The 288,358-nt window shown below is 31.3% G+C and overlaps 13 protein-coding genes and 3 long non-coding RNA genes across 31 annotated transcripts; 6 read left to right on the top strand and 10 right to left on the bottom strand.

The window, feature by feature from the left end:
* Positions 1–39,956: 39,956 nt before the first annotated feature.
* Positions 39,957–123,161, bottom strand: LOC126735153 (dynein heavy chain, cytoplasmic). 3 transcript variants are annotated; one of them, XM_050439092.1, is made up of 51 exons: positions 122,729–123,161; positions 121,310–121,464; positions 120,628–120,743; positions 120,314–120,569; positions 120,110–120,259; positions 119,680–120,059; positions 117,255–117,504; positions 114,174–114,482; positions 113,978–114,113; positions 112,822–113,195; positions 109,163–109,498; positions 108,818–109,107; positions 100,641–100,883; positions 100,282–100,579; positions 98,539–99,032; positions 92,915–93,350; positions 92,303–92,639; positions 91,227–91,450; positions 90,923–91,171; positions 90,643–90,866; positions 87,678–87,865; positions 87,339–87,614; positions 84,402–84,636; positions 84,197–84,330; positions 83,964–84,140; positions 83,814–83,902; positions 79,828–79,848; positions 79,504–79,739; positions 78,913–79,090; positions 78,723–78,858; positions 78,574–78,600; positions 76,197–76,422; positions 67,994–68,367; positions 67,717–67,904; positions 67,441–67,655; positions 65,000–65,254; positions 62,108–62,796; positions 60,187–60,377; positions 59,753–60,082; positions 56,693–57,132; positions 53,081–54,823; positions 50,836–51,125; positions 50,601–50,766; positions 48,509–48,722; positions 48,035–48,229; positions 47,749–47,981; positions 45,057–45,225; positions 44,754–44,999; positions 44,432–44,629; positions 40,427–40,598; positions 39,957–40,370 (listed from the first exon to the last, which is right to left on the bottom strand). In XM_050439092.1, the coding sequence occupies exons 1-51, from the start codon at positions 122,982–122,984 to the stop codon at positions 40,105–40,107; spliced, it is 14,010 nt and encodes a 4,669-aa protein (XP_050295049.1). In that variant the 5' UTR covers positions 122,985–123,161; the 3' UTR covers positions 39,957–40,104. The 3 variants fall into 3 exon arrangements, with proteins under 3 accessions (XP_050295049.1, XP_050295050.1, XP_050295051.1); XM_050439093.1 differs by lacking the exon at positions 78,574–78,600 and having other exon boundaries at positions 122,729–123,160; XM_050439094.1 differs by lacking the exons at positions 78,574–78,600; positions 79,828–79,848 and having other exon boundaries at positions 122,729–123,160.
* LOC126735167 (uncharacterized) lies at positions 105,265–106,584 on the top strand. The gene is made up of 3 exons (XR_007660339.1): positions 105,265–105,855; positions 106,170–106,301; positions 106,370–106,584. It is a non-coding gene; the product is annotated as an uncharacterized LOC126735167 (long non-coding RNA).
* A 2,735-nt stretch (positions 123,162–125,896) lies between the features above and the next one.
* Positions 125,897–141,928, bottom strand: LOC126735158 (EGFR adapter protein-like). 3 transcript variants are annotated; one of them, XM_050439105.1, is made up of 6 exons: positions 141,549–141,928; positions 136,823–136,951; positions 134,273–134,516; positions 128,416–128,641; positions 128,045–128,249; positions 125,897–126,458 (listed from the first exon to the last, which is right to left on the bottom strand). In XM_050439105.1, exons 1-6 carry the CDS (start codon positions 141,756–141,758, stop codon positions 126,294–126,296), a joined length of 1,179 nt encoding a protein of 392 aa, XP_050295062.1. In that variant the 5' UTR covers positions 141,759–141,928; the 3' UTR covers positions 125,897–126,293. The 3 variants fall into 3 exon arrangements, with proteins under 3 accessions (XP_050295062.1, XP_050295063.1, XP_050295064.1); XM_050439106.1 differs by lacking the exon at positions 141,549–141,928 and adding an exon at positions 137,077–137,206; XM_050439107.1 differs by lacking the exon at positions 141,549–141,928 and adding an exon at positions 137,070–137,166.
* A 279-nt stretch (positions 141,929–142,207) lies between these two features.
* Positions 142,208–152,973, top strand: LOC126735166 (uncharacterized). Its single transcript, XR_007660338.1, has 3 exons — positions 142,208–142,680; positions 147,575–147,644; positions 148,721–152,973. It is a non-coding gene; the product is annotated as an uncharacterized LOC126735166 (long non-coding RNA).
* Positions 152,974–153,090: 117 nt separating this feature from the next.
* On the bottom strand, positions 153,091–157,132 carry LOC126735165 (phosphatidylinositol N-acetylglucosaminyltransferase subunit P-like). Of its 3 annotated transcripts, XM_050439114.1 has the most exons (4): positions 157,053–157,112; positions 156,413–156,517; positions 155,994–156,357; positions 153,091–153,566 (listed from the first exon to the last, which is right to left on the bottom strand). In XM_050439114.1, exons 3-4 carry the CDS (start codon positions 156,184–156,186, stop codon positions 153,289–153,291), a joined length of 471 nt encoding a protein of 156 aa, XP_050295071.1. In that variant the 5' UTR covers positions 156,187–156,357; positions 156,413–156,517; positions 157,053–157,112; the 3' UTR covers positions 153,091–153,288. The 3 variants fall into 3 exon arrangements, with proteins under 3 accessions (XP_050295071.1, XP_050295072.1, XP_050295073.1); XM_050439115.1 differs by lacking the exon at positions 156,413–156,517 and having other exon boundaries at positions 157,053–157,132; XM_050439116.1 differs by lacking the exons at positions 153,091–153,566; positions 157,053–157,112 and adding an exon at positions 156,614–157,007 and having other exon boundaries at positions 156,078–156,357; positions 156,413–156,541.
* Positions 157,133–159,158: 2,026 nt separating this feature from the next.
* LOC126735157 (methanethiol oxidase) lies at positions 159,159–167,209 on the top strand. Of its 2 annotated transcripts, none has more exons than XM_050439103.1 (11): positions 159,159–159,321; positions 160,166–160,317; positions 160,373–160,561; positions 165,459–165,618; positions 165,670–165,864; positions 165,921–166,023; positions 166,082–166,176; positions 166,231–166,347; positions 166,535–166,688; positions 166,741–166,926; positions 166,980–167,209. In XM_050439103.1, the coding sequence occupies exons 1-11, from the start codon at positions 159,306–159,308 to the stop codon at positions 167,032–167,034; spliced, it is 1,422 nt and encodes a 473-aa protein (XP_050295060.1). In that variant the 5' UTR covers positions 159,159–159,305; the 3' UTR covers positions 167,035–167,209. The 2 variants fall into 2 exon arrangements, with proteins under 2 accessions (XP_050295060.1, XP_050295059.1); XM_050439102.1 differs by lacking the exon at positions 159,159–159,321 and adding an exon at positions 159,940–160,094.
* Positions 167,210–170,029: 2,820 nt separating this feature from the next.
* On the bottom strand, positions 170,030–193,429 carry LOC126735154 (cGMP-dependent protein kinase 1-like). Of its 3 annotated transcripts, none has more exons than XM_050439096.1 (8): positions 193,243–193,429; positions 178,660–178,861; positions 174,393–174,687; positions 174,105–174,336; positions 173,746–173,961; positions 173,436–173,623; positions 173,196–173,382; positions 170,030–171,407 (listed from the first exon to the last, which is right to left on the bottom strand). In XM_050439096.1, the coding sequence occupies exons 2-8, from the start codon at positions 178,803–178,805 to the stop codon at positions 170,782–170,784; spliced, it is 1,890 nt and encodes a 629-aa protein (XP_050295053.1). In that variant the 5' UTR covers positions 178,806–178,861; positions 193,243–193,429; the 3' UTR covers positions 170,030–170,781. The 3 variants fall into 3 exon arrangements, with proteins under 3 accessions (XP_050295053.1, XP_050295055.1, XP_050295054.1); XM_050439098.1 differs by lacking the exon at positions 193,243–193,429 and adding an exon at positions 187,808–187,954; XM_050439097.1 differs by lacking the exon at positions 193,243–193,429 and adding an exon at positions 187,500–187,698.
* On the bottom strand, positions 191,150–192,390 carry LOC126735194 (jerky protein homolog-like). The gene is made up of 2 exons (XM_050439145.1): positions 191,812–192,390; positions 191,150–191,755 (listed from the first exon to the last, which is right to left on the bottom strand). Exons 1-2 carry the CDS (start codon positions 192,388–192,390, stop codon positions 191,150–191,152), a joined length of 1,185 nt encoding a protein of 394 aa, XP_050295102.1.
* A 2,361-nt stretch (positions 193,430–195,790) lies between the features above and the next one.
* On the top strand, positions 195,791–197,011 carry LOC126735162 (small nuclear ribonucleoprotein-associated protein B). The gene is made up of 4 exons (XM_050439110.1): positions 195,791–195,949; positions 196,009–196,315; positions 196,407–196,529; positions 196,659–197,011. The coding sequence occupies exons 1-4, from the start codon at positions 195,947–195,949 to the stop codon at positions 196,862–196,864; spliced, it is 639 nt and encodes a 212-aa protein (XP_050295067.1). The 5' UTR covers positions 195,791–195,946; the 3' UTR covers positions 196,865–197,011.
* A 5,277-nt stretch (positions 197,012–202,288) lies between these two features.
* On the bottom strand, positions 202,289–223,198 carry LOC126735155 (uncharacterized). Of its 2 annotated transcripts, XM_050439100.1 has the most exons (11): positions 222,811–223,198; positions 222,216–222,603; positions 215,753–216,027; positions 215,268–215,448; positions 214,852–215,206; positions 208,507–208,713; positions 208,375–208,452; positions 208,138–208,316; positions 207,966–208,076; positions 202,789–202,920; positions 202,289–202,544 (listed from the first exon to the last, which is right to left on the bottom strand). In XM_050439100.1, exons 3-11 carry the CDS (start codon positions 216,012–216,014, stop codon positions 202,406–202,408), a joined length of 1,644 nt encoding a protein of 547 aa, XP_050295057.1. In that variant the 5' UTR covers positions 216,015–216,027; positions 222,216–222,603; positions 222,811–223,198; the 3' UTR covers positions 202,289–202,405. The 2 variants fall into 2 exon arrangements, with proteins under 2 accessions (XP_050295057.1, XP_050295056.1); XM_050439099.1 differs by lacking the exon at positions 222,216–222,603 and having other exon boundaries at positions 222,811–223,197.
* On the top strand, positions 216,882–217,689 carry LOC126735161 (exosome complex component RRP46). The gene has a single exon (XM_050439109.1). It carries the CDS (start codon positions 216,997–216,999, stop codon positions 217,666–217,668), a length of 672 nt encoding a protein of 223 aa, XP_050295066.1. The 5' UTR covers positions 216,882–216,996; the 3' UTR covers positions 217,669–217,689.
* A 495-nt stretch (positions 223,199–223,693) lies between the features above and the next one.
* Positions 223,694–230,393, bottom strand: LOC126735463 (uncharacterized). Of its 5 annotated transcripts, none has more exons than XR_007660414.1 (5): positions 229,960–230,393; positions 228,650–229,908; positions 227,647–227,881; positions 227,239–227,577; positions 223,694–226,558 (listed from the first exon to the last, which is right to left on the bottom strand). XR_007660414.1 is itself a non-coding variant. In XM_050439455.1 (3 exons), the coding sequence occupies exons 1-3, from the start codon at positions 230,228–230,230 to the stop codon at positions 226,555–226,557; spliced, it is 510 nt and encodes a 169-aa protein (XP_050295412.1). In that variant the 5' UTR covers positions 230,231–230,393; the 3' UTR covers positions 223,694–226,554. The 5 variants fall into 5 exon arrangements, 1 of the variants encoding a protein (XP_050295412.1); XR_007660416.1 differs by having other exon boundaries at positions 228,671–229,908; XR_007660413.1 differs by lacking the exon at positions 228,650–229,908.
* Positions 230,394–230,982: 589 nt separating this feature from the next.
* On the bottom strand, positions 230,983–269,521 carry LOC126735281 (calpain-C). The gene is made up of 17 exons (XM_050439228.1): positions 269,231–269,521; positions 254,392–254,532; positions 253,635–253,704; positions 236,486–236,606; positions 235,438–235,572; positions 234,448–234,564; positions 234,255–234,392; positions 234,033–234,192; positions 233,890–233,981; positions 232,674–232,864; positions 232,503–232,620; positions 232,291–232,424; positions 232,029–232,234; positions 231,520–231,710; positions 231,395–231,468; positions 231,276–231,334; positions 230,983–231,220 (listed from the first exon to the last, which is right to left on the bottom strand). Exons 2-17 carry the CDS (start codon positions 254,527–254,529, stop codon positions 231,194–231,196), a joined length of 1,971 nt encoding a protein of 656 aa, XP_050295185.1. The 5' UTR covers positions 254,530–254,532; positions 269,231–269,521; the 3' UTR covers positions 230,983–231,193.
* On the top strand, positions 237,404–239,787 carry LOC126735282 (uncharacterized). 2 transcript variants are annotated; one of them, XR_007660358.1, is made up of 4 exons: positions 237,404–237,839; positions 237,904–238,089; positions 238,143–238,281; positions 238,486–239,787. It is a non-coding gene; the product is annotated as an uncharacterized LOC126735282 (long non-coding RNA). The 2 variants fall into 2 exon arrangements; XR_007660357.1 differs by having other exon boundaries at positions 237,404–238,089.
* Positions 269,522–272,752: 3,231 nt separating the features above from the next.
* Positions 272,753–277,489, bottom strand: LOC126735365 (myosin-9). Its single transcript, XM_050439333.1, has 19 exons — positions 277,294–277,489; positions 276,940–277,236; positions 276,686–276,884; positions 276,306–276,631; positions 276,148–276,249; positions 276,032–276,092; positions 275,875–275,972; positions 275,624–275,777; positions 275,309–275,496; positions 275,170–275,252; positions 274,938–275,067; positions 274,741–274,887; positions 274,218–274,691; positions 274,013–274,159; positions 273,744–273,923; positions 273,555–273,683; positions 273,397–273,502; positions 273,019–273,338; positions 272,753–272,963 (listed from the first exon to the last, which is right to left on the bottom strand). Exons 1-19 carry the CDS (start codon positions 277,297–277,299, stop codon positions 272,853–272,855), a joined length of 3,258 nt encoding a protein of 1,085 aa, XP_050295290.1. The 5' UTR covers positions 277,300–277,489; the 3' UTR covers positions 272,753–272,852.
* A 5,291-nt stretch (positions 277,490–282,780) lies between these two features.
* Positions 282,781–287,883, bottom strand: LOC126735014 (juvenile hormone epoxide hydrolase 2-like). The gene is made up of 7 exons (XM_050438881.1): positions 287,568–287,883; positions 286,899–287,035; positions 286,641–286,843; positions 283,704–283,855; positions 283,392–283,650; positions 283,100–283,334; positions 282,781–283,031 (listed from the first exon to the last, which is right to left on the bottom strand). Exons 1-7 carry the CDS (start codon positions 287,751–287,753, stop codon positions 282,836–282,838), a joined length of 1,368 nt encoding a protein of 455 aa, XP_050294838.1. The 5' UTR covers positions 287,754–287,883; the 3' UTR covers positions 282,781–282,835.
* Between the last annotated feature and the right edge of the window lie 475 nt (positions 287,884–288,358).

Here is a 288,358-nt window from a genome sequence, read left to right as displayed (position 1 = left end):
CAATAAAAAAGAAAAAAAAATAACAAGAAAAAAAAATCTTACGTAAAAATATCTTTTCGATACGTTTTGATAGTGAGAGCTTGAAAAAATTTAAAAAAATACAATTTATTTATATTTATGTACACAGGGCAGGGGTAGGCAGCGACTGAATCAGGGAAGCGCAGGAGAGGAAACACATCCAATATATATGAATATTAATAATATGATACAGGTATATCTTGCTAAATTCGAAACGAAAATGTAAGTATAGACTTTACCCAGTACAGCTATATGAATGAAAAGAGACTGGAAAAAATCAAATTGATATGCATCTCAATACATATTTAATTATTAGGCATCATACTGTGACTGCGTAAGCATATTTCCTATGTATTTCTTACACTTATAAAAAGAATAATCTTTAACACAATGAGGCAAATTGTTCCATAAATGAACTGCAACGTAACTAAATGATTTTTAAAAAGCGGCTGTTGTATGCTGAGAAACCCTAAAAATATTAAACCGTCTGGTATTATGGTTGTGTTTATGCACATTGAAAAGTTTTCTTACATATAGTGGGTTTCCCGACTTTAAAATTCTGTATATGAAAGAGTACATGTGCTATTTGCGTCTATTTGACATTGAAAGAATAAAATGGTTATTAAAATATGGACTAATATGACTTCTTTAGCAAATATTGAAGGAAAAACGCATACAGGAATTTTACACTTTTTGAATATTGTAGATTACATCATCATAATCAAACAATGATAATATTAAAGAGTTGCACAAAAAATACTTATTTTCACTCGGTAAGTTACGCTTTAGATTATTTAAATATTTTAAGCGCATATAAGCAGTGGCAATTTTTTTATTTATGTGGGCTGAAAAAGACAAAGTATTATCAAAAATAATACCCAAATACTTTGCTTCATTAACCACCGGTACTATTGTATTGTCTATTTTAACCACAAAGTCTTGAGGAACATATTCTATGTTATTTCTATTGGATCCTAGAAATAAGAGACACGATTTTGAAGGGTTTAGTTTCAAATTATGAGCCTTAGCATATACTATATGTAAATTATTTAAGTCGCAATTAAATTGTGTTTATAAGTGTCGTAAGGAGTTTAATGAGAACGATGTATAAATCTGAGAATCATCTGCGTATTGTTGTAGTCTTGAAAAAGATACAATATTTTTCATATCAGCAACATAATGAGAATAATAAGGGTCCCAATGGAGATTTCTGAGGTACCCCAGTGGTAACAGGAATAAATTTAGATTTTGAGTATAAGGGGTGAGAATCAATCTCTAAGTATTGAAACCTGCTGGTCAGATAGGATCTTAGTAAGGCAATAGAAGTATTAGAAAAACCAAAGAAATTTAATTTAGCCAGCAGCAGATCATGATTTAGAGTCTCAAATGACTAAAATCCAGCAAACATACCGTTTTTACTCGTTTTTGTTCTTCATAGTGCCTAACCACAAAGGACTATTGAGATACTAGAACATTTTTGACTTAATATCAAAATATTCCCAATTTTTTCTATACTACTTAAAAATTCAAATTCCTAATCGATATAAAAAAAAAGATGAGAAGCAAATTAACAACAAACAAGACAAGACAAATTAATCATTTTGCTAAAATAATTCGAATATTCGAATGTTTAATGAACATCCTCAGAACTTCTAAATTATTGTCAGAAGTCGTGTATCTTTAAAAGTACTTCTGGTGTTCCACAGAGCTCCAATCTTGGACCACTCTTGTTTTTGGCTGCTGTCAACTGTCTGACTTGCAATATTGAAAATGCAAGGGTTATTGTTTGCCGACGATTTCAAGTGTTTTCTACAGATTCAGTCTGAGCGTGATTGTCAGGCGTTGCAAGATGAATTTAGCGATGTTGCAAATTAAATAGTTTCAGATCAAATATTATTTACCCTAAATAGTAATCCCATAATTTTTAATTACACCTTTAATGGTGACCAACTTCAAAGAGTACCCGAGCGGAGGGATCTAGGAGTCATTTTTGACCCGACTCTTTCATTTTCTAAACACATTTTATGTAAAGTAGAAGATGCCCAAAAAATTGTTCCATTTATAAGCTTTGTAAATATTTTAACTTATATCCTTCCGATATTGACATTGATTCAACTAGGCTGAATCAGTAAAAAAATAATACTAAATAAACTAATACAGAACTGAACTGATCAGATCAGTGATGGGTTGGGTATTTTGTTATTGTATTTTTATAGTGTAGGTAATTTCTGCGTTATTAGGCGCATTGTGTATTTGCTCATTTTTGTATTTTCTTTTATAAATTATTACAGTACTTTTTATGATATGTTAAGTTGGTATCTGTAAGTGGCCTTGTAGCTGTTAATACTTATAACAAATAAATTAATTAATTAATAAGTTATTGTTATTCAATTATTATAGCAGAATAAATGGTTTGAGTTTGAATTTATAATGTTTTCTCTTTACGGTACTCTTCCTCTTGTTCTACTTATTAAACTACTTTAATAGCAGGTCCATTAATTTATCTTGGTCTGACTGCTTGTTAAAGGCATCCACTAAAATGGGCTTTCAAATATCCCACTTCTGATACCAATTGTCATGAATATGTTTAATAATTACAATTTCATTCAGGAACATATTCCTTTATGGAACACACTTTTTCTAGGAATACTCTTTTATGTCAGGAACACACTTTTATTGACAACGCCAAAAACTCTGGCCTGACTTCGTGTTGACTGTCATATTTCCAAGGTAATCAACAAAATTAATTAAAATTTCACAATGCGGTCCTTTTTACAGAGTCATGGAATAATATAGAAATATTTAGATTTTTCTGCATCATTTTTGCCAATGGAGGCCAATAATTTTAAGAGAATACTGACAGTCAAAGCAAGCAAATATACAAATTCTATAATAGTTAAAATAAAGGGATCATTATTACAATAATATAACCTAAATAACCGAAATTGGAGCCCTCAAATAAGATGAGCCACTTAAAAACTAGACACTATAGGTGAAAAATAATAAGTTAAATGTAAGTACAACCATAAATGAGGAGTTTGGGTGCAAAACCGGATATATCCACTTTGTTAACATTTCTATAGGTTCATATATTTGTTCGGAGGCAACACTGAATAAATCCCATTTAAAACGTTAAGTAAACTTCGACATTTGAAACAAAACCGGATATATTCAAATTTTGATTACAAAAGCGATTATATTCAAATAAACAAGTTGTGCGTATTCTCTTGCACTTTTTATTATCTATTGTAGTAGTTGTTGTTTGGACGAGTTGTGTTTCCACGCATTTTTAACTCCTGTAAGAGCAGTCAAATAAAAGTGTTTTTTTAGTGTTTTAAGTTCATAAGACATCGAGTCACTGCAATAAAAAAAATACATTAAAATATATTCGGAAGTAGATTTAGTAAAAACACTGGGCCTTGACTGGCAAATGTATAATGTTCAAGAACTGGAAAGGTATATAAAAAAATAAAGGAAATTTCAGAATGAATGAAAAGAATTCACTTAAAAAAAATGAGAATGAACATAGCAAAACTCAATTTTATCGGTTTACATCATGTCACAGTTTGGGAATCACTCCTTAAGAAGGGAAAATCAGAAGACAATATAGAGCTTAGCACGCTAGCACTAGGTAATTCCATACCAGAAAAACAATCATTTGGTGGGACATTTTACGGATGATTGGCGAAACAGGGAAGATTTTTTGTGGTACAAAAACCTATTACATAGTAACTATACCGGAGTAAATGTGGATACTTGGGTAAATTTTGAAACCCAAGAAGAAAATGAGCTATGCGAATGCCTGCATAAAGAAGATGCAATACATATTTAATTTTCCTTTTATTACTTTTGTCAAATTAATGACTAATTGTTAATTTTTTTTATATCAGTAAATTGGTCAACCCCGCTTAATTAAAGCTATTTTCTTAAAATATTACTATTTTTAAATATAAATACACAGGGTGTTTTTCGTGTTTCCTGAAAAACTTTATGAAAGTGGATATATCCGGTTATGCACGCGACCTCCTCAAATAAACTTAGCTAATCAACTTAAACTAAATCACGAGTAAAACAGTACAAAAGCTATGAGAATAATTAACATATTTTCTTATTATACATTTAATATCACATAATATAACGTTATTTTATATGAATCAATAAGGAAAAAAATGTTTTATAGTGTCTAGAGAATCAAAATATGGCAAGAAAATACTAAAAAAAAGTACCTTCAACCCTCTTAACTGAACTAAATTTGACCTCAACTGAACTTTTAATATTTTATAGTTCTAAGGTTAAAATTTTCACCCAAAACAAAGCAAATGCTATCTAAATTTAACTCTATAAGATAAGGTTGCCATGAAGAAGAATTCAATTAGGCACGTAGGTAATAACGTGATTTACTCAATTTTCCACAAGAAAAATACGGCTGTATTATAAGGGAAATTTAATCAGCTCCTCGTTGATTCCCTAATGTCATTAAGACACATGGGCCTCCGGAGCCCCGGAGCACCTCGCAACATCTTCCGGGATTTGTTGCCAATATTATGTGGCGTGCTCGTGTTTTCCAAACCTATTTAGCGAAACCGTTTATAACCCTTTATTACGCGGCATAAAATTCGAAATAATATTTTTAAAATAACATTTTATATTCCTTTTATGCGAAACTTGTCATCGTATAAAAGTTTCTTACCGGTTTTGTCGGGAAAATTCTATTACTGTATATCCGACGACGGTTCATACGTTAACTTGTAACAAGATCAAGTTGTTTTTCGTTTAAAAACTCGTAAAAAGTGAGACTTTGTCACAAAAATGCAAAACTCGAATTTTCGTGTTTATCTCTTATGAAACGCGGCTTATATGAGGCTTAAATTTATTACCGGGGTAGTTTACACGTACGGACTTTTTTGTTGTAAGTTTTTGTGTGGTTTGAAATATGTTTGGTGGCTTTTTGATAACGTTACAGTTGTTTCTGGTGTAAAATTTTAACTACCCCGTAATTTCGGGGTGAATATTTACTTTTATTTATTACTGACAGGGGCGCGGTTGCGGTTTTATTAACTCGACCTTTTTTTTGTATCTTGGTTAATAATTAATGACACAGTCACCTCGGTGTATTTATTAATAGTGTGAATTTGTAATATTTGTAAAAAATGATGATGAATTTGAGGGTAAAAACACCATTCTGGGACTTCTGTTTTTATTAGCATTAGCTTATTAGCAAACTTTAAATAATAATTCATTTTATCATTGGCAAGTAATAAACACTCCTAAATGTATTGTAGTTAATGTATAATGTTTGCTATTCCTATTCACTTTCTGGAAAGAGTTTGCTAAATTATCGTAAGAAACATTCTCCCCCAGGTTGGTCATTAATCATAAGTTATATTTACTAATATTAGCCAATTTATCATAAGGAGCGTTTACATCTAGGGTTACAAAATATTCTATTCAAATAATAGGAATACTTTCATAAAAACTGGTAAAATATGTTAAATATTAAAGTGGTTTCGATTTATTTGCCTATTTTTACCAATTAGCAAACGTTGTCGATTAGCAAACTACTCGCTATGACTACTGCTTACGAGTAAATTAGCAAACCTTGTCTATTAATAAATACTTTTTAGAATTAGTCCGTAAAAGCTACCCACTAATAAACGTTAATCAGGATAAAAACTAATAAACGTTACTTAGAATTTATTCGTATTATTATTGCTTGTTATTGAAAAACGTTGTTAATTACGAATTAGTAAAGGTCACCTGCGAAGTTTTGGCAAACAGATTATGTATTAAAAATTACTAAATAGCAAATGTACGATTTATTATCAAATATTATCGATTGACAAACTTCTCGGTATCACCTACGAATAATTTAGCAAACGTTGTCTTATGATGAAAATCTTTTTAGGATTAATTAGCAAAAGTTACTTATTAATAAACGCCTATTAAAATAAATTAACAAAGGTTGCTCAGAAATAACTCATAATATTATTGCCTGTTTTTTAAAAACGTTGCTAATTACATATTAGCAAATGTCACTAATGGTAATTTGACAAACGCGTAATTATATGCTCTACGGGTTATTAGTAAAAATTACTTATTAGCAAATGCTTCTTATAATTGATTTCATCATTGCCAAGTAGTAAACACTCCTAAATACTTGCTATTCCTATTCACTTTCTTAAAAGCGTTTGTTAAATTGCCGTGAGAAACATTTTCCAGTAGGTCATTGTTGCTCATTACTCATAAGTTACAGTTGCTAATATTACCTAATTTATCATAAAGAGAATTTGTATCTGGGAACTTGGAAATATTCTCTTGAAAAATAGGAATACTTTTGTAAAAACTGATAGAAAAATCAAAGGGCTCACGATTTATTTGCAATTGTTTTACTATTAGCAAATATTGTCGATTGGCTGTAACTCTCACTTACGAGTAATTTAGCAAACGTCTAAGGACTCGAATGATACTTGCGATAGTTTAAAAAATTATGATTATAGGTTTTATGAGTTATTCGGAAAAAAATACTTATTGACAAATGCTTCTTGTGATTAACTTTACCATTGCCAAGACTCCTAAATTAACGTTTATGATTTATAGCGATATTAAATGCTTGTTATTCCTATTCACTTTTTGGAAAGCGCTTGCTAAATCATCATGAGAAATAATATCCGGTAGGTCACCATTGCTAATTAATCATCAGTTATGATGGCTTATATTTGCTAAATTATCATAAGCGGTATTTGCCACAATAATTAGCCAGGGCCCTAATAATACACCAACATTAATCTAATTTAGCCTTAAAACAAAGCATTAAAACAAGCATTTTTTGCCTAACTATAGTTAATTACTCTCGCTGATTTGATGGACTATTTTTGCTAAATGTGTCATAAGCAACATTTATTTAATTTGGCAAACGTGTTTTATTACGGCGCTTAATTCGACAAACGTTACAAATTTCCTGTCTCTTGCGATTAATTAGCAGAAGTTGCCTACTGGAGAATGTCGCTTACATTGCTATAGATTAATAAATTGTTTAGAAATAAATTATTAGAGAACGTTAGCAAACTCGTGTTATATTATAATAAGCATACGTAGTCTTAGCTGCTGCTTTTTGTGATTAATTACTAAATTATCATTACGATTAAATTGGGTGCTAATGTTGCTTATGATTCATTTGGCGATGGGTGCCATTTGATAAAAATCGCTTAGCAATAATTTGATAAACGTTGCTAATTAACATTGAGAAATGCTATCTATTTGTTTTTGATTAGTGAACGTTACGGTCATTTAAAAAACGTCGCTTGAAATGAATTTTAAAGTTGTTAATTTCATTTTTTTATTAATTAGTTTTGAAAATTGAAAATGGTCTTAGAATATTTAATGCGTATTCAATGTTCTAAGGAGTTGGTAAACGTGTTTTACGAATAAATTGGAAATTGTTGTCTTTTGAGGGCAATAACTTGAAAAAAGTTGCATACTAGCAAAATTATTTTACAGTAAAATAGGTGAAAGTTGTCAACTGTCGCCGTTATCGCAAATTTAGCAAAAGAAAAATGCCCATTATGACTAATTTAACAAAAGCGGCCTATTTGTTGCTTATCATCATTTTGAAAACGTTGCTTAGAATTTATTCGTATTATTATTGCTTGTTATTGAAAAACGTTGTTAATTACGAATTTGTAAGGTCACCTGCGATGTTTTGGCAAATAGATAATTAAATGTTTTTTTGATTTATTTAATAAAAATTACTAAACCTCAAACGCACGATTTATTATCAAACATTATCGGTATCACCTACAAATAATTTAGCAAACGTTGTCTTATGATGAAAATCCTTTTAGGATTAATTAGCAAAAGTTACTTATTAATAAACGCTTATTAAAATAAATTAACAAAGGTTGCTCAAAAATAACTCATAATATTATTGCCTGTTTTTTAAGAACATTGCTAATTACATATTAGCAATTGTCACTAATGACAATTTGACAAACGCCTAATTATATGCTCTATATACGGGTTACTCGGTAAAAATTACTTATTAGCAAATGCTTCTTATAATTGATTTTAACATTGTCAAGTAGTAAATACTCCTAAATTAATGATTATGATGTATAATAATAATAATAATAATAAATGCTTGCTATTTCTATTCACTTTCTTGAAAGCGTTTGTTAAATTGCCGTGAGAAACATTTTCCAGTAGGTTGCTCATTATTCATAAGTTACAGTTGCTAATATTACCTAATTTATCATAAAGAGCGTTTGTATCTGGGAGCTTGGAAATATTCTCTTGAAAAATAGGAATACTTTTGTAAAAACTGATAGGAAAAATTAAAGGGCTTGTGATTTATTTGCAATTTTTTTACTATTAGCAAACGTTGTCGATTGGCTTTAATTCTCACTTACGAGTAATTTAGCAAACGTCTAAGGACTCGAATGATACTTGCGATAGTTTAAAAAATTATGATTATAGATTTTATGGGTTATTCGGAAAAAAATACTTATTGACAAATGCTTCTTATGATCGACTTTACCATTTCCAAGAATCCTAAATTAACGTTTATGATTTATAGCGATATTAAGTGCTTGTTATTCCTATTCACTGTTTGGAAAGCGCTTGCTCTATCATCATGAGAAATAATATCCGGTAGGTCACCGTTGCTAATTAATCATCAGTTATTATGGCTTATACTTGCTAAATTATCATAAGCAGTATTTTCCACGATAATTAGCCAGGACCCTAATAATACACCAACATTAATTTAATTTAGCCTTAAAACAATGCATTAAAACAAGCATTTTTTACCTAATTATAGTTATTCTCGCTAATTTGATGGACTATTTTGTGCTAAATGTGTCATAAGCAACATTTATTTAATTTGGCAAACGTGTTTTATTACGGCGCTTAATTCGACAAACGTTACAAATTTTCTGGCTCTTACGATTAATTAGCAGAAGTTGCCTACTAGAGAGTGTCGCTTACATTGCTATAGATTAATAAATTGTTTAGAAGTAAATTGTTAGAGAACGTTAGCAAACTTGTCTTATATTATAATAAGCATACGTAGTCTTAGCTACTGCTTTTTGTGATTAATTGCTAAATTATCACTACGATTAAATTGGGTGCTAATGTTGCTTATGATTCATTTGGCGATCGGTGCCTTTTGATAAAAGTCGCTTAGCAATAATTTGATAAACGTTGCTAATTAACATTGAAAAATGCTATATATTTGTTTTTGTTGGTGAACGTTGCGGTCATTTAAAAAACGTCACTTGAAATGAATTTTAAAGTTGTCAATTACCTTTTTTATTAATTAGTTAGCAAATCTGACGAATTGGTCTTAGAACATTGCATGCATATTCAATGTTCCAAGGAATTGGTAAACGTGCTTTATGAACAATTTAGTAATTGTTGACTATTGAAAAAAATTGCCCTGGCAATAACTTGGAAAAGGTTGCATACTAGCAAAATTATTTTACAGTAAAATAGGTGAAAGTTGTCTGAAAACTGTTATCGTATCGCAAATTTAGCAAAAGTCGCTTTGAATTTATTCGAAAAAAGCCCATTATGACTAATTTAACAAAAGCGGCCTATTTGTTGCTTTTCATAATTTAGAAAACGTTGCTTAAGCTTAATTTAAAAGTTGCTAATTTGTATTTGGTTTTAAATTAAATTTATAGCACACATTTCTTGATCCTAAGTTTTATAATGTTGCTTATTTGCAAACGTTTCCTACCATTAAATTGGTTATTAAGTTTGTTTATAATTAATTTGGCAATCGCTACTTTTTGACCAAAGTTGCTTAATAATTGTTTGGCAAAAGTTGTATATAAGTAAAACTATCTTACTTTAAATTCAGTAAGTGTTGCTAATTGGTGCCCATCTGGCAAATTTAGCAAACATTACCAATTAGGTTTGACAAATGATAGTAGATATAGATCTGTCTAATCTATTTGTTCCCTATTGGTGAACGTTGCTTATGTTATTTAAAAAAAAAACGTGTCTTGGAATGAATTTAAAACTGACTCAATGTTTTTCTTATTAAATTATAGAAGATGTGACTTATTAATTAGCTGTACAAATGTTACTAAATAATAAGCAAATGTATCTTTAGATTAAATTCGTTATTAAAGTTGTTTACTGATTGGTAAAGTTAGTTATTTATATGAAAAGCTTACTTAGGGATGCTGTATATAGTCGTAGATAAATAATTATTAAACATGCTTCAGCATAGAACATCATTGTTTAAAAGAGGGTTTACCTACAACTCAGTTAGTTTATATAATAAACTGCCTATGATAAATAGTGCAATTTTAGTTACCTAAGACTAGAACTTAAACAATATTGGTTAGAACTTCAGTAATTTAAATATTTTTATTTACGTTTATCTTTCATTGATTAGTTGTAAGTCACAATATCTATTTTTGTTTTAATTTTTATTTAATTTTTGTTCGGTACGATTGGTTAAGTGGAGGAATGGCCACAAAGTTAAACTTCGCCAGTTGTGCTCTTCATAGTGTGCACATAATTATTTTCTAATAATATTGTATTCACTTATGAAGTAATAATAAAGACGGTATTTATTTATTTATTTACTTTAACTTGGTAATCGTTGCTTCTTAACAAAAGTCCATATTATCAAAATTCTTTTAAGGTAACATAGGTAAAAGTTGCTTATTGGCGCTCTTATGGCAAATTTAGCAAACGTTAGCAAAATTCGGTTATAAATAATTTGAAAAACTCTTATTACGATTATTTTAACAAAAACTAGGTTGCGTTAGATTAGTTAGCAGACGTTGTTCCAACTTGATTTAAAAGTTGCTAAGTTATGTTTGTCAATTAAATTCATAGCACACGTCTCGTACTACTAACTTTGACGTATGTTGCTAATTCGTAAATGTGTCCTTCGATTAAATTGGTTGTTAACGTTATTTACTTTCATTTGGTAATCGTTTCCTTTTGACCAAAGTCGCTTAAAATTAATTCAGAAAACCCTCATTTCGATATTGTTAACATATTGTTAAACGTTGCTGAAGATAATTTACAATTTAATTTAAAAATTGTTTATTTGTACTTTTTTAATAAAATTTATAACATATGTCTACAGTTTGTCTATAGTCTACTTAGTTTGTCAAATGTTGCTAATTGGCGAAGGTTTCTTACGATTTTTTTGGTTGCCTAAGTGTCACTTAGGAATAATTTGACAAGAGTTACATATTAGCAAAACTGTATCACGTTAAATTTGGTAATCGTTAATAATTAGCGTTCATAAGATAAATTTAGCAAGCTTTGCAAATTAAGTTTGACAAATGCTACCTATTTGTACTTCGTAAGTGGTATGCCTATGGTAATTTAAAAAGAGTTGCTTAAAAATGAATTATTTTGGCAACTTTTTAGTTAATTTGACAAATTTTGCTAATTCGCAAACAAGTCTTATGGCTAAGTTGGTTATTAAGGTTGTTTAAAATTAATTAATGTTTCAAATTTAATTTTCGTTTACTTATCACAAAAGTCGATTAGCAATAATTTAGCAAAAGTTGTATATTAGCAAAATTGTCTTGCAGAAAATTCGATGGTGTTGTTGGTGCCAATACAGTAATTTAAGCAAATGTTGCCATTTAAATTTAACAAACCTATTTTTTCCTTATTGGTGAAGGTTGCTTATAGTAATTTGAAAAACGTTACTTGGAATGAATTTAACAGTTGCTAATCGTTTTTTCTAATTAAACTTATAGCAGACGCACTTTACTGATTAATTTAACAAATATTGTTAAATGGTAAATGGGTTTTAGGATTGAATTAATTATTAACGTTTATCACTTTAATTTGGAAATTGTTGTGTCTTGACAAAAGTCGCTTTGGAGTAAATTGGAAAAAGTTACATATTAGCAAAATTATCTTACGTTGAATTCGATAAACGTTACTAATTGGTCCCTATACGGTAAATTTAGCAAACGTTGCAAAAGTTAAATAAATCCCATCTATTCGGTTCTCATTGGTAAAGGTTGCTTATGGTAATTTAAAAATCGTTACTTGGGATGAATTTAAAAGTTTCTAATTGGCATTTTTTTAAATTAAATTATGGTACACATCCGTACTAGATAGTTTCACAAATGTTGCTAATTGGAAAACGTCTCTTATTTTTTATTAACGTTGCCTAGCTCAAATTAGGAAATCGTTACCTCTTGGTAAAAGTCGCTTAACAATAATTTGTCAAAAGTCGCTTGTTAGCATTTTTCTTTTACAGTAAAATAGGTAAGAGTTGTAAAATAGGTTAGTTAATGCCCGTACCGTAAATTCAGAAAACGTTGTCTATTAAGTTGCACAAATAAAACTCTTTTTACCGTATTGGTAAACGTTGCTTGGAAATAATTTGAAAGTTGCTGATTAGTTTTTTTTTAATTAAACATATTAAAGACGTGTTTTTTTTTATTATTTTGATGAATATTGCTAATTGGAAAACGTTTCGTACAATTTATTTAATATTTTTTACCCTTTCACAAATGTCGTTTAAGAAAAGTTTGACAAAGGTTGCCTACTAGCAAAATTGTCATACAATAAATTCGGTAAATATTGCCCTTATGTAGACGTCACTTAAAACTAATTCAAAAAACACCCATTACTTAGATGCGGCTTATTAATGATGCTTGTAATAATTTAAAAAAAGGTAATTGGTAATTAATTTTTTTTAAATTAAATTTATGGCACATCCCATTTAGTAAATTAGTTCGAAAAATGTTGTTAATTGTTAAGTGTTCCCTACGATTAATTTGGCAAAACTTGCATATTAACAAACATTGCTTAGAATTAACTCGGAAAACACTCGTTATAATTAATTTCTCAGTATTATTTGGCGTTTTTATGGCAAATTTAGCAAAGGCTTGCAAACGTCGTTTACTGACTGTAACTGAATAAAATATTGCTTATAATTACTTTGTTAAAAAATGCCTACTTGCGCATTATGCTTTTAATTTACTCAAAAAAACTCTTACTTTGTTTGGTATGGAACTTATTATATTTTTTAAGTAAACACCTAAAAAATAATCATTGACTAAGCACAAAATCAGATTTTCTTAGGACTTTTCTTAATAAAAAGTAGTAATTTTTTAATATAAAATATAAAAGTTGCCATAAAGAACGTCCCAGGCGAGAAAAGTGATGTACCAACAAAACTGACAACTCATCATTCAAAATCGTTCATGACCGACCATTCCATTAAACCAATTTTGCACTGTAAGCAGTTATAAAAGTAAATTTTTATACCACCCGTCGTAGAACGAACATTTCACGCGCTCTCGCAGATTACTTTTAGTAATTCCGTTTTTAGGACTGGCAGTTTCCCCTAACTGGATTGTAGTTGGATGAAATAGCCTTAGGAGGCCATAATACGGAACACTATGAAATATGAAGAAAAGTGGATAAGTCTGGATGTTGTCCGAAAGGATATTGAGAGGATATTCTCTTAGATATCGTTAAATATAATAGTTTATTTTGAATTTGATGTAAAAAATGCGCATAACTTAAACAAACACGATTTACTATTTTGAAGTGATGCAAATGATAAATGGATTTTTCCGGGGAAAAAAATTTACATAAGAATTCAAAGAAAAACATACCGTTGCTCCAGTATATCTTAGCTGCACAAACATGCCGCACTTTGGAAGACATTTTCCGGAAAATTTACCACGGGACGGTCTCGCGGAAATATAGCGAACCTCTATGCAAATGAAACTCTATAGTTCGCTGTCAGCTTATTCCCAGCGATAGTAGTTTGAGACAGTGATATAGTGATGTTTCGAGAAACGATTTTTGGTTGTATTTTTTCCTTTACTTAATATGATTTTTATCATATAAAGTAAGTATTTTCAAGAGTGATGATTTTTTATAAATGTGAAATTATCCATCTTGTTTTTGTCAAAAAATAAAAAAATTTCATCTTGAGGTAAAAAAAAAAACTGTTATCTGGCTGTCAACCCTACTGACTCAAGTGATTTTTCTGGGCCAGTAATCTTGCTGTAATAATGAAAATAATGAAAAAATCCCTATGATGGGAAGAGCTGATTAAAATTTAAAAGTTTCTAAGTTGAGTCTAAAAGTTTGGATTTTAATCTTTCTGAGCCATTTGAAACAGTTTTATGAATTTTCTTCGTTTATAACATTTGCCTTGTTCCATAGATGTACTATAAGCAGTTTCTGGGTAATTTAATGTTTAATTTGGTTAAAGCAATAAAAAATCGGCAACGATATGACGCTCTTAAATCATTTGTGGCTCAAAAGTTGGGACCTTTTTGGACCATTTGGAAAAGTTTGAGGCTTTAAATTCCTTTATAATATGTATCTTGTTTTATCCATCTAATATTAACACTTTCTGAGTAATTTAATTTTTAATTTGGTCCAACACTCGAAAATTGAGAAACCAGTTACTGCGACATGACGACCTTCAAGTGCATGTAGCTCAAACGGTTAGATTTTAAAACTGTCTTAGATCTGCTATGAGTAGTTTCTACGTAATTTCCATTTTTAATTTAGTCGAAAATCAGTAACAGTTTACTCAGACACGACGCCCTTAATCACCTGTAGCTCAGATTTTTCATTTAAAACTTTCTGAGTAAATAGAAAAAATTTTAGCCACTTTCCTACTAAATACCACGTGCCTTGTTTGATCCTGCCAATATGAGCAGCTTCTGAGAAATAGACCAAAACTAACTGCTGGGAAGAACTAGAATGGATGTTTTTCGAAAATCAACTGCCTGGAAGGAACAGAAAATTAATATATTTGCTCAATAATATCTACGCTCCCTGGGAGAGAAAACTTTAACTTCCTAGCACTTAAGGTCCAGGAAGTCACAAAATTTACCCATAAAAACTTTCAGTGGCTAGAAATAACAGAAGATTCCTATATTTTTTTGATGAGGTTAAATATTTCCTAGAATTTCCTCGAAATTTCCTGCTTAACTTTGTGGAAAAAACCGCTTCAATTGCTTGGAAGAAACAAATTTCAAGTGTCTGATTTTTTAAAAATTTCTGGATTAAGAAGGCAAATCATTTTTACAGTCTTGTAGATCATCAATTAGTCTTCAACTTTAGTTATAATAGTTCTAGCTTTGACTCCACTCGTAAAGGCGTTATGAAGTAATTTGTATCCGCTGAGGCACTTTTTCATTAAATATCAAACATCTTTAACCCGGATAGGTTTGGAGCTTTAGCTATTAATTAAAAATTGTATAACAAATAATTATTAATCAATTTCTACCTTATTTAGAGCAAGAGTTATCTGCTGATGTTAAGCAAAATTAAAATAGCCCTATTTCTTTAATAAATCACGCGTTTAAAATAATTTTAACAGATTCTCGTAGACCATAATTAGCCTTTGTCTTTACTTGTAACGATAATAATTGTAGCTTTACTGTAAAAGAAGTTATTAAGCAATTTTGTACCACTGAGACACTTTTACCGAAGAAATGGTTTTAACTATAGCCAAAACAATTTAATTAAATTGCTTGAAAAATGCTAATCCAGGTAGTCGAAAATCAGCAACAATTTCCTCCAACATGACGCCCTTAAAATATGGCCTGTGGCTCAGATGATTTTTTTTTACCTTTCTGAGCCATTATAAAAAATCATCCATCTACTAGGTGTAGTTTTGAGTTCTCTAATTTTGTCCCGGTAGTAGGAAATCAGCAACATTTTATTCGGGCATAGCTCCTTTAAATCGCCTGTAACTCAGAAGTTTGGATTTTAAATTTTCTGAGCCATTAGGAAAAGTGTTAGGCATTTTCTCCCTTTGTAACATGTGTCTTGTTTCATAGATCGACTATGAGCAATATCCCAGTAATTCAATTTTTAATTTGCTTCAAACAGTTGAAAATCAGCAACGATTTACTCCGACATGAGGCTCTTAAGTCGCCTGTAGCTCCAAAGTTTAAATTTTAAACTTTTTAATTCATTTGGAAAAGTTTTAGGCTTTTTCTTGGCCCTGTTTTTAGGGCCTTTGTAAGATGTGTCTTTTTTCGTAGATCTACTATGAGCAGTATTTAAGTAATTTAATTTTTAATTTGCTCCAAACAGTTAAAAATCAGCAACGATTTACTTCGACATGATGCTCTTAAATCGCCTGTAGCTCCAAAGTTTAAATTTTAAACTTTCTGATTCATTTGGAAAAGTCTTAGGCTTTTTCTTGGCCCTTTTTTTAGGCCCTTTGTAACATGTGTCTTCTTTCATAGATATTTTATGAGCAATATCTGAGTAATTTAATTTTTAATTTAGTCGCAAGTATTCGCAAATCAATTTTGTCAGCAATTAAATAAAAATGTAGGATTTTTTTTGCTTAATAGGATGTGTCTTAGTTGATCATTGTATGTACTACTTTCAGCTTTTTTTAATTCGTCTTAATTTAGTCCAAGCAGTCGAAAATCAACAATTTACTTCGATATGATTCTATTAAATTGCCCGTGGGTCAGATGTTCTTATTTAAAACTTTCTGAGACATCAGGAAATTTAAGACCTTTTCTACTGAATAACGTGTGTTGTTTTACTTATCTACTATGAGTAGTTTCTGAGTAATTTAATTTTTAATTTGGTCCAAGCAGTTAAAAATCAGCAACCATTTACTTCCACATGTTGCCTTTAGATCGTCTGTAGCCAGAAGTTTGGATAATACATTTTCTGAGTTATTTGGAAAAGTTTTTGGCATTTTCTCCCTTTGTAACTTGTGTCTTGTTTCATGGATCTACTATCAGCAATTTCTTAATATACATATATATTTCTGTGGCTCAAAAGTTTTTCTTTGTAACTTTCTGAACCTTTTGAACGAATTTCAGGCTTTTTCTCATTTCATGTCGTATGTTTTATTTTATTCAAGATTAAGAGTATAAAAGCGTTTAGTTCTTATTAATTTGTCATAACCTGCTTTTATTCCCTATGAAGGTCTAGGTACCGTCCCTTCTAAGCCCATTTTGAAGTTATTCCAGGTAAATTACTCATAGAACATGTCTGGGCGAAATAAAATTTATTACGTCCTTACCTAAATACCTCCTTAAAACTTTAACCGCGTTACCTAATGTCCTTAATAAAACCGACGAACCCAATTCCGTATACTACAACCGCCACTTAAGACTGGGAAAAGTTTGCCGCCCGACGAAATCTTATTTAATGTTTCCCACACAAATTCGGCGAGTTTTCCCCCCGGGGCTCATAATTATTTCTTACATCATTTAAAATTAAATTAAAACTTTTTGTCGTCCGCGCCGTCGACTGTCAAGCGATTTTTAGTGAAACGGGGGGTCGGTCGGTCGGTCGGATTTAGAACTTTCGCCCCAAAGCAGATTAACTTCAGGAAAAAAGCCGCCTCTAAGCCTGTGGGTCATTTAATAACTTCTACAAACTTTTAATCACTCGTTTTGTTTAATTTTTGTGACTCGTGACGATTTAGTTTCGATCCTTTTTTTTTGTTTAAGTTATCACTATAAGGGCCAAATTATGGGCCGGCTGGTAAAGTGTCTGGAAAAGTTATCCTGCTGGTAACATTAAAAATGGAATTATGAACGTCTTGTTTGCCTTATCAGCGGGATAATTCTTGCTTACCAGTAGAATAAGTTAACAACTGGAAAAAGCAGCGTATAAAAGGTTTCCCAGAAATTTATAACCTCAAATTTGTGAGGTTATAAATTTCCTGGCTTTTACACCCTCTCCTCACCTGCTTCTCTTTGCTGGCTATGCCACTGTTATGTGACTGAGAAATGAAAAGAAAACATCTAAGAAATCAATTTCCTTGATCCAGCATATTCTGTTATCTATCATCATCATATCTTGAAGGTAGTCCGTCAACACTCAGTGTTATTAAATTTTAAATTATATTCTCATAGGTGGTAAGAGGTGTTATGGTTGCACTACCGCCACCAGTTTTAAATATTTCCTGTTTGTTCTTGGCTACTTTTTTTATTAGATCTTTTTTTATACTCTCATACCTTGTTCAATGATTATTAAGGGTTCGAACCACCCTTGATATAGGGTTTTTTACATTAAACTCTGCTGTCAATTTTTCCCAGGCCTAATCTTTTTCTTTCCAAGATGTTGCATCATTTTTTTTTTATTCAATTGTACCCGCATATTGTCTTACTAAATTACAGAGCAAAATAACTTCTTTTTCAGAAAAGTTTACCGACCTCTTTTTTTTTATCAGATTATTGAGACATCCTCTAAAAAAATAATGTAAAAAAAATTGATTCAAATTCTACCAAATTCACTGCACAGTATACAGTTTCTAAAAAGCTGTGATTCACTGGCAAATGTCTGGTGGAATACTTACAAACAATTAGCAAAAATGCAAATAGGCAAATACTAGTACTAACAGAAAGAATATCGGATTTATAAATACCTATATCTATTATCACAATTATGTTGTTGCCAAACAATAAACCTTCCGCTACTTAACAACAGGTTAAAATTTGGTTGATAATTCCTCCTTCAGCTATTGGTAGGTTTACCGAAAGGATAGAATTTAGCTGCCTCATAACATACAGAAAGTTTACCAGCTTGTCCGTAATTTGGTCCTGAAAGGTGAAATTTTCTGTTGGATTTTGGATTAAAGATAAAAAGTAGAAATAGATATAACCTATTTTAAGACCAGAAATAACATCTTCAAGCCAAAAAAATATTAAAATTTTTATTCCTAAAACCGCTCCTAAATAATTTGTAATGCAATACCTCAAGCAAAAGCTCAGTGATGCGCGAAATGTCATCTTGTCAAACGGCTTTGTGTTTACACTCGGCATTTGTAAAGTTCTGTGTTTTGTCTTTTGTTTTTGGTTGAAAAAAGAAAAAGGTCTCATTTTATTGTTTGTGTGAATTGTTACGATGATAAAGATTTGTTGCGTAGGTGCCGCATTATGGAAAAAGGGGGTTCAAACCGATTTTTTCACAAGTAAATATCGATACTGTCATAACATCATATTAAGGAAGAATCGTCATCATAAACGTAGAATAGGGGATCTTAGAAATAAACCTAAATAAAAAAAGATAAATTGTGTGTGAATTACATTTTGATATTTTTTTAATTTAAATATTTTTTACTATTCATTGGCGATAAAGAAATAAAAAAACTCAAGTTTATTTGTCCATGGTTTTATTAACCTGACTGATTTTATGTTTTTTTTTGTTGTAAAGGCAGAAAAATAACAAATTATAAATTTGTATTCTCAAATCATGAATTAATTACGAAATCTATAATTATAAAATATTTAATTTCCATATAAATGCTTTTTATTTTATTAAAGGGAAACAGTACTATTATTTGGTGTCTGTCAAAATAAATTACAAATTTTTATTATATTATAAAGTGTTTTTTTTTTGTTATTTCTACATAAGTATTTGGCATAATTGCATCTCGAAATTGGAAATACTACAGACCAAAATATGTAATTTAACCTAAACATACCTTTATACAAAAGTTGATACTTTACAAGATACTTTACTTTCTCATCCTCGTCCTCGCTGTCGATGAGAACCTCTGTGGCATTGTCGCATGTCTGACTATTACAGAATCTAGACATAATAGAGCAATTCAGTCCAGCTTTTTTGCAGCTACATGCTCCTCCGCACCCTTTTTTACAATGACATGAAATAATTTTTAATAATATTTCTGGCGCAGATTCCTCTGTCATAGTTACGGGAGAAAAACCATTTGCACCAGGTTTCCATCCCCAGTCGTCTGCCTTTTTTTGAATTCCATACCATTGTTGAACTTGATGGTATATTCTAAATGAATGATACCGTGCGGCGTTCCTAGTTGGTGGGAGAGAGGCAAGATTAAATCTATTTTTTGTGGATGATCTTACAAAAAAATTGTATCGAAGTTCTTCTGGGTTTTTTTTCCATGTCACCGCCATACAAAGCGACAAGAAACTATGCTCCTCTTTCCTCAATACATGCTGGTGTGGCGTCATATTGTTTAAAGACGTCAATGATGCCGGTGAGTTTGGGGTATTTTTGCATAATTGATAAAAATTTAAGTTTTCCTTGGTTAAAAAGGGATGATGTTATGTCACAGCCACTAAACGCATGAAGGAAGAGAATGTTCTCAGCTGCCTCTTTTTGTTGTAAGCGCTTTGCAGAGTACACTCTTTCAGGATTTTCACCTCTCCCAGGTTTGCAAAACTAAATGTTGTCTAGATGTGGCGACATCAACGCTGCTAGTAGAACTAAATGATCCACGTCTTCCCCGATGATGAAAACTGCATCAAATGTTGATCCTAAGGAAATTACTGTATTCACAATCATAACATCAGCATCTTCTTCAGCCTGCTTAACTGTAATAGTAGTTTCTTTAAATTTTTTTGTCAACATCGCAATCAGGCGAAGTTTGTTGCTTTCATTGTCTAAAAATCGTTCTTGCGAAACTTGAACCAACATTGATTCGTCAAAAATAACATCGACAGTTGTTTGCCTCTTTGATCGGCGTCGGCGTAGTCGTTCTGCTGACTTTTTTGGCGACCTTCCGGATATCCATCAAAAACCGAATGGAACCATAGTGATTTTGCAAATGACATAATATATTTGCCTATTTGCCCTTATGGTATATAATTAATTTAACTTTGTACTTTGTAAAATTAAAAAACCCCGTTTATAAATACGAAAAATCTCGAGTTCTGAGTATTTTTTTAAGAATACCATCTTTGTGTCCGTCTAACTCTTTATATATTAAACGTACAAAAAAATTGTTAATACATAAAATATAAGAAATTTTATTGTCGTTAACTTTGCTTAAAACATGTTTTGTTGTAAGGTGAACAATTACGGAGATAATGTTAAAAAAACTGTTTCTTTGTACCTATAATCCAAGATGGCGACGCGCGCGGTCCCCCCCAAGGTCGAAAATTTGGATTTTTGAAGAGAGTCTACTCATAAATAATATATTTCTAAATTATTCCTACCCAACCTTTTGCACGCCAAAGACCTTTTTTTGAACCCACTTACTGGTCTATGTTTTGACGGGTGACCATTCTAATATATCGTTGCACTGGACTTTACCTACCTAGTATGTAATAATAATAATAATAATAATAATAATAATAATAATTAATAATTAATAATAATATTCTTTAATACCCGTTTTATGCATAGTATTTTACAGAAAAGTTAAAATATCTCAAAAAGCACTTGGTTTAGCTTTAGGACATATTAAATAAAAAATGAAGGTATTTAAGGGACAAACTTAATTAGATAAAAATATACATTTAAAAAATTTGAGATATTTCGTATTTAATTTCAGCAAGTTTGAAACATCTTTAAAAACACCCTGTCTTAAAAAATTACAAATTATCATAGTCAGCCTAGAGGAGGTACCCTAGACTAACTGTGGTACAAGTTTCATAGGCGCAGAGTAAATTTTAAGTTAATTATGATTTTTTAAACGAACCCTCTAAAAGGCAAAAAATAACATAAAAAAATTAATTACGTTACAACGCCGCACGGAAATTTTAAAAACGTTATACCAAAGTAAAGTACTCTTTTTGCCTCACATTTTAGTACCATAATAACCTACCATTTAAAAAAAATCATATTTTATAGTAACTTTTTTGTACATTTTGACACCCAGTATACATAAAAATATTTTTAGTTCGTAGTTTTTTGTCAACCCTACAACTTTACTGTAGAACTTTTTGCTCTACCTCATATAGTTAAGGCGCTATCTTAGCCTTACACCTTGTTGGCACACCCTGTATATTCCTGGAATATCGCTTTATTTTCCTTACTTGTCCTATTAGTACTTTTACTGAAATTCTCTGCTAAAATTCTGGTAATTCGGATAATAAGAAACGAATCGATTGAGAAATATAATCGCAAACCGGAATTTACTTTAGATATTTATAATAATAATGAACGACCTTTATTAAAGCTCCAAATATTACAAAAATTGATCATTATTATTATTATAACTTTTTGCTCTACCTCATATAGTTAAGGCGCTATCTTAGCCTTACACCTTGTTGGCACACCCTGTATATTCCTGGAATATCGCTTTATTTTCCTTACTTGTCCTATTAGTACTTTTACTAAAATTCTCTGCTAAAATTCTGGTAATTCGGATAATAAGAAACGAATCGATTGAGAAATATAATCGCAAACCGGAATTTACTTTAGATATTTATAATAATAATGAACGACTTTTATTAAAGCTCCAAATATTACAAAAATTGTCATTATTATATATTTTTAGAATAAAAAAAGATATGCATGCAGCATTAAGAGGCGAAATTTAGTGTCATGCTATTATCACTTAACCATATCAATTTATGCATAAACAATAAATTTTATTTTTATTAGCTGTTAAAGAGTATTATTACACATTGAGACACATTATAGGTACTCAACAAGTTCGTTAATATCTAAATATAATATTTATATGGTATATTATATACACTTCTTTAAAATATTATACATTGTAAATGGCCAACAAACATGATTAAGTTACAAACGAAAAGAAAAAACGCAAAAAAATTAACAAACTAAAAGCAAATTTTTGTAATGTCACAATAAATACACACGTACGTACGCGTGTTGTCGTATGCGGCACGAATTATAGTAAACTCGCTCGGTAAAATGCATATTTTACACGGCCCTGTAACATAACCAAATATGACATAAAATTAGCATATAAACTGCATTGTTCCGAAGGCCGTAATGCTCTCACGACATCAACTTTAAGTAAATATTAGTTCAGTAACGGTTTACGACGAATTTAAATATGAGACGGAAATTAAATTATGAATTGCTTTGTGTTTCACTTTGGTTTTATGTTAGTTGTCTGTCAACCCAAATTTTCTTTTATCGGTTTTGAATTTGTAAGGCAAAAGTGTTCGATATAGGATCTCAAATATAAAATTCAACCTTTGGTCAACCATATGGTTAAAGAGAGACACAGTTGTTTAATTGTGGCACTAGAGAGTGTTATTAGACTGTATTTATTTATTTTTTCCCTTTGTCGAAGGACCGTAGCTTATGTAGCGCTGAACCAATAAACGTAATAAATAAAACAAACTACTACAATACCAAATATGCCTCGCTTATTAGCTCCAAAGATAGGAACATGAAACAGTTGTCATACTGAACAACCGTAGGTGTAAGCTATGGGATGTTTTTGCTCTTTTTTAATTGAATCTTATTTACATTCACTTTTGCTTCTTAGAGTACTTTAGGGCATAATTTCTCATTTATTCCAGGAATTGTATGTGACTGTAACTCTTTCTAGTAAGTCTTTCATATTTTTCAAAATTTTATTTGTGTCAGAGTTTGTTTAAAATTATACTATAGAAACTAGGTTTAATAGAAGTGATTTATCTCATGGAGGTACAATATATTGTCTACCAACAACGCGTTGTCAACGGTAACGATATTTGGTAATATATTATCTGAAAAATTATTTGAATATTTCATTGTCTACCATAATTGTTACGACCCCTATAGTAATATTCTATTTATAGAACACCTCAAGCTGATAGATTATGTCAAAAAAACTGAGCTTGCTAATGTATACTTGTTTTTCAAAATAAAATTATGTATGGATTAATAATACATACTTTTTATGAAATAATAAGTTCACACATGAAGTTAGATGAGTTATTTTAGAAAAGGGTTCTAGATATAAAATGTAGGCAGCTAAAGGCTTTCCTTCGTGATAGTCATAGGGCCCTATAAAAAGCTTTTTAGAATAATTTTCCTCTACGTAACCTATACAATTTTCATAGAAGACCATGGGCTGTAATTTAAAAATAAAATGGCAACTTTTTAATTCCAGTTTCTATCTCTGAATAAAGACCCTCCTTGTCAATAAGAAATTCAGCTCTATTGCCTAGAACTATATTTATTATGCAAATTAGTCACGTCACACTTTAATATTCTAATATGATCATATTTTGCGCTTAGCATTAATGTTAATTTTGAAGATTTGGTGTCAAACTTATGCACAAAACTAAAAATAGTTACTTTAAAAGATCGATAAAAATTGTAATAAAAATTACCTTAGTTAACTTCTTTGTTAATATTTTTTAAGAGTAAAAACCGTTTTTTACTCCTAAATCTATCTTATAACCATGATCAGCTTTTAAGCTAACACTCAGCCAATTTAACATTTTTTTCTTAAATGAGTCTGTTAATAATGTTTTACTGTTTTCAGTTCTGGTTTCTCTAATTTTTTCTCCGAAGTATTGTCAAACAATTGATTGGGACTTACTCTCTAATGATGTCGATACTTAGTTTTTTAGGCTTACTAAGTTTACCACATATCTAGCCTTCCTTGCGAAGCTTTTCCTCTTAGACCTATCAAAATCAAATAAACAGCATAAACCTTAGGATATATATTAAACAGATATCACAGATATCGGACAACGCCTTTTTCCATAATTATGTGAAAAGAACTTTACCGAAAATGTATCACAAGACTATAAGAGCTGCCAGGGATGTTTATTGTAATAAGAGGTAGTGGTAGGAAGGCATAGTCTATTGTGAACGAATTAAGAAATAAGGCTTCTTCATCTGAATTAATCCTTTCACCTGATGTCCCTAAAGGAAAAAAAAGCAAAAAACTAAAAGAAATAAAGTTATGACCCCGACATATCTTTACGATTTTATATCAATATCTCGAACGTTTAAAATCAAGTTTTATTAAGGTTTAAACTATTGCTTCTAAATTAAAATACAACCTCAAGTACCTGGAATACAGTAACAATTTATTCTTGGTAGTAAATTCTCTATTATCCTGTCCTCATACCATTTCTCTAAGTTTATAAATTATACATAATTGGACATCTTGAGTTAGAAAATTCATTTATAAATAATACAAAGAATAGTAGAGAAATTAAAATGTCTTTAAAAACATATTTTATGTCTATAAACGCGCAAACACAGCACATCAGACATTTCTCATTAAGTAATTTCGTATTTCAGTTTTATTTTCATTAACAGAAGGATTTGTTATAAGACTTACCCTCAAATTAAACATTTTAAATATAAAGCACGAATATTCTTTAGAAATTCTGTTTTTCTTTGTTCCGCACAAAAAAAAAACTCATATTATTTTGGATATACAAAAGGAGATTGATTTTTATCTCATTAAGCAGTTTCTTTGACGGCGCGGAAACTTAATATTGTTGTATGCCTGCTTTATGTTTGCTTAGCTGTGAAAGTATTGGTTAAAGGTATGAATATTAAAGGCACTGAAAATATTATAATAAAGAGTTTTAATTTTACAAAAATTCCATTTTGTGTCTGCTCACTTTAAAAAGTTATTTTGAAGTTAGGATACGGCACAAACCTGGAAGGTTTGCATATTTTTTTAAAGTGCGATATATACACAGGGTGGCACATCGAAAACAGTCCAGCAAAGGTTGGGACCCTTTTTTAAAAAATTTTAAAAAATGCTCGGATCCGTCGATTTTTGATTTTAGAAAAACGATTTTTTGTTTAAATTTTTAACCCCACAACCTTAACCCCTTAGCAGAGGCGAGATTCATCCTTATTTTTTAATATAATAATAATTAATTATAATTTTGTAGCTTCTAAATAAATGCTTTACTAGTATTATTTTTAAATAGTATTCATTAAAAAATAAGGTACACTTAAAGTGTTATTTAAATTAAAATTGCTTATCACGGTTTTTCAAAATTATGAACATTTAAACGGTTTAAATTCATTCAAATGCCTGGAATAATATTAAAAATTATTTAAAAAAATTTGACTAAAAATTCTGACTAAAAGAATCTAAGACTTGTCAGGAAGATATTTAAAATGACTTACAAATTCTGGAATAAAGAGAATTTGTACTTTAATATCTCAAGGTCAGAAGACGTATATATATTACATCAGTCCAGAAAATATGTAATATAAACTGAAGCCAAATGTCTGAGAGATATAGACAATGAAATCAAATGCCTCAAATAATTTATAAAATCTAGAAGACTTGGCATAATGAAGTAAAAGACTCATTGGACATAAACTGGTTAAAGCCAAGGATTAAACGAACAAACTTTTCTTACTAGAAAAAAACGTAATTCCTACTAAATCTTAAAATGCGGGCTGTAATATAAAACTTTTTCACAAATACCCTCGATTTGGTCCGATTCCGGTAACAAAAAAAAAACGACGACGACGAGAGAGGGACGAAATGACACAAAAAGCGGAGTCCAGTAAAAACATCCTGTGGTCAAACAACGCGAAATTGCATCCAAGAAATTTAATCAAGAAGTGTAGGGTAAAAAGTTGGCAATAGGGAGCTTAAAATCGGATTTTTACGGTGCGGTATGTGCTTTATTTTACACTCTTGTGGCGTAAAACGTTATTTTGCACGCTAAGAGGTGATAAAAAGGGATTGTGGGAAGTTTCGGAGTATTACGAGGAGGTACATAATAAAAGACTCTTTTTAAACATAAATTTATTGAGGAGTTTATATTAGAGGCGACAAAAAAAATTAAAATAAGTTTGCTAGCTTTATTAAGTCTTTTTACGACTTTTCTTTCTAATTCGTTGGTACACCAACATTTTATGTTAAATTTTTAGTAACAGTAATTATAGTTTGTTTAATATTTAAATATTTTTTTTAGTTGTAAAAATCACTAAATTGTTCATTAATTTAATGATGCATTTCTTAGAAAAAGTGAGATCTTCCTTTTAAACTCTAATCTATTCTTGAATTTTTGCTTGAAGTTTCTAATAATTTGTTTAATTACCAATTTTTGTTTAATATGTTAAAAAAATTAAAATTGTATTCAATATATAATTACAATACTAAAAAATAATAAAATAAAGGTTCTTTGGAAGGTATCATTGACAAATTTTTAGTTTCCGGAGAGTTCTTGATTAACACATTTTTTTTCAATTGCACCAGCAGATCGCTCTTTTAGCAAGTTTTCTTCTGTCTGATAAATTAAGATTAAATTAGTTTTCTTTTATTTCATTATTTTTTTTGCCTTTCTTTCTTCACCTAACATAAAAAAATAGAAAGAACTTATAAGAATTTATAACATATTTTAATTACTAAAGGCGTAAGTTTTTGGCTATTTTCTAATATTTCCTTTATTTAACTTTCTTTTAAACTATTTTTTTTTTTAATTTTTAAGAAAAAAATTGTTTTTTCTAATCCTTTTTTAAATTTAGGAAAACAATTATTAAAGTTAAGCGTAAAACGAACTGAGGTACTTTGTATTTTTTTTTGCTTGTTTTAGATTTTTTTATTTTATTGATTTTTGTCAAGATTCTTCAGAAGTTCTAAATCGTAAATCATCTAACATTTCGAATCAAGCAAATTAAGTATTATTATCATTGGTCTCCCCTTTTTATCAGGGCTTTATTTTAAATATTTAATTGCCGAATTTTTATCAGTTTTATCAAAAATTCCTGGTCTTATTGTTTATATTTTATTTTTTATCATTGTATAATATATTATTTATTTTAACCTCACTTCACTGAATTTACCTTTTCTTAAAAAAATTAAGAGATAATAGAAAATTTATATTAAAGGAAATAAGGAGGCTTAGTATTCCTTGCAATTATTAAGGGCAGATTTTCTCTTGAGTATTTAAAGACAGTTTTGATCATTTTAATTAGCGAATTTTTATTAGGCTAAATCATTACAATTTATTCAAATTTCTCTTTTTTTTTGACTGGTATATGATATCTTTCCATTCTCTCTACCTTTGGTGTCAATCCTTTTTTTTTAATAATAAGAAATTTAACAAGAAAAGCTATCGTTTATTATTTATTATTTAAATATACATCGTAAATTATAAAAAAGTTACGACATTTAAAAAAATATTAAAAAATTGCTGGTGGCGCCCCCTATGTCATCATTTTGAAAAAAGTCCAAATTTTGTTCAAAACGAAGAATGACTGCTTGTATCTTGTACCTCGTATCATGTATCTTTTATCCCTGTATCTTGGTTGTCCTTGACTTTCAGACAACGAAAATTTAACTTAACCTAATTTCTTTTAACAAGAATCTACTGTTAAATTATTTACCAATATTTATGGCACACCATGGATAATAGAGATACATTTATCTTTAGATATTCATAAGATCTAATCTAATGAAATTTACAATGAAAATATTTTAATAAACTATACTATATACCATAAAGAATATGAAGTCATTAGAAGTTTTTTTTTCTGTGGTTTGGATCTATTCCTGATGTTGGGATTAATGTGCATGTTTCTTGTGTCTATTTATTCTAGGAATTGTAAGTTACTTTAAATTTCTTCCTGGTAAGTCTTCCAGATTCTTACTAAATTTTTCAAATAGTTTCCAATATTGTTCCAGATATTTAGCTTCATAACCCATATCTTTTAATTAATAAATATTTAATTTCAGTTTTTCTTAATTGAATGAATGATTGTTATTTTTTATGATTAAGTATTTATTCAGCATCAGGGCTACATAAAAATTACTTTAAATAACGTAATAAATAACCGAACAATTTACAACAATTAAAGAGCGTAAAAAGTATTATAAAACACAATCTCTATTCGCAAAAACTGATAACATAAAAATGAGTAATTATAGAAATATGTATGTATCAAAATATAGAAATAGAACTTAAGCCAAGGGTAAAATTGATGATTGTAAAAATAACATACTAAAACTTAAGGTAAAAAACAAATAAACTTACTACACATATTTTGATAATCACGGGTACTTTCTTGGGCTGAATTAAGCCTTCATATAAGACTGAATTAAAACTAGTGTTTTATCTACATATATAGAGTCTGAACGGTAAATAAATATTTTGTGTTGTAAAAGTTTCTTTAAATTAATTTAAATAAACAAAATTTCTGATTATATTTACAAAAGATAATTTAAATACCATAAATGGGTTATTATTTGTAATTTTATAATTAGTTTGAAAAAGAATAATATCCCATTCTTCTTGTGTCCTTGAGATATTAAAATATAATTCCTTTTTATTTATTCCAGAAATTTATCCAGGAAGAAGTTATTTTAAATTTCTTATTTTTTGATTAGTTTTCAATATTATTCCAGGGGTTTGACTTTATTATTCATGTCTTAAATTATTGAATATTAGATTTTAAGAATTATTTTGGTCTAAAATTATTATTGTTTTTTTTTGTTGAAAAAGCTTTTTTAAATAAATTTGAATAAAAAAATTTTCTGAATATACAGAAAAATGAAAAATTAGGAGTATTTAATTATTTTAAGGGTTTTATTATTTTAATTTTTTTTTTACTTTGAAATTGAATTATTAAAAAAAAAGTAACATTTTAGCTAGTTAAATTTAAAATATCATAAACAAATACCTAATGTATTTGTATTCGAAGGATAAAAAAATTATTTAATTCAATTATTTTCACTTTCATTAATTAAAAAAATTAACTTTCAAAAAAATTAAATACCCCAAATGCCTTATTATTATATTATTATTTTTCGTTTTTTTCTTTTATTTTAACATTCTGACAATAGACAAATATTTATTTCTATAAGCTTTGCAAATATTTTTATGTATATTTAAAGGATAATCAAATAGAAAAAATTAATTCAATCAGCATTTTTATTTCTTTTATATTTTCTTAATTGTTTCCTCGTTCCTAAATATTCCATTTTAAGATTAATATAATTTTTTTGATGTAAAAGCTTCTTTAGATTAATTAATAAACATTCTGATTAAAATTAAAAAATTAAAATTACATACCCTAAATGTTTTATTATTTAATTTTAATAATTTATTTTAAAATAAATTATTTTAAAAAATTTAACATTTGTATTCAAATTTAAAAGATAAACAAATAAAAGAAATTAATCAAATCAGTATTTTTTTATTTATTTTTCGAATATTTTCTTAAAGGCTTCCTTTAACTTAAGAATTTTTCTTAATTAATATTATTTTTTTTAATACAAAAGTTTCTTTAAGCCAATTAAAGGAAACAAGATTTTTTATAAAAATTAAAAAAGAAAAATTTGGTAAATTTACTGTTTTATTATTTTTAGTTTTTTTTCTATTATTTTTAAATTCTATTTTTACATTATTTTTACCTGGAAATTAAGTTATTAAAAAAATATCGTTATAAATAAATAATATATTTATATTCAAATAATAAACAAAATGGTTTCTATATTCCATAAATGTTTTTTTATAGAATTGTAATTTATATAATTGTATTTATATGTAGCAATTTGCTAAATAAATAAACATTATTATTATTATTAAAAGTTTCATTTTGCTTAAATATGTTATTTTAAGATTTTTTTTTTAAATTCGTATTAAGTATCTTTATTGCAAAAGCTTTTTAATTCACTTTAAAAAGTAAATTTTTTAATTATAATTAAAAAATAAAAAATTTATATCCTAAATATTGCTTTTATTTTTTTTTTCTTTTATTTTACCATTCTATTTTTATAATATTTTATAGTGAAATTTTAAATATCATAAATAAATAATGTATTTATATATTCAAAGGATTTCAAATTCAAATTATTTATTCATGTTCCCACAAGAGAGTTTACGTAAGTCAAGAAAAGTTTAATAGTAAATATATTTCTAATTCATCTTAAATATTTATACACATTTGAAAAATAAATAGAGTTTATATAACAGTTAAGTTAAAATAGGAAATACAATATTAAAACTTTAAAATTTAGGCACCTACAAGAATAAAACTTATAATCGAAATCAGATGTCATGTAATGCTGGTATGAATAAAATGCATTTCTTACTAAATGTTCCTTTATTTTGTATTTAAACACGTATAAACAAATAAAAATTAATCAATTTCATATTTTTCCATTTATTGCTCTTATATTTTCTTAATGGTTTCCATTTTTTTGTTTATTCCTATAGACTTTTTATATTTTATTGCATTAAATATTTTCCAAGAATTGTTATAATGATATTTTTGAATTAAGTTTTATTTTTATTATAGTAGTTTTAATTTAATAAAAAATAATTTTTTCATAAAATGTTTTAAAAAATATAAAGTTTATTTTCTAAATTAATAAAATTCAACTTAAAACACTACCTTCAACTAAGCAAGATAAACAAACGATTTACACAGTTGTTGTTACAAGTTGCTTTATTTAGCATAGAAAAGCCTATTTTATTGATTGTCTAATCCAGTCAATTGTCAACAAAATCCAGCAAAAACTGCCTTTTTTTATTTTTTTTCAAATATAAGGCATAATAATATGCTCATTATATAATATGACCAGGGAAACAGTATTTATTATGGAATATTTACCAAATTCTGAAATATCCCTGCATCTGTGTGCTGGATCTATACTACTCTACGTCTACTTCGTGTGGAATGTGGATGAGAAAAGGTATGGAGGACAATTTCAGTTTTGTGGATATTCTTGCTTAAATTTAACAAAAATTCAGTTTCGTCGCATTCAAAATTTTTGCTTCATTTTAAAGTAAGTTGAGGGGAAATAAACGATTTGTTTCATATATAACCCTTAGCATCCACTTTTGTACGACTTTTAATTATTGCAAATGGCAATCGGACTCTACCTATAAGGTTTAAGGATTTAAAGAAATAATTTTATAGCCTTTAATATTATTCCACATATATAAAATTTACATTTTTGTACATTTTTAGCAGACACAGTCAAACTTTCAGTGTAAGTTAGTAGGGCGGACACATAAAATTCCATCAGGGTTCCATAATAAGAAAAGGAACCCTTGAAGGATATAAATACTGTAAATAAGGTATAAGGCGAAACCCCCCTATCAATCCCTTTGTATGCCACCTCCCCATTTGGCGCAGAATCATTTCAGAAACGGGGGGTTCAGAATAGATAAGGCATTCGCCTTTACATTGCAGGATTCTTCGTGTGTGGGATTATACGCCGGGATTGTTTCCCTCATAAAGCTTAATTATTATGGTGGCCACTTTATATAGAAATTTAATTTCAAAAATAAATTTTAATCTCGCATTTATTGACACGACAAACAAATCTATATTTACTTAATGCGAACTAAATAAACCATATTACGGTTTGGCGTAAACAACATTACGTATACCGTGTTTATATGTTTCGTTAATCACTAATTATTGTCTGCGTGTTCGTGACATGCGATACATTAAGGTGACTCTACACTAATAACGTACACAAATACATTATGTTAATTTTGGTTAATATATTATCCTCCTTACGTAGGCAGACTCGATGGTTCAGTTTAGATTAGAAATTATATGATGTTTATGGGATAAACAAGAAATTACATTAAATTTACGCAGGGGGGTTATTTTTCGCACAAAACGTGATTAAGGAAAAGATGTTCGTACCATATTAAATTATGCAAATAAAGCAACTCTTATGCTTGTTGTGGGAAAATGAAAAGCGAATATAAAAGAAAGCGGAAGAATTCAATTTTTGTCGCAATATTAGGCTAAAGTATCACAAAAAGTGCTTTTTGTACATCGTTAAAGTATACTAGAAAAAGAAAAGGAGCTACAACATATTACCTGTGGGCTGTGACCGTTGTAACAAGTATAACTGTAACAGTTCATAATAAAATTTTAGTTTTTCATGTAAAATATGACTGTCTACTCAATGAAAGCCTGCACTTAATTATCAAAAAAGGAAACTAATTGATTATCTAACAGTTTCTATTATCTTCGAAAAAATTTGAAAAACGGTCACAGGACGAAAACTCTTCGGTAAGCCATATTTTTGCTATTAAGAAAAATGCTTATTTAAAATACCAGTGGATTGTATATATAATCTGCCATTTTTTTCATAACAAAGGCACTAACTAACGCCATATATATCTTCGGTTCTCTTATTTTTTATAGCACTAATAACAATTTTGAATTCACATTCAAGGACAGATTCGAAGGAACAAAAATTGTCATTTATAAAAAGCACGAGCGGGTGAAGCCAGTTAAAAATTAAGATGGCTGTAATTAGGTGTTATTTAGGATCTTTAAAAAAGCACTAGCTAACTCGCTTTAAGTGCTGCATTTATTTCCAATTTCTTTTGAAGCAAAAAATTTCATCCTTACCACATCCACTTATTACAAGTTTTTTCAGGATTATGCAAATAGAATGCATCAGTCTGAATTATTTGATCTAGTACTTTTTCATAATTTTGGTAGTATTAACAATCATAATTTTTATTAATATGATACTAGCAATCCATTTTTTACCAGAGAAATTCATCATCAACACAGAAGACCTTGCGTTTTAATCATTTCCCAAAGATGCTAACATTGTTAGGCCAGTGGTAAAACTGTTTTGTGATTTAAGTGTCACACTAAAGGTTTCAACCATACGACTAGGAATTATAGCCATAGGGCAACACGTTTTCGGACCGCATTTTTCTAAAGGACAACTTAAGGGTAAAATATATCTTAACTTCTTGCAATCTTTCGGCAGATGGAGTTCCAGCTTATTATAGCCAAGCTGGAGAATTTTTAAAACAGGGTTCTGTGCTGGGTCCTATAATATTTTTCTATACATCAATAACTTGACTTATCTGGACATTAAGGAACACTTTACAGTATTTGCTTTTGACACAATAATCATTTGGTCTGATACTAATCAGCAATCACCGATGGGAAATGTGCCGAAGGCCTAATAAAGGTTAAGTAGTGGTTCGATGCTAATATTCTCTCCTTAAACTTTGGCAAAACTAAATTATTTAATTATGCTTCAAATTTACTTGTACTTATTAGCTGTAATAAGTTTCTTGGAGTAGTCATTGACGATAAGTTGAAATCCCATGAATATACATTTCAACTTTAAGACAAGAAATGGCTAGCGGATTCTATGCTGTGGGTTGTGGCAAAATATCATTTTAATTCGTCTTTTGTACCTTAGAAAATGGCTTTCAAGAGAAACACGTAGGCGTCTATTTAAAGATTTAACAACCTTGACATTATGATGTATATTCATAGTAGAAAGGTGCTGCATCATATATAAGTACAAAACATATCTGACCAATTTGAAATTCTGAAAAACACCACAATACCCGACAAAATAATATTCCATTGCCTATTTCAAGAAGCAAATTAACCAAGTATAAAGATAAGTATAAAGATATTATTGTTAAACACTAAGATGGTTAGTGCATTAAAGAGTGTTAAAATATTTACATAAGTGTTTAAAGGATCTATCGGGAAACTAAAATTCAAAGCATTTTTAGTTTAAATGCGTATTTTGGAAAAGGCAACTTTTTTCCTCTTTTATAGTTTTAAGTTTATTTCTTAACTAAACACAATTGTGTGTACTATGAACTCTTTATTTTAAGCGACTTTTATGTGTATATATGTAATTTTAGACTTTTAACTCTGTATTTTTATATTTACTTTTACATCATTTTGTTACCTTACCAAACTTTGTTTAATAAAGTATGTTTTGAATTTGATGTGCCGTAAGTTTCGTAATTTTTTGACTTTAATAAAAACAATTTATCAAAATAAATAAAACCATATCTTAGTCTCTGATAAAACCGTTTTGTCCCTTAGAAATTATCAATAACTTTATGTTCACGCCTTTTAAACATTCCATAGTTAATAAAGGAATATTTTAAAGATATCTTTAATGTCTAACGAGGTTATTAAGTAAATGTTTTATCATTTTGAGTGCTATTTGGATAGTGCCCTTTGCAAAAACTATTACTTTTAGTGAATACCCCCTTTTGAATGCAATTCAAAAGTCTGCCTCTTAACCCTGTTAATAGGGTATGCCCTTCTGGACTATATAAAATTAAAAGTTTCCTATATTCAACCCCATTGCCCAATATTCATAATTTCACCAGAGTGGAACTCCCGTAATCCCGTCTCATTAAAACTGCGGAACAAAATCCCCGCGCCCGTTTCGTAAAATTCAAATCGCCGAAAAGGGATCGACGAAACTAGAGTAAGTATTCCCAACTACATGCACCCGGCTTCCACTTTTTACGATTTCAAATCGGCGACATTTAAATGCATGGGACATGAAGATTCGCCCGATTTTGCCCCGTTCCTAATTGGACCAATTAACGGTTTTTGTGTAATTTTGAACTAAAAGGTAACAATTGGGGGGGAATTGCCCCCTTTTTATCGCTGCCTGCTCAATTCTGGTCTCAGTGGCAAGATCCTTGTTGTGTTATTAAAGTTCGCTGGAAATTAAGTTTAAGGGTCTCGTGTTATTAACAGATATTTTGCATTTTGGATAAACGCTAATAATTGTTTAATGGCTGCTTGTTCAGCTTTTTCGTGTATATATGGTGATTTTCGGGATAATCCAAAGGAGAAATACAACATTACTAAAGAGAGATTGTTGTTGACAATTTGTCTATTACGATCTAAATTATGCATGCCTATATATGTTTAAAATGTTTTTTTCATATGGTATTGTCAATGCCTGTTTTTATTTTGATCGTCCATAAGGCCCGACATGGATTTCTTCAAGATGTTTTCATCACAGTCTAAATCGCCTTGAAATGGTATTTTGCTTACGTAATTGTCCTATAAAGTACAGACAAAAAACAGCATTTTATTACAATCGTCAATCAAATTTGCACGTGAGATCAGTTACGTGGAAAATTCTGTTTCTACTTAATGTAATTTTTCCATTACATCAACATAGGAAATAACTGACAGTGATGGTCTATTAGCGAGGCCTTTTATCACCAGAAAGAAATAGAATACACCATATATATTGCTAAGAATAATAGGGCAGTGGGCCCAGATTAAATGCCTTCCGAACTTCTTAAACTTATGGACGAACGAGGTATTGAGGTTTTGCATGTATTATTCAATAAGATTTACGATACTGGCACGTATCCTGAACAATGGCTGTATTCAGTTTCCATACCCTTACGAAATAAAAACAACACAAGAACAAGTAAAGATCACAGACTTATATGGGTTATGAGCTCTCAAAATATTTTGGAAGATAATCCATAGATAAATTTTTGAAAAGTGTGAGCACAATTTGGTTTCAAGTAGAGACTGGATACACGAGATGCAAGTTCTGATCCGAAATTACTATGACCAAAATAGATGAATGCTGCCAAATGCCAAAAAGATGTATCCCTGCGCTTTAAAGACTTTGAATACCCATTTGATAAAGTTCAACATCATAAACTAATATCACAGCTTAGAAAACTGGATCTGGATGAAAAACATATCAGATTCATAAAAAAACCTATACTGGCACCAAAATGCAAAGTAAAGGTCGAAAATGAAGTAACAAGAGCGTTTCAAATTCTAAATAGAGTGAATCAGGGTTGCGTTGTTTTCGCGCTTTTATGTAATCTTTATTCGTAATTATAAAGTAACGATAAATTACAAGAAGTTTTTAGCATAGTGATACAGGGTAGTAAGCTACTTTAATATAGGCACTTAAATTGCTCCGAAAGTAAGCAAGATACAGAAAATTGTTTGATACCAAAATTTTTTAGCACAGAGAAGGATATGTATCTGTGGAGGTCATTTTGACCTTGAGGTCACTTTTTAAGGTCAGAATAGTTTTTTAAAATGGGAACTTCTTTTTTTTCGTAGCGGATTCCAATAGAGCGGGAAATTTTACGTTTTTAAAACTTCATTATCGCAACCCTGTAGTCACATTAAGGTCAAATTATAAAAAACTGTTTATTATTAATGTTCCTGTTTTAATTAAACATTTTAAAAATACGTTTGCAGGTAGATCAAGCACAAATATTGGCATAACGGAATAACGGTATCTTAACCTTGAGGTCAATTATCAAGGTCATTTTAAGGTTTGAGTGATTTAATTCATTTAGAAACAATGACGTAGACGTAGTAAATTCTTTTTTGTTCAGGTTGGTTTATTATTCACGTGAGTCCCCTTGCCTCTTACGTATTTACCTACGAAGCAAATGTTCGAACTTGCTCCATCTGCCTGAAGACGCAACGTTAAATGTATAAGAAATTCGCGTAAGGTGCTTAACAAAGTTTGTCTTGGAATCTCACCACATGCTTCACAAATCCATTCTTGCATGTCGTTTCTCGTCATAGGTCGTTGTTGAAAAACAACATTCTTTAAATTTTCTCACGAATAAAAATTAGTTTGCTGGCCAGTAAACCAGACCTCCTAGCCCAATCCACCCAGTATAATTTTTGTACAAAAATTGCCGAACAGCTACTACAAAATGTAAGGCTGCACCATTTTGCTAAAGTACCATTCTTTGCCTCGTTTCTAAGTCGATGTCTGTCAATAGTTCTGGCAGCCTATCTTTTATAGCAACTCCACGTAGCTGTATTAATTAGCCTCAAAGAAGAAAGGACTATATAACCACATCATTCCATAAGGCTCCAGCGATGTTGACGATCTACTTCTTTTTGTTAGTGAGAATTTCATTTGACCAATAATGGCAATTGTGTCTATTAAGTTATCCGTCACTGTAAATATTGCTTCGTGAGAGAACAAGACAAAATTAAAGAAGTCTGGATTATCTGCTGTCTCCTGCAATGCACATTGGCAAAATTCAACGCGCTTTTGCATATGATTGTGCTTGAACCAAAGTAATATGGTATGCATGTTATTTATGGCCTTTTAGAACTCTTAAAAACGTTCTTGGCATATCATGTTCCCATTCAAATTGGCGACTGCTAATATGCGGATCGAGATGAATAATAGGAACTACAGCTACGGCATGACGATCGTTTTCGTTGTACTTTCAATTAAATTGCCTATAATATCGGCAGGATGTCTTCGATCAGGGAAACGTTCAGCGTAAAGCCTTGCTGCAGCACTAGCATCATTATTATATTCTCCCAAAATCATAATCATCTTCATAACTTTAATAGGAGAGTAATCAGCCATTTTAAGACTTTATTTAACTTTACCAATATGAATGACAGGATTGAATGCCTTCCGTTGCAGCAAAGAACATTGGCCTTCATGAGAAAGACTGGATTTTGAAACTAAATTTTCTTACTCACGCAAGCCATATCACAGGATGTCTAATCAGTGGATAATACCATTGATAATTAATGAGGGCAAACATTTGAGACTGCTCAATACTTAATTGAAATCCATTCACAACAATGAATTACTATCATCCTATAAAAAGAGATTAAAGGTTGATAGAGAAAACGTTTACGTTTTGTCCTGGTTTATTAAATTTTTTTTTATTTATGTTATTTTATTGCTTGTTTATTTTAATTGAAGATGGAAGCCAGCCTTAACAGAGTCCCCATTAAATAAATTCACTCCAAGCTGAAAATGATCTTTATAATTGGCCTCAAGGTCAAGATGGTTAAGGATATTTAAACAGTTCTGCTTGATCCCCCGCTAAGGTATTCTTAAAATGTTCAATTCAAACAGAAACATTAATAAACAGCTAGAAAGCAGAGTTTTGTAATTTGACCTTTTCAAGGTTGCGATAAAGTTTAAAATATAGTTTTAAGCGTAAAATTTGCCACTCTTTTCGAACCCACTACAAAAAAATAGAGGTTCCCACTTAACACAATTACTTTGACCTTAAAAAACGATCTCAAAGTTAAAATGACCTCCAGAGATACATCTCCCCCTAGATCCTAAACAATTTTGGTCGCACATATTTTTCTGTATCTCGCTTTACTTTTTGCAATTTGGATGCATTTAATAAGGCCCACTCTGTAGTAAAGCTATGGGTTTAAATATAAACACCAAGAAAACTAAACTCAATAGTATCAAGAGATGAAAATCAATAGAACGTGTGAAATGTTTTAGAAATCTTGAAACATGACCATCTAAAAACTGGATATCAAACAGATATCTATAAAACTGAAAAAGATATTATAGATAAGAGTTGTAGGTTGGATTCTCAAGACAAATATGACTAACAAATTAGAAGCATTTGAAATGTGCATTCATAAACGGTCAAAGTTCATCGTTCATTCGGTCAAAAGTCCCCTTTTATGAATATTTTCTCTATATTCTAAATCACCTTGAAATTTAATTTTTCTGTAACTGAAAACGTAACTGAACCCCCTACAGACGAAAGAGCATTTCATTACGATCGTCAATGAGATTTGCATCTAAGATGGGTTAATGAGCCACGCAAATAAAACTAAAGTAAATGCTTTTAACCCTAAGGTGAAGCAAAGTTAGAGCAAACTGTAGGAGTAAAAGCAATTGCTTTAATATGAATAATGGAAACTGTATACTTGCAAGCAAATGCTTCATAAAAACTCATATCCAAAATATTGGAGATTAGCAGGTAAATTTGGCATGTTTATAACTGCAGTTTATGCAGTTGTTACTTTATGTCGTCATCCGAAGATCATGTTGCTCGTGCTTGTAAATCAAATTAGCAAACATCCAGTGATCCTTAAGATGTCACACTCCTGTATTTAAGATAATAACTAAAACTTAAAAAAAAAATAAAAAATATCAAGGCACGATTAAAAAAAAAAGAATGTAAAGAAAACGGATAATAGACCTATTAAACTTCTCCCATGGGAAAAACTTTATATATATATACAGGCACACGGACAGTAGAAGTAGAAGAGACTGTGTCCGTATGGAGCTACGTGAAAAAATAGCCATGGTTACTACATCTTTGGTACTACCTCCACGCCAACAGTGGGCACCAACTGTACTATCAGGAAAAACCGAGGAAGCTCAACAGTTGTTAAACCTGAAACTACAGCTCTGAGTTTCTCCCTCCATTACAGCCTAAACCGGCTTAAAATGTAATTTTTCTTACGTATCTGGACTCCCTACATAGGAGAGTCAGTAAGAAATTCATTACAATCGTCCATGAATTTTGCATCTGAGATTTACGATCATTCATTACGATTGTCCAAAATACCTATTATCATATCAAAATAATGGTTCAAAATTCGACGTTCCATTCTACCCCCTCCTCCTTTTCGCGGTGTAATTAAAAAAAAACTAAAACTTCAATAGTGCCCTAAAAATAAGAATTTTGTATTCTTCATGCCGATGAAAATCGTAGCTGCAAGAATTAATTATTTAATGAATAAAACACACCAACACTCTTCTACTGCTTTATTACCCTTTAATATTGGCCATATAATAATTTCAACTTATTAGAAATAATATTAAAATTAAAATTCCAAAAAAAAGAACATCAAATAAAATAAATGTTAAAAAACAAATACAATTAAAACTTGCCTAAGCGATTAATTCAAAGAGGTTGATGTAAGTAAAGCGACTCCTCTCTCGTAAAAACTATGCGGATCCTGCCCCGGTGCGATATTCAGATCTACGGTGTAAAGCAGTTCGGTCCTGGTCGAGTTCAGATAAACTGCCAGGGACAATTTGCTTCCCGACGGCTTTTCATCCGCAGTTCGTACCCATCGAAGCAGAGTAATCGCTAAATCGGACATTATGCTCGAGGTGAGCAGAAGTTGATTGTTTTTGCACTGGGCTCCTTGCAGTTTTAAACCTAAAATTGATAAAATATATGAAGAAAAACTCCACAAAACAATTTGTAAAAAGTACCTGTAACAGCGAAACAATCATGCGGAATGTTGGATGTATCGTGGGTGTCTATAATAGTGACGTCTAAGTGTAATTCTTCTAGGGACCAACTATTTGCTTGGGCCACGCATTGTCTTGTGGCAGTTATCCAAGCTTCTGGGTTTAGTAGACCTCCTAACCATACTGGGAAACTCTGGAAATGTCAAGTTTTTTTTGTTATATTTATCAGGGAGCAAGAAATAATTAAGCTACATCTTTTTTGATTATACCCCAAAAAATAGATTATACACACATCAATTAAACAAAAATTTAAAAATTATTAAATTGTTTTATGATAAGAAACTTTTGTAAATTTCTTTTGTCATAAGTAAAAGAAGAAGCCCGCAGTCTTCTTTAAGATTTTGTAAGCGTCTATTCGGATTACATATACATCCCTAGGTAAGTTAAATAATTTTTATAATATTTCAAATGTCGGCAGAAAAGGGAAAGGAGAAGAGGTTTTTTGAATTTGCTTTATTCAAAAAATCTCTCTACGACTATGCGATGAAATACAATTTTACCTAAAGATAAAAATTGAAGTTTTACTATAAGCAAAATGCTTCGAAACATTAACAATTGCCATGGCACATTTAAACAGGCGTAAATCTACAAAGTTTAGGAATGGCCAACATTTTATTACAATATCAATCAAGTTGAACATAGCTTTCCCAATGTCAGCAATGTAAGAAATCGAAAAAAAAACGACTTTTTGATGAGAAACCTTTAATTATTCAGAAAAAAATTTGAAAGTGAGCTTTCAATTCTTGAAGCTGTGGTCGGTGCTCTTTCTGAGAGATTCGATTAATTGCATAGTTATACGTACGACTTTAATTTTTTAAGCAATTTTAAAACTATGTCAAAGGTAGACCTACAAAAGAATTGCTAGAAACTAGAAAAAAATTAATTGAACTTTATAACAAGATAAATACATGTATGATAGTAAATTTTATTTATACAGGGTGCGGCATAACTGTCTCCCTATTTTTAACCTTCCCTCGTAATGCCGTGCGGCGTCGCAGAATAGTGGGGGTACCGCCACTAAGAGCCGTATGGGAAACAGTTTTGTTTAAACATGTTTTAGTCTGAAGCATCATGTCTGAAGCAACGCACAGCGCGCATTCTCCGTGGAAGTGTACCTCCGCGAAAATCGGTCAGTTATTGCTGCGCAACGAGCGTTCCGGACCTAAAATCAATTGTGTTGTGGGTCAAGAACTTCAGAGATACTGGATCTGTTATCAAAAAAGGATGTGGACGGCCACAATCAGCTCGGACACCCGAAAACATCGAGACTGTGAGACGCTCATTTTTACGGTCACCTAGACGTTCTGAACGGAGACACGCAGCTGCCCTTCGTTTATCTGACCGCACTGTGCGAAGAATTCTTCACAAGGAGCTTCATTTCCATACAAGATGGTTCTGGCACAGGAATAATCAGAACGTAATTGGAACAATCGACGTGCTGCATGTGAAATTATGCTTCAAAATTTACCTCAGGGCGCAGTTTTTTTTAGTGACGAGGCACATTTTTACTTGTCTGGCTGGGTAAACAAGCAAAACTTTCGGTATTGGGCCGCTGATAATCCGAGAGAGATACACGAGAAGCCTCTACATAGTGAGAAAGTGACAGTTTGGTGCGCCGTGTCTAAAATGGGGATATTCGGCCCTTACTTCTTTGAAGAAGAAAATCACGCTGTTACTGTCAATTCGGAACGCTATATAGCGATGATTCACAATATTTTCGCCCCAGCCTTTGCAGGACTCAATGTGCAAGATGCCTGGTTTCAGCAAGATGGGGCAACACCTCACACATATCGAGCTTCAATGCAAGTATTGAGAGAAATGTTCCCCGGACGTTTGCTCTCCCTGAGAGGCGATATTTCTTGGCCTGCACGCTCGCCCGACCTAACGCCCTGCGACTTCTTTCTGTGGTCTTCAGCTTTTCTGTGGCCTTCAGCTTTTAGGCCTTCGACCTAAAAGCTGAAGTCTTCAAACATCGTCCAACGACTATTAGACAACTAAAGGATGCAATCCGCCTGGAAATTCGCAGAATACCCCACGAAATGCTTGCAAGAGTTATGCGAAACTTCAGAAGTTGCTTGCACCAGTGCTTCGATAATGGTGGACGGCACTTGCCAGATATTCTCTTCAAAACCACATACGACAAAAATGTTTTAGTTGTACTTTTAAAATAAAAAATAAAATCTTTGTATTTCAAATAACATTTCTTTTATTAAGCCTTAAAAACAGGGAAACAATTATGCCGCACCCGGTACATTATCAATAAATGTGTCACTAGTTGATATGATATCACTAGTTGATATCATGTCATATAATAACATGACTTAAATGCTGATTTTCCAAATATTGCGATTGCATTACAAATAATTCTGATTCTTCCGGTCACTGTAAGAAGTAGGAAGCGGTAATTTTCGAAATTAAAATTCATAAAAGATTGACAACATTAAGTCAAGAAAGGGTAAGCAATTTGGCGCTAATTTCTATACAAAATCTTAGATATATTTGGTTAAAAATTTTGCGAATTCAAAAGCCAGAAAAGTTGAATTTTTGTAAAGGACTTACAAAAATAAGAACGTAGGTGCCCAGAAAAAAAAAACAAATATAAAAAACACATATCCACAATAAGGTGCAAGCTATAAGTTCAGCTCTTGACTAACAATATTTTTTAAGCTTGTATTTAATGAACGAAAATCAAAAAGTGGCAAAACTAAGCTTATTGGAAATAAACTATTGTATCTAATAACGAGACTGCACGAGAAGCAATCTTAGTGTCGGTCCTCCATATTTAACGAATTAAGATTACTCAAAAAATTTAAGGCTTCTTAATCTTTCATATTAAGATTAAAAATCAGACGGATACCTGAGTTTTGAATTCTTTGCAAGTCATTCTTTGACTGCAAATCAAGACATGCTCCATAAACTATATTTGTATTGATACTGTGAGAAAGAATGACTGACAAATCCATTTATTTAAAATATATTCTTTAAATATAATTGCTTTAATTGAATAATGGACTTGGAACAATTTTTCCTACGTTTTTTAAATCTAAGACTAGTTTCAAACAACAGACCCAATTTTTTAGACTCTCTTTACTGTTGGGATGTTATCAGCAGCTATTTTGAGTTCAAAATTGTGTCTGGGCCATTAACTATTTAGACCAAAGAACATAACTACTGACTTAGATGGTAGTATTTTTAAACCGTTTAAATAAATAATCTTTAAAGAAATTGACCGTCGAATTTGAAACAAAAAAAGAACGTTTTAAATTAACAAAATATTCGCAAATATAATATAGATCCCGGGCGTGGAAATTATAATCCATTGCACTATTATTTAAAAAATAATTAAGGAACACTATGTCACACAACTTTCGATACCCAGAAATGCCTTAATGGATTAAGCGGACTTTTTCTAATTGAAATGAGAAACTTATATATAAATATTTGATTCAATAAAAGACAAAAAGCTGACAAGATAATATTTTTTAAATCGTTTTATCTCAAATCACCTTTTTTATTTTGGGTATCGATCGAGTATCACGTAGTAGGGTGAAATTTAAAAAATGCGAACCTCACATCTTTCGTTTTTTGGAAAACTTTAAAATATTTTGGGAACCAAATTTCCTCGCAGCGAAAAACCTGTGCAAAACACAAATTTTTTGGTACCTATGGCACCCTCTCACTTTTGCAATGTTGATCCTAGCAATATTATCCAATAAGATAATTTGTAGAGCATTTTAGGCTCTAAAATCTCTGTTCAAAAAGTTTTCCCCTGAAACTTACGGTTTTCAAGAAAACTTAAATCTAAAAATATTTGGAGAGTCTTGTGTTTGCAAGCTTCCCAAAATAAGTGTTAATATCAGTTTTGCCAAAACTAACCTTTTTTTAAGCTTGATTGACGTACATATTAGGTTATTTTATTGAGAAAAATGAATTATTAATGATTTAAAACTACTAAAATAAAGTTACCTGTAACTCCTTAGCTCCGGATGTTGACACAACTTGAGATATTTGCTGAAGTTGCTTGACCCGTTGGCTGAAGTCGGTAATCCACTGAATAACCGTGCACCCTTTAGGTACAGTATAGCGATGCCAGTTGGCCGGAATAATACCACGTACAAGCTCGGCAAGCATGGTCCGGTGATAATTAGTCTGTTTCTTTTCTCCCTAAAGCACAATTTAACCTTATATAATTATTTATTCATCTACTAGTGTCAACACGTAAAATACTATACATATGATCTCAATTCATTCGGTCAGTCTCCACTGATTTGTATTTTCACTTTCTTACCTGACAAATCAAAAGGACATCGTTCAAATCGTGAATAACGTCAATCAGTAGCCTCGAAGCGGAATTTACTTCCCTCTCGAAGTACCTGTACAGCGGATCTTTTATATTTTCAACGGTTCTTCTTAAAGTTTGCAACGATTTGGGTAATAATTGTAACCAGGTTAGGGCGGAGTTGTGCAATGTTTTCATCCATGACGGTCTGCCGTCTATTTGGGCGTTGGGATCTGTCGGTGAAGATTCGTCGACCTAAGAAAAAGCGTGTTTATTAAACCCAGTTAAACGTTTTATGCGAGTTTTGTCTACCTTATAAGCTAGTTCGTCATCGTCTTCCAACTGTTGCATTTTGAGTAGTTTACTGATCAAATCGGTACCTCTGGTGGTTAAAAGTACTTTTTCTGCGTTGTTGGGCAAGCCCAGCCAGGCAGGCGTTTGTCTGTCTGCCAGGCTTTCAATCCATTTTAAGAAATGATCCCTAGAAAGAGAGATAAGTTAATTTATTACAGTTGAGATTGTTATCATACTTGGGAACAATTAGAAGAAAAAATAATTGAAGTTTTGCCGGATGGAAGTACAAAACATATAAAAAAGCAAAACCTGAAAACGAGAGAACTGGAACTGTGACAAATCTATAAATAGGAAAATATTGAATACAACTGAAATATTATGTATGGCAATTTTTTTAGTAATGCATACTGTAAGTATTTAAATTATGTAATGATCTATGTAAGTCAAAAGCGGACTAGTCATCCTTCAAGTCTAATTATTGTTAGGAACTTTTTGCAAAAAATAGCGTTTGGTCTTCAACAAATCAAAAACTTTTTCACAATATTTCATAAGAAGAATATAGACAGAGCTCAATTAAGAAAAAAGCACAAAACTTCTTATTTTTATCATTTTCTCGTATTAAGGATTAAGAAGTGCGTATGCGTCTTACATTTGACTTTAAAATATTAAAATATAATGTAAAACTCATATTTTTAATATTTTTAATAATAATCGGCATTATTTCCCTTTTCAAGGTAGAGCACGAATATTTCGTGAGTATAAGCACTAGATGGCATCTTCAGAACGTCAGTTATTTCATGCAATATTACCTTGATATTATTCATCACGATTTTCAGGGTTTTTTGATGACACTTTTCAAGTCATTATTGACTTTTAAGTTTGACTTCTTTTGTGTCGATATATAATTTTTTTTAATGGGAAAAAATACTTTTTTTTCCGAGTTAAATGCAAATATATCTGTTATTGGCTAAAAATCTTGATGTATTAACTACGTTTTAAAAAATACAAATTTTGTTTCTTGGACAGAAACAAAAGGGGACTTGGGGGACAGAAATTACCTCTAAGTCAGAACGTTTTCAAGGTACCAAAAATGTTTCGATATAAAACTAATAATCATAAAACGCACTTTATATAACTAAACGCCTTTTAAGAATATTCCAAATAATTTAAGAAAATATTCTCAAGGAAAAAGAAAATGTTATGTGCAAAAATGTCTGCTAATGGCTAAAAATCTTGATGTGGCAATATACGTTTCAAAAACCTCAAATTTGACCAGATGGTCAAAACTGCCTTTAACTCAGAAAACTTTAGAGGTTCAAAAAACGTTCTCATATGAAAATGATGGGCATAAAACGCACTTTCTCTGAATGGAATTCTTTTAAAAATATTACGATTATTTCTTAAAAATATTTTTAGAAAAATGAAAATTTGCTAAGGAAATGAGAAAAAAGCAGTACCGCACCCAAAACTGACCTAACTTCCAAAATGTTTAACCTAGAACAACGTTTTCACTTTCAAATACATCCCCAGGAATCCCCTTATTTTGTAGGCAAAAATTATGGAAATATCTTAAGTGGTTCCCAAGTTATAGCCAAAAATGGCTGCTAATGGCTAAAAATCTTGATGTGGCAATATACGTTTTAAAAACACCAAATTTGGTAGCTCTTGGTAGGCAAAATTGCCTCTAACTCAGAATGTTTTTCTGCTACAAGTTCTGATGTGAAGCTGGTGGGCATAAAACGCACTTTTTTTACCTAAAAACCCTTTTAAGAATATTCCAATTATTTAATTAAAACATCTTAAAGAAAACTGAGAATTTGTTAGAAAAATTAAATAAAAACAGTACCTCAACCAAAACTGTCGAAATTGTTAACCAAGATTCCTGTTTTTACCTTCAAACCTGTCTGGTGCCAAAAATTATGGAAATATTTTAAGTGGATCCCAAGCTATGCCCAAAAATTTCTGGTAATGACTGAATATCTTGATGTTGGAATATAAGTTTTAAAAATTACAAATTTGGTGTTTTTTGAACCCTGGTGGACAAAATTGCCTCTAACTCAGAAAGTTTTTGAGGTAGAAAAAACGTTTCGATATGAAACTGATGGGCATAAAACGCACTTTTTTCGACTTAGACCTTTTTAAGAATATTCGTATCATTTCATGAAAAGATTATCAAGAAAAATCAAACTTGCTAAGAAGGTTAACAAAAAACAGTGCCTCAACCAAAACTGCCCTAACTTCCGAAATGTTTAACCTAGAATGACGTTTTTACCAGGTCCATCCTCAGGAATACCTTTACTTTGTGCAAATATCTAAAGGAGTTTCTAAGTTAGGTGCAAAAATTTCTCAAATCACTAAAAATCCTGATGTTGCTTGAAAAAATTAAAGTAGCTCTAATAGTTACAACTCCCGTCGAATTTTAATAGAAAATTGTGTGACTGACTAGGATGAAATATATTAATAATGTATAGAGGTCTTAAACCTACAGTCGTTCCAGATTAAAAAATAATTTTTCAAATGGAAAATTCGATTTTTGATGATGCCCAAAAAAGGCTAAAAATGTTATTATGTCTGAATTATAAAATAAATCCTAATACCATGCTTTAATGGTAAGTGAACAAAAATTACAAATATATACAAGGAAAATAAATACCGAAAGAATTCGTGCATTACACCTTAGATTTTACTTAAAAAAAAAACTTTTTAGTACCTTCTAGTTCCATCAGGCATAGTGATATGCCTATTTCCATTAGGTCCATTATCAATATTAGCCACCAAAGCGAAATCTCCCTCGAAGCTCTTCGATGTGAACAATTTATTGAGGAACGACTGCAATAACCTCTGATCGAAAGCGTTGTCGATTTTACCCCCGTAAATGGACTGTGAAAGGAGCGTTACCAGGGCGTCCCATGGCACTTTTTCGGGAGGTAAGTTGGTGCGGTTCTAAAAAAAACTTGTTTATCTTTTAAACTTTGTAGATAACTAACAAAACGAACCATTGCGGTGGTGTCTATCCAGGTGTCAAGAGTATCGCAGGCGACTCTCAAATCGGACTCGCTGAATTCGTAATGTTTGGCCCAACCGAGGGGACAGTATCTCAGTCTTTCTTGCACAATGGCATGGAACCAGGCAAGTAAAAAGTATAATCTGGCTCTTTCGTTTGGTGCTTTCATCATACGGCTAGCTGGAACCTAAAAAAATATATAATTTGAATAAAAAAATGAAGAATAAGCACAGTTATCACTTGTATGGGATTTATATTGCCACAATTAGTATTTGGACACATTCGGTGTAGTAAAATGTCCTGTTGGGTTATTAAGCAATGTCCAGGTTATTTCGAGTAAGTTGAATAAAAATAAAAACAAGCCAACAAATAATCCCTAATTTTTTTTTAATAGTTTTAGGTTGGTTAATTTGTAAAATCTATTGTTCGAGCTTTCTACTTTTGTTTTTAATTTAGTACGACTTACTGTGCTAAATGTCCTTAACAAATTCGCCCTGATGCCTGGTGGAGGTTCGAAAACGAATATTCTTCCGGCTCTCAGTAGATTAACGGGCAATTTGGGGTTAATTTCCATCGTGAGGAATAGCCTGAAGCTCGCGTGAGGTTGGAGAGAATGCAGCTTCTTTTCCAGCTGTACTAACCATTGAGGTGCTAAGTGGACATTCTTTAACATTACCCATCTGCAAGAGAGTGAAAAAATCATAATCAGATCAGGTAAAATATGAAAATATAAAAGTCTATAGTTTTCCTGTTTCCTGGCATACGGATTTTTTATGAAAATTCATTTTTACATAATATAAAATTATTTTTCTCGAAAACAGAAACCTTTTTTTACATATGTTTATATTTTTTTCATTAGCTAATATTTTTTTCAATAGCTAAATAATTGTAAATGCGTCATATGAACAAAATTTTATGCAAAAAAAGGATAAAATTAATGACTATTAAATTTTTTATGAAATTATTACTGTTGTTTAAAATCAGAATTTCAACTTTTTGGACATTTTATATAAATTTGGCTGCTTTTTTTGTGGATCAACAACGGCATTTTTATAAAAAATGTTTCTATGTTGGTTCTAATTCTTAATTGTGGAAGTTGTTTTTTTCCAATGACTTTTATTGTAAATAGCTCAGAAACTGTTGGGTTTATGGGCAAATAAGTACATAGCTAAATGATTGCTTCAGAGTCTTTCGAGCAAATTAATAAAAATAACTTTTTTTTCCTCTCAGAGTAAGGATTTATAAACTATGGACCACATTTTCCCTAAAAATTACAAAAATATAATTTTTTTTATGGTGTCTGTGGCATTTCGGTTCTTCATTGTGGCCTGAATCACCCTAAACTGATGTTTCTATAAAAAAAGCTGCTTAACTAATTTTTTCTTTGAAAATTGAATGAAAAAAAAAATATTTAGAATTTCCAGAAATTTCGACAACCAGATTTTTTCCTCAAAGTTCCTGGACTCATTTTTTTGCAATGGTCTTTTTGAACTTTTTTGATAATAAAATTATATTAAAAAATAAAAAAATATTTGAAATTTTCGTCAAGGTACTGGAACTTTCTCTTCAAACTTGCTCTTGGACTATTTTTTACAGTTGCATTTTTTTATTTATTTTTGAAAATTTTGACAGGAAGGTTGTGGAAATTTAAGGCAAGTATTCCTTAAATTTCCACAAACTTCTTTGAGTGACTAGAATTTTTAATTTCTTCCTTTAAGTTCCTGGACTAAGACAATTTAATTTGTTTTAATTTCTTTCAGTTATTACAATTTTGTCCCCAAAGCTCTTGGACTATTTTTTCTCAGAACGAAAAAAATCACTTGTCTGAAGATTTTTTTAGGAAATTTCGTTTTAGTCGAATTTTCTCTCCATAGCTCCTGGACTAAATTTTTGTTGCAATAGTATTTTTTTTCCAAAAATTTGACAACGCTAAAGAATGAATAACATTTCTACAAATTTATTTTAGCAAGTATTTTTTTTAAATTTTTCCCCAAAGCTCGTGGACTACATTGCCTTTACATAAATTTATTGGTAACGTTTTCAAAACTTTTCTTTAACAAAGCCCTGAAAATCAAAAATTCACTGAGCTGTTATCTATTGCCTATTGTTATTGTTTAGATTTCTTATGAAGTGTCTTAAACAGCGAATTAAAATTTAACTTTTATACTACTTGTGCTACTATTATAAAAGGTTAGCTGATGAGGTTAATTTACTTTTAATTTTTATCTTATTGTTATCTATTGGCTTACTGTCCGTTGATGAGTGAATAAATAAATAAATTTTCTCTGCCTTAACTCTCACACTATATATGTCCAATACATTACCCAATCACTTAAAACATACACCTACTACTAGACGAGTTTAAGCCTATTGTTGTATCCCAGAATATCCTTTTTGGCTTTCCAAAACATAATTGAGGCGTGCAATTTTTATCGTCTCTACTGTAGTAATTCAAAAAAATCATAAATAAAAACCTATTTTGGTCTAATTAAGGTAAATTGATAAATTGGGGATATGATCAATAAAAAATAATGTAAGCTACTACACTTAATTCCTACCTGCCAGTTTTACAAGCCATATTAATAGCCCTATCGGCTTGATTAAATCCTTCGGCGGAACCAATAGCGATACTCGAAATCGGTTTGTTTAATTCCGCGGCTAAATCATCGACACGGCCAGATGCGTCGAATCCTGGTACAGAGCAAAGTAGTACCGGCACATTGGCTGAAATTTGTTAAAAACATATTTTAATATATGTTTTTGATAATACTAACATGAACTATTGTATCGTACCTTTAATTTCCTTCTCAATACTGGCTCCCAAGTCCATTTCCTTTTCTGCGGCGGCCATAAAATCAGCTCCCATTACGGCAGACACAAATAGAGTGGCAGCTGCGATTATTCGATCGGGTCTAAAAGCCTGAATGACCAATAGTTGGTACATGGCAGTACCGATCGGGCTCAACGCTTTTTCTTCGATCCATAGTCTAGGTACTGCCTGTTCTGGAGCGCTTTGTTGAAGCCAGGCGCCAAACTCGGGCATTTCCTTGATTTTTTCCGCTAGTTTTTTGAATGCAGGCAGTCTATAATAATATTTTATTAATTATTTTAAGGAAAAAGTTTAAGTTTAAAAGTGAAATTTTTCAAAAATTATTTATAATATCGGATAGATTATCGGACAAAGGTAAAGCAACTCTTAGTTAATATGACATGGCAATGACGTGACATCGACGAAATTAAATTTTAAATAGTAACAATCAGCGTATTGGCCCAAACGTCGTTGATTTTATCAATTAAATACTATTTGTTTGGGAATGTCGGGGTACGGATTTGATCTCTTCCCACAGGTTCTCAATAGGGTTTAAATCCATTGATTATACCGGCTATTGGAGGACTTTGATATGGTTCTCCTGAAGACACTTGTGGACAAGACGAAATGCATGCTTCGGGTAGTTTTTTTGCTGAAAGACGAATTGCAAAGGCATCTCCTATTCAACATAACATTTTGGAGTATGTCTCTGTACACCAATAAATCGATAGTTGCGTCTATTAAGTGCAATAGATGTCTTCAACTGCAGGAAAAGCAATCCCATAAAAACACACTACTGCCCCCGTGCTTTATAGTTGGTATTGTGCACTTTTATTCCTCATTTCATACATCATTCCATCGAAATTCAAAATTTCGCTTAAACTTCAGGAATTTCGGCAATTATTCTTAGTTCTCACAACCACGGATCTCTTTCAAAAAGTTTTTAGGCCTTCCTGATTTTGGGTTTTTTTCCACATGTCTACGTCTATTGTATCGATTAATTATTCCAGATACACTGCATTTTGGTAAAAGAAACTGCCCTAAAAATTATTTATTTACACCTTTTGACATATTTGAAGAAAAGGAAAAAATATAGTATCTATCTAGTATTTTCAATATTGAAATCATGTAATTGTAACTTTTTATTTATTTTAATCATCGAGTTTGTATAATAAATAACTATTAACCAAGAATAAGTCTGAATGCATTATAATATTTAGATATTTTAAGTGATAAGATTGATAAAATTATGACTTTCGATGATATAAACTATCAATTTGTTCCATTAAGTGGAAAAAAATGGTTCAAAACGAAGAAAACAGTAATTTAATTTTTCCTTTAACTTGAATTGTGAAGAGAGGTTTTTGTAGGGAATTTAATTTCCTATAAATATCGGTGCAGATAAATTTGTTCCACCTGGATAGTTTGGCAGCTTTGACGCAAAAATGAAAGCACATATAAAATATCAAAATTCAAGATGATAGACATCTTAAAATAATATTTAGGACAAGAAACTAAATTTTTTTTGTCGCTTTAAACAATATTTTCTATATATTTTTCAAAAAAATATAGTCGAATATTTTACCTTTACTCTTTTCTCTTTATAATATATAATACTCTTTTTCTGATAATGAAACTGTTTTATTGCACCACAAAACACTCTTTTTACAGGATGTTTTGGAGATCACTAGGGCAAAGAGGAGTCTTGGTCTGTGTAAACGAGGTTTTCAATTTCGAGTCTAGTTTAATCTTTAATAACATTACATAATGCAACTTTTCCATATAAATATCATTATGATTTATTTTCTACATGCCCCATTTACTGGAGTGTATGAAAGCAGGAAAACCGGGTTCTGGTCAATTATTTTGGCTTTTTACTTTTTGTTTGTATGGGTTTTGGTACAGATAAATAATACAATTTTAAAGATCGAATATTTTAGTATCCGTAGTGTTCACGTCTTAAAGTTGGTATTTTTTTAAGATGTGATTTTCATAAGCTAATAATCAGGTACTTGTTTTTATTATATATATTAAATATGTTGTAATATTTTATTATTTTTATTTATGTCTGATTATGCCTTTAAAGCCAAAACACGTATAACCTATTTTCAAGCTTTTGATACTCCACATACTAATCGGTATAATTCCATGAAATATTCGTCCTTGTAAAATTCACAAATTAACACTCATACAAACAACAAAAACTCTTAATAAAAATGTATAAATTACCTTAAAGACAACCGGTTCATGGCCTCCTGCTGCTCCGAATTCAATCCGTCAATAACAGTATCATAAGTAGAACCCAACAAGCCCTCCTTCGCCCTCAAAAAGAAATTGAACTCCTGATCGTAATTCGGCTCGTTCGGTAATCCCTTCAAATAAATCCGGCACAGCAAAATCGCGAATGTCAACCGGTCATTATGCAACATTCCTCGGGCGATCCTTTCATATACAACTTGGAACAGATCGTTTGTAATAATGTTTAATCGTTGCTGGTAATCTGCCAGTCCTTCCAATTTCGGATTGCTATGCAGGACACTGCTAAACATATCCAAAAAGAATTGTAGCGAGTATTGGTAAAGGAAGTGCACTTGGTTTAAGCTGTCCATGGTGAAGTAAGTGTTACTGCAAGCTTGCGAAAGTGGTAAATATTGTTGCGAAACCGTTTCGATTTCCGAAATAACTTTATCGGTTTCCTCCACCTTCTGCCCGATTTCTGCCGCTTCTTTTTTAAGAGTTTCCAGAGTGGTGATGACGCTATCGTCATCCAGAATTTTCCCTTTGGCATCGTTTAGGGCTTGCAATAAGCTCTTTTCCAGTTGCCTTAAGCGCAAGTGGAATTCTCCCTGCAGCTTTAACAAATCTGAACGTTTGGCATCGATGTCTGGCCGTTCCGCTTTAAGTACTTGATTCAAGCACTGGCTCTGTAAAGAGCTTCTGGTTACGGTGAAATTCACGAATGTCACTCTGGAGCAAATATCTGGAGGGAATTCCACGGTGGGGTCCCTAGTAGACAGGAATATAATGAAAGAGGGAGACAAATCGATGTCCTGGTCTCCTAAAGTGATTAATACTCTGCCCCCAGTCCTACGCAATTCTTTGTTAAGCACTGGGTTCAATATGGCGTCGTAATTCTCCACGTCCTGCACCAGCAAAGGATTGCCAAACCTCAAAGCACTTTCCAAGTTTTTCCTGAAAGAATCATCCAGGAAACTAGTTTTTGTGATCTTACGGTCTTTATATTCGTTCATAATAAACTCAGTGGCTTGCCCCGAAGGATCTATGATTAACGGGTATCTGTTGAACCGTTTAAGCATGATGGCGTTCTCCGTGCATAAATCGTCTGACGGTAAGGCATTCGCTTGCCATCTAAGTCTTTCATCGGGGTTAGAAAGGTATTCTGTTCTTGCTATATCGGGCCTATACTGTATAGCGGCTTGAGTAAGATGCTGACACCAAGTGGTAAACAAGTTCTGCCTATAATGCTGATCGAAATAACCTCCGTAAGCTATAAAAGCGGCTGACAAAAGCACATCGCCCACTATAGTGGACATTTGGGCCCTAAACGTTTCACTTGTGGCCTCCCATCGCTCCCTCTCGATCACCAAAGATTTCAATAAGGCAATTGATCGGTCCACTTTCGCTTGGACATTTTCCAAATCGGTTTTTATGGCTTGCGCCTGCGCGATAAGTTGCGCGTATTCCTCTTTGTAAGAGGCGATACTGAGCTCCAGTTGACTGATCAGGGTCTTAATTTCATCGCCGCGTTTCTGGTTGGTTTCCGCTTGGGTTTCCAAGTCGCGTAATTCTTGACGTAGCGGCTCGACCTTTTTCAGCATGTCCGCGTATAAGATTTGTGCCATGGCCCACTTGACTAGCGGGCCGCAGGCGTTGGAGGCGTGGTTTACTTTTTCGAAGTTGTAGTCTGGGTTGCTCAGGTATTTGGCTTTCATACGGTCACGCACCTCGTCGCTAAAATGTGAAGAGAAAATATATTAGATGATTATATGCAAAGATAAAATAATACGGTTTTATTATTGGTTCATGTTTGCTATTAAAATCATATTAACCAAATAGATATCAAACAACCGATAACAGACAGTCTGAACAATTAAGTGTTACTTGCGGTGTCCCTCAAGGTTCTATTTTTGGATCTTTACTCTTTATAATTTCTACTGCAAATATTTTAATTTCCCTTAAACATTGTAGGCATTTGCTAACGAAAAATTTATTATTCTTTCGATCACAACTACTATAATGAAGTAGAATTAATTATAAATGAGGATCTAGTTTTTAATGTTTTTGAATGGTCGCCGGTTTAATTATACCTAATTTAAACACAAATTAGCGCATCCACCTTCGAAATACTGCCGGTTCTGGTTACTATTAAGTTTTTCCTTATAGAAAATAACGGAGAACGAGTCTGAAAGTCAACCGATTTTAGTAAGATTAAAAGATAAGAACGAGAGACCTGACCCAATTATTATGAATGGCGAAAGACAACTGACTTCTACCCTTCTCAATAGGCAAAAAAAATCCTATAAACGTTAAATAATCGTATGATGTTTTCCGCGAAGTATTATGGTTGTGTTAGGATTCAAATTGGCCTAAAAGAAATTGTATTACCCGGTTTTTGAATTGTAATTCCAAACAGTTCTGTAGATAAGTTTCTTGTGTTATTTAAAATATCTGCTACTTCCTTGAAAAGAATTTATTTTACAATTTTCTATTACTATTTTAACTTTTTCTCCGGTTTGTTTTCAAAGAAATAGTGGATTTTTCTCAAGAAGACCGACTTAAATTAAATAATAATAAATTTAACTCTGAAGTTAATTAATAATAAATTAAGTCCTGTCTTAAATATATTGTAATATATGGTCAAAAAATAACACGTGTTTCGCCAATACTAGGCATCATCACATCAACTTGTGTAAAAATCAGTAATCAAAAAAATCAATATTTAAAATTCTTATTTAATATATAGCAAGAAGTCTTCGTCCTATTTTATCAATTTCAACTTTTAATTTTTAATCCTTGACTTGTATCATGTTGCTTGTGTTTTGTATTTTTTTAATTAATTAGTGAATACGCACGTAAATGCCTCAATAGCCAGTAATTTAGGTGTAATTTAGGTGTAGGCATTTAAGTGCCTATTGAGGCATGCCTATGAGGGCCGAAATACGTGTAATCCTTTGACTTAAAAATATTTTTGAGCCTGCGACATTTAATTTTTCTTTGTTTACAAATTTCCTATTTCCTTTTTACTTTTTCTTTGTCAACTTTAAGAATTGTTTTTTTAGGTTCTGTATACGTAATACATAAAATAAAATTATGACCATAACAATGGATGCTGTATGTATTATTCCCGTTGCATTTTCACAAGTAATGTTACTTTGGAAACTAAAGCCATTTGACTCAACAATATTTTTATAATCCTTTACAATTTCACAGTTTTTTAAAATATCGAAAATTGTCACCTATAAAAAAAAATTGTTCTTTTTGCTTTTCTAATATTTTGTCTAACTGTGGTACTTTGCAATTATTTTTTTGTGCTCTATATTTAGCAAAAATTGTCAATTTTTGTTCTGGTAAATATATCAAAACTGTGTAATAAATAACAATAGTTTCACAGTAAAGATAAATTTTGGAAAATCTGTAAGTCAAAGACAAAATGCAACACTATTTCCCCGTTGTGCCGCCAATTTTCATAAAAATTAGCTTATAAGAAGGGTTTTTTTTAATTAAAAATAACTTTTAAAAAAATGTCTATTACTTATACGTAGTTATAAGTAGCTACAAACCTAAAAATTATTCCTGTAGATCCTTTAAAATACAACTCACCTGATATCCTCAGTATTGAAGTTATTAACCACCGAATTAATGAAATTATCTCTCATAATAACGGCACGAATCGACTTCCAATCGCTGGCATTCTCTCCCAACAACAAACAAATCGACTCTAAAGCCAACTTCACGATAGCCGGAGGATTCGCCATGGAACGGATTTCAACCAGTTGTTGTTTTTTGATCGATTTCACAGCATTCTGAGCATCTATGACGGCGGGTTCTACTTGGTCCAAATCGGCCATAACCTCCGTACGTTTCTGCTCGATGTGAATGGTTTGCTCGGCCAATTGTTGCTGGATTTCTTGGCTTTGTACTTTTTTCTTTTCGGCTTCTTGCTGATCTTTTACCATTTGTTTTAGTTTGGCGTTTGCCGCCTCGTTTTTCGCTTGCAGCTCTTGCGATTTAACTGCTAAACTTTTCTGCATTTCTTCGACCTAAAAAAGAAGGAGATGAATAGTTTATAATTTATAATTTTTTTTAGTGGTGTAAATGATGGTTTTCAAAATTTTCTCTATTTATACGTGGCATTCAATTATTTTGCATTATTAAAATGGGTGGCTCATGGGTGCATTCCTTCAAGGAAATCAAGTCTGGTCTCTGGGTATTATTTTGCTCCATACACGGTTTACGCATAGAAAATAAAAACCATTTTTATTGACAGCCATATCCTTTAAAGCTGATTATGTTAATAATCAGCAATACATAAACGCCAATAGTGAATTAAAAATTTTAATTGTGTATCTGAAAATGCTTCTGGTGCACAGAAAATATTCACAGAGTATCAGAAGTTTTTTTTCTTATATTTTTGCCCCATCGTTCATGATTTAAGACCTTTTTTTCTTGATTTTGTTTATGGAACACGAGCCTGAATTTGGTCGAATATTAAAAAAATACCCTGTATATACCTTATAAAATATGTTTTCTTTAAATATTCGCAATTGCAAGTAAATTTTTGGTAATAATTTCGTCTTTTTCTAGTAAGTCGATTCACTTTTTGATTAACTGCCATAATCCTTTTCCTTTATTCTTTCAGGCAGTTGAAGTTGGTTTTCTTACAATTACAAAACAATTAGAAGAAAGATTACCATAGATTTCTCCAGGGTGAAGTACCATTATGCAAAACAAAATGATAGACGAAGGATCCTGTTTACTTCACAATCTTTATTTCAAGAATCCCGACGCGTTTCGGTTGTTAATCCATTGTCAAGGGAAAACTATGTAAGTAGAATATAAAAGGTTGTTATTAAGCTAATAAATTAATTAAAAAACATAGTAAAACTTACATGATATTATTACAAAATGTCCATAAAAAGGTCAAAAAACGGCACACACATAACATGACAATACATCAATCTAAAAACATGTCATCACGCCGTATTTACAAACAATAACGGATTTTGGTTTTAAAAAAAAAAAATTACATGGGTACTACATTATATACAGATATTTCATACTATTACTAATAGGGACATCTAGGATTAAATGCGCTTAACAGAACATTTTAAAAAACAGTAAATTCACAGGAATGTGGAAACTACTTAAATAAATTTACAATTTTGGCCGCTTCTCGGTAGTAGGCGTTAATAGGTTCGTTCAGACAATTAACTTGTGTATTTATTTCTAGTTTTGGTATTTCTAGATTTTCTAATATATTTAATTTTTTGCTTTTATTTAGGTTGTGCAAAACTTTGAAATTGTCGTCTATATTAAATGAATGACCTGTTAATCTTAAGTGCAATCCAAAGGCAGATCTTTTATCATTAGGCGACTTCTGAGAATTTAAATGTTCTTTAATTCTTAATTTGAAATTTCTGCCGGTTTGACCAGCATATTTGGCTGGACAAGAGTCGCATGATAAGAGGTAAACGCCACTGCCTTCTAATGGGCTTACAAAGTCTTTTAATCTTGAACAAAGATTTCTTATATTTTGAAAGGACTTATACACAATTTTTATATTGTTGTCTGAGGACTTAAGTAAATTACCTATTCTTAAAGAAATCGGACCAATAAAGGAAATTTTTACATATTTCGGAGGTTGGTAAGGATGGATGGTTTGATCAAGGGGCTCACTAGAGAGGGACTGAAATAATATTTTATTGAACTTTTTTCTAATCAAATTAAATTATCAAAATTATTATCAAATCTATTAAAGACTTTTTGTATTTATTGTTAATTGCAATCTGATAGATAGTGTTCTGTTCTTTTAAGAATTCCAAAGGTGAAAGAGGGGTCGTGAAGAGTCTATGAATTAATGCGCGTCGGGATTCTTGAAATAAAGATTGTGAAGTAAACAGGATCCTTCGTCTATTATTTTGTTTTGTAATTAGAAGAAAGTTTTAACGAGGACTTCTGGCAGCATAAACAAAAATTTGGCTCTAAACCATCCAAGCGTAATAATTTATCTTTATGATTTCAAGCAGTTGATGTATTTTAACTTTTTCATATTCTTTTTTCTTTACCAAGGAATAAAAATACAATGCAGACAATTCAAGACGATTTTTTACGAAATAACTTTTCAGCTTTTGAAAGCAATTTTCTTGGAAGAAACTTGATTTTTTTTAATTTTAACTGCCTGGCAGAATATACAAAAATTTTAACAAAAATTTCCTATTTAATTAATTTTATTTGTTAAAATCGTTCTAAAAGGATGAAAATCGTGTAAATATTGTAAATAAGCAAATAAATAATGTTAAGCCTTTTGCTTTTTTTCTAATACGACTATTTATCTATATGTTCTTCTTTGATTGGGAATTTATCGAAACTTTTACAAATTAAACATTTCTTTCAGTTTTATTTTAATATTTGCAATATATGAGTGTTTGGTATGGTTTAAATAAAAAAAATTTAGATTTTAAATTAAATGCATTTTTCCGACTGTTTTTTTAAGTATTTTTATTTGGCCTTAATATGTAGGGTAAAACTTCGAAGAATATGAGGGATTTATTAAAAACTATATTGACGGGGGCCATAAGTTAAACAAAAAGTGTCTACAGCAAGAAAACTGTGTTTTAACCGTAAAGAGTAAATGTTTAAGTAATTTCTTTAAATTCCTACCTGTTCGACAGTCTCGGCGATCTTATTCAACCCAACGTTAAGATGCAACTGTTGTTCCTCCAAATCTGATCTTTTCTCATTATAAAGCTTAACGAAATGATGGATGAAATCCAGATAATGCCTTGGCGTGATCGCCATAGTTCTGCCACCCCTTTTAGCCAATCTAACGTTCGCTTTATGAAGAGTCTGATGCACATAGACGCACGCATTAATAACGGCTTCCCGATGATTGGGAGTAGCTGGAACGAATCTACAAGCCGCCGGGAAGAAATCGGGTGCTTTCCAGCTTTGTTTGTCCAGGTCCATGCGATTTGTGAACTCTTTACCTACCTAAATGAGGAAAATTATTTAAAAATTTAGGGTAAACTATTTGCCTACCTAAATGAGTTTTATGGGATAAAATGGTTTCTTGGGGTAATTTGAGGGAAACTTACTTGATATAAGGCCCCGTCGGACCAATCGCCGAACCAATTCAGTACGCATCTGTTAAACAAGGCGGGAGATGTTGCGGCTCTGTCTTTTAATCCGTCAGTTGAGGGGTTCATGGTGAATACGACGTGGAGGTTTCTCATTACTTGCTGAGTGAACCATTTGTAGAGTTCGTCGCTTGAATCCAACATTAAACCTTAAAAATATAAATAGACTTAGTTTTTTTTTAAATGCATTAAATTATGTAAATTTAATATTTAATAATTTATTTATATTTTTGGACAATGAATGGTATCAAGTTAATACTTGATACCTACTTGGGACAATTTCCATGATACCCTGCGCTCGTCGGCACATTTAATTTCTGGGCAATATTTGAATTTCGAGGCACCATGATAGTAGCACTGATGAACTTTTAACCAAGAAACTTAAACTCACTACCTAAGGTAACCTAGGCAACATAATATGGGTCCTTACAAATTTAGGTAATCACTGAACAAGAACGGTTATAACATCTTTCCATCGATTTTCAGGTTCTAAAACTATTATTTCAAATTATATGCACTCGCTTTAAAAAAAATAGACGACGCTCATAAATTCGTTTTTCGACTATTAAAGATTACTGATATAGACTCATAACTGCCAAATTCGCTTCTAGGTCCAGTTTTAAATACCTAATAGTTTTATCATGTTTGATTATGGCACTCCTTGTCCTGGTTAACAAAAAATGCAAAATAATTGTATGAGATTTGCCTATAATATTCCTTTTAGAAATACCATTACTCCTCACTTTAATCAATAAAAAAGATTTAATATGTTTTATAGAGAAAACACATGTTTAATTTCATTACTAAAATTTTAAATACAGGGCAACCTCCAGACCTTAAAACTAAGTTTGGCAATTTATCTACAATGAATTTAGGTTTTCGATGTTTGGGGAGTAGGTAAGCAATTTTTTATTATTTGGCGGCATAGAACATTTTAACGACCATTCGCCTATGTTGCTATAAAAATGTGGAATGATCTACAACAAAGCATCCTAAATTTCACAATTTTTAAATTTAAGAAAGGTATTAAAAGTACTTAAAGAGAAAATGCGATTATAATAGCACAGAAAAGTATCTTGTATATTGACTATTTAATGAATATAATAATCTTAATTGGCAATTTGTATATTTGTCTAGATGTCGATTGAATGTTTACATAATTGTTGTCCCTCTCTCCCTTTGGGTTCTGTTTTAAAAATATATACGTATAATAAATTATATTTTTATTTGATATAGTGCTCTCTTCTTTTTTGTATTTATTGGCTTTTTTGGTTTTTCTTTCATTTACAGTTTTTTATTTATAACTTTTATCTAAAATATGTATCTAGGTAAGTTAAAGATTTTTTTCATTAGTATTATCTTGATTTACAGGGGTGTATTGCTATCGGTTGTGTAATCGCGAAAAGGTCCCATTTTGTTCTTAATTAGTAACCATCTTTCTTTAATATCTCATCTTTTTACAGTATATTTTTTTGATGACAAATAAATTATTTGAATTTGATCTCATATTTTCAAAATAACTGGGAAAACAGTGATATTAAAAATAATTTATTTGATAATAGGTTACTTTACAAAATTCATATTAGAAATTTAATGGTCAGAAACGCGACTTTCATATAATTTTAAATAGCTTTTGTTAAAACGGAATATATTTTACCTACAATGGATTTTTTCAAATAATAATAATATGCATATAGCTTTTTTTTATATCATCTTCCCTTGATCAGACAACCTTCTAAAATAAATTACTCAGCATTGAAAACCCCCTTCATATGTAATTATTTAGTAAAATAAACTTAATTAACCTTAACTTTATATTTTTATTTTTATTTTATTATAATTTAATTATTTATATAATAAAATCAATATTTTTCCTTACCTTCTCTCTGAGCTCCCTCCTTACATTGCGTCATCAGTGTGGTATATTCATCTCCCTCAAACAATCCAGGCACCTCACCGTTAGCTAAAAGTGTATTCATTCTCTCCAAGAAACTGGAGTCCAACATGTTCGACTCGTCCAAAATAAAAGCGATTTTCTCATCTTTACAGCCTGATCGGCGCAACACCGACCGCAAATCCTCATCAAAGTCTTCAGCAGTATATTTGTTGTGCACCTTAATCTGGAATATGGATAAACCGTTCATCCAGGCGACGAATCTTGATAAAGTCGTTTTTCCTGCTCCGGACACCCCGATCAACAGTAAATGGCCTTGCGGTTGCCTGAATATCCTGTCGATTCTTAAAACGTGATCGAGAACCTCGTCGAATAACACCAGAGGCACATCAAGTTCTTCTTCGTAGAAAACTTTAAGTCGGGCCTTCACGTATTCCCTTAATTGTTCCCTGTCCACCGGCATATAGTCCTTGGAGAGCCAATTGCTGTACAAAATGGGTCGTTCGAGGGCTTTCTCGCAGTTTGCCGACGGGAAGTGCTTTAGGGCCACAGAATCGATGTTCTCGTTTGTCCATTGACGTTCGGCATTTTCAACGAGACGGTCCTGGAATAGACGGAGGGCTTCGTGGGCCCAGAGACGGACCAGACCTTCTACGCTTAGAGTGTCCAATGGTCTGAAATGATTATAAGTGATTTGTGTTAATGAATTACTCAAAATAAAGTATTATAATTCGAAACTTAAAATGAAACCATGTTCATATGAAACAAGTAATTCTTCCATCAGAAAATTGCAAAGAAGAAGTAATAATAAATTTAATAAAGAAAAAGAACAATTAAAACAATTACTAGGATCAGTGGTTATGACGATAGGATTATTGATAAGCTGATTAGAAGACAAAGGTTTAAAGTTAATCCTAAAAACTTTTCCACATTTCAAAAAGATGAAAATAAGCAAACTTTCGTTGCAATACCATATGATCCTATCTTGATAAGAGACTTTGACAGAGTTTTTAAAGACTTAGGTCTAAGAATGGTCTATCAAAGTTCGGCCAAGGTACGAAATATTTTAGGAAACCCAAAAAATAAAATAAAGACCAATGAAAACTCCGGGATCTATGAGTCAGATCTAACGAACATAAAGCTCATGTGAATGTGGAAGAATGTATTAAATTTACAAAGAACCAGAACTGTGTACCCTACTCCTTCTCTAATAATACAAAGAAGACTTCCAGAAAGTTAGGCATTGGACCAATGAATTGATGATATTCAAACGCGTGCAAATGTTCAGTCCCTGCTTACTTTCTCGAAGGTCGCATGGAGCACTGAACAATCCTTTGTGTATGTTCAATGGTGATTGATGAATTTCACCTAAAAGTTGGGATTTTCTGGGACAAAACATGGAATTTCTGAGAGAGATTCCGGTTAAGAGATTCTGTAATTCAAGGAAAAATTAAGAGAACACACTGATTGGTCTAAAATCTTTTATTTCCTTAGGGCAAAATATTTTGGAAATGGGATTTATTAAGGCCTTTTTAGAACATTATGGAAAAACGGACTGTTTAATGCACTAATTAAAAATATGACTCATATGGGGTAAAAAAAATATGGACAATAGAGATTTAAGAAATATGAATTCACACCGTCTATTCCCACTATTTTATCATTTTTAACATTTGTAGGACCTCAATTTTGGTTACTTTGCTCAGAGACAAATGAGAGTATACTTTTTTATGTATAGAGTTTTCGTACTTATATAGAATATTTAAATTATTATTAGTTGGGACTATTTTAGTATTAACTTAATTTTTAGACGGTTAGAAATCGAACCTTTTAGGTCTTGCCAGATGTCTAGGGTATATTTAAATGTATGCTCTTAAAAAGCTTTTTGTTCTCTTTTAATTGTAATAGTTGTAAGATTTCGAACACTTTTTTGAGAATCCCAAAGAGCAGGCAGTTTTGATTTTTTCTTTTTTCATTAATGGAACTAAAGTGACATAAATTACGCCTAGATATTTATTGTAATTATTCATTTAATAACGTGTAATTGATATTCTTAAAATCCCTAAATTCTTCAAATAAGGGTCTGGCTTTCAGACAAGGTAAGGAAATGTCCCAGCATACCAGAAATATCAGCAAAGGTATAGTTTTCTCTTGGAATGAAAGTTAGAATGAACAAATTATGTATTTGAAGATTTTTGCTTCAATTTTGCTTGTCAGTAGTATTTAAATGATGTCAAACTTATATTTTTTTGTCAAACTTTAGATTTTTTGTTGAAAAACTTCTAAGGCATCTGGTTCCATTGGAAATGTTTAGATCTAAAATATCTGGATCCATCCGGTAAAATTTATAATAAATACACAGGCTTTCTTTAATTTATTTATTAAAAGATGATGAAAAAGATAAATGATGTCAAGTTTTGCATCTTTTTTCCCGAAAAACCTGGAAAAAGTTCTTTTGTCATATGCTATTATTATTGAGGAAACAATTCCCCTAGATTTGTAATATACCTCATTTGTGATATAATACCTGAGATATGTCTTTTTTTTTTTTATAAAAAAATTAGGAAAGAGTATAGGAAGCATATTTTCCTAGAAAATCCAGTTATTGATTTTGTAATAAGATAAGATTATATTTCTTCCTATTCCATTCTTCGATGGTACTTTTTATTCCTTATTTTATTGTCATTAACTCTTTTCAACATCTCTTCATCATCATCATCATCATCTTTTATTAATTTTTTTGCAGTTTTGCATAATCGAACTTGATAGAAAAAAGGTGATTTGTTGTTTGTAATATTTAGTGTATTTAAAGATTTAAGAGTAAAACGCTAAAGTTATTGTTATGTTTAATTTATATTATTCTTTTTTGCTACTCACCTAATAGCCTCACAAATGCCCCTAACCCATCTGGTCATCTCACGAGGCGAGTATACATAGTGAGGTTGCATGTCCTGAGTAAATCTGTCCTGTGAGGCCAAGTAAAACTCTACCATGGCATTAGTGAGTGGCTCGGCGTAACCTTTAAGTCCAGGTGTAAGGCGTAACATGGCCCGCGTAAAAGTACCGTAAATTTGTTTCAGGGAAGTCTCTCCTGGGTAGTCTACGTAGATTACTGGCACATGACGAAGGAACCTACGAATAATACAGTAAATAATTAGTTAACTCTATAAAACAGATCAATAAGTTTTGTTGGATGTTAAGCTAAACCTAAAGAAAAATCCACAAAGGGCATTAGTTTAGACCATGAAAAATTAGATAACTTTAAATCAGAAGCAATGAAAAGCATATTTCATTTGGTCTTTTATTGGCAATCAGGGCAATCAGAAAAAGAAATTTACTAAAAAAATTGTGCAGTATTAGGGATTCTATCAATATGCTAAACAAGTACAAAAGCATGGAAATGAATTAACAAAATTGCGAAACAGGACTATTATAGAGCAAAAACTATAGAAAATAATAGATTCTCTAAAAAAACAGGACTGTAACCAATAAAATACGATATAATTATAATATAAACAATAGTATTATTATTCAGCGAAATAGTGTCCCCCTGCTGAACTCCACTATTTGTTTTAAACGTATTCTTATCTCTTGCAGTTTACGTTAACTGTATCTGTTTATACACTTTTATGTATAGACTGTATTCGATATATCGATAGGTAAGTTACAAATTGAATATATCGATAGTCTATTCTACAGTCGGAAAATAACTTTAAGAAATATTAAAATGACAACACTTTAAAAAAATGTTGTATTGCTACAAGTTTAATTATTAATTGTTTAAAGACAAATAAACTGTTTAGGTTTACAATTTTTTAATTCATTACCTGTTGCTTACCTTACAAAAAAATTGTAAATTAAATTGAATATTTGAAATGATTGGTTTAAGGATTATTTGAGTTTGTTATTCATGCCTACTTTATTTGCAAATTAAAGAAAATATTTTTATATGGCATAAAATGTGCCCTCAGATTGTTATAAATAATAAACTAAAGTTTTTAAAAATTCCAGGCACTTGAAGCCTTTAACTGCCTTGAGAAAATTACTTCAGCTGCTTAAATTCAAAAAAAAAATACCAGGCAGTTGAGCCTCAATCTTCTTTTATATTTCAGACATTAGATAGGCCACGACCATTTAAGTTATGACTTACTTCAAGAATTTTAAAAAATGACATGAAGTTCGTCAATGTCAAATGAGTTTGGGAGTTCAGGTCATTACTATGTAACAACAAACCAAATATTACCATGACTAATTTTAATTATTAATAATTAACAACATTGTGATTAAAAAATATTTGTTATTACATTATCCACAAAATGAATGTCTTGATAACTTCAAGATGGTAGTTGCTGGATTTACACCGTTCCTTACTGATTGTTTTCAATATTTGTTATGGTTTTTATAATTTAAATTGTATACATTGATTAAATAAATCAATAAGTTATTGGGACATTTTCAAGCCACTACGTTTATAACATAAATTTGTGCATATGTTCCTACATTATAAGGCCGATAAGAATTTTTTTTTTAATTTAATAAATATCATAGGAACAACCCAAAAAAAGTAATACAATATAAAGCTATGTGAAAAAAACTTTAAAGGCAAATGCTGCTGTTTTCTAAGCCTTCCTTCCTATAATATTCCACCTTCCTTTCTAAATAAAATATTCCTGTCCTGATTTTGGCCTAAAAAGAAAATTAAACAAGAACTTCATGAATTGGTCGTGATTTTTCCACGTCAAATAAAAACTACAGACACACTTAATTTGGGAATAACCAACACAGCTTAAAACTTGTTTTAGAGTATATAAATTTTATTTGATTTGCCAAAATCAGAAATTTATGACATGCACATTTCCTTTATATTTTTTTTATTTTCCTTGTTAATATATTATAGAAAACAGCCATAGAAAGTGTGTAAAAGATGAACTTCAATTTTATTTTTTTCCTCTCTTTTTTTCGAAATTTTCATTTAGAAAGTCAATTTTCTTATTCTTGATGCATTACATCCAAACTTTGTAGTTGAGCCATACAATTGTGGCCTCAAGATTAATAAATTATAATTCAAAATGTTGGCAAGGAATAATCGTTTGTTTTTATTATTTCTTCTATTTTTTTACCAAAAAAAACACCCACCACATTAAATATCATAATTAAATATAAACGATAGTAAAAAAAACAACAACCTTAGTAGTACTAAGAATACATACAATATATCTTGCTTTGGTTTAGTAATAATGTGTGTATTGTATGTAGATATATATATTTTTTTAAAAATCAAAAATTGCTTTCAGCTTTATCGTAAAAGTAGTACTTACCTATGAGATAATGGTTTTCGGCCGGGATCAGTAGGTGGATTACAAGCTCCAACAAATTGAATCCTTTCCAAAGAAACCCACGTTTGATCTGAGGCTCTGTAAAATCCTTTTTGCTCAACAATTTGACGCAGGAACATTATAACCCGCTGAGTGCCATAGTTGTCCATGTCGGGCAAGTTAATCTCGTCGCAGAACAGAACTAACCATTTACCCAACTAAAAAATAGTTGTGGAAATAATTAGTAAAAAAACTACAAGGTGGTGTAATAGTTAGTACCTGAACAGGAGCCAAAACTACCCCGTTAGGAGTTTTTCTATATTCACAGTAATGATCGAAAGTTTTCAGTAACAGTTCCGGTGTTGTGGCCGAAGAGAAATTAAGTCCGACGACTTCCATGTCAGGCAAAGCCCTTAGGGCCGAAAATAGGGTCATGGTTTTACCAGAACCCGGTGGACCACACAGAACTAAAAATAATGCAAAGATATTAACTGCCGAGAAAATATGCGAATTAAAGTAAAGTAACTACGTATTCAAAAAATAGACAATTTCTTACCCAAAGGTTTATGCTCGGCCAACCAAGTGTACAAGAGCGACTCGTGCCTCACAGTGTCCAAAGTAGGAACCACGATGTCCGGTGACGCCACTTTATGGGTCTCCACTTCGATTTGGGGCACTTTATTGGACCAAGGAGCCCATTCTCCTTCTAGAGTCACCTCGTAATCAATAATCGGGGTGTTATTGTCCGGCGGAAGTATAATGGTCGTAATGGATCTTAAGAAATCGCCGAGTTCTTTGCGTACCCTTAGTTTGGCATCGCCGGCGAAACTCCATAAAATCGCGTAGACCAGGCATTTCGGGATGTAACGTTCCAGAGTTTCGTAAGGTAAGGCAAAGTCTATGTGGGCGTGGTTGTAGGCCAGTACGTTCCTGAAAAAATGTTTAAAAATAATAGAAATAATCCATGTTAGTTGTTTAAGGTAATTTGTCACTTAAAGCGAATTATTTTTCGTGACCTCAGTTTGTAAGCTTGGTTACATTTTTTCGTTGAAATTGGTCAAAAACTACTTCAGACGATTAATTTATATATTTTAGTCGACGTTCGGATCTCTATGAGATAAGCCTTAAGACTCTAGAAGATACACAAAAATAAAAATAAAATCATACATTCGGGTTAAAAAATGTCAAATTTTCGCACACAGTGAAAGTAATAAGTAATAGCAAACAGCAAAATTATAAAAAGAGACTCGTAAATGAAATGATTGAAACTAAAACACAACTAAGTAATATAAATTAAAAAGCAAGACGTTGACAATCTAAGTAATGCTTATTTCAACTTAATTACCGACATAAAAAATCTAAGAACATATTATCTGCTTAAAAGACGATTGTCTCAAAGCAATATTATCCCAATTCATCTCCCAAGGTAGATGGTTAAAAAGTAAAAAACTCTAAACTAAGAAAATCCTATAAATCTTCATACGTATTATGGTATTACAATTATTATTATTATTAACGAAGACAACCTACGATATATGTAAGTATATGTGCAAACTATTCATAGCCTTAATTATTACTTTTACTCTGTGCGAAAATTTAACATTTGTAACTATGCCGAATGTATGACTTTATTTTGGTTTTCGTGTCTCTTTTAGAGTTATCAGGATGATCTGATAGAGATCGAAACGTCGACCAAAATATTTAAATTGGTCGTTGAATTGAAATAATTATTTTTTTACTTATTTTCAACAAAAAAATTAACCAAGCTTGTCATTTGAAATAAGATTTAAAGAATTATAAGGATTATTCTTATCACATAAAAGAAATTAAAAATTATATAATCTACAATTTTTAAGTTAAAAGTTCAAGCAAAAACTTTTAAAATATGAGATTTTTGTGTATTAGAGTCCATAAACACTGTTTAATCTTTAAAGTGGCCCTCTTTGACTTAAAACTTCAAAATCAATAAAACTGCAATACGTTTTTTTAGCATAATATTCGTAGATACATTCTTTATAAATTCTGTAAAAAGTAAAAATCATTATATTTAGAATCAATTTTAAAAAACGATGTCATCAAGCATTGAAGAAGATTTAATACCATTATTATCGAACATAGTAAACACACACTCCTCAGACCCGTTGGGAAAAATGAAATCCAAGATATTGCCAGTTTAAAAAATAAAAGTTCGCCAAGTATAGATGGGATCTCCTCTACATTTATCAAAAAAATCCATTAATCTCTTCTCATACCATCAAGTCCAATATTTAAACAAAAATAAAAGCTTTAATAAAGCAAAGAAATCAAGGCTTTATTCAGAATTATAGGCCTAGATGTTTAACTACAAGTTTTTCAAAAAATTTTGAAGTTTTTAAAAGTAAGGCTTTATGATCATTTAAACCTCTACAATAATTTGAGTTATAAACAATTTGGGTTTCTGCCTAACTCATACACAAATGACCTAGCCGAGTCTTGCCTATGAAATATTTAAAAAGTACTTTATGGAAAGAAAGCAAATACTAAAGATGAACAATATATTTAGTGACACATTTTTTTATTAAAATGGTAGGTTCACAAGTCTTAGCCCATTGTTATTTATACCCTATATAAATTCGCTACTAAGAATTACCGAAATAGATGAGAAATAATTCCATATGAAGCTGACACAGTATGCCTGTTGTGTGAAGGACAAATTTCAATTTTATTTTCTTTCTCTCTTTTTTCGGTAATTTCTAATATTGCGATTGCATTTTTTTATTGCATTTGCATATTTCTTGTTCTTTATGCATTACATCAAACTTAAATTGTACTTAAGCCATGCTGTTGTAGCCTGAACATGAACGAATGAAAATTCGAAACGTTGGCAAGAAATAATTGATTGTTCCTTAATTTTTATTTAAGAAGATATACACTCCCAACATTAAAACTGTTTAGTGGAAACACATGGAAAGCTGCGAAAGAGAAATCAGAGAGAGGACTAGCAAAAAATGGCTAGATCAAAATATTGAGTATTAAAAATAGTAATGGTAGCGTATTTGATATAAAGGAGGTAGATAAAGTAACCTACATAATGCAAAATTACATATTGAGAATCATATTTAGGAAAGATAGATTTTTTCCACTGAACATTGTGACAACTCAATTTTAAATGTACATCTACTTTATTTTTATGCTACCGTCATGTTTTACTATAAAAATCCTTAGCTTAAAACAGTTTCAAATCATGCTTAAAACACAAAACAAAGAAGAAATCTAATGTGCCACTTCAACATACAACACAGCGAGTCAAATATTTGCAACTTATCTAACACCAAAAGTAATGAATATGCTTCCAACTTTAATTAGAAACATCAAAAAACATAAAATGTTTTTAATTAAGATTAAAAAGTTTTTAATGCAAAAATGTGAATATTAGTGTCACTGTTGTAGATTTGCAGCTCTCTTTTTTTTTATATATATAAGTATCATATAAGTGATTTTTGTTAATAAGTTACTGCTTATACATGAATGTTATATTTATATAGATAGATATATAAGACAATTTTCTTTTACATCTGTCTAAGTACTAAACTGTAGTGTGACACATATGGGATTTCGTTTTCCTAGGTGTATCCTACCTTGCTATGCAGACCAGATTATAGAATATAAAACAAGAAGCAAAAAGGAAATATGGATGACAGATGAGATCTTGCTGTTGATAAATGAAAGCCAGAAATACAAGAACGTAGCAAACGGAAGCACATACAGGAACACTGATAAAATCAAAGATAAGAACGGCAAACAGCGAATGGCTTAAACGAAAATGTATTGAAATAGAACACCTTCAAAACCAACACGACAATCTTAACCTACGCAAAAAAATGAAGGAGACTGCTGGAACATACAAAAAAAAACACCAATCAGAATAGTCAATAAAAACAAACATATAGTCCTTGATAGGAATAAAAAAACTAGTGAATGTGCATTAAAAGAAGAAAGGTCTCATTCATTTGAAGCCCTAAAATCCAAAAATAAACTATTTTTATCAAAAATAAAGAAAATACTACTGTCAAGCAGTTTTGCTAAATTTGTAGTTAAAATATCATATTTTTTCTCATTTTAATTACACCAGCAATAATAATAATTTTGAAAAGATTTATGTGCAATTTAGTTCTGCAATGAGTGGAATGCCTAAAAAGTGGTGTCTACCAAGAAAACTCTCAAAAGCTATACAGCACAACAAAAGACAAAAAGGTAATAATTTTTTTAGAATTTCTTATTTGCGTATTCATTCTAAATATTTAAAAATTAATCGTCCAAAATGTCTTTATTACTCACAAAAATATAAAATATCTAAACAAATAAATGAGAAACTTACCTAATACATAAATATTTCATTTTAGCACTTTAAGATATAATTGTAAGATTCTTCATCCCTATTGTTATGTTTTCAATTTGAACATTTCTTAATGTGAACCATTTTGTGTACATTACTAGTGTGATTATTAATTGGTAAATTTTAGTTTTATAACTTACATAGCATACCACACCTTTAAAAAGCTTGAAAAAAATCGTTTTTATAAATCTAATAAAAAACTTCACAAAACATTCAAAAATGGTCACATTTTATACATTAATAACCAAATACATACAAAAAAAAGTCCATAAGTAAATCGCGCAACTAACATACATATAAAACATTTAAACGAACGTAAACATTTATTTAAAAAACTTATTAATATTAGTTTGTTGTGCCACTAAAACTTTAAGGTAATTTTTTCTCTCGTCCAACTCGAGCTTAGATTTTTCCATTTCAATTAATAATTTCTGTTCTCTCTCTTTGGCTTCAATTTCGAATCGTTTCTCCTCTAAACTTAATCTTCTTCCTTCCAATTTCAGTTTGTATGTTTGTAACTTAATTTCTTCTAATTTGACTGCCCTACACTGCTCTTGTTTCTCTTTCAATGGACAGTTACATTTCGTAGGATTTTTTCTATGTAGTTCTTCTTTGGCAACTGTAAAGAAATGATTCTTTGTCATTAATACTAGTTGCCTGTATTAACTTCGTATACTCACCAAATTTTCTGTCTTCATGTTTTAAACATTCAGGAATTTTAGAGTTGTTGTCTTTATTCATATCAGTTATAGGAAGATGTAAAGATTCTTCTGAAAAACATATCTTTTATCTCCTTGCCTTACAAACGAATGATACTTACCAAGTAAGATTTCATTAGGAGTTTTATTGTTAATTACGCCTAATGCAACATCTTTGGTTGCTTCTAAATATTCTCCATCATTTGCTGTTACTTTCTGATCAATTTCTGTAATTTGTTCCTTTTTGCTTGTCGATGCTTTTGCACTTTTAATTTTTGATCTAAAATATATCCATCTTAGTTGTAACAATTATTATTTATTAAATAAAAATTAAACAATTAAATATTTCATAGATTTTATACTCTACCTTCGTGAATTTAATTTAAAACTGTATAGGAAAGTTAAACTATAAACTTTGTTATTTTTTAAATTAAATTTCCCAGTTAGTGTTTCCCATCTTCTACGTTTTTTTGCACCACTTTATAGGGTAAATTACCGGGGCACAACTACACACAAAACACTGCATTTACACTATCGTAATCACATAAATAAACCAATTAGTACGATAAAAGCCCACAAAGATCTATTTTTCCACGATTTACAGGGTCGCCAACTAGAACCAGGAAATTAAAAATAAATTCAATTTTTTTTATACTCGACCAAGACATGTTAATTTTTTACAATTTAGTTATAATGGCCTATTTTCATTAATATATTATTTATAGGATCTTAAAATGGAATTAGAAACAAACACGTTCAATAAGAAATCATAATATTTTTGATTTCCAGTTTTCCATATTCCAATTTGGACAGTTAATCAGGTTAACTGTACTATTTTTAAATTCCATCCTATTGTATTCAGAGAACACCTTCATACACATTATCGTACTATTCGCTGTCCTGAAAAACTAGATTTAGAACTCCCATGTTTAAAAAGTCTTTTATTTATACAACAATCAGGGCTTATCAGGGGGATAATTTCCTTCCACAAAAACTTGAAAAAGTTCAGAACAGATGTAAAAAAGCTTTATTGATAGATTCACAATAGGTATTATAACTATAATTGCAATAATTGTTGTATCTGCTGCCTCGAGTTAACAGCCTGCAGTTTTAGTCCATATAATAAGATCTATGCAGCTCTTTCTTTCTTTTCTTGCCTTCTTGCACTTTTTCCTATGTATCTTACGTATATTTCAAAATTCTTGATTACATCGGAATTTCAAGTAGTTGACTGATAGATTCGATACATTAATTTAATTTAGATGGGTAGTAGAGCCATAAATTCATTTTTTTTTTATTCCAGGCAGTTCAGCTATAAATTATTCATTACTTCGAGGTGGTTGAGCATTAAATTTTTTTTATTGATTCCAGGCATTCAAGCAATAATAAAATTGAAACTGAATTCACTTAGTTGGGTAGTAGAGCCATAAATTTAGTTTATTATTCCAGGCAGTTGGGTTGGGTAGGCTTGTTATTGTTTTATTGATCCAGCAGTTGAATATAATTTTATTATTGTTTTACTGATTTAGCCTTCAATTTTTCGTATTTCCAGGCAGTTGTACCATAGTGTTATTATTGACTTATTAATCCCGCCAATTGAGCTAAAGATTATTCTGTAATTCCAGGCAGTTAAAAAGTGAAGCCATAACTTCATTATTTTATCATTCCGGCTACTTGAACTTGAAGATTCCTAAAAATCGGATGCAGAAGGATAATAGAACAATAAATTTAGTTATTAATTATTTTAGGCAGTTAAAAGGCAATTATTATTGTTTGATTGATCCAGCTACGTAAATTAATATAAATTATAAAATATCAGTTCAGCTATAAGTATATTGATTAATTTATAATTCGATGCAGCTGAGAATTAATTTTTTTTATGGATTAAGCCATTTGAATAATAAATTCTTATTATTATTATTATCTTATAATTACCTTTAATTATGCAGTTTTTACACCTAAAATTGTTCCTATATTGTTTGTAGTTAACAGTTTAGACAGTCTCCAGTAAACAAAAACTAAAAATTAATTAAAAAACCTAAAATATATTTTTTTGGATATTTCCTAATTAAAAATAAAAGAAAATATTTTTTTCGGGTATTCAGTACATCATTTAAGTTAAAAATTCTTGATTACATCGTAATTTCAGGTAGTTGAGCCATATTTTACTTAATTGGGTAGTAGAGACATAAATTTATTATTTTTTTTATTCCGGGCAGTTCAGCTATAAATTATTCATAATTCGAAGCAGTTGAGCCCTATTTTTTTTTCATTCTAGGCAAGAAAACAATAATACAAAAAAATATAATTAATATAATATAATTAATATAATTTTAAAATTGAATCTAATTTTATATTTTTTTTATTAGTTCATTCATTTGAGCAATAAATTATTCATAATTCCAGGTAGTAGTACCATAGTGTTATTATCGATTTATTAATCTGGTAAATTAAACTCTAAATTATTCATTCCTTTCTAATTACAGGCAGTTGGGTAGTAGAGGCATAACTTTATTATTTTATTATTCCAGTTACTTGACTAAAGATTATTGATAATTCTAGTCAGTCATAGATTTTTCCATTTACTCTATGCAGTTGGTTAATATTATAAATTTAATATTTTATTATCCCAGGCAATTAAAGACCAGTTATTATAGTTTTATTTATCCAGCCACTCGAATTATATTTAATTTATTGTTATTGATTTATTAATCCAGCCAGTTCAGCTATAAATTATTGATTACTTAATAATTCGAGGCAGTTGAGCACTAATTTTTTTTAATTGATTTAGCCATTTGAGCAATAAATTATTCTTAATTGCAGCTAGTCGTGTCATAGTGTTTATTAATCCGGTCAATTAAGATATAAATTATCGATTAATCTATAATTCTAGACAGTTGGGATGTAAAGCCATAACTTAACTAAAAAAACTTAAAGCCATAGCCTAACCTAGCCTAGCCTTTTTTTATTAATCGAGCATCTTGTACTAAAAATTTTTGATTTATTCGTAATTCTAGGCAGAGCCATACATTTATTATTATTTTATTATTTCAGGCAGTTCTATTTATTTATATTTTATTGATCCAGCATTATAAATTCTTGATTGAATTTGAATTCCAGGCAGTTAAGTACCAATTTTTTTTACATGAAATTATGGTGATTTTTAAAATAGTGACCGCACTGACAATCGTATTAACGTCACAAACAACGTATTTCACAAGCAATACAAGGAATTTTATAAATTAACTGGTTGTTTTATATTGGTAGAAAGGGAATTTGTGGTCTCGTGTTATAAACTTATAGAATTGTAATTTTCTGTAATGTAATTTCCTGAATTGTAATAACTTATAGAATATATAATTGTAATTTTATTAAAAATTCGTTTTATGCTACGACTTTTACACAAAATTTTTAAGCAGCTAATTTATAAGAACCACGTCACAAAATAAACAATTATTATTCCGATTATTCTAATTAGTTGGCCACAACTGTATTAACCCATTTTGAAATAACGGTATTCGACATGCAAAACAACTTTCACCTAAGACACGATGCTACAATGATTTTTGAAGATAATGTTTTTATATAAATTGTCTTAGTCAAAAGTGTTATCCGTAAAAAATGTAAGTTTATTTTAAGTTTTACCCAAAAAAAAAATATCAACAGAAATATTTATCGACACTTACCGTACACTTTGATTCAACATAGAAAATAACGAACTTAACGCCCTTAGTCTCGTAAAGTCCATAATATGCTCTTGTTCCATCGCATGTTCCAAACACCGTATCACTAAACCATCCGGTTGCAGATGTGGTTGTAATAAGCTAGCAACGTCTTGTTGTACTTGTAACGTTGGCGAGACGGTGTCTTCTTTGTTTTCCGGTTGTTTTTTGCTGAAGCTGTCTTCTTCACCTAGAACATCGATTGACTTGAGCATATGATCTATTTGTTTTAACAATTATTAAAGGGTGTGTTTTGCATTGTTATACACATAGTTTTAATCTTTGTTCACTTACTATCTAAGTTTATATCACGTTTAAAATGTGTGAGTTTAATTTCTTATATGGGGTGTTTGCGATGTGTTGCAGTGCAAAAGTTTATAGTCAATTTAAGTAAAATACACCCATTAATAGTGGAGACTGCGATAATATATAATAAGAAAGAATATGTAGAATGAGAAGAAAAAAAAGTATGCAAAAAGAAGAGAAAAAATATAATATAAATGCCTTAAATAAATATTGCTTTAATTACCTATCTCACAGAAAAACATGAAATATTTTGCTGCATCATAAGTAAATGACCTATCATAGAGAGAAGTTTTAAGCTTTGGTATCACAAACTTAGCACAAGTTTTAGTCATCCAGAGTTATTATAGAACTCAGAGACATGATGAATTTTCTTTTTTATTAATCAATGTACTGCCATAGGCATAAATATTGAACTTAAAGTGAGTTTTTCAACAATTAACATATAATTAAAGGAATTTTAATGTCTGCAGCGGATCTATTTAGTTTCTGTGACTAACACTAAAATTTATAGTATGAAGGAATCTTTTTTTAGTCTAGCCTTTAAGATTTAAAGCAAAAAAAAATTTCAAGAGATAAAATAAAATGTAACTATTCCTCATATATAAAGCAATGAAACAACCTAAAATCAATATGATTTGGTTACTCTTTCCTTTTAATTATTTTATTTCATTCGATTTGGTCGCTATTATCCTTCGTTTCTGTTAGCAACTTTGACAGTAGTCATGAGAATAATAGTTCGGTTTATTTAAACCATCTTCAGTACGTAAACTATGTACACAGAGGTCTTAAAAATTCTGTGAGTGTGATTTAGTGCTAAGTATAGTTTGAACAAAAATAAAACACACACACTTTAAGTACCTTAAGTGCAATTTTTATTTTTTTTTATCTGTATTCCTGTTGGTGTTTGTATTTAGACTTACTAATTTTTTTCTTTGCATGTTTTGAATTAGCTTTTAATTTTACCACAATATGTATTAATTTGGGTATCAATTCACTTCTCTCTAAAGCGCTAAAGAGGGGATAAAAAGAAACGAGACGTCGATCAACTCAAAAAGTAAATAATTTATATTTAGTATTTTATTTTTGAATAATTGTGCGTTCTTTTGATGTCCCATATGTTTTTAAAATAGAGCTTTTTTTATTTTCTCCTCTTCTCTTTACGGTCAACTAAAGCTTTAAAAACAATTCAAATATATTCTCTCTCCTTTTGTTATTCATTTTAGTTCAGTACGTTTATCTCTAATAAAATTTTAGATTTATTTGATAAAAATAAATATAAAATATGTTTTTTAAGATAAAAATAGAGCTTAACATGCCATATGTACAAGGCAGTGAAATATTTACAATTTCATATGATTAAAATTAAAATTAGTCAAATTTTATTTCAGGATAATACATACACATAACTAAACTTGGATATGGAATCACTCAAAAATTTTGTAGTAATTTCAAGTATTAATAAATTAAAACGTCTGTAGCTTATAATTATTTAAGGTAAGTTTGTCAATTCTTCCAATACGGTTTGAATAAACTGTGGGATATTTATCCTAACAAGCTCTTATCCTTCCTATTAACCTGATCCCAAAAGCCTTGAATAGAATTAAAACTTGAGTTTCTTTCGTTTTAAGACGCTTGATATGATGTGGTGTATTACCTTATATAAATCTAAAATTGGCCTTAAATGCAGCTCATAAAAATATTCCCAAAATGGAATTTGTATAACCCAGACCAAGAAATTGAAAATAATTGCAAAAAGTATGCATAACAAGTTTTTTATTTTTAAACATTTTACCTCTAAATGTAGAGTGATACCGTACAAATTTAGTTGTGTCTATTACATGATATTATATTGTTAGAGGCAGGCAATGTTACAATCAGCAGGCTTAGATATGCACGTTTAAATGTTAGTTAACATGTGGCTCTGTCTCAAAGATATGTTTAAAATTTCTCTTAATCCGATAGAGCATTAATAAAAATTCCGCACTGAAAACATAATTCTGAAACAAGAGCTTTAATAGTAAGCCGCCATCACTACCTGCTACTACTAGAAAGTCTTGTGGACCTGGAACAAGATTTCGGTAATTTGAAAAAACAAGCCAAAAAAAACTGTAATTTATAAAAAAAAATCACTGATGCAATGTTAAAATAAAACCCTTAGTTAAGTTATCTTTAGTTAAAAGTTACCTTCTTCCAGTGGGATATTCCTGAGACGTAACATGTAATTTTCAAAAATCATTTCTGTCGAGAGGACGTCCTCGGAGAACCACACCATGCCGCAACGAGATACGGTGGCCAAAGTGGCATATTTTAAATCTTGTACCTTTAAGTTGTGTTAATTAGCTAACTATTTATTTATTTTTCAATAATTATTTACCTCAAACATAACTCTGACGTTGGGAGGTAAGGACAGACGCTCACCGTTGGGTAAAGTGAGGAGTTTATTGTCGTCCAGGACGGAATTTAAGTTTTCTACCCATTCCGGATCCACGTCGCCGTCGAAAATGATCCATTGGCGTTTATTGATTTCGCCTCGGACGTTATCGATGATTTTTCTGAAAATAATACATTTTTAGATAAAACCCGATTTGTTTAAAATTAAATGTTCAAGAGCACCTTTAGGACCTCTGATGGATTGATTTTTAGGACTGGAAATGATACTTTAATTTGTTCTTTGATTTAAGACTTCTTAACCATAAATTATAAATGTAATTAGTTGATTCTCAAGAAATTCGGTTATTTTAAAATCATATTAAATAAATTTCATGTATCATTAGCTAAATTTATATGCATAATAAACCCATCATAACTTATTATGAAATAACTGAAGCCAGTCAATACTTTAAAATAAAGCATATTTTAAAGAATCCTATGAAACATTTTGGACATTACATAATCTGTGCTGCATCAAATTCTTAGTCACTTTTTTACTAGGAATAATCAAAAAAATGCATTAACATTTACGTACCTTAAAATATGCGTAAATAAACCATCGGTCCATTCCCTGGTGTTCGGATCCAACACACCATACAAAGCCTCCTTACTTATAGCTTTGGGGTCGATCACGTGAGCCACCCCTTCCACCCCTTCGAACCTTTCGAGGGCTTTAAGAAGTACCCGCCAAGCGGTACTTTTACCGGAACCGCTTGGGCCTACCATCATTAAGCCGTGGTTCAGGTTGCAGATTTGGTACAGTTGAAGAACCTAAACGAAATTTTAATTTAAAATTTATTTATTTTTCCAATTTACACTATAAGAAAGTAATAAGCAGAACTGTAATAAAACAGTGTACCTTTGCCAGCCAGGTGTCTCTCTAAAGCAGCATGAAATAAATTGTGATATGTGAATTTGCGCTAGTTATTGATATTGTGAACAAATCAAGGAGTTTAGTTGCTATTAAGTCACTATTTAAATAAGTAAAAAATAAAGTTCGAATCTTAGAAGCACAATTATTGATAATAAGGAGAAAATAGGCGTAGATTACACCCTAGCTTCTGGGTATATTCTTCAAACAAAGTTCTGAAGGACAAATCTTTCCATTAAACTTTTATAAAAGGTAAAAAACACGAAATCTACAGCATCACAAATACATTTAATAAAATAACGAAGGTTACATGTTTCGCTCGACTAGAGCATCATCAGACCTAAACAATAATTAAAATTATGTAACCCGAAAAAAGGAGAATTCAACAAAAACTTACCATAACATACACAAAACACCTAATATTTAAGTAAACAAAGATTACAATAAGGTGGCACTATCTATGTACAAAGAACTCAACTAAACAATCAAATTACTTTATACATTTTAGAAATCCAACCATCATTTAAGAGTCTAGAACTACTTGAGGTTATTAAAAACTAGGTGGCCATCAAAATCAAACCTTTCATTAACACAGGACAGATCTGGGCTTTTGAAAGCTTTACTAATCTCCATTGTCTCCAACAAGTCTAGTTTTTTACTTTTGTTGCATTGATGCAGTATTTTTATATTTTGGCTGTCAGGAAAATCATGTTTGGAGTCGAGAAGGTGATTAGCAAAAGCTGATCTGGTCACTGTGATTTCGGTATTTTTAAATTTATTGTATTGGGCCTTGTGTTCACTAATCCTAGTAGAAATCTTCCTACCAGACTGGCCGACGTACACTGCAGGGCACTCTTTACACCTAATCTCATAAACTCCTGGAGAAGATAGCGGGGGTAGTTTATCTTTAGTTTTAATCAGATGTCTTTTTAAGGTATTATTGGTTTTAAAAGCTGGGGTTATGCCAAAGGGAGAAAAAAAGCGGGATATTTGTGACGAAATTGGTCCAAAATAAGTAAACGACCTAAAAGTTTTGATATTGTTTGTTTGTTGTCTGATAAAATTAAATGATAATTTATACTTGTTCACATACTGAAAATACATTTTATATATAGGTTTAAGAGGGAAAAAGTTACTGACTGCTAGTTGCCATTAAACAACTAACAGTCTAAGGAATTCTTTTTTGCTCTATGATGCTCTAGTCGAGCGAAACATGTAACCTTCGTTATTTTATTAAATGTATTTGTGATGCTGTAGATTTCGTGTTTTTTATCTTTTATAAAAGTGTATGACCAGCATCTTTGGGATAATGGATGAGTTTTTCGACTTTCTATTAAAGTTTTGAGTTCATAATTCTTTTAAATTCGTGAATTTTCTTGTACTTTTCTTTGCACATATTACAATACAGATAATTAATAATTTGTTGAAACCCAGGTTGTACTTTTAAAAACCAATCCAAGTAAATCAATAGCTATTTTTAGCAACTTACCATTTATTGCTATTTTTTGCAACTTATCAATATGATTAATATTTAAGATGCAAATGGATACCGTAGCTTTTAAAATCTCTTCAAAAAGATTGGATTCTTGGAGGATTAGAGAGATCTTGGACTTTTAATGAACCATAAATTAAAAATTGGTGCAACTAAATGACGAAATTTACTTAAGAAAGTGAGTTAGAAGTTTCCTGCTGATGTACACAATTTAAATATTAGACATAAGCATTTATAACTACATTCATTCACATAAAGAGAAATATCACCGCGTCGTAAAAGATCTGACTGGAACGATAGTTGGAAAACACCACAAGGTATTCCTCGTCTTTAGATCTATATTCAGCCTCATCTTTAGCTCTTGTCTCATTAACTCTAAAGGGCTCCAGCGCGACTTATGGTGACGAAATTTATGGTTGTGGTACGATTTGTAAGGAAAGTAAAGATTATCCAGAATTCAAGATGGATAAGTCCATGAAACTAAAGAGTTTTGCAAAGGAGTTGCTTCCAGAAAAACAAGAAATAGTGCAACTAAGCAAATTCCATGTTATGCTTTGTTCAAAGCATAATAATGCTTTGAGCATTCTATAACAGGCATATGGGATACTTTGTTCGATTTAGCATACATAAGCAGCATAAAGTTTTTTTTTAAATATAAATTCACTGATTTATGATTTTATATTACTGTTTTGTGTTATTTGTTTCATCTGTCTAAACCCACCAAATTACAGTACAAAACCAATTAACAAATGGGTTTATAAAAACTTAAAGATACATCATGATATATAAATAATGATTTGCAATAATTTAATTAAATACATTTAAGTTCCTTTAATATTGATTATAGCCACTACTAATTCTTAGTAAAGATAAATTTGAAGATAGATTTGATGTTCCAGGGAATAAAATGTATGTTTTTCTAGCAAAATTTGATGAGGAAAACCGATATCTGGATATTCACCATCAGTTTTAAAACTTGGGTATTTTAAAAATCGACGCTTTTCAAATTATTAATCTGAATTTGGTAGTAAAAGGAAACCATATTACAGATGCGCATTCAAGTTTGGATCTGATAAATGCGCGTATATCTTAAAACATTTAGAAAAATTGTTAAATATACACAGGACGATAGTTTTCTATGTTCTGTTTATCCCCTTTCTTAAATACAAGAATCATTTTGAATTTTTCCAAATATCGGGAAATTGTAAGTTTTGCACACATTTATTAAAAAGTGGCATTGCCAATACACATCCATAATCATGAAGAGAAAATGACACAATTTTATCTGAACCTACTATTCCTTTAGGTTTTATTTCTTTTAAACAGTCAAATACTTCAACCTCATCACATTACTTATTGCAATGGAACTATACATCCCACTCCCTATATTTTATGAAGCATCTAGAGAACTGAAAACCTGGGTCGGTGTTGACGTAATTTAGGCAGTTTGATAAAAGTTTAAGCATGCATGTCTATCCGATTATGATCCAAAAACAGTATTTACGTTAGTACTAGAACCTAAATTTAAATTTAATTATGAAAAACAATCTATGGAATATAAGTATTTATTCAACAATAATAAATTTTTATAATAAGAAAAACCTGTAGCCTGAATTATTTTCATTTGGTACGTACAAAAAACAAAGAGTATTTAAGGTATGGCATAGTTTTTTTAATAGATTTTACACGTGTAACACACTGTGGAACTTAAAGGACTGATTAAAAGGAGAGTTCGGTGCTTTTGGTTCTTGGATAATTATTTATTGAAAGATTTGACCTTCTTAATCCATTATGACGGCTTCCCATTATTTGAATTTTAAATTGGTTTTATTAGTTAATTCTGTAATTATTATAGACAAATTTAATTTGTTCCAATGTTCTTAGTTGTCCAATTTCAATTATTGATGTTCTTCTATAGGCTTCTTCTGTACGTGGGAGATCCCCGTATTAAAATATAGTTTTTATAGCTTTATGCAGTGCTTTTTGAATTTTGTGGATTAAATAATTAGGAGCATTTTCCCAATAGGGAATTAGATATCTTCAGTATGGTAGAATAAAACTATTATAAAGCAGTGATCTTGACTTTATATTCAACATGTCTGTACTTCTTCTTATGCCATAGGAGCATTTTTTTAATATGGTGTGTTAATATTAATATGCATATCCCAAAATAACTGATTTGTAAGCACTAAACCTACATATATATTTATATTCACTAGCTTTTATTAATGTTTTATTATTAAGATACACATATAATATTTTGTATATGTCAATAGTATTTATATTATAAAGTCATTTAGATATTTAAAATATTTTGATTAACTACATACTTTATGTAATGTCTATCTTTTTCTTTAAGTGACCAACAAACGTCTTATTTTTATTAATTTTATTATTACATTAGAGAATATTTTAAAAAATATATTTTTTGTTAATTTAAATAGTGACCAATAAAGATTTCACTTAGAAGTTTTTTATTTACCTTTTCCATCCAGGCGGCACCTTGCTCGTCTCCCTCCCCACATACCAAGTATTCCTCGCGGCATACCTTACGAATTTCATCTTTAAGACCTAAAATATTAAATTTCCCATAAAATAATTTAATTCCCCATCAAAATATACACTATATCACCTTTCATCTCGGCCCTTGTATATTGAACGTTGGGGAATACATCATTTAAAAGACTAAACAACAAGGGAATATCTTCGGCGACCAACTTGGGCACCATAGTTTCACATACGGACTGGATAAGAATTTCTTGTTCTGGTAAGTTTTCTGCTATGCTCGCTTCATCTATGTTAGTCTCTCCTGTGGTAAAAAAGCAATTTTAAAAAATCTAATAGAGTCCAATATGACGTCTATACCTCTTTGAGTCATTCCCTCCTTAATTCTCTGAATTCTATCTCTCTTAACGTTACCGGCGGAAATCAGTACGGACTTCAAAGCCCGAAGACCGAAATCGTAGTGAGACTGGTTAGAAAGTTGTTCATCACAAAGCCTGAAAACCATTAATAAATGATTATCACTTCGATTAATACTAATTTTCGCCTTAATTATAAAAGTACTTACTTGAAAAATGGGACAATTTTACAAGCCAACTTCTCGGCAGTTCTAAACCCTTGCGAGAACAACATGACTTCAGCGATCAGTTGTCTGTCCGGCGTGGTCATCGCCAAAGATCTGAACAGTTTCTTTAAGTTGTCGGGTAAATTGGACCTGCCCGCGTATCCGGGATTCATCGTTATGAATATTGCCATGTCTGGTGAAACTCGAACTTGTTTTCCTACCAGTTCGACGCTTATACCTTTTACAGTGAAAAAGGTTATGTTTTAGATATAAGGTTTTTAATGATTGGACTTAGAGTTCCTTCTAAGGTCGAGATGCAAATATTTATATGGATGTAATAAATGATAACCATTCTAAATTATAAACCTTAACATATTATGAAGGAAAAATTTAATTTCATGAAAAAAGTTAGGAAGTTTAATTACAAATATTTCAGGAAGCCTGAATAATTTGAATAAAAAAACTTTTTAAAAAATGAATCACAGCTTAGCTGATGCCGATCTTGATCTTTTAAGTTAAGCATTCATTCTCAAGTCTTACTTTCTTCACACATGATAATAATTTCTCAACATCGGACAGCAATGTTCCAAAGATTATTTACGTATATTGCCATAAAACTATATTACTCTTTAATAGCGCAAATAGTAGCAGTTGATAATGAAACAAAATTTAAATCCAATTTTAAAAGATACTTGCTAAATTATAACTTTCTTTACATGTATTTCTTTTAACTTGTTATAGTGTAGGTAATTCTTTTTTTGTTTAAGCTTAGGCTTAGTTGGTTTATCTGAATGTAGTAGAGTACCTTCTTTAAAGCTAGACTGCACTTTGTTCTTCAGAACATGGGAAAGTGGTTAAACCCTACAAATATCAAATACACCAACATTTATACGAAAACGATCATGTAAGGACTTTAAATTATTGTAATTGGTTTCTTGATGATTTTAGTGGAATCAATAACTTTCATTTCAATACTCTTTTTTCTTCATAGCTAGAAAATCCCAGAAATATAAGAGAAAATAATTTTCAAGAACCATTTTGATTTACGTGTGGTTGGATGTCTTTTGGAAGAAAAAATATTGGCCCTATTATATTGGAGGATAAGGAAAGATATTTAAATTTTTTCCAAAATGAAATTGAGAATTTTCTCGGTGAACTTGGAGTACTATGTAGCACCGCCACATAACACCAGGATGGTCTCGAATTATTTAAGGGAACGATTTGGAGAAAATTGGCTAGGCACCAAAGGTTCAATAAGATGGCCAGAAAGATCAACGGATCTTATATCACTAGACTCTTTTGTTTGGGAGACAAGAAAAAATCTTTCAAAAGACTCCAATTAAGAGACGACCTAGAAAGATGTGTAAAAGCTGCAGAAGGTCAATTTCATAACAATAGCTAGAAAATGTAATGCAGGCTACAATATTAGAGTACAAATAGGTAGGGATGATGGTGAACATTTTACACATTTGCTGTGAGAACAACGTGTATTTTGATTTTGCTTATATTGTTGTTATCGTTTCTACACAGAGTTTAGTTTCTTTGTTTTGCTTTTTGTGTTTAGTAGGACATCAAAAGCAATTGAAGGTTCCCAGTTTGGACACTAACTGTGTTGAGATTCAAATCCACGGCTTCTCGGATACTAGTACTGAAGCTTATAAAGCTTGTGTTTTTGTCAGAAGTGTAGATGATATTAGTAAGATACGTGTCCACACACCTATGGAACTCAGTCATATTCGTAGTGCTAGTAATCTAGCAGACCTCTTGAGGTGTTTGCCCCAGTTAAATTCCGAATTCAGACATGAGGTGGAATAGTCCACCGTAGAGCTCATGGCCAAAATCTTACTTTCAACCTCAAAGTAATTTACCAAATTTACAAAAAAACAATTAAGTATCCTTAAAACTAAGTTTGGTGTTCTATTTCCATTTACTTGATTTTCACAACTATCCAAGAGAAAAAGCGTTATGGCTTATTGTCTGATCTTTACTTCAAATTGTCGTCAAAGGTCTAGGGTAGTTGGTTCTCTTCCTGCCCCTGAATTAAACTTTTTTTTTAATGTTTTAATAAAACTATAGCATCGGGAGTTTTCTTCTATAGAAATAAGCGAGTTAAAGAAATATAAATTTAAGAGTAAAGTAAAACTTCATTGTTTTTTTTTTGAATATATTTTGAGGTAGAGGGTAGGTCACAACTTTCAGATTTTGAATTTGAAAGGAAATATGCAGCAATTCTTTGTGGCAAACAACCCTTAACTAAGCTTATTTTCCAACATAAACATAATAATATAAGAATACATCATGAAGGTCCTCCAGTCCTCATTTTCTCAATGATTTATTTATACCCTATTGTAAACTGCTCTTAATTTAATACAATATTTGCAGTATCCTTTTTACGTAGATAAGTACATAAATATATGTGAGATAGGAGAGTCAGAATAGCGCTCTATTTTTTTTTACTGTCTTTAATCCTAGATCCGAAGTTCTGTATTATAATAGAAAATAAGTAAATGCATTTTGAAATATATTAAAATATTATATTAAAGAAAGTGTTTCAGTCTCATTCTTATCACTTATATCAGTTATTTGCAAAAAAAATTACAATCAAGTAAAAAACAGTTGATGGTTATTGGTAACAAAAAAATGGTAATTAAATACACGCATGTCCACAATTTTTAAATAGCAGCACACTTAGCTAAAACAACTGTTAGTTAACTCGGTGTCTATAGCCATCTAGATAATTTAAATTAACATCAATTTTATCTGTCACTTGTCAATTAAATGTCAAAATATACAGGGTTCCATAGAAAATAAAAAAGTTGCGATTACTTCCGATTAAACCAGAAGTAAAAAAAAAATTATGTAAATTAAGTAGAATCGTTATTCTCTCGTTTCTTCTCAAATATTCCAGAAGTAACTAAAAGCAAAACAATTATTACTTACTTCCTACTTGTTGTCCACTTTGCTCCATACTTTCCCTCTGGCTCTTCAATGCTTCTTGTATAGTCTGAATTTGTTGCGAAACCGCGGACAACATACGCTCTTCCAACCTGTTAAATTCATCAAAGCATCCCCAGGCGCCCACTTGACACAGACCGACGAAAATTCTTCCCATCGCTTGGAAATCGAACGTTTCGTCACAGTTAAAAACGAGTACGAAACGGCCCAATTGATTCCCTAGGGCTTTCACCGATTCCGTTTTTCCAGTACCGGCAGGGCCTAAAATATCATTTAGATTAGTTAATTATTTCAAAGTAAATCAAAACGGATTTAGGGAAATACCGAATGGAGAGCCTCCTAAACGAGCCTCTAAGGCTTGAGTCATGGTTAAATAGCAACGGTCGGTCAGGGGCGTTTGAACCAGCCTATCCTGGACTCCCAAGTACTCGAAACCGTAGTAAAATCTCGCGTTTGCCATATGAATGGTGAGTTGTTTGAGCACTTCGGTTTGGCGAGGGTCGAAATAAAATCTGAAACCAAAGAAAAATTAATTCAGATTCACAATTAAAAAAGTTCAGAATTAAAGATTATGTGCCACCCAAAGTTCTAATTACCAGAGGGATTGTTGAATTGGAGCCCAAAAAAGACTAAAACTTCTAAATACGTTTATTTCCAAAATTTCAAAAACAATAAAGCTAGTTTACACAAATAGGGAAAATAAACGATATGCACAAAAGCCACTAAAAATTGGCAACGTGTTAGTGTTTTTATTTTTAGCCGTGAAAATGACACATCCGATTTTCCTGTTATATTCAGTATTTTTGTACAGTCCGGGGTAGATTACATAATTATATTTTAAGGATTTTTTCTCAAATAACAAATATCGTTACAGCAAAATACTCAATAAGATAAAAATGAAATACAAAATATAAGTATGTTTTATGATTTAATAAAAAACTAGTAAAACATAGTTGAGTAAGAGGCTAACATAAAGCCAATCGTGAATTTATTGCTCGTCCGAAATTACAGGTTTTTAATCAGTAAAAAGCAATATTTATCTCTAGAAGTGTCACAGTTTTATAGCTTGAACGAGATTGTACTGTTTAGTGATGTTAAATATCGCGTAAGTCACCTTTTTAACAGAAAACAGTGTTAAATCTTTGAAGAAACAAAAATACAAAGCGCAAAAAAACAACAAAAACAATACCCGAGTTATTTGGCCGATAAAGATTTCGTTGTCTATGGCCTGCGATAGAGCATTTTCAGCCAGAAGTATTTAACATAATTAAATAAAATTGGTAGCAGCAATAAAATAACAAATGGGCACATTTTTGCAAAGGCAAGCTAGGATGCTATAAATATAAAACAGGATGTTACTGCCAAGAAGAAATTAAAAGTTTAAGAAAAACTGTAGTGGCACTGTAGTTTGGAAATCAAAAAAATAAGAAGAGACCTGCTATTCAAGAAGAAATATTTAGAAAAAAACTATTAAGTTTTGGACAGAAACAGATTCTGCTTCTCTGGAAAAATATGTTGAATGTACTAAACAACAAACTACACATTAAAATTGAAAAAAAACGACGTGGAAATTTTTTTTAAAGTTGGAAAGAACAGAAGTGGGCAAACTAGACCAATATTGGTGGAATTCGGCCAAAAATCGAAATTGAAGTAACAATAGAATCGCTCAGAATATAACACTAAATAAAAAGGAATTAAGAATAGAAGACTGTACGAGTATCTAAAAATAGCAATAGAAAAATTATTTCAGGTTAAAATATTAAATGAAAAACTTATTATTGGAAGCGAGAAATAGAAATTTGGGAACCTTAAAACGCTGAATAAAGCTATATTCTTACAGCCAATTGTTGATAAAAGTTCTCTATTTCACAATACATGCGCTCCACTAACTCCACATACAAAGATGCATCATATTGAAAATTTCAGTGAAGACGAAATAGCTGCCTCTAACACTTCTAAAAAAGAAGAAGGAAAGGACACTAAGCAAAAATGTAAAAAATATATACAAGAGTGTAGTAAAGAACTGGTGATAAAAGCAAAAATATAGAATAAAATTGTTTCTACTGAGACGCCAACTAGTAGAAAAAATAGAACTGGGGCTGGCAGTAAGAAGCAGATAAAGCCAAATAGGCTTAAGTAGGTAATAAATGCTTTCATGTAAATAAGTTATTATGTTGCTTTTAGACTCTTTAATTTTGATTTTGATTGTAACTTTAATTTTGATTTCGATTTTAATTCTTACTCTTAATTTCATTTTGTTTTAATTTCGATTTTAATATTATACCCAATTTTGGCTTACTGTGCTTGTTTGTCTTTTTCTTTTTATGCTTTTATTTTTGATCTAAGATCATTTTAAAATTATACTACCTTTTAGATTATTATTTATCAGTTAAGTATTTTAAGTATGATGTATAGGATACATTAGAGATTTTAAACGTGATAAAATTGATTGCAAAATATTACATGAGATAGAAAACTTTTCACACACATATATGCCTTTAGGCGGTTTTACAGGGCTTTAGTATTTATAGATTTTTAATACAGCCAGTGTCAGATCAATTTTATTATGCAATCTATTACGTTTATATATTTTGTTGATCTTTCCCTTTAAGAGTCTTGAATGGTTAGTTAAATTAAGTTAAATCTTGGTTTATTATTTATCCCCTTAGTTTAAAAAAAAAATACAAAATATAAGGAGGAACTTTGGATTTACAATTCAAATGGGATTCAAAATTTATTTATTTAAATCGCTATTTTATATGTAAAAAAAATTATATGCATCTACTGAAATTTATATTTATATTAATTAATAAAATGTGAAAATGTGTATAGTTATAGGTGTATGGATTTTGAAAAAGTGTTGCGAACTTAACCCAGTTAATTAGGAACTTGACTTTTATGATTCTATGTTTAAAAATTTTCTCAACAATTTTCGAAACCCATGAGATCAGTCAAACAGGTCTGAAGTTATTTATCGGTTACTTCAAACTTATGTAGTGGTCGAACAGTTCCTATTTACATGATATCTGAAAAACACCCCTATTAAAACATCAGTTTATAACTTTGCAAAGTGGATCTTTAATGTATTTAGAAATTCTCTTTGGTGTTTCGGATTATAGGTTGTCTTGCCCTGGAGCTTTATTATTTGTTAGTTTTCTCATTATCTTTCCATATTCATAGGAATTAGTTAAAATTAAAAACATAGATTGTTCTTCAAGATGGCTTACTTTATAATTACTATTAGTTATATCATGAGCGATTAAAAATTAGTAAAAAGAAAAACCTTTACCTCATCTGACACAGCCACTCGAAAGCCTTATTGCTACACACGCCCCCCGCAATCAATTTTCTAGTAACAGTCCTCTTGTGCACGAATTCATTGATGAGATGCTCCAGCTTTTTCCTTCGCAGCTGTGGTTGTTCTTGCAATACCGAATCAGCTAGAACATTTAACGTATTCTCGACTTGTTGTAACACTTTTTCCAAGGTGCCCTTTTGCGGTTCTCCGTTCATCTGAAATACACATTTTTTTGCCAAAATTGTTCTTATAAAACCAGAAAAAATGTTACCTTAGCCAACGCAGCTTCGACATCTTCGCTCCAAAATATTTGCGCGGCCAAAACGACAATCTGAGCCTGATATTTATCGCACCATTCCATAAATAATGCCGGGTCGATGCCGTCTTTGAATTGTTTGATGTCCTGCACCGCTTGAGTAAGACTGGAGGCCAAAGTAACCCGCATTTCTTTCTCTACCAAAGTTAGCCACTCGTTAATTTTTGGGTGTTCGACTGTGGATACTGGAGTGCGGAAAATCACCTAAAAAATATCATTTAATAGCTTTTTTTTTAATAATAATGTAGTAAAAACTTGCCTCTTCGCCCTCTCTAGAAGCTATTCCAGTAATAATAGTGTTGTCTTCATTTAAAATAATAGAAGCGACCCCAGCGAACATTTTCTTAAAGTGTTTTTGCAGTCTGGCAATATTTTTGCTGTTGCCGATGATTTCGAGTAAATCTTCGTCACCCACGAAGTAAAATCGCGGAAATGAGGTACGTTCCCTTTCTAAGTATTCTCCGAGAGCCTTTTGGATTTTTCCTAAAATGTGTGCAACCATTTAGTATTTGTATGTGAGATAATCGATATTTGTGTGGGTATTGCAAAAAAAAACAAATAAAAAATATATAATGAGTTTCATAACTTTCTAAGTCACTAAATAGTAATCAATATTCCCAAAAATCAACCTGAAATATGTAAAATATTGTGATATACACAAATAACAGATAAGAAACAACTACTATATTTATCTGACTTAACAGTTTATGATGCTTTTATAACATATACTAAATTTATTTTTTAGTGTAGGTATTTGAATAATTTGACATATCAATTGTGTCACCTATTTTTCAAATCGAAGAAGAAAGTAATATAAATAACTATCAACCAATTAGTGTAATTAATAATTTTGCTAAAGTTTTTTTAAGAAATACTTTAAGGAGAGGTAATGAAATTTTTTGCAAAGTTAAAACTTAATTTCGAAACGACAATACGGTTTTCTTAAGGGTTCAAGTAGACCAGATGCCCTGTATCAGCTTTCTAAGCAAATATCCGGATAAATTAAAAAGGAACAAAAATGTATTACAGTATTCCTGGATTTGGTAAAGGCCTTTGATACTGTACCCTATGATCGACTGTTGGACGTCTTATCTTCACATGAAGTAAGGAGGACAGTGTTAAAAATTATCTAGCTAAAAGACCGCAATTTTTAAAAATTAAGGATACACATCACTTGTTACTATATTTATGCACAATACTGTAGTTCCTCCCTGGCATAAAATGTCTCATAAAATGTCATAATATGTTTAAATTTAAAAATATTTGAAATATTGTTAGGTACTTTAACAATTGGGATTATTATTGATTTGAATGACATCATTATTATAAACTTACCTAAAAGGTCCGCAAGCCGTTCCAGAGCTCGTTGTACTCCCGGGATATTCAACACGTCCATGACCATAGGCGATTTGCTGACTTTCTTCATAAGTCCCAAAAATTCAGCGCTAATGCTTTGGAATCTGGAAGTTTCCACCGGCAAAAGGGTTTTGATGTCCGCACTTCCCGAAAATATGCCCTCCAAATAAACCCAGCGCCTTTGCACGTCGATCCAAACATCGAAAAGTGCATTAATTCTATTCAGTTTCTCTTCCCACGTTAACGCTTCCTCTTCGAAAACTTTGTAGTATGGCGAAAGTTTCATTGCCGCAACTGAGTTAATGTGTTCTTTTACCTATAAATGCGCGAAAAAAAAAGATGAAATAGGAATGCGTTAAGCCCTAAAAATCTTAATTCTACAATGCTCCTGGTTGTGCTGCTTCACATTGCATGCTCAGGCAATGAAAAAAATTAAAGAAGTAACAAGATCCTGAAAATGCCTGACCATGCAGCTTTAACTTCAAAACCAGTAGCGATATAAAACAAACTTTGGGTTATTTAAATCTGAAAAATACCTTAAAAAATCTAACAAATCCAATACTTTAATCAATTTATAATGAGGCCACAAACCTTATTAAATAAGTCATCCCATCCTCTAATTAACTTGCACTTATTTTGATAATTAATTAAATCCAGCTCGTAGGTTTGCCACGATTCCCTCACTTGCTTCAAGAACTCCTCCAGCGCCATCTCTCCCTGCGCCACCAAAATAATATCCTTGACAATAGACTCGTTTTTCTGCAAATTTACATCCCACACTTGTCCCAGGGTTAAATCGCTCAACACCCAGTTCACTCTCAGCTGTTTCATCAACTGTTTCCAGTGGCGCTCTTTAAGGGCGTCCGATTTTAGTTCCACGATCATTATGTTCACTTTTGAGTAGGTTTGCAGGGTTTTCTTCACGTATTCGTACGATGCGTATTGGCGCAAACGAGCGGGCAATTCTTTGAGTTGACTTGACATCGTGTCGAGTTGTTGACGCAGTTTTCGTGGTTGTACTGACAACCTGTGGACGAGATAAAATTGTTTTTAATCTGGGTTGGGTTGGGTTGGATGTTTAGTTATTTGGGAATAACTCTGCTTATTGCCACCACTAGCAATTTAAATTTAATTAGAGCCTTGAAGAAAATCTGAAACCTTTTATTTTAAAACTTCTTAAAAACCATGTTATACTTATGAAATAAGATTCTGTTTAATTATAAAATGAAACCAAAAGGCCCCAACTTAAGTAGGTTTGTTTTAAGGTTATCTTAGAAAATTTATTCTAGAACTAATAATATTAGTCATGAAAGTAACTTTTAAGTTAACTATAAAACCAACCAAAGTTTTAATTCTTAATAAAACTCAAGAATTGCAATTACTATATAAATAAGAAAAATGAGGACTACAGGAAATAATGTTAACTGGGTACAAATATAATAATTTAATTTAATAAAGTAATAATTAAAATATAATAATACAATTTTTTGGCAAAGTATGTGTATGTATGCTTAGAACATTGAAAGGCTAGAATTAGTAAACAACAACTTTGTTTGAGTCCAACATGTGCACAGGGGCAAGAGGGGTGTTTTGTTTACAAACATATTTGCCGATTCTCTCTTGTCAAGTCGACGCAAATTTCCAACGGAGGACATTTTTAGCTATATTTTAACAAGCATTATAACGTTAATTTAACTTATTTGTGTTGTATTTTATAGGAAAATTTAAAATAAAAAGTATAAATACTACAATTAACCTATTTTAACAATAAATATAATATCCTTAAGCAAAAAAAAAACAAAATTATTAACATTCTTATCCCTAAAACTGCTTCTAAAAAATTTGAAGCGACAACACCGGAGCTTAAGCGCCTGAGCTATACGCGTAGTGTCATCTGTCAAACGGCTTTTTGTTTATTTTCGGGATTCGTGTATTTTCTTTAATTTTCGGTTTCAAAAGGAAAAAGGCCACATTTTAGTGTTTTTTTAAATTGCTGGATGGGAAAAACTTGTGTCGTTTGTGCCGCATCATGATAAAAAGGTGATTCAAGCCGATCTTTTCACAAGTAAGTACCGATACTTTCATAACATCACATCATGGGGTAACCATCATCATAAACGTAGAATAGGGGATCTTATAGATAAACCTAATAAAAACTTGAATGTGAAAGTGTGTGTAAAATACCAAAATATTTATATTTTTAAATCTAAATATTTTTTTGAACATATTCATCTATCAATAGGCTATAATATAAAACTAGAATTTTGTCCCTGCTTTTATTACAGGATTTTATGTTTTTTTTTGTTGGTTTGGCAGAAAGAAGGCATACCTAATACCCATGTACCTATCTATGTATAGTTATGTTTTTTTAATATAGACATTAGGTAGATAGATGAAATTACTAATTTTTTATTGCCTTTAAAGAATTTTGAAATTTATTTAGATATTGATATCTATGTATAAAGTTAATTTTGTCTTTTCGAAAATTAGGTCGATAATTTTTTTTTGTTTTACCACATTGCAACTTACAATAATATATATAGTAATTGGCACCACATATTAATTCATTACTGTTATTTTTTTTGCTTTTTGATTAAATATCAAATACTTATCATAGATTGCTTAATATATGCCCAAAGGGAACAATGGATTTCATTAATGGAAATCAACACAATTAAACAGAACATATTTGTTTGTTTAGATCACATCCTTAGAAGTGATTTCTTATATAAGGAAGATAATATTATCAGTAGCCAGACTTTATTAAAAAAATCAGCTCTACCTCAAAGGTAATTTTTTTTTAAATATATTTTTCTAGTATAAAAAAATCGTCACAAAAAGGATTAGTGTTCTAATACTTATCAAATTAGGTATATATGTAAAACTTTTTTTTAACAGGATTTCTGATGCACTGGTTAAAAACACACCAGCCGATAATTCAGTTAATTTACCAAGTGATTTACCCTTCAAAGCTGCAGGGGTAGCTTTCCTGAAGAGTGCAAAAACTTCTTTAGCTTCCAAAATGGTATATAGTACAAACAGTGAAGCTAATATAGACAAGTATGGATAATTAAAATAGATTAATATTCTTGATACACCAAATTTTGTATAATTACAGATCTGATCATTCATCATCAACAATAACTGCATCTGAGATTAATAGTTCTACAGTAACCGTGGGGTCTAGGTCAACAATTACTATTTCTCATCCAAGCCGTTTTTGTTTAACTGCTACACATTCCTTGACTCTGCCAAGGAAAAGGTATAAATACACTCAAAATAGATTGACTGACTACTAGTTTTATGCCATGTATCATCCTATTCTATATATCCTATTTAAAAGTGATATAGTATTATTGATCAATTGGATTATTATAATAAATTTTTTCTTTTTAATTTTGGTAATACTATATTTTTATGTATATTATTCTAGGGTAAAATCAAAATGTCTGATATTACAAAGATTCTTTATAATAACATACATTTTATTGATCAATTGGATTATTATAATAAATTTTTTCTTTTTAATTTTGGTAATACTATATTTTTATGTATATTATTCTAGGGTAAAATCAAAATGATTCTGAGGACCTAAGCACTGATGATTCCACCGTTTCAAAAGCTAAATCACTTGTTACCAAATTATGGAAAAAAAAAAAGAACAAAAAATTAAAATTCGAAGATTGCAATAAACAAATTTGCCCCAAAGAAATTGAATTAGATGCCTCAAGTCACTATTAAAATACTTAAGAAATAATAACATGATTTTCGAAAAAGCCCAACATACTACATATTTTATTTGACTTGTAAAAGTACTTGTTTGTATATTACTACTAATAAACTAATCTAATCTATTGTACATAGTCTTTATTCTTAGGTAAGCTTTGTTTTTTAGTATAAATTAATATGATATAATATTTGGTATTAGGTATTATATAAGTCACTGTTAAATGTCTCAAAACCATTGTACAGGCTAAATACTCATAATAAAAATCTTATAACCTATAAAAAACCTGCAACTCCTTCACAATTTGAACATCCTTGTAGTTTTAACTCTTTCCGCTGAATCAATACTGTCCCTTTGAAAAAGTCAGCACCATAGAAGTATATATTATGTGATATAAGGTAAGTGATGCAAAACTGAGTTTTATCCAATATAATAATAACAATAAAATTTTGCAAAATGTTAATAATTTGTGTCTTAAAACATGATTTATTAAGAAATCTATAATATTATATTAATAAAATATGTATTTAATTTCCATAAAAATGCTTTGACAAAAATGGTGCCTTTTATTAGGACCTTTCTCTAACAAAGTCCGTTAAAAAAACACATAAATGGTAATATTACTTATACTCAAACTCTATAATAATTAATAAAAATTTATCAGGTAAATATTTGTTGACGACGTCACTGGTAGAGAGTGCTTGTATCAGTGGCATCAACAATGCAATCGAGCGGCGTTGCGATGCCATTACGTTTTCTCGTTTTTTCGTACTTTATTTTCATTTATTTAAAGTTAATATTGACTTCGATATAGAGTATTTTATCAAATTTGTTTTAAAAAAATGCTTAATATTTTATTAAAGGGGAGCAGTAGTATTGTTTTGAGCCTTCGGAAACAACTGAAAATTTTTATGATATTATAAAGTGATTTTTGCCATTTATCTATAAGCATTTGGCATCATTGCATCAGAGATGTTGCAAGCAAACAAACCTGTCCATAGTTCCACGGCATGCTACTTCTAGCCTTTCAATGTTCTAAGTATGTATGTAAAGTATAATGTGTAAGTATTAATTCATAATTCTTTCCTAGTATAATCTATTCTCAAGTTAACTAGCCAAGGAAGAAAAAAATCTCAATCATTCAATAATTGAAATACTTTTATAATACGAGGTTTACCCGGAAAATACGTATAAAAGTGGATTAATATTTTTATTTTACAATTATTCAGAAATTTCAATATGGTCAAGTACTCCCCCTGGGACAAGATGCACTTTGCCAACGCCGTTTCGAGAAATGTGTGTGCAGGCGCGTTGTCGTGATGAAGGATCCACTTTCCTGATCCTGTCAGGATTTCGTGGACGATTGTTTTAGGTATTGACAGTTTCTCAGCTATCATCCTAATTGTCAATCGACGGTCATTAAGGACACAACCACGAATTCGTTAAACGTTTTCCTCAGAAGTCGATGTGGAGGGGCGTCCTGACCGTTGGTCATCTTTCACGTTTTCTCGGCCTTCCCGAAACCTTTTCAACCACTTGTTGACAGTTGGTTCCTTTAGAGAATTGTCTCCGTAAACTTGTTTCAAACACTCGAACATTTTACGACCATTCTTGCCTAGCTTTGCAAGAAACTTGATGTTAATTCGCTGTTCCTCAATCAGAGAGAGCTCCATGCCGACGGTAGGTAGAAAAAGGGTTACTTTAAACGTGTAAACGTAAATTCTTTATAACTCGGAGAGCGCTCTGGCTCGAACTGAGTGTTCAGTGGATGGTATAGAGAGAGGAAACCGCCGGGTCGCTTCTCCCCTACGCGTAGATACGACGCCACAAACATTTTATACGTACTTTCCGGACAAACCTCGTATAATTCATAAAGAGTAAGACTTACTTACTTACTACTATACTCATAAGGTGTAAAATTGTAGTTTAAGCTAAAAATAAAGTGTTCTACATTAATTTCTCTGTAAAGTAAATATATTAAGTAATTTGTATCCTATCTGCGATTGTCATAAAAAAGTGGTAAATATAATTTCAATCAATATTATATTAATATAATAAAAATCTTTTAATACTATATAATAATATTGATAGTGAAATCCACCTTAAGGTTTTAAATCACTCGCACTTCTAAATCACAAATTAAGGACGCTTGTTAATTTATAAATTATATAAATTCTTAAAACACTTAAGTGTAAAATGTAAAAAGTAATAAATATTTTGAAATTTATAGAAGCAAGTTGGATTATTGGACGGACCTGGAGTATGGTGGAGTTATACGGGGTAAGGAGCTTATCCTTTTCTTCAATACTAATTTGGGTATTACTGAGGGTTTACATCAACTACCAAGACAATCATTTACTCCACCGACTCAACGTATTACATAATTTAATGATAAATTTTATATAGGCATTAAAATCGTCAAATATCTATATATTTTCTGGTTTAATTTTTATTGCAATAAAGTATGCATTTACAAAGAAAAACTTACCAAGGTTTCTCCCTGATTTCATCAATCTGTTGCCAAATCTTGGACAATTCAGACCACACTCCCCTCAAATCCTGCAGTTCTTCATAAACCACGTGCATTCGGTCCTCGCTAGTGTTCGCACCACCCGGTTCTTGTAACTCCAACGCTTCCTTGGCCTTGGCCACATTGTCACGTTCCTCCTTCAGCCTGGCATATTTACTCTCGAAGAGCTGCAACTGGGATAAAGCCTCGTCCGGTCTTAGATGGCCCTCGACCGGTTTGCCCTTCTCCCAATCTCCGAGGAAGTCGTGGGTTCTGCTTTCTACGGCTTTGTCTTCGGAGACGATTTTTTGTTGCAAACTGGACACTTGCGTTTGGATCGAGGAGTCTTTTCGCTTGATTATTTCGTTGAACGCGCCCCATTCTCCTTCTAAGTTTTCTACGTGGAGCCAGTTGGTTGGGAATTGGAACCGTTGACGTTCTAGGATCTTTTGACCTTCCCTGTAGATTTCCACCTAAAATATATACATAAATAATAGGTTTCTTTTAAAAACTAGTTTTATGTAACTAGGTGCACAATTAATTATAAATGCTATGCAATGTAAATATAATCTTAGCATTTATACACTACTAAAAAAAACTACTAGCTGCATTAAAAATATTTTATATTTAGAGAGAAGCATGTTATGAAATTAATGCTTCATATCATTTTTCAACTAATACTCTTAATATATTATTGTATTCACCAAGTTTCAACCACGAAACATTTACATGTCTCTTAATTTTTCGGTACTTTTTATTTTTTAAACGTTGAGGTAGCGTATTATATACATTTACTTTTTTAATACTTCACTATTTATTGTGTAATAGTCTAATGACAGATCTTATCTGTAATTTATTTATATTTAGTGTTTTAAAATTCTTAAAAAGGTTAACGGTTGAATAAAATTTATTTTTAAATAGAACTGTTTTTTTTTTCAAAGGAGACAAATTCATATTGCTGCACCTCAAAAACGTAATATGCCATAACAGATAACATCAGACAGAGTTAACTAGTGACTTATGACAACTTGTGACTTTTTTTTGCATTACACTTACTAGAACAATTATTCTCATGTATCTTTATTTCAGTAATATCTGGTAAAATCATTGAGTAACATACAAAATGTAACTTATTAACATTGAGAGGCAACAAACTAAAACCCAATGACCTTTTAACGAGATTAATATCTTTTTTAGTCTGTATGTATACTTTATTCCAAGATTTTGCTTTCATTATTACCGCGGTGTAAATATGACCTTAAAAGATCCTTTGGCAACTTCCTAATACCCTTTTGTTCAAGTCTACTCAGTAAGATGTAATGTAACTATGTCAAGAGCACGGCTGAATCTAAAAACACTGTCTTACAGCTTACAGGTCCCTCGTGCGTTAAAGCCCATGTGATTCACTACACTGATAAGTGCATCTTCAGTTCTGCAGTCTTTATTAAAGCCTTGAGTTCAACAATTTATTTTTTTAATAAAATCGGTAATTTTTAAATAAATTTTTAGCCATTTTCACAGTGCAATGAGTCTGTAATTCTGCACAATATCCCTGGAACAATTCTTGAAACAATAATTAATATATTCTTATATGACTTTCATGCTGGAACTGTGATTTGCTCTACCTATTTTTTTTAGTTATACAGTTTTTTTCTGCACAGAAGACTGTTTCGATATCTACTCTTTTACCTACTAACTATATACTTCAAAAAAAAAATGTACCTGTTTCTCCCATTGTTTCATATTCCTCTTCAATTGTTGCACGTAAGTAATAAAAGTAACAGCATCAGAAGTGCTGGCGGCCTCGATACTTTGCAGCTCCAAATCTGACCTGGATCTGCTTACGTTCGAATGGAACGTGGCCATTTCATTGCTGAGCAACGCCCCGAATTTACTTAAAGTCTCCTTGTGCCAAGAGTCGTATTTAAGCGAAACTTTACTTTGAACTTTGGCGAAATCGATCACGATAGGGCCGAATTCCCGTCTCGTGTCCGAGGTGTCGAAGGTGGATCTGGTTGTCCTAAAAATGCGCATAATTTAAAGATTTTTTCTTTTAATTTAGGGTGGTTTGTCGGTCCTACTTGATGTCGTTAAGGCACCGCATCCATTTGCCGATATCTTGACCTAGTTGGCCGTATAAAGTGTCCGCTTGCAGGTCCCATAAGGCTTGGTATGTGAGCCATTGGTTCACATATTTTTGGACCTCTTTAATTTTTCCAGAAATCGCATTGTAAGCGTTGTTTAACGGTTCTGGGCCTGTGGGGAGTTTAGTTAAGATGTTCCTGTAGGTTTCCATCACTGGTTTATCGATTCCTACTTGATACCTAAATAAATTTAAGTATTTTCAGTTTAATTCAGTTCAATTTAATATATTACATGATACATTATATAATAAATTATGCCTTAGGCACCTAAGTGACTTAAAACCTGTGTGTGTGCCTTAAATTATTACAAATTAAACTATTGTACCTTATTTATTAAAAGAATATATAAAAAAATTTCGAATCCAGCATCCAAAGTAGAAAAATCTTATATAAATAAATAAACAAGAAACAAATATTCAAAAGACAAACCAACATGTGATTCTACACCTCTAAGACATTTATACTTAGGTTAGCATGCAAGACTTAAATTTATTAATATTTTCGTAAATATATTCTTTCATTCTTTTATTATTATTTTTTTTATTTTTAATTGCTTTAGTTTCATTTGGTAATAAATTATAATACTTTGGACTGAAACAGTCAATAAACTTCAAATTAATAATAATTCTACTGCTCAGAGGGAGAAATTCAACTAACAAGTGATGCTTATAATTTCTCGAAGTAGATATTTTTTTAGACCGCAATGCATTTTTTGTTTATATTCAATTTTTTGTAATTTATGAAGTCCGCCTGTAGATCCAAATTGGTTTTCTGACAAAATATCAAGTGAATTCAAAAAGATAATCACAACCGATTCTTAATACACCATTTTACAACATTATGGCAAAATTATTTATAATACTTATCGGGCGATAGTTTTCAATTTTGGTAATTGATTTTTTTATATATAGGAGTAATAAGCGATTGCTTAAAGTAATTTGGTATGTGACCATCAGTGAAAATTAAGTTTATAATAGAAGCAAGAGGTGTTGAAATAAATTTACATATTATCGTTATTGGTCTAGTGGGAATTTTGTCAGGTTCTGGAGAACCATGGTTTTTCAGTGTAGAGATTTGTTTAATTATTTCGTTTAAGCCGACAGGAGTTAGAAACATAGATGCGCTAGGGAGCTGACATATTTTTGAAATAATGTCCTATTCGTATTTATCTAATATCCGTATTTTTAAAATATGTCCCTGGATTTGATAGTAATAGTTGTGGTTCCTTTTTAGATGTAAGAAACCATTTTCAATGATAGCAAATGTAAGTTTTTTCTCAATTCCCATTTCAGTACTAATTTTTGAAACTACAAATGGGCATTTAATTTTAATAATTTGAACGGAGACTCGTACTTAGAGATAAACCATCAACGAGATAACATAGAGATGAACATGTATTTTATGTAAGATATATGTTCGCGCATTTTTCTCGACATGTACGCAATTATCTTGACGAATAATATCCCGAACGTTGGATTGGCCGTGGAGGACCTTTGCTTTGGCCTGCGCGTGGTCCAGACTTAAACCCCATGTATTTGGGGATATTTGAAATCAATTGTTTATGATAGTCCTATAATTAATAATCTAAATGAACTAAATATGAAAATTGTAAAATCTGTAAATATGTTAAAAATAATGAGGATCTTCTTTTTAAAATACGGCAGATATAAGAATTAACAAAAGTCGTAATATTTTTTAAAAAATAATCTTAGGTATTAATTTTATTTTATTTAGGATTGCATTGCTAAAAATCTAGTAAATTTAAGTCATTCACATATTATGAAAACCTAAAAGTGCGATTATGTTCTAAAAAAGTAAAAACTAACGCGACGAACGCCCTCTACCAAAAACACGGAAACTGTATAAAACTCCAAGTCACCGGTCTCAAATAACTTTAAAATTGTATAATAAATAAAATCGGTTACATATTTCGCTCTTATTACGAGCATCTCTAGACCATATACTGGGACACCTTGTACACTTATTAATTACAAAAAAAAAGCATTATATTTATAGTTTAGGTGAAGTTACTTGGACAAGTATAAAAACTAAAAACGTTTAGCACGCGGCGGTTTCTTTATAGGGCATTGGCGTGCATATAACGCGTTGTTCTCTGGCTTAATATATATAGTAAAAATTTAGTTAAAAGTTATTTTACAACCAACAAAAACATTTATCGAGTCACGCAAAAGTCGTGGTTAGATTTAATGAAATATACAGTTTTTTTTTAATTATTAAAAAAATTGTCAAAAAGTTGGGTGGTTTGTTGTTACATAGGTATAAAATAATGTCGTGGCCGTGCTGCAATAGAATATTGTTATACTTGCCTCCGCTGATATTTGTTTTGATAAGCCCAAAAATTTCCGCTGAACAATGAATTTTCATTGAAATGAAATTGAAAATGAAATTTTTGGGCTTATCGAAATCAAATATAAGTGAAGTTAACTATGTATTCATAATTTTGCACCCACATTTTTTTACGTCCAAAAATGCTTATCTATTTAGCATCACTATCCATCTCTTCAGAACTGGATTCGTCATTGGCATGAATTATAATTGGATTCATTCGCGGTATCTATTATATCTATTTAAATTATTGTATTTAAGACTTATTGAACTTACATTAAAGTAAATATAACGAAAGGTTTTGTTAAAAATTTAAATTCAAATATATTTTAAATATGTGAATAAGTCTATTTTCTTCTTCTTTTCAATATTTGAGCGTATGAGATAGTATTTTCTAAATTGATATTTAATATAAGTGACATAATACCCAAAATAAGTGACTCGTTAATTTTAATGTCAAAAATTTAATTTAACCTTGAATTTTTATCTTAAAAAAACAGTACTGTATTTTTTTTGTTAAGCAAATATTAATGATATTTTTTAAAGTACATTATGTTTAAAAATTATAATGCAGGTTTAAAATATATTCAGGTCAAAAATGACACGTGTTAAAAAATTGATGCTCTCTTAAAATTTGATCGGTAAAGCGATCATAAACTAACAGATTATGAAATGCCTAAAAATACCTATTTACCACAACTATTCGATTCATTATCACTAGTATTAAAAGGCCGCAAAAATTTCATTTTTATTGTTCAAAAGTTGAGACGAAAGTAAATAAAAGAAAAAAATAACAGTATATAACAAATAGAATAACAACAAGAACTACAGTATAATATAAACGCGAAACCGATTTTAGGGTGAGCCAAGTCTTCACCATGCTAATTTTAACACACTCACAAAATTCAAAATTGTTTTAATTATTACCATATACAGACCTATATATTATGGCAGGCATCTTAAGAAATGGTTGATTCTTCGCAACATTATTTCCACGTACAAAAGGGGTGGTCCAATAGCGCCCCAACAAGAAATATAAATTTAAATATTTTTTAAACAAATTTTCAAATGGCACATTTTTCGGCTCAAAAATGCGAAACTTCGTCCTAAATTTAACCATCTTCGTAACTCTTATATTTACCGAGATCCCAATAGTAAGCTAGGAATTTGTAACACGTCGTATAATATATAATATCTAATAAAAAATTACGTTTATAAATAATGGAACACAATAAAAGTTAATATTTTGCTTATATTTGTTTAGTTGAAGAAAACTGTAAAATAAAAATAATGAAACGTATAAAATAATTGCATTTCCTATTTTTGAGCGCGCGACTGTTTCCTATTTCCGGCCCGTCCACAATTCAATCCCAGCAGCATCGAGAGAATCTCGTATCTTCGTCTGTTTCACGTTATCCGCGCCGAACTTGCCTATCTTTATCTGACAAATATTGATTGTTGAACGGGCCGCCGCGCCGGAGGCTGTGCTGGAAAGACTCGAATCCACCGTAAATATATACGGGAATCGATCACTAAATATCGTAATATATTTTGCAGTTTATTTTAATGCGTATATGTAGTATGTTGATTGTATTTTGTACATACTCAATTTTGGAGCTTGACCAAGTCACTTCACCTAAACTATACCAGACGTTTTTTGAAATACGTTTTTTACTTTTACGAAAAGTAGCTAAACCTAAATGTTTTTTATCCACAACGTTTCGTTTATTACGACCCATAACGAAAATTTTTAAACAACGACGAAAGTACACAATCACGAAAGTACAAAACACAATGCACTAATAAAATAAAGGAAAATAATAATTGCGAATATCACTTAGAATAAAATCAAGACTACTTAGCACTACCCGTTTATCAAAACCGTTTCGACCAATGAAAGCTGACCGGCAAATATTGCGCGTCCTAAGAAACAAGAACGGTGTTGCCAGATCTACCTAAATATCCTATGGAGACCCAATTTTTAGCCAAAATTATTATTATTTTTTGGGTTAGGTTTTAAAAGAAACCAAAAATGTTTACAACATATATATTTCGTGTGTTATGTTTTATTAGATTTAAGGAACAGGGGATGGTCAATTTTACATTGTTTTAATAAAAAATAAAAATTTTCAACATTGTTTTTTTTGATTTTCAAAATTTTAACTAGCATCCCGTCTAGATAATCCAATAAAATAAAAATTTAGTTTTGGCGGCAACAAACAGGTGAATTATTGTTCTTATTCAGTTTTTAAATACATTTTGAAGTTTTGGATAAGTTTTGGTGTTTTAAGATGGAAAAAAAAGTACGTTCGAATAGAATAAGAGTTCAGTGTTTATCGTGTGGTTCAGAGTTTGTGAAAGAATATAAACCTACACATGAGAAAAAGATGCACGGCGGAAAATGTGTAGCAATAAAACTAGTAGGCGCTCCAGACAATCCTTTTGTTTTGGCGGCAAAAAAAAGACGAAATGAAGAAGTTAGCGAAGGTAGGTAAAAATACATACTAATACAACTAAATCGCGGGTTTGGCCTTGTAATGAGGTAAAAAGTAAAGGAGATGATATAGTCAAGATTGTTTACACCCCTTTTAAAAGAGGGGTGTGCTAAAACCACAAAATTATCTAGATTTTTATATTCATTCATTATATTTATTCAGTCATTAAAAATAAACAATACTTAATTAGCAAGCTTAATTTCGCGATAAATTATTACCTACGTATTGTATTGTTTTAGCATCGTCTAGTTCGATAGAAAATATACTTGAATTGGCAGTGAATAAAAGAAAGAGCAAAGAAGAATCTAAAGGTAAGCTGAATATAGAATATAATAGATATATTTTGATAGGTTTTTGCGTTTAAAGGCCGGTTTACACGCTACGAGTTATCGTACACGTGTATAGCTTATACACGCTACGACATAGTGTGTAAATAGCAAAACGTACTTCTCACGGCAAATAAAATAAAAAAATTACACATTTCGTAAAAACTTTAGTTTTGTATTTCGATTTTATATTAGCCAATAAAACGTACGATAATTCGTAATGTATAAACCGGCCTTATTAGTGGTTATAGGGAAAAAGAACACAAGAACTTTTTCTGATTACTGATTTGGATTTGTAGATGTAACAAATACTAAAAAGCCAAAACAGTTAATTACCGTTTTTCCGGAAGCTGAACAAAGTAAAGACATTTTAATTGAGGAGCCTGAAAATGAAAACATTGAAAGCTACACATTTCAGGAATCAGAACATGGTATGTTTTATTAGCCAACATATTGGTCTAGTGCAACACAAAATAATAAAATGTGCAATATCTTTTAGAAACAGGAGATGATCACGAACATTTTTCAGACCGCATAAGCTCTAACTCTAAGACTCAACTTAATAGTGATTCGATGGATAACTTAGCTGATCAGTTAATAGTGCCTAATTTCTCATACGTGAATCAAAATCAAAAGGTCTTCATGAATCCTTCGGACAAAAATTCCGAAAATGACTTCATCCAAGAACAGGGCGAGAAGGCATCATCACAAGGTAACATTAAAAGGCAAGTATTTTAAATGATTGAATGAACCAATTTCTGATGCTTGGAAAAAGTACTCATAAGTGAATGCAATTAAATTATGAATGTTCTCTTTAAGGTACAGTATTAAGTTGAATATTTAAAAAAAGGGATACATTATAGGTATTTCTTTAATGTAAATATATTTCTCTCAAAAGATTCTGGCTTCGAATTACCTGCTCTGTAATTACTTAAGTCTTAACTATCTCAAAGAACACAAAATTATTAAGAAAGATAATTTAAAGTTGAATATTTTATCTGTATTTTTTGTGTTTCATTTGACCTCAATCATTTTATCGAAGCAAGTAATGTGGCTAATAACGAACAAATTTGCCTTTTATGAGCAGAACATAATTTGACTTTAATTTCACTAAATTTAACGTGATGTTAGTTGCAAGCAAGGGTAAAGTTGAATAGAGCAATATAAAGATTTCTATTAATCATACTCCCCAGAAATATGTTGACGTAGCTCGTAATTTGGGTCTAATATTGGATTCACAACTAAAATTTGAATGTCACTTTAATGAAGTTAGGAAGAAATATTAATTAAACTATAAGCATTTTATAGCTTAAGTTGTTGTACTGTAATCATCAATATCTTAATTTGAACTTAAAAAAGGTGTTGTCTGAATCTTTAGTTCTATCAAGATTTAACTATTGTGACTTTATATATTTTCCTTGCCTTAGTTTGAACAAAATAAAGTTCAAGTAACGTGAAAATTGTAAATATGTCTCAAAACTTGGGTCTGCCTCCATGGCTAGGAATGAAAAATCGCCGGAGACTTCATTTGGGTGACTTTCTGCATCAGATCATCAACTTTTCTGCCAGAAATATTAAATTAGATATTATGTTTGTTAATAGCAGCACTTCCGCAAAAAGCTTTTGCTTCTACCTCAATTTCCATTTTAAACCAGTTATATTATAATAATTATTAATGGTTTCATGTAATGTGATTTAGTGTGGTCGAGTAGAATAGCAAAATTTGCTAGATTTCGCCATTTTGTTTTTTTTTTATTGTTACTTATTAATGACTAGATTTATTTATTTATTTATTTTGTGTATAATTTATCATTAGCATTTAAGTTTCAGAACAACCCAAAAAAAGCTGGTAAAACTATTCAAAGGCCACTTTAATACATGAATTTATTTCAGGCATTAAAGTGGCAATCACAGTCTCCTGATTTAAATCCTATTGAATTTTTTTTATAAATTGCAGACCAAAATATAAGTAATACAAATTGTGCTTCCTTCGAGAAAGAAATGGAAAAAATTAGTTCAATCAATTCCAGACAGATGCCTGTTATAGATCATAATGGTTATTTCACCAAATATCTTGGAAAGGTAAGAGAGAGGGATGTTAACAAGATTACAACAAAATTGCGCCTTTTTGAAATTAAGAGAAATGCCAAAGTGTTATTTTATTAACTAAAAAATAATCATTTATTGCTAAATAGTTCTTTCGCTTGTGTTTATCATTTTTTTATCTCTCTAAAATGGGCTACTTAGTAATTTAAGTAGATTTATAAATATCCATGCCATTTTTAATTTTTTAGATACAGTCCTATACTTTTTTATTTCATTTTTGAAAAGAAATCTTTATTCCTTTTTTTTTCTGTACAAGCAATAGCCATCATTGGAGTTTTTTGTGGGGACCTGTTTCTTTTCCTTATATTAAAGAGCGCATTCTAACATAAAGAAACGCAGGTTTAGATATTTTATAATTTTACCTCTGTCATTTGAATTGGACCACCAAATTACATAAAATACTTGTTTTTCTTTTTAATATTTGTAATTCAAATGATATTTTAACGAAAAAAAACAAAAGATATTATAGCACAAAAAAATTGATCAGTACTTTTGTCAGTCAATAGAAGAAAAAATTATAAACATAATTGAATAAACTATTTTACTATCGTTGATAGCTAGAAAGGTATTAATACATTTTAGGCATTTTCCAAATTGACCACATATTGGAAACAACTTCATTAATCACAAAAACCTGCCATTTTTTAAAGATTTAATATAGAGAGATGGGGTTATTACTTAAAACGGGCGTTATTATTTGTCAGAAACTGCTTCTATATTAAAATTCTGCAAACTATATCTTTATACCTAGAGTATCTTTATACCTATAATAATATTAACCACAAGTAGTCATATTTAACTACTTGTGGCTAATATAAATTGTTTATGTTATGTTTATTACCTGCTGCTCTGCAATCTAAGCTGAGAAGTAACAATAGCCTGCCAAGCAAACAATTGTTGCATAATCTGGAACCTTGCCTCCTCAATGCTGGGGTACAAGTACATAGTTTGATTCGTTATTCGGACCTCGTGAACCATAGTTTGGATCTGAGGGTCTCCCCCTGGCTTGTGCGTAGGTTTTTCCGGGGCATCCGTATCCATACTATGATCGATTTCTTTCTTCGTGCCTGCCAAAGCGGCCGTCCAAGCCTCGATACCGGCTTGTAAACGTTTTGCCAGAATTTTTTCCACCTGGAAATTAATTTGCTATTGCAATAAATACCAATTTTTTTTTTGAAAATTGTACCTCTTCATCCAATCTGGTGACCCAAATATGTAAATTGGAGTATTGTTTTAAGCTCAAATCGTCGACAGCGTGCTGGATCTTGGATAAAATGTCCGCAAACGTTTGGGCCGAATAGGGACAAGTTTCCAAAGATCTCACGTCGACTTCCAATTGTTCACCGACTATAACTAATTCCTCCACTTTCTCTTGGAAACCCACGATTGTTTCCGAAAACTTTTGGACGTACGGGTCCAGTTTGTAGCTCTCCCAAACTAAGGAGGCGCCCTCTTGGATTAGAGTTTGAACGTCGTTGCGCATACCGGCCACTAGCGGGATAATGCTTGCTTTGTCCTCGATCTAGATGGAATATATAGTTATTATGGCTAAAATTGGCATAAAAGCATACATGCTTAATTTGGTTAAAGATTTTTTGGTCGCCTGCAACATATATTAAAGTTTTTTTTTTCAAGTAATAGAGTGTCCTTTTGATCTATTTTTCTAAATTAGTGGCCAAGAATTGTAATCAGAGGTGGTTTAAGAGTAAATTAGTAAAGTAAATTTGTTTCACTAAAGAAAACTATTATGTTGAATTTTGTTGTATTCATCTTCAGGGCTTCAGTATTAAGTTACCCACATAAATACATCACCTGAATTCTATTTTTCATTCACTTAATAAGAACATAAATTCATTAAGGAAAATTGATTTAAAACATGAGTAAAATAATTTCATTTAAATTATGCATACATTGCAATGAATAAAACTACTTCTAGATCGTCATATCATTTATAGATAACAATAATGTTCGCACTTTGAAAGGACACACTACATACTATAAGCTTTTTGCCATGCTGTTCATCATGCTTGATACACAGCTAACAGTTTGAAACTACCTTAACATCATTCCTTTGCTGATTATTCCTTTGTGTTAGCTATGATTTAGAACAATAATGACTGTTAAATTATAGTAGGAGCCTGATTTTTTACCTAAACTACTTTATGTACGTACGTCTTAGTAGCGCTTTCTTGGACTATTTTTTCATCAAAATAAACTAATTTTTGCGTTCGTTAAAGAAGTCCAATTTGGGAGGGGAGTGAATGGTTAATTAGGAAGATGTTGTCTTGAAGGTGTAGTGTAATTCATGAGATAACTCATCATCATCAGACTTAACACTTTAACATTAAAACATTAAAAATAAGCAAAACTAAAAATATTGATTATCTCTCTCAAAACAACCCTGGCGAAGCAAAACGACCTTTCCTTCAAGAAAACATCTTCCTTATCAAATTTTGCTTATTTAAAGCACTTTTTATAACTTATTCATATATGTGTATTAGAAGGACAGAAAAAGAAATTTAATAACTTTTTCTTAAAAAAATTAATGCTAATTGAAAAATTTACTTTATTCAAGGCAGCACTAATTGCACACCAAAATGAATGGCACATTAGATCTTTTGAGTACGGCAACGCTATTAAAATGTAATTGCCCTAACAGAAACATGGTTAAGCTGTTCTTTCTATAACCAGGAATTTAGTGTGGGCAAAGTGATACTTTGAAGGGACAGAAATCAAATACTTGCAGGTAAAAACCAAAATGTGATATACTTAATAAGGGCTTGACCAAAGAGAATTATTGTACATTGTCGTTGTTTACTTAATACCTGGATGTTAATATAGACGTTCATTATAGATTGAAGTTTCTTGAGAGTTTACTAATTTTTTACAGATTAATGAACTATGTAATGGCTCTAATGTTATGTTAGAAATAAGTCCCTTTTTGCGGGTTTTTTTGGTGAGACTTTATTTGACCATTGTTGCCTATAGATCAGTTCCATCCCAGATTATCAATTGAGGTGCATATTAATAGAATGCCAGAAAAATTTGAAACAATAAAAAATGTAAAATTTCATAAAAAAAAGCCAATTGGGAAAAGATGTGCATGTTATTCCAAATTAGAAATTGGAATAGATCTGTCGTTGTTCTGATAGTAATGAATCTGTAGATAATTCTTAATAATTTTTTTTTTGGAACATATATCTGTCATGCCAGGTTGGGAATGTGTGAATTCGAAGTAATTAAAGTGATTAAAGCTAAAGAAAGATTTTTATTTAGTAAATTAAAAAAAACTAAAATTACATTTTGGTTGGTAAAGTGATAAATTATCGACTTGTGACTATTTTGAGCTCCGTGTCTAAAGTTTTTAAAATGATCTTGGTTGGTCGATCATAGGATGAAGTGAAGTAAAGTATATCCGAATATCAACATGGTTTTTTACCGAAAAAATCAACAGTAACTAACTTATTAACTTATACCAGTATGTACAAAATGATTTGAATAAAAGAATACAAGTTGATGTAGTTTATACCGTTATGGAGAAGGCTTTTGATAAAGTAAGATATAGGCAGTAAATGCTCTCTATATAAGTAATGTGACAAATATTTTAATTTAAATTACCGTTTAAATGACTGGCATCAATATTGAAGTCAAGGGGTCTAAGTCTAATGTTTATACCTAGCACCAATAGGGTTCCCCAAGGCTCCAACTTGGGTCCTCTGCTGTTTTTAATTGCTATTAATGTCGTGTTAAGTTCTGTAAGTAATTTAAAGACCTTAGGTCTTAAAAATCTAGATGGAAATAAGTTCAATGAAGGATTGTCATAATTTACAAAGAAATTAGGAAGAATTATATGTTTGTGTAATTTAAATAATTTTACTTTTAATTAAAAAAAAGTTAGACTACGTCTTTACCTCTTAATAAATACTGGTACTGAATTACAAGACTGAGAAAGCATGAGAAAGACTTGGATGTTACAGTAGATTGTTAACTGGTATTTACAGATTTATAAGATATATAAACCGTAGGATTTATTGTCAGATTCGTCAGGGTTTCTAACGTTGAGTATTTTTTTAGGATTGTTTGACAGTCTGGTGTTGAGCTATGGACTAAAACTATAAAACGTGTAGAGCCTAAATACCTGAAATATATTTTTTAAAAAGCACTTTGTCTTTTATATATATCTATAAGATTTTAATCAATTAAATTAATTTTCCTGAAATACTTTCGATGCTTCCATTCTATGTCAGTATTGGCAGCACTAAACAAAGAAAATCTTAACTTAGATTTTCACATGAAAAACAGTTTTAAAGGTTCACCAATCTATAAAATGTACACTTTTTTTAATATTTATATTATTGACTTAAATATAATTAGCTTAGATAGATTCATAAGACTTTATACAGATGCAAGATTTCGTTGTATAATTTGCGAATTTTTTCTGCTGGATAATTATGATTTATTTATTTTAGATTAATTGTATATATGATGTGTTTTTAATAGTAAAAACTTAGTTTTTACTACTTAATTTTTTTAGTTATTAGAATTATATCTGTAATTGCCTTAAAGGCTGTTGATTCACTATAAATAAATTATTAAATAAAGGCTAAAAATCTATCTCTTAAAAACATTTGTAATCATGCAATGTTGCCCCTCCTACGCTAAACTGACAACGTTGACATTACCATTCTTCTCAAATCTCTAATGTGCCATCCTCCTTGAGACACCCTGTATACTAATCACTAGTAAATAAGTCCTAACAAGTTCTGTTGACTAATGTGTAAATTCAGTAATAAAAACTGCGACAAGACCGTAATAATAAAAAACAGGATTAAATCTCTCTTTTACCTTTTTGAGTGTCATCTTGTAAGTCCTGACATTCTCGATCAAAGAAATGGCAAAAGGATAAAGCTGATTGGCCTGATGCGCTTTATTAACGATGGCCAAAGGCACCCTAAAGCCGAGACATTTTAAGTTTCTCACTTCCTTCGCCAACGTGATTATTTCCGGTAGAAAATTCACTTTCAACTTGTGAACGTTCCCGCGGCCGTTCTTCGATCGAACCGGTTCGATGTTGAATATTCGACCGGACACCCCTAAGTTGCGTTGCTGCACGTTCCTGGACCATTCGTCGAAGATCTCTTGGGTGTTTAATTTGAGACGGAAGCTTTCGCCGTCCCGTTTTAGTTGTTGGCCTTCGATGTGATTTTCCCAACCTTTGCCTAAAAGAGAAAGGCAGAGAGAATATAATGAAGAGAACATACATAAACAAACATGGATATGCAATGATAAGGTTACGAAAAATTAAGTGGTATACGTTAGAAGTTTTCGAGGCCTGGATGCAGAGAGTTATCACCAAACTTAAAATAAGGATCTCAACTTAACGAAACCCAATAAATTTAAAGAAAATTTTATGGGCAACTAAATAATCACGAAAATAATTTGATCCAGGGATATACATCTTGAACATCAGAGAGACCCATAGACATTTACACAGTATTGGAACTTATTGCACCGAAATTGTTAAGGGAAAATTGCGAAAATTATCGAGGCCAGAGTCCTATAGAACCAATAAATCACTATTTAGATGTAGGAGATAGCATGACTAAAGTAAACTTTGACTTAAACGTTATAAACATCAAACCCGAAACAATCCTAAATAGCTTAACCAATCACTTGATAACGATTGCGGACACGTGATCAATTACTTTGCTTGCGTAAAACACAATCGTTAGAATTCACCTTTATCCTTTTGAAGGTGAGTGATTTTCGCTTGTCAACCGAGACATTTAACATTAAAGTGCATTTACTAGCTATCTGTAAATTTAGTGATGACTATTGTGATTGGTTATCGCTTCTTAGAGCTGCCTACTACAACGTTGAATTTCTTGATATTTTTTAAAATTTAACTGGAGGAAAGGAAAATCAAAATAATGTTAAATTGCAAAACTACCCAATATATTTTGCAAATAAAAATTATTGTCTAATTAAAATCTTAACTCACCTAGAACATCTTCAACCCTCCTTAAATAGGTTGTAAGCTGATGGTCGATTTGCTTGGCCCAAACTATAGAACCTGCAACCGGTGGTAAGTCCCTATCCTTGCTAATCTTAGCGCTGTTACTTTGAGGATATTGAACCTTCATTGTAAAAATAAATATGTTACATAAAGAAATTTAATTAAACCGATAAAATAACACCTTAAACTTCTCATGTAGGGCCTCAATATCATCCTTGACCCTTTGGATTAGGTGAGTCTGGTACTCTCTAATGGCGCCTCGAATATGTGGCCTGACGAACAGAGCGTTAAATCTGGAAAAGATTCTGAACATTTCGTTGGCGTTTTTCGCGGTACCGAGTTGGTCTCTTAAATGGGCGGTGATTCTGGCCTCGACGCGATCTATGCGCTCGTTATAGCGTTTATCCGCCGCTTCCCAGGCGTCTTGACCATCTTTTGAGATGTCCAAGCAGTCCACTTCTTTGAAGTTCTCGTACGCCAGGTTTACTTCCTAAAGGTGATTTTTTTTTTTAAAAATAGTAAGAGTAAAACTATTTAAAGTAAACTATTTAGTGGTTTACTTTGATACCATTTATTATTTGAAAGATGTATCCGAACTGCCTGGAAGAAATTCAGAATTAATCTGTCAAAATTAAAAGTTTTTTCCCGTTTTTTTTTAATTGCAGACCTTAAAACAGTTACCAAATAACTGTCATCAAGGCCTTAACAGTAATTTTTCATTATAAACCTAATAAAGACTATATCCATTTTTAATTTGCAACAACCATTAACAAATTTACAGCATTATCATTTTGTACCTATATAAAGATCAATATTTAGTCTTATTGATATTGAATTTATTTGATTTTACATACTTATTTGCCTCTATGTAGAACAATACTTGCATACAAATTATTTAAAATATATACCTATATTCCATTGTGTGGAGGAGCTTTTTGTTTTTTTTATTTATTTTTTACTTAAGTAATTTTAAAGCAATTTGAAATATCATTTTTAAACACCTATAAATCTGAACAAATTAAATAAAAAACAAATTTTCCAAAAAAAAAATATGTATTGTCAATTTTTTACTTTAAGGACAAAAATGGCGAAACTTTTGGGTTTCATGCTGTATTTCCCACTATTGTAGAGAAAATTGAAAAAAAAAACATCAATACTTTGTGGCATAACCTTTATTGCTTATAGCCTCAGCACATCGTCTTGGCATGGATTCAAGAAGACTGAATAACATCTTCAGACATTCAATTCCATGCTTCATCCAAGGCTTGGAATAAATCATCTTTATTATGGAATTGATTAGAGTTTGATTGTCTAACTTTTCTTTCTAGATGCTCCCACAAGTTCTCAATAGGACTTTCAGCTGGCTACTTCAAAACCCGAATTTGTTGAGAGCTAAAGAAATTTTTGACAATTCCGATAGACAGATCGTTGTCATGTTGAAATGTCCAAATTAACGATAAATTATCTTCAGCATATGGGTGCATATTATTTCTTAAGATGTTTAAATAATATTGGCCAGTGATGATGCCTTCTATCTTCACTAGTGGACCCTTTGCTACAAAAATATCTCCATACCATGACATTATCACCTCCATTTTTTATTGTGGGCTTACTGTACTTAGGGTTGTATCTTTGATTTATTGAACGTCATATCATCCGATCCCAATAAATGACAATTACTTTCATCTGATCATAAGATGTTTTTCCATTCATTATAACTCCAGTCTAAATGTCCCTTTGGGAAACTCAAACGCGTTTGTCTATTTTTCATTGAAATATAAGGTTTTTTCATTGGTTTTCTAGATTTTAAGTTTTCATCGCATAAACATCTTCGAATAGATTGAACTGAGAGAAAGAGTATTGGATACATTTTTTTATATCTTCAGCAGAGGTAAATTGATTTTTTATAGAACATCTTCTAATCAGCTTATCAGTTCCAGATGTAGTTTTTTTATGTTTACCTGGCTTCCGAATAACAGCAGTAGTGCCTCTAGTTTTTATATAAGGTCTTTTTTGCCTCTAGCTTTTATATAAGTTCTTTTATTTGAACTGATAAATGTACACATCGAGGCATTATGGTAAAAAATTGAGCTTCTCAAAAATTAAAAACGAACTGATCTGAACAAGAACTATTCAGTTAAAAGTTTCTCTATTTATGTCCACATTAAAAAAAGTCTGCGTTGATTACTTACATTCCTTTGATAAAAATCTGGATTTTTTGTATGTATTTATTGCTAAGACTAAGGATAAACATTCTTAGTATGTAGTCGCTCAAAAATACTCAATACCTTAACTCTAATAAGATTAGAAAATAAATTAAAAGTTTCTCCATTTTTGGCCGATACTATATATGCTGTTTAATCTATTAAAATAAAATTATATTTCATTCATAGAGCGCCTATCAAATATATGTAATAGACAAATAAAGACCTTTATTATATTAACAGAAATTAATTCAATGAAAATTCTACAACTATGTTAATTTTAAGATAGATGTTGTATACATTAAGACTTTAAGAGGAGATACAGTCAGCAGTTTCAAGGTTTCATGCACTGAGTCTCCATCAATCTGTTGTTTGTGGGAGTTCATTGTTTTTATTTAAAATATACAACAATCAAATTAATGCTTCAGATCTCCTATCAGGTTTGAACTTTGCTGTTCCCTGCATCCATAGAAGAAGGTGCTATAAGAAGCCTTACTCTACTCTACTATTAGGTTTATTATATACCAATTGTGAATTTGATCTTGTTATTTGTTACATTTCTGAATTTATTGCATTATGTGTCAATATTCCAATAATAATTGTCCTATTATTTGGATTTGTTCCTGTTGGACAATAAACCTTTGAATTTAAAGTTGAATTAGACCCAATTTATCTCAAGGCAGTTAGATACACTTTATGTACGTTACTCATTCCTTCTTAAAGGCAAATTTGACATTAAAATGACTCTTAATATAAAATTTATTTCATAGCATTGAAGAGTTCCCTTGACTGCCAATTTACATTTTTGTAAAATAGATGTTTTAAATGAATTAAGTTCTTTATTTTAGACTAATTTAGGCTTAGTGCAGTAATATCCAATTAGTGTTAGATCCTATTTTTAATTTTTATGGCAGTTTTTTCCACTGTATTTGTTAAGACTTAACGTGTAATTAAAACCGTTTCTATCTTTTTTCCCTGATATTTGAATATATACTGATTTTATAATTAACACAATAAACAATTTGTATGGGTATTATGATTTTTATCAATTCACTCACTTCGATTGCATTAGCATCGGCAGCATCCAAAGAGAAGATCGGTTTGGGCTGTTCCAGCTCCTCTCCTTCGATTGGCGCCTGGTTTTCCCTAATTGAGGGTCTCAGCACCCGGACTATAACCATCCTGAGCTGTTCGTGCTGCCTCCTGAACTTTCTCATGTGCTCCATACGCGCCTGCAGTTTTTTATGTTGGGGATTGATGCGCCAAACCATTTTTATGTGCTCGTCTCGTTTCTTTTTTATAATATCTCTGTAAACAAACCCAAGGTTAAGCATAAATATTATATGGTCTCCTTAGAATTCTCCCGTGGACTTTTTTCGAAATTAAGATTTTTATTTCAGCGTTACTCCATGTCTGAAGCGGTTAGCGTCAATATATTCTAAGTATGAATAATATTGTAAACTGCCTCATCTAGCCCAATAAGAATTTAAAATGTGAAACTTTAGGACCATTATAAAATAAATCCTTGGCATTTTTAATTAAATAAACACTTGTCTAGGTTTCAAATAGCGTAAATTATAAATTGTAGAAGACAAATAATATAAAACTGCACGCATAAAATAATATTCCATACTACAATCTCCTCACCTTATCAAGCCACAGCAAAATTATTGATTATAAAGATATGTAAAAGCAAACAAAAAAGAACATGATGAAAGAGGATAAAAAGTTGATAAAACACGAATGCTGAAATCAGATAATAAAACGAAATCATTTACATTACTATCTCACGAAAATGGGAGTAAATTAAGAATTTCAAATAAAATTGAAAAAGAGGGCAGTGCTATTGGCTAATAGATTCAAATCTCTGGAAAGGCCTAATATTGCCAAACTTACTTAAATCCTTAAATAGAGAACAAAGAAAGAAAGAAGAAAAAAAAAATGTGACTTAGCAAATAGTGTTAAGAGCAAGCATAGTAGTGGCCTGGAAGAAATCCCAATAAGTATAATAAAACTTGCTAGAAAATTTCTGCAACATGTTCTTTCTATTATCTAATTATAATGAATCATTCTTTCAGACATGGTATTTTTCCTGGCATGTTAAAAATCACATCACTTATTCAACCTTTATGTAAAAAAGATGACCCTAAACTGTTAGATAGTAATAAACCCGTCTACAAGTTTTATGAACCAAAGTAACTCATGCAATGAAAATCAACATGGTTTTTTAAAAGGTAAATCTACACTTACGGCTTTGTATGGTTTTATTGAAACAGTACTTAAATTCTTTGAAAGGGATGAAAGACTTGGCATTTTTATAGACCTATTTATAATTTATGAGTGTCTGGAAACAGAGAGATTTCTTGTTAATCAAGAAATTGAATAGATACAGTGTCAGGAGAAATTCACATAAATGTTTGTCGTCGTATCTGAGCAACAGAACACAGTTGGTAAGCATATTGACAAATAGATTATTAAGTCAGTTTTTCTGTCTTGTCAAATACAATGGACGTAGCACAAGGTAGTATTATGGTGCCACTACTTTGTATAATTTTGACAAATAATGTATTTTCTAAAAGAAGAAAGTAAAGATCTTTTACAAAGAGTGACACAATGGTTTATAGAAAACGGTCTAATGCTAAGCTCAGAAAAAACAATGTTCTGTTGTTCAGAATGAAACAGTCAAGAGCAGATATGTCTGAAAGTTTCAAAAGTGCAAATGGGATGGGAATACAATTTGTATATCTTAATGATTTTTTTTAACTGGCCTTCTCATATAACATCATTATTAAATGAATGAAAGTCTATAAGTTATGATATTAGGGTAGTTAGTAAGAATTTGAATGGAAAAACAGTAAAAACTATGTACTTTGTAAATTTTGAAGCTGTTTTCAAGTAGGGTATTATATTCTGGGGTAGCATGACTGAAAATGTATTTGTATTGCAAAAACGTATAATTCGAGTGATTGAAAAAAATTAAATATATAGAATCCTGTACCGACTACCGCCTATCCAACCTATCATGGGAAACTAGAAATAATGACAGTCTATGCATTATATATTTTGAATGTTTAATATTTTCCTATAGAAATAAAAATCTTTTCTGTATCACACATTACCTGTAACATTAAACGTTAAGGTAGATAATGTTCGGATATATTAAAATGCTAAAGTTTTGTTGGCGGTTGTATATTTGACAAATGTGTTTATTATTATTATCATAGTAGTGATTAGTACATGTCGATTACAATTTTAAATACTATTGCTTACATTTTTTTTCTCATGAACTGTTACATAAGGCAAACTGCAGTTCTTTAAAAATATATAGCCTGTGTTTACTACTAACAGAAAAATAATTACACTCTTTATTTACTATTAAGATATTTTAAACTCTAAAAATTCTACCCTGTAAAAAAGTGGACTTGAAATAGTTCAGTTCTAAGACAGAAATATGGTGTATAATATTGTCCAAAGAAAACCTACCTTAGAAGAGCCTGCAATTTTTCATATTCATCTTCCCAAATGGCGAACACCTCGAAACACTGTATCATAACCTTATCGAACTCGTCAAAAGGTATATGCATCAACCTCCTGGTGCCCAAAACCTTAAGTAGTTGAGCTCCCAAGTCTCTCGAAATGGCTTCGACCAATTTCAGACAACGATCGATTTTATATTTCGTAGAGCGGACCTTCCGTAGATGGGCGAAAATTAACTGAACAGCCGCCCTAATTCGTTCCAACTCTGTAGCTGATAAAAGGTCATTTATGGGAAAATCTTTCATCAGCGGATTAAAGTCGTTGACTTTTGCGATTGCTTGTTTAAGGTCCGTATCGGTATCGAAGGAAACTGTGGCATGAAAACGCTAAAATAAAAGTTGAAGAATTGTGCTTTCAATGACTTAATCACAAGTACCTTTCCATGTTTCAATATATCCAAGGTTAAAGTAACCTCTAAGCTGTTTCTTTTTTCTAAAATTCTATGTAAAGCCCTCTCCAAATTTAACCAAAAACTGATTTCTTGTAGGGCAGTGCCTGAAGATGGATCTCTTTCAAGTTTTGTGACCTATAGTAAGAATATTCATTTAAATAAAAGCCGATTTTACAACCCATTTAATACCTTCTGGATTTCTTTAATCCATCTATTGACTCCTTGCTGAAGCTGATTTAAAAGATTGGAATCTTCAACCACATCACTATAATCAGATACAGTAGGGGTCCTTCCCTCATCAGCACACTGTTTTATTAGGTTAGCGACATAAGGGTGAACTTGCAGAGTGATTTCTGGAATGTCTATGTTCTGTTGTAGATGTAAAAGACCCATTTCTAGTTCGGCTATCGTTTTTTCTACAGAGGGAGCCATCTTATCCCCATCCCTAAATTTATCATGGTTTTTTCAATAATATAATGATAACCCTAAAGAAGGCCGATTACCTGTCAGCCCTTCCAGATTCTTTAACATAAGACTTGAAAAAAGGTGCAACAGTTTTGCTCACATAATCATGAAGGATTTCATAAGGACTTCCCTCACTGAAGTTTAAAAGTCTCACCTAAGAAAGAAGTTTTGTTAAGTGAAAGTTGTTTAATCATTCAAGTAAGCATTAAAAAAAATAGATTTTTGACTGTGTATTCCTGTTATGCATTCTGTCAAATGATCTTAGCATTATTTTACATAAACTTAACTAACCCTACTTCTGCAATAACTCAAAATATAAATTTTAAAATGAGAAAAAATATTTAATTAATTAGGGTGAGATATCAAAGAAAAGGTTCAACAACATACCTTGTATATCAGAGAGGAGTATATATTAAACAATTTTTAGACTACTGTCCAATTTTAAATTATTTTAATGCTAATTGATTTAATTGTTTGCTTTATGTATATTTAAAGTTTCCTATAGTAATAAGTAATAATTTGTACTTTTAAAATGCAACTTGTATTTTAATTGTGTCATAATATTTTAAAGAAATGGTAAAACGCCTTAGATAAACATATTGGGTTATTAATTTCATCCTCGCTATCATCTCTTCATTAACAACACCTTGTGGTTTATACAATAAATCACTTTTTGACTTATGACTTTAAAATAAGTAAAATATAATTAAACGGACATACTTGAGCTCTAATACTTTTATCAGCCTCAATAACTGGATTTCTCTTGATGCAGACCAAGCTGAACATCTTGGAGCTGCTGTAGTGAACCTCATTACTGACATAGTAGACCACTGGCTCTTTTTCTTCTTCGCCTTCTGGAGGTTGGTCTGTATCATCTATAATATTTTAAAAAAATGGTATTGTTGGTTAACTAATGAGCTATTAAATTATATATTGGGTTATGTGTGCCAATCAGAAAATGTTGTTGCAGGTATATAATACAAGGATGTTATAGCTACAATATTAGACCTTTATTTGTTTAATTATGAGCCGAAAAGCCTAATATTATAAAACTACAGTCAAAAAACTAGAATACAGATATAAAAAGTGGGAACTGTTCAGGTCAGGTATTAATGAATGGATATGTGACTAGAAAAAAGGGTATACCCTTATAAAGAGTGACATTCAAGTATAAAAAGACAGAGATAAGGTCTGCAACTCTAGTTGAACAAAACTAACAGCAATCATCCCTGTATCCCAGAATTCTGAGGAATCATTTTTGAGGAAAAATAACTATAATAGGCTGCAAGTATGGACTTTCAAGAGAAGCTCTAAATAAGATAAATTGATTTTCACAACTTTTTATTTAGCTCTAGGATATGTTGGTCCCAAATCAAGGAAATATCAAGGTAAAAACCCAGGAAATAGACACTCTAGTGCCAATGTGCTCCTTTCAGAGGCTGAAGTTGATAGAGTTTTTGCTGGAAGTTAAGACAAAGTTTATTTGCCCAAAAATCATCCCTCCACATCTGACTGTGCCTCATCAATACCAGAATATTTCAAATTTGAAGGTTCATATGTTGTGTACATGGCTGTATCATCAACAGCAGTATAATGTTACCATCCCTCTGAAAGTTTATCACTTACGTAAATGAGAAAGAGGACCGGGCCTAGATCAGATCCTTGGGGTACAACCAGATGTACTCATGCCTCTTGAGAGTTTTGTTAGTTGTAGGATACAATAGGATGAGATTAAAAGAACAATATGTACCATTATTTTATCAATTTTATAAATTAAAAAAAAAATTACTGGAAGACTTATGTCTGAAAACTTATTGCCTAAAATTGAACAAAACTAGGGCAAATGTTATTGAATTTCAGTGAGTCGGTAACTGCACTTAATGTCAAACTGTCTATGACTGTGAAGCTCTCAGAGTGCCAAGGTACAATGAAAAAATGTACAGAAATGGCTTCCAGTATTTTCATTACTGTACTAAATTTGACTTAGGCTAATAGTAATCAAACCCAATAAGGCTACTAGATGAAATAATTCAAGATAAAACATTCCATGAAGTCTAGTGTGTTGGCTTGCTGAAGAATTTCTGATATTTCACTTATCTGCCTGATCCCAAAATTCCTGTATAGAAATTATTCACTTACCTTTGGAAGAGTTTCTCTGGATATACAGTGTGGTAACCTGTGGGTCGCTAATGAACTTCTTAATACATTCTTGATTGTTCTCTTGGTCCAAAGCGGCCATAAGATTCCGGGGCTCCGCCTGTCCATCGTCCTCGGGGAGTAAGACAGTGGCCGCCTTTAAAATGAAGTTCGTAAACGCCGTAAGCTCGACCAACGCCACACTCTGGACGTTTTGAGACTCCGGAGGGCCTTCACGACTCTCCAGAGAGTCCCCCATTGTTAAAACTAATTTTTTTTACGGGTTTCGTATGTATATCGTCGTCCACTTCAAATATCGACCGACGATTTAATGACTAATAGACTTAACGGTATTCTGCAGGTGTAGTCAGCAAGCGAATGCGCAAATCGGACCTGGGTGGGATTTTAATCGGTTTTTTATATTTTTTTCCTGTATGTGGTTTTTTTTTAATTATTTATTCTGATTGTCAAGAAATTGACGGTTGTCATTTTGACATTGACGTTTGTTATGTCAAGTGGACGTGTGGCTGCGGTCAGCAAGAAACGTAGCGGAATAAAATTTTAAGCGATATTCCCAGTAATATGGCAATTTGATATTTTAAAAACGTGTTCTTTTGGATTCGATTATTTGGGCGAGTTTGTGGAATTGTAAAGTGAAGAATTGTAAATTATCTGAGATTTTTAATATATTTCTATACGAATTTTGTGTATGAAAGAAAGTAATCCTCGCCTAAAATGAGACAAAGTTTCAATTAACTTGGGATAGATGCATGCACTTTTAAATAATTGTTTAATATTCTGCTAAACTTGAATCTTATAATCCTAATACCATGAAAATGATGATATTCATTTCAATTTTTGCTTGTGTTTACTTAACAAAATGGTTTTATTTTCTTTCTATTTTTACTTCCCCCTTCACCATCTATCATAACATTTAAAAAAATCCTCCCCCATTAAACCATACTTTCGGCACCAAGATGCTAACAATACTGAAAAAAAAAACATTGGCTTATATTCTTCCCGCATTTAACAAAAAATGCCGCATAAAAGCAGCTAGCAGCAGCAATTGGCTCTGCTGCAAAATTAGAGTCAGAACATAGAAAACGGTAGTGATGGTATAAAAGACCTGCACCTGCTCTTTTGGACTTAGTTCGCCATTTCGGAGCGGTGCACCTGATCCCAAAACCTATAATACCCAGGTGCAGGTGCACTACAGATTTGTTAGTGTAACGTCAGATCTTGAACCGGTTCGAAACGAATCCGGCGTGCACCTACAGGCCAGATCCCAACTCTCAACAGGAGCTAAAGCTAGGATTTAGTCGGACTCGGACCGAGCATATTACGTTAGTGAATTTTATAATGATGGTGGCTTGGACTTGACAATTTGTTAAAATTAAATTTAAATACTTTAGTTTTTGTAAATAATGAGTAAATAAGGAGTTAAATTACGAAAAATAGAATAATATCTATTCTAGAACAGTTGTAAAACAAAGTTTAGTAACTTATAGTATTATAGTATAGTTTTATAGTAACAAAATAGACAAATTTTAGGATAAAATAATATATTTAGGTATAAAGAAAAGACATAGCTGAATCGAACAAAACTAATTACTAAATTCAAAATTGATTTAAAAATAAAACAAGAACAAAAATAAAATATACTATATTTAAAGAAAAAACTGAAATATTAAATTATTTAGTTACACAATCGTTTGTGTGAAGAAATAAGATTTTTTCTACATTTTGAGAGCTAAGACGTGTTCGCCGTTCATGTAGCACCTGTCCAGCTTTGGAAAATTGTTGTTCACAGGGAACCGAGGTTGCTAGACAAAATTTATCCCTAACCAGAACGCTTAAATTGGGATAGTTATATTTTTGCTCTTTCCACCAAAGTAAATCATAGACATAGAATTTAGAATGTAAAATTTTTGTTAATAATAAGAATACCTTCATGTGAATATTATTTAAAATTTTTTTATTTTTATTAATTTTAACTATAACACTAAAAGGTGGGAACAGTAAATAGGAGAGGGTCATAAAAATAAAAAGCATAGTTCGAATCTTGGTTCAGCCCGGTGCACCTGCACCTGATTAACGGAGCTAGGTTCACAGCCGGAACTGGAGCAGGTGCACCTGATCCCAAAAAGGAACTGATCTTACCACCCCTAGAAAACGGTCATTTTTGGGTATCGTGGTCATATGCATTAGTCCAGGTATATTTATGAAGTTCGTGGTTTGATGTGTATCATCAGTATGAACGTCTTTAAGTCGTTTTCTTTGGATACATAAATAGACAGATTGTATATTTCATGCCAAAATAAAAATCAAAACATTTTACGCAAATCATGAAAATAATACAATATCAATATAAAATTTAGAAACTAGATATATATTTAGGGAATCCATCGTCTTTCTAAATTTTAACACATCTTGGGCCGTAATGACACTTCCACTCATGGGTATTTATACTCAAATCGTTGGGTGAATATTATATTGTTCTATCAGCATTTTTAGCGCGAAACATTCCGTGAATGTTAATGTTTTCTACTGTTGCACTAAATAACCCCTAGAAGTTTGATCCGATAGTTCTGAAACATCCTGTATATCGCATATGAGAGTTTCACATTCCAGAATTTGCCGGTGATTTCTAGGAATTTTTGCATTTTTTTTGTCAATGGTCTTTCCCATAGGTCGGCCATGCATTCTAGCTATGTCCGGGAGCGTTTGGAGCTTATTTATATTATCTGCTATCAGGACTGTGTCATCTGCATACCGTTTATATTGTTGATTCATGTGTCATTTACTTTGATGCCTAGGCACTTGCTGACCTTTGAAGATGTTAAACAGAAGTGGGGAGAGAACACATCCCTGTCTTACACCTCTAAGAATGTTCTTTGCATTTATAACTTCGTTGTCAAATCTAATTGCAGCTGATTGGTTCCACTACAAGTTTTTAATACAGCGAGTTTGTTATGTTTTATTGTATCAAATACTTTATCGTAATCTATGAAACACATCACATCTTTTCTCTGATATTACCAGTTTTGATAATGTGAATACGACATTCTAAAAACGCCTTTACAATATTTGTAGACCCAAAAAATTTCTTTATGGACATTTTAAGGACATACTTTCCTTATTGCTCTGTTCGATAAATAAACCACAAAAAAGTCATTATCATCAACAATTTTCTTTATTTTTATTATGCTTACGTTAAATGAATTGCGTTGTTTTAACATTTTATTCTTAACCTATAAAAGAATTGCCTATTAATATTAATAAATCATACATAATTCTCTTAGACTAGAAGTCTTAGGTTAATTTTTTTAACGATCCAAAGCAAGTTTTCCACAGCCTCAAGAAGCAAATTATACAATAATCTAAGATAAAACAACATAAAAGCATAATATATATATATTAAACATGGTTCAGTCACTTTGATAAAATTGGTCCAATCACTAAATTAACCAAATTACTTAATAATAATAAATTAATATTTTATCATGAATATTTGAATTGCGTCTACTCTAAGTGAGTATATATTATTTTAAGATTACTTCCTCTTCAGTCATCCGTCTGGTTCGGGCTCAATATCAGCGAAATCCCTACGGCAATCCGATATCACACAAATAGGGTGATATCTACTAAGGGACAAAGGGCAAGGGAGCAACTCTGGCATAACTGAGTGATGTGCTATAAGGGATCCTAGGGATGGAAAGTCTTTGGTAAAACCCTAAAATAAAATAAATATTATAAGTGCAAACATATATTTTTCAAGTCAAGATATATATTAGTAATAGATCAAATCAAATCAAATATATTACATAACATTTCTTGTTTAATCCTAAGCACCTAAGTAACCTAATACCTGTGTGTGCTTTTATATTCAAAAATACATTTTCATTGGAATACTCAGCTAAGATACAGCAAAAAAATATGTATAAATTTTCTATTTCTATATATTTACTCACAAGTGATTAAAAAAAAACACCTTTATAAAAAAAAGATAAACAACTATTCAATCTTGAATCTAGACAACACCCATATTATAAAAAATAATAATAAAATAATAATAAGTAAATAAATATATATTGTTTACAAAATGAAAATATTTACCATAAAACATTTTCCTAAATGAATTTAATATGCATGATTGGAACTTTTGTATATTTATAAAGATATATTCTTTGGCCATTTCATTTTTTTTTTATTATTATTTTAATTTCCCTTGGCAACAAATTGTAGAATTCCCAAGCAGTCTATAAACTTTAAATTTATGCTTCTCATGTTTGATGGAAGGGACAAGCAATTAAGAGCATTATTTCTGGTGAATTGTGAATGACTAGTAATTCTTTTAAATATATTAGAGGTATGAACAAATGAACACACATGCTGAATATACAGACGTTCTACATTGCTTATATTTTCATTATATAAAAGTTCAGTGTGATGCATTTTATTTTTTTTATAAATGACCTTTAAGACATCATTTTGTACTACATTCAAAGGCTGCAGTGTACTTTTGTAGGTGCCCCATGCTATGATGCAGTATGTTATTAGAGGTTCTACTAAGGATTTATAAATGAGAATACAAAGTTTTAGCGCTTAAAATTTCTCTTAGTATGTAAAATTTTTGAATCAAATGTCTAATTCTTCCAGCAAGATGATTTATGTGTTCTGCCCATTTGAGGTGTTAATCAATTATGACTCCTAAATATTTAGTTTTCTTTTTTTCAAAGATCTCTTCATTATTAATATCATCCAATAAAAGGTGGTCTATTTAAATTGGTCAAAGAAAAAGCTATGTAATTAGTTTTGTCCATATTCAAAGTTATTTTTTTGAGTACACAACCAGTTTTTTACATGCTTAAATCCATCACACAAAGCCTCTTTAGCCTCCTGCCATGTTTTGCTATTAAAGATTAAAGCAGTATCATCAGCAAATGATACTATTTGATACTAATAGATATAGATGTATATTATATAAATTATGCAAGAAAAAAATTTGGGATTTGGAGTAGATTTGCCTTAAGAGTTACCTCAGTTAAGTGACGTCAAAGACCTTGGCCCGCAAGAAGTACAGACTTTAACCCATTAGATTTTTTCATATGGGGATACATATGCAAAAATGTTTACGAAAATACAATAAACACAAGAAGGCAATTACATAATGATTAAAATTCACACTTCTGCTGAGTCAAAATTACATTGATCAGTTTATCAGCCTCTATCTTCATTATCTTTCACTTTCGGGCTAGAAAAATTTAATAAACCCTCTTTTTTTTTAAGAAATCTAATGTCGATTGATTTTTTACTCACTTTTATTCGATAGCCTCTATTCGTTTTCATAATTAAATAATGGGCGATTCCTCTGGGTTGAAAACTGCGAGGTACCCGCACGCTCAATGCAAAACATCCTATTTTAGTGGTGCTTCTTCTTACCATGAAAGCCCCGATCGGTTCCTGCGATAAGATTTCCAAAGCTATTTCCCGAGGAATACCTTCTTGATACCAGGGGGCCATCCTAAAATAAGAGAATACAACGGAATAGGAATTATAATCTTAAAATGTCACAGGTAAGAGTTTATACTAAAATGATTAAATTATCTCTAGATCTCTGGATACAGTAAGCCAATTTATACATTATAGATGTATTTATATTCTTTGTAATTTGATAATATAATAGTTACCTTAAATTATTCTCTCTTCTATGTAATATATTCGTGTCAGTTCTAATATTATCGCGTGTCTCAAAAGAACTAATACTATCGTTGTATTGAAAGCTAACTTCGCTTTCTGCAGTCTTTGGTTGCTGATTTCGAGAGGCTCCTTCTCCTATTCTCATAGTGGCTGCTTCTGAGCTGCTTCCAGGTTGGTGGAGCTCGTTGTTTAAAAGCGAGATATTTGATTGGCTGTCTGAAAAGATGCAAAGGGTTACATACTAAAAATATTTCAAACTATAATTCTGAATACTGGTATGTAAGATTTAGCTTGAGATGGTCATTTAGAGGATTGTCCTTTCTAAAAGTGAAAGAAAGCTTGGATGGTTGATACATTCAAACTATTGATCAATGATTATTTTTATTCGTTCTGTCGTTAGACATATATGAGTTAAGTAAAACATCAAACTTCGTCATTGGACTAGGTAACTTGGATGAGCTTTTCAGATCGATCAATAATTAAATCGATGTCCTTCTGTCTTCACTAATATTTTTACTTTTTCTTGACATGATGGTATATCTTAAGGACCGATTCTTACTAAAGAAACTTTTCTTAAAGTTAAAGAGTTTTTGAGCGTAAAAACATTATTCTTAGTCAAATATTTAGATAGCTTTCAAGGCAATTTTTAAAGTCTTGAGTGTATTTTTAGAAAATAATTAGATTATTATTAAAGGGGTATTAGTCATAGAAATCGTATTCTTATCTAATAATTTCACATTATATGAACAAGTAGTCTACCTCAAAAACTTACTGAGGCAATTTTGGAAAAGGTCGGTCCAAGGGTAAAACAGTACAACACAGATTTACATATTACTCACTAAAAATATTAAAATAAATGTGCATTAAAAATACACAAATATTAACTTAGTTTAAAATATGCTAGTTCTGGAAATATTCCTAAAAACCATAAACAGCACATTTCAGTAGGAAGTTCTTTATTATTTTTTTATATTTTATTCCCTAACATGATGGGGCCAGAGAATTAAAAAACTTTAAGCCCAAAAAGCTTGGTTCACCTCTGGATCTTATAAGCTGAAGATGGTTGATAATTAGGTAGTGTTTGTGCCTAGTGGTGTAGTTGGGTACATCTTGATCAGTTTTAAAAAGCTGCAGATTCTGCATGACAAACGTTATACTTCAATAATTTTCTATTAAATCTAAACAATTTCTAATTTTTTGTCAGGTATTCCAAGTCGATATTTAATTAATTTCAGAGACATCATGCCATTAGATCTCTCAGTTTTTCAAGACATTCGAAGTAATTTTTTATAAATTTCAGATACTTTAAAAATGGACATTAAATGGTGATTATTCTAGGAGTATTGATATACAAAGATCATTTCCTTAATATTCCTATTAAGTTCATAACTATTTCAGAATATTTTTGGAATTTTTGAGTAGCACATGTCTTTTCATATTAATCAATTAATTAATGGTTGTAATAGGATATTAGAAAATATATTCACTTTATTTACCATTATTCTCTCTATAGGTTAATTACAATTGTCTCTGCTAAACTGAACACAGGATATAACAAGGAAGGGGATTGAAAAAAATTAATCTATTGATTGAAAAGAATAGGTTTTTAAGGTAGCTTTAAGGCTTTAAGTCAAATACATAAATGAGCTGTTTAATTATGACAGACCGAATGAATCAAACTTTGCTGACTATACTAATATAGATGGAGAACCATAAATTCTCAAGAGTGAGGTTCTATTAGCTATAAAACTTGCAAAAATTAAAAAGGCCACCGGACTTAATAATATCCCAACGGAACTGTTATAAATGATCAAACAGGAAAACATTGGAATCTTGGTCAAACTGCTTAATATTCTTGTGAATTTGTGACCAGAGATTGTCTATTAGAAGTGGTATTTTGTGGGTGTATTGGACAATTGTTAATAAAAACTATTTATTTGTTTCTAAGGAACGCTTTGAATTATATTCAATTTACCTTTAAAGCTCTACAATAGATAGAAAGAAATGGTGTTTAACAATTTTTTTCCTGCATTCTTTATAAATATTTAAAAAAACATTATGTAGTTTTTTATTTGACGAGAGAGAATTACGACTTCGGTAAGTGTCTTTGATAGTTTTCCTTCCCCCTCTCCCCTTCTTGAAACTCTATGACATGCATTGACACGTCATTTTATGTTAACTTGTAAACAAATGGAGGAAAAAAAATATTAAACACAATTTTTTTTTGATCTATCGTAAAGCCCTGAAGATGAATTAAATATAATTCGAAATGTTGGCTAGAAACAAAAAGTTTTCTTTAAAAATCGGCCAATATACCCACAAAATACCACTTTTAAAACTGTTTAATGTCGACAGAAGACATTCCGAAAAATTGAAATCTGTATTAATTCCATTTCCAAAAAAAAAACAACGAGCACAACGATGCAGCGAGTATAGACTAATAAGCTTTAGGAGCCTTGAAGGTCTTTCTTAAAATTATTCACGAGCTAAAGATCCAAATGTGAGGCAGCTTTGGATGAAACCCAATTTGGATTGGGAACTATTTGCTCTTACCATACAGCTTCGGAAATGTCGTGACCAGTGCAAGAACGTTTTTTTGTGTTTCGTTTATTACGAGAAGGTTTCGACAGAGTACAACACAGAACACTTATAGGCCTCTTAAAGAACATGGAATTAGACAGCAGCGACGTAAAAATTATCGAAAATCTATATTGGAAACAGAAAGCAGCAATACGACCTTAGAACATTGAAAGGCCTTTCAATGTTCTAAGAATACGACCAAACGGAAAGAATGCCAAATTCTACGAGGTCACCACTACCTTTTAATATATATTTAGACAAAATCATTAATGGAGCTGCTCAAGAACTAGAAAAGGGAGTACAAATCAATGGAAAATATATAAATACGATATGCCGACGATACTGTCATCCTAAATAGCAAACTGGGAGACCAGAAACATCTACTAAACACTAAACTGTGTAGAGTACCTTAGAAGTATCTTGGATGTTGTATCACCGTACATCTAATTCGGAATATAGAAATAAAGTTAAGAATAAAGTTAGACCGAACAACATTCTAAAAAATGAAACAGCTATTCTGCAATGATAATCTAAACCCAAATTTACGGCAGAAAATGGAAAAATCCTACATATAGTCAGTGTTGCTTAAAGCCACTACAGTTGAGATGTGGTTACTGGGAACTGTGGTTAATACTGAGAATACCCTGGACAGCTATGCAGACCAACGAAATGGTACTAAACAGGGTCGACGCAACATATATACTTACTATACTTACGTTTAGGAAAATCTCATATCTTGGGCATGTCTTGCGAGGAGAGCGATACACAATCCTATAACTGATCATGATGGGAAAAGTAGAAGGACGTAAAGGAGTGGGAAGAAAGCAGACTTCCCTACTGAGGATCATCCGCGAATGGCCCGATATAACTGAGTGAATTCCGATTGGCACAGAATTGAGAAAGACTTGCCAACGTCAGAAGAAAAAGAAGATGGCCTTAAGTTTCATGAAATGTCCATGTTATCCAAAAATCATAAATACTAATTCTAAGTGTCTAAATATTGTTGGTAAGGTTGGTTTTAATGGTCACAGGCTTAGAAATCATGATTTATCGTGTGAGTCTAGCTTGCTGAGTGAAAATGGTTGGGGTTATCAATTTATCATCAATCAAGCATTGTGATCTGGATATATTTTTAATTTATGCATTATTTATTCGCAGGTAAAAAACATCTTAAGGCAAATTCGTGTAATGATTAATATTTTGTGCAATAATTTAAATTCTTACAAATTTTTATCCTTGTTAGATCTTTCTTTGGTACATATAACAAAAATATTATAAAAATCTTTTATTTACAAAAAAAATTAGCCAATACTATTTCGAATTTAATTATTAAACAAATACTAATTTATTCAACCAAATATACCTTTAACACGCCTGCTTATAGTCTTAGATCTCGAGAAAATTAGTTTTTTCATAGTTTTAGCGCACTTTACACCGAAAAGTTCACTCACCCCGGCGGCAAAAAATTCTCGACTGAATATTCTTCGGATAAATGCATATCATGCAACGAAAAGGGTTTAAAAATTGAACTGCGCTAGCTCAATATATACTTCAACCCTTGCGGCTATATACGCCGCTCCTTTGTTTTAAAATGGTAGTACACAATCTGTCCTTATATGTTGTAAGGGTCCTCGACATACTTCGTCAAGTACCTTGGCTTAATGATTAGGATATACCAGGAGTGCATCGAAAGTTTTAATCATGCCATCATGTGGGAGTTTTTGTAAGCAGAATATTGCAAGGGCACATGGATCTTGCAAAACCCCACCGAAAACAATACAGTGACTATAAAAAAGATTATAACTCAGTAGTAAAACTTAGTAAGTATGATATTAATGGACAGTCAAATAATGGAAATGCCATGTTTTTTGGATCTGTACATGCAAGTAAAAAAAAACTGTTAGTAGTGGAATCTATTTGCGATTTTGGAACAATATTGTTAATTTTTCCAAAAATAATTGAAACCATAATGTGCAATATTGATAAAATATTTTTTTCATTGGAAAATATAAGACTAAAGCCATATAAAGTCAATGTGGCTTTACAAATGGTCTTTGTGTAACTGATGCGATTTTAAAACTCACTAAATTAATAATGTGTTCTATAGAGGATAGATAAATGTTTCTGACTTAAGTGCTGGTTTTGATTGAGGTTGATAAGCTTGTTTTACTTGAAAAACTAAAATTTTATGTAGATAGGAGTACCTATGTCATAATAAACCAATAGTAAATGTATTTATTAAATGCAGATGATGCAACATTTCTTGTCAGAATTAATAACATTTAGAATTCGAGGAGGGTGAGGAGCAGATTCTTGAGAACATTCTTCAAATGGGTCGAAACTTATTTAAATCAAAAAAATTGATTCTCAATGGAAATGAAAGTCAGGTCAGAATTTCGAATATTCTGACTGATAAGTCATCAAAAGTGTATAAAATATGATTGATGATTAATGAGACAGGTGCTTATAGTATTAGAGTTCAAAAATCTGGCATAAGATCTATAGCTAATGTAAAATAGATTTCTTGGAGATCCTATTTTAAAAAATTTAAAATTATGAACCTTCATGCTATGATCATTAAATTAAAATTCGTGTTAGTTAAACAAAATATTGAGAAATACGTTGTCAGCAAATATAGCCATAATACTGGAAATAAGAATGATCTGGTTCAGTTTGCTAATGTTAGAGATAATTTTCATAAGAAATTGCATGACCCAAAAATTTTTAATATAGTTAAATCGTATATAATTCAAATAGATAAGTATTTTAAGACAATTTATATTATTCTTGACGAAAGTTTGCACGATTAAATCCGACCCTTGTAGAACCTAAAGCAGGTTTTGAGTTCGAGTCATTAATTTTTTAATCTTGTTTCTATTATTACTAAAGTTCAACTATTTAAGAATTATTCTTTTTAAGAATATGATAACCTATGCTGTTTTTTTGTATACAGGAGAAGCATTTGGCCTTAAATATTTTTTTGCTTATAAATATTAGTTGGGCGTTTTCTAATAGAAATAATAACGTCAGAATATTTTGCACATATTCTTTGTAACGTAAATTTTTCTTTTTCGTTTAGACGATTTAAATTGACTAGTTGCAACAATTTTTAAACTCGACTAATGGAAGAATTATTTAATTAATTATTAAGTAAATCAATATTTCGTTTAATATTTTGTAAAGTAAATCCATCGCGTATTCCGTATTATTATTATTATTGTTTTTGTTGTTATTTAGGTCATGATTTCTAAACATTATTTTATATACCTGGTATACTGGATCCACCCTCGCTAACTAAGGGATACCCTTCCTCGTCACTCCCGTTCAGTACGAACCCTTTCCCTATCCGCTTCATTAAGGAGGGCTTTTCGGCGATCCGTTTGAATTGGTTCATTTGAGTGGGAGAATTACTCTCGTCGCTACTTGGCAACACCGGAATTCCAATGGAAGCATCGAAAGGTGCCACATATGGTTTGATGTTCGGTAACGGAGCTGTAGCAGCTGGAATATTCTAAAATATATACATATAAGTGGAATTTTAGGAAAATTTACAATGAATGGTAGCATGAAATATTATTGAACTTGTTGATCATATTAATGGATTTGTAATTTTTTCTGTATCATTGTCATCCTTAGTCCTATGCAACATTTAAGCTTATACAAGATGAGTTAATAAATTCGTTAAGTTACCGATCGCCCTGTATAAACCGACTTTACCTACGTAAATCTCAAAGTGCACAGACGGTCATTCATAATCATGGGAAAATAATATCATCAAAAGTATTATGTTATCAGTAAGGCAGGATATGGGATTAAGTATGTGTGAAGTCTCAAGCTACGCGGTATCATTTACAAATCAAATAAAATATCCAGTGAACGCGACGATAACCACGACAAGAAAATAAATAAATATAAAATTAAGCTGTATATATATACGCAAGAATATTGCAGTTAACGTAACGGTGGTGCTTTTATAGATTTTAAGATTACGAGATTCGTCCAACTTGGGCTTTTGCACTTTCCAATCAATCAGGTCGAACGTTATCGTTCTTTACAAATAAAATGCGACAGATAATGCGTAAATAAATAATGATCTGCGTATAAATAGCACTCAGGTGTAGTACAAAGAGGGAACTATATACATAGTTTGAAGAATGTAATTTTACATGTCCAATTAAAAAATAAGAAAAAGTGCGGCTCAAGCCAGTTTTCCAAAGTGTTTCAAAGCAAAAGAACATAAAATTATTGTCCGACATTTTAGCAAAGCCTTGATGGTATGTTGAACAGAAACTAGAGCAGAATTTGGGCAAGATCTTTTAAAATAAAGAAGGTGTATAATGAAGATACTTTTCAGAAGTAAATAAGAAATTTATAATTCATATGAATAAAGTTTTGAATTTCCTAAAGAGAGATCAAAGTTAAGGCTCTAAAATATTTACAAACCCTTAAAAGTGCATGAAGTCACTTGGTATTTAATACAGATATAATATATTAATTTAAACCCCTTGAGTAGGCTTTAAATTAATTCCAGATATAATATAGAGAATAATTAAGTCCAGATATATAAATAAATATAATATCCAGAAAAGATGCGGTAAAAAATGTGCTCACTTATGAAGAATATAAAAATATAAATTTGTAACAGAAAAACTGTTTTTGAGGGCTGGGGGTTAATAATAGTTAAATGGTATATTTATTAAAAATGGCTTAAACATTTTTTCACTTATGAAAATAATTTGAAAATTAATAAAAAAATTAAAATAAAAGCAAAATAAGAATGACTAAATAGTACAATCAGGGTTTTACCAATAATTCTAAAATCAAGACCTAACTGAAACTAAAATATTGCATGTAAAATGGAATATCTGAATTTTAGAATTCAAAACTAGAGAGAAGGTGTGAGATTCTCACAGAATTTGAGGGTTTCGATGATCCATTATTTAATGAAGATTGTTTATCCATATCCATTATTTATTGAAGTGGAAGCATTATAAAAATAAACATTACTTTCATGCCTGAAATAAAATGATAAATTCTGGAAATTCCCAAAACGTGGAAACATGAAAAAAAAATATTTTAAATCTCTGGAACGTCAAATGCCTGGAAAAGATAAGACCTGAACGACTTTATCAACCTGGAAACATCAATAAAATTACTTCAGAAAATAAATGCTTGGAAAATAAAATATTAAAAAATTATTGTTAAGAGATACCTGGAAGGCTTAAAAAATAAAATGCCTAGAAAATTTTCTTTAGAGAAATTCTGGAAATTCCTGAAAGACTAATGTCTTAAACTATTGAAATGCTTGAAAGTTTGCACTAAATGCCTGGAAAAGAAATAAATGTAGATATTTCTAATACCTGGGCAACTATATAAAATTAACTCTGTAAATTGACAAGAAAAAATTAAAGGGAACAAATTTCTAATCCCTGGAAGACCTAAAAATAATTTCCTAAACGTGGAAATTTAAATTGAAAAATAATAAAAATCTGTGGAACCTCAAGTGACCTGAATGACTTTCCAGGAATATTAATTTTGTTTACCAAGGATTTTTCTAGATACATTATACAGGGTATTGAAAAATAAGCTATATCTAAAAAAATATCAATCAACGGTTCAAAAGTCTGTTAGACTCTTGAAAAGTTGTACAGAGCAATTTACTTCCCTGTATGAAAATGACTCAATTAAAACGATTGGGTAATTATTTAAGCGTGTTTCGAAATAAAGCATTGTTCTTTATGTTCTTCTTAGCCTGTCCCCTTTGCGTCTTTTTTTTTTGGCCTAAACATTTTATTAGTAGAGTATAATGATCCTTACCTTTGAAAAATTCGGGCTCATCTCGAAACAAGACGCTTGTTGAAAATTACTGTCATTCTGCTGCTCCTTTTTGTTAGACCTAAAGGCCATCCTAAGGGATTTGCCAAGAATCATTTCTAGTTCTTCGCCCTAAAACATAAAACACATACTTTAAAACGCAAAACCCTTCATTTGTGCAGAGCTTCTATATAATTTTTTTTAATCAAAAAGGCGCAGATCTAAATACTTTCTCAAATTAAAAACGTACTTCACACCTTTAATAAAAACCGGGAAAAAAAGAACAAAACGGAAAAACCCCGTCACATCCTTTCAATAAAAAGTCCGCCGTAGCAGCCGCACTTCTGAAATCGCCGAGAAACTGGAGATGGTGGAAATGAAAATTAATGACGAACGGAAACATTAGAAGCATCTGTGTTTACGTGAGCACTATTTGTGTTTTTGTTAACGTAAACATTAGCGTGTATAGCAGGTATGCCCATAAAATACAAAAGCAGCTATACGGTATAATCGAGGGGGATAATCTGGGGAATATTGTTTTACCGGGCTTTACCGACGTTGATGGAAATGTAATTTTTTCTTTCTCGTTAGAGTATGGTATTTACGAGGGTGGTTTAAAAAGAGCAGCAGTGAATTTATTAAAAATTTGAAAAATTGAGCTACAAAGAAATATGTACTTAAGTCTAGTTATTACCACAAAAAGGAGTTTATGGCAGTTTTCAACTGATGAAATAAATGAAATAAAATTCTTATCCAACGCTATAGCACGTTAATGATATAATTTGCATACTGATACAATTTTTGGTTTAGAAGAAAGAAAGGAAAAAAAAACATTCCGCTATGAAACAACAACTGAGACGGGATGAAAGCAACCTTATATAAAAAATGATAAACCCTGTTGTAAATTATACTTGGCAGTTTTAGTTTAGATTTCGTTATTAGAAAGTTTTAAATCTTTTCAAGACTTTTTAAATCAGAGGGTATATTATTGTATAGCATGAAAATATTATACGAGAATGATGTGGTAAATAGACTTGTTTTATGCAAGGGTGGAGATAGCAAACCCTTAAATCTTAGATTTAAGGTATGAACGTCGGATCTAAATTTAATCTTTTAGTAAAGATATGGAGGGATTTTGTTGAAAATTAAAGCATGAAACAAAACCACTGAGTGAAGTTTACGATGGTTTTCCATGTCAAGCCAATTTGAAGGTTTTAATTTGTGAATAACTGCCTCGAATTTTCCTCACCATATTATAAACCTCAAACAGGCCCTCTGAACTCGCTGCACTCTATCTTTATCCTGTTTGGTCAAACAGGGATCATAAACCGCGGCACAATAATTAAAGTGGCTCAATACAAGTACGTCTGTTAAAGTTAATTTTAGTTTCTGATCTAATGCATATGCCTATGCGGATACAGTAGTTTTAGATTGGCATATGCCTTTTGTACGCATGAAGAAACATGGTCGGTGAATCCTAATTCAGTATCTAATATAACTCCCAGGTTCCTTGCTTTTTGAACACAGCTTAATTGTGAATTATTTAATTTTAGTTGGGTGGTTTCTATATCGGTTTTATGCTTACCAAAATTTAGTACCTTAGTTTTTGTGGGATTACGTCTTAAATGAGGCTGTTCTAAGATTTTGACTAAGCGTTTTAAGTCTTCGTTAATGTGTAACTGTGCTCGTGCTACATTATTTTGTGTGTTGGTGTAGAGTAACTGTTTATCATCAGCAAAGCTAAAATCTGTAGTGTTGAACGGCATGTGTAATGTAACAAGTATAAATACAAAAGAGTAGTGGTAAAAGCCCAGGGGACGTATTTTTGAATATCAATCATTCAAATTTGAGTCACATACGAAATTAGAGGATTTCGCACGAAAAACCGATATTCGTATTTTCGACCACATTGTATGCGAACTTTTTCTCGAATGGGTATACCTATACCATTCGAATTTCAAAGTTCGTGTGCGATTTTCAATTTGATCCTGCCACTTGGTCAGAACAAGATTTTGATTTTAAAGTAGCTTTCTGTTTTTTTAATTTGTGTAAGTTCTTTAAGTATTTTCGTAGTAGTTTTTTTTGTTCTTTATTGAAAAAAAAAACAACTATAATCAAATGGCAAAATTAAACAATCTTGTGCAAAGAAACGTCGTCGATGCACTGGAAGTGACTGAAACTCTTGTGGATGTACTCTTCATTTCTTGACCCATTTGAAATGTATTTCGATGCTCAATTTATTAAATTATATAGATTAAGCCAGCCTATTACGATGGAATTGATGTGCTCTTTATGTGCTTCAAGGAGACTGTGAAATCCGTCCGCTACTTTTATTCACAAGGCTTGTGCAGTTTTAGCTGAAAAATCTTGGGTGAATTTGCCCGACTTTAATTCGGGGTGATCTGCCATAATTGTTCTTGTTTTTTCAAATTAATTCTTTCTTTTTCTTACTCGACACAAAACCCCAATATTTTTAATTTTTTAAATCCAACTTATAAAAGTCAATTCGGAAAATCCAAGAAACGCCAAGAAAAAAACCTCAAAATTCCCTGATTTTTTTAAACTTAAATTTCAGGTTAGGGTAAAAAATCTTTATCGTCTTCATCTCGTTTGACATGACCTCCAATAGTACTCGACCTTGCTGAATGCTGTTGAAAAATGCACTTTTTAAGTCGTGTGCGAATTGTGCCGCTCGACCGCATTCGAAGATTCTCGCATCGTTTCAAAAATACAGCCTCAAAACCCTGGGGGGCGCTACAGTAGAGAGAACCTTTGTCCAAGCAGCCTTTATCCGTTTGCACATATTGAACTTTTTCAGATAAATTACTTTTGATTAGATTAACATTTCATGATTTATCTTATCAAAAGCTTTTGTGTAATCTAATAGTATAAGAACACAAGAATTTCCAGCATCTAGACTTGACGTGACCAAATCAGCGACATCTAATAATGCTGTACAATAGCTGTAGCCTTTTCTGAATCCTGATTGACGTAATGGGAGAATATCGTATGCATTTAAGTGTTCTATTAGTCTGGCAGCTAACATTTTTTCAAATATTTTTGATTGTGTGATGACATGATATTTTTCACATGGTGATAAGATTGATATAGGCCGTAATTCATTATAATCCGTCGGTTTATTTTTAGTTTTTGGTAGTGGGAAAACTTAGTAATTTTCCAAAACTCTGGAATCATATATGTAAGTATGCAACATCTGTATGTTAGAAAATTCAGTGCAAATATTTTAAAAGCGTATTGTTGGAGTTAAAATAAGACTTTTTTTCTCATAAACATGTGTTTTAAAATGCACCCCTTAGAGCTACAGCCGGCGCAAATTGCGTGAAGAAAATCGATTATTTGGAACCGTAACTACAATTATGCATCAATTCTTCTAAAAATTTACTTATCCCCGTTTTTTAGGTGCTCTTTTTATTTCCCGCCCCAAAAATGGTGTCAATCCAATTTTAGAGGAGGATATAATTAAGCGTTTTCGAGAAAATCCCTAGTAAACAAAACGGGAGCATTATTAAACCTGATTAAACTATTAAATTAGAAGAAACGAATTTATTAATTAGAAGTAGAGTGTGACTGTTTTATTTTTTGTCAAATCAAATTATTTTTATCCAAAAAATGCAAGCAACAATAATTTTAGATTTTTTTCATGTCCAATTAGATGATGTTCTACATTTTCAAATTTCTTATTGGAAACATAAGATATGGACCATCACAACAATAAGTCGTTCTGAATCCTTCCTTAAAATTCGGTTTACACCATGGGATGGAAAATGTTAAAAGGACCCAAAACAATTAGAAATTGCAAATTTATAAAAGATTTGACGTATAACTGTAGTCAGTATTCCAAATAATCGATTTTTTAAGGAAAAAATTGCACTTTGCACCGAATTTTATACTTGGAATGTCCCCATTAGATTTTGGATTCAATATATCCAGTTTCCTAGGCGAATTCCATAAAAGTTTACCGTTACCCTTATTTGTATTTATAGTGTTTTCCAAAAAAGCTCCCTTTTCTCTGTTGATGGCGTATAGTGGTAAGACTTGTACTGGATGTCTCTTAAGACACTGATCAAACTGGGAAGTGATAGAGAAGGTCAGTTCTGAAAAAAGTAAGATTCCTTACCGTTTTCGAGTAATTTTAACTGTGTTTTTGTTTCGAAAAAAAAATATTGAAGAAAAAATCAAGAAAGAGAAAAGTTTTTTTTTAGAAGTAAGCAGCAGGATTGCTATAACAATTTCACGATTTCTTCAGCAAGATAGAAGCTTAATTTCTGTTTTTAAAAAAATTGGCTTATTTTAAATATTACAACATTTATCCCTCTGCTGGTCTGAAAATAGTGACCAAAAAAACCTTCTGGATGATCTCATTCTATTAAGAGCAATAGGAAACTGGATATTATTATGTAGTGTGGTTGACTTTAAATTGATCTTCATAAATATAAATTAAATATTTCACATTATGTAAGCGATAAGAACAAGTTCTAAAACAGGTATATGCGCATATGTACCATGACTGCCGTTTTCTCTTTTGCTATAAAATTATTTTTACTTAATTAATTGAACAGTAAATTATGCTTGTGCAAAATAATTTTACCATAAAACCTCTTAGTTAAATCAGGCAATTGTCGCACTAATTAATTATAAAATAAATATTTATACCATGATAAAACCAAGTTGAAAGCCTTGAAAGTTAAACTAAACGTATCGACCTTACCTGAAATATTTGCAAATGTCCGCACTGCCTGCAACTGAACGAAATGTACCCGTCGAATCCAGGCATACCATCGCGGTCCTCCAGCGCGGAAAAACTTTCGCAACTACCCGTATACTGATCGTCCTTCAGTTTCGTATACTGCACGTTCGCGAAACTTTTTCCTCCTCCCCGTCCGCCACCCTCCTCACCACTTTTCGTCAGTCTTCCCATCGTTTTTACTCACTAAAATTACGAAACTTATTATAAATAACCGATCTACGCGCGCCGTCTTCATTTGTAACACTATCGCTCCGCCTAAAAACATGAAAAAAAAGTGAAGAAAAGAAGAACAAGAAGAATGCCCGGCTCGGTCTAATATTTTGCCACATTTACGGCTTCGAAGTGCCTCTCTGGTGGGTACCTATACGGTTCTTGTAGCGAAAGGAAGAATTTGGTTTGTGTACGCGTACCGCAATCGATTTGGGGTCGGACCTACGTACGGATTGCGTTCTTTGTCTGTGGTGCAAAGGAGGGATATAGTCTTTGATTAACGTTCAAATAAGAACAAGACGGGTATAACAGTGGGCGAACAAACCGAAGAGCTTGAAGCAGTCGGTGAGCGGTAGCACTTAGACATTCCTTTTATTCGATGGACCGAATTGGGAAATTTTGTATTGAGGAAAAGACGTGAATTTATTTTACTTATTATATTTTATCTGGTTTTTGTCGATCATCAAAAATTTATAAAAAAGGCAACGATAACTGATGGGAATGTTAAGGGCTGACGTGTAAAGATAAGGACGATCTGTGAGAATCTTTAAGTTTTATGATTTTATATAAGAGGTTTTTCGGAGATAACAAAATAAACAGAAATAGCACTTACTAGTACTTATGCGGGTAAAAAGGTCACTTCGGAGAAAATTATAATATGTGGGAATGTTGGTATTTAGGTCCTCAAAAACATAGGCGATGACAGATAATTACCAGAATTCTTTTAAGGGATATTTCTAATATGACCCTTTTTAGAATTCAGTTCGACGGTAATTTTACTCGAAAACAGTCGCGCAGCAATGCCCACTTGTTCTCCCGTAATTTTTCTCTAGTGTTGTGGTTAGTGCCTTTATTGAACTATCAAACCTGTCAAATTACAAAGGTGAGAGTTTTCACTGAGCAATGTTTTACCTTATGTTTTTCTTATTATTTTAATCATTCAAGTAATATTTAAATGCGCATCCTTCCGTACTAAGTGTAGTGACCTGATACCCTGGTAAAGTCCAGTGCAACGATATATTAGAATGGTCACCCGTCAAAACACCAGCAATCCACCTGCCAAACAATGTCATCCACCTTCTATTTACATTGTTTGAGAAGTAAAATGCTGGTGTTTTGACGGGTGACCATTCTAATATATCGTTGCACTGGACTTTACGTTAAACAACACTAGCTACTGTAAGTAGGTGTGTGGCCCTAGTGCAACCCACAGTGTTGTGGCACCTGAGATTATTTTGTAGACTGTGTAATTGGCCATTACATCAGTGCGTTGTTTTGTGCTTGCTAGCACTATCCCATCAACTGGATTTCTAATGCTGGACATCAGGTTTTGTTCTGCCTGGATTGAAGAACAACTCTTTAACAAGGTCTACTGATGTTAGTCTTATTTATAGTTTTATGGTATTGTGTACAGGTGCTATAAACCTAAAATGGCCTTGTGTAAACGTATTTTAATTCCATTTAACACAATAACTAGGGTAAAATATTTTCTCACAGGTACCTTTTACTTTTTAGGTGTGTAGTATCGTATCATCTCATATCAATGATCTCGAATCCTGACGTAAGCAATACATCTATCATTCTGTCTTCTTACACGTTCCAAATATACCCACAAGTTACTGTAAGTACATTTATCGTTTCGCTATTGTTTACAAGTTCATAGTTCTAATATATCCTGACAAGATGTCGTACATATATTAAAATCAAATAAAAATAACTGAAAGTATTATAATACGCCCTCTCAAGAATTTAGGCTCTGACAATAATAAATTTTGTATACAGGGTCTCCCAACCATCAACGAAAAGCCGAAAACGGGCAATAGGTCAAGTGCTCAGGTAAAAGAATCTCCTTCAAAAAGCATATAGGGCACGTAAGCCCTTGAGTACTGAACATTCCAAGTGGTTTGAAAGTTTCAATGTTGAAAGGTGATCGTCAAGATGAGTGTGCAGACTCACTCGATTTCTGGGAAAAGATTTCCATAAAATCCAATTCTTTGCAAAAAAATGCCAAGGACAAAATTACCAAAATTCCCAGTCAAAGAGGCAAAAATTTCATTTTGAGAAAAGCCGAAGAAAACAACCAGGTCACGGTCTCACATACATTTATTATCGACGACACGTGTTTATTATACACATCACATTTTACACACAATTGTGTGTGGTCGATACTAAATGTTTGTGAGACCATGACTTGGTTGTTTTTTTTTCGTTTGTTTATGTTGTACCTGGTCTCTTTGAGAAAATGGATGAAGCCTTTTTGTTGAGAAAAACCTCAGAAAAACAGTTATTACTCATTTTTTTCTAAAACTACTCGGAATATGGAAAATTCTCTTTTAGCATTGGAATCCTAATCAAAAATAGAACAAATCATAAAGAATAACATTTAGTCGGAAACCGCAAAATAAAGAAGTTATGAAAAGTCTTCCTGAAAAAATCCAGTTCATAATTTTGGTTTATTTTCCGGAAAGCTATTAGATGAAGAAAAAAATTGGTAAAACAATTTAAGTTGTTTGGAATCTCAATATGCATCAGATGCAATAAAAATGGTTAAGTCCAACTGTTTTCCAGAAAATTGGGATAAACCTTTGGGATAAACAGTTTTTCCTGAGGTTCTCGAAAGCTATTGAAAATATGGAAATTGAAATCCTAAATAAAAATAGAACAAATAATAAAAAATAACATTTAGTCGTAAAGCTCAAAATAAAAAAGTCATGAAAAATTAGAAAAAAAAAATTGAGATTTTTTTTTATAAATTGATTAATCGCTCAAAGAGCTCCAAAGAGAGAGTCTTATAAAAGATTTTTGAAAAATAACACCAGAAAAAGTTATACCCAATTTTCCCAAAAAAATATTCCCCGAAATGTACTATAAACCCATAGGAAAATGTTCATAATTTTGGTTTTTATTAATTTTTTCTTAAAAACTATTGGTTAAAGCAAAAAATTGTTAAAACAAAAATTATTTAGAATGTCAATGCGCATTAGATGAGAAAGAAAAATAATTTTTAAGTCCAACAGAGAAAAACCTTTTAGCAATTTAATTAGCAATAAAATTTTTCTTCTAGCATTGGCATCCTAATCAAAGTTTTGAATCCAAGTGTTAAACAGCGTATAAAATATTTACTGGTAATAGATGGAAAAGTTGGGAAACTGTAGCAGTTAAAACACTTTAAGCACAGTAGCTTTATGGATAAACTAATTTAAATGATAGAAACACCATATCCCCGAGGTTGCAGCAGAGGAAACTTTACAACACAAATGTAAAAACCGACCAAACTTCACCAGATAGATTCTCATAAAAAACAAAATAATTTGATTTTTCCAGGACTTTATAATTATTTTTTAATACCGCTTAATTTATTTCTTTAATAAGTAAATTAATTATCCACTATTTTAGGTTTTAAATGACCATAATTTAAACACAAAGTTAACCTAACTGCCTGCCTGTGAATAATTATTTTTTTAATCAACCGGTTTTAAAGCAAAAAAACATTAAACAAATATCATACTGTGTATAAAGTATATGCCGTATATTTCACGTTTTTTACATCAGGATTTTCCCTTAGAATAAGTATTTCTATAACCTGTTAAATATATGCTGTAAAAAAAAACATGCAATGCTTACCTAGAAATCTTCACCTGGGAAAAAGGAAACCTTTCTCGCTTAAAACCCGACGAAAATGAAAAACCTCTACAAAACTTGAAATTTTCTCCTAGCACTATAATATACGAGTTGGTCTACAAACATATGTAACATCCATCTAAAAATTAAACAATATCTACAGGTAATCGATAATGAAACTAATTAAAGACTCCCTTAGCTGATTCTTCGTATTATAAAATGCCTGCAAGTCCAACCCTGCATTATATTCCTTCAACAAGGAATGTTGTCACTATAAGCAACTATTCTGGTATTCTCGTCTTCAGTTAGTGGCACAAGGAAGGCATGCCTTGATCGCTATCGATGCCTCCTTTCTTTCTCATCCTCTCTACGAAGACACTTTTTAATTGCTCTATATTTAATTAGTTTTGCGGATGCCAGTCTCGTTAAGCGTTTTTGTTGTAAATGCGAGCATTTTTTTTTAAACTGGAGTACCTGTTTAATTAGTTCCAGCGGGACGATGACCTTAATTCCTTTTATCTTTGACAACAGTTTTATTAAGTAACTTAGAAAATTAAAGATAAAACTCTCGTAAAGAGCTTATTAATATAGCGTGACTATACTTAAAAGTCTTTATTGAAGTGCGTGTTTAAGGTGCCTACAAGGTTGGTCACAAAAGACCATAATCAGGTTGCATGTACGGCTAAACCCTACTTAAAGTACTAATTAGACATGCTTAAGTGTTTAAAATCAACGACTCTAAATTACCCCTATGGATAAGTGGGTTCTTAGGTGTAATATAATTAGGTCTAATAATGCGTAAACCAATATTAATTTTTAAATTAATTTGCGTTTGTGGGCGTTTGACGTCTTAAAATCCACTCTGATTAAATATTTTTAAATATAAATGTTTGGTCTATACAAAAACGATGTGCATAGGAAAGGTCCATTTTTACCAATAGTTATTTAATTTTTTTCATACGCCTTTAGTAATTGTCCTACTAAAAGGTCGTATTAATCAGCCTGGTAGTAAAGTTTTACCAGAAACTCGCATATTCAGACGCCCTTTTCAAAACGACAAAATTATATTATTTGTAAGGTCCTATGAACATCAGTCAATTAAAGTCAACAGTCAATTAGTATTCATATATCTACTAATATTCTTCTTAGCGTCATTAAACGTGGACCGAGATGGCGCTAGAGGCATTTAACAGAAACCGCCCGCAAAATTTGAATGTTATTTTAAGATTCTTTAGGATCAGGCGATTCATAGTGATTTACGTATAGTGTCCGCGTTTTTTGTACCAGGACTCCAGAAGATTATAGGAAAACTGATTTTAAGAAGAGAAGTTCATATGAACTTTAAACCATTTCTAGATACAAGTGTCAACGTTTCAGAAAAAAAAGTTTTTGAATCATAACATGAAAATTTCTTTCTTTGATTTTTCTTTGACTTGGCTTATTTGTTTATAATAATAATACACATTTTTTAGCAAAAATACATTTGCCATATTTATTTCAGTGGCGTCGCAATATATAAAAATTAGCAAAAGACTGGTACATCACTGCATTTTGTATACGGGTTTTTTTTTATTGGGCATTTAAATTATATCTTTTTTGTATTTGACATTGTTCCAATATCTTGTATTATTTTTATGAAAAATAAAAAAAAATAAAATAAAAAATGATTCTTGATAAAACTAATCAATTGTACATATGTATATGTTAATACGGACTTTTTTAACCTATTAAATCTAAATCTATTAGATTCACAAAGTCCTGATACGAACAACGTAAAAAACAACATGAAAAAGTTAAAAATTCTCGAGAAAAATTGATGAAGAAATGAACACAACCTAATCCTTATTAAAAAGTGAAGTTGTTAAAAAATAAAGTTATTAAATTATATATATTTCTTAAGTAATTAAATTATGAAAACGGTTGCTAAATAACGTTTAATAACTATAATAACGGTTAGTAAATTATTATTGTTTTTTTTGAACGTATATTGTCGACGGATTGACAATGTGCGCATGGTCATATAACTTCAAATTTTCTGTTGTTTATTTAGTGTTCTTTGAATATAGACGAGCTAAAGTGGTTGAAAAAGTTTTATTAAACTAGTTGTGTTAGTGTTATTAAAGTTATATAATTATGTATATTATTTCTTCTTATAGATAGTCATGAGGTTTCATTAAAGAAAAATCACAGGGAAAACAATCGAACAGAAAACAATTTTCACATCAGGTAATAATTTTTATACTTAATAATTAATTATTTTAAGCAAAATAATGTACATTTAAAAATCTCATCAAGCATAAGGCAACCTGCCATTTTTAAGTCACTTTATGCAAAAAATTCGTTAAAATTTTTAGCAAATATCGCATTTAGATTGACATTTCAAAATATTGATCTTAAATAGGTTTTTAAATGTTCTGGGACAATTAAAAAATACAACATACATAAATTAATTGGACACGACGATGATTTTTTTGTAAATTCATTATTAACCAAAAACCTTAAGAAATTCAACATCAAGACCAATTTACATAAAAATTACGTGAGTTATAACCGAATGTGAATTAAATACAAAAACCAGCAAGTCAATTGGTCAAGTAGTTTTTAGGAAATTATTTCCTTCATAGGAGTGCCTGGACAAAAAATTTATTATTTCATAACAAACTTAAATCAAGTTTAATTTACATGGAAATTATATGGCTTGTAAAAAATTCTCTTGAAAAACCAAGTAAAAAAGATCATAAGTCAATTGCTCTAAAAGTTTTCAAAATTTTTTTTAGTCAAGCAAAAAGTTATACCAAAAGCATAACTTAATTGGACACGACGGCCATTTTCTAATAAATACTTCGTAATTCATAGAAATTGAAAATCAAGTTTGTGAAGTTGTCTATGTGAAAATTAACTATTTTATTAAAAACTTAAATCAAATCGAATTTACATGGAAAATATATAACTTATAAAAAAATCTCCTTAAAATAAAATAGAAATAGGCCGCAGGTCATTTGATCAAATAGCGGAATAAAAAATTACATAAAAGCATAACTTAATTCGACACGACGATCATTTTCTTATAAATACATGTGACCAAAAAAAACTTTAAAAATTAATAAAAATTCAAAATCAAGTCCAATTTACATGAAAATTACGACAGTTATAAAGGAATCTTTTTTGAATTAATCGATTTTTATTCTATACTCTCATGTGCCATTAAAAATAGACTGATTAAATAATTAAAAAATTTAAAAAATAATTAAATATCTTTTTAAAAAATTACTATTATTTTACAAAATCATTTTATATTGCAGAAAGTGGGCCGGACTGATTGTGCGAAGCAGTGCAAACTTTGATATTACCATAACTGATTTTGAGTCGATTTGTTCAAATACGTCGCAAAAATTTCATCCTGATTATTCATTAGATCAATATAAGAATCTGTAGAGGGTTTACATAACCTCTACTGAAGATCTAAACGTTGAACTTGATGATGCACAGACTAAAGAAGCAGATCTGGATCTGGATGACCCTATGAATAATCCAGACTTTCAACCTAACGATGTGCACACCACACTGAAGAAAATGAAGAAGAGAACAACAATGCTGAACCTAATAAAAGACGCAAAAAAAGAAAGAGAAAAATCCTAATGTTTGAAAAAAGACGATTCGAAAACCCAAAAGAATGTACTGAGACACTAGGTAGACTTCAAGATAAAAAAGTTCCAAATCAAAGTTGCAGCTGCATGAAAAAATACAATAAGAGACTTAATGACTTAGCTAAAATACTATTTGCTGAAATTTCTGGAGTTTAGGCAATCTAGAGAGGCAATACGATAATCAGATCAGCAACAGAAACAGCAACTGCTTGCTCAAGAACAGAGCGTTCTAGATGAAAATTTACTTTAAAATACTCACTTCCATTAAAATCAGGTAATAAACATGTCTGCAAAATAATGTATTTGGACACATAAAAAAAATAAAACTTTAGAGTTTTAGAAATTTAACTAGAGTTAAATTTAAACTATTATAGGCAATTACGAAACTATACAAAACATGCTATTCAGCGGGAAAAAATATCATATTTTAACACACTTTCTACAAAAAAAAATCGTGATTTTTGGAAAAATGCTAATAAACTACATCTAATTAAATCAAAGAATACCGATTTGCCTTGTAATTTTAGTAATCCAGAAGCCCTAAATAATTATTTTTCTCAATGCGTTAACCAAATTAACAACAATAGAATATTACAAACCAAATTAAATTTTAATAATGAAAATAAATGGAATAATAGTAATTAAGAATTAAATTTAAGTCTTCTTGATGAAGAAAGCGTTAACAGTATAATTAAAACCATAAAATCAAAGGCTATAGGAGCTGACGGACTTTGTATAAATGATATCAAGCTTTGCCTACCTTTTTGTGAAAAAACCACTTCTAAACATTTTAAATACTTGCATTCTTACAAATGTGTATATCGATATCTGGAAAAAGGCCCTTATAAGACCCATTTAAAAAATCTCTAATCCAAAAGAACTAAAAGACATAAGGCCTATAAGTATTTTATCAGTAGTTTCTAAAATTCTAGAAAAGCATATTCACCAACAACTTTATAATTTTGTTGACTCATTTGGTATACTTCCAGATACGCAATCGGGATTTAGGAGGAATTATAGTACAACTACTAGTCTGGTGGGAATGTTAGATAATATAAGACTTAACGAAGAACATAAACAAAGTACTTGTATGGCGGTGCTTGATTTTAGCAAAGCCTTTGATATAATAAATCACTCAATGCTCCTTGCAAAGTTAGGATATTTTGGTTGTTCCGAATCCACGGTTTCTTTTTATGATTCATATCTTAAAAATAGATCACATTCGGTGTTGTTAAAAACCAACAATGGTTTTTAATAACAAGTTTGGAGCACTCAAAGTATCTTGACTTGAAAATTGGTGTTCCTCGGGGCTCCATATTGGGACCTCTTTTATTTTCGATTTATGTTGCGGATATGCATAAGTGTATTGAACATTGTAAATTACAACAATATGCTGATGATTCTCAGATAGCCATTAAATTTTTAAATTTTAATATTTCTGTGCAAAAAATTAAATCGGATATATTAAACATAGTTAATTATTCCAATGAGCATAACTTAAAAATTAACCCTGCTAAATCTAACATCATTTTATATGGCTGTAATTCAGGAATTCTGAGACACTTATATGAAAGTATAAATATTGAGATTAATGGAGAAAAAATTCCAGTTGTCAATGAAGTAAAAATTTAGATTCTAACCTTTGTTTTGAGACACACATAAAGAACAAATTAAACATAGGCTATATGCGTCTCAGAAATCTGTACAGATTTAAAAATGTCTTAAAGAGTAAAACCAAGTATTATCTCTGCAATAGCCTTATTCTTTCCTTACTTGACTACGGTGATATCGTATATTCTAATTCTATAACATCTGAGCTTTCTAGATCCATACAAAAATTGCAAAATAGCTGTGTAAGATTTTCTTATAGCGCAGCCTATCGAAAGCATATCACACCTTATTTAAACATAAATTCTATTTTAAATATGGAAAGGAGAAAAAAATTACACATATATGCCTTTATATATAAAATAATAAAGTCGGGTCAACCCCCTCATTTAAATAAGTTATTTGCTACTCTCTCGCATTTACACAATACTCATGCTGGAAGTTTTAGAATACCTCAACATAGAACAAGTAACTTCCACAAGTCATTTTCGGTTGTCGGAGTTACAATGTGGAGTAACTTGCCAAATCATATTAAAGATTTGCCACTTAATAAATTTTTCACCAAGGTTAAGCAAATTCTTCTCGACTCCCAACGAGATGCCTAGTAGTATGTTTAACATAAACTGCAAACTCAACTAAGACCAAAGTATATAGATTTCAACTTTTCAATGTTAGACTGTGCTAAGACCAAAGATAAGCTGGCCTGTTTAATATTTCTTTTGTAGTTCTCTTTTGTCTATTCTTGTTGCCTTCCGTTGCATGCCAGCCAAATTGCTTTGCCATTTTAGTTTCTGCCCTTTTTAGTTTTAGTTTTGTTCTTTTTTAGGTTAATTAGGAATTTTTTTTTGTGTTTATTTATAATCTTTTCAGTTTCAATATGATGGCTTGTAATGTCATTTTCTTGTTAAGGCCTGTTTCACGCAATTGCGCTATCGGTTTTATATAATCGCGAAGCAGTTCCTTTTACCAAAAATTGTCAAATTTTATTTTCTCATGTAATTATATTTATAACTAGTTTTTTTTGGTAATAAACTTTTTTTGACATTAAATACAGCAGATACAAAAGTAAGAGTTGCTCTAAGAGCAGTACATCAATTATTAGAGCACCAAGCTCAAATAGACGCGGCAGACATGTTCCTTTCAATAAGCTTGCAACTGATGCCATTGTGGCTATGAATAGTCACATTGACTCGTTTCCCAGAGTACCTTTTCACTGGTGTCGACGAGATACTTATAAAGAATACTTGGAGGGAAACTTAAATAAAGAGGTAATGCATAAATTATACCTAGAATATTGTCAAGAAAGGTACAATAAACTTGTTTCAAAAAAACAATATGCAAAGAAGCCGTTATAAAGACAAATATTAGCTTCTATCATAGAAGGACCAGTGCTGGTGCTGTGATTTTAAGATAGGCGACATGGACGAAAGTAATATTACAGCAAAGACAAAAGAAGTATGAACTTCAGACTAAAAGAAAGAATGTAGCAAATGAACACAGAAAAACTCACAAAAAGAAGCCAAGAAGATAAGTCTATAGTTTGCGGAAATTTTGACCTAGAAGCCGTCGTAAATTGTCCTATATTTTTTTAGGGAACTTAGGGTTTATGAGGTAGTTTCCCAACAAGGACACGCGTTTCTGTGGGATGAAATAAATGGACAAAGAGGGAGCAAAGAGATAGCAACTTGTTGTAAATGTATTTTTTCCCTTCCTACAGATATGAAACAACTACGATTATATTCGGACTTATGCCCAGGACAAAATAAAAATTTCATAATTGCTTATATGTTGCAATATTCCCTTTCGATGCATGATACATTGGAAACAATTCTAATGAATTTTCTGCACAAAACTGGGATTGCCGTATAAAGTAAATGGTTTGACTTTCTGGATTTCAAAAACTTAAAAACTTCGCGAATGCCTAATGTACATAAAGCTACCGAACGATGTTAAATGTTAACTGTTTGGCAAAGATTTTCCGAATTCAATGTTCGTTTAATGCAAATACTGGGATTAGTGTGAGGAAGTCCACACCAACTTAAGGAGACTTTAAATCTCGATATCTAAAAAAATAATAAGAATATTTAATGGCATTTTGCAAAGACCATACTATTTTACCAGAATACCATGATTTTTATAAAACTTTCTATCATTTAAAATAAAAGTGGAAACATCAACACACGAAAACGAAACTTACAAAATTTAGTACCTATTTTTGTAGTTTTTGTTACAACTTAGTTTAACTTCCAAAACAATGTTAGTTTTTCGATTTTTTTAAATAAACTTGTTTTTACTTTTTGCTTATAAGCCTTTTTATTCTTCCATTATGCGCTAATAATTAAACCAAAAAGTCGTATAAATAAGTTCACATTTTTAGGGCTTGTTTTGACCAAATTCGTCAGATAAATAGTAGTATGTAAAACGTATACATACGAAAATTTATTCTTGATGATAAATGATATATCTAACAATTTTTGAAACGTTTTCATTAAGTCGTGTAAAACCATATTTTGATTAATACGACTTTTTGGCAGGAAACCCTTGATATCTATTACATACATTCATCACCAAAACATCTCCAACAAAAAATATAAATCTAAATTAAATTGAACCACTCAAAGGTATAAATGTTCAGACACCTCCCACATACACAAATCCTTCACGGCCGGAATTCGTTTATGAGAAACGTCGCTACGTAAGTCATAATACTCCTTCCAGCAATCGTCCTTATTTTTACATGCACACTCGCCCTCTGTAGGAGAAACATTTAACGATGGTCCGTTTTTTCTCTTTTTACTGCCGACGTCATCCATTATGGTCTTCATGTCGTCAATGTCCGGCGTTATCAGAAGACCCAGACCTGGATAGATGGCGAACCCAAATATAACAAATACTGGAAAAAAAGGAAAAAGTTATCGTTACTCTATTCTTATTAGCAAAGATGATGTTAAGAATATGAGTTTTAATAACAACAATGATAATTTATTGTTTAATTGGTCGCTCTCTTTATTCAAATTTAAAGTGTTCATAGCACCTTCATACCGACATGATATGATTGTAAGATATTGTAAAAAATAAAGAATAGAATAGTCAAAAATCATATATTAAGAAATAACTTATGCACAACAGGCCTGCAGATCAAATAGTATCTAACTAACGGTAATCTGCATTAATTAAATAAATATTATTAAAAAAATTACTTTTCTAGACCTTCAACACATTGATCAAATCAAATCAAATATGCTTTATTATTATAAACAGGACTATCATGAAGAAAGCTATATTACAGTAAGAAACACATAATATATATGTATACTAAACAGAATAATAAGATAACATGCCTAATAAGAAGCGAAAATTATATGATTATAAATATAGAGTAAAGAATAAGATGCACAAAAGTTATTCTCAAAAGTAAAAATATGTAACAAAGAAGATATCACTTACAGGTTGTATTACGTGTTACATACACTTTATTTTGTGATGTAAATCTCTGCCGATTTTTCCTAAAAGACTATACAAAGTAACATTTTCTCAATTTCCCCGGAGCAATTGATTGACGCAATCAAATATCTTTGATAAATCGTAGAAAACAGCCGCAGTCACCCCACCTTTGTTAATACTCGAATAGAGACCTATCGAAAAACCAATTTTCTCTGATTGAACAAAATGAATACAATTTTGATGGATGTTGATAAAATCAATTATCTGAATGATCTTATCTTTGATCACAAACTGGATTTTAGTACGTATCAAAATCAAATTTATAGTAAAAGTTTAAGAATGCGTGGATTTCTGTGTACTGTTTTAAACTCTGATTCTGACTAATAAAATAAATATTCCTAAAAACTAAGTTGATCCTTATAAACATTTCTTTCTGAATACATTTAGTTTATGTTGGATGTTACATTGATGTATGAAATTTGAAATAATGATTTGGATTGTAAAAAGTAGTTCAACTAATTTAATTCAATTCCCTCAAATGCATAGCCACCATATAAATAAATAAAAATATATACCTACCTATAGAAAATAATAAACAAATAGAAAAACTATAAAAATATGCATAAGCCTCTTCACAGCCGCACTATTCTATGTCTATCTTTACTTTCTAAAATTGTCCTTACATTATCTAGAAAAGAAAACATACAGAACATGCAGGTCTTTTTTGGTGGACTATTGTAGTCTACCAAAAAAGCAAAAAGACTTTAAGAAATTCGGTTTGATGCTGAAGTACTACATTTTTATGTTTATATTATGCATGTGCCCCTTTGAATAAGAAACTCAGGAGATATGCTGGTTTACAAACATTTCATAATTTATGAACCATACAAATTATTCCCATAAACCTCCTTACTGAAACAGGTTTCTAGCAAGCAATAAGTTTAATATTATTGTGGTGGCTATGCCAATATTTAGTCCATATCCAACAGTCATGTTATATCAAAATAGGCTTCAATGCCTTGGAGGATTTTAAACAAGTAGACTCTGTTTATAAAAATTTTTCAAAGACCTTCGATCAAGTTGATCATGGGTTTTGTTGAGTCACATACTACTTCTTATCTTATTAATGGGGAACAGTTGAAATATGTAACCAAAGTAAGAGATTTCAGGGTCATTTTTCAAGAGAATGTATCTTTCAATGAGCATCTAAACGAAATTACAAATAAATCATTAAAAATGATTTGGTTTGTTCTAAGGCATTGTACACATTTTTTTTTGAAACACAACTTGTCAGTGGAAAGAGTTCGGCCTACATATTTAATATTTTGTGCATTCAGGTTAGATTTGTTTATTTCCAGTCATGATTAAGCATTAATTGAGAGTAGAATCTGGCTACTTCGGTATATGTTGGGTATGATGTTAGTACCTAAGTTAATTAATGGTTATATAGATTGTGGCAGTTTCTTGGATTGTATAAACTGAGATTTTGAGAGATCTCTCTCAGATCATTCTAGATTGTTTCATATTCCTTTTCTCCCATAAATGGTTGGCCATAAATGGCAACATTAAAGTGTTTGAATGGTAGGTGAATTTATTTCAGAAACAATTGGTCAATTACTTTGATTGTTTGACCCATTCAAGTTTATATATTTTTGTAATTTGATTTTTTATTGCTTTCTTATAAAGAATTATTATTCTATTTTTTGATTACTACTTATGGTACTTATCATGGATAACTTTAAATTAGCTTGTAAATTATTGTTATTATATTGTTAAACTATGTAATTGGGTATCCCAACGTCAATAAATGAAAAATGCTCCTATAAATCTACATATAAAATCCACTTTTACTCAACTAAATGCTACACATACTTACCAGTTCCAAGATATATGGGTATCGACACAGCCCAGTGACGTTGTGGTAAAAAATCGATACCAAAAAATTCAAAATACTGTTCAGGCACTAGGGCCCATATGAGATAAACAATAAAGAAAATCCTAAAACTTAAAAACATAACAAAACCATAAACTGCCCGGCTTGGGGTGGGTGCTGGTGTATGCTCTGGCATTTTGCTATTTACTATCTTAAAACGTCATCTAGGTATTATTCGTAGTAGTAATCGTATTTCTCACTAACTGGAGGTCCCATAACCTGAACGGTTTCAAGCACCAAGTCTGCTTTCTCAAAGAAGTTATTTATAGCCACTCGCAACTGTCTTGCTTGGTTTGCCGTAAAAGTTCTAAAATAGAAATACTTATTGCAATAGAGTATACAGGTAAATAGTCGCTTCTAACCCCTTAAGTACATTGTTTTCTACAGTCAAAACTTTCACAACCCCACTGCGTTTTGGTTCAGCATCGACCCTTAAAACATCATACACTATTTGGGCAATTCTCTCGCTAGAAAGACATAGTTCTAGGTCACTAATAAGCAATGTTAAGGGGTGTATCACCTAATTAGTTATAAACTAATAAAGTATTATTTAAAAAGGATACATTTTTAGGTTTTTTTCTTGCATGATATTGATAACACTTTATCTATAGGAGAATGTAGGTTGGTTTATATTATCTATGGCCTATTTTTTAACGGTTGATAACATAAAATAATAAATATAAATAATTTAAATTGTCTTAGTATTGTTTAACTTAACCCAACAAAAAGTGCGGTTATGGTCACAGAACAGATTAAACGTCAGAAACCCTTGCGGCAGTAATGCGAATTAAATGATAGGATCCAACGGAAACGGCAATGCATTAATTGGCGGGAGATTTAAATAACTCGTATGGCGCCAAATTTAAATTTATTTTTTTTTTGTGGTGCCCCTTAAATTTATAGGAATTTGTTTGTTTTTCTGTCGAAAAATCAACGCAAAAAAAGAAAAAAAGAGATTATATCAACTTTATATTTAAAACAATGTTTTTTTATATTACATACCGCACAAAAATTGTATATAAGTAAACGTTAAACAGGTTTCCATGCGGCTATATCTAACTTTGTGATCCCACCGAGAGAAAGCGATAATGAAATTTGAATCTGGTCATTAAATTTCTAACTGGGTTATGATTCGTGAGAGTAATGTACTTTGTTTAGTACATTGTCTAACTTAAGAGTCTAAAACGTTTACATGTTTTTTAATAATTAATTGGAACTGTATTGTATCTACTGGTTAGTCCATAAAAAACTATAATAGACTATAAAGATATAATTGACGCCAGAGTTAATGTGTTTTTACCAAATCTTTATTGTTGTTTTGTGGATCTTTACGTCAGCGTTTCTTCTTGCTTGAATTTTTAATTTAAAAAAAATATTGAAATTGAAAGTTTTTTTCGAATTTGCTCACAAATTCATTGAATTTTTAAATTTCCTAAAAGATTTTCAAAATTGAGACTTTGCTGGAAATCGTTGAATTTTTAACATTTTCTGACAAATTTTCAAAATTTCAAGACAAAGTTGAAAATTATTGAGATTTCGTAACAAGTTTTCGAAATTGACGCCTTTAAATAGCTTAAAAATTTGTAAATTTTTGAAATTGTAATTGGTTTAAATATTATTTCAAAGTTTTAATTTTCTGAAAGATGTTGTTAGTTAAATTCTAAATTTTGTAAAAATAAAAACCTAAAATTTTCCAAATTTTTCCAGAAAAAAATACCTGGAAATTTAATTATTTTAAGAAAATTAATGAAAATCTGATTTTTTCATAAAAAAATGACAAAATCCAATACTTTCAATTTTTTTTTGATATCTATAATCTTGTGCAAATTTTCCTTTTCCAATACCAACGTCGATTCCTCTTTAAATACCCTTCATAAAACCACTACTACAACCCTTAAATAATGTCAAAAATTATAATTTCTTGACATTTAACCTTACTTCTAACTGCTTATAAATCGACAACCATTTAACCAAAGTAATGAACCACGTGACCAATCAGATTTCTTGAAGTTTCACATGGAATCTGAATATGTAATAATATATAGTGCGACACATTAAAAATTGAACATTTTCCTGAGAGTTTTTCCTATATAAAATTACTTACATATAGCAGAGAAGGGTAGTACCAATCCTTTCTCACCCAATACATCAACCAAGGAGGCCAGAGAAGCCAACTAAGGAGTAATTTGCTTTAAGTAGCTAAAAGTTTAAGTAGCTTAAAGAGACCTTCAACGAATTAAAAAATAAGGTAATTTTTATTATGTTACTCACCGCTACAAAGTATATAAGGAGTAAATCCCCTATAAATGTGATAAAATATTTATTTCATCGGTATTTTTAATGGTTCATTAATCATATAAGAAGATCCTTGTTGCTTTTAATAAGATAAACTACTTATCTTAGCAGTTACTCATAGATTTCATGAAAAATTATTCTTGTTGTTTGCTTTGTAATGATTTTAAACACTTGGACAAATCATATCTGGAAAGAATTAAATCTTTATCTTCACAGTGCTTTCACGAATTTAACGATACTTAAACTATAAGTAACAAATGTTTTTTCTTCTTCCTGTACTCTGCTTGCAACGTTAAAATATTTTTATCAGCAATGATTTTAAAATATTTGGTAAACTATAACCAGTAAACCATTTTCTTTTCCATATATTAATGATAGATTATTTTTCTGAGATGTGGTTTTTAAGGTTGGTGGAAAATCATATACTTATCTTATAATTTTAAACTTATCTCAACAGTGATTGTCAAACTTTGACGAGTGAATTTTGCTTCTACTTAGAAATGATAAAAATATTTATCCAAACAATGATTTATAAGTCTTGTGAAAGGATTAAGCTATAAAGAATATATTTTTCCATCAGTTGCTGGTATAGAAAGAAATAGTTATCACACTAGGCTATGATTCGTGAGAGTATTGAACTTTATTTAGTACATTGTCTAATTTACTAGTTTGAAATATTTACGAGTTTTAAATGGTAAGTCCATAAAAACTGCACGTTTTTCGGCCAAAAAATCCTTATAACTGTACTAAATATTTGTTGTACAATTAAATAACAGCTGTACAAACATTCAAAATTAAATATCATATGACGGCAACCGATTCATTAAAAAGATATAATTGACGCCAGAGTTAATACATTTGTTTTTACCAAATCTTTATTGTTGTTTTGTGGATCTTTACGTCGGCATTTCTTCTTATTAAAAAAGGTTTTGTGGTTTTATTGTGATAAGAGAAGCCAATATGCATTGCAACAATGGTAAATATATCTATATATATTAATATATTTTTATATTAATTAGGTATAGCTAAGGTACCTATATAATGGAAAATTTTGGTATTTACAATTGATTTAAATAACTTTTGAATTGAATCATTAAGTTTGTACATATTTGAATTTACTGGATAAATAGAAAATATTTTTAAACCCTTATGGACTTGGAAGAGCTTATTAAATGAAATTTTACACAAAAACATAATAAAATAAATTATATGCTTAGTATATAGTTATTTTTCATTTATATAATATTGATTAGGGATATAATATACAGGATATTGTATAAGAAAAAGTGCCTAATTGCCAATTTTGCGCCCTTGCATGATTATAATAAAAAACTACAACATAAAAATTATTGAAAAAATACGCCTTCTTCAGTAAATTTTTCAAAAACTAACATGCGGCAATTTAAATATTTTTATTAATAACTATATATACTGTCAAATATTTAACAGTATAAATAATAAGAATAAATGCTCTTATGAGTATATGTGGCAGATAAGATAAATAATAAATTTCTTTTGATTTCGAAAACACTCAAGACTTTTACGGATCAACAAGTGACACGTGATAAACAAAAACAAATAAATTGATGATATTTTTAATTTTATTAACTTTTTTTCTCGTATAAAACGTGTATTGTGTAATTATGTTTTATTCTTATATTGGGGCTTTTAATAAATTAACTGCATCACATAAGAAAAAACCCAATGCGGATCTGATAAAAATGACTGATTTTACAAAGTGTTCAAAGGGTGAGTATAGGCTAATTTTGGACCACTTTGGGAAATTTTCATTGAGAAGACAATATCTCTTACATTTTTAGGTCCTGGATACGCGTCTCCCTTGGACGCAATGAAAAATGGCCCAAGAGAAAAACTTTTATACACAGCATGCGTACAACCGGATCAAACCCGTGGCAAAAGTGATGTACTCGCCACAGTTGACGTAGATCCAGAATCTCCTACATATTGCCAAGTAAAATTTGTAAAAATATTTCTGGATCTTATACTGAATTTCTTTGATTGTTTAGGTCATTCACCGGCTAAGAACAGGCAGACCGAACGACGAACTTCACCACAGCGGTTGGAACATTTGCTCCAGTTGTCATGGCAAAACCGGATGTGCCAAAAGGGACAAATTAATTTTGCCTGCCTTACTTTCGAATAGGATTTTCGTTGTGGATGTTGGAAAAAATCCAAAAGCTCCATTTATGTACAAGGTGAATACCATAGACGTTTCTCATAGGATATCCTATAATAAACGCAGTATTATTATTACATTCCAGACTTAGTTAACAAAATGCAGTAAAATAAAGTTAAAAATAAAATGTCTGAATAAACAAATGACCCACAAAAGGTTTACACTGTCATGGGTTTATGAATATACAAAGTAGTTTTTTAAATAAAAAAGTTTAAACAAAGATCTTAATTTGGTAATATCAAACTTTTTACTCTAATAACGATAAGAAGAAAGAAGTACTAATCTAATTCGATATTTTAATGCTAAATTACATTTAAATAACAATTTTTAAGTTGATAATGATATTGTACAATAAACAATTGATAAAGTCTTGGAAGTATGCCGGTCAAAGTAGGTACTAATATTTGTCAAAATAGGGGTTACGTTGTTTATATTTTAAGTGTGCTATCCTGTTTTTAATGACAAGATGTTGTAAAAAAAATTAATTAATTTAAAATGCTTTATTGCAACAAATAGTTCACTGCCTAAATACAAAATATTTTACAAGTTTTTCAGGCATTTATTAATATTGCACTGGTGGTCAGAACTATCTCAAGGCATGCTTGCCAAATAATTATTAATTGCATTATAATCACAATTTGTCCAGTCATAGTAATAAATATATGCTAACAGATGTTCAGTGACCTTAAGTAAGTTCTCGCTAGCATGGCTGTAGCCTTATTATTTCAGGGAAAAAATATGTCTAAAAAAATCATTCAAACCAAAACTAGTGGGTATACCTACTATTAATCTGCTTGAGATTTAAATAATTAGAACATGTACATACTGGTAGTAGATTTATCAGGAAGAATAACGGTAAGAGAATCAGGGTAGCATCCAAGTGGCACAAAAAATATTTTCTCAAAATTAATAGTTTAGTTTTTTAGTATTAGTAGTTTAGTATTAGTTAAGTTTTTGAATATTAAACGACTTGAAAACGTTGATCAGGTCATATTCTAATTTTTTCCACAAATTCTTAACTGGTTTCCTTGTAGATATCGACAGAGTCATTCGTGAAACATGTTATTTCACCAGAGGATTGAAGATTGGAAATAAAATTAATCTATAGATTAAACAATATGACTGGTACTTCGCAATTTGTAACACCACCAATGTAAAACTGATAAATAGCTTCTTAATAGTTTTAAAGGACCGTATCAAATGCTTTGGCCAAGTCTAGAAAAACACAGAGAATCTTTTCGCCCTTGTCCACCGAAGATTACAAGATTCCTGTTAAATTTGCCAAAGCATCTTCCGTAGATATACCCTCCCTGAATGCATAATGTTTTTTGATAAAATTTTGAATTTTGTTAAAAATGTATCCAAGCATATTTATACTATTATTTATTTTTTTAAATATATTACTTATAGTACCTAATATAGCCTTTAATAGGCTTCATTGGCCTATAACTCATGACTGCACATTCTCACCCATCCCTATGAAGTGGTCTAATTAGGGCTTTTTTATAAACCTGTGGAATGTTGCCTTTAGAAAGGGATTTGTTTGTTAAATATTTAAGGGATTTAGCAAGAAACAAATTGTTTCAGAGTATCAGACTTTTAAGTCTTCTCTTTTCCACTCTTCAAAAAGGTGATAATTTAAATAACTTCTCTCCCGGAAGTCGGCTCAAGGAATAGGGAATTTGAATTTTATGGTTTTTTTGGTTCATTATACGGTGGTATTTTATTCGTCATCTCTTTTTCAATAATTGCAAAGTGAATAACAATTGCAAACTGCTATCTCTTTTTTTTATCAATTACTTTATCTGCTAAAACAGTTTTATTAATACGGTTAAAATTTGCTTAACATTTTTCCAGAGAATATTTGACCTATTCATATTTTTCTTCATTTTTTATTTTGTAATATTTGATGTAAGTTGATGTAAGCCTGATCGAGAAATCTATTCAGCTTATTACAGGAAACTTTAAATTGTGACTTGGGTTCTGGACACTTTATCATACTAAAATATAACTTGTACTTCGTATGTATTAATTTTAAAAGATCAAAATCCATAGATTCTTATTTACATTTTTCCGATTGTAGATCCTTACAGAAGAAAGAAATAAGAAGAAATTTTTTTAGGCATGAGATAAATTGAACTGTTCCAATATCCACATCCAGTGCGTCTAAAACAACACTCCAATCCTCGTCATTAAGCAGATTTCTTAGTTTAGTTTAGTATAGATTATTTTTTTCTTACATTTTCCAAGTTTATCCTTATATAAGGAGGTCTTTAATGAGACCTTAAGAATAACTGGAAAGTGAACAATTTTTAATACAAAATAAATTTATTTAATATTAAAATAAAAAACTTAATTAACAATTTACAATAAATAAGCCATTATGATAAATAGGACGATGTCTCCATTACGAAGCCAGTTCAGCTATAACCGGTTAAAGGATTTAAAATAATTTAGCGACAGTTTTGATTCGACAAAAAAATGATCAATGCTTAATGATAATTGACTTTCTGGACGGGTAATTCCGTTAATAGCTGATATAAATTCATGTTCACTAAGAATATTCCTATACTCTTCCATATAACCACAGGTATCATACTTTTTTAAATTATTATAATATTTAATAAAAAGTGTGTGCAGCAGTTTAATAAAATTTTTGCTAATGATATTTTAACATATATCATTTTAAATACTTTAAGGCCTAGTATTTCAAATGCGTATTTTAAATCACTTTTTATGTAAATAACTGTACCGTCATGGTTATTAATATTTCCTCCGTCATATAATTAGTCAAGTCTTAGCCTGGTATCTGCAGTAAATTGAAGTGTTTTATGATAAATAATTCGGTAGGGACAATAATTGAAAATTCTCTATTAAAGTTGTGCAAAAATGCTTGCCACTCAGTAAAATGATGGAATAGAGGTGTAAAACTTGTTACAAAAATTGAAATTACTTTGTTCTACGTGAGACTCCACCCCTTCTTCCAAATAACTTTAAATCAAATATCTAATTCAATTTAAAGTAAAGACCGTTCAGTTTTATTACAGGAATTTGAATTTTATGCCATTGCTCTAAAAGACACCTGGCTTATTCCAGAGTGAAATATTTATTTATTTTGAACCAGAAATCTTTATACATCTATCTTAGTTCAAGTTGCTCTAGGCTACTTCCTAATCGGATCTCATGCAAATTTCTGGAATAACTATATATATTACAGGTCTTTGGTACTTATAAAGTTGTCATTAAATGACTTTCAATAAAATATGATGCATTCTATTATGGTCACTTGGGTTACCCAACCTTGGGTTGCTCCCATCTACCCTAAGGCCATCTAAACTACTTTTAAATGCATAAAGTCAAATTTTAAGAGCCATTAGATATAACAAAATGTTAAAGGATTTGTTACGAAAACTTATAGATCCTAATGCTTCAAGATGCCTTTTAGTGAGTTAATTATCCTATTCCAGAAATCTGGCTGACAACTTAATGGAAGTTGGGAAATACGCAATTGCTTTAAAATGATTTAAATTATCCGCAAATGTCCATAAATAAAATATGTTTTTATCTTGTTTCACTGGGATTACTCCAGAATACTCCAAATGCCCGTAAATAAAATTTATTTCTCTTGATTTTCAATCTTGGGATGCTCTATAGGATCCAGAAATTTAAGTAAATATGTTCTAGCTCAAGATTATCCAAGCTACTTAGGAAATCAAGTTCATAAAATAATTTAGAGCAAATAGTATAAATTATTCTATAATTACTCTAAATTATTTCTTAATGCCTCAAAAAAAATATAATTTTTTCCTGTTTCAGACATTTGGTTCACTCCATGCTCTCTTAAATGCCTGTAAGCAATATATATTTTTATCTTGATTCAGAAACTTGGGTTGCTCCAGTGTATCCTAAGGAGTTTTGAACTACTTTCGAATACCTAAAGTCAAATTTTAAGAGTACATTGAACCTCAATTTTTGTTCCATGGTACCTTTTCTTCCAAATAACTTAAAATCAAATTTTAAATTTTTTATCACAAAAAATTATATGATCCTTTCCTATTTTATCTATAAGTCTGTAGAAAAAAGATCTATTTATCTTGATCCACACTTTTTCTAACCTTCCCAGTTTCTTCAGGCCACCCTTAGGAGATCAAACTACTTACAAATGTCTACAGTCAAATTTTAAGACCAATTTGAAGTAACAAAAGTTGAAGGATATGTTAGGAAAATTTATAGATCCAAATGCTTTAAGATGTCTTCAAGGGGGAAAATTATTTATTTTATTCCAGAAACCCGGTTAATTTTAAAGTACTACAAGATGCTCTAACAGTGTTTATAAAAATCAACTTAGGTTACTCCAACTTACTCCAGGAAGCTCCAATGTACTCCTAGATGTCTGTAAAAAAACAAAATTGATTGTGGTTAAGAGAGTTGGATTATTTTAAACTTTCACTCCTTGGACAAAAGTTTTAGGTACCATATACACATGTAACAACAATTTGGATCACTTTGGACATCTTTTATATTTTTGTAAGCCTAACTATATCACAAAAAGAATTTTTGAACTTTGTATTTATAGGAGCTCTTTCAAAACCAAACAATTTATATCTCTGTAATAACTATAATAATCATAACTATCTCTATTTTTTAAATATAATTAAAATGTCTTATCGTAAATTTGAAAGTTATTAAAAAAAACACCTTCAGGTACAACTAAAATACGAAACAAAAAAAAACAAACAATAACATACTGAGGCGACTAACATAACAAATAAATATCACGATTCTTCTATATTTAATTAGAAGAATTGTGTGTGCCTGTAGGTGTATTGACAGTGGTTTTTCCAAGAATAATACTACATTAATACTACAGTAACACTACAAGAATAATATTACCTACAAATACAATAATTTTATAGGTAATAGAGGCTTCTGAAGTAAACAAAACCAACTGTACAGCACTACACACAACCCACTGCTTAGCTTCTGGAGATATCATGATCTCAGCCATGGGGGACATAGACGGAAACGCTAAAAGTGAATTTGTTTTAGTTGACTCCACGAATTTTACAGTAAAAGGTGCTAAGAAAAAATTACAAAAAATTGAATAATATACAAATTTTTCCATAGGCACGTGGGTTCAGGGTGAAGGAGCTAAGTTTAACTATGACTTCTGGTATCAACCGTACCATGACGTGATGGTGTCATCTGAATGGGGTGCCCCGAGGGTTTGGAAGAAAGGATTTAGCGCCTCGGAGCCCGGTTCGACCGGTCAGAGTTTAAACTTTTATTCCTGGAGTAAAAGAGAGTTGATACAAACAGTTGGTAAACAAATTCAACAATAATTAGTAAGTTAATGTTTAGTTATGATTGGTTAACAGATTTAGGAAAAGAGGGAGCAATTCCACTGGAAGTACGCTTCTTACATAATCCCAAGGAGGCCCAGGGTTACGTTGGATGTGCCATGGGCTCCAGCATTTTCAGGTAGATCCTATTTGGTCAATACCGGGTACAAAATATCAACTTTTTTGGAATAATTTAGGTTTTATAAGAAAGAAGATGGTACATGGGCTGCTGATAATGTCATCAAGGTTCCGCAAAAAAAAGTTTCCGGATGGGTTTCATCACACATGGGTGGTAAGTACTTTTAGATTTTGCTGATAAAACGTTAGTAAATGAAAACAAATTTAGGGTTAATAAGTGATATTTTGATATCACTGGACGATCGTTTCCTCTACTTCTCAAATTGGTTACATGGGGATGTTAGGCAGTATGATATTACTGACAGAGCCAACCCTAAATTGACCGGTAAGTGTATTTCACAATCTACCAATGTTTTTCATTGATATTCCGTGATTTGACTAGAAATGTTTTAGTTTTCTGTATACATCATAAGATACCTTCAGATTATTATGAAAAAAGGGAATATTTTTAAAAGGACTTGGGAAGGGTTTGTAAGGATTTACAATAAATAAATAATTCTCTTGCCCTTTAGGTCAAATATTCTTAGGAGGTAAGATAGTAAGTGACTCCGGAGTGAAAGTTTTAGAAGACGAGGAGTTAACTGAACAACCCAAACCGGTATACATAAAAAATAAACGGTTTTATGGCGGTCCTCAAATGTTGCAACTGTCCCTAGATGGAAAAAGGTGAAAGAAATGTAAGTTAAGGTTTTCCGATATTTTTCAATGTTTTTTTCAGGTTGTATGTGAGCACCAGCCTATTTTCGCCATGGGATAAAGAAATCTACCCTGAAACGATTAAAGAGGGAGGCCGAATAGTGAAACTCGATATCGATGTGGAAAATGGTGGTATGAAGTTGGACGAGAACTTTTTGGTAGATTTTTCCGAAGGGTCTGATGGTCCTTTACTTCCGCATGAGATGAGGTGGGATTTATTCTAATTTATATACATTTTTTATTGTTAATTATTCTTCTTAGGTATCCTGGTGGAGACTGTACCTCAGACATTTGGCTGGCTAATGAAGAAAATTGAATGGTCTTCATTGGATCATTCAACACAATGAATATAAAATATAACACTATGTATATATGATTTATACAACATTGTCATTTTTTTATCTTACTATAAGACCCCTTTTTACGTATAAAAAATGTATTTTTTTAATATATCTTATATAATATATTACTTCAAATTTTTGCAAATTCAACACTGTCGCATATTTCTAGGTTGAACGCAGGAAAGTCATAATCTTTCACATTCAGGTAATCGTTTATGGCAGCAATTTAGGTATGCAAAATGACAAAATGTTCTGGTACAAGGAATATTCTTGGTATAAAAACTATATTTAAAAATATTATGTATGTAAAAATATTATATATGTAAAAAACTATATTTAAAAATAGTCTTAGACCAGAATATCATTTTTCTTCTGACAATATGTCGAGAATAAAACTGGAAGGATATTTAAGCCACTATTTACTACTTATACCTTCATATTTAAAATTGTAATTATAGCCGATTAAATGTTCTGTTAATCTATATAAGTATGTTCTTTATCGAGGAGTGATACTTATTCAATAAAGATCTTGCGAGAATATTCAGTTAGATTATAGTCATTGCGTTTTTGTAGATTTTCGAAAATATATTGTTTAAAATAAGAAAGTTTGCACCTAAGGAGACACAAAAAAGAAATCTTCTTGGTAGTTTTTTAAAATAGAAAATGAAGATGTTTTCCAGTCCTAGAAACTTAGTAAATAAATAAAATACTGAATTAGATAAATTATTATATTATACTCACAAACTACAATAATTTTGTCACAAGAAGCCAAACTTAATTACGATCTACGTACAATAGTTACACTTATTTAACCTACTTAATTCTGATATCACATTTTTCTTGGTTGTTTAAAATCCTATAAACATTTAATGAGAGCGCATTAAATAAAGGTTTTTAAAATAGCGGATATTTGGAGCCATCTTAAATTTCTTGAATGAAAAACAATGGAACTTGGAATAATAGAAGTTAGTTATAAGAAAATATTAGTTATATAATCGTTTCTTTCTTTCTTAGTCGTGGGTTCATAACCTTTAAAAGTATCAATTTTTATAAAATTATTTTATTTTTTAAATTTTCTGTTAAAGTAAACTAAGTTTAAGGCGTCCAGCTTTTGTAGTAAAAATAGTTGTTTGAAAAAAATCACTTTTTGTGAAGAATTTTTCTTAAAACGTTCTTAAATAAATGGTGGAGGAGCAAGGAAAAAAGCTGGAAAGTTCTCTTAAAAGAATGTTAAAAATTTGGCGAAGGAGCAAAGATAAAGTTGTTAAATTGAAATTTGTACTAAAGGAGCGTGAAAAGACTGGCAGAAGAGCCAAGAAAAGTGGTAAAATTATGGTTTGTTCTAAAAGACCATGATATAAATGGCACAGGACCAAGAATATAGTTGTAAAATGAAAATTTATCAAAAAAAAACGTCAAGTAAATGGTGGAGGAGCAAGAATAGATTTATTAATAAGATTTAGAGGACAGATCTTCTCTGGTCAAAAAAAAAACATTTTTTTTGAAAAGTTTCCAAGAAAATTGTAAGAATGACACTTGCCTCAAAAGAACGTTAGAAAACTGGTGGAGGAGCCAGAATAAAATTGAAAAAGTATGATTTATCCTAGGAAATAAATAGCATAGGAGGAAGAAAAAAGCAAGCAAAAAATGTATAATTGAAATTTTCTCAATAATCATAAAAAAGTGGCGGAGGAGCCAGAAAGACTATAAAATAAATAGCAGAGGAGCAGGGATAAAGATGTAAAAACCAAATTTGTCTTAAAGGAGCGTAAAAAACTGGCAAAGAAACAAGGAAAAAGTTGGGAAATTAAAATTTATCAAAAAAAGACTTTATCAAGTCAATGATGGAGGAACAGGAAAAGTTTTATTAATTAAATCTAAATAACGAAACGGCTCTGATCAAAAAAATGAATTTTTTTGAAAAGAAAATTGTAAACATGACATTTGTCGCAAAGGAATGTTAAAAAATGGTGAAGGAGCCAGGAAGAATATAAAATAAATAGTGGAGCAAGAATAAAGTTACACTTGAAATTGATCCTAAAGGAGCGTAAAAAAACTGGCGGAGGAGTAAGGATAAAGCTGTAAAATTGAACTTTGTCCTAAAGATTCATCCTACGATTTGTCCTGAAAGGCCATAAAAGAAATGGCGCAGGAACGAGGGACTAGTTTATTCTGGCTCCTCCACCAGTTTTCTAACGTTCTTTTGAGGCAAGTGTCATTCTTACAATTTTCTTGGAAACTTTTAAAATTAAATCATTTTTCGTAAAAATAGCCAGTGAAAATTATAGTCAAAGTTACTGGTAAACGGAAAATATGACGTTCAGAATTTCCAAAAGTATAATAAATGGTGGATGAGCTAGAACACGTTTTTTATGTAAACTACCTGTAGTGAAAAACTGAAAAAAAGACGCTGAGGAAATCCAAATCCAGATTACTAAAACAAAAAATATTTTAAAAGGACGTAAAGTAAATAGCCGACGTAAGGTAAATGCGTCCGTTATTTGATGTCTCAAATTATTTACTCAATTTCGCAATAGTATAAAACACTTTCTTACATATATATATTTAAAGTATTTAAAAAAATTGGACCGTAGATACAAAGTTTTACCTAAGCATTGTAAGCTTCTGTTAAGACAAGCATAGTATTCGTTTCAAAAGCCATAAAATAAATGGTGGAGGAACAAGGATGAAATTATAAAAATGACATTTATCCTTAAAGAACATTCAAAAACTGTGTGTGGAGAAGGCAGGAAAAAAAAGTTAAAAATTACGATTTGCCCTAAACTGTTATAAAATTAAGTGTAAAATTGAAATTTGTCGTAAAGGTATATGAAAAATCTGGCATAGGAGCCAGGAAGAGTATAAAACAAATGGCGGAGGAGCAAGGACAAAATTAAAAAATGAAATAATAATAATAATAATATAAAACAAACGTAACATAAAATAAACATAAATTAACGTAACGAGTCACAATGGTAGAGAAGCAAGAAAAGGTTTATTAATAAAATCTAGAGGACGCAGCTAAACAACAAATTACAATTTTAAATTTAAATCGCTTTTCATAAAAAATTATTTAAATTTAATGTCGATTCCTAAGAGAAGAAGATTCCACTATATTTTTCTTACAGGGAAAACGAAACAATAAAAAGCCTTCAATGCAACAAATGGTGAAGTAGCCGGAGAAAATTATAGAGAAAATTACTAGTAGACGGAAAATATGACGACATTCAGAGTTGGAAAAATTAAAGAAAAAAATAAATGGTGAAGGAGCGGGCACAGTTTTATGTGAAGAAAGTAAGAAAATAAGACGTTGGTGAAATCTAAATTAGTAAGACCAAAAATAATTTAAAAGATGTAAAAAAAGTAAATGGTGGAGGAGCAAGAAAAAATCACAAATTCATAATGCGCCCGTCATTTGGTGTCTTAAATCTCTACTTATTATCATAAAATTATAAAACATTTTCTTATATCTAAATTGTATACATCTAACAACTATTTAAAGCCTATTATAGAAAAAAATTGGTTCTTATATTATGTATAAAGAGCTTTATCCAAGCATTGTATACTTATATTTTCTCCGAAACTTCTTTTAAGACAAACACAACATTAGTTCAAACTGCTTAACATCTCAAAGAGTATTTCAGTAAAAAATAAAAATTAGTATACTTGTGGTAGCACAAAAAACGCATCCTGTACTTCAAGTACCACGATTTACATTAATACTAAAAATCCTTATCCCAAGCAGAAAAATCCTCCAAAACGACATCCTCTTTTTCCTCCCTAAACTGTTCAAAATACCTCGTATCCGTCCTCCCGTTCAACGATATCCTTATGGGAGGCTCCAGCTCCATACGGCTCAATTTCTCCCAATCCAACTTGGAAAACCACGGATGTATTTTAATATCTTTAATACCATTCTTTTGACACCCAATTCGGTCTATCGATAAAGGCTTACATAACTTTTTAATTAAGTTTCTAGCTCTAGGAGACACGATAAAAGGAAACGTAACAAAGTCAATTCCCTTCAAAATCGCCTTGTAAGTCTTCAAATCGTTATGCTCCTCATTTCTGAAGGGCGAGTTACCCACTAACAGTTCATAAATGAATACACCCAAGGCCCAATAATCCACCCCCCTGTCGTGGGGTAAATTTTGTATTAGTTCTGGAGCTACGTACTCGGCAGTACCGACAAAACTATAAGCGGTCTCATTAAGGGCAATTTTCTTTGCAAATCCGAAATCTGTTAGTTTGAGGTAACCGGAGGCGGATACCATTACATTTTCCGGTTTTAGATCTCTGTATACGATGTCTCTGGAGTGAAGGTAGCCAAGGGCTTCCACTATACAACCTGGAAAAATTAATATTCGTATTAAAAATGCTCAAGGATGAAAATTATTATATTTGAAAGACCCTTATAACAATTTCATTGTTTTTTGTTTTTTCTGAAAGCCGATCAGTTGAAGGAATGAATAAACGAATCTTTTATTTGCAAAAAATACAACTACAATTGTACAGTGAAGCCTACAATACAATCAAAGTTTAAGCATCGTCAAATTAATATCGTCAATTATAAAATGTTAAGTAATAATATTGTGCTTAGTAAAATAGGTGTAAAATATTGTGACCTAAGTTATAAAGTATACTTAAAAATAAGTCTTTTATACAAAGCTAAGAAATATTAAATCAATTACAAAACATTGTACATAGTCAAATAGGGATAATATATTGTAATTATTACGAACTTATATATATTTTTTTTAATTTGTTCCGGTATAAAATGATATGGCTAACACATAAATAGGACAATATAGGAATAAATACAATTATTCTACCCCAGTCAAAGTCAGAGATTTTTTTAATTGTGAGTTTAAATTTATATTAGGAGGCAGAGTTTTTATTTCATTTATTAAAAAGTTTAATAAATAATATTTTAAAATTTCTTTGAGTTAAGGTTAGTCTATGTTGGAGCATAACAACTTGTTTCTTGTATTATGAATATGGATTGATTGGCTAGTTGCATGTAACATGCTCCAAACATGTATGTTGCATCCAACATGTAAGCAATATTGCTTTTTACATATTGGAGTGCTTGTTATAGCTTTTTTTTATTGTATAAATATGGTATACCAGTCTGTAGATTGATACCATCCCACGACACCATACATTATTAAATTATGGAACATGGCCATGTACGCGATTCTACCAAGGTCTGTTGTTGTGTATTGCAATATTTTTCTTAGTAAGAAGTTGACACTTGTTAGTTTACGATTTAAGGACTATATATACGGTTTAAAAGAGACCTCTTTATTTAATATAATTCCTAAAAATGTTGTTTCATTTTCATTAATTGACACTTTTGAATCGAACCAATTTTTTACATGTGTGCTTTATTGTGAGTTTATGTCCTGTGTTTGTTCTAAAACTTTATGCAAGTTATAATATGTCTTATCGTCTGCAAATTGGATACATTTTCCAGACTCGAAACAGAATCGAAAATCGTTTAAATAAATGATGAATAAAATTGGTTCGATTATCGTCCCTTGTGGTACCCTTGATAGTACCGTTTTTGTTTTTAACTGTAGCCCAGTTTTTAGCATCGTTTTTTGCTGTTGTTATTTATAGAGGTATATGAGGACTTTAGAAGGTTGTAGGGAGTTCCCCTAACCTCCTAAGCCTCGATTTTATTAAGTACATGCAGTCGAATGCCTTCGAGAGGTCGCAGAACGAGTCTGCCACATAGTTGTTTTACCAAAAAGGCTCTTACAAGTTTCCTTAAAAATACAACCGTTTTGGAGTTATTAAGCAGTTATTCAATAGATTAAAAAAATATGGATACTGTCAAAGGCTTTACAAAACTCTAAATATTTTAAAAAATTAAGTAACAATTTTATTGATTTTAGTTTCTCCTGAAAGCTAATGAGTTTCGTTACTAAACAGATCTTAACAAATGTTCTTGTAGATACCGCTTGTTATACCGTTCTGGAGTTATTGAGCAGTTAGTCAATAGATTTTAAAAAAATGTTTTTAACAAAACTCTATATATTTTAAGAACTTATTTAAGGTTTGTATTCATTTTAGTTTAATATTAAGAATGACCAGATAGGAGACTGTAACTAACTAATAAACCAAACTTCACCTGCATAGAACTTTGCTGTATCGGTGTCGAAACATTTTCTTCTCTGTCGCCTAAGCATGTTCCAGAGGTCTCCTCCCATACATGGTTCCAATAAAAAATACACATATTTATTATCCCTAAACGTCCTAAATAATCTGACGATGAAATCACTGTTGCAGGCCATTTGAAGGTTTTTTTCATTATAAACCTGAAAAGTTCTTACCTTTACCAAAGAATAATTTCGAAAAAACCCGAATCTACCTGATCAATATGAGCCTGGTGTCCGGTAATTTCAAACTTCTTCATCAGTTTCAACGCGAAAATATCATCCTTATGCCTTGAATCTTGAACGAGTTCAACTTTACCAAAACCGCCCAGTCCTAACGTTTTTATTTTCTTTAGATTCTTTAACTGGAGTTGAGCATATTTGGTTGATGCTTCTGTAGGACCTGGAAAGGATCAGTATTCTACTCCTATTATCAACTCACTATTTCTTGTATTATATGGCAGCAACGCTTCTATACGAGAGCACACATATAAGTGAGAAGCGTTGTTGTCAAACGTTACTTACTTATAGAAGATTTTCGATTTAAAAAATGTTCTAGATCATGGAAATGATTCAAAAACTCCTTTCGGGATATTACTAGGCATTCGACACCTGGCGGATCGGCTAGAATCGTGTATAGGCTAATGGTTTCTTTTTGGAAAATGTAGTCGCCAAAAAAACATCCTCTGGTCAGTTTATCCAGTTTTCGGTTTCTTTCTCGTGTTAAAATGGTGGCGGTACCTAAAATATAGAAGACATGTTTGCAGTACAAGGATGAGAATAGATTTAAGAGTACAAACTTAGTTCACTAAAAGGGATAAAAAACGGTCATTTCTTCCCAGTTTTCTAAATCAATTTACATTTTTAAAAAAATGCTTAATTACCCGATGTTACAATGATAAAATCGCTAACAATATCTCCTTCTTTAACCAAACTACTTGTCCCAGGAAAAAACTTTTCATGAAACAAATCACAGAGCGTGTAAAGTCTACTGTTGGACGCTCTTCGGATGCTGGGCACGTCCTTTAAGAAACTCACTATTTCCTCCCTCTTTTCCACATGCGAGTTCACTGTTATATTTTTGTATTGGATACAGTCCAGGACCCATATTGAACCCTATAAATAAATTAACAATAACACATCCTTGGGACGAATTAAAAGGACCTACTAACCTTAGTAATGGCCTTAATGGTTTGACTGGCCTTCGCACTATGAAGTATCGCCACTTCCCCGAACACCCTTGACCCCCCGAAAAGATCGGTTTGCTTATCATTCTCGGTAACCTTGTAAGTTCCACTTTTCGACACGAAAAGAAATGAATTGATGTGGCCTTGTTCCAGTAAAGTGTCGCCGGCTTCTATATTTTTCTCGTACATGCAATCTATCAACTTTTGAAGGGAGGATCCGGTGAGGACGTTACGCAGGAACTCGTTATTAATTAGGGCTTGATAAATTACGTTTTCGTCGCTGGAATTAAAAGGAAAGTCATTAGTTACCTAGATCGTTCCAAGATTTTAATGGACAAAATGGAGGATGGGTGTTAAAAATTATTGATATTCTCGACTAGCTTTATATTGCTGAAGAGTAAGAGCACCTCCTTTTATTTATTTGTCACTAGAATTTAAAAAAAATATATTATTTTAATATCGTCTTTACAGTTTCCTTACACAATTTGATTGACAGATTTTTAAAGTCAAAGGCAAAATATATTTTATTTTCATAATCATATGGATGATTATGAAAATAATCATCCATCAAAATAATCATCCCAATAAGGGCGAAGGGGGCCTATAGAATGGCCTGCTAGATCTCCTGATATAACGCCGCTAGACTTTTTTCTATGGGGTCATTTGAAATCTATTGTGTTTACTCCCCAACCTGAAAGTTTGGATGAACTTCGTCAACGCAGCATCGACAGCTGCCATGATATCTCACAACATGTTTTTGAAAATGTCCGTCAGGAATTTGAACATCGCCTATATCATTGTTTGGCCAAAGACGGGCAACATTTTGAACACTTATTGAAATAAAAACTGATATTTTCACGTTTTTGTTTTCTATCTGAACAAATTAAGATAAACAAAGATTTTTCTAATTTTCTCGAAAACGAATCGACTGATTTTAAAAAATCAAACGTCAAAATAAAAGACTTCGAAAGACCTTTTAAACAAGCTATTACTCGATACCCCATTTAAGGTGTGACTCTGGGGGGCAGAGGGTGAAAGGGGGTGAAGTAATTTTAGGTTAGAAAGTTGTCCCCCGTGACAAACCTTTTGACGTATTTCGGCGTTTTTTTTTAAACAGTGGTTTTCGATAAATCCGTGGTGGGAAGTTTTCAAATGAACACCCTGTATATATAATGCAACGGTCTTTTCTGTAGCACAACAAGTTAATTGAAGAGTGCTGAACATAAGGTTCAGAAGCAAATCTTAAAACTTAGTTGTGCTTCAGCTAATGTAAAGTAAACACCACTTGTCACGATAGAGCCGACCTCGATTCTCACAGTTCTTGGAGCAAAACAACCAGAAGAGAATCTACCGCAGACATTACCTATATGAGACTCAAACTTTAACCTTTCATCAATATAAATTTCAACCAATACCTTACAGTTTAAATTGAGTGTTTTATATAGCAAAATTGTCAATATTACCTCCAAAAGATACTTTTTTGTACAATATTAAATGTCAAACCATTGGCATCACACCAAAGTTTAACACTCCTAAGATCATCTATCATTTGCTTCAAAGGATCCTTATGACGCCACAATACTGTTGAATCATCAGCAAGTGCTGTTTAAGAACCATACTATAGCACACCAGGCAAGTCGTTGACATAGAGCAGAAATATTTAAGGACCTAACACAACACCTTGTAGAACACCAGAGTTATTAATGTTCAAATTATTAAACCCTCAAGGCAAGATTGCAAAGATTTCCCTCTAAAGTTATAGACAGTTAACTTGCTCAGCAAAATATCATAATCAACACAATCGAAAGCTTTAGAGACATCACAAAACGGAAGCAAACTCGCCTCTATTAATTCTGGGATATAGCTCTTCAAGAGCCCAAAAAATAGCGTCATTAATATTTTATTTCTTCCCTTGAAAAGTGGAATAACAGATGCTCCTTTTAACATAGATTAAGTGGTTAACTTCCATCCTCAAACGAGTTGCTTATGGCATCAGCCAGAGGTACATTTAGAAACACCTTTACAGATACGTCATCTCAACTAAATAAGTTTTTATTTTTTATTGTTTGAACAATAGGTATAAGTTCCTCTGGAGTAACAGGTTAAAAGTAAAAACTTCCAGCAACGGTCTTACCATTAAACAGTGATCCTAAAAACTTTTGGACTTTTATACGCTCTAAATCTAATTCTGGTGCTCCAGGCTATGCATTTTGAAGATGCTATAGCTGAAGAGTGTTTTAATATAGTAAAGTTGTTTGCAAAATTAAACGTAATATTTGCAGATGCATGTATTAAGAATTGCAAAGAAATATTGATATTGTTTTTCATGGTGTTAGGTTACTGACATGCAAAAAAATGCAAATTTATGAGATTTAGTCTTATAATATGTAAGCTGCCAGAATAATATTCTGTCAACAATAGCTTTCTCGAAGAAGTTAATGTAATGAAAGATTTAGTAGCTTATCTGGTTTAGTACACCTCATTTTGATGAAATGATTAATAGGTTTAACCGTATATTGGACGAATGGATTATTGGGAGGACATGTACACATTTTAGTAATATGTGTTTGCAATTGAAGTATTATATGTCGCCTTTGCTAGGTATTCTTTCAACCAAATACATATTGAAAGAATTAATAAGAAGCTTAGCAATTTTAAGACTACTTCCATAAATGCAGCGGTATAAATAAAAGTAGGATAACAAAAGATTCATTGTGAATGAAAATGGTGGATGGGCGCCATCTTGAATAAAAAATTAGGCATATCGCTTTTTTTTGCCAAGATGGCTTTCATTCCCTATTTTTAAGTTGTTTTTACTTTAAATAGTTACCCATTGCCTAATATAAGCAAAAATGAAGCTAATGAAACTAGTTAGCTTATTATTTGCTTAAGTTATTTTAATTTAACTACTAAACAATAAAATTAAATTGAAAACAAAGAAAAAGCACAGACAAGCTACTAAACATAAAAAAAATAAATTTGTACATTGTCATAACAGTTTCCATTTAATAGAATCTGCAAATATGTCCATGTTATTGCCAAAATGGTTAAGCATTCTGCAGACGTAAATACGGATTTCTTAAATTTTGTCTTGGAATTTTTAAACTTACTTGATTAAACAGATTTATTTAAATAAAAATGATATGACAATAAATTTTCTAAGATTGTCAAACAAATGTACAGTATTCAAACTTTTATCTTATAAAAGAATTAAATGAAATCTTAAAAACCTCTAGACTTTTAAATCCAAGAGATCTTACATCTTAGAGCGTACCTAATTCAAATAATTCATGAAAACTATAAGCTTGATCAAAAGTAATACCGAGATCTTCAATCGTAGTGCATCTTAATAGTTCTGGAAAATTAATTTGCTATGGATGATTTATTATATTCTGTTTCCTAGAATATGAAACCATAAGACAGAAATATTTCAATTTATTTACTTAGTTGGAACCGCGAATTAGAGATGAAGAAAGGTACGAATACGACGACGATAAAATGTCAAGCGACATTTGATTTTATGCTCTCTGTTTATGCTAGAAATTATGCGGAACTTGAGCTTAAAGAGAACCATAATACATGTCAGAATCATATTTTTTGAATTACCAATCCTTTACATTGAGCTTGTCAGGAGTTCCTTTATAAATGTAGGTAAAAACTATTTAACCATCGGCCCTTAAATACAAGAAAATGACTTAAAACAATTTTAAAAGAATGTAAAGGCATGACCTTGCTTTTTATAATTTGGAGAGGCTTTCAACTTTTATTTGTTTTGTTTTGATTTATATCTCTGGTATTTTTTGTATTGCCTCATTTATTTAATTGTTTTGTATTTAAATAGCATTTACAAGTGTTTTATATATTATTTTAAAAATCTTTTGAATTAGGTTAAGTTGTTTTTATTTAAATATAAAAAATGCTGATCAATAAAAGCAGACACTGCCTAAATAATTTAAATAAATATGATTAGCATATCGTATTTATAATTTAATGAAAAAAAATTGCTTTTGGATGCAATTTACCACTTTCATAAAATTCCATAGTTTCCTACTAGAGTTTTTTAGCATATTCTTAAAAGATTTTAGGCGTAAAAGGAAAATTTACTCTGCAAGATGGGGAAACTACAATATATAAAAGAAAGTGCCCTCATTCAATAATTTGACAAATTTATTGAAAATGTTCCAGAAATATTAAAATTGCTGATACTATTTTATATAACTATTCAAGTTATTTCATAAATTCGGATACTTACATCTTACTTTTCACATTCGTTCCCTCAAAATGTATTTTACACTTGCCAGGATTAAGAGCGAACGGGGACAGCAAACCGGACCTCCTCCTCGGCTTAATTTTGTTCTTGTCGTTAATTTGGATTTTGCAAAAATTCTTCAATGTCATTCTGATCCCCTTTTTATTAAAAATCGAATGTTCATCAACCTCTTGGCGGCAATAAACTTGAAAAAAAACTATATATTAGCTAAACAAAAAAATCGGATAGCGTGCAATCGAGTCGGGTGAAACACGCGACACACCATCGACTTTTGAAACTAAGAAATTACTATATCTGGGTTTTGTGTATATTGACGACCGCGCTTATATGGATCGAATAAAACGTTTACAGGTGGTCAATTTGTGATATATTATCGTATGGTTTGGGTATGTTCCTTTTATCGGTATACATCTGTGGCATGACTAAAGGTCACACGAAATCGACTAAATAAATCATTTGAAAAAAAAAACGATTTTTTCATAGGAGCTACGTTTTTTTTTAAATTTTAAAAATTAATACTCTATTTAACGTCTGGAGATGATTTTTTTTTAATTGTTTTTTTTTTGATAACGCTCTGTATTTTAAAATAATGCGGAGAAAGTTTCCTTCGAAATTCGGTAGAAATTTATTTATTTATTCAACGAAGTCGAGAAACCCGTTATGGGGTCGAGGTGAATGCCAACGTTTTTCCGGATTAATATATAAGGGTTGTCCTAGATTTAATATATGAGGATTGCTTTATTAGTATGAGAAATATTAAATAATTCATACAAACTGCAAAAAAAAGGCGCATCAATATAATACTGTGGATAGTTATGGACAATATAATTACTATAGAAATGAAATCAGGGAAGCAAAAATAAATTATAATGATCGGTTAATTCTCAATCGCTTAAACCCAGAAAAAATATGAGAAATTGTCAATGTTTCTCGACATAAAACACATAACATGAAAACTTCGTTACTAAGAAATACATATCCAGATTTTAACCCTCTAGAAAATTTAAATATTAATGATTCTATACTAATGTTTTCATTTAGAGAGGTAACATTTAACGAAGTAAGGAATATATTCAGCCTTATGAAAAATAAACCTAGTCGTGACATATAAAGGCTGAATGTAAGTCTAATTGATGTAGTACCACTAGAAAAACATTGTGAATTTTGTGTATGTCAGGCAGTTTTAACTAATACCACTTATATACTTATATGTACTAGATCAGCAATTGGAGACATACATTTAATTATCACAACAATTGCAGAACTTTAAGAACAAATTTATTGCCACAGGGAACACTGATTTATTAATGGAGATTTTAATGTAGATTTTTCTGATGAGAAAAAAATCAAAGCCATCTTACCTTTTCAGTTTTACATGCCTTAAATGAAGTAGCTAAAGCCCTAATTCTGGTACATGCATTGATAATATTTTTAGTACCCTAACAGAAGTTCTACAGTGTCAAATGTATACTACTGATATCTTAGACCAATCACTATCGTCAGGATTTGAGATTACATGCAGTGCAAGCCCCGAGCAAGGTAAGGAACATAAACAAACGTTTCTCTATTAATGCAAATATAATCAAACTTATTAACTACACAGGGTGTCCCAAAATTAGTGGACGAAACGCGAACCCTGTATTCTTTGGTCAAAAATAACCTCACTTTTTCCTATAAACATATATCGGCAAACGCCCCCCAAGGGAGTTACGCCCCTTTTAAAGGGGGCACCTGAAGATGGTTTTTTCCACTTATTTTCGAAACGGGTAAATATAAAAATTTTAAATTTTGGTATTCTCCCAATTTTTATATGCTAAATTTAGTTGTCATTTCATAATTTTCATTATTTAGTCAGGTGTGTATCACTTAGGGGGTGAGCCTAAAAAAATACCTAAAAAAAAATTGTGTGCAAAGTTTTTGTTTTTTTTTTCTTTAAATTTTAAAAATTTAAAGCTTTTTACGTAAAAAAGTACCTCTTGGTCAATAACGCTAGGAATTACCATTTTCGAGAAAAACGCATTTAAAAATAACGCTGCATAGTATTATTATTAAAATTTTTTATTAAAACTCAATAGCACGCTTCAAAAGTAAATTGACAAATAAAATTGCAAACAGATAAAAATACTAATTTATTTGAGGCAAATCTTCAAACAAGTTTCCGTTTTCCTGAAAGCATAACCTGGATCTTTTTTGAATGTTTTGGGTCGATCTAAGAATTTCAAATCGGTTTTCTCTTATTTGGCCTGCAGCTGCGAGAATTCGCCTCTGAAGCTCTTCTGAAGTATCAATTTCGGTAGCATAAATAATATTGCACATATTACCCCAAAGATAATAATCTAGAGGATTAAGGTCGGGCGATCGTGCAGGCCAGTTTATTGGACTACCTCGGCCTATCCATCTGCCTGTAAAATTATTGTCCAGCCAGTTTCTCACCTGTCCGCTGTAGTGAGCTGGTGCCCCATCGTGCTGAAAAATCATTTCCAGCCGAGTTTCTATGGGAACATCGTCCAGTAAATATCTGAGATTGTTTTCAATAAAATTTAAATAATGACGACCAGGTAACCTGTGTGGCAAAATAATTGGGCTTATCAATTTATCTCCTATCAAACCCGCTCATACGTTAAAGGAAAATCTATGCTGAAAGTTAGTTCGTCGAACTACTCTCGGATTCTCGATGCTCCAAAAATGAGTATTACGGCTGTTAAAGCCCTTACTCCTAGAAAAAGTTGCCTCTGACCACAAAATTTTTTGACGAAGATTTGGGTGATTTAAAATCCAATGACAGAAGTCTACTCGAGCTGGAAAATCTTCTTCTTCTAACTCCTGAACCCTTTTATAATGGAAAGGATGGTATCCTAATATCTTAGTCATTCCTCCAATTAGAAATTATTTTTAAATATTTTAAATTGCATAGGAAATAAGCCTAAACCTTAGTAAGCCACTAAACATTCCAGTTAGTCGTCAAAAGGATTTGTTTTGGGGTGTTTGATGTTTGTGATAAGACTTATCCAAGTAAATAAAGTAAATAATAATAATAATAATAATAGTAATTAGAGTATTTTGAAATGAATTTAATGCGATCCGACGATAATAATTAATAACAACACTATTTATACCAATCTCAATTTTCAGTTATAAGTACTTTAATTTAATTTTTTGGATAACAAATTAGGTACTTAATTATTTATTTATCATACTTAATTTTACTTACAATTGAGTTTGGAATATTGGTAATCTCTTCTAAGGTCCTCAATGATATTTGAGGGTTTTCTTCAATTAAATTCAGTACTTCCCCATAACCATCATTTGCAATTGGTCTTTTCTTGCCCTCGAGCACGTTCGAAGGATCCATATTCAAGTAAATTTCTATGAATTCTAACAAAAACTTTCCAATGTGGAAGCCTTCTTGCAGGAAACCTCCGCCGATACTCTCGTGCAGCGGCATGTGCGTTTCCATTGCAAAACCCATACATAAAATGAATATCTACTTTTTCACGGGTCGAAAAGTCTTCCATAGTTAAAAAGATATTAACAATTTGAATGCAAAATGACAACTAATCAATTACAACAAATGTTAATGTCATTATGCAGTGTGTCAATTTTTTCCAAAGCCTGCTACTAAGTGTTCATAAAAATTGGTAGTGAAAATAATACTATGCAGCGTTATTTTTAAATGCGTTTTTCTCGAAAATGGTAATTCCTAGCGTTATTGACCAAGAGGTACTTTTTTACGTAAAAAGCTTTAAATTTTTAAAATTTAAAGAAAAAAAAACAAAAACTTTGCACACAATTTTTTTTAGGTATTTTTTTAGGCTCACCCCCTAAATGATACGCACCTGACTAAATAATGAAAATTATGAAGTGACAACTAAATTCAGCATATCAAAATTGGACAGGGTTTGACCAAAGAATACAGGGTTCACGTTTCGTCCACTAATTTTGGGACACCCTGTATAAAGTCAAATGAAAATATACAAATTACATTAATATTTTTATATGCTACTTTAATCTGTCGTTTCCTCTCTCTTTATCAAAGATCAAAACTGACAAGACACCATAGATAACACCAGAAGTTAAACAATATTCAAAGATATTAAGGATCTTTATGTTTGGTATAAAAAAAAACCCAAAAGGTTTATAGGGTTTCTGAGTACCGTATTAGTACCCATAAAAATATGATTTCTAATTCTAAAAATAAAGTTAAAACAGCCTGGAAATTTAAAAAAAAAATAATAATAGGGAAGTTCACTCCGATATATGCTTAGAAATTAACAATGAAAAAATTGGAGATCCCAATACTCTCTATAAGGACTCAATATATTTTCATAACCAGTAATATGTAAGGAATACATTTTACAAGCTACAGAAATAAAGCAGCGAATGCTTCAGAGATCCATTTTTGGGCTGGTCCTCTCGTTATTGTATGTAAGAATTAATAACTCAGCAAAGAATGTATAACTGGCCTGGTATCACGATATGCATATAATACATCTATAATACTGTCGGATTTAGATCTGTCTGATCTTTCAAAACTTTTCAGAAGTGGTTAAATAGATGTAGGAATGTTGCAGAGTGAGCTGTCTAAGGCTGAATTTAGATAAGACAAAATTTGTGCGCTTTAGTAAATAAAGGCAAATAAATTATTAGTTGGACATTAAATAGTAATGCTTTAATTCGAAAACTGAGAGATATTATTTCGATATATTTTATAGCAACATGTTTTGGGGAAAATCACATCTGTCAATTGAAGTCTTTAAAGCACAAAAATGAGTCATTTGCTGCATCCTTCGATTGCATCATATACAATTTTGTAGATCTCACTTTTTCAAGCTGGGTTTTCTGACTGTGCCTTCCTTGTACTTCAAGTCTCTTGTAATGTTTGTACCGAAATTTTTAACAACTTTTTTGCAAAATCATTATATTTATTCTGAGGGCCTGTCAGTTGTCACCAGGAGCAGAAACAGATCTTTGCATATCCATTTTTTTTTCAAAGAGGTTCCAATATATGTGTATTAAGGCTTTTAATTTCTTACCACCTTTAGTAAGGGCACTAACCTACAAAAATTCAAGAAAGAAGTTCATGCGCTTCTATTAGAGAAATGTCTATATTCCTTCAATTTTGAGACTAAATTTTAGTAAAAATTATATTTCTATATATAGTATTGTAATTATTTGCTTGCTTTGTAACTATTAATAATTTCAATCTAGTAAAATCTCTTCGACCGACATAAAACGATCTCATTTCTACCAATTCTTTTAAAAATTCTGGAAAAATGCATGGCAAATCATAAATTTTTTTGAGTTCAATAAACTCTTTACTCGCTGTCTATCCGCTTTTAGAAAAGATAATATAAATTACCATCTAATTTCAAATAGAGTCGATTGTTTTTATAGCATGCAGTTTAACTCAGTTCTCTTCTGTGACTTGAGTAAAGCATTCGACTGTGTGAATCATAACAACCTTTTAAGGAAACTGTCTTTTTATGGTTTTCCCCGAGCAGTATCCAACCTTTAGGTTCCTATCTTCCAAATAGACATCAGAGAGATTCATCTCAGGTTTTACAACTTGTCGATATTTACTTTTATAGCGACATTGCTTATTATCAATAAATTCATTGACCTGTTTGAGCTGTTTTACAACAATATTGATGAAAAACTGGAGAATCAGTTTGTGATGGTATTAAGGGCACGCAAATTTTTGGAAGTGACTTTGAGACAAGAGTAAACCAAAACCTACCGAACACTGACCTCTTCTTCAGCCTAACAATAGGAAAGGCGGTATTAAAAAGGCAAACAGACTTGACATGAAACTCGGCGATTAGATCAGTCCAGCCAGCAACATTTAATTCAGCTAAAGTACTCAAATTGTAAAATTTAATAGAATTACTCTCACTAAAAATTCGTTCATAGCCCAACGGGGGCTTAATACACCCTTCGTTCTCCTATACATAAAATAGCTTTATGATCAGATAAAACCGCATCAGCAATAGTGCAGAAACGAGTAGGTAAGTCTATATGCATTTTTAAGTTAAAAGATCTAATCAAGTCACACAGTCTCAAAGTCAGTGCAGAGCTTCCATCCTTATAATCCACATTATAATCTCCTAATACAATCACATGCGCAGAGTAAGGAATCTCCGAAACAATTCTCTTTAAGCCCGAAATTGTCGTTAAAATCCGAACTAGCTAATCTAGAAATACAAATTATGTAAACATTTTTAGGCTTAGATTATTAATTAACCTATATAGATAGTGGAGATAAATGGTGTGAGATTAACAAGGAGAGGATTATAGTAGTTAGTTAATCCTAGGAACCATGTTATTTCTTCTTTACATAAATAACCTCCCAAACCATCAAACTCAACAAAATATACCCTCCTTGCAGATGACGCCACTATCTCCACATCCAGTAAATCTCTGACAGAAGTCATACCATTATGTAAAAAACCAATCATAAGCAAAACATGGTTTGCCTTCAATTAGCTTTTCATTAATACAAAAATTCAAGGAAGGATATTCTCAATGAGAGAAGTAAATATTTAGGCCGACACTGAGGTTAGGTTTTTAGGTGTTACTTTGGACCTGAAACTACTGTGGAGAAACTATGTAATGTATGCTTTTACTATGAATCTTGGGAGAAGTCTATATGTTCTTCAAGACCGTTCTAGAAGTGTCTTTGGTGAGATACTTTTCCTATTATACTTTGCCTTATTCCATTAGATATGCAATTATTACATGAAGACATAGAAGAATATTTGACCTCCAAGCAAAGAAGAGCAGTCAGAGTAATGGATTTAGGAAAAATATTCAAGATTTTCCATTAGAAGCGGACTAAACTTGGAAAACGTCAAGATGTACCAAGGTACTGGGCTGTTAAATCTTTTGTTTTAATGTCTTAACTATATAAGAATTTTGCCTTTGTCTACTTTTAAGAAATTAATTAATAACTTTTTTACAGAAAATCCTTGGTGACTGTAGTTTTAGATTAATAATAATATTGACGTATGAAAACATTTTTTATGATGACATTAATAAATATTTATTGAACATTGTTTCTTTGTATCCTCAATCAATATCGATTAAGTTTTCTGCGAAATTCCGTAGAAAATCATTTATTTATCCATGAAAAGTCGAGAGACTCGTTATACGATCGAGGTGAATGTCAACGTTTTTCCTTAAGGATTAATATATAAAGTGTGTCATAGATTTAAGATATGGGGGCAAGGTATTGCTCGATCAATAAAAAAATATTAAATAATTCGTGAAGTAGGTCGAATTAGGGAAAGGTAGGAATTAGGATTAGAGGAAGGAATTAAGCATTTTTGCCTTCGGAACTCTTAACATAATGAAAATATATTGATTTTTCTTTTAATTTTTTTGTACTATGGTGTCCCAAATTTAAGGGTCACCATTATGATGGGACACTCAGAGGCCATAAGAGGTACAAGGTTGGTTAAGTTGGGACAAAGATACGGAATTTGATGCTTATTAAAATGCTTGTTTGAAAACTCAATCAATAAACGGAGATTCCGAAAAAACTTTTTTTAATTTTTTTCTGACGCTATTGCAAGCCGTAGAGCAAAATAAATAACACTTTTTCGTGGTCATTTTTTCGTCCTGCATGATGGTGATCTAAAATTGGTGATACGACGTTTGATCTTTAAACGACCATCATTATTTTTTTCTTATGAACAACATATATTAGATATAAATAGTTATTTCAATTATCTTTTCAACGACGTAATTTTTACCCTTAAAATGTTCTATATATGTAATTACTGAAAATCTCATTAAAAAGGTAATTAAAAACACTTTTTGTTTAAATCTGGTATAATCCAATATGGTTAGAGGGATAGGAACTAATGATGGTGGGTTAAAGACGAAATATCGTGTCCTCAATTTTAAATCACCATTAGATAGGGTAAAAAGCGGCCCAGAAGGGAGTCATTTCAAAAATGAAAAGGTGTCATTTATTTGACCTACGACTTTAAATAGCGTTAGGAAAAAATTTAACAATTTTTTGGAATTTCTATTTTTTTGGAATATCTCCGAAAATATTCTTAAGATCAAATTTGATCGACATTGTAACTTATACGGTGTTCGAGTTCTACGTTACATACAGCATATAAAATAAATAAATAAATAAGGATATTTTAACCGATTTATTTATAGATTTTTTGTTTTTTTTTTAACATAAATAAATCGAAAGTTACAAATACTAAAATTATTAATTATTTATTAGATCAAACATTCTTAAATTATCAATCTCTTTTTTACTTACCAACCCTTAATTTTTAAGAAATAAAAAATTATATACACTAAAATCAAATGAGTTATTTATTATAATTAATTCTAATTCTACTTCTAATTTTGCTTCTACTCTTCTATCTAAAATTTTTAAAAATGTATATTTATTATTTTTAATTTTATCTTTGTTTTCAATTCTAATAATAACCGAAAAATTACAAAATCATGATTATGAAATCGACCATCCCTAGTTATCAATCCCTCTCCACTCTCCAGAAAATTTAAAAACATATTTTGTTTACTATTTATTGTCAATATACTTAACTTAATTAGAAAAATGTATTATGTTCATTTATAATAGTTCGTAAAATAAATATACTTTCCATAAAATATATTATAGTATAAAAACACTTCGGTATAAATACAAGAAACATTATATAACATAATATTGTATTTTTTAAATGTGCTCTGCTAGTACTTTTTAATTTTTATTTTAGAAAATACTTCATATGAAAAACTGCTTTATTACTCACCACCCTGTATAAAGCCAATGTAGCACACTTAAGTCCACTTACCTTTATAAACTTTATTGTATATTTACACTATCAAACGTGGGTAAATTGAAATATTGTTATTGTTGGCCCATACAAACACTCTTAAATAATAAATATAATCCTTTAAAGTAATATCGATTTCATTGTAATTATAATTAACTCTAAGTCTCACGAGGGCACCCTGATTAAAGGTTTTTCGTTTAATATATAAATTGGTTTTCGAGTACCTATTCAATATATTATATATTTCTATTGCGCGTGCGCTCCTTAAAACTGATAAACTTAATTACTTTTTAATTATTTGGGATATTTTTAAGAAAAAAAATTACCTGCGATATGATAACTGGACAGAAATGGACTTTTGTTTATCAATATCAGTACGGCTCGGTTTCAAACATATTAGTAATAACCCAAACAGAAAATCTAAATGTTGACAGGATAATCTACAACATTTGCCATCGATAAATAAAGTTACGTTATGGTAATGTGCGTTCTGTTATCTTTGATGAATGTGTCATTTGATGTGATAAAAATGACTTCAGAGTGTAAGTTGACGGTGTAAGGTTTCTTATAAACAAGTTTTACTTTTATTTTATAAATTTATTAAAAATCATTAAGTAGTTTTAGTATATCCCTAATTATGATCCCTTTTTATTTTCTCTAAAGTTTTATTTTTGTTGTTTTTGATGCTCGGTTTTAGAGTTACATTACAATATTTTTCACGACATCTTGTATATATACATTTAATGTCAAAATAAGCCCGATTCAAAAAATAAATCGACAGTTGTAATAAAACACATATTTTAATTTTCTAGTTTTATTGAATAAGTAAATGCAAAGTATAGACTTAAAGGCCCCAAAGGAATTAAAAAATTGATTTAAAAAAATATAGCGCGTGAAATTACATTGTGAATATATAAACCTTGAAATAAGAATTTTGCCCATGGCAAATATGTCTATATAACCCTCTTAACCATTCTTCCATGGCCATTAATTAGCAAACCAATAAAAAAATATAGTCAAAAATGTAACTCAAATAAAATATCAATTCGGCGAACAAATAAAATTTGAATCCATTTAGTTAATATTTAACTTCACGTCTCGCTACGACAATAGCGATGAGTAACCATATATTGTTAATGTTCAGATAATTTAATGTATTGTAAAAGTGAAAAATTATAGTCTGTATAATTTAAAAAAGAAATATGCAGTACATTGGGGGCCAAAATATCAATTAGATATCCTTTCAGACTTTTTTTGTTAAGAACTATGAATTTTTTTTATAATATATCCTTAACATGCAATTTATTCTTAGATACTCTTGTCATCTAAAATAATAATAAGTTAGAATTTGATACATATAGAAAATAAACAAATACCTTTAGACACTTTAGTGACTTCGAGATTAGTGACTATAATTATAGATGGTCTACCAAAATTCGACCAAGTTGAAAAATCTTTTTAGCCTAAATTTGATAATAAATTTCGCTCGTAGTGGTAGAACTGTTTAGTGATTTCACTATAATATATTATTATTTCAAGTTACAAACTTTTTCATCTATTTGTCTGAGCTTTGAACCGGGAAAACTTCTGAAAAATATACAAAAAGTGAAATATTTAAAAAAAAAACTTTTCGAAAAATGTGTTAAAATATTGAAGAAATAAAATGATTTTAATATATGTAAGTTTTAATGAAATAAGCATGCGAATATTCTATGAATATCTGGTAGGATTCATTTCGATTTATTTTGAGAATATTTAGATCATTCCACGAATTTATTTTCACGACGTTATCGGTTGGTTTTTCGTGATATATCTTAGAAATGCGCAGGGTATTGTAAGAAATTAATAAAATCCTTAAACTAAATGGATTGTTCATTTAAAATCAATTTCGATTCTCTTTACAATGATACTTAGTATGATTTTCGCATTTAAACTTTAAAAAGTAATTTAAAATTAATACTTTATTACAGATTATTACGGTTTCTTTTAAAAAGAACATTACCAAGAAGTACTGAAGTACATGCATTTACTTCAATGAGATAAGCAAAACGGGTTTAAGTAAAGTACGGTGTTAGTACGATGATTTATAGGATGAAACCTACTTCTTTTTGATACCTGCTTTTTGAAATTAAATATGTGCATACCACGGCTGAAAGATTTACTATAATTAAAATATTTTTTGGAAAACATTAATGTGTTTATAGAACGGCGCAATTACTTATTAACGAGCGACACGAGAACAGCAGGGTGCAACAAAAGTATATACTAGAACTTGTTTCTGGATCAGTATAGTTCATCACAAACGTGATATTGAAAATCCTGGAAATGTTAATGTTAATGTAGATCCTACGTTAAGTACCCGTCAATTGGAAACTGTAACAAGTGTTAGTCGACATAGTATTTAAAGAACTCTAAAGGCTCATAACTTTCATCCATAAGAAATACGTAAAAAAATTGAATGAAGACGATTTCTATCGGCGATCATAAATTTGTTAAATGATGAGTTCTCTTTTTTCTTAAATGGTATGGTAGATTCAGATTGTCAATAATAATCCCAAAGTATATCGTGAGGTACACAGCCAATACCCACAAAAATAAAATGTTTAGGCTGATATGTTTGGCGAATATTTAATCGGTTAATTTTTCTTACCAGATGAAATGTTCTTGTAAGCTACTACGAAGACCATTGATCCGATATTACCAGCTATAATTGAAAATCAAATGATAGATATGTTGAAGAAAGGGTGATGCTTCAGCAAGGTGCACCACCACATTATGCACTATTCGTTCGACAATATTAGAGTTACTAGGACAATGTATTGGTAGAACAGCTATTGAATGGACTCCACGGTCGCCAGATATATCACCTCTAGAGTTTTTTCTTGGGAGCCACTTAATCTACGCAAAATCTATGAGTTTCAACTTATTTTATTAGAAGATTTACAGAACAGAATTGAAAATGAATGCCTTCAAATAAATTTAAGTTCACAACACTTCAACTTCAATTATAGTTTTAAGCAAAAAAAAGGTGGACATTTCGAGCATTTATATTAAGCTTAAGCTATTTTTTTTCAATGTATTATTGCGATAAATTTTTGAAAGTGTAGTAAAAATATCTTATTTAGGAATACGGTATTTTTACGTTACTTCGTAGAAATTGTTTTCTTAAAAGAAGCAGAAAAATCTGTAATAAAGCAATTTTTTAAATTACAGTAGAGTCTCGATAGCGTGAACTAATTAGGGATGACTGTGTTCATATTTTCGAGGAGTTCATGTTACTGGATAAAGTTAATCGCATGATAAACTAACACGTATATATACTTTGAATATATATTTTATTGGACAAAAACATGTTATACAGTTCGTAATACATAGTTGAAAATGTATATGTATATGTTTATACATGGTATAAAGAAAAAAATATTTATTATATAGGTAAGTATATGTATGTAAGTAAGTACAATGTACATTATTTATATTTAATCAGTTGTTTTTAGAAAAAAGTTGTCTAACTTTGTTTGACGGATACGTTGTTTGTTTGAAAGAATAGTTGCACATTCACGTAATTTGTGTAAAGACTGAATATCCTCGAAGTCGGCATTGTTTTGCTCCGCCCATTCTAGACCTCTGTTAAATATACGAACTGCCTCAAGGTGAGTGACTTTATCCTAAGCCTGAGAAACCTCTTGATCTTGATCCTGTTTGGTTTCTGAATCCTTAGACACTGCAGTACAATTCTCATCATGTTCAACGAAGTCATCTCTATTCCATTCTTCGATATCTCCACATTCGAAGTCTTGCCCTGGATCAATTTCTTCTAATAAATTGAGGTTAGTCTCTACAATGCTATTCAGGCTTAGCAATTCTTGACGAAGAGTTGCTAAGGGTATTGTGTCTTCACGATCATCATTGTTTTGGCTTTCGAAAATATTTTTCCAACACTTTTTAATGGTTGCTGATTCTAATTTGTTCCATGCTCGTGATAAGTTTAAAATAGCATCCCTGAGGTTGTATTGTTTGATAATGACATTCATGTCCTTAGATTTATTCGCTACAACCATTGCCGATAACATGGAGCGATAATGCAGTTTAGTCAACCTAATAACGTTTTGGTCCATAGGTTGAATTAAGGGTGACACATTGGGAGGCATATACATAACTTGAATTAGTCCATCATCAGATAAAAGTTCCTCTACTGGGGGATGACTGGGGGCATTATCCAATAAAAGAAGTGCTTTCTCTGAAAGACCTTGTTTCTTAAGAAACTTTCTCACCTAAAATTAAAACAAACTTTTAATTTTGAAATGTATAGCTATGGCAGGAAATTTACCTCAGGAACAAAAATTTCTTTGAACCATTCCTTAAAAATTCCAGCTATCATCCATGCAGATTGTGAGTTTTTGTAGTGTACAGGAATGTAAGAGTTCTTAAAACTTCGTGGTTTTTTAGCTTTCCCTATTACCAAAGGAGTTAATTTATGTAGTCCAGTCACATTTGTACATGCTAGAATCGTTATTCTTTCTTTGGCTGTTTTTCTTCCAGAGGCAGTTTTTTCTTCACTGGATACGTAAGTCTTTCCAAGTAAAAGCTTCCAGTACAAGCCGGTTTCATCGGCGTTGTAAACTTGGTGATAGTCTAAGTTTAGGTCCTTGATTTTTTCTTCAAGTTTACGTAAGAATGGTGAAACCAGCTCGGGCTGAGAAGATAGTTTTTCACCAGTTATTGTTATGAAGCGTATGCCAAATCTTTTCTTGAACTTTTGCAACCACCCCCAGCTCGCAGAAAAAGTGGAATTTTTGTCGTACAGTTTTTCGTGAAAATATTTGGCTTTCTCTTTTAAAATTAAACCACTTATTGGTGCATTCCTCTCTCGTTGTCGTAAAAACCACTTATACAAAGTTTTTTTCATTAATGGATATTCAGAAGGTCTAAGAGATTTTCGTTTACCTGGTCCAGAAAAAGTCAAGGCAACTGTTGAAGTAATTTGGTCTTTTTAATTCTTAATTGCACACACCGTGGATTTGGTTATTCCATACTTTTTTGCTAAAAAGGTAACTCCGCAACCTCTACTAACATCGAACAAGAGTTGGGCTTTTTTTTCCAGACTTAAATAATTTACTTTCTTAGTAGGTATCGTGCTTGTTTCGTATTGATCGGCGAACAAACACTGAATAAGACGCAAATTTCATATCTCTTCCAAACATGTACAAACAAGATATACAATTTGGCGGCGATATGCAAAAGCACTAAGTTAGTACTAAAGTTGCCGACAAAGGGAACATAGGAAATGCCGCTTAATGCCTACGGGTAAAACGATATAAATATTTTTTTGTTCACGTTATAGAGGCGAGATATTTTTGGCGTTCACGTTTTAGAATAGGCTGAATACCAATTAGGCTGTTCACGTTTAGAAATGTTCACGTTATGGGACGTTCACGTTATCGAGACTCTACTGTACCTTTTAAAGTTTAAATGCGAAAAATCTTAAAAGTTACTAACTTAAACTACATCAACGACATTTCACTCGACGCCCTTTCCATTTAAGATTTTAGGGTTAATATGTCACCCTCTCTTAGGGGATTGTAAATAGAATCGACAGATCCGACCGTTTTTTAAAAAAACTAATAAGCTGCCCGTAATTGCCTGTTTCGTTTTCGATGCTCCACCCTGTATACATAGAGAATACTTAACAAATATTTCTTCATTTTTCAATAATAATTATGTTTTTTAAGATAAGAAAATTATATATAGTATGTCTTACCTTAAATCACTTGTTGTCGGACTATATATCAAAAAAAGTTGCCATTATTTACAGCATATACATACATATATTAATTCCGCGTATATAACACTAACTAGCAAGCAAAAAAATAATTGCTATATACTCAAGATTCGTGTGTTATCACGTTTACGTTTCAAGTGCCAACGCCGGTATATAGCCAGTAATTATTGTTGTTCGCGGATTAACAAATAATAATTAATAATTTCAATATATACCGCTATTATACGCTCATGTTGAGTTGGTGTTAAAACGGAACATGTTCACATATAGTACGTGCATGATCAGTTGAATTCTGTTTATTGATCAAAACCATTCTGACCAGGGAGGCAATTACTAAGCATTTCCTAACTTAATCATATATTTCATTAATAGTATAATTTAAATATAGTTTTTCTTATATGTTATGCTTTGTTGGTGAAATGCACTGTATAATATTAATATTGGAAATACTATACAAAGTGCTAATGCATTACAATCTTAGTAAGAATCAAAGAACAAAAAGGAAAGTTTGCTAAACATCTTTTGACGGTTGTATGATAATGAACACGTGCTTTTATACGTTAATATTGTAATTTAATGGGCAAATATTATACACAAAGTAACAAATTCCCTGCGTACGTTAGATAAAATACAAGATTTAATTAGCTTAGCATATTACTGCAACGATTTACATTTTTTAAATTAAAGTTTTATCCCATATAATGAATCTTATAAATTTCTTGAAAAAAGATTTTTGATATGGCTACAAATAACTATCATGATGTCACACTCGTATTGACCTTTCACATTGCGCATAATAAAGCACATCAAGTGTGAATATAGCTTTAAATCGTAACGGTAAAAAGTGCTGCCAACATAATAATTTTCAACGAAATGTACCTGTAAAATGTTTCGTCCTGAACTATTTAGGATTTGCTTTTGATGCAAAAATTTATCGTAACAAAAAGATCACGATCATCACGTCATCCTCCCATTTACCTGTCGCATAAAGTATCACTAGTGAGTACATATCTTTATTTATAGGGGTGGTTAGTGTTCCTATAAACATCAACGCTGACAAATGTTAATGTTGTGTATGATTGAAATGCATTTTTTATTTAATTTTGCATTTTGATGAACACCTGTGAAAATTTTACCCAGAGTTATCCAGAGGTACCCAGGATTAGCTTTTCATTAAAAAATTACAATAAATAAATTTAATATAAAGATCCTTATATAAAATACTAAACTCGATACTATATTTAACACGAATTTAAATTATAATTTTTATTATTATTATTAATATATTAAATTTATACAAGTAGCACTTTTGTTAAAGTTTATGCGAACAATTTTTGCGAATACAAGCCTTTATGTCGCCTAAGCCTGAACTTACCTTAAATGACTCTTTAGAAAACTTACACGCAGCAGATATTAGGGACAGGACACATTAATCGCTCATAAAGAAGTTCCAAAAATGTCAAAACTGTCAATCTTTTTAAGGTTAGATTAAAAAAATATATTATTAAGAACATTATTAAATATATTTAATTAGCACTTGCGTTAAAGTTTGTGGAAACAAATCGTGCGAATCGAACAAGCCTTTATTTTGCAGTGTGAACTTACCTCTTATGATACCGTAAACTGAAACGCAGAGCTACCAACACGAATCGGTTATAAGAAAATGTCAAAACTGTCAATTTTTTTTTGAGGTTGGGCTAATAAAATTGTAGCGTTGAGCGTTGCTTAAATCAACAAATATATATTTAAGTTTCTCATTATTAAATCTATTTAAGTAGCACTCCCGTCAAAGTTTGTGCGAACAAATCGTGCGAGTAAAAGCCTTTATTTCGCACAAGTCTGAACTTACCTTTAATGACACCGTAAACTGAAACGCAGGGCTACCAACTCAGTTGTAACGAAGTTCCTAAAATTGTCAAAACTGTCAACTTTTTTTAGGTTAACAAAAGTTTAAGCTTTGGCGTTGCTTGAATTAGCAAATTTATTTAAGGAGCATTTACGTTAAAGTTTATGCGAGAAAAGTCTGAATTTACCTTTAATGAGTCAGTAACCTGACACGCAGGACTACCAACATTATTCGGTTATTACGAAGTTTCTAAAAATGTCAAAACAGTAATTTTTTTCTTTAATTACAAGTCACGATTACGTTAATTAAGTTTTAAACTTTGGCGTTGCTTGAATTAAGAAATTTATTAAAATTTTTCAATAATTAATTTATGTTATTAGCACTTCGGTTAAAGCTAATGCGAACAAATACAAACCTTTATGAACTTACCTTTAATGACTCAGTAAACTGGCTCGCAGACCTGCTAACATTAACCGGTTATAACGAAATTCGTGTTAATGTCCAAACTGTCATTTTTTTTTGAGGTTAGGTTAATAAAATTGTAATTGTAAACGAATAAGCAAATTTGTTTAAGTTTCTTATTATTAAATTCACTTAAGCAGCACTCACATTAAAGTTTATTCGAACAAGTCTGAACCTACCTTTAATGACTCAGTAAACTGACACGCAGAACTACCAACATGAATCGGTTATAACAAAGTCCTAAAAATGTCAAAACTGTCAATTTTTTTGAGGTTAGGTTACTAGAATTGTAAACTTTGGCGTTGGTTGGATTAACGCCAAGGTTTTCTTCTAAAATTTCAATTTTTTGGCCAAATAACTCGATATCCAGCTAAAATGGTAAGCCCCTTACTTTTCCCAACTTCTCATATACAATACCGACCGATTTACTATTTCAGACGATCGGAAAAAACAACAAAATGATCCAGCACATAAACTACCGGGTCCGGATCACCCTCCAGGACTCGCGTACGTTTATTGGCACCTTTAAAGCGTTCGATAAGCATATGAACATGATTTTGGGCGATTGCGAGGAGTTCAGGAGGATAAAAACGAAAACTTCCAAAGTCGAGAGGGAGGAAAAGCGTGTGCTCGGATTTGTACTGTTGAGGGGGGAAAGTATAGTTTCTTTGACCGTCGAAGGACCACCGCCCCCAGAAGAGGGATTACCCAGAGTACCAATTCCGGGAGCCACTTCTGGACCAGGTAAGGAACAAGAGAAAGTTTGATTGATTTCCTTCTATAGTCATTACATTACAAAAACAATCTTATTAAACTTACTCTTGAATATTTTTAGGCATTAGTCGAGCTGCAGGAAGAGGAATGCCAGCGGGTATGACTGGGGTTCCTGTGGGTCTCCAGGGACCAGTACGTGGTGTAGGAGGTCCATCTCAACAAGTCATGACTCCAGGTGGCAGAGGTTAGTTTGATCAATCTTTACTTGTTTTAGAAAAGTCATGTTTTCATTGATATGTTATAAGAAATATGCACAATTCCATAGATTATCAACTCTTCGGGACCATATATGAAAAATTATTATTTATTTTAGGTCAAGTAGCTGCTGCACCACAAATGAACCATGGACCACCAAGAATGGGTGCACCCCCACCAGGTATGATGGGAGGCCCACCACCAGGCATGATGGGAATGCCCCCCAATGTAATGGGCAGAGGTGGCCCACCACCACCAATGGGGATGAGAGGTCCACCACCCGGTATGATGAGGGGAGGCCCACCACCCCCAAGGGGATTTTAAATTAAGGTTAAACGGGCTGTTTTTTGCTAAAGTTTCCAATATTCTTAGGTTAAATTGTGGTTACAAATCAGATAAAGTTTGGTAATTACATTTTGTGCTGTATCAGGCAGATTAATTATTTAATTTTAATATAAACTTGTCAATTTACATTTGTGTTTTTTTTTATTTTGAATTTTATTTGAAACCTCTTTAATAAATATTTTGTATTAATAATTATACTTTCATTTATTTTTTTATATACCCTCTTTTCCTAGAGTAAAAAACTTGTGAATATAAAATTGTGAACATAAAAAAATGAATCAGAATGTGTACAATATACTCCTTAATCTATACAAACAAATATATATACAAAATTGTCACCAAAGGAGATCAACAACTTCTATTGTAATATTGTTGCAAATTTGACAGATATAAAAGAAAAGAATATAAAATTAAATAAAAACTTGGGATAGTTTATGAAACTATCCAAAAATTAAACAAAAAGCCTGGATAGCATGGTATTTCAACTAGTTTTGCCTAAACTTCCTAAAAATCATGTCAAAGTCTCAAATCCAAAGCTGTTACAAGGAAAACACCTGAGTTCTCGTTAGAGTGCTGCTCCTCATTAGACAAGAGGCTGCATATCTTGGTTTTAAATTTTTCTAAAAAGTTCTTTGTTATTTAAAGTGGTAAAGCATTATACAGTTTTAATTCCTCATTTGTTTAATTTCTGCTTGTATTATGAGGGTACCTGCTGCTATAAAATATCTAATAATATTCTGCTTAACATGTATTAATTTTAGGAATATAATCAGAGATCGCAATGATTTTACCTTGATGTTAATTAACAGTAATTCTAATTTTTCTCTATCGCATACATATTTTGATATAACCTACAGCACAATATACGATCACCCCACACGAGATTAGCATCAATATGAACATATAAGCACTTGATTTAAAAATGCTTTCTACGGTTTTAGAAAGACTGGTTAAGAAACAGATCATGACTTTTGCAGAGAGAAAATACTCAATTCTGCACAATAAAGGCAATTTTTTAAATCTGAATCTACAAAAGACGCTATTGTTAATTTTTTAGAAGAGTTGTATTTAAACATTAATGAACAAGAGACTTGAGCAGCTGTGTTTTGGCAAATGCTGTTGCGACTTTGTCAATCATAGAACGCTGCTGCAAAAATTGGAGATCTATGGAGTTCTGCTTGGCTTGAGTTATACTTAAGCAATAGGATTCAATGAGTTGAATTTGACTCTAAATGATCAAAGTCTGATCAGGGGGTTATAAATTATGAAGTACCAAAGGACTCTTTGTTCTTATTGTACATTAATGATATCGCGAGTTTGACTGTATCTGGCAGATTTGCATTATTTGTTGATAATTTTATAGCACTATTTTATGTAGTTGTGCAGACTAAAATTTGAAACACATATTTTTCATTTACACAAGAAATTATCTTCTAATTATTTTGCTCTACAAGTAATAACTAAAGAACTGGATAAAAACATGTTTAGACAAGCCTAGTTTGCATTAATGGAATTCCAATTTACGGTATAGCATGTTTTGGGGTTCTTGTGCTAATCATCTGATGCACCCAGAATTCATTTTGCAAAAGAGAGAATTTAGATATGCGAATAAGGCAAAATTAAAAGATACATGAATCTCTCTTTTTTGCTAACAAATATATTGTTGACTCCACCCTAATTTTTATCCCCTAATAATATAGGCACACTTCTTGCTAGAAATACAACCTCAAATAACACAAGACAAACTGTTATGAACTGGTATCTGTATATTCCTAGATCTTCGCACATGCATGACTCCATTATTTTTAAAGAACAAAGGTTTTTCATTTTCCAGTTACTTAAAGATTTTTGATGCAGAGGTTTAGGGGAGAAGTGAAGAAAGTGCTACTAACAAAAGCAAGTTACAACAAATTTTTGATGAGCAATTTTAACCCTTTACCGCATCATGTGCCATATATGACCCAAACTATAAAAATATTGTCTAAAATTAAGTTATATTCCTTTACTGCATACTGTATCATATTTGGAACGTACCCGCTTACACAGCAAAATGTATAATATATATATGTATATACAACATGTAGCTAATATAGACTCCGATGAAAGTGATGATCCAGATTTATCCGGCGACGAAGCTGAAAGTTGTGTAAATTCAAAAATACAAACTAACCAAAATGATCCAGATTCAGAATCCGACTATTCATCTGATGACGATATGCCCCTATCAGAAATTCGAAAACGAATATCGAAGAATATTGAATGGCACGAAGGTAATCTATTGAAAAACGATAACGAAATTCAATTTAGAGGTTGTCAGGATCTTCCGGATTCGAAATGTACGCTTGCAACTCCAGTAGAATACTTCAAATTCCTTTTCCCAAAAGAGCGCATAAGTAACATTACAGAGCAAAGTAATTTGTATAATATCCAGTGTCAACCACACAAGCCTGTCCATACAAAAAGTCATGAGATTGAACAGTTCATCGAAATCTGCACTTTGACTTCTCTAATACAGTTGCCTTCTACAAGAGATTATTGGAATGGTTCATTAGGCCACCCTGCTGTTTCTGAGGTTAGGTGCTGCAATAGATTTGAGACGATAAAACGCTTTATTCATTTCAATGACAATAGTCAAATGATCCAAAGAGGTCGATAAGTTATTCAAAATTAGACCTTATTTACCCAAATGAGAGAAAGACTACTATTGGTACCACGTGAGGAACACCTTGCTATAGACGAGCTAGAAACCAAAGCTAGAAGTCAACTAAAGCAATATCCCCCTAAGAAACCTCACAAGTGGGGTTATAAGAACTTCGTTCTTAGCGGAATTTCCGGGTTCAGCTACGATTTCGACCTTTTTGCAGCCAAGTTCCTAACGGGCGCCCCAATTTAGAAATGAGTAGTAATGTTGTAATAAGGTTATCCGAGAGTGTTCCAAGGAATAACAACTATAAACTATTTTTTGACAATTGGTTTACTAGCATACCTTTGATGATTTACTTACATAAAGAAGGGATATTGCCTTTAGGGACAGTGAGAGCCAATCGTATACCATGTACATTACCATCTGAAAAAGATATGAAGAAAACTGGTCGTGGCACAATAAAAGAAAAAATATCTCGCATAGATAATGTGGATATTGCAACAGTGTCATGGTATGATAATAAAGTCGTGACCACCCTTTCTACCTTTGTTGGTTCTGAACCTCGTGGTGAGAAAAAAAGATTTTCCAAAAAAGAAAACACTCATGTGTTTTTGTTTACAATAATTATATGGGAGGCGTCGACCTTCTGGATGCCATGTTGAGATTTTATAGGATTAAAATTCGATCAAAGAAACGGTATTTACGCATATTTTTTCACATGTTGGATTTGTGTTGCGTAAATGCTTGGTTATTGTGGAGACGCAGCAATAAAGAATTTGACCTACCCCTTAAGGACTTCAAGCTGGCCATCGCTGATTCTTTATGCAATGCTAATAAAGAATATAAAAGAAGAGAAGAACTTCAGCAGAGGTTCAGACATTACATGCTATGAAAAAGAAGCGTGGACCTACCAAAGAAATTCCTCAACAAGAGGTGCGTTTTGATGGTATTGACCATTTACCAGAATGGAGTGAACAACAAAGATCAAGATGCAAGTTTTCATTGTGTGAATATAAATCTTTTGTGTCTTGTACGAAATGTAAAGTTTTCTTATGTTTTAATAAAGACCGAAATTGTTTTTTGAGGTTCCACACTGAATAAATGATAATGTTGTTGCATAATGTTCCATATGTCACTTTCTATTTTTTTTATAAATAAATAAATAAAGCAAATATTAAACAAAAATTTTTTTTGGTATTTTTTACATAAATAAAGCGTATTCCTCCATCCCTGGGATTTTTTTCGAAGAAAACAAAAAATTCATGCAGTAAAGGGTTAACTGTATGGTATAATTTTGACGGTAATATTTATTTATGTATAGGTGTACGTACCTGTCCCATTTTCTGGATTTTTATTCCTTATATAGATGTATGACACTACTCAATTTTACTGCTTAATTTTTAATATTTTATAGTTTTTAAGGTTTCCTGTTTGTCTCTAGGTAATATTGTTTGTTTGATTTTTTTTTACTTTAGTAGTATAACCATTCATGGTTTGAACTGGGAACTTCTTAAAGGATATCATTACTATTTTTATTTATCAAAATATGCTACTACTAAATTTACAAACTTATAAAAAGATCAATTTTTGATTATACAGATGTTTGATAACATCGAACCAAAAAAATTAACAGCAACTACACATTAAAGGAAAAACCAAATATATACTCAATAAAACAAGAGGAAACTTAATAAGCAAATGGATAATAAATATGGTAGATAGGCACATGATAAATTGTTTATTTGATCAGTGTTACGTTTAGTGCTGGATGGTGTAACGAAATACAACTTATATATGATTATAAGAGCTTTCAATATAAAAATGTTTGCGCGTGAAAAAATGTTCATCTTCAAAAAGAGAATTACAAAATTCTCTCAGACCAACATGACACAGATACCTTAATGCAATAGTACAAACGACATAAAATACAAACTGTGCCTTCCTGTCAGTAGCCCCAAATGGAGAAAATGAAAAAAATTACAAGACTAGGTTGCAATCCAAGGATACATCAGACTGTTGCCCTCTAAACACATCCAACACCCATGATGATTTCCGCAAAGTAAAATGACAAATACACTAGCATAATAAAATTGGTTTATTGTCAATACGTTCCTCAACCTTCGGATCAAAGCATCATTACTATTAATCCTGGATATCAGTCTCCGAAATATCAACTGTCCGAAAGATCAACAGGTCAAGCCAAATTATTGATGTATCAGCAGCGTACTATGAGATCAAACCATTCCAAATTCGGACTTTGGGGTATTCACATTTAACAAGAAGTGCTTTATTGGCACTCTGCTTTATTTCTGTTACTAGTTTGGGAAATGCGCTTCTTGTCATTGTTTTGTAAATTATTTTATTCGAGTTGCCTCTCTTATTCTGACAAAATACTGCCTTTAAAAAATCCATTCAGAGATTTATTTATAATGTAGCTCATATGTGCAGTGAAACCTAAGTTGGAATCTAGAAGCAGTGTTATCTTCCCTATACAAAATAGAGGACTATTAGGAATATGGTCATAAAAAAATAAACTATTTGATATTAAACATTATTTTATTTTCAGTAAACAGCCATTTATTTATTAATATAAGAAAGCATCAAACAAACCTGATTCCAAAATATTTCTGGCCTAACAACAGAAGTAAAAAAATAGAAAACTTATGAGCAAAAAACCAGTTTTGCTTTCGTAATTTCAGGTTTTTAATATCAGTTACCTTTAAACAAAATATAATAAATGATTAATTATTTTGTATAACTGTCTTAATAAAATCTAATTATATTATCAAAATAATTATTAAACTACATTTTTGTTACTAATCCTAATTGGTACGTAATAGTTGAGCAAAAAAATCGTTAAGCAACAAAATTCGTTGTTATTTCACGAAAAAACCCTCAATGCCTTGTGCGGGATCAAATTTAATTTCGACGTTTCCTAGCTTGAGCTTGGCAATATCAGCGTTCTTTTTCACCCGATTTAAGTCGAGGACAGCGTCGTTAGTAACCAATGGACATCTGTAAAAAAATATTTATGGGTTGGGTCGAGTAGTTTTAACGAGGTTTTTGTAAAACATGCTTTTTTTTACAATATATTTTCATAGATATCTCCAATAATGCCTCATTAATTAAGATTATTAAGTTTGCTTTGCACTAGTACGATAAAGTTATCTTTTAGCTTGCTTTTTACACGTATTAAATAACCACATCTTACTAATCAGTATTTTTTAATTCTTAAGTTTTCATAATAGAAAAATCTTACCCTGCTTCACTAAAATGATCGTATCCATTTATTACTTGGGAGCACAGGTAACAAACTTTAGTGCCGCAACTGCAAGTCATTTTATTACAGCCGTTACTTTTCACGAATTTCTTGTTACAGTTTGGACAAGTCCTAAGAAAAAAAAACAATAATTTAATAACTATTTGAGAGATATAGATAGAGAAAATGTTTTTTTTCACTCAAGTTGCTATCAGGCCTACAAATCTTTTAAAACGATTCAGAAGTGCCTTCAATTATCACTTTCATTAGAGCAAGCGACGACCCTTAGCGATTATATTCATTTACTAAAAGAAAACGCGAAAACAAGAAACCTTAAAAATGTAATTTAACCTAAAACAGCTAATGCCTGAACCTAGACACTATAATTTTTTGACAAACAGCTCAAGTCTTATTGATGTGAATATTTCAAGTCGAGAACTTGATGTGATAGAAGCTGTTTCTACACCAGTATCACAAACAGTAAGAAAATTCTTCTCTCAATAATAATTTAGATTAAGCTATAATACATTTTCCAAAAATCCAAAATATATTAAAAAATATATATTAAAATATCGTAACTAATATAAAAATATTAATTTTGATCATTTTCGCAGGGATACTGAATAATTAGGGTGGAATAGGATTTATTTTACAAACAATATTGGTACAAAATAATATATTTTTAATCATCAATAGAGAGAAATTGTACGCCTTGGATAACTGATAATATAAAAAGTTTAATACGGTTAAGGGATAAGGAATATAAGAAATATTTAAAAAATTAAATCTTTAGAGTCAATTAGAATATTAGACATTTAAGAAATTTTCTTCAAAAAAAAGGTAGGGTCCATCCTAACATCAATACTGAACAAAATTTTACCCTGATAAGCGAAAATGCCCTGTTAAAGAACCTGGATCGTAATCTACTGGGGCAAATGGCGATAGTGTTGTGTCAGTCAAGAATCTTAAACTAACTGCCTTTATCCCTTAATAAATTCTTGTATTTTGGAAAGTTACGTAGTTAGAAGTTAGATTCCGAAAGTTAGTTTCCATCTTTCTAGAAAAAGGTAATCGTAAAACCGCTAACTGAAAACACGAATCCTAAAGGTCCTCAGACCGATCAATATTCTTTCTTTAGTTTCTAAAATTCTGGAAAACATATTAATAAAGAATTGTTCAACTTTCTAAACACGTCAAATTTTTATCACAGTGAACAGTGAATATAAAAACCTGATAACTCGCCTGGCACTACTTCATTTTAGGAAAGCATTCGCATTTAATAGATTGATCATTTTATGTGCACATTTTAAGAGATTCTCAAGACATTCGATCTTAGTTTGAATCAACAGGTGTGCCTCAAGGCTCAATTTTGTGCCCTCTATATTATATACAGGGTGTCCGGAAAGTCAACGATAATACTGAAGGGGCTGATGGAGCAACTCATAAGCACCCAGAAAAACATAAAATGACCTTAGTAAAAAATCGATGGTTTTCGAGATATTGGCACTTTAGTGGAAGTCACCAAAATCCTACTCTTGGATCAGATTTTCGATTGTCACGCCTTAAAAATAGATATTTTTTAGAATCTCTTTTTAGCTATGCAACACTGAAAAGCCATTTTACTGATCAAAGACAAACATTAAACTAAACGGCCAAAAAATTTAATAAGAAATCTATTCTAAAATAAAGTATTACTTATTTTTATTTTTTAAACTTTGAATTTGACCGCTCATACTGGACCGAAAAATTGTATGGCAACCCGGCTAATACCTTAAAAAGTTTGCTTATTTAATTTAATTTTAAAATTACCCAATATGCTTTAAAAAAAGCTTTACTGTTATTGTGATAGAGTGAAAGATAAACCTAATGTACCTTATAAAAAAAATAAAACAAATTTATAATTATGTTATGTTCAAAAAATATTTTTATTTAACTTAAAAAAAAAATTTAAAAATCAAATAATATATTCGAACTGTCTACCACCAACGAGAATGCAGGCGTGGCATCTTTTAATAAATGACCTATTGATCCATCTTGCATTCCTGGCAGCGTTAAGATCTTGGGCTGCATCATTTATTCGCTGCCGTAATTCAGCAATATTATTTATTGGTCTTGCATAAACCTTTTCTTTTATGCAACCCCAGTAAAAAAAATCGAGGGGGTTTAGGTCTGGAGACCTGGGAGGCCATAAAATTGGACCAAGTCGGCCGATCCATCTGTTGGGGTATGTTTGGTTTAAATGCCGATGAACTTCATGAACATAATGTGCCGGGCAACCATCATTTTGGAACCACATTGTTCGGCGACTGACCAAAGGAACATCTTCTAAAAGAATTGGTAGATTGTCTCGACAAAAATCTAAATAAGCCTGCCAGTTCAAATTTTCTGGTAATTCGAATGGGCTAATTACACGTCCGTTCAAGATACTGGTCCACAAGTTTACTTTAAATCGGTACTGTGACCTTTCTTCTCGAATAGAATGAGGATTTTTCAACGCATAAGTGTGCAAATTGGGCAAGTTCATAGAGCCATGCTTTTTGAATGTACTCTCATCCGACCACAGTATAATATTTAAAAAATTCGGATCCTCTTGATTTTTTTGCAAGATTCTGCGGCAAAATTGTAAGCGTGATTTGTAGTCTCGAGGCAGTAGGCTTTGCACTTGTTGAACATGATAAGGGTGATATTGAAATCGCCTTGTGATGTCGTTTACTACCGATTTCGGTATCCTTGTTCTTCTTTCGATTGCTTGTGCCGAAGTAGTCGGATCATTTTCAATTTCTTCTAAAACTTGATCAACATAATAAATACGAGGTCTTCCCTCTCGAACAGGAGCATGAGGCATTCTGCCTTCGGAATATGAGCGGTGAACATTAATAAATACACGATAGTCAGGATATCGGGCCAAATTCGGATATCTTTCTTGATAAAGATTACATGCTGCTAGAGCATTTCCTCTGCATTCACCATAAATGAGGTGCATGTTTGCATATTCTTGGGCGGTATACGGCAAGGGCATAATGAATGATTAACCAATAAAACAAACAGCTCAAAGAACACAGTCCACAGGAAAATGAACTCAAAAACAAATCCAAAGCAAAAGGTAACAGAAACGTTAAGATACAAGCAAAAAAGTAGTTAGTTCACGGAATACTGTAAACAAACTAAATTCCAAGAATGTTTGTTGTTTATTGCTATGGTGAAAAGAATTACCTTCGCTCTTGATTTTTTTAATTTTTAAGTTAAATAAAACATTTTAAACATAACTTAAAAATTTGTTTAATTTTTTTACAATGATATTATAAGGTGAATTAGGGTTATTTTTTACTATAACACAATAATAGTAAACTGTTAAAAAAATATTTAGGTAATTTTAAAAAGTAGATTAAATGAGCAAACTTTTTAAGGTATTAGCTGGGTTGCCGTACAATTTTTCGGTCCAATATGAGCGGTCAAATTCAAAGTTTAAAAAATAAAAATAAGTAATACTTTATTTTAGAATAGATTTCTTATTAAAGTTTTTGGCCGTTTAGTTTAATGTTTATCTTTGATCAGTAAAATGGCTATTCAGTGTTGCATAGGTAAAAAGAGATTCTAAAAAATATCTATTTTTAAGGCGTGACAATCGAAAATCTGATCCAAGAGTAGGATTTTGGTGACTTTCACTAAAGTGCCAATATCTCAAAAACCATCGATTTTTTACTAAGGTCATTTTATGTTTTTCTGGGTGCTTATGGGTTGCTCCATCAGCCCCTTCAGTATTATCGTTGACTTTTCGGACACCCTGTATGTTGCAAATATGAGCAATTGTATTAAATATTCAAAAATTCAACAATATGCGGAAGATTCTCAAGTGTACACTTCTTTTTCTTTAGATAATATAAATGACAACATTGGGAAATTGAACACAAACTTATGAACAAAAAAAATCCCATGATCATAATTTAAAACTAGAACCCTTTAAAATCCTGTATACTTTTATTTTAATGCCGAAAATAAGATTGAGAAAATCTCACACTTATTTGTTCCATAAATAAATAAATAAATAATAATATTTGACGGCATGTTCATAAGTGAAAAATTTGGTAAAGGATTGATAAGTTTGGAAAAGTTGGTATGCTTTTTGATGATTGATTTTAAACGCATATATATATAGTGAATTAAAAAAAAATAATTATTTCAACAAATGGCTAGTCCTAAAAGCCGGACAACCCTTATACCTTATACCAGCGTTATTTTTACATCAGCATAATACCAGATTTGTTTGTTAATGAATGCAGGGCACTCCGACATCGCAATGCAGCTTTCCAGAAAGCTTTTTTTACATACTTAGGGATTAAATTGTGGAATGATTTACCAGATGAAGTGAATTAACGCAATTTCTTATTAATAAACAGAAAAATGTATAAACCTCTCTAAATCATGTGTTGTGTGCTATTGTCAGATTTACCCACTGAGTTATATAATAAATATTGGTAAGGTATGGGCCTGCAGCACCTACATATGTAATGTGGGTTGTGTTATCGGCTACTATGTTGTCGCTGGATTTGCCCTTTATACATGATTGTACAACTGTTATATGTAATCCGTATTTTGGAAAATAAGAACTTTTTTAATTTGAATTGTCTGAAAATAGCTTTAAGTGCCTGGAAAAATATTTTTAAATTTAAAATTTTTTCAGGCAGTTGAAGCTATCTTTAGGCGTTTAAAATCAATTTTAATTTTGTTTTTCAGGCAAATGAAGTAATTTTGTACTTAAAGTTCTTTCAGGCGTAAAAACGTTTTGACGTGAGTCAAAAGCGTCCTCAACTGTCTAGAAGAGATTCAAAATTATTGTGTCAAAAATGAATAATGTTTGCCAGGTAGTTGAAGTCGACTTTAAGCGGTTTAAGTCAATTTTTCTACCTTCCATGCACTATAATGTCACTACTGCCCATTCAGAAATTATTGAAAGTAAAAAACCAAGAAACCCATTTCTAATTGCAAATTAAAGATAAAAAATATTCAAAGTTGCATTTTTTGCCTAATCAAGACATCATCAGATCCCGTAAGTAAGTAAACAGTATTAAGGTCTTTTGTGTATTTTTTACCTTAATTTAAGGTAAATAAAATAATTAGCCAGATAACATTTACAAGTTTTCTCCCAACCTAAAAAGGAATTAATTAAGAAACCTTACCGAACTAGAGCATCAGTCATCATATTCTCAATATAAGTTCTCCTTCGCACGTCCTCGTCATATTCAATTTCATTGCATCGCAATGGTATGTGAGATTCGTGCTTGCACAGCCTATAAATAATATTTTTTTAATTATAATAAATTTAAAAGTTACATGTAGTCTTTATTATACCTGCAAGACTCCTTAAGACAATCGTCATTTTGACATTTAAATGTCTTATTCTCTTCAACGGTGACGCTGACAAAGTCACAAAATGGGCACATTTCCAAGCCCTCCAAGTTGGCCTTTTTCAGTTCGTTACTTTGGATTTTCAGTACTAGTTTCTCGAAAATGTTTTGTGGAAGTGCCAACTGAAAACCCCTCCTCAAATATAATTAATCTTTTTTTTATATAATAGGTATAAATTACCTGTAGGACATATAGGTTAAACTGCGAATCACAATCGTTACAGCATGGGAACGTAGTTAAACCGTCGCCCATTTGTACCTTAAATTTAATTAAGTTGATTTAGATTTTTTTTTTTATATTTCTTTGCTGTACCTCGACATATTTTTGAACACAACTTTGGCAAAAAACGCAGCCTTTCATGCAAGTAAAACATTCTTCGGGGATTAATTCGTCGTCCATGCAAACGCCACAGCTCTCCAACAACCCTAAAGCTCTCGCTTCTTCTTTTATCTTATTGAACACCTCGTTTTTGTATTTTAACACCATTAGGATGTATTTTCGATATTTGGCATATGCGACCTGAATAAAAATAAATTAGAGTTTCAAATAATAAACCAGCTGGCCAATATCTCCATATTGTAATATATATAAAAGGTCTGCAGAAAATCCTATAGAACATATTCCTGAGGTCAAAATAAGCCGATTTAAAGCAACTTACTTTAGTTCAAAGTTGCTTCGTTTCTTAGTTATAGGCTGTTAAATTTAAGAATAAAAATCGATTTTATTTAAATTTTGTAACATTTTGTAACATATTGCAACAGTCCACAGCGGATATGTTATTAGTTTTTGGGTATTGTGAAGGAAACAGCATGGAAAGTGTTAGGGCAAACATTTCCGAATCGGCGTATACCAAATCATCAAACAATTTCTGCTATTGAGAGACGCGTTCGCGAAACCGGTAGTATTACTCCTGTAACTGTCAATTGTGGTCAGCACCGTATGATATAAGATTTGTTCTCACTGCAAATTTCTTACAAGTTTGAAACTATTTCCAAACCATCTTGATGCGCATGCGTAAGATATTACAACTTCTGATCAACTTGAAACCGTCTGTGCGAACATCAAATACAGGTTGAGTGAGTCCATATTAAAAAAAGAAGAGCAAGAAAAATAACCTCACTTGTTTAAGCTAGTGGGAAATGGAAAAATAAATAAAACATAAACAAAAAAAAATTACAATACAACCTTAAAATAGGTGTATATTATTAATAGAGTTTAAAATTGTGTTATTATTTGCTACTTCAGGGCTTACTCTAGGATGGTCAAGAAATTCTATTCTATTAATTAACACACTTTCTTCAAAATAGTTTTGATTTTTGGGCCTCATCCGTTCTTCAAGTAAATCTTCCGTCCGTGTCGGAATCAACAAAATTCTAATAATTCAGATTCTTCCGACGATTCAAAATCACTCATTTTCTTAATGTGTATTTTTAGACTAATCCAACAATTTAAAATATAATTTCAAAAAGAATATCAGGGATATTACAAAACACAAACAACAATTTAGAGATTATGTTCATATTCCGAAGATCGGCGTTCTATCTGGCTACACGAATTCTCTGACACTTAGCTTGAAATAAATCCGAAAACAAGTCTGACTATCAGATGACGATCAGAAATTTGTATAAGAACATCAAACTTTTAATTTGAAACCGATCAGAAGTTTCTGTGCGAACGCATTTTACCCTATTGCGCATGTTTATTTGTCGCAAACTTTCTTACTGCTGTGAGAACAAACCTAAGGACTCCTCAGATAAAGGAACAAATTTTGGAAAGAATCCTATATTAAGCACCATACGTCTAGGCACAGTATAAAGAACAAGACAGTAGGTTCACTCTCTTGCGGCCGTTTGAAGTAGGGACTTCTAAACAGTGCCACAGTATAAAGAACAAGACAGTAGGTTCACTCTCTTGCGGCCCTTTGAAGTAGGGACTTCTAAACAGTGCCGACTTTTTTTACGCGGTCGTAAATCATTATTTAGTTTCGACGGCAATCGTTTACGATACGGGGGGTGTTTGAAACATTTTTAATAAGGATTATTTTCGTACATCGCGGCGGGCAGCGTGTAATATATGGAATTTTTTGAAATTAAAGGCACTTTGTATTATTGTTAAAATGAAATTGAAAGAATATTATTAAGTATCTCTTTTGAACAAATAACTGTAAGAAAAACACTTGGTAGATAGCTTTAAAATTAAGTTTATTAGAATGTACACAATTAAATCTTAGCTTTACGTTCCTTTCATGCTCTTTTCTTAACTGACCAAGAAACTACCTACCTAATATTACATACCACTTAATTAATAATAACTTCGTTAATATACCCATTTTTTAAATATTTAATAAAATTTACATAATAATGTGATAACAATACTCAGCATATGGAACTCGGTAACAGTGAAATATAAAAAGGCAGTTAAATAAAAAAAAACTTATTAAATGCCTAATTATTTGCTTTTTAAATAGGGGATGAAAGAACAAACCACTAAAATTCAAATAAAACGAAAATAGGTGTTTTACAACCTAGAATTCATATAAATATGCAAAATAAATATAGTTTTACATTGGGGATTATAGTACACATCAATATTTTGAAACTTGAACCCTTAAAAACCACCCTTAATGACGAAAAAAATGTAGTTTTAAGTATGGTTAGACGGTATAAGTGGCTAAAATTTATATCATTCAAATAATTGCAATGCAACTAATAATAAATCGGTTAGCTTTCACTATTAAAAACCACCACTAATAACAGAATATTACCAAAAATTTTGCATTTTTTTAGATTAAAATCACGATTTAAAAAAAATATGTATTCTAAATCGCTGACACTTTTTGAAGATATTATTGGTACCTATATATAGTCCATTGTAGCCTTAAGCGTAGCCTTCCGCTTTAATTTTTGAAATAAATACATATTTTTTTTTAAAACTGCAATTATTTTTATTTTATTCCTAACTTTTTTAATTTTTATGCTAATGACTTACAATCAAGTTTATTTTTAAAGTTTTTGATAGTACATACTTGAAAAAATGTGCTAGATATTTGTGTAAAAAACGTTTTTTTTTTAAATATTATTTCACGTTATTATTTTACGTCATTATATTTTGTTATCTAAAAAAAGGTGTTATGTTCACACAGTTGTATCTTAGCGCCTATAGCACCTAGATAAATCAAAAAAAAGCCAAGTCTTTTGTTTTTAAACCAACTTTTGTTTATTAGATTTTTTTGTAGGATCTCAATTTTCCGAGATATTTAAGAAATACCGAAGAAAAGCGTGTATTTTTTTCTGCAAACTAATCCATTTTTATTTTAAAAAAAATGTATATCCCCTTTTACTTCTGCAGCCATCTACGCAACATATCGCCGGCATTTTTAAAGTACAAAATTTCCGCACAACGCTATTATAGTTCTAATATTGAAGACGCCCCTGTATAACGCAGTCGCCACCGGGCAGCAAAAAAGAGTAGCATCAGAAAGCGAGTGAGAAAGGCAATATTTTGGGCGGCGCTTAGAGTGATCCTTCTATTCTAGTTTATGTTCGGTGACAGTGCCGACTTTTTTTACGCGGTCGTAAATCATTATTTAGTTTCGACGGCAATCCTTTACGATACGGGGGGTGTTTGAAACATTTTTAATAAGGAATATTTTCGTACATCGCGGCGGGCAGCGTGTAATATATGGAATTTTTTGAAATTAAAGGCACTTTGTATTATTGTTAAAATGAAATTGAAAGAATATTATTAAGTATCTCTTTTGAACAAATAACTGTAAGAAAAACACTTGGTAGTTAGCTTAAAAAATTAAGTTTATTAGAATGTACACAATTAAATCTTAGCTTTACGTTCCTTTCATGCTCTTTTCTTAACTGACCAAGAAACTACCTACCTAATATTACATACACTTAATTAATAATAACTTCGTTAATATGCCCATTTTTTAAATATTTAATAAAATTTACATAATAATGTGATAACAACACTCAGCATATGGAACTCGGTAACAGTGAAATATAAAAAGGCAGTTAAATAAAAAAAAACTTATTAAATGCCTAATTATTTGCTTTTTAAATAGGGGATGAAAGAACAAACCACTAAAATTCAAATAAAACGAAAATAGGTATTTTACAACCTAGAATTCATATAAATATGCAAAATAAATATAGTTTTACATTGGGGATTATAGTACACATCAATATTTTGAAACTTAAACCCTTAAAAACCACCCTTAATGACGAAAAAAATGCAGTTTTAAGTATGGTTAGACGGTATAAGTGGCTAAAATTTATATCATTCAAATGATTGCAATGCAACTAATAATAAATCGGATAGCTTTCACTATTAAAAACCACCACTAATAACAGAATATTACCAAAAATTTTGCATTTTTTTAGGTTAAAATCACGATTTAAAAAAAATATGTACTCTAAATCGCTGACACTTTTTGAACATATTATTGGTACCTATATATAGTCCATTGTAGAAGGCTACGCTTTAATTTTTGAAATAAATACATAATTTTTTATGATAAATGTTTTTAAAACTGCTTTTATTTTATTATTATTATTTTTTTATGCTAATGACTACAATCAAGTTTATTTTTAAAGTTTTTGATAGTACATACTTGAAAAAAATGTGCTGGATATTTGTCTAAAAAACGTTTTTTTTTTAAAATTATTTCACGTTATTATTTTACGTCATTATATTTTGTTATCTAAAAAAAGGGGTTATGTTCACACAGTTGTATCTTAACGCCTATAGCACCTAGATAAATCAAACAAAAGCCAATCTTTTGTTTTTAAACCAACTTTTGTTTATTAGATTTTTTTGTAGGATCTCAATTTTCCGAGATATTTAAGAAATTCTGAAGAAAAGCGTGTATTTTTTTTTAAAGACTAATCCATTTTTATTTAAAAAAAAATGTATATCCACTTTTACTCCTGCAGCCATCTACGCAACATATCGCCGGCATTTTTAAAGTACAAAATTTCCGCACAACGCTATTATAGTTCTAATATTGAAGACGCCCCTGTATAACGCAGTCGCCACCGGGCAGCAAAAAAGAGTAGCATCAGAAAGCGAGTGAGAAAGGCAACATTTTGGGCGGCGCTTAGAGTGATCCTTCTATTCTAGTTTATGTTCGGTGGTCTAGGTTTAAAAGTAGGAGCATCTAAGGATGTGGTTTAAAGAACGTTGAAAGAACATCAGCTTTATACATACCACATCCAAAAGGTATAAGACCATTTGCCTACGGGTTTTAAACAACGTTTGGGCTTCTGTCACTTTCTCAATGAAAACACACAACATTTAAATTTTGTTTACAGATGAAGCATGCTTTACAAGATATGGTGTAACTAATTTTCATAATGAACAAGTTTACGCTGATGAGAATCCCAATGCCACTAAAGTAACTCATTTTCAACATGAGTGTAGGGTCAATGTGTGGGCGGGAATCATTGGCAATTTTATAATCGGTGCTGTAAATTTACCACCAAGGCTAACTGGTGTGAATTATTTAGAACATTTACCAAATACGCTGCCAAATTTATTAGGATTGCCATTACAATATTGGCATGATATAGTTCATGCATGATGGTGCTCCATCGCATTTCACTTTAAATGTTCGGAATTATTAAATCAACAATATCCAAATATGTAGATGGATTGGAAGAGGAAATGACGTTCCTGCAAACTGGCCATCACACTCACCGGACCTGACTCCATTAGATTATTTTTTGTGAGGGTGTTTAAAAACGATGGTGTACTCCAGAGCAATTAATACAGAAGAAGAGTTATGGGCGAGGATTCAAAATGCAGCCAACATATTGAAACCTGATGAGGAGTTGATGCAAAGAGTACTTTTAACTTTTTACGACGGAGGTCTTTTTGAACAATTGTTAAAAGTTTATAATAATTAAAATTACTTTAAATAAATTATTGTTTATCATTAAATTAAAACAATCTTCATTTCAAATTTCATTCCATTTTTTTATTATTCCGGTACGGCTTCAAACACTAAAATACGACATATCTTGGTAACGGCTAATTTTAGCAGGTTCTAACAAGAGTACCTTTTTTTACTTAAAAGCGTTAGGGAAATTGTTTCCTTTCCAAAAAAAAAATAAAAACCACATTTTTGACCACAAAGTTATGGTCATTTTACACCATCAACAGTGCAGTATGGAGCGCCCTCTATCTGCCACAGTAAAAAGATACCCATTTGAGAGTTTCATACCAAAAAACTCCTAGTGACCCCTAGTTGCTTTAAATCGGCTTATTTTGACCTCAAGAATATGTCCTAGGATTTTGTACACACCTTTTAGAGGCACCCTGTATATATTTGAAATACGATAATCTATTAAATATTAAGACATTTTAATTTAATATCTTTTTACTTTGAGGCCCCAATAAAAACAGCCACAACTACCCAAATTCAGAATCGCGTTTTTACCCTCAAAATTATCTTCAGGAAAGAATATACCAATACCAACAATTCCAGGAACATATTCCGTCAAAGTTCAGTACATTTAACCTAGGTACCTGATGCAAATCGTTAGTAAAGGGAAAAATATACAAATGTAATGGCATACTGCAGTCCTGACTTAAAATTTATTAACCTTGATATTGTGTGTTCATGTTCACAATGTGTTCTCTTACCTCTTGCAACAAAGCCAGATTTCTGGATACAGGAAAACACTCTTCTTCCCTCCTCCTTTTCAATTCCTTCGGGAAAAAGTCCAGAGCATTACAGCAATCAAAAAGGTTCCTTTTCTTTATGACGAACATCAAGTCCAAATGCTTTTTTCTGATCTCTGGATACTTATTATAAAGAAACGTTTTGGCATAAAGCACGTCGTGCTCAGTTACGTCTTCATCGTCCAGTGGATTCGGACGATTCGAATTTAAAAAATGCTTCTCTGGATCTGGAAATTGTTTCATGAATTTCTCTAAGAATAAATTGAAGTCGTAGTCGGGCTGGTACATTTCAAGCACATCATCTTCTCTTTGTTGCCTAACGAAATTAAAAAATGAAGTGTATATGGCACTCAATTCATTAAAACTGGTGTTTTTACTTTAAATAGTCTTTCATTGTGGGGTAATTATTTGTCTCTAGGGCTTTGATGACGAATTGATCTAGATTTTCTGGTTCATTGGCAAATCGATTCGCTTGATCCCTCAAATAATTTGGGTCCGCTTCAGGTAAGGTTTGCTTTAACAGATCCCAAACTAAGTTTGTAGGATTTTGAAAGTAACCTAAAAAAGAGCTTTTTTTTTAGTAATTCGGTTTTATTATGTAGTATGCCCTTACAATAATCCCCTATTTTGAAACTGAAACTGTCAGTTTTACATCAAACATACAGTTTTGCTCTAACTGATATAAAAGAAATATGTTTAGGCAGCATATTGCACCAATGTAACCTCATAGGAAGTCTAGAAAAATGTGACAACGTCGCTAAAACTGTTCAGGCAACATGGAAATTTTGAATTTCTACTTGGCAATACTGAGGTGCAATATGCTGTCTACAGGGCCTCCTTATTAAGCCCCGGCGTTACATACCGCCCACAGCCCCCTCTTCTTCGTCTTCTTCAACTATGTTTAAATGATTATCCTCGCCCAGACCAGCTTCATCGTTTTCCTGAACGTTTACATTAATCTCATCGCCATTCAGATCGTTACTTGACAGCATATCAATTAATATTTCGATCCATCGCTCGTATGACTCTTGCTGTAAGTCGTCCTGCGTTAATTCAATTAAAGACTTTATTTCATTTTCAGATTTATGAGGAAAGATCTCTTGAAGAAACGGTAAAGGATCCATCGTGTCCCAGATCCTGGAAAAAAATTATCATTTAACAGCTTCCGTTTTGAATTTGGCGCTCATTTTAAAATAACCGATTTTAGGCGGATAACCATAATTTATTGGTAATTTATACCGCGGTTATCCTTGGTGTTTACACGCCAAACAACTACATTGACGTGACAACTTATTTTCGTGTAAACGTTTTGGTTTAACCAGTGTTTATTGATTATAAATAGTAAATAATAAACAAAAACAACTTTATTTTGTGTACTGCATTCTCATTTCTTACATAATATTCCTTTATAAATAATCATATTTCCTAATCTCATGTATTTATTTGTTGTGTTTGTAGTTTCTATAATTTCTAATTTCGTTTATTTTGACATTATTTAGGATCTATGTTTTGTTGTTTTGGAAGTATTTTTTGTTACATTAGTTTATGACCATGATTACCAACTCTATTCATAATGCTGATATTGCTAATCCAAGAATAAGACTTAGATGCTTACTAGCTGCCGATTTTTTTAATGAAAATTTAAATTAAAAAAAATATAAAAGAAAATACCAAAATTTCGTGTTGGTTTTAAAATATTTACGGCAGTCACTTTATTCCGACATGCAAGAAATAATGCTTGCTTTGAATGAGAAATAATATAATGGAGTACAACGTATACAAATTCAGACTGAGAAAAACCAACAGCACCTAAACGCTTCGGTAAATACCAATCGAAAATCGGTAAGAACCAAAACGTTTTGGTTATTCGCCTAAAATCGGTTAATATATGTCATCAGCGCCATCTTTTGGTCAAATGAAACACTAGTAAAGGCGCGATTTAGGCCACACCCAGATAACAAGAAGAGAACGACGGGGTAAAATCATCCTAACCTTAAATAATGTTTACAAACAGTTGTCAAAAAAATTAATGTAAGCATGTTTGAAGTGATACAATTATCAAATTAAAAAATACCTCATTTATTCGTAAAAGGCAGAAAAAACCAAATGGAACCACTGAATTCCACCAAAATGGACCTAGATGAAATAAACTCAATAACAAAATACACCCTAAAATGTAAGTTGGGGGTCCTAACGAGACCGGATGGCTCCGCTCTGTTTTGCGAAGGTGAAACCGCGGTAATAGCGGGTATTTACGGCCCCATTGAAGAAAAAATGCAAAAAATTCAAATCGATAAAGCGACCGTCGAATGTATTTATCGTCCAGTGTCTGGCTTACCGGGTTTACAAGACAGATTCCGAGAACACCTTATAAGGAACATATGTGCCACCGCGGTGGCCTCCTCGTTATACCCCAGGACTGGCGTGGTCATAAACATACAAGAAATGCAAAATCATGGACAAACAATATCTTGTGCAATTAATGCCGCTTGTATGGCCTGTCTGGACTCTGGAATCGATATGAAGTTTATATTTGCTGCAGTGAGTTGTTTCTTGACAAAGGATGAGGAGTTCAGCTTTTCACCCCCCATGAATGAAAGCAGTTTAAAGGGTCTGTTTGTGTTTGTTTTTAATAATACAAGTGGGAAAATTTTGGCAACTCATACAGAGGGATGCTTTAGTGTTGAACAATATCAGAATGCTTTGAGTTTGTGTAGGGACGAAAGTGAAAATGTAATTAGGTTCTTTAAGACCACTTTATTGAATGTTAATGAGTAATGCAATAAAAAATTAAAATGATTCCTAATTTTATTTGTGAAATGTAGGGTCAATTCATTACTTCTTGACCAGTTAACTAAAAAGTCAACTTTTAAACACTATAATAATTGAATTCTTTAATTAGAAATCATTTTTTAAAAAATACATAAACCAAATAAATAATTATTCACCCTTAACCTAGCTTGCACAACTTCAGTGAAAAGAATAAAATATGAAAATACCTACAGAATAATATATTGTACGATTACTTTGAAACAATGCAATATTTGTGTGACAAGAAAATAATTCCTATAATGGGTGATTTTAATATCCCCAATTTTCTTAGTCACCAGCATGACTCTATTGTGAGATCAACTTTGGCTTTTATGAATATAATGGAATTTGACGTCCTTAATGTCAATGGAAGAATTGTGGATTTAGTGATAACCAATTTGTCTGAGTGTGAAGTTCATTCGAGTAGTTTTCCTTTTGTTGAATGTGATCCTTATCATCCCTCATTAATTATGAATTTGTAGGGTAAATTACCTCAGACTAATAATTTCACCCACAATTTATTGGTACAGAATTATTTCAATTTTAGATGTGCTAATTATCCCATGTTATATAGCTTAATTGAAGCTGCTGACTGGCAGGAGGTGTTTGCCTCTTTTGATCCTAATTTATCTTGCGACAGCTTCTACAGTACACTTAATGAAATATTTCATAGAGCAGTTCCGCTTAAAATCGTTAAAAATATAAATTTCCAGTCTGATTTAATTCTGATATCATAAAGAATATCAAACTAAAGAATTTAATTCGAAAAAACTCAAGAAATACAGAACTCATTGTTATGAAAGTCAGTTTAAAATAGTTCGAAGCAATATTAAAGAACAAATTAGGATTGCTTTTTTAGAATTTTCTCGAACAGATGAAAATCGAATTAATGTAGACCCCTCCGATTTTTGGAACTATGTGCAGAACAAGAAAGGAATTTCGCGTATTCCCGGAGTAATGCTATTTCAGGATCGTACAATAAAAGATCCACAGCAAATTGACACATCTAGTATTAATGTTGGTATCGAATCGAGCCAGACTATTAACAACTCTCTAAATTGCTCTTATAATTTTTCGGAAGATGAAATTGTCACCGCCTCTAATAAACTAAAAAGTAAGTTGACCTCCGGTACCGATGGAGTACAAAGTCTTGTCGTTAAAGATTGTATTCGCGCTTTATCAGGGCCTATTTCCCACATATTTAATCTTATCTTGTCTTCAACAGTATTTCCCGATAAATGGAAGACTGCAAGAATATCCCCGATACTCAAAAAGGGACCGAAGAAGGACATTCAAAATTACAGAGCTATATCGATCTTATGTAATTTCTCCAAACTTTTTGAAATAGTTCTTTATAATAGAATATATGCCCATGTCAAATTAGACATAGCGCACCTAATCAATTTGGTTTCATCAAAAATCGCTCCTGTACAGTAAACCTGGCTTGCCTAAATGAGTATCTGTGTCAGCATTTGGATAATAGAGGTCAGGTTGATGTAATATACCTTGATATCTGCAAAGCTTTTGACCACTTTGTACTTCTTCATAAGCTAACATTTTTTGGTTTTTCTACGGATTTAGTTGCTTTGATAAAATCTTACTTACGAGGTCGTAAACAGTTTGTTGAATATGAAGGCTTTAAGTCTCCTATATATGAAGTGTGCTTGGGAGTTCCGCGAGGATCTAACTTGGGCCCGCTTCTCTTTTTATTATTTATAAACGATCTTGCCAATTTACTGTCTTGTCAGAGTTTACTGTTTGCGGGTGATATAAAATTGTTCACAAAAATAGATACTGAAGACGATTGCGAATTCCTTCAGGTAAATCTTAACAAAGTAGAGAATTGGTGCAATGTCAATAGACTATATTTAAATGTTAATAAATGCTCTATTCTCTCATTTTCTAGAAAACTGTTGCCAATCAATTTTGACTATAGAGCAAATAATGTTCTGTTGGCTAGAGTGGATGAGGCAATTGATCTGGGAATTACTTATGATGCAAAATTAAGTTTCGCTAAGCATATAGCAAAAATAGTTTCTGACTCTGCCAAATTGTTGGGTTTTGTTTATCGAAACTGTCAGCACTTTGAAAATATTAATACTTTAAAACTATTTTTTTTCACTTACATATGCTCAAAAATAGAATACGGATCTCTAATTTGGTACCCAATTTATACCTGATAGATGATATTGAGCGCATTCAGCGCAAGTTTATGAAGTATCTCTGGTTTAGAGAGGAAGGTGTCTTTCCAGCCAGAGGTTTGGATAATCAATTATACTTAAATAAATTTAATATTATATCCTTAGCAAAAAGAAGAGAAATTCTTTCCATAAAATTCTTATATAACCTTATTCATAACAAGATTGACTGTCCCACCCTTTTGGCTGGATTAAATTTTCAGGTACCAAGAATAAACTCTAGGCATTTTAGATTATTTTATGTAAATCCCGCTAGGACTAATATTTTGTTTAAATCCCCTATTAATATAATGTGTCAGAATTATATTAATAATAATTTACATGGACGGTTCGATATTTTTGTTGACAGTTTAATGTCCATTATAGAAGGTATTAAGTAAATAGGTAATGCAGAGTCTTTCTAGTATGTATATAGATAGTCTGTTTAAGTGCATAGAATGTTAAGCATTTTGATTTTTCATTTTTATACTTATTTTGGTAAATTTTTCTTTTTTTTTTAAATATTTTTTTTTCCTTATATTCTTTCCTGTAATTGGGTAACAAACCTGTTGGAAATAAAATGCTCTTTTGCATTTTTAGATCTATATTAACTTTTAAAAGGATAAAGTATAAACCTCTGTTGCTCAATGGTAACCTATAGTTTTAAGCTCATAATTTTGTATACAGTTGCGTAGTATGGAAGAATACTTAGTTGAATACCACCTTTTATGTAAATATTGTAAAATATTACATAATTAACAACCCAAAGTACCCATCTGTAGAAGTGACATTTCTAAATTAAAAGTGAGAAAATATTATGTACATTTTATTTCTCAAGTTAAAATAAAACCATATTAAAACCTAAAATGTAACAATTTTACCACTTTTTTAAAAAATCTAAGGCAGGAGGTTACTGCTTATATATTATTAACTGATTTTTTGCCTAAAAATGGCATACATTTTGTAGATATCTCTATTTGCTAAAGACTTGCCAATGGGACTATTGCAGATGGAGCTATTTATCTTAATATTTCTATTAAATTGTTAAACAATTATATTTGATTAAAAACAACTATTTTGAACACAGGCAGTTAATAAATCTTTCCAGAAAAGATAGAGATAAATTAACAAGATTTTGAATAGGTTACACTACAATAACATATGAAAGCATACTTAAAAGAAAACCAATCAATGTGCAAAATTTGTAATTCTCTGCTTACTGTATTTCATATTCTAGTTGAATGCAATAATCATGAAGAGCCATTATAAATTAGTTTAAGCTGACTCAAAATAATAAAACAATGTTTTCCATGGAAACCAGCTATTCCACAATTAAATAATTGATGTAAATGAATGTGAAAATTAACTTGTTTATCACTTTTTGTTACTACTATTTGCAATATTTTTATTACTCAGTAATTCACAAATAGTTATTACAAGTATACTTTAAAACATTTTTTTTTACTTACTCAAAAATTATTATGCTGTTTGTCTTTTTTCCCCATATTATACTATCACACTACTATTATTATAGACTATTTCATTTAAAACTTAAAATAAAACCACAATCTTGGAGGCTTATTATCTGATGGAACATAAATGCCATAAAATTACTTTTTCAAGGCAAAGAAAACTTACAAATTTTTATTCACTCAATAAATGATATTCCAATTATCTCTAAAACAGATGTTTGGGACTTGACAATCTGGATGGACTCAAAATTATCATTTGAGAGCCACATCAATCATATTACAAATATGACAATGAAAGTGCTCGGTTTCACTGAGAAGTTAGGTGTTGACTTGTCCATGTTTAATTTCAGAATGCTTTATTGCTCCCTGGTTAGACCCATTCCCATCTTGGGAACTTAACAATTGTTACACTGAGCTGCTCAAAAAAGTCCACAATACATTTTTGAGCATTGCTACATTTACCTAGAAGTTGATATTACAGGGACAAATATAACTATCAGTGGGTGAGGGATAAACTAAATTTGCCTACACTAGAATCAAGAAGAATTTTACTGGATTTATGTTTTTTAATAAATGTATAGAATGTCCTGAGTTGTTTCTTTTTACACTAAGAATGCCTTCTCGAAACATCAGACAGTCTGAAACTTTTGTAATGCCATCGCACTACTACACTAACTACTGCCTGAATGAATGAACTAAATGACTGGTTTAATCTTCTTAACTCTCAATGTTGTATAAAAATATATTTTAGATTAATAACCTAAAGGCTCTTATAATTTAGCACATCTTTCTTTCCTGTTGGAGTCATTGTTTATAAACTTCTTACTGTCTAGTTCCCATTTTTTACAATTTTGTTTTTACTTACCAGCAAACAAACAATCTGAACTAGGAATTGCACATTCACCGCTGTCCACAAATAAAACCCATCAATACTCTAAGAAAACTGCCCTGCCCAAATTAACTTATCAAAAAATAAAAACGTTTTTCTCTTTTTTACTCACTGCAATTAACAAAGAAAGATAAAAGTGCAGTAAAATATTTTTATTTGCTTAGTCTAATTATGATGTTTTCCTACTTTTAGGGGCTACTTATCATTGGCTTTGTCAACAACTTATTTATGTTTATATCAACATTAAAGTTCCTTTTAGTAAAGCAGTTTGATTGAATCTACACCCCTGTTCATCTCTCTAGTCTCTATTTCATAAAATATTTTTGTCACTGATATGGTGTTTGTCATATGAGAAGCCCTGCATCTGTAAATGCATAATAAACAGTTTTTGAGTGTATAAAAATTTTAATGCTATAAATAACTCAACTAATATGACTAATAATAAAACCAAGTGAGTTAGGGTTATGGTAATGCTTAAATTGAAATTGACTTTTAACACAGATTTTAAAAGTACTTGTGCTATTATAGTTATTATCATGCTATTGGGGTATAAATGTATCAAGTTGCTTACCTTATAATGTAATAAAGTCCCTATGGGACAGTATTTCACTAATATCAATAGTTTAAACACAAAACAGCCGGAACCTGGTTTGTTTCATTCATCATAATCTGCATTCATAGATTATAAAAACGGTTTTCTGGGGTTCCCCAGTCTCCAACTTAAATGAGTTCTTATCTCTGCTCAAGTGGGGATTAAAAATTACGTTCTAATATTAGGTAATCCACATTAATAAGTGTATGTAATACGTCGCGATTTACGCATATTAATCCGATGTCTATTTCTGTATTTCAACAAAAAATAAATTCAAAAATGTCGGAATTTTCCATCACACCAAACTGGGAAAACACGCAAGCGCAGATACACCACAAAACACCGTTGCTAAAAAATTGAGGTTAGTTTGAAAACGACAAGTCGTTTAACGGTCCCAACATAACAAACTAAAAGTTACTATATCTAGTACTTTCCTATTTGAGATTACATTTGCAAACAAACGAAACGTTAATTAACCTTCGTTCCGACGTTGCCAAATGTGGTCCTATGTCAGCCGACATTTCCCGCCAAAATTTAAACTGATTCAATAAACATCGTGCATTGTAAATTTTACTTTATTTGAGTATTATACATATATATTGTATATTGGGGCAATCCCGTATATTGATTGATGCTCAATGAAATACGTTTAGAAATGTAAAATAATCTTAATTTTTTTGAAAAAAGCAAAATTCTGCAAAATAGATTTTATGTTTTAAGCTTTATTTGATTTTTTTTTGTTTGAAAATTTTACACGACTTTTTAAATGATTTTCTTATTATTTAATTGTTTGTATTTGTATTATTGTCAGTCAATTTTATTCACTAAAAATAATTTATTAATAAATAAAACAACCACAAAAAAATATTTATCTTTTATTTACAATACACATGTTTGTATGTTTTATAAAAAAATGTAATATAATAAATAAAATGAAATATTAATTCTATTGTAGAACACTCTTTAAATAAAATAAAAAAGGTTTAAACATTTAGCATTTAGTAGGAATTTTTTTAACATTAAAATGTTTTATTGTATCTAACTAACTAATGATAACATCACAAAACTAAACCTACATCATTTACTACCACTACATTACTAAATCGCACAGCAAACTATTTCCAAACAAGATCCCAGATACACAAGTTTACCCTGTATATAGTACATAAGTCTAATTGTTAGGCTGAAATTATTTCATAACAAACTTAAAAATACTCATGATCATGTGAGGGTGATACAGATTTAGCAATAAAATGATCAAAGGAATTATTAAATTTTAGGTTTTCTTTTATATCTAAAACCTCTTGAGTCGTTGGTCTTTTAAAGCTGGTAGCTGTTTCAACCCTTTTCTTTTTGGTGGAACTAAATCTTAATTGGGGTTCGATAACCCTTTTTAACTGCTTATTTTTTACTTGAAATTGTTCATTTAATAAGGGTTCCTCGTGGAATCTATTTAAGTTCTTAGCTACAATTAAACAGTGGTGAATTTGATCTATTACCGAGTCATTAAGTCCATCAAAAGTGGAATTTCCTAAATCAGCAGTTAAAGCTTTTATTTTAATTATTTTTTCATTTGTGTCCTCGACTGTTATTTTTAGGGAAGAAAGGGAAATTTCCTTCAAATGACTTAATATAAGATTAGTCTTATCTTCAGGTGAATTAGACGATTTTGAATTGACATACTCATTTACCTCAATATCCATTGCATTTATGCTAGAAATAATAATATGAATATGTTTACACATAGTCTGTTTTTTTACAAAAATATTACAAGTACATGAATACAAATGGTTACATATTTTACAAATTGCACATAATTGTTATTTGGCAACAGTTTTTATCAAGTTTTTGACGAACCTCATAATATCGCACATGTAATCCAAAAGTGTCACTATACAAAATATCTTGAATAATTACATTAGAGACCTCTAGATAGCGCAAGTGTCATTATGGCTTACGCAATATTAATACACTCGTGGCGGGCAACTGTGGTGACATTAATCGTGTAGGCGAGGACTTGTGCAATAGTGACATTTTTTGTTTAGTGAGGGTTTAGCCAAACCCAAATTGAAATATATTACAAAACTTCATACAGTGACCAAACTTTTAAGCAACTTAGTTGTTGGGCGCCTCGTTCAACACGTCAAAATCGCAAAAGTTTTCAATTAAATAAACTTTACACAGAAAGATTAAAATTGTCTGATCGAAAAAAACAAGACATCAAAAGTCTTTTTGAAAATTCCTTAATACCTCAATACTATGTACACTCCTTTTATAATAATATTTTGTAATGATAATTACCCACTATATTTAATTTACCGAACGAAAATATTTTGTTTTTTCATAATAGAAGCTGTCCATATTTAAAGTTGTGTTTATGTTATATTTACCAGGTTTTTGAATATTTTGTTTTAGGAATTAATTTTTTGTTTTTGCAGTTGTTTTTATAGCCATTAATTTGGCTTTAGTGCCATTTCTGTATCAGTGATGTAAACTTTTATTGGCACAGTGTAAATTTAACCGTAGTTTAAAATTTAAACGTAAACGACAGCTATTTTGTATGAATTTGAATGGAAAATAACAGTGATGGTTTAAATTTTAAGCTATGGTTAAGTTCGCGGTGCATAAGTGGTCATTTAGATGGTTGGTTTAAGTTAAGTTAGTAGTTAAGATAAAAAATATTTTTTAGAAGTACCTACCTTCATTATTTTTTGTTCAAGCAGTTGTGTGTAAAAATAAATGTTTCATGTTTCATTTAATATAATAATATGCTTTTCTACATATTTCAATTTTTTTTTTAATTTTATGGTTTGAAAAATTTTGACTGAATTCTAAAAATATTGCATATAATAAATAAAAAAGTGACACTATAAATCAAAAAACTAAAAAATAAACAAATAAAAGAATTTATTTTCCATTTCTGTTTAGTAAATTGGTTAAAGCCAAAACATCGTTCACTGTGATAAAAAAATCGTTCATTTATTATCAATATAATCACCGTTATTTGTCTTTCCATTTTGCCGAAAACTTTAATTTGCTCTCCTGAAAAATTTACATTTTTCGTATAGTGACACTTTTGGATTACATGTGCAATATGAGGATGTATTAATTTTTTTTTTAATTTTCCAATAATTAGCACAATTTAATAAGGAATATTGACACATTTCTTTAATTGAATCCCAATGATTTCGAGATAATATAGATGTAGTTTTTGTATGTTCTCCCTTAGTCAATCTTATTATCCTTTCAATGCTCTTATCCCTCACATATTGTAAGACAACATTTAACCCTTGATCCAAACGCTTCACTGTTTTTTTTCTCTCTAAGTAAAAATATTTAATGACTATGCATTGATTCTAAATGCATATTCGTATTAATGGAAGAAAGTTCTCTAAAACAATAAGCCCATTTTTTATAATTATGAGTGTAGTGTTTTTAAAATACTCTCCAAATTTTTTAATGCTTGGATCACTGCATAAATTTTGAATGGCACTTGCTAAAGCTGAGGAAAAATGATCTAGTACTGTGTGTTGTTGTAAAGTTTTTAACAGTTTATAAACAGAAGCACGCTTTTCCTTATCACCAATCTTAGTAAGATTACTTTGCCATGCCCTGTCTACATGCCAAGAGCAAAACAAGTGGTCAGGTTTTACTCCCATCACCATAATCCATGCATTAAAAAATGTTCCGTCCATATATGACATGAATATTTCAGAACAAACTTCACCTATAATAAAAAATGTCTTAACAAAAGTAGTACAGGAGAAATTGAAATGCCAAATTGTTATTCGTGTTAGCTAATCAGTTCCAAGTTACAATGAAGGTTTATGCTAGAATAAAAAGTAAAAGAATAAAGGATTTAAAGGATTCATTTTCAAATGAACAAATATACAAGCAAGCTTGTAATAAATGATAATAATATAGAGAGGTGGAATTCATAAATTCACTCATATATTTAAATATGTTATGTTTTCTCAGATATTTTACCTTAAATTGCCAGAAAATTTTAGGTAAACAGTCTACAAAACTGTAAAAGTAGTAGAAAACACAAATATGCTAATAAACTCTGGTTAAATCAAAAAGTAAATTATTTATCTTATAAATTGAGAAAATTTAATTGCAATTCCACATGTTTTTCCTATTGACTTTCAAATCTATTGTTTATCTATGAACAAAAATTTATAATCTGTTGTTTAGAAGTAAATTAGTTGCACATCAGTCAAATGTTAAATATAATTAAAATGTGTGTGTTTGTATAATAAAAATGTGTGTTTGTATGTAGAATAAATCAATAACAGTATAGCATAATATTTTGATTGCATTTTATGGTTTCACTATTATAATATGCATCAGTTTCAGTTTTTAAAAAAACTATAAATATATCATTATATCATGTATTATACAAACCTACTGTTTCCTTTATAAGAGAAAAATAGAGATGTTGAATGGTGGTATCCTTTCTATTTGAAAACATTTCAGCAACGGGAAAACCATGGTGAAATTCATCTATTACCATTACAGTGGTCAATTTAAAGTCATATGAATTCAAGCCATGCATGCTGTCAACAGTAATAATTTTTTGAAATTTTTTGATCATATTCCTTTGAAAGTTGTTCATAATCACAAGACAAAAATCTTCTTTCTTTAAAATGGCATGTTCTTGCCCTTGTCGCTTATAAAATAAAACGGGATTTACATCCCAGGCTTCACATTCTCTGACCCATAACTCAACTGAGAATGCATCATCTTTAAATATTATAAGCAATATAGTTATTATTAAAAAAACACTCAAGTATTAACAACATCTAAATTTACCTTTGGGGAGGAACTCCACTTATGAGTTTGGAGGCAATACTTTCTTTTTCATGTGAAGGAATTCTTATATGCTCCAAATCGTTTGTGTGGCCGTAATGTTCTTTTTGCCATTCAACCAGTAAGGCACCACTTTCATTTTTCACATTAATAAAACTGGTGCAGTTGTGCTCTAATTTACATGACCCTTGACTTTTTTGCAGTCTTTTTCTGCACTCATTGAAAAGTGGTGTATAACCTGGAGTAGAAATGAAATAATATGATGAATGGAGTAACAAATATGTTCAGTTACTTAAAAAGTTGCAGTTAAATACCCGAAAAGATGTTTAGAGTTCGTGATATCAAAGATTTCTTAAAAAAATATTTTGGAATTCATTTTGGAGAATATGTAACATGTGATATTATTTTTTTTTAAATCACATATAACATATAATACTTGAACATATATAATACAAAAATATAATACATATGAATATAGGTAGTTACTTGCTTTGCTTCTATTGCATATATAATGTAGTACTTCACCACTTGTATATATAGTACTTCACCACTTCGCACCCTCAATGTAAAAATAACGTATCTTAAAACTTCGAGTTTTGAGATATTGCAATTTAAAATTTTGGAAACGGATTAAATATGCTTAACATCTATTGAAAACAATAAATCTTATTTTGCTAGATTTTAATATTTATACTCAAAATAAATGTTCAAAAAGGTAGGTATTATGTTAAACAGATTATTTAGAATTTTAAATAAAGTTGGAGTAAGTACAGATATTTTTGAGATGTGGTGCTGTTTTACTAGGCAATAATTATGTATAACCTAAAAAAACTAACATAAAAAGGGCAAATTGTCAAAAATTAAATAAACAATATTTTTATACAAGGTAATACAAATAACATTTTAGAAAGTTATTTCGAACTTGTATTTCGCTGTCCAGAACATCATCTCCATATTCGTATTTAAAGAACAAACTATCAGGCTTACCCTTATTTGTCATAATTACCTTTATATCGGTCCACTTTACCTTTATTTTATCAGTATCAGTGCTAAAATTTAAACCTACATCAGTAGATAATTTTTGAAGATCAAACATTTCAGATTGATCCATTTCTTTTACTTTCTCAGGAATCCACTGAGAAGGGATAAAAATAGGTCAACCTTTTAACAAACGTTTTTTTTCTTTTTCAATGCATGAGTGCATACTATTGCCTTCATTTTGTGTATGACCTGTTACCAAAAATTTATGCGTTATTGATTGAATTTCGAGGAAAGTGGTTGCATATAAATACAAACTAGCAATGTACTTATTTTTATTCTGCCCGGCGCAGTTGTCAGAATAAAAAGTAACATGTTTTTCTTGGCAGTTTCTTTTTAGGAATTGCAGAATACAACTTCCAATTTCATTTGCACCGCGCTTTGCAATATTCTCTGACCAAACGTAGCATGAACTCTCTTTTGTAATAAAAGTCTGAGACTTGTGAGCAAGGTGTGGTAAGGACGGACTGTAAATCATAGACAGCTACAACTTGAGTTAGTTGAATCTTTTAAGGCATTTGATACATCAATCTCTTTTTCTTGTTGAGCTTTATTTTTGTCATCAACGTGTTTGTCGTATTCACTTTGAAGCTGAACTTTTTCTTGAGAAGAATAATTGGCATACCTTTCGCAGGTACTGACGCACGGCTAATAAAATATCAACGTTTTTTTGCGTTGTGGCGTTATTGTATTTGAATTTCCTCAGTAAGTTGTTGAAGACATACTAACATATTTGATGTTATGTTCGTGTTTTTCTTTAATTTCTTAACTTTATGAGAATAGATGTTTAATGTAAAAATGATATATTTTATTTTGCGTTAATTTAACACTTTAAATTTAATAGGAAAAAATTAGTTATTACAGGTTAATAGTGTTACATTTTTAGATGTGTTAGTATTGCATTATTTTGTCTGTCAAACATTCTTGATTTTATAGGCAGTATATGTTAATATATTACTTTTTCGTTGGAAATTTTTTGCTATAGTTTTAAGTTAAAATTTGTTTTATTACATTTTTAAATATTTCCCGCCCTTTTTTCGAATGTGTTACTTTTTCATTTAGTAAATTATCGTCTTTTCGAGCAAACTCAATAAAAATCTCAGTTTTGACTTTTTTTGAGATACGTTACTTTTCCATTGATAGTGCGACTTATACTAGATTTCTTTGATTTCAGAATGTAACAACATTTATTTTGAGCCTCTATATTGATTTTCAATTGTGTAAATTCTAAAAATAAACTCATTAAACAATTTTATTTGTGTTTTAGACTGATCATACCTTGCATGTTTTCCATCTGATTTAACTCGATATTAAGGCTCTTATTATGAGTGATCTGTAAATGCTCAATTAGAGATTTTATCATGTTTGAAAAAATAATGCCACAAAGACTGTCATCATTTCCTTGTTCCAAGCAGCAATTGTTTCCCAGTTTTCTATTACTATCACTACTAGAAGGCTTATTTAGTTTATGAACTTCTGCAAGGTGTCTTTTCAAATTGGATTTCTTTCCAAAAGACTTTTTACATATTATATGGCACTCAAAAGCCATTATGGAAATATTCAAGGTAAACAAACTACAGCCAAACTAGGACGCAGCGTTTTAATTGTTTATTATAATTTGTATAATTTTGTTTTTGGTAGGTGTAAGTACATACACTGACAAAAACTTCACTTCAAAACACAAACAAATATCTCGACTCCAAAACAGGAACCACCCAACCCAACAAACAAATAACAATCAATCAGCTGGCTGTCTGCTGGCAATCGGCATTTGGCTGATTTGGCAACGTCGGAGTGGAGGTTAAATAACGTTTCGTCTCTTTACTTCTTTAATGACAGTTGACAGTTTCTATTTGAAGGTCCGAAATTCTTCGGTCTAGTTGGTTGACAGTTTTGACAAGTAAACACAACCGGTTGGGCGTTGAGTTGATTATTTAATAAGTATAAAATATTTATTTAGTATTTAATAGGTTCTTTTACGGTCCATGAAGCATTACAACATTCTTAATAGAACAAATTAAGTGAAATCTGGGACGATATTTAAGACAAGTTAAAACCAGTAAGCAATGTCAAAAAATCTTGTTTTTGTAAAAAAAAATCTTCTATCGGCAACAGTGTAAAAATGAAACATTACCAACTTAATAAACTAAAAAAATACTGTTGTCCCCTTTAAGGCGCGTCTAGGCAACTGCTGTACACGAACCGTTCGCAAACGTTGGCGCGAACAACAAATCAAGCTCGTATACTATGCTTTCCTGTGAAACCTGAAGTATATTTATGGTTTGAAATGGAAATAAACTATTTTGTGTGGATCCTTGGTTTTATTATATCTAAATTTAAAAAAAATATATTTTTAAGTAATTTTGAGGTACAAAAAAAGTGTTTAAACTTATATGTTAATTTCTTCATAATATTGTACAACATATAAACAAAGTACTTAAACAATAATTATTCACAAGAATATGTACAAATATGAGTATTTTACATTGTTTATTTGAAACAACCGTGATGACTAGCAGCTCAGAGACGATTTCAACCACTAAAAAGAAAATTTAAATCAATACAATTCAAAATAATATAAACAACTGAAATACCTCAGATAAGTTTAGTTTAATGGTGCCATTTTGCAGGGGATCTTTACCCTCGAAAATATCTAAAAAAATAATAAAATTATTCAATTTCGTTTTTCGGAATCAATATTTAAAATACTTACTGAAGGAAACAGTTAAATGCAGAATGGCCGATACGAAATCTCCAAACCTTAATGTGCCATCTTTTCTCATATACCTAAAAACGAGACATATTAAAAAATTAATAAATTGAGGTACCGTTAGTTACCTTAAAATTAACGTAGTGAGGACGTCGCTGCTCAACTGAAATCCGACCTCCAATAAGGCGTCTCTAAACCGTTCAGCTTTCAAAATTCCAGTTTTCTCTTTCGTGTGGTTCTTAAAGGCGGTTTGCCAGAACTTTAGACTGCACATTAAATCTTTGAAATCCGTGAATTTTAAACGTCCGCTACCAGAATTCTAAAACAATTAAATAAATCTTATATTTCATAAGACCAATACAGTAAATGGCATAGAAAACATCAGAAGATCAGGTCAGATCCATTATTAGGAATTCACCCCTGACAATCATTCCTTCAATATTCCAGGAATGTTCGCAGATAAGTTTTAGGTCTATAAACCGGTCAATCAATAAAAATTCTCGTGTCATATTTTGCGCTTATATCCCACCAATTTTGCAGGGAGTATACTGATGCACATTCAGACATTTAAAAAACATTAGTGGAATAACCAAGACATGTTTTAGGACATCCCTACAAAAACCCCGGCAATGTTTACCTCAAACGTAAAAATAATTTGTCGGCAAACTTCAATCGAGGCGCAACTCTTGATGTAATCGTTCGGCAAACATGCGTCCAACAGTTCTTGCAATTCGAACGCATTGACGGTGCGATGTTCGTCCGCTAATTGTAAGAAAACCGCTTCATATTGGCTGAAACTTTTACCGTCGAGAAGGGGCGGGGCCTTTACTATTGCCGATTTAACTAAAATAAAAAAAAAATATTAAAAAAAAAAACTATTAAAATTTATACGGATTTACCTAGGAAGGGTACTGTATCAACCAGTTTAAGTTTCAACGGTTTGCTAGAATACACCCTTAATGTAAAAGCGGATTCTTGTCCCGGTTCGAAGGTGGTCGGAATAATAAGGTAACCTCCTTGCTCAAGTTGGCACCTAAAAAGAGTTCTAGTTCACATTTCAATATTTCAAACAAATATCTCAAAAGTAATGGGACACCCTGTAAAATTGTACCTATGGCTCACTTGCCGGCTGTTCGTATATTGAGAGTTAAACATCGACTTGTTCTTCTTAAAAAACGCCTTCCCAATAGTATCCGTATTGCTTTTAGGTAAACCATACGCCGTAAAACCTTAAAAAAAATTAAATCAAATCATAATCGTCGATTGAATTATGGATATCTACCGATCACTTTGGGTTCCATAATACTGTGTTGATTGAGCGAGACCACCACTTCTTCCATTTCGCTGAGGAGCAAATGCAACTGCGGATTTATGTGGAAAGTGTCTGGATTATTTCGGCAGCCTCCTGCGGTCACCCCTTTTTGCCAGTTTCCTTGATATAGTCGCATTTGCCAAGTGTTTTTATTGTGCAAACTGAAAATACACTTTAAATGAATACAACTATATTATACTATTACATATTGGTGGCTCCTTTAAGGCCTCGAAGAAGAAACTTCCAACCATTAAATATTCTGAAGACATACAACTGAAAGATGTGAAGAAATGGGTTGTAATACTTATATGGAAAAAATAAACCATGCTTGGTCAATCATCTGGAAGAAATAAATCTTGACTTGAAGTAACTTGAATAAGTTACTTCAAATCCCTGGAAGGTATACATACTTAGATTAGAAGATGGAGTAGGAGAAATATAAGAGAAAGCTTGAACACCTTAACATCTCAAACGAATGGCTTCAAATGCGTGAAAGAAAACTTAGATCAAATATCTGGATAACACCCAAGAAATTATTTTAGAAGCACAATGATATAAGAAGATAGAATCATTTAAAATATTTGAAATAAATAAACAACCATTTCAATTCCGTATTCAAAGGGTTCAAAATGCTTGTGTACGGTTCATATAAGTATTGTCTCCTAAAATACGATCCGAAAAATTGTTGGAACTTAATTGGATAAATATGGAATCTCGTAGGCTATTGTAGTTTGGTGTATTCCTCAACAAAATATTACATAATAAGCAATCTCCTACTTCACTCAAGGAACAGAATCTTAATAGAGGAATAAACCTAATATTGTTCAGTGTAGTTTTTCCTTCCTGCATTGTTCATTGCAACTCCTATTAATTATTATGTTATTATTTAAATATAGTCTTCCTATTTATGTGCATACTTTCTTTTTAACACAATGACTGGCTATGAATGGTTCAATAAAGTAACGATTTAAATCTTATAATTAAGTACTTGTATGTATTTATTCAATAAAAATCGTTAATTGTTATTATATTATTATTATTATTTAAAACAAATACCAGGAAGAGGCGTAAAATGGTTGAAAATGCTTTCAAAAGTCTTATAAAAATTGACTTTAAATTCCTTAAAGAATTTTGAAAATACCTGAAATTTATGAAGATATTTATGACTCGACAGAAAGTATATTACCTTGGTTCATCTCGACTAGTATCAATATCCAAATGCACAATTTCCAAATGTGTGAAAGTCTGCAAAAATTCCCCATAAGTCATCCAAAACTCCTAAAAAAACTCAAAATTAAATAACATAAAATAATTTTTTTCCTATATTACTTCTTCGTTATATTTTGCATGTAACCGTTCGTATTCTTGAGGAGGTAATTCGGACCATTCGGGTGAATCCAAACACATCGGGCCAACGTATTCACTAGCTAACCCCAATGGGTTTCTTAACTTTATTAATTGTACGGTTTCGTTAGTGAACGTTTCTACCCTAAAACATTAACAAATTAAGCAATTACAGGCAATATTTTATATTGCTACAATAATCCAAACCTATCTATAGCATATATCCGATAATTAACCCCAGTGTGAATGCCATTGGCCAATTTCTCCGTTAAAGACCTCACTTGGTTGGGCGGTTGCACCGCGCATGTAATGATCGAGGTCATGTCTAATAATTTATGAAGTAATCTGAAATTTTCGGATTAATTAATGACATTAAGGTAATTAACGAAAAATAAACTACCTTGAACACGAAGCGGCATCCTCTGAAATCGGTATACTTTCCGTGATTCCCCCGGTGAGATCAGCCAAACCGTCCAATAGCGTTCCGTATTTCAGGGCCTCGTATGAACCATGTAACCTAAAAAAAAATAGTGCTCTTAAAATTTTAATTTGGCGCCAGCAGATTTCAAATGTAGATATGCCGCGATACCTGTTGGCGAACCTATGATCCTATATGTCGTTGTCCAAGTTACACATGACAAGTTATGTGACAAGTGACACTTATAGTCTAGACGCTACGTATTCAAACAAAAAGCAGTGTTGCCAATAGTACCTACCCATGCCTCCCCTTTCCATGTGCATATTCTCTCAATTTGCTTTATTTGCAGTTTGTATTATTCATGCTTCCATTATTATTTGCATTTAATAAGAATATATCCAAAGTGTCAAGCTAGGGAAAAACATATATTTTACATATAGTATAAACTTGAGGTGGTTTCGCGGTTCCTTCCTCAAGTAGAATATAGGAAAGGCATGTATGGATTTTGGTTAAGATATAGAAGATTTTTCAGGCGTTGGCAGGGTCCCATCTCTCAAGTAGACCTGTCCCTGTCGGGGTACCTAGTCGCTATCAATTCTTATCTAATGATAAAATACTTATCACGACCGTAATTTTAATGTATTTTTATTCAAAATCAGTGAAAAATTATTTTTTCCCTGATTCCAAGGGTCATTAACCTGGAATCAGAGAAAACATCAAAATCCTTAATGTGCACAGGAATTTAATACTAAAAACCTTTGCAACTGGAAACAATGTTGCGCAACACCCATCTGGATGTATATGGATAAGGTGCTACCACGCATGCGCCTTTAAAAATCTGACTCAACAACCTGGACGCGATGTTGTAAATACAAATTTTGCGTGTGACTTGTAGCGATATCGACTGTTGTGGCGCCACGTTTAATTGAATAAGAAAATATTTATCTGTGTGTGTGTTTTTAAAATTCTTACTTTGCGTAAGCTTTTTCCAATAGTCCAGGCCAGTAATAATCGGTTTCTTCTGATTGTAGAAATGCCAGACGTCCGTGGACTGTTGGCAAACGGTCGTCTACAAGAACCTCCGTCCATTCTCCGCACCACCATAACCTATAAAACGAGAGTATATAGTTTTTTATTAAATAATTACACAAGCATAGAGCACGAACTTAATAAATATACCTGGACTGCCAATCCATTAAAAAATAAATGACCACTATTAGGTGGCCGCCATTTTGCGTGATTGTGTCGTTTAGATGTTGGTCACTCTGACAAATGTGAGTGTTGCCAATTGTATGAATATAAAACAATTAAAGTTTCTGTGTTTTAAGGTAACAAAACCGAAATAGAAAGTTACATTTAGTTAAGAAAGATAGTTGCTTAGTTCTCATATTTTTCTTCTACTTGTTTATGAAATTGGTTAAAATTTACGAACTTTTAATTAATTTTCAGGGATAGATGCACGCACTTTAAAATATTTGTCTTGTTGTTCTCATGAACTTGTATTTTACGAATTCTAATACCACGAAAATGATGGTCTTCATTTAAATTTTTGAAGTTAAAAACAAAGGTTATTGAAACCCTATCATTTGATTTTTATTATACCCATTTCAACAATCTTAATCATTGGCACATATGTTTTAATTTAGAATATGGTTTAAAAACAATATCAATGAAAATGATCAGATGGTGAATGAACGACATATAATATAATATGATTCATTATTTATGAATAACGAAAGTGCACGACACTGTGCGAGGCACATGACATATGACAGATCATGTGTCAAACGTCAGCGTCGTCAACTTCATTATTTTTATTTAATATATGTGATGTTGGCAACACTGAAAATGTTCAGAGTGACCAACATTAAAAGGACACAACCATTATAAAAATAACGACCACCAGGTAGCAGTTATTGCATTAGCAGTCCAAGTATATTGCTATGTTTGTGGCACAGAGATAGCAGTTGAGAGACCTTTATTGGCGTGGCACCTTAAGAAAAAAAATCAGTTTTCTTACCTAAATCGAAATACTCCGCAGTACTGATCGCCGCTAAAGGACTGATCTGCTGGTACCACCCGATAGAAAAGGCCTTTATTAAGATAAAGAACTCCAAGGCAGGATACAAGCCATCGGTCCCCTGAAAGTTGTTTAATTTCCTGTTAATAGATATAATTTAATGTAATAAAATCTTTAAGAAAAAACAAAAGGAATTTAACACTATAATAACGACATAACGAGGCGGAATTCCTGGTAAAATTAAAATTAAATCAGGCAACATAAGAAGAGAAAGTGGTATATGAAAATCAGAGGCGAGTAATTATTTTATTATTGCCGAGCGACATTAGCATTCTAACCTTGAGTTGGGTGTTTATAGGCAATTATGAAGCACGTAATTGCTTCTTAAACCATAAAGTACTTAGGATAGGATCTTTTTTTATTGTTGAAATTACTGAAGAATTAGAGGGATTTCCAATATATTCTGTTGGGCGTTAAAGGTAAAAAGACAATGAAAATTTAGTTTATTTTTAATTAATTTTACGCTATTCATGCCGTATTTATCTACATTTATTATTTCTTTATTCTTACAGATTTTTTTGACGATAAAATGATAATTACTCATTATTTTTTTGTTAAAAGAATTTAAATTTGAATTTTTTTTAGGACTGTTTATCATTTTGGGATTATTTTAATAGTTTTGAGAAAAATATAGTTAAAAATTCGATGACGATTTTGATTATTTTTTTTAATAAGCATTTATAAAATACACTTTTTTATGGATGTTATCCATAAATATTATATAATACATATTTATTAAAAATATTATTCCGCAATTATTCCGCTAAGTAACTGATAGATAAATTCGACCTTACGCCTCTGTCGGTTATGCGTCTATTGGTGTTTATAACCTAACTTTTAAGTTCGACTTTGGTTATGTTTACTTTTACATCTTTAGTAATAGTTAATAATAATAATAGTTAAACTTTAGTAATAGTAACTAATAATAACACAGTTCTTTGGTGTTTCTATTGTCTAGCCCCCTAGTCTTTTTTCCCTGCCAATAATGGAAACTAAATTTGTTCCTGACTTATACCCTTCTATTTTAAAAGTAAACTCGTGAGTTTCCTAGATTGCCTCTGAGAATCTTGTCCCTGTCAACGAATATGAGTTTCGGTTAGAATTTCCTTTAAGAAATTTGTATATTCTTTAAAGGAATTCTTCATTTCATCAAAAGAAGCATGATAACCTTTACACCTATTTTACAATTGCGGAACCAAGGTGATTCATTGACATTTCTAAGTTCTTTGGCTTCTGATAACTCTTGGTGAGGCTCCAGAAATCCATCAAGATTCTTAAATGAACTTAAGTCCTTGTAAGTAGATCCAATTGATGTAATCCATTTATTAATCAGTCATTTTTTGAATGCGAATACTAAGGTTCCTAGATTGCCATTCAGGAATTCAGCCATGCCCATGAATATCAGCTCTAGTTAGACTTTCCTTTGAAAATTCTATAAGGAAATTCTTCATTTAATTCCAAATAGGATCAAACAAGCTCAAGCCATTATAGACTTAGTCCAACACATAAAACCACTTTTAAATTCTTTGGCCTCATAACTATAGGTGAGGATCCAGAAATTCATTAGTACCTTATATGTGCCTCTTTGAATTTTTAGTAAAATTCAAGTGTTCCATGAGTCTTATATCCTCCTGGGACCTAGCGTCCATTTAAATGGACATGCCAGTTTTATGTTTCCAGTTTCGTTTTCATGTTTTCTGTTGTGATGGCGGCTGCACATAGTTCTCGTTATGATGGTATATAGCCTATTTTTTAACGTTTTGTAATGATTTTTGTGAAAGTTTTTATTTGCAAATGTTTATCAGACAAATTTAAATAACATTACAATAATAAAAAAAATTAAATAAGTTTTGTATTACCCTAAGTTATTCGCGTCCATTTAAACGGACATTGGGTCTATCTCATGCACATTTTAAATTAACTCATAAAATTTATTTTAGGAATTTTTGGCAATCAAAGAGTGCTTCTGCCAGGGGAAGATGACGAAAAATTGGAGCAAATACTAAAAATCATTGGAAATGATGAAATGTCTGATGATGAAGAAGAAATTCAAACTATGGATAATTTAATGGGGAGAGAAGAAGAAATAATTAATGAAGAACTAGTAAGCAGCAGTAAGGAGGAAGAAGAAGAAGATAGAATTCCTCTTAGTGTCCTGAGAGAAAACTTAAAAATGGCCAAGCAATCTGTGGATTCTTTAAACCTAGCAATGAGTGTAAAAGGTAGTCTAAGAAAGGCTCTAAATACATTCAGGTTAAAAGACCTTACGTTGTTGCTAAATACAACGATTGTATGGGAGGAATAGACTTGATAGACCGAATGATTAGCTATTATAGAATTCGAGCCAGGTCAAAAAAATGGACTGTAAGGGTCATTTTCCATTTCTTTGATCTAGCAATGGCTAACTCATGGATTTTTTATCGAAGAGATAAAAAAATATTTAAAATCCCTCCACGCAAAATACAACAATATTTTAAAATCGAAATTGCTACTCAATTTTTGACAAATATACCCAACCCACAAAGTGAATCCCAAGAAAACATCATCGTCATTAGGCACCAAAACAAAACAGAAACAACACTTTCCAGAAATTGCTTCAGACTTAAAAAATTCGGTTAGATGTAAAAATGACTCTTGTGCCAAGAAAACCAAGTTTTTTTGTAATACATGCAACACATTTTTGCTTATTACTGGCAACAGAAACTGTTTCATGAAGTTCCATAACAAATAAGTTTAAGTTTACATTTATTTTCTGCGTTCTCATAGGTTTACTGAAATGTTATTGAAAAAAAAAATTATATATTAGGAATTTTTGTTTAGGTTAAGACCAATGTCCATTTTAATGGACGTCATGTATCGGTCAAAGTAAGAAAAAAAATAAAAAAAATTATTAGTAAACAATGTTTATTTATGTATTTTTTATTATATTTAAAAGCCTCATAACCTTAACTTAATAAAAACATGTCCGGGTCCCAGGAGGATATAAGATGTTTCACATTTCGGTCTTAAGGGTACTTAACCTTTTTTGTTTTTCTTGCAAATGATTTACCTGAAGATTCCAACATATCCAAATTATCGAGGAATTCTTCACCATTCAGCCTGGATTCAGTAAAATTATACTAATAATCATTCAGATATTCAAACGTTTTTACTTTGGTCCTCTTCCAATGGATTGAAATCATTGATTAATCAATTGTTTTTTAAAATGAATTATGAGCTTCTGTCTCAAGATCATAAATATGATGCATCTCATCTCCAGTAATATTTTTCTTTTGCAAGAAAACTCTTGATTTCCATGTAAACTGACTGATAGAAATTGCTTGCATCGTACTACAAAAGGCAAGGTATCAAATGTGCTCTAAACTGAATGAGGATTTGGGAAGTAATGTTTGTTTTTAGAAAACCTAATGGCGTACTATTTTTATCAATTACAAATAACTATATTTTATCAAGCGCACTACAATTCGAGATACCCTTTATATTTCAAGAAAATTAACATTTGTACTATGAAATCTTTCATGACACTTGTAATAATCGTAAGACTCTTTTCACTGTTTTTCTATTTTTTCGATTCATTTCAAGTCAAAAAAGTTAAATGGAGTAAGAAAGAAAGAAAATGTGCTATATTACGTAAGAATAATCTTGTGTACAAGCATCCTACAAGCTAAAAAAACAAAACAAAAATGCAATTTCAAAAATTGACAAAACAATGAACAAAATTAAACACAAGAAGACAAAACTTTTTGAACATACTTGAATTAAAGATAACTAAATAAAACAATCAATTACTACTAAACCTATCATTAAAAAAGTCATCCAGGTTATATGCCTTAGCCAATAAAAGCGTCTTTAATTCTTTTTTAAATTTCTTAACATCCGATATATGTCTAACACATAGAGGAACATGATTGTAAATTTTTTTACTCATGTAAATTAATGAGTTTTTGGTAAGGGAAGACGTAGGAATAGGCAGGGGAACATCAGAGTGTCAGAGGGTAGTTTGGGAATTTTGTGAATAAGAGCAGCTGTTTCTAAGATAAAGAGTGAAAAAAGAGTTAGGATTTTTTCAGAAATGAAGAGGGGTTTGCAAGAACCTCTTAACTTAGCAGAACACAGGTATCTAACTGCTTTTTTTTGAATAACAAAGACAATGTTAAGTAGCCCCTTATTGGTTAAACCCCAAAAAGGCAAGCCATACCGAATATGAGATTCAATAAGTGAAAAGTACACTGAACGTGCAACCACCCCACCCAGCTCTTGTTTTGCCATTCTTACTGCAAAACATCCAGAAGATAATTTCCCAGCTAAATGCAAAATATAATCTTCAAACCGAAGGCGACCATCAATGGTAATTCCTAGGAACTTGCAGCACTCTTTATTCTGCAAGAGGGAATTTTCGTCAAACATCAGACCCTGAACATCGCACTTAAACCCCATAATAGACGTCTTTCTTACATTAAACACGAGCCTGTTGGAAGCACACCACCCTGATAAAATCTGAAGGTCTTCAAGGATACAAGTCTTAATATAATCTGAATTTTTATGGCTCCATAGTATGGTGGTATCATCAGCAAACTGAACCACCTTGCACCTTGCCCTGCAGTTTCAAGTCATCCACATACAGTAAAAGTAACAGTGGTCCCAACACTGAACCCTGGGGAACGCCGCATTTTAGGGATCTAGAAGCAGACAAACGCCCAGACACTGTAACCTTCTGAATACGATTTGATAGATAAGACTCAAGCCATCGCAACGGTACGCCCCTAAAACCATATTTATCGAGCTTATAACACATTCCATGATAACAGTATTCCATGATACACACAGTCAAATGCTTTGGATAGATCACAAAACACTGCCGCCGATGACTCTCCAGAATTCAAGGACACACAGACGCTCTCCAAAAAGCTAAAAACAGCATCATGAGTCGCTTTACCGGCTTGAAGGGGGATAACCACTGCCTCTTTTAAACATGAAGGAAAAATGCCAATATGTAAAGAATTGTTTATGGCAGAAACTAAACCATTTAAGGCTGAATCAGGCAAAAAGAGTAACAACCTCGAAGATATCCCATCAGCTCCAGATGATTTATGGTTTTTTAGGCGTTTGATTTCATTTTTTACTTCGGTAAGATCGACAGGATGAAAGAAAAATGAATGCTCAACCGACACTTCTTGAAGATAGTGTAAGGGATCAATGTTACTACGAATGCCCTTGAGCAAGATATTAGGTATATCACAATAATAGTCGTTTAAAATGTCAGGTCTTAACTCTGGTTCAGATACTTTTCTATGGCAAGAGTAGATTACAACATTTTTAGAATACAAAATTTAACGTAAAAAATATAAATATATTTCTTTTTATCAAAAAACATTAAATGAAAGCAACATTTATAATGCAAACAATAAGTCTAAGATGATGTGCAGTATTTTAGATCAAGAATCTAATAAAAAGTCAAAGGTGAGTAGCTCTGTACATCTAGTTGATGGGGAGGGTCAAATTATAGATGATCCAGAAAAATTGTTGGGATGTTTTTAACTCAGTTCTCCGATAAACCTAAAACTTCAGTCAATAAAAATATGCATTTAAGTCAATCAAATAACCTGACAATTTTTCTTGAGCCAGTTGATCACCATCAAGTTTTCAGAATAATAATGAGTGTATCAAACGCATTTTCATCTGGAGTTGATGAGGTTTCAATATGTGCAGAACAATATGTTTATCAACCATAAACTGACATCCTAAATCAATATTTCATACAGTCAGTTTTTCCAAAAAAGTAAATTAGGAAAAACTAAACCCTATATACAAAAAGAGCTTCAGAACTGTAGCTGATAACTATTGACCGGTGTTCTTACTTCCTTCTGTGTCAAAGGTTTTTGAAAGATCAGTAGGTACAAATGAGACTGCTAAATTATATCAAACCTTATAATTTCGTAAATGAACATTAATTCGGATATATGCCCAAAAATGTCAACTGAACAAGCACTATATAATTCACTAAAATGTATTTATAACAACTTGGATATTGGTAACGAAACGGCAGGCTTATACTTGATCTTTTTAAACGCCTTTGATACAATCAATCACCACATTCTTGTCCAGAGGTTAGAGGCCTGCGGTTTGAGGGAAAATGCCTCGCAGATCTGTGCATCATTTCTCTCAGAGAGGGAATACTGCATTAGTATTGACAAAGAATATTGTACATACATATCCGAGCAGCAGATGGTTCAGGGTGTCCCTCAAGGGTCAATACTGAATCAACTTCCTGCTTTTTGTGGACTCTCTTCAACAATCAATTAGAATACCTCAAGAACAAGGCTTGGCTGTTCAATTGGTTGCTGATTACTTAGGTGCAGTAAGTCATCAAATAATTCAGGGCCTCTCCAATTATACCTCAGAAATTGCTGCAGATATGGCAAATTGATAGGCAGACAATAGTCTAAGATTGAATCAAGAAAAGACAGGTGTAATTATGTTTCGAAAATCAGGTATTCCTACTGAATCAGTGCACGTACATAAGACTGTATAACCAATCAATTCCTACATCCGATGAGGCTACCTTCGTAGCAGTAACCATAGAAAATTTAATAGGCTAGGAATGAGTAGACTGTGAAGCTCTTGTTATCTGTTTAGAAGGCTGAGAGATACCGTAAGCATGAATTATTTTAAGGTCTACCATTCTGCTTATGTTCAAAGTATCATTAATTTTGGGATAATCTTCTGGGTTTTTCGAAATTCGCAATTAAGCAAAGTCCCTATTGCCCAATAATTAAAGCCATGTTAAATCTTGCACCGAGAACATCGTGTAGATCATATTTTTTACAACTAGGCCTTTTAACTGTCGTTTCTATTTATAATTAGTTATGTTTATAAAAAAAATACAGATCTATTTAATACTAACAATGATTTTTATCAAAACTTAAACATTGTTACCAGAAGCAGAGATGAGTTAATTATCCCGAGGCACAACCCATATTTTTTCCAGAAAGGTTCTTATTACATGTCAACTATAGCATTTCGTAAACTTCTTAAGGAGATACATTATAATACCAAGCAATGAGACATTTAGAAAGGCAATTACTTCCTTGTTATTAGATTGGTGTGTTTACTCTTTCAGTTTTTGTGATTTATGTTTTTAAATAGTAGATTTATATCAGATCGGAGCTTATAAAAACATCCTTGATAATTTCTTGTTTTTTTTTATTAATGTATATCAGAATTTTTGGCAATAAAGAATATTTGAACTTTTAATAGTTTCTCATTATTTACATTTTTTTGCCCATTCTGAATCAAAACATCCACCGCAAACGACCCTGAAGGTCATCGTGATTTCTTTCCTACTAAGTCATGACATCATCATTCATTACCTCTAAACACCATTGTTTCTCCATTTCTCGCGGTTGCAACCAACAACGGTCGTTACGTTACAATACCGCAATCCAGTAGGTCGAGTTTAGATTAAAAATTGCAAAATTCTCAACTAAATTATTCCTTTTTTCCACATCGCATGTGAGTGAGTGCGGTGGGTAGCGGTTATTATTATCCGCTTTTTAGAACAGAGAAATGCACAAATAGGCACATATGGCTTGATGATAATTACCCTTAATTAACGGGCTTGGAATTTAAACGTAATTTTATGTTTAGATGCTAGAAAACAAGGATAATTATGTAAGTTTTAAAGGATGAAGATTAATCACGTTTGTGATAATTTTTGACGGATCAACTATATTATTAATACTTAAAATATTTATTGAAAACAAAAAATTCATTGAAAAATTAAAAAATCTTAAACTTTTCCATATATTTTGAAAAAATTGTTTTTTTATCGATAAGCGAATAATTCAGATGTTTTCTCTCTTTTAGAACAGAATCCTTCATTAAATGAGGCTACAATGTACTATGATGTTAGATCTGCTATGGCCAGGGTAGTGTTCATACATTTTCTAAAGCCAAATTGACGGAAAAATATGTATTTGGGTTGAAATAATGAACAATTTGAGTGACAATGGTTTTTTCAAAAATCTTGCTGAAAATTAAATGTTGTTTTCTGGACAAATTTTTTTTCGCAGCCTAATTTTAAATTTATCAGTTGTTTCAATATTTTATCAAAATCTACAAGAAATAATTGATTTTAATATATTTTTAACAACTTTAAATTTTAAATAAAAATATATTTCAAACAAAATTTTCTTTTTACTTTTTGTGTAAAAAACTTATGTTCTTATCTGTTACTTTAAATTATTATATTACCTACTCTTAATTCTCCAAGTAAATGTCAAATGACCCCTATATCAAAAAGTATATGTTTGCTGCTCTAACACCAAATTTCCTAATTCCTCTCTTAAAAATGAACAAGGAACAAGAAGTAAGAGTGGACAAGTACTACTGCAAAAAGAAATGACTTTATGTATAACATGAATAGATCCCTATTGTGCATAATTTCATGTATTTCCTACCTTAATTTATAATTGCCTTACTTAAGCTCTAACTTATTTCAGTATTTTGTTGAAAAATCTTTTTTAAAGCATTTTAAAATTTTATATCAAAATCTGTTTTTCAAAAAATGTATTATATATAAATTCACTTATAGGCGAATTATTTTAGTATTTTATATATGTGACAATTTTCTCAAGGCTCTTGACTGTGATAATTTTGAATTTTCGGTATTACTATATTTTAAGAGAAAAAAATTGTTCTTTTTTCTCCCTCAAATTTACTCTTTTTTCTGTTTTTCCCACCTTAGTTTTTTTAAATCGAACATTTCTGGAAAGCCGGTCTTTTTTATCTTCCCTATAACCATTAAGCAACACATGATAGAGAAGAATGGCATATTCTTAAATAAACACATTTTGTATAATATCTCGAGAAAATTTTAAAACGTTTTTTTGTGATCCAGTTTATTCCTTTTAGTTTTTTAGGTTTCGTGGGATATGGGGCCAACATTTCGGCTTATATTAGGCTTTCTTCAGAACGACAGGAATAATTCTCTTCTAAAAAAATATATTTTAAATTTAATGTTCATTTTCAAATTGGATCTTAATGCATTTATTAACGTAGAAAATTAAAGCACCTGTGACAAAATTTAAATAAACGCAGCAGTTATCCAACAACTTATTAATAACCCATATAAAATCACGATCACGTTGTCGCAACTGGTAATTTTTACAAAGAAAATTAAAGTAATTTTTACAGACCCAGTGACACGGTCGAAAGTTTTTTCTGAAAAGCTTTACTTTAACATTAAAATAATCGTCTTAAGGCGATTATCATACATCACGTGTGCTCGCAGCGTGAAATTTCCTACAGTTTTCTTAGTTTTTGGAACGTGACTCTCGAGATGCCCGGCTGATACGTATATGAGCTGGTGGTACACGTCAAGATGATTTTCTCTTAAATGATAGATATCTGCAGCGGTGAAGAAGATTAAGTGCTCCCTCAGTTGTGACGGTTCATGAGTTTTAAAATCATAACGTGACAAAAAGACTTTTTCTTTTAAATGATGTGGTTTCTAATTGTACCACCAGCAGAGATTTATTAATATGTGATCTCAATATATTCCAGTAAATATACAATTATGTATGCTACTTTGGAAACTTCATACATTTCAAGTCGTTGCATCCCAAGACTATTTTGGTTTCTATTTGTTTAGTCTGTTAAACGTCGAGGTCCTAAGACGTGACCGTATGGAGAAACAAACAAAAATAATGAATACTGTCCAACAAAGAAAAGCAAGTTATTTTAGACACATAGTGAAAAGCGAAAAATACTGAACGCTATAATTGAAGGAAAAAGGTGACCAGGGAAAAGAAGGAATTCATAGTTAAAAAACTTGCGACAATGGACGAATATAATTCCAACGTCCTGAGAGGATAAAGCACACCGAGAAGAGAAGAGTCTCTTATCAAAAACATGAGATAGCCTGTGGTCAACCCTTGATAAAGATTTTGTTTTTCTTCCTGAAGTCTGTAATTGTGCTTACCCCATTATCTTATCTTTTATACCTAGTCTAACATTCACTATCCTCCAGGATTGCTGCTGTGGTATTTAGCTCTTCTGGGTCTACTGTGTCTTTTTAACATATTTTTTTACTTCCAGTACTTCACAGGCGTAGGGCATGTGTCGGACACTTTCTGGCATGACATCAATTCTATCATCCTCGATGTCATTCTGGAATTAGCAAGTGTTTTCAGGGCTATTTGGCTGTCAGATATTAGTAATATCTGCTTGTTAATTAGAACTTTTACATTATTCTCTTCCATATTCGAGAGTGTTGTGAGGATTTCTGTCTGCTACAAGATTCCCTAATGGATGATATCTATTGTTTTGGCTTTTGCCCAAAAATGCTGAGATTTTCTGGATTTTTTAATATTCTGTGAAATCGAGTTGACTTTCGTTACATATCGTGTACTTTTGAAGTCTAATGTGTTAAAACTTTGAGGAAAAGTTCGTTTATTGTCGTATTTTCTCATTTTTTAGCATCGGAAAAAAATATGTTATCATCAGAACAGGCCTTCCACCGTTTATTTTTAAATTTCGTATACATTTAAACAATGATTCTTTAGTTGTAAAAATTTTATGTTTTTTCATTATCCCAGATATATTATGAAAAATATCGAGTTTTTCGATATATCGAATATCTTTTTAGAAAATGCCAGTCAGCTTAGGCATTAAAAGTTAGGTTTGCATCTAGAATGGTGCCCAATTAGACTTACTAGTGCCTTTTACTTGTATAATGCTCTATTATACAATTAAGGCATAAACCAATTCGAAACATTATTCTTAGCTCCTCAAGTTCCTTATTAAAATTTGTCTATCAATAGTTGCAATGCAATATTTAAATGCTCTTTTAAAATCTAAGAACCCTTCTAAAGTAATGTTATCATAGTCAGTACCTTTAAAAAAACCAAAATTACACAATTGCAGACTCACAAGAGTGAAACCCACAAGACGCTGACTGGTTGGAAACTATTATTGCATTTTTGTTACAAAAATCAAAAAGTTGTTCCTTTATGCAGGACTTAAGAAGTTGCATAAGGAGCATAAAGGAGCCTCTTATATAGAGATATAGTGTTAATTGGTCGAAGCTCATTTCACTGGCGTTTTAAACTTTAGAAGCAGGAATTATAGTAGATAGTTTCCAGGATTCAGGAAAACCATCGATTAGTGAGCTATTAATATTCTTTAAGAGTCGATCACCAACAGCATAATATTCATCAGAGAACTTTCTTTGATATATCGTTTTCACCAGCTCCGATATTTTTTCAATTTTTTTGAATTTTGAAAACCTATGATGTCCAGGTAGTAATTATTTATTCTAATAGTTACCTGTAGTATATCTTGTACAATCTCTTTCACACTTGTAGATCTCTTGTATAGTCTATCCCTTTTCTGCATAACTTAGCTCTATCATATACATTTTTCATTTAAAGTTTTTCATTATGAGCCTTATTTTTTTATCTTTATATCATAAAATTTATTGTTATTACTTTTTCTAATTTTATTAATTTTTTCTATATTATTTTATTAATTCATTATTTCCTTATATATTTGAGGAAAATTAACATTTTCCTTTCACCTAAATAATTTTTTATTATTTTATTTTATCTTGATTCTCTTACACATTAAAATGTATTCATTCGAAACATATTGTATTGTGCGTTTTTCTCGTTCGTTAGGTGTGAATTAAAACAATGGAAAATGACCAACTAATTTATTTATATACTCATCACTGCTAGAGATATTTATTTATACTATATTAATTTAAACCTCGCGCCGATATTCTAAACTACATAACTGAACTGACAACGATCGGCGATGCGGCTCCTTATATACTCGACAGAACGCTGTTCGGGAAGATTTCTGTTAACCATCGAGACGTCGTGCGGTGTTTACAATATCGTTACAGTATCTGCATTCATTTGGCTAAACTAATATTTCTTCATAGGGGCAAAGTCAAATAGAATTATTGCATCACAAGATTTTGTATTTTTTTTTAGATTACCATTTAGTCAACAGTAAACATTAAATAACAACCTCCCACATTGGTTTTCTGATTTAAAAAATAAAATTGCAAAAAAAAAATCTGCAAACTTTTCTTAACGGAATCATTTAAATCGCATTATTACTCTACGCATCCTCAAAATATTTGAAAATTAAAATTAAAATTTTTCAAATAATCTAAGCTTTATAGTACATAATTACTAACAAAAACATTAAAATCGATTATATTAAAAGCCTTCCTACAAACAACTATACACGTTATGGAATTAGTAATTACGTATTCGCGTGCCACGCCCTAATATACGTACAACAAACGATAATTTATATTTTACCTTCGAGTGAAAGTTTAAATGTTTTCTAAAGATTGAACGATGCCGAATCTGCGTAGACGCCAGACCGATTCATTCAAAATCATGCCAGAGGCGGAAATTCTTAACAGTTTGTATCATCAAACCGAAAACTGGTTTCTGGCTTATGAAAATTTCAAATGTTCATTTTCGATAACAGGTAGCTCCTTAGATGAGCCATTTAAAAACATAAGCAATGTTTCGTTACAGGACGTTCAAAGTTAATTGAATAAAAACAGGAAATTATTTGACAAGTGTTAGATCAATTAGAGCAGTTGAAATTGTTCATTAACTTTCAAGCAGGATAATTTGAAAAATGTTCTAGACTTATTTATAAAGTTTTTTTTTAGAAGTTGCAGCATTTAATACAAAATATTTTTTTATATAAACGATTTTTGTTGCTCAAGAACTCTTTGAGTTAGAAGTCATGTTCTGAGCTATGGTCCTAGACCAAGGACAATGTAAACACTATGAGTCTTTAAATTATTTTATATTTTTTTAATTCTTTTATATCTTTAATTTATCCTGTTTTTTCCCTTAAGCTTCTTATTTAGGTTTAATTGTACTTTTCTCATTTTTATCAATTTTTTTTCTTCATAAGTTATTTTTGTATCGACTTTCGGTTAAGACTTGAGGCGCTGTAGTACCTTTTAAAAATCTATTTTGTACAATTTTAATTCTTGGTATCGGAAACAGTTTTTAGGGATAAAACTTTATATCTTGATACATTAAATCATTGCAACACTAATTCATTTGATAAATTAGTGTTGCTTTATCTGCGGAGACACTTATGAATCTAACGTGTTTAGGATTTTTAAATTGACGTTCCGTTGTTCCACCAGCGCTTTTAGAAGTTTTAGATGGCTGTGGATCATTAAACGTGTATACTTGTTCTATCGTAGCTTTTAATATTTTATTTTATGGGAATTTTCCAAAGTTGTTTTGTGTTAAAGTTTCACTTTTGTCATTACTTTTATATTTACATTTACAATTTATAATTTTATTTACTTGTACATTTTATATATTTTTTTAAGAGAAATCATTTAGGGGATGGACTAGGTATATAAAACAATTTTTTAGCACAAGTATTTGATGAATTAAAGCAGTTAGTTCTAGCTGAGGTAGCTTCAAGGAAAAATTATCATTTTCAACTTTTAAGCAGGGTAATTTGAAGTATTCCAGGTACATGTTAAAAGTGTACATTAGAAATTAAAGTGTTTCTTACAAAATAATTTCATATAAAAGGCAATAACACAAAATCTACAACATTTAATTAACAGGAAGAAAGGTTACATGTTTCGCCCGACTAGGGCATCATCAGGCCATAACATTCACAAAACACCTAAAGCATAAATATTGTAAGCTTTGTTTATTTATACCTTAGGTGTTTTGTTAATGTTATGGTCTGATGATGCCCTAGTCGGGCGAAACATGTAATCTTTAATATGTGAATGCCTGTTGGATGCCTTGGAGAGGGAATGTCAGATGGATGTGATTTATACAGACTTCTCCAAGGCTTTTGATAGAGTCGATCACAGAATCTTGCAGGAGAAACTTAGAGTGTTTGGTTTCTCCAATCATATAGTTGCTAGGTTCACAAGCTTCTCGTCAGGCCGGACTCAGCAGGTTAGATTGGGTAGTGCTAGATCCAGTAATATCAATGTATGTTCTGGTGTACCTCAGGGTGGACACTGCTCACCATTGCTCTTTAACATTTTCATTAATGATATAGCTACATGTTTTGAAAATAGTGCCTTTTTATTGTTTGCAGATGACCTGAAATTTTATAGAGTAATCCAGACTCCCAAAGACCAAATTTTGTTACAGAATGACCTGAATAGGCTAAATGATTGGTGTGTCAACAATATCTTATTCTTAAACATAAAGAAATGTAATTATATTAGTTTTCACAAAAGAAGTAAAAAAGTTGTAACATCATACAATATAGAGGGAAGCCCTGTTCAGTATTCTGATACAATCAAGGATCTTGGCATTTATTTTGACGATCATTTAAATTTTAATATACACATAAATAATATAGTGGTTAGGTCCTCCAGGGTTCTGGGTTTTGTTCTACGTAACTGTAGAGAGCTATCAGTCGAGACCTGTAAGAGAGAGTACATGTCTTTGGTGGTTTCTTTATTGGAGTATGGCTCAATGATATGGTCCCCCTATTACATGAACAGCTGTCTGGCCCTTGAAAGGATGCAGAATAAGTTTTTAAGATTTTGTCTATTTAAATTAAATTTGGAAATACCGAACGATCATGTTTATGATGATGCACGGGAAGTGCTGGCTATGACAACATTGAGAGAAAGACGTATTCGTGGTGATTTAATGTCCCCTCAAGACTCTTGAGAAGAAACCGACTATTTGTTTTGTCTTTTCACAGTACCAACTATGCCACTCACTCCCCTATCGAAAGAACCTTAAATATTATCAACCATGAGGATATTGAAGTTGTGGGCATTGGCTTGCCTAGTTTTAGGAATCAAATTAGAGAGATTGTGTAAACTCTTCTGTTGATTTTATGTTGGTTTGCCTGTAAAAACATATTTGTATTTTAGCTATTTTTAGTTAAAATACTAGGTTAGGTGTAACTATTGAACTTTGTAAATTTTTTTTTGTAATGGGGTTGATCCCGTCTATTAATTAAATAAATATTTCCTATATGAACATTTTCTGTAGCTTATGAACTCTGTGAATTAGAAGTCACTTTATGAGCCATGATCTAAGACCAAGGACAGTATGTAAACACTATTACTCTTGAATACACTTTCTGGTGCCACTGGAACACTCTTTAAAGTATTTTTCAATTTTTTAGGGAAATTCATTAAATTATTGGATGAATTAAAGCAGTGAAGTCCAAAGATAAAATGTTCATCAATTTTCAAGCAGGATAATTTAAAAACCATTATAGGCAGACTTATGAAATTTTCGTTAGAAGTTAAAGTGTTTTCTACAAAATAATTTTATGTAAAAATATTTTTTAAAGCTCACGAACTCTCTAAGTTCGAAGTTATTTTGTGAGCCATGGAGAGTGTAAACACTATGAGTCTTAAATACACTTTTGAGTGCAAACTGTTTAAAATATTTTTCAGTTTTTTAAAGAAAATCATCGAAGGGATGTTCAGGGTGGACCACGTAAAAAAAACTAATTTTTAGCCCAAGTATTTGATAAGTTAAAGCAGTTAGGTCCAAAGAAAAAAATTTCATAAATTTTCAAGCAGGATAATTTGAAAATCATTAGAGGCAGCCTCATGAAATTTTTGCTAGAACTTAAAGCATTTCTTGCCAAATAATTTCATGTATAAACATTTTTTGTAGCCTAATACCTCTGTGAGTTCGAAGTCATTTTATGAGCCGCTGGTATACTCTTTACACTATTTTTAAGGGAAATTATCGAAGGGAAGTTGAGGATGGACCTCGTATAAAATACTAATTTTTAGCCCAATTATTTGATGAATTAAAGCAGTTAGGTCCAAAGAATAATTTTCATCAATTTTCAACTTCCAAGCAGGATAATTTGAAAACTATTTTAGAAAAACTCATGAAATTTTCGTTAGAAGTTAAAATGCTTCTTATAAAATAAGTTAATGTACAAAAATTTTTTTTATCTTACGAATTCTCCGAGTTAGAGGTCATTTCGTGAGCCATGGTCCAAGACCAAGGACAGTGTAAACACTATGAGTCTAAATTCACTTTTGAGTGCCACTGGAAAACTGTTTCAAATATTTTTCAGTTTTTTAAGGGAAATCATCGAAGGGATGTTGAGGATAGATCACGTATAGAAACACTAATTTTTAGCTCAAGTATTTGATGAATTAAAAGTGTTAGGCCCCAACATTTTTTTTCATCAATTTTCAACTTTCAAGCAAGATAATTTAAAAACTATTCTAGGCAGACTTATGAAATTTTTATTAGAAGGTAAAGATATTTTCACAAAATCATTTCATATACAAACGTTTTTTATAGCTCAAGAACTCTCTGAGTTAGAAGCCTTTTTTATGAGCTATAGTCCAAGATCAAGGACAGTGCAAACACTATCAGTCTTAAATACACTTTTGAGTGCCACTGGAACATTCTTTAAAATATTTTTCCGTTTTTCAAGAGAAATCATCGAAGAGGATGGAGTACGTATATAAAATGAATCTTTAGCTCAAGTATTTGATGCATTCGAGCAGTTCTAGCTGAGGTAGGTTCGAGAAAAATAATTTTCAACTTTTAACCAGGATAATTTAAAAACTATTCCAGGGACATCTGTAAATTTTTCTTTAAAAATTAGAGTATTTCTTACAAACTCATTTCATACACGGAAATTTTTTGTAGCTCAAAAACTCTCTGAGATAAAAGCTATTTTGTGAGCCATGGTTTAAAACTTAGGTGCCAACATCGTGTGCATTAAGTCAAGATGACTTCTTGACACAATTTTTTTTACAATTACAAAAGTTTATATAATAAAAAACTCACTTATACACAACGTACCTGTAAATAATCAATATTAATGAGTGCGTTAGCATTCCAACACTGTTTGCAAGTCCTGCCCAACTCGCGCTTACAGGAAATTGGGTTAGTCATGCAGGATGTGACAAAATATCGGTTTTATACACACCAAAGTGTGCAATGAATAAACAATATGATTTTTCAGGTCAACAACCAACAATAAACAATCATAAAAACTGTTACTTATTGGTTTTTAATTTAAATTCAGTCAGGTCTCGCCCGTTAGAGGTACTCACCCATTTTTCCTGGACTAATATCGAACTGCGCAGGTCCATCTTGAATAAATCCTGGTCTAGGGCATAAATCCTAAAAAAAAATCACAATTTTATCAATGTCAAATCCCGCTTCTGATTCGATTAAAACTACCCAAATTTGAAACTTAATTATTATCTTAGTTTAAAAACCGTATGGCACGGGACACTACTGCGGTCCATTGGCCTTGCCATTCGCCATAATCCCTCTCTAAAGACAATATAAGTGTCGTCGACCCACGCAAGAAAAAAAAAGCGAAATGGTTATGTTAAAACCAAAAGTGAATCGACTCACTGGCCACATGGTACGCCCACCTATATTTTACCATCTTGTCCACACTAATGTCCGCAAATGGAATGGAAGCAAACATATCATTATCGAATGCAGTGAAGAGGAGCTAAGCTGGTCTTCAGAAATACTTCTTAAGACCTTAATAGGTAAGAAAAATATAAAATATCAACAAAAATGTATAATATATATCGAATGCTACTCCGCTCCGTTAGTTTTGAATAATAAATAATAGCGAAACTGGTTTTTCTCATAGGAAGGAAAAAAAATTAGAGGAGCATGCAAAACCGCAGATGTAGATAGATGCCGCGGCGCGAATTCCTATAGCAGTACCCGAAGTCTTCTTGTAAATTCTTCATAAATATTTACAGTTTTAAGCGGTTGATGGGTTTATTAAGAAAAATTTACTTAAGAAGTGCATTGTTCTATCAAACAGTTAAGAAGCTTACTTACCGTAGGTCTTTTCCATGCGAATTGAAAGGGGGGCGTCTGATGGTAAAATACGGAAGCCTGTGTGGCTGGAAAGTCTGGATCTTCCCAAAGTTCGCCGCGTTTTAGGCAGGCCCTTCGTATTCGTTCGTATTCGCTCATTCCCTGGAAATTTAGTAACATTTGATTAAAATTAAAATATTCATAATTTGTCACTTTAAACAAATAATTATCGGAAGTTTTTAGTTCAAAATAGTATTTTCGATAAGGTTTTCTTCGGGCAATTAAGGGAATTTATTGATATTTTTTGTTATAACTGTTGCTTTGTTTGCGTGCATTGTTTCTTCTAGGTAGTCGAAGTAATTTTTAATGTTTTTAGGGACAGATCATTAGTGCATTAAATGTCAGTTGTCAAGAATGTCACCGATAGAATTATATTAATAATTTAAATCAAAAAATGATTTTTTTTAATAGTTGTTCTAATTAATTTAAAAAAACTTCAAGCGTCTTAGTCCAGCCCTAATTACAGTATCATAAATCAATCAATGACGCTGACAGATAATCAATAACGGACGTTTAATGCAACATCAGTTGTCAAGGATATATTATACTAATATTTAATTGAAAAATTATATTGTTTAAATTAGGTATTTCCTGATTAATTATTTAATTAAAAAACTCTTCAAAATATCTCAGTTTGGCTCTAATTACAGTGTCACCTGTCAGAAGTCAAGCAACAACATTGATAGATAATTGGTGCATTTAATGTCAGTTGTCAAGGAGGAACGATAGAATTGTATTAATATTTTAAATATATATTTTTTTAAATTAATTAAAAAAAATCAAAATTTCTCTTCAGTCCGGCCCTAATACAGTGTTGACGAATAATCAACGCATTAAATTTGACATTTGTTAATAATGTGAACGATTGTTGAGTTGTATTTGTATAAGAATTGTACTAATGTTTTATTTGAAAAATTAATTAAAAAACAGTGTAATTAATTTTACAAAAAAAAAATTGTCCAAATTACCTTCTTAGTCCGGGCCCAGTTACAGTGTCACCTGTCAGCAGTCAATCAGACAAATGCATCAAACATCAGCTGTCAAGAACTTAAAAATCAGAGTTGTTCTTGGAATAATTAAAAATAATTACATTATTGTTTAACTTGAAACTAAAAAATTTGTTTGTGTAAATGAATACCATTCAAAATGATGAAAATTCAAACAAATATCTCCTCAGGCTCATCCTGACCTGTCAGAAGTCATTCAACGACATTGATGCATGACATTAAACGTCAATTGTCAGAAGCATAAACGTCAGAGTTGTCACTTTTCAGAAGTCAATCAATTAAGAGATCAAATGTCAGTTGTCAATTCTACTAATTTTTCAAGTCAGAAATGTTTTTTTACTTAAGGTAAAAAATATTTTTTTAAGATGGTTATAGAACAAATCAACAATACTTTCACTGCCTACTAGTTATAACATTTTCAAATTTGTTTTCCAGGCAATTGAGATCATTTGCTAAGATTTATTAAAGACCCAAGAAAATCGCTAAAAAATTAAATATTTCTAATTTCCTTTTGATGGTGTAGTTTTTGTTTCTCAATTAACTGCCTGGACAAAATGAAAAAAAAAAATTCCGAGTAGGTAGAATTTATGTTTCATTTCATCCAGACAGTTGAAAATGCCATATGTCTTCACCTGAGTTAAAGGAATAAGATTTTTTTTCCAGGCAGTTAAAGTCATTATCAGGGTATCACCATCTGGAATAAAAATTATTTCTTTAAGGCAGTTGAAGAAAAAAATAACAATATTTTAACTGCCTAAGCAGTAATCAGTAAAAACATTTTCAAAAGTTTCTTTTTCCAACTACCTGGACGAACAAAGAATTGTTTGTTTTCTCAGGTAGGTGAATTCATGTTTCATTTTGTCCAGGCACTTGAAATTTTCCAGGCATTTAATTTTTTTTCCAGGCAGTTAAAGTCATTTTCAGGGTCTGCTTACTAAATAACGTATAAAAAACGTCTGTTAGTAAATTGAGATCATTTGGTAATGTTTCTATTTTTAATATAAAATATACAGTAGGTATCACCTAAAGGAAATAAACTCCATAATAAATAAATAGGGACATTTTCGAAAAAACGCTCAGACAGGTCAATTAGTATTTTTACTATGTCCTATACCAATTTTTAACTCTTTCAAAGATATTAATGCTAATCGACAAAATTGCCACTATTGGTCTAAAGAAAATCCTTACTGGATAACAGAAGAACATACCCAACACCTTGAAAGGTAAATGTTAGGGCAGGAATTGTTGGATATCATATCATAAGTCCCTTGTTTATCGAATGGTGATAATTATTTAACACAATTATTTATCAAATCAATGTCTGGCAGTACCTCAACCGAATATTTCCAAATCGGTGGATAGGGCGATGAGGACCGATGGAATGGCCAGCACGATCCCCTGATATGACATAATTAGACTTTTTTTATGGGAATACATCAAAAATATTATATATAGAACTAAACCCCTCGACTTAGCTGACCTAAAAAGACAAATAACGGCTGCAATTAGTTTAGTCACGCCTGAGATGTTGATGATTTTCTATATTATTAATCAAATAATTTTCTTTGTTTTTAATGTAAATTTTTGCAAGAAAGTTGACAACACGTAATATCTCTGAAACAGTTCAAAATTGGTATAGGACATTGTACATGAAGTATGTCTACAATATTCTGAAGAATGCAAAAATTGAGTTATGTAGATACGTCTAAAATAAAAAGTTTTTATTAACCACTGTTACATGATACAGCCTGTATATATTTTTTTCATTAAAAAAAATAGGGAAGTAAAAATATAATTTAGGACTTATATGGTGTATAGAAACAGCCTTTATAAACTGTTATTTTAACGCAAAATCTCCCAGCCCATCACAATAAACAACCAAAGCGGAATCGAGGACAGACCATAACGACCTGATGAAAATACAACATCGGGTATATCAGGTGGATTCACCTTCTTGTCTACTGTTATTTATTTAAAAAAAAAAGTGTAACAGCAATACAGTGGCACAATAGTGGCTTTTTATGACCTGCTTTGAAACCTGATACTGTCTGGGTTGTTCCAAGACGTGATAAGAATATACGTTAAAGTACGCGTGTAATATATGACCAAATTCAGGAAACCTTAATTGTTTTACAAAATAGAATTAATATATAACGTAAAACTTTGTTATTTGCATTTGTAAGTATACAATACCTTAAAATAAACATAGATAGATATTATATACCGGTTAATTTAACTATAAACGTAAGTAGAACATAAACATGATTTATATCTTTTGTAGTGTGATTAAACGCCAAGTTTATACCGCACTTAAACCGTCAGCTGTAGTACACTTTCATTTTGCACCGTAACAGAAACTATTATTGTTTATTTTGGTTTTTATTGCATTGGATTAAATATGATTTTTAAATTATAACTTTCAATTAAGTCAAATAAGATCAGAACAAAGTAATTAAAATAGATCGTTAGGTATTTAAATATATATTTACGTAATATCTAAGTTATTGTTTTGAATTTCCCATATTTATCAAAACGAAGAACACTAAGGTAAATTTTACAATTAGGAAAAATGTTGAAACAGAAAAATCCTAATACTTAACATATTCACAGTAGATTCTTTTATTATTATGCAAACGGAAGAAGAAGTTATGTGCCATTCTATTTAAAAAAAAGGCAGTTCTTCCTATAGTTATATCATAATTCAACTGTAAGTCATTGTTTTTCTCTGCATTTTGATTGTAAGTGCTGTATTTTCAGTGCATCATTCCTCAGTTTCCAGAAGTTACCAGGGAAAAAAAGATTTATTTTATTTCGTCCAGGCAGTCCAGCAGTGCCTAAAAAATACAGTGTCTGGAAAAAACCTTTTGAAAAATGTGTAATTAATTACTGGTAAACATTAAAAGTATTGTTGAATTCTTCGTCTTTTCTTTCTTTCTTTCTTCCCTGGCTGTACAACTTCAGGTGAGTTTTAGCCGCATCCACTATCCATGTCCTCTGATTCTGAGCCTCCACTTCCCACTGCTACACTCCCATCCTAGACAAATCTGGTGCGACAGCATCTTTCCATCTTTTTCTCGCTCCCAAGGAATACTGTCTTTATCAATCTGTGGTTTTCCGATCTTACTACATGTACCCATATTATTCGGACTAAGTCTGCACTGCCATATACATTGCCGCAAATTTATCATGGTGGCGTCTTCTCTACACTCCTGTTGTTTGATCAAACATTTCTTTAAACATAACTTTTCTATGGAAGAGAATTCTTCATCGACTGCCTTAAAAAAATTATTCCAGTACGATGACGCCTAGAAAAAGAATTTATTCCTTCAACATAAGTAAAGCCACATGGGATAGTCAACTTCCTGGTCGAAATAAAACAATGAATTCTTTAGTTTTTCTAATTGGAAGCGATTTTAATGCTATGGAGTTCAAAATATTATTGAAGACAAAAGAGGAGAGTTCCTAGCAGAATGGAGGATGACATCATAATTATTCAAAACAGGAGCGACGTTACAACTTATGTACAGGGAAGCAGCGAATCCTATATCGACTTACTTTTAGAAGAAAAAACTTAGCTATCATTAATGCATTATGTGCAAAATCAGGACAAGCTGGAATGGAAAACAATAATACACAAAAGAAAAGAAAGGGCTGGCGATTCAAAAAAAGAAAAAATAAACCTAGTGTTCACAGAGATCTCCAAACAACTTGAAAATAGGCAGCAATCGTTTGAGAGCGCTAAATGCTATCAAATGCCTGTAATGTTCCCTAATGGTGGACACCAGAAGTAGCAGAGGCCAGAAACAGGTGTATACGTGGCAAAAGAATTATGACCAGGGTAAACAAGGTTAACGTTGATATACAGAAAAGAACTACCTCTGAGATGTACAGACAGGATCGAAATGCATTAAAAAGGGCTATAGAAGATGCAAAAAAGGCTGCTTGGAAGAAAACTGTTGAACCCAACCAATTTCTGTGGTCACCTTCTTGAAGTAATACATCCAGTAGTTATAAGAAGGAATCCTACTTACAAAATGCTGTTAAACTATCATAAGAAAGTTGCTTGGTCGGATAATAATATCGATCTTAATGGTCTAACTCTGTCATGTTACCAGGTTCTAAATGCTAAAAACCTTAAATGTCAAAAAAGGTGCAGGTCCCGATAACATTGCTACCATTTTTCTAAAAAATACTGCAAGTCTAATACCCGATCCTCTTACACATATTTATATTCTTTTAATAAAAGAAGGGGAATTCCTAGCGCCTAGATGGAAAACTTCGATGATTGTCCCAATATACAAAGGAGAAGTTAAGAGAGATGTTACTAATTATAGGCCCATAAGTAAATCTATAGTGGCTAAGCTTTTTGAAAGGTTAATTTACGATTACTTTTTCAATCTTTCAAAAAATATTATTGGTGTAGAGCAGCATGGATTTTACAAGGGAAGATCTATTGACACTAACCTTTTTGTTTTGATAGAGTATCTTCATAGGCATATGGATAACCGGTCTCAGGTCGACATCTACACTGACTTCAGTAAAGCATTTGACAAGATTAGCCATAATATTCTCCTGGCTCGACTCGCAGACATCAGACACAGATGGGTGAAATATTATATTAAAAAAGATCCATGTACGTCTCACTTCAAGGATTTTGTTCTAAGCCTTTTATTCTATCATCTGGTGTTCCACAGGGCTACCATTTAGGACCCCTTTTTTATTATATACATTAATAATAAAAAATCTTGTTTACGTTACACTCAATTTCTATTATACGCCGATAATCTTAAAATCTACCGTACAATATTTAACATCGCCGACTGCCCTAAAATCCAAAGTGATCTGGATCGACTACGAGCCTACTATGATAAAAATAGTATCTTTCTTAACATTAAAAAATGTATAACCTTTTCAAGAAATAAAAATAAAATAAATTATCAATATAAATTTAATGATATTTGCTTACCTAAAGTGAATTACGTACGCGATTTGGGAATTACATTGGACTCTAAACTGATTTTTGACATTCATATTGATCTAATTGATCTAAAATCTCAGAATCTTCTAGATTGCTGGGTTATATTTTTCATAAATGTGAAATCTTTTCTAGTTCTCGAGCTATTAAATGTTTATTTAATACATTTATTCTTGGCAAATTGAACTTATGGAAGAATTATATGGAACCCTAGGTATGGAATTTACATTGATCGATTAGAGAGCATCCAAAACAAATTTTTAAGATTTCTTTCTTTTAAAACCCGCTTCGATTCATATCAATATTTCAATTCAAGAGCATTTTGGCGTGATTTCACTTTTCGACAGACGTTTGATAACTGAGGTTTCGTTTTTATATAAAGTAATGAATTGTCAGCTGAACACTCCTCCTATTTTGTCTCCATTTTTGTCTTTTTAAATTTAACATTCCTCAAGTCAACATCAGATCGAGCGAATTATTTTTTATTCCATTCAGGAAAACAAATCATGGCCAGAACTCTCCATTATGTAGAATAACAAAAAGTTATAATTTGTACTGCCGTTCATTAGACGTTTTTAACATGTCACTTAGTACAGTCAAAAATACTTTAAAATTAAATATTGTTTTTGAAAGTTTATGAGGCTAATGTAGAAATTTAGCATTAGAGAGTTGCTTTTTTTAAGTATATTCTTTATATTCAAATTATTTTGATTTATGTACTTAACCATTTAGTCTTTATATTATTCTTAATAAAATAGTATATTTAAGTTAGTTAAGATAAGTTTGTGGATACTTTTTTGGGCTTGTAGCCTGTTGTATCCCTATATGGTCACCAAATAAATATATAAGTATATAAAGACAGGATCCATGGAATTAATAAACTTATATTCAGTAGCCTATTGCCTTATTCTTACTTTTTTTTTATAAAGGTAAACTAATCTAGACTCTACTATTAAACTCTTTCTAAGATCCTCCCATATCCGAGTCGACCTCCATCGCGAACAAATAATGCGGTTTCATTGACCCCGAAGTAAGAATAGTTTATAACGCATTTTTATCGTGCTGTATATATAAACCCACTTTTCTTTTTTTTTCCACCGATAAAGTCGGTTTACCTTCATTTTACCATAAATAAAAAATATAAAAATCCGTAGGCCTGAAACCTGTTTACCTCCCGAACGCATTTGTTGGTATAAATTAGTTCCTATTTCTTTAATATACAGTATGGTAGCTTTAACTGGAATAAATTAGAGGTTTGAGAAGAACCTGTATGTTTTTAATAATTGGAATATTTACAAAATCCGTTTAAGATGCCACACTGTACATTTAATGAATGCTTGCGTGTTCATAAGAATCGTGGCTAAGTCGCGGTTTTATTCAGAATACTAATGTCATAATTATTATATTAGAATGACTCCTAGTATTGTTAACGGCGTAATAAATTTATAGGATAAATGTGAGGAAAAGAGTTAATAGATCAGAATAATAGCATAATAGAAACTGGAAACATAGACGATCACTATAAAATTTTGCTTTTCATCTGTAGTCAGTCTAAATACGTCAGAAAGTGAAAAAAATGCACTTTTGGCCCATAAATCTTATCTTATTATCAAGAAAAGTCCCACGTTTCTCAAAATGGCAATCGCACCTATCATCACAAACTAAATGTAACATAATAGAAAACCGAGTCGGTTCAGTTAAGCTAACAAAAATAATTTTGCATTTTGTATACCAACACAATTAATGAATAATGTTTAATTATGTGCAAATTTCGGAAGTTTTAATTCATTTTAATCTTGTGGGTTACTAAAACGTACAGTTATTTAGTACTGGCCCAGTTTCAATTAAATAATAACCAGATTTTATATTAGTTTTTTAAGATTTGTTGGGCGCCAAAAATATTAATTAACCTATTTTTTCTTTCATAAAAAAGATGATTACTTAGTAGACATAATTTTTTTTAAATGGCTTTTTTTGCACAGGATTTCCAGTCATTACTGAATCTATTTACAATCGAAATTTTACGGTTTTTTCTTTAAACTGTAACGAATCCAACCGTAACACTGAAGTTGACAATAATTTAACGGTAAAAAAGCCATTGTTAATACAGTATTAACCTTCTAAAACAAGGTTTTCTCATTTTAATTCAATAAACATTTTTTCATGCTATATAACTATAAAAAAAGTAAACAGAGATTCCAACTTTCTTTTTAACACGCCTTTCAGACCGCTGTTGCCTAAAAATTACATAATACGAGTGAATGGTAGGTATATACCATTACATAGTTCGTCTGAAACCTGATGTATGTACGCATATATAAAATATACGTACGGTATTATACCTAAAGCTTATTCGACCCATATATTAACCCAATTTAGTTTAGGATGTCGCGATTTCAACAGGCAATTAAGCAAGAAACTTCCGCAGTATTAATATGTAAAGTTTCGTTATTTTATTATACTTGTGATTCACCTTGCATTCTGCAATATTATATATGCAATATGAATTGCTAATTGAATATTGTTGCAGCACTATTTTTAATACTAAATAATGTTAACCTTGTCAGAAATATTTTATTTTGTGTGGATTTATTAAATGGTTTTTAGGAATCCACAATGCGATAAAAGTAAAAGCAAGATTATGCGTTTAAAGTAATTTAGGAGATATTGCTATTTGTAATTATAAGAGAACTTCAAAGTGTGTTGAAACATTAAGGTGCATATTTTCCTAGTTACCTCCGTTAATATTGAGTTGACGATAATTAATAAAGAATTGATAGTTGTACAGAATTGAATTTGCTATAAGGAACCTTGATTTAAGAGATATTTCTATATTCTCTTCTAAAATAATTCATAGGAGTATTTGGCTTTTAAGGTGAATATTTTACTACATATCTCCGTTCAAATTGATTTGTTGATAATCATAAGAAATTCAAAGTTGTACAAACTTGAATTTCTTATAACCAACTTATATGGAAAGTGTCCATAGGAAGCATGGTGTAAAAGATATTGCTATCCACCAGTATAGTGTAATTCAAAGGAGTATTTGGCCCATATTTTGTTACATATCTCAGTTAATATTGATTCGACGATTTTCATTTGGAGGAAATTGGATTTTCTATGAGAAATTTTTATAAAAAATTATTATAGGAAGCCTACTTGAGAGAAATTCCTATTTACATTTATAAGAGAACTTGAAAGTGTGATGGATGATTAAGGTGCATATTTCGCTAATGTATCTCCGTTAATATTGATTTGATGATAATCAACAAACTATTCTATAGTTGTAAAAAATAAATGATTTAAGAAATATTCCTTTATAAAAAACTTCAAAGGAATATTTGGTCATTAAGGTGTATATTTCGCTAAATATATCCGTTATTATGAATATGACATTCAATAAGATATTGCTATATAACATCGAATATAAATAAATACTAAAAAACAGGAAAATCAAGATATTCTTTATCACCAATCTCAACCATAATAAGCAAGCAAAAATCAAATAATACCTACGTATTAAATATACCAGATATTCTATTTTATAAGCTAAAACGGCATGTTTCTTCGTGGTGCTGCCGTAGATCTATTAGAGCCGATCATTGACCTCTTTGTTAATCATTTTCTGCTGCTCTGGAGGTGTTCACAGTTTATTGCCGACTACGCTATATTGCCAGTTCGATTATATCTATTCATTAACTTTTCTTATTTGCTATAATGGCATTTATAATGTATATCCTATCTTCAGTTGGGGATAATGATATATTATTTTCATGCCTATGTATGTAGGTATTTATGTATATCGTCGGGGTCGTTCTTCTATCTACGGTAGCATATATGTATATACATGTTAATGACCATTATATACTTTAAAAAAACAACATAACCCATTTAGCAGGAGTAGCCCTAGGGCTAGACTTCGTCACTATTTTCCATGTATAATTAACTACAGGGTGTTCATTTGAAAACTTCCCACCACGGATTTATGGAAAATTACTGTTTAAAAAAAAACGCCGAAATACGTCAAAAGATTTGTCAAGGGGGACAACTAAAATTAATTCACTTCTTTCACCCTCTGCCCCCCAGGGTCATCCCCTTAAAAATTTTAAATGGCAAGGGGTATCGAGTAATAGCTTGTTTAAAAGGTCTTTCGAAGTCTTTTATTTTGACGTTTGATTTTTTTAAATCGGTCCATTCGTTTTCGAGAAAATTAGAAAAATCTTTGTTTATCTTAATTTCTTCAGATAGAAAACAAAAACATGAAAATATCAGTTTTTATTTCAATAAGTGTTCAAAATGTTGCCCGTTTTTGGCCAAACAATGATATAGGCGATGTTCAAGTTCCTGACGGACATTTCCAATTCGCTTAGATACCATTCTGGATCTACTGATTCTACTTCAAAGAGTCCACCCTGGGTGTATTTATTTATATCCAGGGAGCGTTTGACAAAATAACCTTCCGAAAAACCAGTCAGTTACTAAACACTAAAAATACCCCAAATACGTATATTTTATCTTAATTTGCAAATACTTTTGGAACTCTTTGCGTTCCAGCGAACATGGTTCTGGATATCGATATCCGCCTGAATAATAACTTCCACCATACAGTAACCTTTGCAGACGACTTAAGAAGTAAATTTGATAATCCTTTTTAAACGAATGCAAGCGGCTCTTAATCAGAATATTTTAAAACGAGGCAAGGGAGGTAATATAGTGAGGTCAGAAGTACACAGCTGCTCCTACCTATTAAATTTCCCTGGATTCCTGGACAAATTTAGTAAGGAGAAAGAGATGTTCTTGTCTAAAATACAGGAAAACGTCTGGAATAAAAGGACTACCGCGTTTCAACAAAAATGAAGGATAAATGGGATGTAACCATAATCAGAGCATTGAAGAAAGAAGCGCTTGTTTAGACATAGCAAACTTAATAAGAAAGAAATTATCACAATGAACGAATTCCAAGCAGAGTTTATTTTCCAAGTCTTTATAGAGCTGAGAGTTTCCAGTTTATTATTCTGATTTCTCGATGGTGTTAACTAAGTTCTTTTCAAAAGTAAAATCAATTTATTACTGTTTCAAACCTCTGCTTAAACAAGGCCCTGCTGAATCGCATATCGTACTGGACTGCTCAACTCCGAGGTATTGCGAAGCTCTTAAACAAGCTCAGGAAATAGGAATGAAAAGGACTATTATAGCTACCTAATTACATCAATGGTACAGTTTGTATTAAATTTATTAATGTAATCCCTAATAATATTGAATATTTAGGACTTGGATAGTGTTGATTTGTACCAACACAACTGCCTTCTGTTTGGTAGGTAGGTACCGGAAAACAGGCAAATCGTACGTGATTGGAACTACGTTTCGATTGATACAAATAATAAGAAAGGAGACTTTACTATTGCTCAATATAGGGCAACTTCGTATGATAGATTCAATTGTAATCCAATATGATTTTTTTGAGAGGAAAAGAGAAGGATCCATCGTTACAATAAAGAGAAAAACCATGTTACAGCTTCTAGAATTTTTCCAAGATAGTTCTTTCAATTGTTATACTATGAAAACCACTCCTAAGTTTTCACTAAGATTAATGCCGGTGTTTACGATGTCGGAATGGCATTTCTAAAGGCCATAGAGTGATTGATTATAATAGGATCATGACTAGGGTTAATTCAAATGGTTCATACGTTGTTCAAAGTAAATTCATTTTGATTAAAAACTTTTACATAAGATGTTTCTGCATGTCTTTTCTATTGCATTGCTACTGTCAGCTTCTTCAGAGCATCACCTACTTACTACACTCCTATGGATTAATAAATCATTTTGGATTAGTGACAATAATTAAACAAATAATGACATTAGGGCTTCAATCCTATTAACCACACCGACCATTGACAAATAAGTACAAAAATTATCATTATTCCGTTTACGCTTGCATAGATTGCGTGCTTAAGGATCTCAAGGAAGTGTTCTCAGGCAAACCGCATGGACGACCGATATTCCGGCCTGGGAGAAGTGGCTACAGATAAACCGCATGAATGTGTAATTGACTATACACTTAAACTCAATCAATTTTAACTAAGTAACGAATAAATTGAAACATAAGTAGGCAGACGGAATAATGGCAATGCCTGTATTTAATGTGAGATGGCGGGATGAAGTATGGGCTACCTGGGCGTGTGAATGTAAAGCAGAATGGGTTAGAGTAACTTGCAAATTATAGAGAAATGATGTGCGGAATATTCCCTATCCCATAACCCCTAAGAGATGGTGCTATTCACTAAAAAGCAAAAAGTAAAATCCCGTCTGGCATCCACACAAAGTAAAGTACGTCGGTGTGGTACTCGATAGTAAACTAAAATGAACAGGCAAAACCTGGGGATTCTTCCCCAAGGTAGTTAGGTGGACCTATCATGAGAGCTATGCTAATACTAACATGAGCTTCTATAGAAAAAATCAACTTTTACGAAACTACCCTCATATGGAATAGGATATGGAAAAAGCTTTCGACAGTGTAAGACACTGTACAAATTTGAAATCCTTTTGAGACCTAGATGTCTCTACTTATCTATTTAATTTAATTCAATCTGAATGAATTGAATTAACAGTATGTTAAATTTAAGGGATCAAAGCCATGTGTCTTTAGAAGTGTCTCAGATTTTGGTTCCAATGTTGAACATCTTTTCTGACGGCCATCAATGGTATTATTTGCAACATTAAAGATGTGAAAGGTCTTTTACTTGCTGACGAACTTAAATGCTTTTTACAGATTGACTCATTTGAAAATTATCAAATTTTACAAAATCACTTCTGTTATGTTGCACTTGAAGCAACTTAAATGTAGATAATATTGAATTAGTGTTTATACCTTTGGGATGTTCTTGAAGTGCGTGTATTGAAGGAAGTTGGAGAAACAAGGTGTGAGGTAGGAGGATAATTTTCTCATGTACAATGTTTAAAATACGAATTAAGAACACTCCTGAGAATGTTTTGTTTAGGAGTATCGGCGCACAAACCTCTACAAAAGCTCACCAATATAAACTGTGCCATTACATCGGATAGAGATCTGTAGTCTGTTTTTTTAATTAGTCATGTTGTTATTCGACTCAATTTTAAATGCCTTGATATAAAATATTTTTTAGTTTTTATTGTCCTAACTTTATCTGTAACTGGCTTTTAGTAGCTGCTGATGCTTGTGCAATAAATAAATAAATAAAATTATGCGATGGCATTCGAATGATAATTTTTAAAAAGTCATTGTGAGTTTTTCAAAGGATTAGAACAATTATTAATTTTCAATCATGCAGTGAAATAAAGCGAATCAAGCAAGAAAATTAAATTAAAGAAACTAACATATACTGATTTATGTTTATTTTTAAATTGAGTTGTTTTAATCACTAGTCGAATTACTAGAAAAGTAACATGGGGGCAAAGCCATAGGCCGCAAAATTGTAATTTTAATTACTTCAAATTAAGTTCATTGTAATTTAATTTTAATTTGAGTTAAATAAAATTAATTTTGTTTTTTTATAAATAAAAAACAAAACCGTAAATTTACAAATGCAATCATTAAGTTTGAAATTTTTTTGTCAAAATAAGGGCAGCAACATGAAGCAAGGGTATATACAAATAGTAATTTGATTCAACTAAAGTTTATTCTAATGTTATCTTAATTTAAGTTAAATAAAATTAATTGACATTAAATTTAGTTAAGTAACTTTTATAAATGAAAAACAGATTCTCGTATACACAAAGCAGTCATTGAGTTTAGTTTGTTTTCCCGAAATTAAAGCGGCAACATCGAGGGTGGCATTTTAATTTGATTTAACTAAATTAAGTTTATTCTAATTTAATTTAAATAAAATTAATTATTATTAAATTTAGTTCAAATCTGTTTTTTTTTATAAATAAAAAAATACGTGTTATAATTATCAAATCCAATCATTAAGGTTCATATTTTTTGTCGAAATAAGAACGGTACCAAGGGTCAAGGACATAGGGCTGCAAAATTTTAATTTGATTTAATTAAAATTAAGTTTTTTCTAATTTAATTTCAAAATAAAATTAATTATTATGAAATTTAGTTCAACTTTTTTCTTATACATGGCAACATGGAGCAAGGTCATTTACAAATTTTAATTTGATTTAATTAAAATTAAATTTTTTCTTATTTAAATTAAATTAAATTAATTAGTATTAAATTTAGTTAAATTATATATTTTATAAATAATGTACAAGACCACGAAATAACAAATGCAATAATTGAGTTTGATTTTTTTATCGAAATAAGGTCGGTTATGGGGCAAGTGCGTAGAGCGGCAAATTTTTAATTTGGATTAATTAAAATTAAATTTAGTCAAATTCTATTTTAAAAAAATAAAAAATAAAACCACGAATTACCAATAGCAATTATTGAATTTGATTTTTTTTATCGAAATAAGAACGACGACTTCTAATTTACTTAAGGGTGGCTAATAAAATATTTAAATAAAATCATTAAAAAGACGCAAAAGAACAAAAGAGCTAATTAATTAAAAAAAGAACTAAGTAGATCCCAAATTTTTAATTAGATTATATGTATCTTTTTCACTAACAAATAAGTAGTTTTTTATTAAATCAAGTGAAACTTTTGTTCTTTGTACTCAAATTAAATCTCTTTGAGAAAAAAGATTTTTTCATATTTTTTTATTTTCTTGTTTTTTTTAGATACACCTGCCTAAGGATTTTAGCCCATTCACTTTTTAACATTATCTGATTTTTAATTTAAAAACTTTAAGTTTTGCGCACTCTAATAATCAACATACAACATTTAACTTACTGTATCTTTAATTTCCTTTTATATCCAACAGTGTATATTATCAGCAATGAACAACAACAATACGTATTATCCAATAACAATCACGTTCACATGTGGTACTACTGTCCAAAAACGCATTTCCCGCCCCAATAAAATACAATATTACGTTTTCATTTTGGCGCACTTCAAAAAGAAATCATAACCTAAATACTAGCGCGTGTACAAAAGAGTTTCACTTTGTTTCGTATATGGGTATGAAGTACCGTCAGTACTGCACGGTACCAACGCGACTGAATCGAGAAATCTGAAAGAAAAGCAGCACCTATCGGTATGCCGGTACCACTTCTTTTACTGCCGCTCTTTTATGTATCTTTATTATTGGGTCTTTGGACGTACAGCATTGCAGTGATGGCAGTAATAGTCTTTGAAATATAAAGCGAGTAATCAATTGTTTAAGTAGTTATTGTTAGTTAGACAACTTTTGAAACTCCACCATTTTGTTAAAGTAAATATTCAATCTCTTTTTTATCAAATGGTAGTCACGCCCAAATTTTTCAGCTAACAATGCATCAGATTTTCCTCAAATTTGAAAATTATCTCAGAAAAATAGTTATTGTTCCAACTTGGCGGTTTAATGTTGAGTGTGGCGCCATCGATTTGAATTGCAAGAACTATATGATGTGATTTGCCTGAGTTAGCGGGAAATTTGAATTTAATTTTTTTTACCATTGGGCACGGTACAAGAAGATAATTGGAATTGAAACCAGGGCTAGAAAGCGACACATTGAACTATTCTAAAAGGGAGTGTATGTAAAAGAAGGAGAAATTGCTTGAATATCAAAAAATTCAAAAACCAATTCTTATTAAAGGTGTATATCAGAAACGGTGGTATTAACAAGTCGTGTTTAGAGGGATATATTCTCAATTTTGACATTGAGAGCTTTTAAAATGCCAATTATCAACTCAGCATCCCATTATCAAAGTTTTTGCCAAATTTGCTTGGGTGTAATAGCCACAGCAATGCCTCTGATTCAGGACTTATTAAAAAACTTGTCTTGACCTGACATCAGTTGGCAATCGCAGTCTGGAGAGATAGCGTGTAGCTGGAAAGGTTGCTTCAGGTACCGTTTAGAAAACCAGGAATCAAGAGCATAGAGATAATGCTATTTATTCTCTAGGACTATAACCGAGAGAGCAAATAGTAGAGGTTTTAGGACCGTATGAAATTTTCCAATATCTTAACATTTTGTTGATGGTATTTATCTCGAAAGCAGCAAGGAGGTAGAGAATCACTATCAAAAGAATCATTGACTGTGATACATCTACTGTTGGCGGAAAATTTAAATTTGATTATTTTTCCTGCTATTGGACATGGTCCAAGAAGATACATGGAATTGCTACCAGTGCTGGAAAGCGGCATATTGAACTATTTTTTAAGGGAAGTGTACGCAAAGGAAGGAGAAATTGCTTGAATATCAAGAAATGCATAAACCAAATTCTTATTAAAGATGTGTATAAGGAACAGTGGAGTCAGTGGACTATGATATTGCATTATTGAACTTTTCATCTGAGCATACATTATCAAAGTTCTTGTCTAAATTTGCGTTCGAGTTTCTATTTTTGATATCAACCTCACGATTAAAACTACATTCTGCAAACAGATTAGCATTTATTTTTACAAATATAACAGAGTATAAAATATAACGGTTCATTACAGTTTTTTTTTTAATTTTCTTAAATTAAGATGTTTTTATTTACAATTACAACTCTCTGATTGCTTCAGGTCATATAGGTGTATTATAAACACAGTGCCTCTGTAATACCAGCATGATTGACTAAATAAATATCTGACGAAATTGATTTACCTTTTCAGTTCCAGTGACCCTAATTCCTGTTTTGAAGATGGACTTAGATGGCGCCACTAGTCATTCCGAACTTGCACTGATTACGGAATAAATAAATTATTATTTATCATATAATACCGTACAATATAGACAATGATGAGAGACAATGACAGAGAAAATGATTACTGTTTTAATTAACAAAACCATAATTTCATAAAAATTCTCAAAAATTATTTAAGAATTAACAAAAACCATTTACTAAAGAAATTACCTGCAATTTTTACACTGACAGCTTTTAGTCCCTAAGATCCCAATTTGTATATCCTCCTTATCTCAAGCGCTATCTCTGTTGAGGTTGGCAACCACTATTGCAAAGTTTTTTCTCTGTTGGGCTCGATGTGTCAAGGTATTACCATCCATATTTATCCAGTCTCTTATGTATCTCGTTTTTCCTTCCAGGATTAATTGTAGTCCCAGAAAACTTTTTTCCTTGACGTTTGTTATGTGAAGACATTCTAGTTAAACCGTCTGCATTTGTTGTTCTGGTGGTCCAGGTTATACGGAGCATTCGCCTGTACATCTATAATTAAGGAGATATATTTGATATAGGCACATTTATATCAAAGGAGTATAGTTTCCGAATTTTTTTTTGATTCACCGCCTATGCCTAACTGTCATATAAGAGCAGGGACCACACGTGGTACTGTAGAGTTCTTAGCCTCACCTGGAGAGATAAACCTGGATTGCACAGTATATTTCTCATTTTCAAAAAACCTGCTATAGCTATTTCTATTTTTCGTAGTTCAGCTGACGACTTATTTCCCTGTCAAAGTATAAGTAACATTCTGGAGGTTAGCTGTAAATATTATGGACTAAAAAACCATGGTCTTAGTCTTTGTCGATTCAGCTCGAATCCATTCTCAAACTTTCATCAGTTAGAGTGATTATCAATGTCTGCAGTTGTTCTTCAGATTTTCCCTATAGTGTCGTTTGCGTACCTTATGATGTTGATTATGATACCGTTTATTTTTGCTCCTTCTGGTCTCTCAAATGATTGTTTAACTATATACTCCACATATACACTAAATAGTAAGGCGGATATAAGGCAAACTCCCTTTTTGATATTAATGTAACCATACTGACAATGCCGCGACTATACCAGCAGTTCTTCGTAATTTCGGATGACGAAAGTGGTCAAACCGCACGACATCTCTGGAGACAAGTGGAAGATTAACGAATCTTCCGAAACCATGGTCTGCCGAGTATATAAGAAGCTGTGTCGCCGCTGAGAAATTAGTTGACAGTTCGTAAACGTAAGTGATCGTGTTTACTAGTGCGTAAAATAAATAAGTTGACTGTTTTTATGCATCGAGTGTTTTAATTCACACTTCACCTATGGTAAAAAGGATACAATATGATAATTATTTTTGAAAAAGTTGTGAACGCAAAACGGAGGTGGAGGATTACTATTAAAAGAATAATTACTTAAAGGGTGGTAATCGTAAAGGGGTGTGTACCCAAAAAGCAATTAGAAAAAAAATCCCAAACCAATAATGACAAAATCGCAATTTTTTAAAACCGACACAAACAAATATTTGATAATCATAAACCTTGCAGTGGACTCCAAGTACGAGGCGTGGATGCAAATTTATCATTGACATTCTTCCAAACAAACAAGATAAAAATGAGACTCATCCAAAACCTGTAAAAAAAATAAACTTTTAATTATTTATGAAAAAAAAAAGGTTAAACTTTATTTTCTATTAAACCGACACAAGTATACGCAGGTTAGACCCAATTTAATACTCCGCAGAGCAACAACAAGGATCAGCCTTCGGCTCGGCCTTCCGATCTCCAGAGTTCAACTCAGACGGCGTCAAATACGAGTTTTTCATAAAGTTCACGTGCCCCTAAAGAGTTAAAAGTAATTCACCAAAAACCACAAGACAAACCCAAAAATTCCACCTGAAGATTCCTAATTCTCATCTGCGCATCGTCAAAGTTCTCGTTTAAATTCCTAATCTGCGCTTGCATCTTCTCCCTGATCTGATCCCGATCTTTTTCCGCAGCCTTGGCGGCAGCCTTCGTCTGCGCGAGTTGCCGCTCGAGATCGTTGATCTGGTTCTGTTGCGACTTGCGCACGATCTCGCAACGATCCTTGATGCGCGCCACCTGACGCGCAGACTCTTCGCGAACATTTTCGAGCTGCGCCTCAAGTTGCGCGATTTCATGCAGTTTTTCGTTTGCCAGACGTTCGTTTTCGTCTGCTAACTCCTTGGTACGATCTGTGAATAAAAAACGCCAATCAAGCGGGAAAATGATTATTTTATGGTGGTTATTCACCAATTTCGATAAGTAAGTCGTCATTTTCGTTTTTGCTTTCGGTTAGAGCTTGCTCCAGATCTTTGATCTTTTGGGCCATTTGCTCCTTTTCGCCTGCCCCAGCCGCCTAAATATTTTTCCATTAATAGTCGATAGAGTAGAATTACTTTAACAAGTACCTTGTCTGAGTCAGCCAGAGCCATTTCATCCAAATATTCTTGGAGCTTGTCTTTGTACGTCTGCAACTCTCTAGCAAGGGATTCATTGTTCCTCTCTGCTAAGAGGTGCATTTGTTGGGCTTCTTGTAACTGTATGCAAAATCCAAAATATTAGACATCTATACCTTAACAAAAGATAAGCACATTTACCTTTACTTGGGTTGCTTTTAAGATATCAGGCAACGGTGCCAATTCTTGCAACTTCTCCTGAAACTGGTTCTTAACTCGCACAATCTCCAAGTTTACCTGTTCACTGACCCTGTTGTTCTCTAGACGCATAATCTCAATTTGGCGCCGTTGCTCTTCTACGGTTTGAATTGCTTCCAGATACTACAATTTAAAAAAATCACAATTTGTACAAAGCATCTAATCTCATCCACTCTCCAATTTGGGACACCCTGTACGTTTGAAATAATCACCTTATTTCTATAATCATTTAACTGGCCCTGTATATCTTCCACTAGAGCCCTCAGCTCCTCCAGTTCATCCTGTGCCTGCCGGTAAAGTTCTTTATGCACCTTCAACTGCTGCTGCAGATCAATCAATTGCTCCTTAGATCCTACACCCTTGAAACCATATCAACCCATTAAGCACAATCCGTATATTCATTCAAAAAAATATTACTTTATCACCATCCCCTCTCAGATCCTTCAACTTCTTCTCCAGCTCCTTCACTTTCAACTCCAACTTTGTCCTAGTTTCCTCCGCCTTCTCCGCCAACTCCTTCAACTTCTCATTGTCCGCCCTCAAGCCTGCCACCTCCGTAAGCTTCGCCTTAAAATCCTCTTGCAATCTGCTATACTTCTCCTTGAGCTCTTTGTATTGCTGATCTTCCCCTGAGGCCTCCGGGGGACAACAGGGTGGTGGTGGTGGTCGCATAAAACATGGCGGTCTGGGGCATGGTGGATAACCACAGGGGGGTGGGGGATAAGGGCAGGAGGACATCGGAGGACAAGGAGAAGGCATTCCGCCCGGACATGGAACTGGTATCGCCAACATTCTTCGGTGGTGTTCCAAGTGTTCCCGTTCCTTTTGGACCTCGAGCAGCTCTTGTTGGATCATTCTCACTTCTTGTTCGACATCAACAATTTGTTTTTCCTACAAGGGTTGTAAAGTGAGTTGAATAATATTGATTAAAAATTCTTACCAGTTGGTTGGTGGTATTGGAGTATTCTTGCAGTCGGTTCTCGACGTCTGCGGGGCAAATGCCTCTGCCAGGACCGCAGGAACCGCCGCCTCCCCGCGTTGGTGAGTTGCTCCTCGAGTTCTTCGGACATGATGGATTAGGACAAGCCTAAAGGAGATTTAAATTAAAGATTTTCCAACATCTATTCTGGGGTTCACCTGTAGCTTTTCGTTTAGAGCGGCATTTTCTTGGTAAACCATTTTCATTTCATTCTGCAGGCAGCACAGTTGACGCTGAAGACTGTCGACGGTTTGATCCTTGTTGCGCAAGTCCGACTGTAGTTGGTATCTGGGATATTTTGACGATAATTTGACTTTGTTATTTGTGAATTTTGAAAATAATGTGACGTGAGTGACAAGCAAGATGAGGTTAGCAAATGCTGCTACTCACCTGGTACCTTCAAGGTTGACATTTTCACATACCAGTTTCTCTTGTAAGTTGTAACTTTCGTTTAGTTTTTGGGCCATTGGACCCTAAAGTATGCAAGAATCAGTTGGTTTTAGTAACTTTATGAGTAATGGTGAATTACAAGATTATTTCTTCCTTTGGAAGGGCTTCTGGACCTGCATCTCTCCTTGTTATCGGTGCACAAGACGATTTTTGGCATGTATTCGTCTTGTCGTCCGCATACCAACATTTTCGGCAGGATATCCTCGGCGTGTTTGGTTTGCAATGGAGGCTGAATCGGCACCATTTTATCAAACAAATTTGCCTGACCTATATATTAAATTGTTAAATAAAATACTTTTTGGATTATATGGCAACAATGCCAGCACGAGTCGTGACGAGGTCACTGTCGTATAAATACACCGTTGCCATATGTTGCTCGAAGTAGCAAAGCTACCCAAAAGAGCCTGGATCCGTTTGGTCTTCTCCTCAAACAACATCATTTGCGTTTTCAATTCCTTATTTTTGTCCTCCAGTTCCTTGGCTTCTGCTTCTGTCATTTTTTCCTTTTGCAAAAGTTCGCCCACGCGATTTTTCAATTCTGTTATGACCTAAAAAAATATTGAGATACACTGTACTTACTTTAAGGCCTGACGAGACTCTAAATAGGACGAAACACTTTTCATCTGAATTTTAAACGTAAAGTACCTTAGCGGTGGCTTTGGCCTGCTTCTCAGCTTCCTCCAGCTCCTTCAGCACCGCAGCATCAATAGCCGGATCGAATTTAAATACGGAATCACCGGCAGCTACAACCACAATAAGCGTACCACAAAAACTCTTTATTGTATCAGGATAACAAACTCACCTTCTGCAGCTACTGGTCCATGCGGCTCAGTTACATTTAAAAGATCTTCCTCATCACCTTCCTGCAATTGTTAGAAAATCAATTACACTTAAATATCACCGCATCTCACAAATGACCTCCAGAGTCTCCATCATCTCCTGGTTCTCCTCTGCTACTTTCTGAAGCTCCTCTGAAGCTTGCTGGATCATTTCCTCGACATCTTTAAGCTCGTCATCGCTCTAATAAGTATAGAATTACTAAAAAAATCGCTGTTTTTTTAAATATTTAAACTGACATATTCGTTTTCCATTTCAGACTGGAACTCCGATTCCATTTCTTCGCCAGCGAACTCCTCCGCCATCCTGTATATGGATTCTAAAGCTGCCCTGGCACTGACTAAATTGTCTTCTTCTGAACTGGAATCGTTTTGGTTCAGCAGTTTGTCTGGAACTTGTAACCTCGGACTAAAATTTTCTTCTTCAGGTTCCTCTAGTAAGGGTTCCTTAATATCTAAGGGGATTGACTTATTGAGGTGTTGGTCCTGTTGCTCCGCTTCTTCCGGTAAAGGAAGCTTGTGTACTCTGACTGGATGGTCCTTAGAAGCTTCCTGGGATCTCTCGTCTGAATCAAGAATTATTTATAAATATACTTAAAGGATCTTATGGAAATTTTAACCTTCTGGTTGTAATTCTTCCAAAGGAGAGAAGAAATCTTTGCCTTCACTATCACTTTCGCTTTCTACGGTGACTTCTTTCGAAAAAAGCTCGTTAACAGACGAAGACTGTTGATCAACTAATTTTTTTAGTTTAACTGAAGAGAAGTCCTCTTGGTGCTCACAACGATGATGGGATGCCTTGGTAAAGATGGATCTCGGCTAAAATTTATAAAGTTTCACTAAAAAAAAAGCATTCAGTGTTAGTTGAACGTACCTTTTTAACCTTTAAAAGTGAGCTTCTGTCCAGATAAAGTTCCTTGATGATATCCAAAGATGAGGAGTAATTTCGCAATGATTTACGAAAACAGGTATCAGCGTCTCCGGTTGGTTGAACGGGTGTTCCAAAGGCCTTATTGTAACTTTGCAGAAAAGCCAAATTTTTCACGATAAGGGGATTGCTGGCTATCTTCTTCTTGGCCCTTAATTCGAGGAACCTGCGGTCCACCTCCTTGTCTAACCTCTCGATTTGGCTTAAAAGGCTTTTTTCTGAAACTGTGAATTTTTGCCGATTCTAAAAAGTAACAATTTTTAAACTGACAGGGAATGCTAAAAACGTCATCGTTTTTACCTTCATTATCAGATGGTCTGGATATTTTTAATTTTTCCTTCTTCTGCTGGCTTGTCTTGTGGTTTGGGAGTAATGTAGGCAAAGGAATATGAAAATAACTTTTATACAACTTATGTAAATAATATAATATATCACAAGTATAGAGAAAATGCACAAAAAAAATTGTAAAAGTTGCAATTGACGATCTGTGTCGATAAACATATAAAGGTGAATATGACAAACCATCTGCAAAGGTTTTAAATACAAGGTGGTCAAAGATTGACGGCCAAAGAATGTTTGAAGTTTTCTAAAAACTAAATGGAAGTTAAATTGAGAAATTGTGGGAAAATTCAAATTTAATTTGAATACTATCAAAAGCCTCTGAATCAAACGAAATTTGCTCCTAAAAACATGAGAAAAAAAATCGAATTTCCGGATAGTCAAAAATGACTTTTAATTAAAAATTATGTTCAATTCCTGGAAAACCAGAAAGTACGTCAGCGAGACAAAAAAAATACTCAAATTGCTTGGAAAACATAAAAAATTATCTCAATTACGTCAATTATATAAGCATTTATTTTCAATTTTTAAAACACTTAAAATCTCCGAAACCAGATCAAAATTGTCTCTACAAGCTTGGACCAATAGCAACTTTTAATAAAAAACTGTTTTCGATTTTCGAAAGGCATAAATATTGTAACTTATTTAAGGAAAACCCTTCACTCTCTGAAAAACTTTGGAAATTTTCAAAAAATAATGTTAAATACTTAGATATATAAAAACTACTCCCAAAGCTTAGAAAATGTAAAAAAAATATTCTCAAAATCCTTCCTGAAACACCAAAAATTACCTGGTCTAAGAAACATAGAAAATGACTCGAATAGGTTGGAAAGCATAAAAAGTAATTTCCAATACTTGCAAAATATGAATTATTCGGCCAAATGTCTGGAATAAAGCGAAAAAGCCTGGAAAAAAGGTAACTTTTAATAAAAAATTATTTCCAATTTTTGGAAGGCATTAAAAATGATGTTAAATGAATAACAGACATAAAAATTACTCTAGAACTTTGGAAATGCAAAAAATAGTTATTTATATAAGAAGTGTGTAAAATGGCCCTTTTTTATATTTTAAAAAAGGGGATCCTACACAAGTGTAACATACAAATTTTTTTCTACGAATAAAGAAAACCTTAAAAAATAGCAAATTAATTTACGCACTAGTGCGTTAAAAAAAGTAAAAAAAAATTTTGACAAATTATAAACGCCAAATTGCTTTTTACGCACTAGTGTCTGAAAAGTGAAACTTTATAAACCCTGGGAAGGGTGTAAAGTGTACGCACTAATAAGACTCTTTTTAGTACTAGCGTAAAAAGAGGCATTAATAGGCATTAATGCGTAACAACAGATCAAAAATTATGCCTAGGAGACTTTGAAAATTATTCGAAAATCCTGGAAAACGTCAGAAGTTATTTCCATTACCTGAAAAATATCATCAAATATTTGAAATAAAGCAAAAAATCATTTTAAATACCTTAAATATGTGAAAAATTATTTTCAATTCATGGAATATTTTAAATGCCTAACACAAAATAAAAATTATTGGCAATTTCTGGAAGGTATAAGAATAACTTTAAATGTTGAAAACACTACCCCAAAAGTCTGGAAAACATAAAAAAATATTTCCAATGTCTGGACCACTAAAAATTTTAAGAAATGCCTGGAAGACAAGAAAAAAATTACTTCTCAAAAGCCAGGAAACCGTGAAAAAGTATCTCCAATTCCTAGAAGGTATAAGAAATTAATTAAAATTTAACTTGGGATATTTCAAAAAAAATTCATTAAGTTTAATTACATATAATTAAATTGGGACTTTATGACTTTTGAATAAATTATTATTGTTATTATTTCAGTTACCTATTAAGTTATAAGTTAATTATTAAAATTAAAGGTGTAAAAAAATATTTCAAATATGTTTTAAATATCATATACCGGTCTGGCAAATTTCGTTTTTGGGTACCAAAATTCAAATGCATTAACATCTAGTACCGGTCATTTCGCTGCTTTTGAGTTATCAAATATTTTAGCTCAACATATTTACCGTTATTGAAGGGATGATTTATATTTTTTTTTGTGATTTTTTTTAGGACATCTTGGACAAAATCATCGTTTTGTATTTCTGTTAGAATATTTAAAAACTTAATTATTTTGTGTGTGTTAGTGAATTGATGACTCCGATAGAAACTTAAAGACAAGCTTTTAATACAATTAAACTAAAACTACTAATAAAATTAAACCAAAACCCAATGACTTCTTTTTATTTTCAGTGACTTATTCTATAATTTTAGTTTTCATAACGTACTTATACTTACTCATATTACGTAAGAATTTACAATTTAGATTCGTATTTTTTTTCTCTTTTTTGTCATAGTTTTATATATATTTTAAGGTTATGTTGACTTTTTTATTTTTTCCTTAGTATTCCTTTTTTCTTTATCCCAGATAAGGATTATTACATTAATTGCGAGAGAAGATTTCAGCAGGTGGTACTGAAAAGTGGCAAATTGGACCACTGATAATATCTGATGCCAATGATGGACTTTTGCCAATGATGGAACTATTGCTGAATATTCTGATTCTTATGATTATGCTACTCCTTGTCCGATAGCAGAACAGGTTAGTCCTTGGCGAAAGGTAAGAGATCCAATGCCACCCCAGTTCTTCAACTAGAATCCTTTGAATAATATTCCCATTAGTACATTCAACGGAATTATCTATTTCAATATCTGATAGCTACACCAAATAGTTACTATAGAATATAAGCAAAGGGCCAGGCCCAAATGGTCTTCCCCTCAGTTTCTTGAAACTGTTTAGCTCTCTATAAGCGCAGTATCTGTTCTTCATATTTAATTTATCCCTTCAAAAGGAGTTCTTCCTTCCCGGAACACCAGTTACATAACACAAATTCATAAAAATGGTGACGATTCCCAAGTGACTAATTACAGACCAATTATCATTCTAAGATGTTTGAACTTTTATCTACGATGTTATGACTCTCTCTCTTCAGTCACAACTTATCGATAAACAAACTTGGCTTTGTTGCTGGTCGTTCTATTCAGATCCAAGGTTGTTAATCTAGAGAGATTTATGTGCCATACGAGTCACTTAGGATCTTTATTATTCAATGTTTATATCAACCATATCGCTTCGATGTTCAGATAATTGATTCCATTTGACTGCTTTATTGTTCCCTTGTGCGTCTTCACTTGGAATATAGTTCATATGTGTGGTCCCCGTCTTGCAATATCCATATCCAGAATATTGAGTAAGGTCAACATAAATTCTTTAGACATATAGCATATATAGGATAAATCTTCCTGGGACCAATTTCTATCAAGCTAACTATCATCAAGTCGAGGAGGTTTTACATCTAACAACTCTTGAAACCAGAAGAATTCTGAGAGATATGTCAGTTTTTTATGAAATTCTCCAGTTCTGTAACTCATGGTCGCAACTATTGGCGAATAATGCCATTCATGTCATACTCATTTTGAAGAAAACATTTCTAGAGGATTAATGGACAATTGATAATCTGTTGTCAGTGACAGTGAATCTTCTGATTCTTATAATTATACTAGGTACTTCTTAACCGATAGCAGAAGGTGAAGATGTTAGTCCTAGACAAGAGATAAGGTACTCCAATGCCAGTCCACTTCTTTGACTAACATCATTTGAGGAGAAAATTATATAATAGATTTTACAAAAAAAAATGAAAGATTTTTCACCGTTTGGACTGCACACAGAAGCTCCTTCTAAGGATTTGTTTGAATATCCAATAGCTGTATTATCAATTATAGTAACTGAATTGGAGACTTGTTGGAATTGGGCAGAGGTTTGATGATCTTGACCTTCATTTTGACATAATTTTACCTTCTATATCAGAAGTTCTAAATTTTTCTTTTTGCCTTGGCATTCCTTCCTTCTTCAACTTAGATCAAAGCTACATTATTAAGGAAAGAAGATTTATGTAGGATTAATAGTCAATTGACAACGTGATGTCAGTGATGGACTCTTCTTGGCTGAATATTCTGATTCTTATGTTTATGATACTTCTTATCCGATAGCAGATGTTGAACAAACTCCAATGCCAGTCCAGTTCTTTAACTAGAATGCTTTGAGAAATATTCCCACTACTTTGTGTAGATATTTTTTCCTCCCTTATTAAAATTTCTTTATACTTTCAGTTCCTTGGTATATCGTGGAGCCATTTACATGTTGCATGTCCTTCAGATATAGTCCTCTGAAACTATAAGCCCTATATCCCTTTTATAATAGATAGAAGCTCTAGATCAATATTTTCTTCATCGTTTTTAGAATTATTATGTATAACTGGCAACTCAGCCAGTCCAGTGGTTTGGCCAGAATCCTTTATAGGATTTGCTAACTATTTCGTATAAATATTACCAAGAATGAAAATTTGACTTGTGGGTCAATATTTTTAAGTTTTTCATAGTTTTAACAATAAAAATTATTAAACCTTTCAAGGCCAATGTTGGTCCGGCGTAGTCATCATTTGTCAAGTTTTCGTCCTTCTAACTGTTGGTTTCAATTTTTATTATCAATATTTGGATGGGCATTTGTTAGGATTAGGGAGAGGTTTGAAGGTTTTGGACAAATATTTCATTATTTCTACCTTCTATATCAGATGTTCAAAATTTTCTTTTTTCCTTAGCTTTTCTTCATTCTTTAACCCAGATCAGAGTTATTACATTATTTAGGAGAAAAGATTACTGCAGGATTGATGAACAAGGGATATAATCTCTCAATAATGGAATTGCTTTGGTTGATACCTCTTATCCAATATCAGAAGATGAAGATGTTATTTGTCCAGAGCAGTAATAATATAAATCATATAAAAAAGTATAGATATTTGGGACGCTCTCTATTTTTGAGGTAATTTTTTATAATTAGAGACTTAAAAAAATGGATACTAGTGAGCACTCAAGCGTCTGCACATGAGGTATTAAATAATATTTAAAGATTTTTGACTAGTTTTCTTAGAACATTGAAAGGCCTTTCAATGTTCTAAGCTAGTTTTTGAGATATAAACAGATTTGTCCAGAATGTATAATTTAATCTATTAATGTAGAGATTAAAGACGCTCTCTATTTTTCAGAGAGTTTTTTGTAGAATTAAAAAATGGACTCAAGTGTTTTGTTCATAAGGAACTAAAAATGGACTCCAATGCCAACCCAGCTCTTTGACAAGAATCATGAATAATTAAAATTCCTGTTTTTTTTTTTGTTTCATCCAGTATTTTCTTTCAATTATTAGAATTTCCTTGTACTTTTCCAGTTTCTTCATAGAACCTAGATACAAGTTGCATGCCCTGCAGATATACTCCTCTCAAACTCTAATCATTCTATTCCTTCTATAGTGGATCGGACCTCTGGGTCTGGAAATATTCAACACCATTCGATTCCCCGAACGTACCGTGTACAAAAAAACAGAATCAAACCCATATTTTTTTTTAATAAAATAATAAAAAACCATCAACAATCGAACGGTTAAATAATCTTCTCAACGGTCTCATAAATGTCTTCAGCTAAGACCTTTGGTAACTCGAGAGCAGCAAAATGACCACCATCTTCATACAGACTTAAATGCACCAGGTTGTGATATTTATGTCTTAAAAGCGATTCTGGATGTACTGTGATGTCGTGACTAAACCTAGCGCATCCCGTTGGCACTGTTACCGGTATCCTGCAAGAACAAATAATTTATAACAATGTACCTATATGTACCTATTTAGCTAAAATAAAGTTACTTACTCTTGCAGCTTTTGAGAAAAAACTTCCTTATTAAACATTTCAGAGTACAGCCTCTGTGATGTTGTAATAGACCTGGTCACCCAATAGATCATCACATTATCCAACAATTGATCCATGGTGTATCTTTTGGTAAGACCACCATCTTCCAAGTCCTTCCATGCCGGGTTGGTCCAGGTGGTGAATTTTTCAATTATGTAGGCTGCTAAACCAACTGGACTATCACGTAAAGCGGTTCCTAAGAGTATTTAAAGCTTAGAAGAGAACTTTATAATTGAAAAAAGTCTACACTTACCAACAGTATCAGGTTTAGTAGATTGAATATGCATATATCCACTCTCTAAGATGAGATATGCCATTTTGGAAGGCACGGGGGCGTAATGAGGCATTTCTTCTTCGGTGGCCACTAGGGACGGATACATTGTGCCTACAAGGAAATTTTTTAGGTGACAAATGTTGGAGTCACACACGCACATGTTGGAGTGGGCCCCCAAGACGTTTTCTGGATATAGAAGAGACATTAAGCTGACAATCAGTGCTCCCCAGTCTCCACCCTAAAAATTGAAGATTTTTATCATCAAGCTATTGTTTTTTTTTAGGAAAATACCTGTATGTAGTACTTTTCATATCCTATTCTTTTCATGAGATTTTTGAATATTTGGGCCATCCTAGTTGCTGATAAACCCGGTTTGTTGGTGGCCTCTGAGAAACCATATCCTGGTAAACTTGGAGCGATCACTTCAAATACAAAGTTACGACCTGCAATTAAAATAAATTTATTTATATTATATTATAAAGATTCGGGAAAGACTTAAGGTGGAGTGATCTCTATACTCCTTGTTACTAACAAGGAGTATAAAGCTCTATATTTGATTAATTCTTTAATAAAAAAAGGAGTTTTTAGTGAATGTAAGATTAAGAGAAAGTGTATTTTCCAGATAAACTGACTGCATAATTTTAGAAGGAAATGGGAAATTATGCAACTGGAGGCGGTTAAAGCTATAAAAATTTTTTTCAGGAAACATTTTTAATCAGCTCTTCAACTAAAGTGACTTCTTCAACTCTTAATAAAATGTCTTTCAGTTCAACTTATTTCTTACTTAGACCAGGCAGTTGAAGTATAATTCAACGAATCCCAAAAATGCTTTTTTTCAAGGTAGTTGCGACTTCCGCAACTATTTGCATGGAATAACGACGTCTTTTTGATCAAATAATTGAACTTATTTGTCTAGGTCCAGGCAGGAAAAATACAAAATAACGAATCTTACTTCTAAATGCCTTTTTACCACTGGTAAGTCAGATGGAACTTCTCTTCAACTATTTGGATGGAATAAGAATTTGTTTTAGTCCAAACAGTTGAACTTATTTATTACTTAATCCAGGCAGATGAAGTACAAAGCAAGTGATCCCAAAATGCTCTTTTTCAAGGTAGTGAACTAAGCAGTTGGCTAGCAAAACAAAAATTCTATCAAACAAGTAAAAAAAACTTAAATTTTAATTAATTTCTGTTTCAATTAACTACCCAAAATGTCTTCTTTTCTGGCAGTTTGATTCATTTATGAAAAAAAGGCATTTGGGGCAAAAACCAAGAAATTTCGGAAAAATTGTTCAAGCATTTGAAGTATACCTGCCTCAACTTCGTGAAAGAATTCGCATTTCTTATTTCAACTACTTAGAGAAAAGAAAAATGCCTTTTTGCCAGTCAGTTGGGACTAAAGACTTCAACTATCTGGATGTAATAAAAATGTCTTCTTGTTCAAACAGTTTAACTGTTTGAACAGTTTAGTCTAGGCAGTTGAATTACAGAACAACGAATCCCACAATATCTTTTTTCAAGGTAATTAAAATCACTTTGTATTTCGTTTAAGCACTTGACGAGGAAATGAACAATACAACCAAACAAATCTTCAACTTCTCTTGCAACTGCTAAAAATTTCAACTGCACAAAATCTTGTGTTCAGGCAGTTTAACTCATTATTGAAAGAAAGGCATTTGAAACAGGAACTAAAAAGTTTTGAACGTTGTTTAAGCATTTTAAGTATTTTTGATTCATGAACCTTCAGAACTGCCTGGAAGAATGTTTATTTTTTTCAATAATTACTCAGGAGAATAAGAATGGAATGAAATGATATAAAACTTTGTTTTCTTTAAAACAGTTGAACTTATTTGTCACCGAGTCCAGACAGTTGAAGTACAAAACAACGAAACCCAAAAAGGTTTCCAATGTAATTAAACTTATTTTACATTTCGCTCAAGCAGTTTACAAAGAAACCAACAAAAGTTTTCTATTCATGCGGTTTAATACATTTTTAAAACAATAACATCATTGAAGTTTGGAACGTTGTTTCGGCATTTGTTTCAACTGCCTGGACGAATTCTTATTTTTTTCTCGAACTACTTAGAAGAAACAAAAAAGTTCTTTCCTCTTAGGCAGTTTTCTTCATTTAATTTAAACTTCCATTCAAGGAGTTGACATAAGCCACTAATTCTAAAATTATTATAAAAGAGTCCCTTTTTCACAATTGAACATAATTTTCTTTTTGTCCAAGCAGTTACTTAAAGAAAAATTAAGCTTTTGAGACTTCAACTAAATCAAAAAAAGATTTTCAAGATATTACTGATCTTTGCTTTAACTGCTTCCAAGCAGTCCCTGCCATTTTCTTTCAATTTCCTTACCATCAGCTGCTTTAAATATAAATGAGTCAGTGTTTGTTCAAAATTATAGTATAGTAACCAGGTTTAATAGAAATAATTTATCCCATGAAGCTACTATGATACTGTCTACTAACAAAGACTTCTCGGCAATAACGACATTTGATAATCTATTGTCTGAAAAAATATTTCAATTTTCAATTGTCTACCACAAGTATTATGACCTTTATATTGTTTGTATTTACAGAACACCTGAAGCTAATGTAAATGAATTCTGTCAAAAATTACTGAGCTTGCTAGAATCTACTACTTTACTGAAGTCCTTAAAATGGGACTTGCACATCGATGCCTTATCCAAAAAATTAAGCTCTGCATGTTTTGCCCTTAGATCGGTTTCCAGGGAATTAAACTTGGCAAAGTCTCGATCAGTATATTATGCCCTATTTGCTTAATTCACGAGCATGTATTAACATTTCCTAAAAGGCTATCTCACATACCCACTTAGAGTGATGAGCATGATCTGTATCTTTCAACCCCACGGTCGGAGTTAGTTAATTATAGGCAAAAAAAATGCACGATCATCTTCCACTTGAAATCAAATCCATATCAAATCTAAGGCTTTAAAAGCACACTTGCTGGAGAGAGCATTATATGCAGTGAACCATTTTTTTTATTAAGTAATATCAAAAAGTTATAAATATTTATTTAAACTCTTAACTTTTTTTGTTTTTCTCACTTTTTTTATATTTTTTTACGTACTAAACTTATATATTGTGACCGCGTACAATTTTTATTTTATTGTACGAAGATTTTTAGTATAGTATGTATTTATGAGTATTATATTATATTTTTTAAATTATTAAAAAAAGCTCTTCTTTCTAAAAATTCTTACCCTTTTGTGGGGTGGTCAATAAAGGTATTATTTCGTAAAACTCTCTGACCGATCCGGGCCATCCGTGTATTATCAGCAACGGCAGCACCTTCACATTCGAACTTTTGGGGATCGTAGGCTTCACGTGAATGTAGTGAATGTTTAACCCTTGAATGCTTGTGGTATATTGGGGGTACTGGTTCAGGAACTTTTGACGTTCAGTCCTGAAAAAAAAATCCTCATTTCCAACTATTTTAAGGAAAATTAGTATATATGTACCAATTGTATGTATTTTTCCAGTAGTCGACAATATTGCTTAATAAATTGGAGTTCATGCCATAATGTTGCTTAGCTCCTTCTAGGGGTGGTTGGAAGGGTAAAGCGTTATTTAGTCGATGCTTAAGGTCATCTAGAATCTGCATATTAATCGTTAGTTTATTTATAATTATTATAATTACTATATGTATACTTATAAGGTAAAATGTTTCAAAGATATACAAAATGACTTCAAGGGCCTGGAATATATACAATATTTTTTCAAAGGCCTGGAAAACATGTAAAATAATTAAGTTTAAGCCTCTGGAAGGCTTCAAAAATTACGTCAAAAGCTTGGAATAAAATTTCAATAAATTAATATTTCCTGAAAAATGTATGTGTGAAAAGCATTACTTTATACCAAAGACATTAATCTACTAAAAATCATTGAAAATGAATAGAGAAACTTGATGGAAAATAAAAAAAAATATTATAAATCACTGGAAAGAACCTTAAAAGAATTATTAGAAGAACAAAAAATGCCTGGAATAAATTTGAAAATTAGTCCAAAAGCCTGTATTGAACTGGAAAATGTTTCCAAAAATTCCTGAATTTAGATACCATTTTTTCCCTATTTAACCCTAATAATATTAGAAACCTTCCTTTATAGATATATGCGAATTAGATACTTACATCTTTGGATATATCTATTTTAAAAGGCTTGATAGCGGTGTCTTCCTTTCCAGGGCTGCCCTTACCCCACCACACTTCATCCAGGACGGGCGTCTCTGGAATTTCACTTATTTTACTATAAATATAATAGGATGCGCCTAAGGATAGCAGCAGCCCTATTATTCCTGCTTTAACAATAAAACCCATTTTTCTAACGCACTTAGTAACAGTCTATTAACTGTTAATGTGTTTTACAATAATTAAATTGGACTTTGTGGCATCTAAACGCGGTTACCGGGGAATTGCGTGGTAAACTGATCGTTAAAAACAATGATTAACTGAAAATTAATGTTGATAGCCAGTTTATATACTTTAAGGTCAACGATGATTACATTCCCAGAATAAACAAGTATGTATTGAGAAGTGTAGATTGGTATTAAAGTATATCGTTCTTTTTCTAGCCAATATGAATAAAGAACAATAAAATATAATCTGGTAAAAGAGAGCAGATATAAGCAATTATCTAGTTCGAAACTCATTTGTAGTGATGATTATGTAATTTTAATTTGTGGAAGGTTAGGATTTGTAGACGTCGTTTTTTACATGTGCTCCAAAGATAGAGGAGTAAATTGCCAAATTTGAAATATTTGCAAAATTAAAGTCCAAAAAAAAATCAAAATTTCCTTTCTTGTATAGGAATTTATTTAAAGCTCTATAGTAAAATAAATCCCACCTTTCCCGCCTTATAGGCTATATGATTTATATTGGAGAATATTAGTTTTTTTAACCACATTTTAATAAGAATTTGCTCA

This window comes from Anthonomus grandis, chromosome 4 (assembly GCF_022605725.1).
Source record: "Anthonomus grandis grandis chromosome 4, icAntGran1.3, whole genome shotgun sequence".
NCBI lineage: Eukaryota > Metazoa > Arthropoda > Insecta > Coleoptera > Curculionidae > Anthonomus > Anthonomus grandis.
This window is presented reverse-complemented; position numbering and strand designations above follow the sequence as displayed.

What these genes read in the sequence shown, in the direction of transcription:
- LOC126735153 (XM_050439092.1), bottom strand. Translation starts at nt 122,984, where the DNA reads ATGGGGGACTCTCTGGAGAGTCGTGAAGGCCCTCCGGAGTCTCAAAAC. An exon ending in TATTGAGAAGGAAATTAAAG is followed by an intron (nt 50,767 to 50,835) that starts GTACGATACAAT and finishes AACAAATTTCAG; the next exon opens with CCAATGTGCCGGTACTACTT. An exon ending in ATGCCTGATGGAACTAGAAG is followed by an intron (nt 45,226 to 47,748) that starts GTACTAAAAAGT and finishes CTCTCTTTCTAG; the next exon opens with GGATCATTTCTTAAAATGGA.
- LOC126735158 (XM_050439105.1), bottom strand. Translation starts at nt 141,758, where the DNA reads ATGGGAAGACTGACGAAAAGTGGTGAGGAGGGTGGCGGACGGGGAGGA. An exon ending in GACATTTGCAAATATTTCAG is followed by an intron (nt 136,952 to 141,548) that starts GTAAGGTCGATA and finishes TTTATGTTTTAG; the next exon opens with GGCGAAGAACTAGAAATGAT. An exon ending in GGGTGGATCCAGTATACCAG is followed by an intron (nt 128,642 to 134,272) that starts GTATATAAAATA and finishes GCATCTTTTCAG; the next exon opens with ACAGCCAATCAAATATCTCG.
- LOC126735165 (XM_050439115.1), bottom strand. Translation starts at nt 156,186, where the DNA reads ATGCCAGAGCATACACCAGCACCCACCCCAAGCCGGGCAGTTTATGGT. An exon ending in ACCCATATATCTTGGAACTG is followed by an intron (nt 153,567 to 155,993) that starts GTAAGTATGTGT and finishes CTTTTTTTCCAG; the next exon opens with TATTTGTTATATTTGGGTTC.
- LOC126735157 (XM_050439102.1), top strand. Translation starts at nt 159,989, where the DNA reads ATGTTTTATTCTTATATTGGGGCTTTTAATAAATTAACTGCATCACAT. An exon ending in TTTTACAAAGTGTTCAAAGG is followed by an intron (nt 160,095 to 160,165) that starts GTGAGTATAGGC and finishes TTACATTTTTAG; the next exon opens with GTCCTGGATACGCGTCTCCC. An exon ending in TTACTTCCGCATGAGATGAG is followed by an intron (nt 166,927 to 166,979) that starts GTGGGATTTATT and finishes TATTCTTCTTAG; the next exon opens with GTATCCTGGTGGAGACTGTA.
- LOC126735154 (XM_050439096.1), bottom strand. Translation starts at nt 178,805, where the DNA reads ATGACATTGAAGAATTTTTGCAAAATCCAAATTAACGACAAGAACAAA. An exon ending in AAATCGAAAATCTTCTATAA is followed by an intron (nt 173,624 to 173,745) that starts GTAAGTAACGTT and finishes GATCCTTTCCAG; the next exon opens with GTCCTACAGAAGCATCAACC. An exon ending in ACCAGGCTCATATTGATCAG is followed by an intron (nt 173,383 to 173,435) that starts GTAGATTCGGGT and finishes AGAACTTTTCAG; the next exon opens with GTTTATAATGAAAAAAACCT.
- LOC126735194 (XM_050439145.1), bottom strand. Translation starts at nt 192,390, where the DNA reads ATGAAAAAAACTTTGTATAAGTGGTTTTTACGACAACGAGAGAGGAAT. An exon ending in AAGAAATTTTTGTTCCTGAG is followed by an intron (nt 191,756 to 191,811) that starts GTAAATTTCCTG and finishes TTTTAATTTTAG; the next exon opens with GTGAGAAAGTTTCTTAAGAA.
- LOC126735162 (XM_050439110.1), top strand. An exon ending in GGGAGCCACTTCTGGACCAG is followed by an intron (nt 196,316 to 196,406) that starts GTAAGGAACAAG and finishes GAATATTTTTAG; the next exon opens with GCATTAGTCGAGCTGCAGGA. An exon ending in CATGACTCCAGGTGGCAGAG is followed by an intron (nt 196,530 to 196,658) that starts GTTAGTTTGATC and finishes TATTTATTTTAG; the next exon opens with GTCAAGTAGCTGCTGCACCA.
- LOC126735155 (XM_050439100.1), bottom strand. Translation starts at nt 216,014, where the DNA reads ATGGATCCTTTACCGTTTCTTCAAGAGATCTTTCCTCATAAATCTGAA. An exon ending in TGTCTTAAGGAGTCTTGCAG is followed by an intron (nt 208,077 to 208,137) that starts GTATAATAAAGA and finishes TATTATTTATAG; the next exon opens with GCTGTGCAAGCACGAATCTC. An exon ending in ATGACTGATGCTCTAGTTCG is followed by an intron (nt 202,921 to 207,965) that starts GTAAGGTTTCTT and finishes TTTTTTTCTTAG; the next exon opens with GACTTGTCCAAACTGTAACA.
- LOC126735161 (XM_050439109.1), top strand. Translation starts at nt 216,997, where the DNA reads ATGGAACCACTGAATTCCACCAAAATGGACCTAGATGAAATAAACTCA.
- LOC126735463 (XM_050439455.1), bottom strand. Translation starts at nt 230,230, where the DNA reads ATGGCTTTTGAGTGCCATATAATATGTAAAAAGTCTTTTGGAAAGAAA. An exon ending in TCAGATGGAAAACATGCAAG is followed by an intron (nt 227,882 to 229,959) that starts GTATGATCAGTC and finishes TTTCTACTCCAG; the next exon opens with GTTATACACCACTTTTCAAT.
- LOC126735281 (XM_050439228.1), bottom strand. Translation starts at nt 254,529, where the DNA reads ATGAGCGAATACGAACGAATACGAAGGGCCTGCCTAAAACGCGGCGAA. An exon ending in GATGCCGCTTCGTGTTCAAG is followed by an intron (nt 234,393 to 234,447) that starts GTAGTTTATTTT and finishes CGAAAATTTCAG; the next exon opens with ATTACTTCATAAATTATTAG. An exon ending in CTCACTACGTTAATTTTAAG is followed by an intron (nt 231,469 to 231,519) that starts GTAACTAACGGT and finishes TCTCGTTTTTAG; the next exon opens with GTATATGAGAAAAGATGGCA.
- LOC126735365 (XM_050439333.1), bottom strand. An exon ending in CTGAAATGGAAAACGAATAT is followed by an intron (nt 276,250 to 276,305) that starts GTCAGTTTAAAT and finishes TATACTTATTAG; the next exon opens with AGCGATGACGAGCTTAAAGA. An exon ending in ACGGATCCAGGCTCTTTTGG is followed by an intron (nt 275,497 to 275,623) that starts GTAGCTTTGCTA and finishes TTTAATATATAG; the next exon opens with GTCAGGCAAATTTGTTTGAT.
- LOC126735014 (XM_050438881.1), bottom strand. Translation starts at nt 287,753, where the DNA reads ATGGGTTTTATTGTTAAAGCAGGAATAATAGGGCTGCTGCTATCCTTA. An exon ending in ATTGACCACCCCACAAAAGG is followed by an intron (nt 283,856 to 286,640) that starts GTAAGAATTTTT and finishes TTTTAATTGCAG; the next exon opens with GTCGTAACTTTGTATTTGAA. An exon ending in TTTTCTCAAAAGCTGCAAGA is followed by an intron (nt 283,032 to 283,099) that starts GTAAGTAACTTT and finishes TTGTTCTTGCAG; the next exon opens with GATACCGGTAACAGTGCCAA.